Genomic DNA, 288,358 nt, shown 5'->3' on the forward strand with positions numbered 1-288,358 from the left:
CTCTACGATCGGTATTTTCAGACCTATGACAAACTAATACTAGGAGGTATTGAGAGTGTTGAAAATCCGCTAGCATGTACCGCTCGGCAGCCACTGAGGTACTATCTATTGCTCTTGTGAAGACTAGGTCCGGGTCCGGCTCATGTTAGGTAAGTACCTATAATAATGTAAGCTAGCAACAGCCGATAATTGTGTAGGTATAATATAAGTATAACCTCGCAGCGCGTCCCAGGAAGCGTCAGCCGCGCCGCCGTCGCCGCCGGCCCTGCCCGCTCCGCCTGCCCCTCCCCCGGGGGCGCCCACCACCATATACCTCGAGCGCTGCACCTCCCGCCTATGCGAGTTCACCACGCAGATGAAGTACAGCGTCACTGTAACACAACAAACATGGACTTCTTACGCGAGAAAATCAACCTCTCGTTATACGTAGGAGCGTGCGTCGACTATAGGTACGGAACAACACCGCGATGTCCACGCCCACACAATCAGTCTCCTGCCTACTTGACATATACTGATGCCTGATGCCATTAGATTAGATGAATACTTACTTACGTATGTAATAGAGGAGTGCGGGGAGCGGCATGAGCGCGACGTCACGCATGCGCAGCGTGTTGAAGCCGATGAGCATCACGAGCAGCGCCACCACCATCGCGGCCACGTACACCAGCGTGAACACGATCCACAGCCAGTACAGCGCAATACTTCTCTGCAATACAAATATTTCCTTGACCTATGTATAAGGTGTATATCACATGTACATCCCCGAGACGAGACACATAAAGATAACAAGCCAGGTTTATATTTACCTGCACGTTGCTGCTACCTACGTACCTCACCAACGATAATATATTATATTCGTGTAACTTCCTATTTATATAATAATTTATATAAGTAAAAAGTGTTTTGTTTATAAATGGCCTTTCTATATTAGGTAAATTAGTTTTTAAACTATTGTAATATTTGATCCAGGCTCCATTTAAATTTTAAATAAATAAATATATAGATAGGGTCTAACAAGTGGGGTACCTATATATTAATAGTAGTTTATGTTACTGCTACATAATGAAAGGCATTAAAACACTCGTGTGATACTATGTTTTTTTTTTGCCAAACTTGAGTTTTGATTTCGAATAAAACGCCATCTCGACTGATATTAGAATAAGGGTCAAATGAAATTGCTTTCTCTCAGAGATTTTCGAAATTTTAATGCATTACCAAATCGATTTTGTTATAGGTACCTACCTACCTAGTAGTAATGAAGCTATTACAACATTTTCACATATAAGTGTTGTAACAAGACAGTTTAGATATGTTTTTTTTTTTTTTTTTTTTAATTTATTTAGAAAACAAACAGCCTTTTACAAATAAGTCTTACAAAAATTATTGAAAATAGGCCTAAAGTTTCATATGTTACTAGGTTGATTATTACAATAAAGGTAGTAGGTGTATATGTGTGTAGATAAAAATATTATTGCGCATTATAAATACCTACACAAAATTGACTAAAGCCCACTGAAAGCCCCATACACAAACAAACTTCTGCAAACACTAGGTAATATCTACTAGGTCTCTAGTTTTCGTCGGCAACAGCGACATCTTTGGGATAATGTGAACAAGCTAAAACAGGATCTTTGTATTTGTGATTTGAGTGGGGTAAATGATTACTACATTTTCATTTAAGTAAAATCAGAATTAAGTATTTTTATGTACTTACTGCGCTTGTATTTTCGTTTATCAAACGATCAGAATACCTATCTATTGGCCAACTTTTAAATATATCGGGCGAGATGCTCAGAATAGAAATGATATAAATTGTTGAACACGAGGTCTGATCCGAAAATAGTTAGTCAACGGCGATTTAATAATCCTATTCATTTAATTTTATTGTAGCTTAAATGCAAATTTTATTACAAACTTTTTTGTGTAATGTCACTGACCAGTGACATTCAGTTATTTTTTTTAAGAATTCAGAAAAAAAACATGTCTGTCAGTTTTTATTGGCAACAATGGAGGTAACGCGGTAAGCATTTCGTGCTATGATATATTACGATTATAAACGAGGGATACATACAAGGATTCCCATGAAAATTTAATCAGTGCTTTTGGGGTATTATCCCCTTCTCTTGCCACCATCAGTTACTGGTCCCGTGATTTAAGCGTAGGCGGAGCGACGTCAAAGATATGGTCCTAGATCGGAGCGACCGGCAACGGCAATCACTCCAGAAAACGTCATCAGGGTGGAGTGGCTAATCAAGAAATCTACAGAACGAACTGAAGACTGGATCCCAGGCAGTTTCTACCATTTTACATGAAACACACCTTCAAGTTCGGAAGGTTGCGTCTCGATGGATACCTACCACGTTTTCTCACACAGGAGTAAAAAGATAGACGTGGCGATGGTGCAAATTTATGCTTAATAAATTCGATGGAGGCAATTCACAACAAGTGACCTATTAGTCCTATTACATTGTGACATCCATCGAGCAACACCGGCTTCCGAAACATCGGCAGGCAGGGGCCCAAGCGATATCTTACCGTACAAATCTTTCTGCCATTTTTTTGCGGGGGGAAAGGTTCACATCTCACACACTTACATACAAAATCCAATCTGTAATGACGACACAAATACATAGAAAATGACACACGTCAAAGACAAATTTTGCAAACCTCGATCTTTTTTGTGTACGGACGAGTGACAAGTGTCACAACACGCACACTAACACATTTTCGTCGAAGTATTCTGAGAGATATTAAAGAAGTCTGATTTGTCGTTCGACTGATCCGCAATTAGGCGAGCAAAAGCGAGCTTGTTTGTATACTAACATAGACTAAGGCATTGTTACTAACAACTTTTTAGGGTTCCGTACCCAAAGGGTAAAACGGGACCCATTACTAAGACTTCGCTGTCCGTCCGTCCGTCCGTCCGTCTGTCACCAGGCTGTATCTCACGAACCGTGATAGCTAGACAGTTGAAATTTTCACAGATGATGTATTTCTGTTGCCGCTATAACAACAAATACTAAAAACAGAATAAAATAAAGATTCAAATGGGGCTCCCATACAACAAACGTGATTTTTGACCAAAGTTAAGCAACGTCGGGAGTGGTCAGTACTTGGATGGGTGACCGTTTTTTTTTGCTTTTTTTTTGTTTTTTTTTGCATTATGGTACGGAACCCTTCGTGCGCGAGTCCGACTCGCACTTGCCCGGTTTTATTATGGGCCACAGGCCTGAAATAAAGAATTATTTAATTATTTAAATTATTTAATTAATTTAAAATCAATAAATCCAATAATTACATGAGACTAAAATATAATAATTGTGTTTAATAATTGTGCTGTTTGTGGAGACTGGTCTGTTTAAGCCAACACGAGCTATTATATTTAGTAACTTAATGTTTATTAATTAATTAGAGTGAGACGCCTCATTCTGTTCCCGTATGTTTCTTTTCTCTTAATGAATGTATTAATTATACAGGATATTGACTCTTGGAGACCCTATACATCTCTAAGGATAACTTGATAAACTATATAATCTTATAGTTCTGAAACCTATGGAGACATTTACACCTCTAAATATTATAGATTTTTTTGTGTTTTTTTTTTCTGTATTTTGTATGTAATCCGACATTAAGAGACCATATACATCTCTTAGTAATTGTAATATGTTAGATTGAATTGTTAGTTTTATTTTATAAAATTGTTGATGTTATTATTTTTGCTTTATGTAAATTCAATGTTGACGTGTAAAAGTGCCCTTGTGGCCTATTTGCTGAATAAATGTTGATGTTTGATGTTTAAATGTAATTAAACGTATAGTCTGTTCGAGGTACGGAAAACGGTGAAAAATATAGATAAGTAATACTCCTAAAAATACGTGTGATACCTCATTAGATTCGTAATGATGTCTAGAAAAATGTATTCGAAGCGTGTATTAGCATACAAAAAATTACAAAAGTTATTAACAAAAAAAGGGAGAAAAATGTAGATTAGTCTTATTTCCCAAATATCTTAAAAAGTATTAATATTTAAGAAACCAAAATTAATATTATAAAAGAGGGGGATATTTACAATCAAACATTCTATACATGCAGAACGGTATCTCCATTATTTATACTTCTTTTTCAACGCTGAACACAGCCCTCCGCGCCTAATTTTCGGTAAACGCGCGCGGCGTGAAAAAGCGATTACGTAACATTAAATTTTTTGACGACCGGTCTGGCCTAGTGGGTAGTGACCCTGCCTGCGAAGCCGATGGTCCTGGGTTCGAATCCCAGTAAGGGCATTTATTTGTATGATGATACAGATATATGTTCCTGAGTCATGGGTGTTTTCTATGTATTTAAGTATTTGTATATTATATATATCGTTGTCTGAGTACCCACAACACAAGCCTTCTTGAGCTTACTGTGGGACTTAGTCAATCTGTGTAAGAATGTCCCATAATATTTATTATTATTATTATTAAATATAATTGTAATGGTATTAAATATTCATTGAAAAATTAAAAAAAATATGGTGTATTTAAAATATGTCAACAAATGTAATACTTGTAGAAATTTATCTTAAAGTTATTTTTTCAACAAGTTAGGCAATTTTACGATAGTTATTTATACATTTTCGTTTTCAATAAAGAAGGAATTTCGAGAAAATTTTGTTGATTTACAATTGCATAACTCATTGAAAAAGTAACTTTCAGATAAATTTATACAAGTACTACATTTGTTAATATGTTTTAAGTACACCATATTTTTTTTAAATTTTTCAATCAATATTTAATATCTTTAAAATCATATTTAATGTTACGTAATGGTTTTTTCACGCCGCGCGCGTGTTCTGGCTGTGTTCAGCGTTGAATAAAAAGTATAAATAATGGAGATACAGTTCTGTATGGACTGTTTGATTGGAAATATCCTCCTCTTTTATAATATTAATTTTGGTGTCTTAAATATTAATACTTTTTGAGATATTTCGGAAATAAGACAAATCTACTTTTTTCTCCCTTTTTTTGTTAATAACTTTTGTAATTTTTTGTGTGCTAATACACGCTGCGAATACATTTTTCTAGACATCATTACGAATCTAATGAGGTATCCCACGTATTTTTAGGAGTATTATCTATATTTTTCACCGTTTTCCGTACCTCGAACAGACTAGTAATGATATGTAAAAAAATATTACATGTGAAATGTAACACCTTCTTTTTGTAAATTTGATGTCCCAGATCTCCTTTTACGACAAAAAACCGAGCAATTGGCCTTTTTACTCCTGCTGTGTTCACGCGCGCGTCTGGAATCGGTCTAGTGAAAAATCCGAGCGCAACTAGTTTTATTACCCGCGCTAGATCAGTTCATCTTGTACCTAGGCAGAGGGGAAATATTGTGAATGCCGCCTCCCTTCCTTGTTGCTCGAAGGTGACATCCGACGAATCTTGGATATACTGCTACGACCCAATACAAAACAGCAGACAAAACAGCAATCAACAGAATGGGTCTTTGAAGAAGATGATTTACCCACTAAAGTAGTTCGCGGCCGATTGTAAATAAAGTTTTATTATATTCCTTTTATGTTTTGTTTAACTAATTTTTTTCGGATCGACCCTCGTAAGAGCGCCATCTTTGGCTATTATCGTCTGTTGCTAACAGAATACGGACGACTTAAGAAGCGAGCGACCGGCGGCGGCGGCGGCAGCGGCGCGTTCGACACTCGGCAGGCCGTGCAGCTTGTGTCGAATTGCGCAGCGGGCACCGAGGTCGGTTGTGATCGCGTGTCTGCATTCTTGCGTCCACTCGGCTCAGTTTGTGGAGACTCACCGCGAAGATACCCACGAACAGCAGGAAGCTGACGGCGCCGGCGACGCCGGCCAGCACGTACACCGCCACGAAGAACTCGCTGCGGAAGCGCCGCGACGGCACCACGCACGCGATCCAGTGCACCTGCGACCAACAACACCCACGCCGTGACGCCGTCGGCCAGGAAGGATCTCGCTAAGCAGGCCACTGACTGAACCTATATATACCTACCCCCTGCCTGCTTATCAAGGAATCCTTCACTACTTATACCTAACCTATAGCCGTATCACGTACTCTTGACATTAGGAATTTACTATCTAGTATCTAGGTTACTACCAGAGATGTGAAAAATACCCTATTTATATTTATAATATCAATACTTCCTTGATATACTATTTCAAATGCAAAATAGTTTTTGAATTTGTATTTAAATACAAAATACGAAATAGGTATTTTTAAAAATACAAATACTTTGCGATAAAAGGTACTCAGAGTAGCAAATACCTATGAATTAAAAAGTATTACTCGGAATATTATTTGAAATGAATCCTCTATTTAGAGTGCAAATTTCTAGTTGTTTGCTCATATTAACCGGTAGGATGTATGGATGATGGTTTTTAACGGCCAACTTTTAAAGCATTAATTTGTAATGTTTTACAGCTATAGTTCGTTTTTTTTTAGCATTAGAAAGAACTCCACAGAAGCAAGCGTGCAGTTTTTATCAGGCTCTTTAGTTGTTAATAATTATTGAATTATCTAATGTAGCATGGTCAATGCATATAAAATACTTCAAATGATTACCGCTAAAAGTGCCGGATTTGGAACCACAAGCTTACTTCTGCGAAGTTCTTTCTAATGGTAAAAGAAACGGACTATAGTATAATGCCTCTCGTTCGTGTGATGAAAACGTCTCGTTTGTGTTTCACCAGGGTAGGTATAATAACCTATTAGGTACCTACTTACCATGCCAACAACGGCAATGATGATCGCGGACGTGCGGAGATCGAGACCGACGAAGGCAGGGCAGTCCATGGCTCGTCATTTATACTTATTATATATCATTTCCGACTTTACACACGAACTGTTAATTTAGGATCGGTTAGATTGGGATCGTGGCTCATTATATTAATAGAATAGCTCAATTTTGTTCCAATCCGGTATTTTACCCTTCAGCAGCCGAGCCAAAATTAACAAGTCAGTGTTGTTGTGACATGAGCTTTGACAGAGTAAATTTGCCAAAAGATTATTCTGCCTAAACTGGGGCAGAGAGTAGGATCTAAGTCGTTTTTGTTTGTCTATGACAGAGGGGTATATTGTAGAGATCGGCATCGAAAGTTGAACGAAATATGTTGCAAAAGTAAGGCGCTAAACACGAAGAATTTAGTGCTTTAACCTCTGTCATTCATTTCCTATCTCTATCGCACACACGTATCTATATTGCTGTACCGCCTTATATGCTTAATTCGCACAAAGTGCCGTGGTGCGCCAATAGGTACCTAACTGACGAAGAACTTGCAGCCTGGCAAAAAAAGAGTAGAAATTTAAAAGTGGCAACACTAGTAGTGTCGTCCCTTTCAAATCAATTTATATAAGAGAACGTGTCACTTTTTAATTTATACTCTATTTTGCCAGGCTGTACCTATTGTGATGGTACCACGATCGTACTCAAGTCGTTCGATATTAGGATCGGAACGACATTTGTCGAGCGTAAACATTCATGACGAAATAATAATAATACATAATTATTTAAGATGTTTTATTCCCAGTTCCATACTCACACCCTCACACCTATCGCACAAATCGAACACCTTCCAGCCTTTCTTTCCTTGGTGTAGTTGGTGTAGGTGTGAAATGAAGCACATATGTCATGCGCATGAGTTTATTTCATTTGAAGCCAGTAAACATTACAATAAAAACGGTACACTCTATTAAACGAAGTACAAAATATCTTAACATAATTATAACAACTCTTAAAATCTCATGTAAAATATCACTCGAGATGCGACATACACACGTACATCGCTGTTACAAACAATAGACTTTGTTATTTAGAACCTTACTGAGAATCGAAAATAATAAAATACGGTGTGTACTTCGTACGCCGCTAAAGTAAGGACGCTAAAAATAGAAAATATATAGGTATTATATGTATTAATATATTGACCCGCCTCGCCTGTAGGTACCATCCCTACCGCACGCACGCGAGTAATTATATTGCTGACCCGCCCCGCCCATGATGCCGGCAGTCAACGACACCGTGCGACCGGGACCGCAACATGCGAGTACGTGCGAGTACGATAAAGATAGGAACAGGTGGGGTAATGTAAATTCTTCGTGTTTAGCGTCCTTACTTGAGTAACGCGTTTTAATCTAAGGAGGCAGTTTAATTTATAGTTCTTAGAGAACCACAACAATTCATAACAATTAATAAAATTATAAAGCTGCCTGTAGCACAGGAGGGAAAACAGATACTAGGTGCAAAACTAGGTCCTAAATTAACATGGCAACTCACATTCACGGATTCGGACCAATTGGGATTTAATATATATTCAGAAACGATAATTACATAACAATAACAGTTTTTAGAATTTGTTTAGTAATCGGTGAAAACGCAAAGGATTATTACAAAAAAAATCCGTTGTATTATGTTATGTTTGTAAAAAGTCGGTTGGAAATTTGGTGGTTGGTGGTTGGTGGCATGGTCAATCGCTCGATAAATTTAGTATCTACAAATACATATCAAATGGTGGGATACTACTCGACGGTGACGGTGCGAAACTACCGGCTAATTAAAATAAAATAAAAGGGCACTAGCCCTCGGCCGCTAATTAAAATAAAAAGGCTCTAGCTATCGGCCGCTATATAAAATATGGCACTCGACAACGACTATCAGGCGACGCCCTCGCCGCCGGTGTCAGGCCGCCAGGCTCAGGAAGTAGAACGCCAGCAGCGCCAGCGAGTAGAACAGCGCGTTCAGCCCCAGCAGCAGGCGGACGGCGGCCCGCGGGCCCGCCGCGCGCGCCGGGCCCGGCCGCCGGCGCGACCCCCCCCGCGACCGGCGCCTCAGCGGCGGCGCCGCCGCCCCGTTGTTGTAGCGCTCGGTGTTCAGCACCTTGCGCTCGAGCCGCTCCAGCTTCTTGCGCTCGTCCGCCCCCGCGAGATTCGCCGCGCTGTAGCGCCCCGCGGGTTCACTCGCCGCGCCGCCGCCCGCCTCCTCGTACACGCGCGCGGCCTCCGCGCTCTCCGCGTCCTCCAGCGCGAACTGCGGCCGCGGCGCCGACTCGGGCGAGCGGCACGAGCGCAGCGATAGCTCGCGGCGCGGGCGCGGGGGCGCGCCGGCCGCCGCCGGCCGCGGCGCCGGCGCCGGCACCGCGCCGCGCCGCGACTGCCGGTACTCGAGCGGCAGCGCGCGCGCCGGGTAGCCGCCGGGCTCGGCGCCCGCGCCGAACACGCGCGGCAGGTCGCGGCGGCGGCGGCGCATGGGCGCGTGGCGCGGCGGCGCCGGCTCCTGCGGCGCGGGCACGGCCAGCAGCAGCGCGCGCGGCGGCGGCGGCGCGCGCGCCCACAGCGGCACGCGGTGCGCGCTCGCGCCCGCCCCGCCCGCCCCGCCCACAGCGGCGCGCAGCGGCAGGCCGTAGCGGAAGTAGCGGTCGCTGTAGGCCACGGTGGCGAGCGCGCCGCGCGTCCCCGTCAGCAGGTTGTAGATGGCGCCGGCCACGCTCGGCGGCCGCGGCCGCCCGCGGCGCCGCCGGCGCAGGAGGCGGCGCACCGCCTGCAGCCGCGGCTTGGCCGTCGCCTCGTAGGGCTCGGCGTAGGTGCGGTCGGCGGCGGCGGCGTGGCGGAGGCGGCGCGGGCGGCGTCAGTCGGCGGGCAGCGGGCGCGCCCGGCGCGCGGCGCGCAGCTCGTGCAGCAGCTCGAGCAGGCAGCCGCTGGACCAGGCCTGCGTGCGGCACGAGTCGCGGCAGAACGCGCCGCCGGGGCCCGTGAGCTCGGGCAGGCCGCGCCACGGGGAGCTGGCGAGCTCGGCGGCGGGCGCGGCCAGCGCGGCGTGCACGGCGGCGAGCGTCTTGGCCCAGCGCCCGGCGTCGTGCGCGAACGAGAGCCGCGCGCGCAGGTAGAAGCCGAGCGGCCACGCCCACTCCGGCCCCTGGTGGTAGTTGAACCCGTGCGCGACGCTCGGGTCGTCCGAGTTGTCCGAGTTGTCGTACTCGGGCCGGTACGCCCAGTCCGCCGGGTCTAGCGTCTTCAGCCCGAGCGGGCCGAGGAGGAGTCTCTCGGTGTTGTCGAGCGCGAGCCAGGCGTGCTTGGGGTCGAAGAGGTCGGGCGCCACGGCCATGGCGACGACGGCGTTGCAGCGGAGCTGGTAGTCGGCCCAGGGCTGCGAGGCGCCGTGCGAGTCCTTGTAGATGGCGCGGCGGTGCACCAGGTCGGGGCGCAGGTCCTGCGCGGAGGGCGCGGCGGGCACCCAGAAGTAGCGCTCGAAGGAGCGCCGGATGCGCTCGGCCCACTGCGCGTAGCTCCACGAGGTGAGCGAGCCGTCCGCGTGCCGGCGCGCCACCCCCGCGTGCGGGAAGCGCCCGGCGCGGTGGAGCTCGGCCAGCCACGAGACCGCGCTGTAGGCCAGCGCCACCAGCTCGATGGCGCTGCCGTCGCGCGGCGTGGCGGGCTTGCCCCGGGTGCCGGCCCGCTCGGAGGAACCCATCTTGTCCATCCAGGTGCCGCAGTTGGCGTCGTTGCCGCCGAAGGGGAAGCCGGTGTCGGGCTGCACGCCGATCTGCACGTTGAACCCCTTGTCCGTCATGTGCGCGTCGATCTGCCGTCCGGCGTTGCGCTCGCGGAACACCAGCCCCTGCGAGTACAGGGAGGCGGTTAGTTTTAAAGAGTTCACAAGTGGGTGTTTCTATACTGCTTTGAAAAGTTAAAGTTGTGTAGGGTTAGTTGCCTGGAAGTGCACGGTGAGCGCCTCCTGCATGACGTCGTAGAGCGGCTGGTCGGCGGCGCCGGGCGGCGCCGGCTGGCTGTCGTCCTTGGGGAACAGCCGCGACACCGGGTCGGACAGCAGCGCTCCGCCCTGCGGCGCCTCTGTCACGTACTGGAAACGACAAATTTAAAAAAAATCTCAAAGAACGTGATATTAGAACACACAAACTGTGTGGCGAGGAAACCGCCGCGCGAATCATCATTTCATTTCATTTATGGAATGCCAGCCATGGTATTACAAAGGTGTTTACATATTATTCTGGTAAACTGCGTGGATCGCACCTATCTAAATACCCTTATTCTAAAAGTCAGGGCGTTGAAAATATAGGCTTATTTCTAAGTTATGCCAATTCGGGAAAATATTCGAAAAAATTGTCACTAACTAATTATCAATCGCTGTACGGCGTCAATATCAATCCGAGTCAGCACGGGTTCTATAAGGGTCGAAGTTTGGAGAGTAATATTTTGTCGTTTAGTGAAGTCATACGAGATCCAATGGATAATAAGTATCAAGTCGACGCAGTTTACACAGACTTTGCTAAAGCGTTCGACAAAATTTCTTACAATACGCTTCTGATGAATCTTTGCAACCTTGGCATCCACGGTGATCTTTTTCGATGGGTGAAATCTTATATAGAAAATATGTCCCAAATGTTGTACTCGGCGGTTTTACATCGGCTTTCAAAATAACCACTTCAGGTATCCCTCAAGGGTCCCATATGGCCCCTTTATTATTCATTTTATACATAGATTTATCTAGCGTTGAAGTCAACTCTGACCTGCTCATCAAACTGCTGTTGAAACTTGATCCATCTAAATCAGCTGGACCAGATTATCTGCCAGCCCAGTTTCTGATAAAGTGTGCGAAAACTATCGTTGTGCCCGTAGCTTTATTATTCAAACGCTCTTTCACTGAATGTAAGGTTCCAGCACTATGGAAATCCGCCTTTATCATTCCGGTCCACAAAAAAGGCCCTAAAACTGACGTAACCAATTACAGGCCGATTTCCAAATTATGCATCATCTCCAAAGTACTTGAAAAGCTAGTTTACACTCAAGTCTACGGAGCAATCAGAAATTACTTTAATCCAAATCAGCATGGTTTTCTTCAACGCAGATCAACGGTCTCTAATCTGATATTGCTTAATAACTACGTCACAAGTAAAGTGGTCAAAGGAGCCCAAATAGATGCTATCTACACTGATTACAGCAAGGCGTTCGATAGAATTGATCACAATTAGTTAATTCTAAAGCTGCATAAAATGGGCATTCATAGTGACTTGCTGCGATGGTTTTCATCATATATTGACAATAGATCACAGGCTGTTGTCGTTAACAATTATATATCAGGCTGGGTGACCGTTCCAAGTGGTGTCCCTCAAGGGTCGTTACTGAGACCTCTCCTCTTTAATATATTTGTTAATGGCATCAGTGATTGCTTTAGATTTTCTAATTTACTCTTTTTCGCAGATGATATGAAAATCTATGCTAAAGTAAAATCTGCTCATGACTCTGTCCTTATGCAAGAGGACCTTTCGCGCCTAGCTTCCTACTGGCAGTTAAACAGATTGGAACGTAACCCATCGAAATGCTTTACATTAACTTTCTCTAGACAGTTGAAGGTCAACAGCTGCAAAGAGTCCAGTCAATGAGAGATTTGGGAGTTATTCATGACTCTAAATTATTATTCGACTCCTACATTAATGCTGTCATATCTAATGCCTCCAAAACAGGGCTAGGGTTTATTATGCATAGCTCCCAACACTTCATTGAAGCTAAAACTATTAAAATTCTTTACTGTACATAGATGTTATAAAACTATTAAAATTCTTTACTGTACATATGTTAGGAGTAAACTTGAGTATGCATCACAAATTTGGAATCCCCGATATCATACTTATATTGATAGACTAGAGCGCATCCAGAAGAAATTTATCAAGTTCCTCTGTTTAAACTTAAATATCCTTATACATCCTACTCCAACTATGTCAATATTTGTAGGAAGCATCATCTCATTCCGTTTCATACACGCCGTGTAATCTCAGACATAGTTTACATTCTCAATATTATGAACGGAAATATTGATTGCCCTCAATTGTTGGCTGAGCTCTCTTTCAGTATACCATCCAAATCTACAAGAAATTTTCGACCCCTTGCTGTTCCAAATGCTTCGCGTAACTACAGACAGAACAGTTTTTTGATACGTGCTAGTAAATGTCTAAATAAACTTACGAAGGAGCATAACAACGACATTTTCCACAGCAACATCCAAACTGTGCGGCGTATCCTGACTCCTGACAGAGGAGTTCTTTAAATGAGCATTGCTTATTGGAATTTGAAATTTCATTGTGCTGTGTTTCTTCTTTATTTCTTTTGAATCTTCTTTAGTAATAGGAATTCAAAATTAGTTACTCTGCTTTTTGCGTTAAATGAATGTGTAGTGCAATAGTGCTAACCACCATTTGTTTTTCTTAATCTGTATTTACTGGCGAGAACCTGTAATTGGCTTTTTGTATCACATCTATAAAACCTATTAACATGTTAACAGCTGTTGGATCTCCGAATCACGGAGTGTCTGACAAATTCTAAAGCCCTTTTATACGCCGATGATACTAAATCTATTTCGAGTCATTAAAACAGACGCTTACTGTGCTCTATTGCAGGATGATTTAATTAGCTTTGAAACATATTGTCTTTACGCTGATGAGCGCTTTTTATTACGCTTGATTATATTCTTCTTCTTCTTTGTCCGTCCCTGTTCCCGTTATCTGGGGTCGGGTCTCCTCACACTTCTGCGCCAGGCCCATCCCAGCAAACATTTTTGGTCGATATTCCGAAAAAGGCACCTATTTTAGGTCGCACAATTTAGGAGACCAAAATGAGGCACGTCGAATCGACGTCGTGGGCACGTCGAGTCGACATAAATGGGGAAAAAACGCACGTGCCGGCGACGTATTTATTGACGGTAAATTAGTGATTACAACCATTAGGTCAACACTAGGTCATGTTTCCGACGTGGATTCGACGTCGCCACGACGTGCCGCGTAGTGAAAATGTACTAATTTGGTATTCTTTACCACCTTTAGACGTGATGGCGACATATTTTTATCCATATAATTACTCTGTGAGGCAATATTTAGATGAGACGCGATGAAGAGAAAAAGAGACACAAACATTACGCTTATATATTCTTTTCACTCAGAAACAAAATGTCTAACAAGAAAACAACTTTAAGTTGTGCAATGATAATGGCGGCCACTAAGTCATGTAAAATAATTTAGGCCGATTACGCTGATGAAGAACTATGAAATCTAGTGCACAGAAAATTTTTTCGTGCAGTATGTTAGGTTTACATACAAAACTATCGATGTGCTTTTGAAATATTTAAGTTTTCAACATTTTATAAAATCAAAATGCATATATTTGCTTGTAATTGAGTGTTGTAATTGAATATTTGTGTGTGTGAGTGTATTGACTTGATCAAAAATATTGTTTTATTTTGAATATTAGCACAATGAAGTACCGTGCGACGGCACCATTCAAGATATAACAACTTAAATTATGCAATTTCATATTTAGCATCTCGTTATAATGAAAGAAAATGGCGGCACAACCTTATGGTATTGATAGTACTTTACAAGTGATTTTAACTATATGGTCGCAATTTGGTATCTATTTTAAGTAACATTTACCTAAAATTAGTAGCTAAATCGACATAAAATCAACGACCTAAAGGTCTCCGTATAAGAAATAATTACGTCGCAAATACACCTAAAATGTCTTATTAGTACATTTGACCTATTGGTCAGCCTTTGCAGTTAATTATACCTAATATTTCGACTTATTTTCAACCATTAAGTCCCTGACTTCATGGTCCCCGTATAAGAAATAATTACGTCGCATATACACCTAAAATGCCTTATTAGTACATTTGACCTATTGGTCAGGGTTCGAAGTTAATATTACCTAATATTTCGACAGATTTTCAACCATTAAGTCCCTAACTTCATGGTCTCCGTATAAGAAATAATTACGTCGCATATACACCTAAAAGGCCTTATTAGTATATTTGACCTATTGGTCAGGGTACGAAGTTAATTTTACCTAGTAATACGACTTATTTTCAACCATTAAGTCCGTGACTTCATAGTCCCCGTATAAGCAATAATTACGTCGCAAATACACCTAAAATACCTTATTAGTAGATTTGACCTATTGGTCAGGGTTTAAGGTTAATTTTACCTAATATTTTGCCTTATTTTCAACCCCTAAGTCCCTGACTTCATGGTGTATTTATGAAGTGAAATTTACGTTTTATTATCCCTATATTTTGACTTGGAAGTAAAAGTGTACAATACGTAAAATAATTGGTGACTTAGGACGTAATTTTCACTTAAATTGGTAAAATCTTCTTCGAGCCTAGGAAAAAATACTTAAAATGTTTGCTGGGATCGGTCCCGGATTGTCGGTTTTGGCAATTGGGCTTTCTTAAGGTCTCTCTCGATGTTAGACCACCAGGTCAATGGCGGGCGGCCGCTACCTCTCTTGCGTTCTGGTAAGTTAAGAGCGATTTTTACCACATGGTCTTCACTGCGTCTCATTACATGGCCATACCATCTAAGGCGAGACTCTGTCATTTTGTCTGTGATAGGCGCGACCTTAAAACTGCCACGTATGTGCTCGTTACGCACCCTGTCTATCCTGGTTACCCCTCCCGCCCACCGCAGCATCTTCATTTCGTTTACGTGGGCTTTTTGCTCGTGTGTCTTCTTTACTGTCCAGCATTCCGATCCGTACAGTAATGCCGGGCGAACTGCTGTCTTATAGACTTTGCCCTTCGTTTTTATAGGCATGCGGGGGTCACACAAAACTCCAGTGAGAGTCCGCCATTTTTGCCACGCTACATTTATTCGGTGCGTAACATCAGCTTCTATATTAGCATCCGCCGTAAGCATGGAGCCCAGGTATTTGAACTTGTTGACTGTAGGGATGGGTGTTGATCCAATGCAGATTGTTTCAGGGGTTGTGCTCCCGCTGAAGGGGCATTTCAGATACTCTGTCTTGCTCCTGCTTACTCGGAGTCCATGGATCTCGAGAGAATGTGTCCAGGTGTTTAAAAGTTCTTGCAGATGTTGTGCAGTATTAGCCGCCAGTACGATATCATCGGCGTACAGCATCGTCCACGGTAATGGTGCCGGAATGTGGTTTGTAAGATAATCCATCACGAGGTTGAACAGGAACGGGCTCAGTGCAGATCCCTGATGAACACCCACCTTGACCTCGAACGCATTACTTAAGCCTGCTAAGGTTTTACGCTTGATTATATTGATTAATTTAAGTATTTAAGTAATTATAATACGTTAGATTGAATTGTAAGTTTTATTTTATAAAATTGTTGATGTTATTATTTTTGCTTGTATGCAAGTTCAATGTTGACGTGTAAAAGTGCCCTTGTGATCTATTTACTGAATAAATGTTGATGTTGATGACCTGGTATTGCTAGCGTCATCGGGTGAAGAGTTACAAGAATGGTAACTAGAATGCATGGGGCTTTTGAAAGGAAAGGAATGAAAATAAAAGTAAGAAAGACGAAAGTAATGGGGAAAAAACTCATTTATTATAAAATAAGTGTTATAAAATGAATACAAACCTAAAATTAACTACAACTAAAAACTAAAGCTAAAAATTAAAAATACCTATCAACATTTTGCGCCCTTGGTAAGCTGCCCATCACGCAGGCAGCGTTCCCGCGCTGGATTGCTATGGACAATCTTTGCGCGAGAAAGCTGCCCGCGCGAGTTCACTTGTGGCGTGCCTTAGGCGTTTGCAGCCTTGTGGAGCCCCCGAGCCCCCCTACCCTACGGACCTAGTGTCTCGACGCCGAAGACTACAAATTCGTAGTGTGCGCCGAGACAACTATATTTATTTACCTTGGAACGTTCTCGGACGTCAGCCGCCGCCCAGGCCTGTTTACTGGTGGCTGAAATGTAGGACGCCGCGCCGTCAGCGTATCTGCGCAGGTGGCGTCCCACACCAGCGCGCGGCCCAACCGCCAGGGGATCAACGTCATCCCGCCGGGGCGCTTGCCGTCATCCCTTGCGATCTGGGGTTCCAGAGCCGCAGGGACGTCGGCCTGACGAGCGCTCTCCTTAGGATGTCGTTGAGCGCGGCATGACGGGATAGGCGGCCGGCGCCCAAGGAGCAGGCGAGTCCGTGGTAGCCAAGGCGATTAACAGGGGCCCCACAAGAGGCGCAGCTATGGTCCACACATACATCGGCCCCGACCCGGAGTCCGATGGCAATTCTGAGTGTGTTTGGTTCTATGAATGTGCCGGTGTGAGGTGATGGGTAGGCGTGTAGCCATTGTCCAGACTCTGGTCTGGCCACAGCTAAGAGCCTTGCGCGGTCCCTTCCCGACGAACTGTCAACTAGAGATTTCATGACGGCGGTGCAGGCCAAGTTGTTCCGGGCCCTTTGCCTCTCGGGTCTAGGTGGCACATCTGGCAGTTTGGCTAGCCAGGCATTCCTGGCCTCATCCAAGCACGCGATCTCGCAGTTATAAATTAAATTCGTGACCCAAAGACATCTTACATAAACAAATTAATTTTATACATGGAGGCAACTTTAGGGGGTAAATGAGTCATTTTTTAGGGTTCCGTCCGTCTGTCACCAGGCTGTATCTCACGAACCGTGATAGTTGAAATTTTCACAGATGAAATACATCACCTGTTGACATTTGAGCATTTATTACATCAGGAAGGTCATTTACGTCAATTACGTCGAGTAAGAACAAGATACATCCAAGTACGCTTCCTTGGGGGAGCACCTTGTTAAGATTTTGTTCGACCGTACTTTAGTTACAGTACTATTGCTTATGGTATTGAAGAAGGAGGAAGGGTATTTGTCGGTGAGACGTGCCTCGATGAAGCGAGCGCGGTTACCGCTATATACGACGTCTCGGGCGAAGCATCACTTCGAAGATCTCGCCTCGTGGCAAATGTTCTCGTCAAGTGTGAAGTTGTGGTCTTTTTTTAACCTAACAGGCAATCTTATAATTAACAGATATTTAAGATTTTCTTTGAACTAGTGTTACCTGTTTAATAGCCTGCAGCCACCACCAGACGGCGTCCCTGCAGTTGAAGCGCGCGTTGTTACCGCCATCAAGGAGGTTGGGGATGAGGCCGTGCCTCAAGCACGCCGCGAAGCCGAGGATGTGCGAGCGGGCCTCCTGCGAACAAGAGGCAGTTCAGGAACGCGGTTATTTTACGTTTTTTAGCAGCCGGCCATTTTTCATAATTCTGTATGTACATAAAAATATTGTTAAACTTAGCCCCAGCAGCGCTTCTAGCCGGTGGGCGAGGAGGGCGGGCGCGGCGGGGGGAGGGGGCAGCACAGGACAGCACACACCTGGTATCTCCCCAGCAGCAGCAGCGTGCCGCGCAGCGCGATGAAGGTGTCGCGGCCCCAGCAGCGCATGTAGCCGGTGGCGAAGTGCGGCAGCCCCGCGGACAGCGTGAGCGCGGCGGGGGCAGCACAGGACAGCACACACCTGGTATCTCCCCAGCAGCAGCAGCGTGCCGCGCAGCGCGATGAAGGTGTCGCGGCCCCAGCAGCGCATGTAGCCGGTGGCGAAGTGCGGCAGCCCCGCGGACAGCGTGAGCGCGGCGGGCGGGCGCGGCGGCGGCAGCGCGGGGGAGGGCGGCGGGAGGCTCGCGCCGGGCACGGCGCCCACCAGCTGCACGCTGCACAGCGCCAGCGCGCGCGCCAGCGACCCTGCACCGATAACGATGGAAATTATTGGGAAATTCGAATCGAGTAAAGATCACGATTAGTCTATGTAATCTTACCGGCGCGGCTCTCGGGCGTCATCCGCGCTAACGCGGCGCGCGTCACCACGTCGTACACCGCGCGGAGCGTCGCCTCCGCATACGCCGGGACTAAGTACCTACACACGAGCGAACGATTAAAAAAATCAGCACGTATAAATTCGTTACAACGATTTACGAGACTCCATATAGGTGATCAATTCTATCCGTATGAATATAAGTAATACAAGCGACGATGGGTGATGTATGGCTGGTCATCTAACGGCTCCGTCACACAGGCGCGAGCACCCGCGCCCCCGCCCTCATATTATACTGCCTCGTAGTAGCCTGCAGTAGTATACTGCCGACTGCATTACCGCAACAAAAGTTAAAAACGACGTAGCTGTACGAATTGTTAATATATGCAAGTAATAAAAGTAAAGTATTTATTAATTGTAAACTGTGTACATAAGATGGATGCATATACAGGAGATATCGAGTCAACAGTTGCCCATTTCGAGCATACAATATGATCTTAATACTACTAACTATACTAGCTTATTGACTAACTTATACTTAACAAACTGGTGATTACAGAAAAAAACTCATTTAGATTGTAAAATACATTTTCAATCAACCAGTTTTTTAATTTAAATTTAAAACGATTTCCCTCTAACATTTTTATTTCAACTGGCAGGGCGTTAAAAACTCGTATTGCAGTATTGAATGTACTTCTGTAAAACATTGAGTTGTTTGATTTTGGACATACAAGATTAAATCTGTACTGCTCTCTGAGATTGGATTATCTCTCTGCGAGGATTTTTCCTAAAGTAGGCGTCATTATTTTTTACAAAGAGGCAAAGTTCTAGAATGTATATTCCAGTAAGAGTAAGAAACCGCTTTTCTCTAAACACATTACGTAAGGATTGTTCAGTGTACATGCGATATATTGTACGTAAGCATCGTTTTTGGAGGATAAATGTACTCTGGATGTCTACCGAGTTCCCCCAGAAAATGATACCGTATGTTAGCAGCAAAAACACATTACCATAATAGGATTTTTTGGCAACATCCCCAGAGCAAGTTCCTGAGAGTGTTGACAGGGCATAACACTGGCTGGAAATTAACTTATTTATTTTAGTCATATGCGCCTTCCAATTCAATAAAGTGTCTATAGTAATGCCAAGAAAAGATATACTATTTACTTCTTCAATCAAAGTCCCATTTTCTGCAACATTCAAACATAGAAAAGGTGTTTTATAGTTTCTGAAACTAATAAGTTTTGTTTTGGTTAGGTTAACTTTTAGATTTAGAGTTTCAAGCCATTTGATCACTTTGTGAAGGGTGTTATTAATATTTTGTTCCAACTGCTCAGTGTTTGATTTATCACCTGAATACAGTATTGTTGCGTCGTCTGCAAACAAAACACATAATTCATTAACAACTTTTGGGAGCTCGTTAATGTATATCAAAAACAGTGTAGGTCCTAAGACGCTACCTTGTGGAACCCCGACTTTAATAGTTTCAAAGGCCAATTGTATGCTGCCCAAAGTTTTCTGTTCCTTATTATGACTAACAATCATTGTTGCTTGCTGCCTATTCGTCAGATAACTTTCAAATAACTGTAGAGCATGTCCTCTTATTCCGATATTATCCAACTGTTTCAAAAGAATTTCATAAACTACACAGTCGTCATGCGTCGGTAACTCGGTCGGTAGTAATGCCGTGCTGCAGTACCGCCGCTGCCGCCTGCATTACTGCCGGAAATGTCGAAGAACCTTGGTATACTTATGCTATTAAATTACCTTTTTGACATTTTCGGTATTAATGCAGTCAACTGCGGCACGGCAGCAATACTTTTTTAATTTAATTGTCACCATCATTGTATTATTTTAAAAAACTTTATTATATCGGCAAAAAAACATGATAATGATGACAATTGTCACAAGGTTCCAAAGAACTTTCGGTAATTCTTGACAGCAAATGAGTTCTGTGTCGGAAATTCGTGACAATTGTCGTATTTCTTGTGACAATTGTCATTAGCTTCGCAAAATAAATACCTATTAACTGGCAATATTGTAGAGTTTTTTTTAATTAACATGTTGGTAGCAAACAACCACACCGCCCATCTGATGGTAAGCGGTTACCGTAGCCTATGGAGACCTGTGACGTCAGTAACAGTGATGTCGACAATTGTCGGACTTGTCACGTTGGTGAAATAGGGGCCAAAAGGTTGGTTCTCTATTGAACAAAACCCCTCTTTAGAAGAAATAATAATTTAATCTGTAACTGAACTTTAATAGTAGATTGTACAACAAGGGCATAAAGTGACCCATTTTTACCCGAGGCAATTTTTTGGTCTAAGCGAAGCGAAGACCAAAATAGTAGACGAGGGTAAAAATGGACATTTATGCCCTTGTTGTACTTACACTCTTCTTTTCACTTCGATTGCGAGGAAAATAAAACACATTATTCACGTCAATTTACACCACGAAATTGTCGTAAAGCGAAAGAACCAATAGATAATACATAACCAATTCCCGCCAACTAAGTTTTTTTTTTTAGTTTTCAACATGTGATCAGAGTTTCAGACGCTTGGTTTTCTGCCAAGTCAAACATTTCGGAGCATTTTTGAACGATCATCGACTCCTATTTTATGTGATTTACTAAATTTAATGACAGAAAATAAGGATTTCTAATAAATTGTAGCAAAAATAAAATAATATAACAAGTTTTGTCATCTACACAATTTTATTGCTCAGTAAAATTGTGCAATGTGTTTTAACTGTTTGGCTGTTGAGACCGATTAGCTTAGTCTTAGAAGAAAATTTTACTTTCATGCTCTAGAGCATAAAATGCGATTTTATGTCGTCAACGCACGACATAAAGGTGCACTTTTTGAGCATGAGAAGTGAAAAAACTATTTAGCCATCGATAGACAGCAAAACTATTTTTGTTAGGACAGGTTGTGAGCGTGGCGCTGGCGGACGGCTCTCTTCGCGCCCCGCTCACGCTTTCGCTCATATCTCAAACCGCGCCTGTGTGACGGAGCCATAAGCAAAAGTAATTTCGTCAAGCGACAACCGAATATCACTAATTAAACAAAAATCAACGTTGTCTTGTAACTTGTCAGGTTCACTATGGCTCTGAACTTGTGCTAGTGCTTGGTGTAGTTCACCTGATGAATTAGAAAGATGGAGTTTTTTTCTGTTATATACAGGGCGTCCCACGGCTATGCCACATGGAGGGAAAGTACCCTAAATATTGTAGATGGAACATTTTACTGAAAGAAGACATTATTTTAATTTAAAAAACAATTTAAACTGCATACATAGATTTTTAAATAATTACATGGTTGAACCGGGAATCGAACCCGCCACACGAGAAAAAAAATCACCTGTAGCTTTATCATACCGATCGAAAGGCTTGATCATAAGGATTGTTTTTTGCTAAAGAACATAGTGTCAGAAACAAAAGGAAGACCATGAATTTTAACATTTGATGTGAAATTTAGCGAAATAATCAAAAGAGTGCGGCTTTGTATTCAACAGAATGAGACTACATTTTGAGCATTTGATAAATTAAATTGATTAATGTTGAATTAAAAATGTTAAAATTCATGGGCTTCCTTTTATTTCCGACACTATGTTTTTAGCAAAAAATAATCATTATGATCAAGCCTTTCGATCGGTATGATAAAGCTACAGGATGATTTTTTTTCTCGTGCGGCGGGTTCGATTCCCGGTTCAACCATGTAATTATTTAAAAATCTATGAATGCAGTTTAAATTGTTTTTTTAAATTAAAATAATGTCTTCTTTCAGTAAAATGTTCCATTTACAATATTTAGGGTACTTTCCCTCCATGTGGCATAGCCGTGGGACGCCCTGTATAATTGATAAAGCACGCCCTGTACACAGTACCTCGGCAGGTCGGAGAGCGGCGACAAGAGTTCCCTTAGCCTGGTGGCTACGTTCGCGAGCTGCGGCGCCGCCAGCCGGCGCCACGTGTAGTCCAGCAGCCAGTCGCCGGCGCGCAGGTTGTCGCACACGGCGTGCCCGAGCGCGTCCCCGGCCCGGACCTCTTCCAGCAGCGATATCAGGCCCTGTGTGCATCATCACAACTTATCAACCTTACCACTGCACTGCATACATTTAATAGCTACTTAGACTACCTATACATACTGTGTCAAGAAAACATTTTTGTTTTATGCTTGTTATCAACCATGGCGTCCATGGCCTAACGTATGTATAAGCGAATTGATTTATGTGATTGTAAAAACTATACAAGTGGCAAAGAAATGGCAATCTTGTCGATAGTTATAGGCAGTGTTGGCATCAATCTGAACTAAATCAATCCGGATTGATCAATCGAATTGACGCGTCAATCCGAATTGATCAATCCGGATTGATCAATTCGAATTGAATCAATTCTGATTGACGCGGCAATCCGATTGAATCAATTTGGATTAACGCATCAATCCTCAATTCGGATTAAATCAATTCTCAATCTAGATTAACCATAGTCCCTAAGATTACTTTTCAAAGGTTTAGGGTGTAAGTTTTTGGGACTTACTGGACTTAAATTCGATATCTGAGGTTCCCAGAGGTTCGAAAACATGTTCCTGATGTCAGTATTGACTGACGACCTATAATTTTATTATTACAGGATCGGGAGTACTTATTTTATTTATTTTATATATTATTTATTTAATGTATCTTATTTATTTTTTATATATATATATATATACATATGTGTATATACCGGGTGTGGCCTGTAATATGAGCAAAAAATTAAACTGTAGGCTGTCCTCCTCATACTGACCAACATTTGTTCAGCTACTTTTAAAAATAACTTGTGGTTTGATTTTTAATACACTTTAAAGTTTATTCTAAGACGCAATGTATTTCGAATTTGGTTATGTTTAAGGCGTGACAAGCAACGTCAATCACAATGATATGGCGTGGCGATGACGTCCATTGAAGATAATATTTATTTAGTATGAAAAATAGGGAGTCTAAATACTTCATAATTTTTAAAAGTTGTTGAACAAAAGTGTCACCCTCTGAGGAGTACAATCTATGTTTTAATTATTTGCTCGTGTTACAGGCCACACCCGGTATATACATATATATTTACTTATTTTATTTATTTTATTTATTTTATTTATTCTATTTTTTTTATTTTTTTTTTATTAATTTTTTTGTTTTATTAATTTTGTATTTTATTTATATTATTTATTGTATTTAATTACTGTTATTTATTTTATTTACATTATTTATTTCTTTTACTTTATTTATTTTATTTATAATATAAAAAGATTTATAATAAGAACACACCACACAGGTAGATACAAAGATAAACAGAGGAACGGCAAAAAAACTTGTTTATGCTGGAGGCTTCATAGATCGCTCATGCCAACCTCGGTTATTCAATAACAACTTGAATTTAAGTGTGCGTAAAGATTACAATCGTTTGAACTGGTCAAAAACTTTATAATGAGGTAACTGAATAGACTGGGTTTTTATTTCGGTTACCGGTAACAGAGGTTAACCGTATCTGATACGGTTACCGAATCAAAATGTTACCTTATCAGACGGTTACCGTTATGGTAGATGTTTTTACAACCGCTTCTAAAATAACCCTATGAAAAACCCCGGTGAAGGTAACCGGTATTCTGTCCCTGGTAGAATCTAAATATTGCCGTTGAAATCATGTTTTGCACCTTAGATATCGATTTTGAATGCAAGCAGTCACTTTCAAAAAATGTCACTAAAATGTCCCGAAACAGGACACCTTTCAATATTGCAGTCGAAAAGATGTTTAGAAACCTCTGGCTACCTCAGATATCGATTTTAAACGCAATCGGGTAATTTCTAGAAATGTCCCAAAAAAGGGCATCTCTCAATATTTCCCTCGGTAACAAGTTTCGAAACCTTTGGGCACCTCAGATATCGATTTTGAACGCAATCGGTTAATTTCAAGGAAAATCCCGAAAATGTTCCAAAAAGGACATCCTTCATAATGCCGTCAGAAACATGTTTCGGAACCTTTGGTAAACTCGGACACCGCTTCGGAACGCATTTGGTCAGTTTCAAAAAATGGCCTAAATAAAAAGGACATTAGGTGTACATACAAAGTAATCGTCAATCCGAATTGACGATTGAGGATTGAGGATTGACCGGTCAATTCGAATTAACGATTAGTAATCGTCAATCTTCAATCAGTAGATTTAGAATTAGTTTCGTCAATCGTCAATCGTCAATTCGAATTGATCGGTCAATCCTCAATCGTCAATCGTCAATTCGAATTGATATTTTGCCAACACTGGTTATAGGGCAGGTGTTTTCCATGGTGCCGTGACCACGATAATTACTATATAACCGGGCAGTCAAAACGGTCATAGCAGAGAGGGTGGATTGTACCTTCCTGAAATTTTGGGTTGACCCACAAACTTGAATATACCCTAGATGACGCAAATGCATCTACTTCGCGTGTCCGAACTATGACCAAGCGTCGAGGATGGCCGTCGCTATTGACAGTCAACGCACGTCAGTTGTTGCAGCCGATAGTCGGTAAAAAATTAAACAATGCCTCTTTGCGTGATAATTAACTGCAACAGCCCAAAAATTGCAAGCACCCAAGGGCAAGGACATATTTCCTATCACAGGTAAGTAATTTTAAAATGATATTATGCGTGAATTCATTTTAAACAATTTTTTAAGTATTCCAGGTTGTGTTTCCAATAATGTACCTAAGTAACTACACAATCTACAGTACAGATTAACGTTACAAAACTATATTTACGTTACATTGCCCGTTTGCTTTGAGCGTTTGATCTGACTTTGCGTGTTAAAGAGTCGATGAATATCGGAACAACGATAGCTACAACTTCGTGGTACAGCCCATTTATCATTCGTCTGTCAAATTTAGCGACTAGTGTTGTTCGTTCTACCGATCGCTTCTAATAATCGATTTTAATCGATATCGGACAGATTAATGATATTAACTATTCAAATATAAAACTATTAGTAGTTATTGATAAAAAAATATTATCATGTCCTAACTTTACACGGCACCTTTAAAAAGAAGGGTAATTTAACCGCATACGATTATATGTTTGCCTATACGTTTAGTAGGGTTATAAATTTCTATTGTGTAAAAAAAAAACTTTCATTATTTTTGTTTTACACATGATCCAGTCATAGATTTTGAAAATACCAGTTTAATTGAAGGGAATAGTTGGGAAAAAGATCATTCGTCTATTTTTATCATTCGTCTGTCTTTATCATTCGTCTGTCAGAAAATCGATGTCATTCATGACAGTCGATTTGTGATTTTTGGCGTGGTTCGCGGGGAGCGGGGAGTGAGCGAGCGAGACTGCAGATATAAAATCTAAGAATATGAGCAAGACAGTTCAATCGTAGCGAGGAAAGGGGCATCGGTGTCTTTGAATCGGTTAGGATTTTCCATCACTAAATTGCGACTGTGACGTCACAGTAGGTGGTAAAAAGTCGGCACGCTTGGTTTCAATACAAATCGTGATATTTGCTTCATCTATGATATATTTAAGTCTGTGGGTTGACCTAATAATAATTAAATAGTTATTTAATGTAGTAGTAGTAAGTAATTAACGTAGTCATAAGCCAAACTAACAATGATATGGATAAGATTTATCTGAAATTAAGAATTAATAATAATAATAAAATAACCGACCACTATATTATTATATGTACTCGACTGTTTCCTCCGTGGGTTTTGATGCTAGAGCAGTGATTTTTTCAAGACAGATTAATATTGTCAATATCTGTGTCAGACCTTTCTGCTTTTTTGATATTTTTGTTTTTTAAGGCGCTAGCCCTTCAAAAATGGCCAAAATGGCCTCATTGACTATGCCGCAATGAGAGGCGTAGTATTCAAAATGATATCAATTAGCCAAAAAAGTAAAACGGTTCGACACAGATAATTTCATAGTCAGTTAGATTTCCAAATTTGGTTACGATTGGTTAAGTTTTGGAGGAGGAAACAGTCGAGTACGAAACCTCGATTTTTGAGATTTTTACGTAGGATTTTTCGCCTTGTCCTTGTCTTGCCTTGTTATATTTATTTACCTAAAATATTAAAAACTCAGCTCCAGACGAAACACGTCTTAAATTAATGATTAGTAAAGAATTTTAAAGTGAAATGGTTTAAAATTAACAATAATGCAGTTTATACCTACTTCAATCATTGTAATTATTATATTTTTTTATTTATTTATTTAGAACACAAACAGTCATAATAAACATATTACATATGTTGTACACAGTGTACAGAAACTGAGAGGTGATACAAACAGACCTGGAGGTTCATTAAACACTATATTAATAAAATAAAAAGGTAGGTAAGAACAATGTAGTAATTTAAAAAATACATAACTATAAGCATACAGTCTCAAGGAACAATGACAACAAGTTAGAAATTAGGTACTAAAAGAGTTTACGTCTCACAAGCATTTTTAGACTAGATAAGGAATTATTAAAATCAATATCGCACAAATGTTTATTATAGAAACTGGGGACTCGTCTGAAAAAGGTATGCTAGAGATACCTTTTTCAGACATAGGTCTTACGAGAAAAGCTCACATGGAATAAAGATCTAGGTCGTAAGGGGAGAATAGAATAGAAGAAATTTATTCAGAAAACGCTTAAATTTAGGTATTACATGAGACAACAGAACTAATTTATTACTTATTAAACGTCACTGAAAAGGTCTCCACTCAGCGTAATGTCAAGGGAGACGGGGACAACCAAACGTCACTAATTTTAGGAGATCAGCACAGTTGATGTTACCTTTAAGAATTTTAAACATAAACATAATACTAAGTAATTTCTACGATGAAGGGATACAAAAGTGCTTTGCCGCTAATGATTAATTTTCAAAGTATGTACCAGTTCTGTACGCTAAAGATTTCAAGAAAATGTTTTGTATCCTCTCCGAACGGTCAATGTGGACTTTGTACTGAGGTGACCAAACTATGCTACCGAAGTCAAGGATACTTCTAACTAGAGAATAAAATGATAACTTATAGGTATTCGGCCGTTTGAAGGGCTGCCCAATACGAAGGATCATCCCTAGCTTTTTATAAGCACGATTACACAAATTATGTATATGCAAATTATAATTTAATTGAGAGTCCATGGTAACACCCAAGTCCCTGATGGATGATACCCGTGCTATGATATTACCAGAAAAAGTGTAGTTGAAAGCTATCGGATTTAGTTTACGGCTAAAACTAATAATGATACATTTCTCAGTGTTTAGGAACAAGTGATTATCTGTGCAATATTGAAAGAAATTATCTAAGTCTTGTTGTAATGAAAGTTGTAATGAATGAATTTATTCAAATTCTAATTGAATAACGAATTTAAATAAATGGTATCATTTAAAACTGATTCAAATCATCGAAGTGTTTGTAAAAAGATCTAAGTGTATGAGGAATATCATTTTACACATCAGGTCATCATTACAACAGGTCACTCTAGGTGACTTCCCGAGGAGAACTGAACACCCAGAATATCCAGAGAGTTCCCAAAAGTAAATAAAACAATTCGATAGGATCCCGGTTTTCCAAAAAGCTTTCAGCCCTCGCAAGTTCATGTGTGTACAGAATACCGACCTGCAGGCCGGCGTAGACGAGCTCCTCCGCGTCGCACCGGTACAGCAGCACGTTGAAGTCGGCCAGGTCGAGCGGCTGTAGTACAGAACACCGACCTGCAGGCCGGCGTAGACGAGCGGGCCGTGGCCGGGCACGTCGTAGACCCCCCCGGCGCCCGCGTCGCGCTCCTCCGCGTCGCACCGGTACAGCAGCACGTTGAAGTCGGCCAGGTCGAGCGGCTGTAGTACAGAACACCGACCTGCAGGCCGGCGTAGACGAGCGGGCCGTGGCCGGGCACGTCGTAGACCCCCCCGGCGCCCGCGTCGCGCTCCTCCGCGTCGCACCGGTACAGCAGCACGTTGAAGTCGGCCAGGTCGAGCGGCTGTAGTACAGAACACCGACCTGCAGGCCGGCGTAGACGAGCGGGCCGTGGCCGGGCACGTCGTAGACCCCCCCGGCGCCCGCGTCGCGCTCCTCCGCGTCGCACCGGTACAGCAGCACGTTGAAGTCGGCCAGGTCGAGCGGCTGCAAGGCGCGCTCCAGGCCGAGCGCGTCGGGCGCGCGCGCCTCCCACGCGGCGAGCGTGCGCGTGATGGTGTCGAGGGCGGCGCGTTGCGCGGCGCGAGGCGCTGGGATATATTCATAATTACATACACATACCTATAATATTAGGATAAGTAATCTAGATGGCAAAATTACGACATTACTTGCAGACAAAATAGTCGGTGAACTCTTCAGCTAGCACTAGTTGACAAAGAAAATAATATCTAGACAAATGGCGTACTAAATTTAACAAAGCCGGGCGAAACGGTACGCCAGTAGCAGGACCCGCGTCTCTGCACACGGGCGAAATCGATCTGACTCGTAAACGTAGCGAGCATACTACACAGTGACTCACCTATTCGCATGGCTATGACCGCGCCGGGCGGGAAGGCGCGCCAGTCCAGCACGGTGTGCGCGCCGTCCGTCCGCGCGGCCGTCACGAACCGCGCGGCGTCCGCCGCGGGCCGGCGCCGGACGGCGGCCGTCCACTGCTCCAGGCCGTTGATGAAGCGCGCATTCTTGGTGTACACCGCGCCGCTCCTATACGAGTCACGGCTTGTTAGATCGTATAGAAAAAATAACGGGAACACCCAAATATTCCGAAATACGTTTTTTTCGACTTTCATAACCTCGATTTTCATAATCCCGATTTTTTATATGTCCGAAATATCGAAATTAAGACTTTGAAAATCACGAAAGAAGAAAATCACGACTGTGTTATTTTTACCCCTAGTTTAGTATAGTTACCCCTAGAGTGTATGTAAAAAGCCAGAGGCGCAGAGGGGAAGCACGCCCGCTGTAGCAAAGCGCAGAGCACAACGTGAGCCGAAGCGGCTGAGGCAAGCATTAGTGCCTGCGCTTTGCTACGCAACGGCGAAGAGGCTGCTATGCCCGCAGCGCCGGAGCAGTTGCGGAGCAACTGTTACCAGAAAAGTGGCTTAGATTAGGTTAGGTTAGAACTGCAACCCGACGAAATCGAACTGTTGCCAGAAAAGTGGGTTAGGTTAGGTTAGAACTGCGACCTCACGAAAACAAACTGTTGCCAGAAAAGTGGGCTAAGTTAGGTTAAAACTACGTCCCCCAAGAAAACGAACTGTTGTCTGTAAAGTGGGTTAGGTTAGGTTAGAACTGCAACCCCCAAGAAACCGAACTGTTGCCAGAAAAGTGGGTTAGGTTACGTTGGAACTGCGACCTTTACAGAAACCAACTGCTACTGGAAAAGTGGGTTAGGTTAAGTTAGAAATGCGACCTTTACTAAACCAACTGCTACTAGAAAAATGGGTTAGGTTAGGTTAGAACTGCGACCTTTACAGAAACCAGCTGCTACTAGAAAAATGGGATTATGTTAGGTTAGAACTGCGACCTTTACAGAAACTAACTGCCACTAGAAAAGTGGGATAGGTTAGGTTAGAACTGCGACCTTTACAGAAACCAACTTTTGCTAGAAAAAGCGGTTAGGTTAGAACTGCGACCTTTACAAGAACTTACCTTTGCTAGAAAAGTGGGTTAGGTTAGAACTGCGACCTTCACAGAAGCCAACTGCTGCTAGAAAAATGGGTTAGGTTAAATTGCAAACGGAAGGCTACCTTATTACTTATTCATAATGTTTAAAGCGCATAATTATGTAGAAAAATTGTGTTTGTGAGTAGCTCTTATAATATTATGTAAAAAAGGAAATTTTAAAAGGCATTTCTGCTTACTTTAACGACGTAGGTACCATTATTTATTAAGAACAAGTTCGGGATTTCGTTATTCGGAATTTAAAAATACGGAATTCATAATTTCGGAATAATGATAATTCGGAATTCGTGATTTCAACAACGTAAATGTTAAATTCGGTATTTCTCACTATCGGAATTGTTATATACGGAATTATGTGGTTCGGAATTTTAAAAATCGGCGGTTCTGCTATTCGGAAATATAAAACTTTGTGATTTTCATCGTTCGGTAATTACGACATTCGGAATTATGATGGTTCGAGCATTTAATAATCGGAATAATAAAATTCGATATTCTAAAATTCGGTATAAAATATTTCGGAATTATGTAGTGTACCCAAAAATAACGAGTGCCAATGATGATGCAACATTGGGACTCCCTCTGGTCGCATAACAACTTTTGTCATATTTTTAATTGTCATAACTCATAACACTTTATGCATAAAATTGTAAGTCATAAAAATCTTTAATCAGAATTATTCCTGAGCATAACTGGGTTTTTGTCATAAATGAGTTATGTCATAATTTGTATAGTCATTAATTTAATTCGCATAAAATTTTAAGTCATCCGCTTAATATCCATAATTATTTTTCGTTCGAAGTATTACAGTGCATAGTATTAATATAGACATAAAAAATTAAGTCATGTATTTAGTGGTCATAATACCACACAAAAACCGTATAAAAGAGGAGATCGAAGGAGAGGAGCCCCTCCAGTAGGAGAAACGGTTTTATAAAAGAAACTAATCATAATAGGTAGGTTAGGTTCGTTAGGTTTCTTTAGATGCCCGAAGGGCAAACTACGCAGAAATAGGAGCCCCGCGTGAGCGGGGCTCCGTCGAATTAAGTGTTTGGACGAAGATTAGGGAAAAGGTTTTTTTGAGGAGTTGTTGAGAGGCTAAAATTAGTTTTTAAATTATTTATGTACCTAAACCATTATGGTTGAAAATTATTATGCTACAAAACGTTATACGTTAAAACATTATAAGTATCGATAAATATGCTTTTAGCTGGTATGACATTTGATTAATTATAATCAAAACATATATGCACAAAAAATATATGACAACTGCTGAGTATGTCATCAAATATTATGGCTAAAAATGCATGACCCAATATAATATGTCTTTTCATTTGGGTGCGCAATGATGATTATGACACAAGTTGTTATGCACATCAAAGATATGACCTAAATTTGTATGCAACCCAATATGGACCCTGCAACATTCGGTAGGCAAGGACAATTGAAATAATATTCTAAAATTTTAAAAATCAAGGTCTTATTTTCGCTAGAATATTTCAAATTTAGATCGCCAGGAACCTAATACCGAGTACCAGTACTCAAGTGGTTAAACTTGTGTAACAAAAGTATAGTAAGTTTCTTACACTTGGTGCCATGACCAGGATAAACACAACAAATGGTTTTAAACTTTTATTTTAATTAATTAGTCCATTCGTTAATTAAAGTATCCGTTAAAGAATTTTGAATTGTATTTGGATTTAGCAGTTGCAAAAAAAAAACAGTTTTTTTAACATACTCTTAATTTAACATATTTCTTTTCAATAAAACAAAAAAAAAGATCTTTAAAGCAATTCACATATGCCTCCGTATGGGTTGCAGCTCCATCTCAACGAAACTTTTCTCTCAAAGCGAAGCGCAGTGGTGGTGGAAGGGAACATCCGCCTGCGGTGCCTAGAACGCCGTGTGGCACAAGCAAAACCAAGCGCCGAGACGTGAACGAGTGGTGGATAACTGCCGTCACCGCGTCCGTCACCTGATCCACATTCAATAGGGTCTTACCTGGGCTGAAGCTCCATCTCAAAGAGTATTTCCTCGAGATCTCCCTCGAAACGCAGCGGTGGCGGGAGGGGACCATCGCCCTGCGGCGCCGAGAACGCCGTGTGTGCTACCAGTAGCACCGAGCGCCGAGATGTGGACGAGTGACGGGTTACTGCTGTGACCGCATCAGTCATTTGATCCACATATACCTGCATATAGACAAAACCTTTAATATTTGGAACCCTAGGCAAAATTTAAAAAGTCCCATCTATCTAAGAACCGTCTCTATAGGCAATACTTTTCGTTACAGAAAACGAAATCAAATGGGTTCATCCGCTGGCGAGCTTCAATTCTATAGACACATAATTAATATAATAATAATAAAAATACTTACTATTAATTCTTTATTTATAAACAAACAATCTCTTATAGTAATAAATTATTACAATAAAGGGTTATCATAATAAACAGTCATAACATCCCTTTTTTTCGTGGGGGGTTTCCACGGCGTCCATGTCTTGAAGACATTGTCTTCCCTCGTTAGTCCCCCACTAGTGGTAAATTTTGTGATGTAACGCACCTCATCGTAGCCTTGTTGAGCGAGCTGATAGTGCAGCAGGTTGAGCTCTCTCCTAGCCTGTATCAGGCCGTGCGAGGCGCCTACATTGCCCTCATTGGTGCCCCACTCAGGGTAGAGCCTCTCTTCGTCCACCACATGTATGTGGTGCGGGACTAGCTCGTCTAAGCCGCGGGTCGAGCCCGATGCGCAGAACGCCATGGTCACTAGCGCCGCTGCAAAATAAACACGATTAAAAATTATAACATTAAAATCGACGGTCGGTAAAACTTCGCACTTTTTGAAAGCCGGTCGCCATAATCGATCGATACTATACGAACGGGTCACTCACGTATTTTAAGTCGAAAAACGCTCGACATGTTTCACTCCCCGTTACGTGAGTGACCCGTTCTTAATATATTTAATATGTCTGTGTCTCACGGAAGTTTTGTTATTAAGTTACTATACGATACGAAAAGGCGTATCCTGTGGGTGTATCAAGGGGTTGTCGTGCGTGAGGTCGAGCAGCACGGCGGGCGCGACGCCGGGCCGGGCTGCGTCTACTCGTACCTGTGGGCAGCACGTCGTGCACGGAGCGCTTCTCGAGCGGCGAGGGGTTGTCGTGCGTGAGGTCGAGCAGCACGGCGGGCGCGACGCCGGGCCGGGCTGCGTCTACTCGTACATGTGGGCAGCACGTCGTGCACGGAGCGCTTCTCGAGCGGCGAGGGGTTGTCGTGCGTGAGGTCGAGCAGCACGGCGGGCGCGACGCCGGGCCGGGCTGCGTCTACTCGTACCTGTGGGCAGCACGTCGTGCACGGAGCGCTTCTCGAGCGGCGAGGGGTTGTCGTGCGTGAGGTCGAGCAGCACGGCGGGCGCGACGCCGGGCCGGGCTGCGTCTACTCGTACCTGTGGGCAGCACGTCGTGCACGGAGCGCTTCTCGAGCGGCGAGGGGTTGTCGTGCGTGAGGTCGAGCAGCACGGCGGGCGCGACGCCGGGCCGGGCTGCGTCTACTCGTACCTGTGGGCAGCACGTCGTGCACGGAGCGCTTCTCGAGCGGCGAGGGGTTGTCGTGCGTGAGGTCGAGCAGCACGGCGGGCGCGACGCCGGGCCGGGCTGCGTCTACTCGTACCTGTGGGCAGCACGTCGTGCACGGAGCGCTTCTCGAGCGGCGAGGGGTTGTCGTGCGTGAGGTCGAGCAGCACGGCGGGCGCGACGCCGGGCCGGGCTGCGTCTACTCGCGCGCGGCGGAACGCCCCCACCGGGCGCCCGCCGAAGCGGTGCAGCAGGCGGCCTTGCTCGCGCGAATCCCATGCGGCCTGCGCCTCTAATATCAAAATAAATATTCATTAGCTTACAATAGTTCCTTCGTTCACCTGATAATGAAAATTAATAGTGATCTTAATACCACCTGTGAGTTAAAGTTACGACTCTAAAATAACTTCGATGAAAACTTTATGACTTGAAAAAAAAAGCTAACGACCGACAGATGAAACCTTCAGAAGTGGCGTAAAAAATCGTATAGTATGTAGGTAAATGAAAGCTGCATAGATGTCCAAAGGTTCCAATGGAATAAGGAGTGACCTCGGATGAGCGCGGTGATGCCGAGCCGGTTGACGAAGATGTTGTCCACGTGGTCCGAGTTGGTGAACAGTTCGGCCGCCACGAACAGGTCCGGCTTCACGTTGCGCGCGCAGTCCATCATGTACTCCGCCACCTGACACACACACATGCCTGCGTTAAACTAGTAGTTCGCCACCAACTGACAACTCGCGGTTCGCCAAAAACGATTGATTAATTTAATGCACCTACTTAGTCAGCAAACGATCGAAAACCACGTGCTATTCATTACAAGGTCTGTGTATCCCTTAACTGATAGATCTAAGTCACCATAGAGATTAAAATAAACTGTTTCTGTGCCATCTGTGGTAAGTCGTGATCTTTCTTGTCAAATGTCATATACGTATACATATCACAGACATGAATCCGCTCGCGCTTGACAGACAGCTAAAGTGTGCGAAAGGGAAGCCATCACGTATATGAACATCCCATGAGTGCGAAAGAGTCAGACTACCAATGAGAAAACGTAACCACTTTTGAGTTTGACGACGGCCGCGGACGGCCAAGAGCGTATCGCGGTAATTTTCAAATTGAAAAATATACACGGATTAGGACGAAAAGTATTAAATAAAGTAATTCAGTGAAGATGGTGTCTTGTAGTGTGTCGGATTATAGTGTCACAGGGCCAAATAATCCAAGCAATTACTCATTTCAGAGGATTTATGATATTCCGAGCGACATTTTCATAACGATATTTTGTCAAATTAACAGCGTAAAAAGTAAGAAGCCGGTTTATACACTTCATTATAAGTTTTTCTTTCGTTCCGTGCTAATATTTTATCATATTAGTCAATAGGTAATTTAGGATATTTTGTGTAAAAACATAAACCATAATGTCGTAGAATTTTAATGTTTAAAATAACACATTTGAAAAAGTAGTCGATAAAGCAATCAAACATCGACAGATTATTAATATGTTGTAACATGACATCACTATTTTTGATCTCACATAGACAATTTACGCACACACTTGCATTTCATTTTTGGTCACACTTTTGAAGATTGTAGTTGTTCTTGTCTAATTCTATGATACATATTAATCATATTATGTTTATTTTACTTCGTTTTTATATTGCTATTTATTATTTCTAAATCATAAATAGGTACAATATTACCTATAAATATCTAAACACAGCGCTTTCATTTGATATCAAACTCGACCATACTTTCATGCAAATAAGATGACCAGAATAGTAAGAGCCCTTACAAATAGCTTTTTGGCCTTCTCATGGGCTTTTCTAGGTCATAACGACCATAACCCGTTGATCGTATCTATATTAATAAACGCGAGTAGCTTTAACGGTAGACCTAAATGAAATTATGCTCAATCGAAAGAGCTTGAAAAAATATCACTTTTGAATCGAGAACATGTATCCGCAAAATTCGTATTGTCGAGTATTTTGCATTTAAAAGTGAAAAAAATTCGATAAACAATACTAAAGGCTCAATTTGTTAGTTGACATTTGACAGCTATGCGTTGCGTTTAGAAACTGCAAACATACTTACAAGTTAGGTTGCTGGTTTTTTTTTTTTTAATAAATAGCAAGACGAATATTACTGTTTATTTGATGACTTTCCGGTATGTATAATGGTTATTATTTGCATTAAGTTTCGTTTCATATGGATATGTATACCGGTATAATTATTACATAATTTTTTTTAAGCCAGAACGTGCGATAGTCTGTTACGGCTTTTAAGACGATAGCAACACTGCCTAGACGTCAACGACGGCTGTTATTCAATAATACTTTATCCGGTACTCCAGACGTGATAAAAACCTGTTAAACAGTGTATTGTGTGTGTTAACAATAAAAAAAATAGTCACCGAACATAGTGCAAAGTACAAACGCCATCGTAACATAACGAGATTTGAACTTCAAAGCGTTCCATGGGATGGGAGTATTGTGTTTAGTATAAACATTGGTCTCTCAGTTGTATTTTAATATTTCAGAATGGTTCCAAATATTCTTACATGTCAAGGCACTACTAGCTACCTGGAAATGCAAGTGAAAGCAACCTTGAAGCAGCTGTGATAAACTATTAATAAGTGAGCGAGATGAAAATGACGTTGTTCAAAGAAACTTTGAGTTTAAGTGCCAGCTGACTGTAAACAGTGTGAAAAAGTGAAAAAGCTAGTGTATTGTGGACATATTTAATAACTGTGCTTTAGACTATGAATCAAATTTTAGGTGTATCGGTGAATTGGAAAGTGAACTGCATAAGGCTAATAAGTTATCTCCGGAGTCAATGTAAGTTGAATATAAGATTAAATATAATAAGATGGGTACCTATATAGATAGTATATATGTCGCAGTCAAAAGTGTGAACTGGTCAAAAGAACTTTTAACAGGCAAAACAGGCAAACCTACTTTTGACTGACCATGTTGGTCAAAAGTAGTTTTACCTGGAAATCATTGGTTAATAGTAATTGTGACTGTTACTATCAGTCAAAAGTACTCGCAGAGATAGGTAGGTTAGGGTTATTTTTTTATGCTACGCCCAAAAAACGAAACTGTTCCCAGAGATAGGTAGGTTAGGGTTTTTTTTTTGCTACGCCCTAAAAACGAAACTGCTGCCAGAAATAGGTATGATTTTCAGGTAAAACTACTTTTGACCAACATGCTCAGTCAAAACTCAAAAGAAGTTTTGCCTGTTATTGTCGGTCAAAAGTTCTTTTGACCAGTTCACACTTTTGACTGCAACATGTTGGGCTGGACATATGGCAAGGGAAGGTAAAGATAAGTGGGATAGAGAGGTAGCGGAATGGTATCCTATGGAAAAAGGAGAGAAGGGAGACCAATAATGAGGTGGTCGGATGACATAAAGAAGCATGCGGGACCGAATTGGATAGGGACGGCAAGGGATAGAGAGCTGTGGAGAGAGATGGGGGAGCCCTATGCCAAGAAGGCAGACTGAAATAATTATTAAAAAGCAATGACATAAAAATTATTTAATAAAGTAACTAAGAAAAAAATATTGAAACTAATTGATATAAATGAAATGTGAAGTTATTTAAAGCCTGACAACAGTTTATTTAACCCTGAGATAGTGTCGCTGCAAATTAGCTTACGTATGGCAATAATGTGCGTACGTCATGTATAGTCGGGGTAGTGGGCATTGGCTTCATGTTGATACTCGTATAATGTCAAAACATTGCTTACAGAGAATTCGGTCCTTTCAATTTACATATTCGTCAAAATCTGATACTAAATATTCAATATTTATATATTCCTCGTTTTCTGACTCTAACGAAGTCTGATTTTCATTAGATGTTGTATATAAATAAACCTTAAATGAAATATTAAAGTTTAAACCAAACAACTAACGAGTTCAATAAAACCGCACTATAAAATGTCAATACCGATCATGTCAACAACTAACTTTAAAACATTGTTTATTGGAATGCTATGTAATCCTTCGTCTTTTTTAAGCTGTAAGTATTTGATTGCATGCACTACAATTTTTTCGCATCTTTGGTAATTTTTTTTGGCTTTTTTGTAGTAAAACCGTTTATATTTGAATATATTCGTAGATATTTTCCGTTTGTTTACAACGGTGACATTCGATGACATCCAACGTTCGTTGTCAAAGAGTACTTGTTGCCAGTAAAAGAAATTAGTACCATTGAAAATCCGCACAATGGCGAGGGTCAAATAAACTGTTGTCAGGCTTTAAATGTAATATGTACTGAAATTTAATTTTTTGGTCAATAAAGGCTATTCTATTCTAATTTGACAGGTGACAACAAAAAAAATATTAATTTCTGCTAAAATTTCAGAGTCATAGTGAAGCTTAGGTTGATTTTTAGGGTTCTGTAGCCAAAGGGTAAAAACGGGACCCCTATTACTAGGACTCCAATATATTATTAGAACAAAACAAATTATTTTCAGAAAATATTTAATTTAGGCTTAGGGATGGCGAGGCTCCATAAGCCTTCAGTAAGTAGTGCATAAGTATACATGGAAAAATTCGACCTATGCCGCCGTGGGTGGCCCGGTGGCAGAATGGCACAGACACCTGCTGCAATAGCAGAGGACGCTGCTTTGATTCCAGCCTGGGGCACTGGAGGCCTTTTTTTTTATTATGAATGGGCTTACTCATGGCCACAGACTAGCCGAGGCGTAGACGTGGCCTACGATGGAGCGAGCTCGCCCAGAAGGTGCCTGTTCACTCTTGATTTGAAGGTTGCCGGGTTATAAGAACACGGAAATATAGACGCCGGCAAGGAATTCCATTCCTTGGCAGTGCGCATAAGGAAAGTAGAAGCAAAGCGCTTAGTGCGAATTGGCGGAATATCTACCAAGTAAGGATGGAAACCGGCCGTGCGTCTAAAAGTCCGATGGTAGAATGGGGACGGTGGAATGAGCTCGTGTAGCTCTTGGGCACACTCCCCGAAGTGCAACCTGTAGAACACCGACAGGCTGGCGACTTTCCGCCGATGGGCCAAAGTCTGAAGCTTAGCCGTTAGCTTCTTGTCGCCAATCATCCTCCTGGCTCTGCGCTCCACTGAGTCCAAAGCGGCGAGTTGGTATTTAGCTGAGCCATCCCACAGGTGGCTGCAATACTCCATACACGACCGGACTTGAGCTTTGTAAAGTGTTAGAAGCTGTCCAGGTGTGAAGTATCGCTTCACCTTATTTAGGACGCCCAGCTTTCTGGCCGCAGTTTGTGCTTTAGACTCAATGAAGCTGAGGACTGAACTCAGCTCCATGCCGAGGAGTTCCAGGCTGTCGGCAATAGGTACAGATGCACCCCGGAAAGAAGGAGTCAGGTCGCATGAACTCCGTTTTGCGGAAAATAGACACGCCTGCGTTTTGGAGGCATTGAACGTGACCAGATTGTCATCACCCCACTGGGAAACGAGACTAAGGGTCAAGTTCATTCGCTCAACCATGGCCTCTCTCTGTGAACGTATATCCTCCCTGCTGTCCCTTGCACTAGCCAAATATCTCTCAACAACCGTACTGTCATCTGCATAACCTACAATGCTGGGATGCAGCATGTCGTTAATGTGGAGCAGGAAAAGGGTTGCGGAGAGAACAGATCCCTGAGGAACACCGGCGTCAATGGCCATGAGGTCCGAATAGCAGCCATCAATAACTACTCTGATCGACCGTTCTCTCAAGAAATCAGATAGCCAGCTACAAAAATCAGCAGGGATGCCGTAAGCAGTAAGCTTGCTAAGGAGACTTGCGTGCCAAACCCTGTCAAAGGCCTTCGAGATGTCCAGTGAAACAGCAAGCGCTTCACCGTTCCTCTCGATGGCCTCGCCGCAGCTTACACATAGCTTAGCTTTGACATACGCTAAAAGATCCCCAGTAGACCGACCTCGGCGAAAGCCATATTGACGGTCAATGAGCAGATCATTTGCTTCGAGGTATGCCAGCAGCTTGCCGTTAAGTACCCTTTCCATGACTTTACAGAGCATGGAGGTAATGGCGATTGGTCGGTATTTGCAGGGATCAGCACGACTACCCTTCTTGGGTACTGGCTGCACGTTTGCAAGCTTCCAGGATTTCGGCACCGTTCTTGTTTGGAGAGAGAGGCGGCACAGGCGTCACTTTTTAGGGTTCCATATCCAAAGGGTAAAAACGGGACCCTATTAAATACTAAGACTCTGCTGTCTGTCTGTCTGTCTGTCACCAGGCTGTATCTCAAGATCTCATGAACCGTGATAACTAGATTAACTAGACAGTTTAAATTTTCACAAATGATGTATTTCTGTTGCCGCTATAACAACAAATACTAAAAACAAATTAAAGAAATATTTAAGCAGGGCCAATGCAATGCTAGGCTGGATATAACAGATGAAATGAGTAAATTTTTATTAATATGTTTTAATATGACATGTTGGTGGCAAACAAGATACAAGGCTGTTAATGCCGATGGTAAGTGGGAGTTTAGACTAGACCTCTGCTTCTCCAAGGGACTCACATTGCTGACCAGTTACAAATCTATTATACTCTTAAAATATTTAAGCGGGGCCAATGCAATGCTAGGCTGGATATGACCGATGAAATGAGTAAATTTTTATTAATATGTTTTATTTATGACATGTTGGTGGCAAACAAGCATACAAGGCTGTTAATGCCGATGGCAAGTGGGAGTTTAGACTAGACCTCTGCTTCTCCAAGGGACTCACATTGCTGACCAAGTAAATTTTTATTAATATGTTTAATATGACATGTTGGTGGCAAACAAGCATACAAGGCTGTTAATGCCGATGGTAAGTGGAAGTTTAGACTAGACCTCTGCTTCTCCAAGGGACTCACATTGCTGACCGGTTACAAATCTATTACACTCTTAAAATATTTAAGCGGGGCCAATGCAATGCTAGGCTGGATATGACCAATTAAATGAGTAAATTTTTATTAATATGTTTTAATATGACATGTTGGTGGCAAACAAGCATACAAGGCTGTTAATGCCGATGGTAAGTGGGAGTTTAGACTAGACCTCTGCTTCTCCAAGGGACTCACATTGTTGACCGAGTAAATTTTTATTAATATGTTTTAATACGACATGTTGGTGGCAAACAAGCATACAAGGCTGTTAATGCCGATGGTAAGTGGGAGTTTAGACTAGGCCTCTGCTTCTCCAAGGGACTCACATTGCTGACCGGTTACAAATCTATTACACTCATACTAGGGTGCCGTACCTAAAGGGTAACTAAAAACGGGAACCTATTAGCGATTCCGACTCACACTTGGCCGGTTTTTCTTAGTAGGTACTAGGTATATGACATTTATTTCTGTCTGTCTGTCACCAGGCTGTATCTCATGAACCGTGATAGGCAGTTGAACCGAACCGATCTGCGACCAGAAAAGTGGGTCAGGTTAGAACTGTGATCCTTATAGAACCAAACTGCAACCAGAAGTGGGTTAGGTTAGGTTAGAACTGCGACCCTTACAGAACCGAACTGCTACCAGAAAAGCGGATTAGGTTAGGTTAGGTTAGGTTAGGTTAGTAGGTACTAAATTTTTGTTTGCCAATGTTTTGCCACTTCCAGCCCTCGGGGTGTAGCCCTCAGATCTTCCTCAGTGCACGTCGTTGAGCACAGAGAGCACTGTCTCATGTGTCATGTTGTTTGAGGTACTCCACACTCGCAGGATGTATCACCTTGTCGCCCAACTCCCCATCTCAGAAGATTATCTTTTGACCGACCAACTCCCGTCCTAAGTCTGTTGAGAGCTTTCCATACTGGCCACTTTTCCTTTTCCCCGAAAAACTAAACTATTATCGACATATACTCGTGACTGTTTTTTCTTTGCTATTCCTAGTATCATTTATTTTAAAAACTAAAAAAAATAAACGATTGTAGAACAAATTATAAGTAACTTTCCCACATTCATAATATTTTGTATTGAGATCACTCTGACCCACTCTTAATATTATTTTTTATCCCCCATTTATCAACAGTTTTGTATCATAAACTAGGGTACATCGCCAATTATTAGCCAGTTTTCAATTACTGGCCACCTATACTAAAATGAATTCTGTGTATAGGTGAATAGAACTCATTTTTGTAAGAGGCGGCCAGTTATTGAACGAGTGGGTTGTGGATAAATTTCAGTTACTGGCCATTTTCCTTATACTGAAAATGAGTTTTATTTATCTGTAAATAGAATTCATTTTTGGAATAGGTGGCCAGTAATTGAAAACTGGCTAATAATTGGATTTTCGTACCTTATATACTAAAATGAACTTTGTTCACCTATAAATAGAAATCAAATTAAGTGGCCAGTAATTGGGGGGTGGCTAGTAATTGGCGATGTACCCTATATATTTTCTTAAACGTAATGTAATAAGTGTAGCTTTACAACTATATTAAAAAAAATGGTAATTATGAAAAAATCAAAAATATGTTTTATAGTCTTTTCTACTTTATGCTTTTTTTTTGTTAGAAAGTGCATTGTTTTTGTTCCAAAACTAGATTCCTCATCCTTAGTTTATCCGAAAATGAAATATCACATGCCCTAATAGGTATAGTTTTAGAGAAATGTTGCTCCAAGTGAAGCGCGGCTTCGTCGAGCTTCCCCCCTCCCCCCACTAAATGAGACGTGGCTCTCGATGTCTCCCGGTGTGTTTCTGCGCAAGGCCAGCTAAGAATCAACTGTGCCAAGTTTCAGCGCATAGTCACAAAGTGCAAGATGTCGTTCACAAACAAACCAGCTAAAGAAGCTAGCTAGCTGCGCCTCAAATTGTTACTCACGCCATTCGCCTTTTTTGACCTCTCTTAAACAACGGTTGCATAAAATACTACATCGATAAGTAAGATATTGCAGTGATACTGATATTTGTTTAAAGGTCACAAACGATTTCTATGTATATGAATGTCACAAGAAAAGAGGTTTATTCGATTGTAAGATTGTGACGTTACCGATCAAATCAGGAGGTGCGGATGCAAAGTTGACAAATTCCGATGTTAGTATTGCATTATGGTTTAATGTGCAGGTTAAGGTAAGTATGCAGGTGTGGGGGCAATAAATCCACCACTTACTTAGAATAAATTTACAATGTTACTTTATTGTCCATCAAACTATGAGCTGATAGTTCGGCTTAAAACACCGAAATGCGCCCCTAGCCAGCCGTGTGTTCCAAGTTGAATGTAAGAACTTCGCTTCGCTCGCTCGTTCGATGACAGTTGTCAAGCCGGAGGCCGTCGAACAGCTCGGCCGTCAGCTCCCCTCGGCATGTGTCACCGTGAAGTGGACTCTAAGCCGTCGCGATAAGGTCTACAACTCACGTGTAACGGCGTGGAGTGGCAGTTGTCAAGCCGGAGTCCGTCGAACTGCTCGGCCGTCAACTCCCTCGGCATGTGTCACCGTGAAGTGGACTCTACGCCGTCGCGATAAGGTCTACAACTCACGTGTAACGGCGTGGAGTGGCAGTTGTCAAGCCGGAGTCCGTCGAACAGCTTGGCCGTCAGCTCCCCTCGGCATGTGTCACCGTGAAGTGGACTCTACGCCGTCGCGATAAGGTCTACAACTCACGTGTAACGGCGTGGAGTGGCAGTTGTCAAGCCGGAGTCCGTCGAACAGCTCGGCCGTCAGCTCCCTCGGCATGTGTCACCGTGAAGTGGACTCTACGCCGTCGCGATAAGGTCTACAACTCACGTGTAACGGCGTGGAGTGGCAGTTGTCAAGCCGGAGTCCGTCGAACAGCTTGGCCGTCAGCTCCCCTCGGCATGTGTCACCGTGAAGTGGACTCTACGCCGTCGCGATAAGGTCTACAACTCACGTGTAACGGCGTGGAGTGGCAGTTGTCAAGCCGGAGTCCGTCGAACAGCTTGGCCGTCAGCTCCCCTCGGCATGTGTCACCGTGAAGTGGACTCTACGCCGTCGCGATAAGGTCTACAACTCACGTGTAACGGCGTGGAGTGGCAGTTGTCGAGCCGCAGCCCGTCGAACAGCTCGGCCGTCAGCTCCCCTCGGCATGTGTCACCGTGAAGTGGACTCTACGCCGTCGCGATAAGGTCTACAACTCACGTGTAACGGCGTAGAGTGGCAGTTGTCGAGCCGGAGGCCGTCGAACAGCTCGGCCGTCAGCTCCACGTACTCGCGCATGTGCGCCCACAGCCACGGGCTGTCCTCCGGCTTGTCGCCGTACCTAAATATATACCAATAATATAAGATAGGTAGCAATAGGTACCAGAATAAACTTACGATCTGCTTGACTGATTGGTATGAGTCACATTTGCTTTTAAATCAAGGGAAACGTGATCTTTCAAAATATAAAGTAGGATTAACAGGTAGCATTTGACCTTTAGAACTAAACAAAAATAAAATTGGTTTGAGAAGTGGAAAGGCAGCCGTTGTGCGCCCTCTATACCTGAGCTTGACGCTGTCGCCCCAGGCGATGAGCTCCCTCCGGAGGTAGACGTTGGAAGTGTTGGCGAAGTCCATGAGCGGGTCGGCGTCCATGACCCAGCCGTTATGCGCCATGACGAAGCGGCCGCCGTCGCCGTACACGAGCGCCTCCGCCTCCGCCGCCGACCCGCACTCGCCCGCCGCCGTGAAGTATCTGCGGGAACATTATCTATTGTACGACCAATCATGTACCAAAACATATGGCATATTACTATCATAATTCATACATCACCTCACCGTCACCTTTTGATACGTAATCACAGAGTTCGAGAGCTTTCGATATCTCAAAAATCTTTAAATCGGCCCTCAAAAACTAGGAACGCCATTAAAAACAGCACTCACCTAGGCACCAGTGGATTCTTCTCGCTAACCTCTTCTATTTTAGGCCCGTCGGACTGCAAGCGGAAGTATCTAAAAAAGACAAAACTTATAATAGCAAAAAATATACCCATTTTTTCATTAAATATTTGTTATAATTGAAAGTAACGTAAACAATAAGACACTGTTTTGTAACAGAAGTAAAAGTAACTCGAATGTCGACTCGTTGGAGCAGTTGTTGAGGCGCCTAGTTAACTGGACGGGTACCTCATGCCCGCGAGGCAGTTGTCGACGGCGGCGCGCAGATGGCCCTCCACCTCCTCTCTGGCTGCAGCGTTGAGCTGCTCCAGCTTGCGGCGCAGCTCCTCGCAGCATTAACTGGACGGGTACCTCATGCCCGCGAGGCAGTTGTCGACGGCGGCGCGCAGGTGGCCCTCCACCTCCTCTCTGGCTGCAGCGTTGAGCTGCTCCAGCTTGCGGCGCAGCTCCTCGCAGCATTAACTGGACGGGTACCTCATGCCCGCGAGGCAGTTGTCGACGGCGGCGCGCAGGTGGCCCTCCACCTCCTCTCTGGCTGCAGCGTTGAGCTGCTCCAGCTTGCGGCGTAGCTCCTCGCAGCATTAACTGGACGGGTACCTCATGCCCACGAGGCAGTTGTCGACGGCGGCGCGCAGGTGGCCCTCCACCTCCTCTCTGGCTGCAGCGTTGAGCTGCTCCAGCTTGCGGCGCAGCTCCTCGCAGCATTAACTGGACGGGTACCTCATGCCCGCGAGGCAGTTGTCGACGGCGGCGCGCAGGTGGCCCTCCACCTCCTCTCTGGCTGCAGCGTTGAGCTGCTCCAGCTTGCGGCGCAGCTCCTCGCAGCATTAACTGGACGGGTACCTCATGCCCGCGAGGCAGTTGTCGACGGCGGCGCGCAGGTGGCCCTCCACCTCCTCTCTGGCTGCAGCGTTGAGCTGCTCCAGCTTGCGGCGCAGCTCCTCGCAGCATTAACTGGACGGGTACCTCATGCCCGCGTGGCAGTTGACGACGGCGGCGCGCAGGTGGCCCTCCACCTCCTCTCTGGCTGCAGCGTTGAGCTACTCCAGCTTGCGGCGCAGCTCCTCGCAGCATTAACTGGACGGGTACCTCATGCCCGCGAGGCAGTTGTCGACGGCGGCGCGCAGGTGGCCCTCCACCTCCTCTCTGGCTGCAGCGTTGAGCTACTCCAGCTTGCGGCGCAGCTCCTCGCAGCATTAACTGGACGGGTACCTCATGCCCGCGAGGCAGTTGTCGACAGCGGCGCGCAGGTGGCCCTCCACCTCTTCTCTGGCTGCAGCATTGAGCTGCTCCAGCTTGCGGCGCAGCTCCTCGCAGCATTAACTGGACGGGTACCTCATGCCCGCGAGGCAGTTGTCGACGGCGGCGCGCAGGTGGCCCTCCACCTCTTCTCTGGCTGCAGCGTTGAGCTGCTCCAGCTTGCGGCGCAGCTCCTCGCAGCATTAACTGGACGGGTACCTCATGCCCGCGAGGCAGTTGTCGACGGCGGCGCGCAGGTGGCCCTCCACCTCTTCTCTGGCTGCAGCGTTGAGCTGCTCCAGCTTGCGGCGCAGCTCCTCGCAGCATTAACTGGACGGGTACCTCATGCCCGCGAGGCAGTTGTCGACGGCGGCGCGCAGGTGGCCCTCCACCTCTTCTCTGGCTGCAGCGTTGAGCTGCTCCAGCTTGCGGCGCAGCTCCTCGCAGCATTAACTGGACGGGTACCTCATGCCCGCGAGGCAGTTGTCGACGGCGGCGCGCAGGTGGCCCTCCACCTCCTCTCTGGCTGCAGCGTTGAGCTGCTCCAGCTTGCGGCGCAGCTCCTCGCAGCATTTCTTGAGGCGCGCCTCCTCGTCGTAGCAGTCCGCGCGGTACACGTTGTACAACTGCGTAACATGGATATATATGTAGTTTATTGAAAGCTCCGAAGTCATATTTCACCGACATGAGATCTGCCCTTTAATTAATCCTTTATTAACATACCAAGAAAATAAAATTAATCATAATGCAGTCCTCTTTGCCACTTAGTCCTAAAACTGAATAAAAAGAGGTAATTTCTGTTGCGTTGATCGCGTTATCAGCTAGAACGGTGACTTTTAATCTTCTTTTGTAAGAATTCATAAAAATACTAATACTAACTGGCAACAAACGCGTGTAGGTATATATTGTAAGGCAAGTAGGTACCTGCAGCGCTCGGTCCATGTCTACAGTCGCGTGGAGCCGACGGTACAGCGGGTCTGGGACCAGAGTCAGCTCCGCCGCTGCGCCCGCTGACACCGGTGGCACTCTGTTACCAAACAATTCAATCAATTAAACGACGGCAAGTAATATTACAACGTCAAAACCCAGACGGAAAGCTGTAGTTTTTGGGTTCGCCGCGAAAATTCCGATCGTTATAAGTATAGGACGTTAGGAGCGCGTTTAGGATATAGAAAGTGTAAACGTACTTGTTCCTGGCGAGGCAGTAGAACTGCTGCAGCAGCTCGGCGACGTTGCAGGTGTACAGCTCGTGCAAGCGCAGCTCCGGCACGGCCGACGTCTCCAAGTAATGTCGCACGGCCTGCAACAATTATATTTTACAGTACATATGTTCCTATTTTCCCGCACTAGTGCGTAAAATAGCACTTTTCGTGCGATGTCAAAAGTTTAAAGGGCCATATATACTGTAAAACGTTGTACGATACACGTGCGAATAGGTAATTCGCAACTCGTGTCGATTTAAAACACTCCCTTCGGTCGTGTTTTAATTTATCGCCTTCTTCTTCTTCTTCTTCTTCTTCTTCTTCTTCTTCAAGTGCCATCTCCGTCCAGGAGGTCGGCGACCATATGTCTATATGTCTCTCTATGTTCAGTCATGCGAATTAGTCCATCTATGCTCTTCACTTTTAACCAGTCTCTTATATTTTCAGTCCATGATGTGCGCCTTCTACCACCAAATTTATCGCCACTCGTTTCGAATTTCCTCTTTTCCGCACTTGTATCGTAAATAATTTTCTACTCGTCGACTATAATTCTTGAATTAAGATTTCTTATACTAAACTTCAATTGGGTATTTTTAATGTGTGGGCTCCCAACTCAACTATAATATTCATTACGATACAGTTAAGATAAGATAAAATAAGATAAGATACATTTATTGATAAAATTTTACAAATTTTACATGTCAGTTAATAAATTACAATGTTAGATTTGTCTCTGTAGTTTATTAAATAAATACAGTTTTTATTATCATGAACTACAATTATTATTTATATTTACTCATTTAATATCTCCGTTTTTTTTATATAATATTATTCTTTCAGGCTCATTCACACTTCCTTAAAATAAATTCATTCACACTGTAGCAACACAGGTCAACCAACATTTTTTTAAGTTTATTATGGAATATAATATCGCTCGCTGAGGTAATTATTTCAGTAGGTAGGGTATTATAGATCTTAACACCTAGGACAGCGAGTGACTTTCGGGCTTTAGCGAGTCTGCGGTGCGGGACAAGTAGCAGGTGTGCACCCCGGGTATTTCTACCATGACACTGACCGCGCGTTGTGTATTGGTCCAAATTAGACCTCACATGCTGGCAGGCCATTAAGATGAAGATGCAAGGCAGAGTGAGGATTTTATGCTCCTTAAATAATGCTTGAGCTGGGTGATCGTAGGCCTTACCAGATATTATTCTAAGAGCCCGCTTCTGTAGTTTAAATGGTCTGTCACAGTCTGCTGACGTACCCCATAGCTCAACACCTTGGGTTAATATTGAGTGAAAGTACCCAAAATAGGCGGTTCTGAGGTCCGGTTTAGTCAACTATAATGAAACTGACCAATCACAGCTCTCCGCGATCAACAGGGCGAAACAAAACCATAGCTCAAATCAATTATTTATTTTAGGTTGTATAGTAGAAACAATTGGTTCATAAGTCAGAAACGCGCATGTGATACCCTTAAAATAGCAACATCCATAGACTACGAAATAGTAGTTTTTAATACAGTTGCTCAAAAAGTGCTACTTTACGTAGCTGTTTAGCGTGCGGAAAGTTGGTTATCTCGAACTAGTGCTTTTTACTTTTCCAATTTTTTTAAATTTATACTTGTTCCAATTCACGACTACTTATTGATGAGTGTTAATATTAGTTTCCTTTAAACGTCGTAATCAGCATAAAACCCTACCGTTAATGTAAGAATACGAAAAATATTACATATTTCATATTTAATTACTTACCTCTTCATCATTATAACACGTTTAATTTTTAATATTCAATATTGAAAATTCCGTTCTTAATAAGTTGACTGAATGGAACGGAATAGCTGTCAAACGCCCATAGATATAATATACTTAAAGACGACGTCTAACCGAGCTGTCACTGTTACCACTTTTGTTTAGTGTACGATTAACAATGTTTTTCTTATTTTTTCGCAACTGTATTAAAAAACGTCGTTCGATACACGTGCGGAAATGTCATTCTTCACTCGACCCGAGTCTTGCCACGAGCCGCAGGCCGCAGATATCTCGGTACTCGTGAAGTAATGACATACCTTCCGCACTAGCATCGAAATGTACTATTGTGTTACAAGGGATCAAAATGATATATTTCCGTCAAGGGCGTACATTGAATCCTGAATGAAGCGATGGATTCTACAATTGAATCCCGAACGTAGTGAGGGATTCTAAAGTAGAATCCTGAGCGTAATGAGGGATTCAAGTGTTAACGCCCAAGACGAAATAATTTTAATACCGTGTGACACATACTGCTTTTCACATCAACTATGAGGAAAATAAAAAATCTTAGTGTTGACACAATCTGATGCTTAAACAGATTATTTAAGCTAAAAAAATAATGAACAAAAAAATGTAAAAATAGTGTGCTTGAACAGAAAAGTGTCACTTTGATCCCTCCTGGCTCCTAGCTGGGAGGCAAAGTGCCACTTTGATCCCTCCTAGCAGGGAAGAAAAAGCTCTTTTTCGAATAGGTGGTGTGAAACCCACTTAGTGTTGCTTGTTAGTCTTCATAGGCTACGGTGGCTAAAATCGAGAAAACAACTGCCTAAAAATTTAATTTAGCGCTACACAAGTACCAGGGCCTCATGAGTTACGAGAAGGTGTCGTTGACCAACGCGCCGGGCGCGGCGGCGGAGGCGCGTACCAGTATGAAGGTATCGCGGCTGCTTGCGTATCTTAGCTGGGTATACTTTTGGTTTGGTTTGTTTGTATGATTCTACTAGTTTAAAGCTATCAGAAAGTTTCGTGTTCGTAAAGTACAGAAGTCATTTGTTGGGCAATGCATTCATTTTTATAACAAGTTACCTGAGGATGCTTTAAGATTACCCTTTCCAGCTCTTAACCCTTATCTTGGCAAGGTTCAAAATATCTTAAATATAAAATTTTTTATAGTTTTTCGTCACCTTTTGTGCATACTAGACTATTAAAAAATATGGGAAAAAATTCAGGATTTTCCAATTTCGGAAAATCATATGTATCATATTTGATACCATGCCAATCCCTCGAGAAACCAGTTACCTACTTTTTAAAAGAAAAATGTGAATTTTAATACAAATAAAACATGTAATGCAACAAAAATTAACATTTATTGCTAATTAAATGCAATCTAAAGCATCAGATGACTATTACAACTGTAAGAATGAATTATATCTACGAACACCTGATCACATGGGCGGAAAATTTGATCCCGTAAAGTTTCAAAAAAGTCGTCAGCAAAAAGTTGAGTAAAATATGAAAAGTAAACAAATAAATTATAAGTGAAGAAGTGTTTTTTTTTTTACTTTCGGGGCATTTTTTGCCATTCATATATTTTTCCGTGCTACGGGCTACGGCGTAGCAAAAAGGCTACGGCGCAGCGAAATGATATACATGGAAGTATTCTGTCCGCTCAATTATGACCCAACGCAAACTACCCCGCGATAGGCGGTACTTACAAACTGCTCGATTGGCAATCTCAGTACGCGACCGAAATGACAGTCAGTGACAAATGGCTAAATTGATTTATAAAAACAACGTTTTTTGTAATTAAAAATATATTCATGTGTCGTGAAGTGGTGCAGAAGTTATTTTAGTTCATACCAAGGACAGTGGAATCACTTTTCACTTGTAGTAAACAGATAACTTCAGTAAAATTTGGAAAAAACATGACGATTTGTTTTCAATACTACCGTGCTAAGCTAAAACGTAACAACTGCATACGACTTTCATAACAACATACGACTTTTTAAATTGCGAGGATAATAGGGATGGTGTTATGCCAAATGAAGTAGACTATTTTATTAACTTGTGTTTGGTTTAGGTATTTTATATATAATTATAAATAAATTCCTTCTTACAGATTTGTATTTTCCTTTTTTATTTCATGAGATGGAGCTATAAAAAAACTACCTAGTTATTTCAAATTAATAATCAAATTTGGTATTGCCATTTTACATTACTTTCCATTCAGATTCCCACATTTCTGCTATTCGCAGAGAACTATGGAAAAAAGCGTCCAATTAGAGAGACATGAAATTGAGTGGATGCCTGGCAAGATATCTATAATGGTGTACTTTCGTTTGGGCCAAATACATTTCGCCAAATTTCACTTCCCAACAAACTTATCGCAATAGTTTCATTTCCCAAAGAAACCTTTAGCAAATTCCGCAGCCTCCTCTCTATTAGTACCTATGTAAATTGTATGCCATGCAATGGTTTACTAACGAATGGCCCAAAAACGTTTCCCAAAGTATCACATCCCAAACTATGTTTCCCAAATTATCATTTCCCAAAAAAATGTTTGGCAAAACAACTTATCGCAAATTTTCAGTTAGCAATAGTCTTTTTTGGCAAGTTATTGTTTAGCAAATAATTACTTAGACAAGTTTCATTTTCCCAAATATTATTTAGTCAAATGTATCATTAAGCGTAACTTACATGTCCCAAAATATTGCATGGCATATAATTTACATACCAATAGAGAGGAGGCTGCAGAATTTTATTTGTCTGGTATTTAACTGATCATTACATATACATAGTAAAATGTAACGTCAAAAAAAACATTCTTACTGCCAAAAATATGTAGTAAATGATCACTAAAATTAAAACTCCATTTTAATGTAAAATGATAACCAAATTTGTTACATCTTGCTATTCTATTAAAGCAAATAACACCAAAGTAATCATTGTAACCCAAAAATAGTAAATAACCACCAATATCTAAGCCACATTTTAGTTTAATATGTCATGCAAATTCTTTACTTCTCGTTATTCTATTAAATTAATTAATCCACTTTGATGACCTTTTTCTAGTACATAGTATTTCGTTTCTGTAAGGACCGCAGTTCTAACCTAACCTAACCCACTTTTCTAATAGCATTTCGATTCTGTGAGGGTCACAGTTCTATTCTAACTTAACCTAACCCACTTTTCTGATAGCGGTTCCGTTTTGTGAGGATCGCAGTTCAAACCTAACCGAATCCACCATCTTTTTGGAATATAATATTAGACAGTAAAAAACGTTTGCTAAATAAGTTTTTGTCCTAATACAATTTGACAAAGTAAAATCATGCCAAATGATTATTTGACCAAATAAATTATATGCGAAGTGTCACTTTGCTAAAGGTTCCTTTGGGAAATGAAACTATTGCGATAAGTTTGTTGGGAAGTGAAATTTGGCGAAAAGTATTTGGCCCAAACGAAAGTACACCGCGCGAACGGCTGTGATCCCATACAAAATTTTCATTTTGCACATTTTTCTACTGACAAACTTGCTTGACCGGCTGTATACATATAAAATATTCTGAACTGAAAGTGGGGATTTATTTTGACTCCGCCTGTTCAAATATTTTTGACCCGATTCTTGTACCCATGTAAATTTTGCAGACTGTATAGCCAGTCCGATTTCTAAGATCAAGTTCGCCATACATTTACTGTGGCGTACTTGATCTTAGAAAAACGGACAGACTATACCTGAACGTGACTTCGCACTGCCATACAGATAGATAATAAAATATACAAAATACTTATTATAGCGGAATACATTTATACAACAATGATATATATTTACTTATGTTGAGTTAGTCTGTCATGTCATAACTACATTTTAACTAGTTATCTTTTAATCTGCATTAAATTATTATACGTGAATTATTTGACTGGTTCTTCACTGTATGGCATAAACCTATCCCTGTCCAAGTCATATTCTAATCAAATATGAACCGCGAACTCTAAGCGGCCAGTACGTACACCAAGAAGGTTATTAGCGGATTAATGTCGCTGATTGGTAGTTATTGACATTATATGCATTTCATCTACACTTAGCTATGTACCATTAGAGTAATAAAGATGACTCTTATTTTGTTTACCAGCTTTGATTACAGGCTCTGTAAACGCGTCGTCCTATTTGAATGTAGGCGTAATTGTGTATGTGTGCTAATTTGGCCCGAGAATTTGAACGGTAATGTTCCTAAAGGCGGTTTCCATACTAAATATATGCGTTCACTGCTACGGCGTCCTAATATACAGTTTAAATAATATCCATTACTTAAAAAAAAACAAAGTTCACTAACTAATTAGTATGATAACTAATATGACGTATTGAACACATGTATTTCAATCCCCCAAAAATAAAAAAAAAACAAAATTAAAATAAATTATCTACACCTATTTTGACGACAACTTGGCAATGTATTAAATATAATACACATGTACTTTTATGAGTTCTTGGTAATGTATCAACTATGATACGTAACAGTTTTATGTAAATATTTTATGTGTTAAATGTTTTTAAGTTGGACCACTATGTAAATCCTTATACACCAATAGATAGTAAGTGCATTAAAATGTAGATTATGCAAAAATATATACTAATCTAAGAAATAAGTACAAAACTTACAGCACGAAACAGGATCTGTTGTTTCCGCGGCGCCATGTTGATAATTACTAATTAATTTACAATGACACTTGTATGTATTATTTTTTGCTAAAATATAGGAGGGTAAATCGACATGTCTATAGCAGAATTATTTTGTTAAGTAGTAAAGTGAACTTGCTAGATTTTTTTATGTTCCATGTATCACGGGTGTTACAGTGCCAAGATAAGGGTTAAGAATTACTTAAAAAAGTCATTGATGTTGAAGGCTTATTACAGAGTCGAGGACTACTTGACAGACAAACATGCATGGTCCAAACCAGAAACTGTAATAACGACAAGTAGCAATTAAAAACATTGTATTATGTGTTCCGTACTCCACATCGGATATCTTCATTGAGAGAGTAACGCGATCGTTGACCAATGATGCCGCTAGCGTCTATGTAGTCGCTCCGCCCCACGCCGTGACGTAGTTCCGCTTCCACTTCCTGCGAACCGTTGCTCGCTTCCCGCCACTCGCCACCGCCATGTCATTGTTTCGTCGACCGTCTTGACCGATGGTCCGCAAATATTTTTTGCGTATATTTTTGCAGCATGGTGCTTTAACATTTCCGATCCAAAGCTCGGTCGATTAAATAGTGAGATATGGCAGAGATCGCCACTATTAGTCTTTTGGCGGTCTCGCGATCGAAGTCATCGAACGGTGCTTTTCGATTCTACCCACTTTTTTCTCGCTAAATTAATTTTCACATTCCATGCTGCTAAAATCGTTACCGTTAACTCGCATTTTCGAGATCGAAGTAGGAAGTGCGTCAGTGGTTTTTGTTAACAAGTGGTAACAAGTCGCTCCGCATCGGAGAGGGAACGCGCGGTCATCGTGCCTGCGGCGGCGGCGGCGGCGCCCGGGCGGCGCGGCGGCGGACGGCCTGCGCGCGCTGCTTTCGGGCGCCGCGCTTCGCCGATAAGGAGGTTTGGATTGTCTCGAACCATCCGGTGAGCCAGTTTAAGATATTCTAATTTTATTGGCGTTCAGAAGTTACTTCGTCACTCGCGGAGGGTTCTCAGGCAGTAGCCTGGGAGTACCTCGTGTTGTTAGTTGCGGCGCGCCCGGGGCGCCCCGTCCCCCGGCGCGGGGGCGCGGGCCCGGCGCCCGCCCCCGCCCGCGCGCGCCGCGTCTTCTGCTGTCGTCCTAGGTGACTCCGAGACACCGCGACGCTGCGGGCCACGGTGGACGCCTCCAGTCCGCAGGACTCGGAGAGACGTCACACGCCCGCTCCTGTTGCTGCAGTCGCGGTGCGGACGCCTCCAGTACGCGGGACTCCGAGAGACGTCACACGCCCGCTCCTGTTGCTGTAGTCGCGGTGCGGACGCCTCCAGTCCGCGGGACTCCGAGAGACGTCACTCGCCCGCTCCTGTTGCTGCAGTCGCGGTGCGGACGCCTCCAGTCCGCGGGACTCCGAGAGACGTCACACGCCCGCTCCTGTTGCTGCAGTCGCGGTGCGGACGCCTCCAGTCCGCGGGAGAGAGCCCGCTCCTGTTGCTGCAGTCGCGGTGCGGACGCCTCCAGTCCGCGGGACTCCGAGAGACGTCACACGCCCGCTCCTGTTGCTGCAGTCGCGGTGCGGACGCCTGTCGCGGTGCGGACGCCTCCAGTCCGCGGGACTCCGAGAGGCGTCACACGCCCGCTCCTGTTGCTGCAGTCGCGGTGCGGACGCCTCCAGTCCGCGGGACTCCGAGAGACGTCACACGCCCGCTCCTGTTGCTACGCCCGCTCCTATTGCTGCAGTTGCGGTGCGGACGCTTCCAGTCCAGCGGGACTCCGAGAGATCCGCGTGGCTCTGCGAGACGTCACACGCCCGCTCCTGCAGCTGCGGGCGCATCGCGGGTGGATCGCGCCAAGGTGAAGGCGGACCGCTTCTGCGTCCCGACTGCTCGAGCGGAAGGAAGGTAAGTTACGTGTAAGCAGTGGAAATGCTACGAGTACAGCGACGATCGCCGCGTTGGTTGCCGGCCGTCATGACGTCGCTGGTGACCTACGCGCCGGTGTGGCCACCACGATGGCACCGCCGAGGGCAACAGCGTCGCCGTGATGATGCGTGCAACTACGAGCCTAGCCATCGGCGCCTCCCGTGCCGGTAACGTCCGTCACGCGCACCGGCGCCTGTCGAGCTGGCCGCCACGACGGCGCCTCTCGCACCTGAGCCTGGCGACGGTGGCCGCCATGATGGCGCCGCCCGCTCGATGACACCGCCTGCCCCCCGAGCTGGCCGCCACGATGGCGCCTCTCGCATTACGCATCGACGCGGTGGCGGCGGCTGCCACAATGGCGCTGCCCGCCACGATGATGCCGCCCGCCACGATGGCACCACCACCTGCGCACTGGCGCCTCTCGAGCTGGCCGCCACGATGGCGCCTCTCGCCTCACAGCAGTGCCTCCCAGACCAGCCAGCCAGACGGCGACCGCCTCATGCACCGGTGCCTCCCGAGCTGGCCGCCACGATGGCGCCTCTCGCCGCACGCACCGGGGCCTCCCGAGCCGGTGGCGGCGGCCGCCACGATGGAGCCGCCCGCCTCACGCGACAACGCCTCTAGAGCGGGCCGCCACTATGGGTCCTCGCCTCACGCACCAGCGCTTCCCGAACCAGTGGCGGCCGCCATGAACCCCCCGGCCTCAGGCACCGGTGCCCCTACCCCCCCCCCCCCCGAGCCGGCCGCCATGATGGCGCCCCTAGCTTCACGCACCGGCGCCTCCCGAGCGGCGGCGGTTGCCACAATCACGCCGATGCTGCCCACCGATGCTGCAACTACGACGATGTCGTCCCTTGCTCGCTGGGCGCCACAGTATCAGTTTTGTCCTGTCCACATGGTTCCATTGAGGTACGCACTACGCAGGCGCCTATAGCTATGGTGCAGGTATAGGTATGGTATGGTACAGCACGAACAGACCGCTAAGCTCTTGGTTTCGGTTAAAGAATCCTCCGGCGACGGCAGACAAGGTCGTAAAGAGCCCCGTCCTAGCGCGGCTCGACTGCCCGGAGTTGAAAGCGGTAAGATATGTCGATACTCAGAGGAAAATACGTCGTGTTCCCGGGCTTCATAAAGGTGCTGATCGACTTCGCTGTGTCGCTTCGAAGCTCCTACGACTTCTCGAGGCTATGGAGTGGTCCAACCAGAGAACAGCTAGCGACAAGGCCCTGTGCGACCGCTCGAAACCGAGGTGAAAGGCATCGAAAAGGTCTGCAGACTTCACATAATTATCTCTGCTTGCTCGCGCTCTCCAGCTTAAGTTCCGTCTTACAAAGACGAACTCGTGCGAAAAGCCATAATAAACAAAATGGGACAAATAAACCCGCTGCGCCTGAACAAGCTTGAGTTTCCGGTGCTAAGAGAAAGGGGCCAGGAGGACTCCAGCAGTTTCCATCTGTCTGTATTCGACTTTATCGAAACAGTTTTGTTACGCAAAGCGCCAAAATCGATTTTAGACTTGATTTCATCAGTTCGATTTCCTTAAAAGCATGCTACTAACTCGATGCCCTATACTAACTCGATATAGGGTGTCTCTTCGGATAAAGCGAATTAGACCATCACGCTCCTAGACATCACGTGGGACACGCGGCACAACACACCGATTGAAAGTTTTCTTTTTCGCGACATACAGGCCTGCCTTGCTGCAGAGTTTCTCGCAGAAATGAGACTCAATGCCTTCTGTTCAGTCTCAAATTCGCAAACTTTAGTTCATGGAGGAAGGTGAAGCCTTCGCAGTCCCCAGCAACACGGAGCTGCCGAAAGCCTCGCACCACTTTCTTCCTCATCTTATGCAAGCAGTCCGTTACAATCTCCAATATTGGTAGACAATGTACGAGGTAAGGCCCTTTCAGCGAAGAGTAACCGTTAACGGGCCGCATCTGCAGCGCTGACGACAGAAGTGTAAACATACAACCGCACCGGTACAGTATACATAAAACGACGGCGACACTACATCCCTTCCGTTACTACGGCTGTCGCAAAAACTGCTGATGCCAGCAGATCGTCTACAGGTCGCGCTGGTTGCTTGCTACTTGCCAGGTCGGTACAACCCCCGAGGGCAACGGTTTATCAAGAAGTCACTGCGCGCCCGAGTGGCAGCTGCGCCCAGCAGCCGCCGAGACTGTCTTCACCTGACAGGCGCCTTGTTGGCCGGCCTCCGCTTTCGAGAGCCCTCGCACTGTGCCACGGTATTTCTTAACAGACTCATTGAACTGCTACCACGACCTTTGACAGCTGCCTGTGAGACTTGGCATGGATGTCTCCACCTCCCAGCCTAGTCTGTGTACTGCGACGGCGTGATAAGGAGTCTTAAAGCAGCTGTGGTAAGCTTGCAATTTACTGGCGGTCCTAGTGAACACAACGTCAGACCGCCCTCCCTTACGAGTCAACGACCTTAAGAATGAGGCGTAGCTCCTGTCAGATAGGACGCTCCAACACCGAGCTGGCGGGATCAGGAGTGACGTCCGCTACTGGCGTGACTGGCGCATGCATATAACATGCCAAGGTCTAACGCTACGTAGCGAACGAAACGCAACTGTCACTGTCTCACTAATATGGAAGAACCGGATATTCCCGATTCCGGTACTGTGTTTGTATAGAAAACAGTAACGGGAGCCCCTAGATCGTCCCCTTGTTTAGGCTGCATGTACGGCCACAATGTAGAAACGGTCTTTATGGTGCATCAAAAATAAGATCAACTGCCAGGTACCTCTATCCAGTGAAGTAGCGAGCTATCTCAGACGTCTATTTCTATTATCCATGTTAGCTTTCAGAACGATACTCGTTCATAAGCCTCTCACAAGTGCTGTGTATGAACCACTATCGGACACTATGCCTTCTTCCAACGCCATTAATAGCGAGACCAACGCCTCCCAAAGCACCAGCTTGGGACGCGAGACATCTACTTGCCCTAATAAATAGCCCTACAACGTTAGGTACGTTAGAAGAAGTACGATAGAATAGCTGCCGCACTTTTGCTGTTAGCATCAGGCAGCAGGGTCAATGACCTTACTCTACTACACTGTAGCCCGGGCAATTACATAGATAACTTTAACGCTATTATTTTGTGTCCGAAATTCGGCTCTAAACCAGATAACGTGTCTTACCGACTGGACTCTTAGAAGCTCCGGAATAAAGTATAGACCCAGTATAAGTAGGTAGTCTGGGTACGTCACCTTGCGAGAATTACACAAAATGTTAGGGGACACTTCGCTTATTTCTTTCCGCCACAGTCTCATCCAAGCCGGCCTCGCCTACGATTGCTTTTGATCCACGATGTACTTAATAACTAAATTGGCTGGAAAGCTATTCACTTAGCGATATTTTCGCTTATGTTAATTGGGAACATGACTCGCCGAGATTCTGCGGATCGGATGCGATTTCGAATGAGAATTCTCTTAAACCAGTTTCGAACCTGAGATTACAATTTCAATTCTCAATTTCCTGTAATTCACATTATAACGAGTCACTGTGATTTCATGGGTTGCAATATGGTGTATACATATTTATTCGTTCTCTGAGTTCTATGACAGTAGGTGTAGCCCTATCGCTTGCGCGCCCGCTAACTCGCCACCAGGAGATAATAAACAGGTCTCAATGAAGATATCCGATGTGGAGTACGGAACACATAATATAAAAATTTTACCTTCCAATAAAATTATTATTATGTTTCCTATCCACATCGGATATCTGAGTAATGCCTTCCTGGCAGGCTACTAGGCTACTTTTATGCCGACGGTACTTCTCCTCAACAATGACATGGCGGTGGCGAGTGGCGGGAAGCGAGCAACGGTTCGCAGGAAGTGGAAGCGGAACTACGTCACGGCGTGGGGCGGAGCGACTACATAGACGCTAGCGGCATCATTGGTCAACGATCGCGTTACTCTCTCAATGAAGATATCCGATGTGGATAGGAAACATAATAATAATTTTATTGGAAGGTAAAATTTTTATATTATGTGTAGAGTTAAAGGTGACTCAGCTCAGGTAAGAAAGCACATCAAATTGTATGAAAGCATCTCATAACAATCAGTTAGATTCATATAATATGTATTCTCATTTCTTTTATTGATTTTATTTTCTTTTCCTTTTGTAAGATTTGATTTGTTTTCTGAAAGAGCTACGTATTTGTGATTTCATGTGCATATATTTTTATTTTTTATATCAAATTCTATAAAGTTATGTACTCACTGAGTATAATTGCATGAATTCTATAGTAATTTAAATTGTATTAATTACTCGTAATGCATGTTAATTATAAGATGTAATAATGTTTTGAAAAGATGTGTCCCGCCGAGTTTGTTGCCGGTCCCATATTGGGATACCCTCCTCCAATTGAGGGGGGATTTAAATCTTCTCGGGGCAGAGGTGTACGGTTGGAGCCGGTAAATTTATTTGACGTTCATAAGCGCATTGTAATATGCCTCTCTGTCTCTGTCTCTTCAGAGACATGGTGCCTCTACAAAACAGACATAAAGAAACTAGACACTTACCACCTGAGGTGTTTGCGGTCTATACTCAGGATTAAGTGGCAGGACCATGTTCCCAACTCCGAGGTCCTGCGTCGTTCCGAAATGTATGGCATGGAGGCCATACTAATGCAGCGGCAGCTCAGATGGTGTGGGCACGTCCTTTCGAATGGATGATCACCGCTTGCCTAAAGCTGTCCTCTACTCTGAGTTGGCAGTGGGTAAGCGGAAGCACGGTGGTCAGCACCTGCGCTACAAGGACGTGCTCAAACGGCATCTGAGCGCTTGCGCCATCGACCCTGAGCATTGGGAGGAGTTTGCTGGAAGAAGGTCATCTTGGCGTTCTACCATCCATAACGGTGTCAAAATGTTTGAGGATAACCGTCTCAAAAGCTTAGACACCAAACGCCAATTACGGAAAGAGAGACCTAAGCCCTCCTACGTGTACACGCTCAACGAAGCTGGCCAACTGTATTGTCACACGTGCAATAGAGTGTTTAAGACCAAGTTCGGCCTGGCCAGTCGCATAAGGGCTCACGCTAGACAGCGTCCATGATGTTTATCTGGGGTCGCCGTCATCGAAAACGATGAGGAGGACTATATATATGTAATATGCCTACTTGAATAAACTATTTTTTATCTTTATCTTTTATCTTTATCTTTATTATTTTTGTTGGCTCGTAGAAAAAGTATTGTATACAATAGCGATATAAGTAAGCTTTTCAATCTCGTACTCGACTGAAAAACTCTCTACTATATCACGATTGTATAAAATACTATACTGGCATTATCGAAACGGAACTGGCGTACACGGTCGACGACGAGTCCAGTCATCGAGGGAGCCTCACCTCCAGCTGGTCGTGCTGGTTGACCCGGGGCGGGACGCCGCGCGGCAGCAGGTCGCCGCGCGCCGCGTCGCGCGTCGCGCGCGCCAGCGCCGCGTCCAGCAGCGCGGCGGCGCGCAGCCGGGGCACGTTCGCTGCACACATCAACATCGAGGGAGCCTCACCTCCAGCTGGTCGTGCTGGTTGACCCGGGGCGGGACGCCGCGCGGCAGCAGGTCGCCGCGCGCCGCGTCGCGCGTCGCGCGCGCCAGCGCCGCGTCCAGCAGCGCGGCGGCGCGCAGCCGGGGCACGTTCGCTGCACACATCAACATCGAGGGAGCCTCACCTCCAGCTGGTCGTGCTGGTTGACCCGGGGCGGGACGCCGCGCGGCAGCAGGTCGCCGCGCGCCGCGTCGCGCGTCGCGCGCGCCAGCGCCGCGTCCAGCAGCGCGGCGGCGCGCAGCCGGGGCACGTTCGCTGCACACATCAACATCGAGGGAGCCTCACCTCCAGCTGGTCGTGCTGGTTGACCCGGGGCGGGACGCCGCGCGGCAGCAGGTCGCCGCGCGCCGCGTCGCGCGTCGCGCGCGCCAGCGCCGCGTCCAGCAGCGCGGCGGCGCGCAGCCGGGGCACGTTCGCTGCACACATCAACATCGAGGGAGCCTCACCTCCAGCTGGTCGTGCTGGTTGACCCGGGGCGGGACGCCGCGCGGCAGCAGGTCTCCGCGCGCCGCGTCGCGCGTCGCGCGCGCCAGCGCCGCGTCCAGCAGCGCGGCGGCGCGCAGCCGGGGCACGTTCGCTGCACACATCAACATTTCGTTCATAAATAATACTAGAGTTCATTCAGGATCCCGTCCCGGCCGGACACTCACCGCAGTTGTAGGTGGCCTCGGGATGGAGCGCCAGCCACGGCGTCTCGTTGGCGGTGTGGTTGAGCACCACGTCGCACATGGAGGCCACGCGCCATTCGACGCGCAGTTTGGTGAGGAGATTCTCGACGTCGGCGAAGGAGGCGTCGGCGCCGAACGCGGGGTTCAGCTTCAGCTGGTCCGCGAGGCTGTAGCTCGAGTTCGAGGCGCCCAGCTCCTGGATACATTGGAAACAATTTTTACTACAGATTCCTATACAGGGTGATCAATCTAAATGGGTCAGTATGGAGAAGTCAGAAACTATAAGAGATAGCGAAATCTGTTCTTAGGAACCATGGCTCCGATTTTAGATTTAATAATAATGGTATTAAATTTTTTTTAATCTATCATACATAACCGGGATTCGAACATGGTCAATATTCTTGTTGTTTGTTTGTATGGAAACTTTTAAACGATGCGTAATAAGTGGGGGGTGCTCGACCAAATATCATAGAGGGCCCCGAGACAAAACAAAGTACATAAAAAAGTCAAAATAGCCGACTTTTTTTTATTTTTTCAAGTTGGTCCGAGCGCGCTGAGAATTGGCATGCGGCGAGCCTGAAGGCCCAAGATTACAATGTCAAAAAAATATTTTTGGAAAAATCCAAAATGGCGGCGGACACGGGCACAGACAAATTTCCAAGTAGGTTAAGCGAGCCTGAAGGGCGAGCTTCAGGCCGGGAGGCCGAAGGCCGACCCCGGTGGAGGGCCGAAGGCCCGAAGCCTCCACCCCGACGCCCAAAAAGCGACTCCCAATAGGAAAAGTGTTGGGTCGTGTTTAAACTCCAACTTCCCCTCTCGTGTGACGCTTCGCCGTGGGGCATTCGGCCTGCCGGCTTCGGTCATCAATACAGTTGACTTGGTAGAACGCTTGGAAGCACCGAATTCACGGAGTTCGGCCTTCGGCCTCGCGTTTTGGGAGTAGGGGTGGAGGCTCAGGGCATTATTCGGCCTTCCACCGGGGTCGGCCTTCGGCCTCCCTTCGGCCTCGCTTAACCTACTTGAAAATTTTACTTTGCCCGTGTCCGCCGCCATTTTGAATTTTTCCAAAAATATTTTTTTGACATTGTAATCTTGGGCCCCCAGGCTCGCCGCATGCCGAATCTCAGCGCGCTCGGACCAACTTGAAAAAATTTAAAAAAAAGTCGGCCATTTTGATTTTTTTTAATGTACTTTGTTTTGTCTCGGGGCCCTCTATGATATTTGGTCGAGCACCCCCCACCTATCACGCATCGTTTAAAAGTTGCCATACAAACAAACAACAAGAATATTGACCATGTTCGAATCCCGGTTATGTATGATATATTAAAAAAAAATTGAATGCCATTATTATTAAATCTAAAATCGAAGCCATGGTTCCTAAGAACAGATTTTGCTATCTCTCATAGTTTCTGACTTCTCCATACTGACCCATTTGGATTGATCACCCTGTATAGAAAGTGAAGAATCTTGTCTCTGATGACAAAAATATTTATTTTGTGTCTGCGTATGCGTATGCGTAACATAGAATGCGTTGAGTGAAATAAGTGGCTCCGTGAATTATAGACCTCGCGAATCTAATTTTAAAAATGATCTAAAAACCAATGAAATGAAATTATAGAATCAGTTCACACAGAATCGGTTGACAAATACGGTCTTAACAGGAGAGAACAGATATACCACAGCACCTTTATCCAATTTGAAACTTGACGTTTTGCGATCGCTCGCTTAACAAAAGATGTTTGTCAACCTTTGGATACCTTTAGAAGGAACTCCACAAAATTGAATTCAATTCAGCAAGTTATTGAGTGAGCTTTCTGTCAATCGTTTTATACTTGTAGCCTGAGGGTCAATGGTGATGGTGGTTACGGACAGTCGTGTCTGAAATAAACGTATCGAATCGAAGTAGGTTTATGGTGCTCAATATAAAAATCGTTAAACTGCATCAAAGATTTGTACAGTCACCTGCAATAATATGTTACTCTTCGAACGCCGCAAAAATATGTGACACGCACTTATGGCTCTACAAATAAGATCGTGTCAGAAATTTTTGCGGCCTTCGTTGTGTAACATATTATTGCTGGTGACTGTACAAATGTATCTAAATAGGCCGGTAACGGACCTGTATGGGGGTGAAGTGTATCATGTTGTAGCCGCTCTCCTTGGCCACCCGCAGCGTGTCCTCCCAGCGCGCCAGCGGCCCCAGACACTTGGCCAGCACGGTCTGGCTCGCGAGCGCCTCCACGGCGAGCGCGTCGCGCCCGCCCGGCCCCACGCGCACCGCCGGCGCGCACTGCAGCCAGCCCGACCCCGTCGGCCCGATCGACGACTCCCTGCGACATCACTGTGTTTAGCCTCACCGTCCGACCCGGGAGGACACGGGGCATACCAAACTTTAAGGGGACATTCCACGAGACTGTCGCTTACGTAACGCAATTCTTCTAATACTTCTGGACATGCTGAGTAAGCGATATTGGGTCAGATAATATTTCATGACTTTGCTAACAAATTGACATTATATTCTCGAGATTCACATATTTTATTGAGGTAGCTGCCATACAAGGCAAAAGCGTTATGTAAGCGACAGTCTCGTGGAATGCCCCTAAGGCTGCTTGCGCCACACACGCTCAACTAAATATGGATGCGAACATCATTTCATAGATATAAATGTCTAATTATTGATAAAGCAAATACTATTTCGATTTATAAAAAGGACTGGTTCAAAAACCGAGAGCTATTTTTTTTCTTGGTTAGCTAACTAAGGGTCGCGTCGGTTGCACCGAACTGTCTGTAGCCGTTAAAGCATTCGCTAAATTTATTTGTATGCGAAATTTCACACTTCTCTGCTGTTTGCCGTTAATCAGTCTGTTAAATGTGACTAGTGCAAGTCACGGGGACTTGGAAAGATACTACATGAGGAATACGAAGTAAGTTAGTTGAAGTAACTCACGCGCTGTCGTAGACGAAGTAGTAATGGAAGGCGCCAGCTCTGGTGAGCCTCAGCTCCGCGTACATGTCGGTGTCCGTGACGAGCGCGCCCGTGCCGAGCTCCTCCGCGCCCTGCTCGTCCTCGCGCCGCCACTCCAGCGCGTAGTACTGGTTACGGACGAACTCCGACACTTCCGCCTTTTCATCCTCTGCACACAAACAAAAGAAACAGTTCAGATCCGGAAAACCTCATCTCATCATTAACTATATCACCAACGTTTAATGTTGTCGGACGTGGTATTGGGATCTGAAAACTGTCGGAAAACATTAGTGAAAACGTTGACGAGGGTCTGAATTAAGTTTGCATGTTCCCGTAATTCCATATTTATTTTATTTATTTATTATTCATTTAAGCCTTTTATTCTCACAAATATTACAAATTTTGGGTGGTTTTACACATCATATTATTAGAGATACGCGTCATATCATACTCGTGAACGGGTGCTGTTTGTGAAGACTGGTCTGTTAAGCTAACACGACCTATTATACTTAGTAACTTTTATTAATTAATTACAGTGAGACGCCTCATTCTGTTCTCGTATGTTTCTTTTCTTTTAATGAATGTATTAATTATACAGGATATTGACTCTTGGAGACCTATACATCTCTAAGGATAACTTGATAAACTATATAATCTTATAGTTCTGACACCTAGAGACATTTACACCTCTAAATATTATAGATTTTTTTTGTGTGTGTTTTTTTATCTGTATTTTGTATGTAATTCGACATTAAGAGACCATATACATCTCTTAGTAATTGTAATATGTTAGATTGAATTGTTAGTTTTATTTTATAAAATTGTTGATATTATTATTTTTGCTTTTATGTAAATTCAATGTTGACGTGTAAAAGTGCCCTTGTGGCCTATTTGCTGAATAAATGTTGATGTTTGATGTTTGATGAGAGGTGAGGTACCCATTTTTGGACAAAGGCCTCCTCCAAGCCCTTCCAATGGTCTCCGTCTTTTGCTTGTCGAGTCCATGTGTAGCTATCTTCGCTATATCATCGAACGAGCGAGCGAAGCGAAGCGAAGTTCTTACATTCGACTTCGGACACGCGGCCGGCTAGCGGCACGTCCCGGCATTTCGATGTTTTTAAGCTGAACTGTCAGAAGATAGTTTGATACTCAAGAACTTACGTAAATTTGTCCTAATTTAAATGAAATTGGGTAAACGTGTAGTTGAGGGCAGTAAATTTTAGTCATTAAATTTATGAGCAGGCTTTATCAAGAGGTTATTAAGCTAGAAGAGCTTAAAATGCTAAAAAGCTATTGTGAGGGGTCATGCATTTCTGGTCATCTTTTTTGTAAGAAAGTATGGTCGAGTTTGGTATCAAATGAAAGCGCTCGGCTTGCACTTTTATAATATCGTCTTTAAATTTACCATTTTGAAATAATTAGCAAGATAAAAATAAACATAGTATAGGTATTTGACATTAGGCAAGAAACTATGGAAGGTAGAGGTTCTACACTCCATAGGTACAAGAAATATTACGGCTTACCACAGATACAGTTTATTTTAATCTCTATGGTGACTCAGTTAAAGGCTCCACAGAGCTTACAATTATAGTTTGTCAAAGGACTGTCCCGTTTCAAACACAGACAGAGAGAATCATACTATCTTTGTCTTACACCAGTACTAGCACCCGAAAGAAAAGGACGAGTATAGTTTTTTTGGTCTTATTTACTGACAAATTGATTTGACAACTATATTCGCACGCGTTTTCAATCCATTGTCGACTTTAGCCTGGCCACAAGGCCAAAGACGTTCGGAATGGGGTTGGCAACTGTCAAAGGTTTACGTCTGCGGCCAAGGTTTACCTTGTGTGTGCAACAAAATATAGATGAAGATGGCGGCCATGCACTATGTCATAAAAATCGTCATGGATGTCGTTTTTTAGGTTTTGGGGGGCGCAGATTTCGAAAATGATGATTATTTTGAAATCCAACATGGCGGACATGCACTATGTCATAAAAGTCGTCATGGATGACGTTTTATAGGTTTTAGGGGGCACCGATTTCGATAATGATGACCATTTTGGATTCTAAGATGGCGGTCATGCATTATGTCATAAAAGTCTTCATGGATGTCGTTTCATAGGTTTTGGGGGGCGCAGATTTAGATAATGATGACCATTTTGGATTCCAAAATGGCGGCCATGCACTATGTTACAAAAGTCATCAAATATGTCATTTTATAGGTTTAAGGGGGCGCAGATTTCGAAAATGATGACCATTTTGGAATCCAACATGGCGGCCATGCACTATGTCATAAAAGTCGTCATGGATGTCGTTTTATAGGTTTAAGGGGGCCCCGATTTCGAAAATGATGACCATTTTGGAATCCAAAATGGCGGCCATGCACTATGTCATAAAAGTCGTCATGGGTGTCGTTTAATAGGTTTTAGGGGCCACAGATTTCGAAAATGATGATCATTTCGGATTCCAAAATGGCGGCCATGCACTATGTCATAAAAGTCGTCATGGATGTCGTTTTATAGGTTTTGGGGGGCGTAGATTTCGATAATGTTGACCATTTTGGATTCCAAGATGGCGGTCATGCACTTTGTTATAAAAGTCGTCATGGATGTCGTTTTATAGGTTTTGGAGGGCGCAGATTTCGAAAATTATGACCATTTTGGATTGCAAAATGGCGGTCATGCACTATGTCATAAAAGTCGTCATGGATGTCGTTTTATAGGTTTTGGGGGGCGCAGATTTCGAAAATGATGACCATTTTGGATTGCAAACTGGTGGCCATGCACAATGTTATAAGGATGTCGTTTTATAGGTTTTAGGGGGCTCAGATTTTGAAAATGATGATTATTTTGGAATCCAAGATGGCGGCCATGCACTATGTCATAAAAGTCGTCATGGATATCGTTTTATAGGTTTTGGGGGGCGCAGATTTCGAAAATGATGACCATTTTGGATTGCAAAATGGCGGCCATGCACTGTCATAAAAGTCGTCTTGGGTGTCGTTTTATAGGTTTTAGGGGGCACAGATTTCAAAAATTATAACCATTTTGGATTCCAAACTGGCGGCCATGCCATGCACAATGTCATAAGGATGTCGTTTTATAGGTTTTGGGGGGCTCAGATTTCGAAAATGATGATTATTTTGGAATCCAAGATGGCGGCCATGCACTATGTCATAAAAGTCGTCATGGATATCGTTTTATAGGTTTTAGGGGGCGCAGATTTCAAAAATGATGACTATTTTGGAATCCAAGATGGCGGCCATGCATTATGTCATAAAAGTCGTCATGGATGTCGTTTTATAGGTTTTGGAGGGCGCAGATTTCGAAAATTATGACCATTTTGGATTGCAAAATGGCGGTCATGCACAATGTCATAAAAATCGTCATGGATGTCGTTTTTTGGGTTTTGGGGGGCGCAGATTTCGAAAATGATGACCATTTTGGATTCCAAAATGGCGGCCATGCACTATGTCATAAAAGTCGTCATGGATGTCGTTTTATAGGTTTTGGGGGGCGCAGATTTCGAAAATGATGACCATTTTGAATTGCAAATTGGCGGCCATGCACTATGTCATAAAAGTCGTCATGGATGTCGTTTTATAGGTTTTCGGGGGCGCAGATATCGAAAATGATGACCATTTTGGATTGCAAAATGGCGGCCATGCACTGTCATAAAAGTCGTCTTGGGTGTCGTTTTATAGATTTTAGGGGGCACAGATTTCAAAAATTATGACCATTTTGGATTCCAAACTGGTGGCCATGCACAATGTTATAAGGATGTCGTTTTATAGGTTTTGTGGGGCTCAGATTTCGAAAATGATGATTATTTTGGAATCCAAGATGGCGGCCATACACTATGTCATAAAAGTCGTCATGGATATCGTTTTATAGGTTTTAGGGGGCGCAGATTTCGAAAATGATGACTATTTTGGAATCCAAGATGGCGGCCATGCACTATGTCATAAAAGTCGTCATGGATGTCACTTTATAGGTTTTAGGCGGCCCTGATTTCGAAAATGATGATCATTTTGGAATCGAAAATGGCGGCTTTGTAGTATGTCATAAAAATCGTCATGGATGTCGTTTTATTGGTCATGATCATCATTTTCGAAATCTACACACCTGTTTCAAATAAGGTATAGGTAGATGCATCCTAGTAAGTCAACAACATCTATATCTACTATAGAATTGTACTTTTGATAGTAGTACGAAATGTAATCTGAAAGGAGTCAAGTAATATATTCCCGTAATGAGGAATCTACATTGATTCCAATTACTAGTAATTGTAGTATTCGAAAATTGATTCCTGATTCCTCAAATGGAATTGTACTTAGTAATTCGGTATTGTTACATTACAAAGTAATCTGGGAACAGAGTTGGGCAAAATGTAATCGACTGACGATTAACGATTAAAATTAACCGACTTAATCGCGAGCAACGATTAAAAGTGACGATTAATTAATTTTAGTCGAAAAGCTCCGACTAATATTGTCACGATTAAATTAATCGTCGACTAATTACCGGCGATTAATTTTTTTAATCGATTAATTAGTTCGATTAATTTTCTCTCGATTAATTTTAGCAATAAATATGGTCTTTTTAACCGACTTTAAAAAAAGAACGAGGTGCCTAATTCGTCTGAAACATTTATAAATAATATAAGTAACAGACGAATTTTTATGTATGTTCACTTGGAGACTATTAATTTCGACCGTCTTCGAATTTTGTTTTTGTTTGAAAAGGGATGTTTTAGAGTTCGTCCCATTTTGTTATCAATAAAATACTGAAATCGCTATAGGCATACCTAAAGCAAAATTATCATTTTTTTAAACAAACTCGTGCATTAGCTCTCGAAAGGTACTTACTATTGTGCGAATTATATAGACTGGCTGACGAAGATATAATAATGGCATTTTAAGCTCTGTAGGCAATTTTTTTTGTTAAAGGTTGTTCTTATCTCGGGTTATGTTGACAGTTCTTAAGGTCGTATAACAATGGCAAATTATGGATAAACGGATTGTTATCTATTTTGCAATTTGTAGTCCTGTGTAAACAATAAAACAAACCGACAAAGAGTACGTATGCTTAGTATTTTATGTCACTGTATTATATGCCACGTGTTATTAGTTTCTCAACTTAAATGCATGATTTTGTCTTTTTGCCGGAAATTAATATATGTATCACATAATTGTTTCCTGATTCTAGGAAAAATGGTAAAAAAAATATAGCATCGATTTTTACTGCGAAATCAGTGTTGGAAGTTGCATAGGCTAAATCATATTTTATGTAAATATATAATTACATACTAGTAAGAGATATAGGAAAAATCTTACTGCCATCAGAAAGGTATACTATTTGTGATATTCCTATGATAAATTCTTGAAATATAAAATTATTACAAACCCCGAAAAATGTGCCCAAAATCACGTACTAAAAATCATCAACTTCCGGGTTTTTCCAAGGTTTTCGACATTTCGTCTGATGGCACTCATTTTCACAAAATTTAAATCCGTGTCGCAAAAGGTTTGGAGTGTAAGTGTAGCGTTCGATGTAAGTAGTAAGTAATTACTGCATTGACAAGTTGAAACCTTATAGAAAACAACTGATAAGAGGTAAGTAATGTGTTTGCTCTTTCATACACATACGTCGTTCTCTTTCTAATTTTTATACCTGCGCTACAAGCCCTAAACCCTTACCTATAGTTCGTTTTTTTTTAGCATTAGAAATTAGGTAAACAATCTTGATGTGTCTTTTAATTAAAAAACACATTTTAAAAATAAGTTCCGGCAAATATGAAACAATTATGAATCTAATACGATCATCTATATTCTTCTGCTTTCGTAAGTAATAGTTACTGATTTTTAAAAAGCGTTTTTCAATTAAAAGACATGTCAAGATCGCTTACCTTCTTGCAAGTTCTTTCTAATGCTAAAAAACGAACTATAGAGATGCCGCGCTAAGTTATCCGCATTATTATAGTAACCAATGTAACCATCTTATATTATATTGAAGCACATTTATAACACTGGAATGGTTTTTAATGTGTACACAAGAAGTTTTGATTTTAGTTACATACAAAAATGACCACCTGTCTACTTTCAATCGAGAGTTAATCGAGAAATTTAATCGATTAATATTAAGATTAATTCAATTTCAATCGTATGTTAGGTCGACTAAATTAATCGCGATTAAATTAATCGCCGATTAATTTTGACGATTAACTTTTTTAATCGATTGATTAGTCGATTAAAAAGTTAATCGATTAATGCCCATCTCTGTCTGGGAATCGGTAATCAGATTACAAAGTAATTACAAGTAATCGTGGAATCAGGAATCAATTACGAAATGCCCATCTCGGACTAAGTAATAGCACTGCATTCAATTGATCTTTTTGGCGAACCGCGAGTTCACAGTTCGGGGCGAACTACTAGTCTACCCATCTTCGTTTTGGGCGGCGTCTTGGTCTTGTCACCTCGCTTCTGCAGGCAAGTTCAACTGCATCTGCGCGTGATTGCATTCAACGATAGAAGTCAGTATAGCAATGAAATGAAGCTTTAAAATCTTTGAACAAAATTGAATGCTGCAGAATTAACTCACGGCTGTCGGTGATGATGTAGTTGGTGTAGAGGAACACCTTGCGGCCGAGCAGACTGGGCCCCGGGCAGAACCGGATGACGGTCCCCTTCTCAAACCTGAAACGGAAACTCTTATCATTATCGGATAGGGACATAAACATAACTGTCTGTCGTCATGTAGTGCTACGTACTTTTGCGGGCACATCATTAGTATCTGGCACGATGCAGATCCTTCATTCAATTATCTCTGCTCTGAAGCTTTGTGACAAGAGCCACCAATTTAGACCACCAATAGAATTAATCTGCCGTACGGTCCCATGCATCGCATCGGTGAAGGGCCTTCCCGAGCAATACTCGAAGGCCACCAAAGTATTACTAACCGGTAGATGGTGGAGTCATGGTGCTCCCCGTGCGCGAGGGTGAGCAGCCGCTTGGGCGGCGCGGGGCGCTCGTCGCGCGCGGGGCTGGCGGCGCGCGGGGAGGGCGGGTGCGGCGTGGGCGCCACCTCCGCCGCCGCGCCGCGCTCGATCGCCATCTGCCTCTGAACACGTAAAAACAATATTGCAGGTCAACGATCCATATGTTAGTAGCAATTTTGACTTAATATCTAAGATAGCGGGTACAGAAAATATACAAAACACGACAAATTGGCCCGCGATTGGTCGCGGCCTCATCCTATTTGGCCCTGCCGATGGCCACTTCGACCCTGTATTTAGTTATCAGTATTTAGGTCAGTCAAGGCTCTCCGACAATACTTTAAGGAGGCCTTGCTGCTAGCTGCCACGCACTCGCCTGAGTAGTGATCCCACACGCTTGCGTCTGATTAAGAAAAAGTCCAGTAAAAGAAAACCTAACGCCATGTTCACTATTTTAGAGAGTGCTGTGCAGGTGACAATCTAACTCAGGGGTCTCCATTAAGCTCTTTAACCCGACCAGGCCATCGGCTCTTCCATTTTTCCGTGGGCCAATACTATAAGTGCCCTAGTTTAAAAACCTCTGCGCCCCCTGGCTATCTGAAAACTCGATGCAGCGGAGAGTAGCAGAGGGCTGTAAGTATATGCCCTCTATTAGCTGTTAAAGATCGTGCGCTCAGTCACTGATTTGGGCCCCCCCACATCTGGCGTCTTTCGAGCGTCGGCGTCTACAATTCTATGGCCGACGTCGACGCAACTGCGCAGCGACGTCATTTTCCATAGCGCTGGACCGACGCCGCCGACAGACGCCGACGCTCGAAAGATCCCAGATGTGGGGGGGGGGCAAATCCATAATTGGTTAGCCCGAATGTATATAGACATATTTCGTATTATTATTTCCATTCATTTAAAAAAAAAATCTGAAGAGGTACTTGAACAGAATCACGCAACATTTAGGACAGAACTGAGAACAACCACCGAAACAGATAAGTGCTTGCATTAGGCACATATAGGTGAAGTGAAAAACAAAGTGATATGCGAGATCGCACCCTCGCCAGAACAGCTCCATCGGGCGTGCGCGCTCTCGGTCTGATCTCCTTGTCGCGCCTGTCAGGCTTGTCTCGCTTGTCGTGGTCGAGCTTGTCGAGCGCGCGGCCGTACTCGAGCTCGCGCTCGCGCGCCGAGTCGCGGCGCAGCATGTCGTGTCGTCCGCGGGAGTGCGCGCCGCGGCCGCCGCCGCAGTTTATACACGACTCGCGAGCGCCCAAGCGTACATAACCCCACCCTTGTCATATAACACAAACGCACTAGCGATCTGCTAACGGCAGCACTCTACACTGATCATAGGTGAGCCTTATACCTTTGCAATAAGATTTACGAATTGTCAGTTAACTGTTTGGACGATGGTATTATTTGTAGACGTTCTTACTACCATTTTCTACTGCGTGAGGGTTAACATGCCTCCTGAACTCCAAAAGCTCTAAGTTACCCGTATTCCACACGTTTCAAAGACCTTGCTCTTCTGTCGACAGCCCGTGTCAAGTTTCACGGGATGCGCAAACGACGCCGCACAAAGCAGACACTCTAAACCCTATTGTGCCCGTTTCAGGTTTTCCTACGCAACCACGCATAACCGTTACTATGCACTGATTTGTGTTTTACTTTATAAATGTATATTTAATGCAATAAAGACAAAATGTCAAAGATTTAACATTTGTTAGAGACTCAGAATTAAAGACCCAACTTAGATATTGACAACCAATTGAGCCCAACGCTACGTCTTGCGTAGGCGAAAAACGCGCGAACGCGGCGCGGCGCGGCGCGGCGAAATCAATCCTTTGATGCCCATAGAAGTGTCCTACGTAAGCGATCTCGTTGCGAACGCGGTGCGGCGCGATTTGCACGCGAATGTCAGGCGGCGCGGCGCGGCGCGGCGCGGCGACGGCCGCTTTCGCCGCGCCGCGCCGCGCCGCGTTCGCGCGTTGTTCGCCTACGTAAGACGTAGCGTAATTTATTAATATGAGCCTAATTAAATTATGCAGTCTAATTGATTAAAGGTTGGACCTTGCAATTGTAAACATAAGCATATTTTTAGGGTTCCGTAGCCAAATGGCAAAAAAACGGAACCCTTATAGATTCGTCATGTCTGTCTGTCTGTCTGTCTGTCTGTCTGTCTGTCTGTCTGTCTGTCTGTCTGTCCGTCCGTATGTCACAGCCACTTTTTTCAGAAACTATAAGCACTATACTGTTGAAATTTGGTAAGTAGATGTATTCTGTGAACCGCATTAAGATATTCATACAAAAATAGAAAAAAAATGAATTTTTAGGGTTCCCCATACATAGAACTGAAACTCAAAAATAATTTTTTAATCAAACCCATACGTGTGGGGTATCTATGGATAGGTCTTCAAAAATGATATTGAGGTTTCTAATTTCATTTTCTTCTAAACTGAATAGTTTGCGCGAGAGACACTTCCAAAGTGGTAAAATGTGTGTCCCCCCCCCCCTGTAACTTCTAAACTAAGAGAATGATAAAACTTGGTTTGAACAAGATTTACGTCATAAACCGTAAACCGAAATTTTATTATGATACTTGCTGTTACGGAACCCTTCATGGGCGAGTCCGACTCGCACTTGGCCGCTTTTTAAATGTTGTAGAGCTCAACCTGGCTCAACTAAGACATGATTTTTATTTTTCAACCCCTGAAAGAGTTTATTAAAGTTTATTTTAAATTCTATGTGTAATGTCATGCACTAGCAGCACTAGTATCTTATACCTTTAAACAATTCTTGTATATTTATTTATATCGGGTATCTCGGAAATGACTCTAACGATTTCAATGAAATTTGCTATATGGGCATTTAGGTTATGTCTTATCTCTGAGTAAACACGCATTTCTGAGTCTTTACTGTGTTATTATTATCAAAGACAGGAATTATTGTGGCATTTTGGAACTGTCATAGGGAGTTCTTATTTATTGCCTTCTGTTGCCGATACATAGGTACATATATTGATACCATGTAGAACACAAAAAAAAATTATAATAGCTAATGAGTATTTGAAATATTTGAATGTAAAGAAAGTAATTCAAGCAGAAAAAATGGAAAGAAGATGACTTATGAAACAACAAACAATAGAATATAATATGTTAGCAGTAAAACAGACTTTGAATGTGACATAGAAAAAAACATGAAACTGAAGTAATTAAATGTGAAACTACTATTTTTTTTCATTGTTTTAATTGCATATCTCTATTTTGCATTTTCAACTACTCAAAATGTATCTGAAAGAGATTGCTCTTTAGCAATAAGCCCGGTTGTTGTTTTTTGTTATGTACTTACTTTTAATAATTTTTAAATGTGTACATACCTATAACCACATTATATAGATATACCTGGGTATAACGAAAGTCAATACATGAGAAGTCCCTAATGACAACTCTAAACTGCCACAAGAATTCTGGCCTCTGATTATTATAATTTGGTTACATTTAGTTTATAGGTTTTGATACAATATTTGTTTGTTTCTTAATGTTTCAGTTAAATAAAATGCCTAACTTAAGAAATTAATTTAACATAATATTCATCAATATCCTAAAATTTACTATTTACCTACTCTGTTTGAATAACTTAAAATCTCACCATAAATGATTCTGAGCACCCCATTAGTACAAGGAGTTATTCCAAATCCTGAACTGTGCACCATCACTAAGAGCAAAGTAAGTACTGCAGAGCTGCATTTGCCCCGGCTCTGATAATGCTGATAACCGTCACAGTCCACAACATACAGCTAAGCCCATTGTTAAAGTGTAATGTAATGGAAAAAAATCATTTACAACTTTACATTATTATTGTATTCTGGTTAACAATCTAACACTCAGGTGACCATGCATTGTGAGTTTATGTATTTTGTGCAGCGAAGTAAATTACCTTATATATTTCTACGAAATTCACTTGTACTCTTCTGAATCTTCTGGATTTTCTGGATTTATATACTCAATACCTTTCACTATGTAGAAAATTGAGCAACTGAGATTACGTGTTTTAGGTATGAGAAGTTTTCGATGGACAAAGACCAGCGGAAGCCGGGCGCCAATACCTACCGTTCAAAGTGACTGCACACGCTGCATAGGCCGTTTCCCTGCCCTCGCACAATGTGTTTCACTCAGTGCACTTTGCTACACCACTTGTAGGTCTCAGCGATTGAATAGTTTAGTTTAAAGATATTTAAAAACAAATGTTATTGTGAACGAGCCGATTTGATTTTGATTGATAAAAAGTTTTGACATATGCGTCCTCTGCGTGACCTTCACAGCTGATCGAGCGTGTTTACGAATCTTGATACAAGTTCCAAATTTCACTATAAATAAACGTATTCACGAACCGAAAAAATATACTGAGGGCTACTCATTGTTGACTGTTGTTGAGTATCTCTTATTCAAATAGAACTTTTACTTTCTTTAAAGTTCGTATTCTTCTTTATTGATGCCAAAGATTCAGTGCGGATCAGTTCGGATTTCAGGCATAGCATGAGCCAATGGGCACAACATGACACTCGGTTACCATTCAAAATAAATAAAACTTAAACAATAGCCAATCAAACTTCCAATAGTTGCACAAATAATAATATGGACCTAGATGGCTCCCCAAATACTTACAACTACGGACTCGGAGCACCCCATCTTCTTAAAAATCCAGAAGCCGCTAGCCCTCGCAATGGTCGGCGAGCAATCGGCCAGCCGCACCGTAACCGCCCGAACCGAACACGCTCGTCACGCACCGGCCACGGCCAGGCGACGGCTAGCTTCGCTGCACGCCAGGCCAGAGGTCATACGCAAGGGGTGACCCAGCAGAGCCGTAAATATCTATCTAGTAATCTCGAATCATTGCAATAAGATTAAATAGATTAACCGTAAATTTAGCAGATTACCATGTTTTTTATCGAGACAATAATGAAACCACATTACTCACCTATGACCATTCGATATACCTACTGCTATGTGCTATCTAATTGTGTGAGTGTAGCGAATGTTTTGCATTGAGCTCTCAGAAATCTTAGATCAGTAAGAAGATATTTTAACTTAATTATTTTAGTAAGTGGCAATGAACTGATACTACTTATTCCATATGATCACGTAGGTAGGTAAATAAACTAAGGTCATCAGGTCACCGCGTCCTACCATCTCCATACAGAAGCGGACATTCTCTGATTTTCAGAGTATTCGGTAAGATCGATCGAGATAACTTTGCAGCGAGTTTTATAGCACAGACGTGCAAGTATTGTTTAAACATCATAATTTTATAGAAGTATAATGCAAAAGTTGATGAATGGCTAATTATACCTAACTATGTCGTCGATAGTACACACCGCTATCTATGCTTCTTTATATCTACTATTACATAACTTATTCTCGAAAGATGTAAATAATTTCAACATTATCACAATCTAGACACGCGGCAGCGTGTCAAGCCAAGTTCAAGCAAAGGAACTGGCCGCCTAGCCAAGGTTACAATCGCTATCGCTTCGACAACGAAAAGCATTGTGTATCTCTATCACTCTTCCACATAAGTGTGACAGTGACAGTTGCGTTTTGATCGCTACGGAGCGTTAGCGATTGGCATCTTGGCTACGCGGCCTGGCTAGCCAGCGCCAAGTGTAATATTACACGAACCACTTGGTGCCACTTTTGACCCTTCTATAACTCAAAACATCTTTAACGTAAACACATAAAACTACGTGTGTTTAATTATATCCATAAGGACATCTAGAAGCCCAAATTTCATGAAGCTAGCTCAAACGGTTATAAAGATATGAAGGTCAAAAAGTCGTAAATTTTAAGACTGACTGACATACCTATAGTACCTAAACCTAACCTACTTCCAGATGACCTAGAAGGATGAAATTTGGAATCCAGCTCAGTTATTGTGTGAAAGCGTAGGAAAAAATCTAAAAATTAAAAAAAGTTATAAAATAGGGGGGGTCCCCATACAAAAAAACCATTTTTTATTGTGACTGACATATAAGTACCTAAACCTAACCTACTTCCAGATGACCTAGAAGGATGAAATTTGGAATCCAGCTCAGTTATGGTGTGAAAGCGTAGGAAAAAATCTAAAAATTAAATAAAGTTATAAAATAGGGGGGGTCCCCATACAAAAAAACCATTTTTTATTGGGACTGACATATAAGTACCTAAACCTAACCTACTTCCAGATGACCTAGAAGGATGAAATTTGGAATCCAGCTCGGTTATTGTGTGTAAGCGTAGGAAAAAATCTAAAAATAAAAAAAAGTTAATAAATAGGGGGGGTTCCCATACAAAAAAATATTTTTTTATTGTAGCGTTGGAACCGTTACAAGCAGATATTTGAAACTACCCCAATATATGTATTATTATATTTGCTACATTAAAATAAAGTTTAGTCAAAAAATAAGTGGTGTCCCCATACAAAAAACTTGTAATACGCTCTAAACAACCGGCCAACGGTGTGTCGTCGGCGGCGCGCGGCACCACATAATTAAATAAATAAATAATAAATAAATATTATAGGACATTCTTACACAGATTGACTGAGTCCCACAGTAAGCTCAAGAAGGCTTGTATTGTGGGTACTCAGACAACGATATATATAATATACAAATACTTAAATACATAGAAAACACCCATGACTCAGGAACAAATATCTGTATCATCATACAAATAAATGCCCTTACTGGGATTCGAACCCAGGACCATCGGCTTCGCAGGCAGGGTCACTACCCACTAGGCCAGACCGGTCGTCAATAATTATACAAAGAACAGAAGTAAAAACCATACAGCGGAAACACAAGAAAAAACATTAAATCTCAATACCTGCCTAGTATTCTTTACAAAAAGTATTGATATCCCACCAAAAACATAAATGTAAAAAAGGAGAGCCAAGTTCAATACAAAAATTATGCTTGGCTGTGGGGCTCGCCGCAAAAAGAATGGAGATCTAAATGAGTGCCACTGCCAAGTTCTATGCAAAATCCAGATATGTATTTATAGGAACAAAATAACATTATAAACAAGTATTAAACTCTATTTCTTTGCTTTATTGGATACCTATAACAATTGCTGTTATTTAAAAAATGTGAGATCTTAAAGTAGGTTAGATTTGGCTTGGCCAGATTTTATCAGAATTACAATATATATAAAATGATTGATGTAATGAAAACTGGCCAAGTCAAATCTAACCTACTTTAAGATCTCACATTTTTTAAATAACAGCAATTGTTATAGGTATCCAATAAAGCAAAGAAATAGAGTTTAATACTTGTTTATAATGTTATTTTGTTCCTATAAATACATATCTGGATTTTGCATAGAACTTGGCAGTGGCACTCATTTAGATCCCCATTCTTTTTGCGGCGAGCCCCACAGCCAAGCATAATTTTTGTATTGAACTTGGCTCTCCTTTTTTACATTTATGTTTTTGGTGGGATTTTATTTACACAAGTTGTTCCTACTTTATTAATACAAATATAGACGTTTAATCAGTAGAAAAACAGCGCTCGAAGAATTCACACCACAAATAATAATTGAAGTTATAAGATGAAAGTAGTAATAACAGGAGCCGCTGGGTTTCTGGGCGCTCGGCTGGCGAAGGCCTTGCTGGCCCCGAACTCCGCATTGCATGTCTCCGAGCTGGTGCTCGTAGATGTGACGGCGCCGACTCCACCTCCTGCCAGCATACCAGTGCGGGCCTTAGCACTGGACCTAGCCGCACCGGGGGCCGCAGAACATATCATCGAGGCCGACACAGCCCTGTTCTTCCATCTAGCGGCCATCGTCAGCGGCAACGCGGAGAAAGATTTCGACTTGGGATTCCGCGTTAATTTCGACGCGACCCGCGCACTGCTGGAGGCAGCCCGGCGCCGAGCGACGAATCTGGTATTTGTCATGACTAGTACTGTAGGGGTGTACGGTGGAAAGTTACCGGACGAGCCGGACGAGGATTTCGCACCGATGCCGCAGACGTCGTACGGCTGCGCCAAGGCGATGTCGGAGCTGCTGGCGAGCGAGTACGGGCGGCGCGGCTGGGCGGACACCCGCGTGGTTCGTCTCCCGACGGTCTCGGTGCGCGGAGGAAGCGCCAACACCGCCATCTCGTCTTTTGCGAGCGATATAGTCAGAGAAACGCTCGAGGGCCGCGAAGCGACGGTTCCGGTACCGCCGGAGCAGGGCATGTGGCTATCGGGTCCGGCAACGGTGGTGCACAACTTGATTTACGCGGCGACGTTGCCGGCGACCGCCTGGAAGGAGCGGCGCGTGCTGTCGCTGCCGGGGCTGACGGTGGTCACGCGGGAGATGGTGGCGGCGCTGGGCCGCGTGTGCGGGCCGCAGTACGTGGCGCGCGTGCGCTGGCAGTTGGACCCGCAGCTGGCGGCCATGATGGCGTCGGTGCCGGTGCGGCTGGGCGCTCGCCGGGCACTGAAGCTCGGCTTCCGCGAGGACAAGAGCTATGACGACCTCATCCGGGAATACATACGCGACGACCTAGGCGGCCGCATACCCAAGTAGCCGCATTTCACTTGATTTCAAATAAAACTATAAATTGGCAATAATTGATTTATTTATTCAAAAATAAAGATGATCAATCAAATGTAGCTTTATAACTTATTTTTTAAGCTACGTAAGTACCTAAATACCTATTAAGGGGCCCACTGATTACCAGTCCGTCGGACGATATCAGCATGTCAGTTAATCGTAAGTAAAAGACCACACTACACTATTATACACTGTTGTAGTAGGTTTTTAAACTGGAAGCAAAAATAATAGATAGTATAGAGGGCTATTGTCAAAGTAAATTTTGTAGTCACGGTACATTTACTGCCATCTATCGAGACACGATTAAAACTTAAAATAAAATTGAAAATGTATAAATTAATCAAAATATGTTTACGGATAAATGATTTTTAATTTTTATTATTCCACACTCACCCATGTTTTTTCACTGATATGTGTTAAAATTGTTAAATATCAAACGATGACGCCGACGCCATCTAGCCGAGAATAGACCAAAGGTATATGGCGCCATCTATTCGAGAGTGACTTTTTCTTGATTTCCTAGGCACGTTTTTTTCTTAGACTTTATTTATCTTATACGGAGTTATATATCTCTGACTGGAAGGCTATTACGATGATAGATGTCAATTCAATACAATTTTGTGACATTTGGCATTTTCGTTGTAAATTGTATGGATATGACATCTATCATCGTACCCTTCCAGTTTAAAAGATACATAACTGTACATCGTTAGACCTTATGCCTTTTGTAATAAGGTCCACACCGATGTACAGTTAGGTTAGGTGGGTTGCTGTTGGCCGCTTGACACCAGTGTCAAGATTCACCGACAATTCTACAAATATGTCGACTAGAAAAAATAATTCTTGTTTCACAACATAATTGTAATATACAATTGTAGCAAAATGCCTGTCACGTTTGTAAGTATTTCTATAGAAAATATTTTATAAAATTGTAATTTGTCACCTGTCGCTTGACAATTGTCGCTCGACATATGTCACTGACAATTGTAGCCGTGGTGAAATTGGAGCCTGGCCGCTTGGACGCAAAAAGAACTGTAATTGTGTGGGGTATCGTCCGGCTAACTTTCAATTTATATATATAAACTTATATCAGACCGTTTGCCAGCGGGCGGGGCGGCCGTACGGCGGAAAACTGACGACTCTCAACTGTTAATAGTCTATACTTGCAGAGGCGCCAGCAGGCCATTACCGGCAGGCAATAATCGCTTATGTGTGTGGACGTTATTCGTTCGATATAGGTAAATAGAATGATCTGATGATATTTTTATATATAGATGATATAGTTATCTATTTCCGTGACGACATTATATCGCAATCATTTGTCTGTGGTGGTCCTTGTTGAAATCAACAATTATGAAACAATAGAAACAATAACAACTTGTACTTGGCTTAAATTAGTGTAGATACGATGGAATTCAGTTTCGAAGAAATACTTTATAGTTTTTAAATATGTTCGTTATACCAGGCAGAATTGGCTGAATTCCGTTACGTCTGCATCGAGCTTTATATACGATCAATTATTTTTTGCACAACATGACTCAAAGTATGCTTTGTCTCTGATGTTCACCACTTACGATAAGAGTCCTTATTGAGATCTATTTAACACATACTTAATAATTAAAAGTTGAAGAGGCTCTCCTCGATGGCCCGCTCGGAGTCCCAGACGGCGGCATCGTCGCGTCGCTTCTTTTCTTTCTTTTCCTTTTTGACCTTTTTCTTCCGCGGCGGCGACTCGAGGTCCCGCTCGGAGCCGCGCGGCTCGCGCTCGTGCCCCGCGCTCGAGCCGCGTTTCGGCTTGCGCTTCTTTCGTTCGGGCTCCGGCTCGACCTCCGGTTCGACCTCCGGCTCGGGTTCCGGGCGCTCCCTGCGCTTCTTCTTTTTCTTCTTTTTCTCTCGCCGCGCGTCGCTATCGACTTCGTCGACGAGTCGTTCGGCGCGGGCGCCGGCGGCGGCGAGGCGCCTCTTCACCTCGGCCGGCAGCGGCCGGTCGAAGTCGGCGCCCAGCAGCGGGTGGCGCGGCCTCGTGTCGGGCAGCGGGACCCGCTCCGGCTCGCCCTCGTCCTGCGGCAGCGGCGCGCGCGGGCGCGGCGGGCGGGCGCGCAGGCGCAGCTGGCCGCGCAGGCGCACGGCGCGCACGCAGAACCCGCGCCCGCGCGCCGCCGGCGCCAGCACCGCCACGCGCGAGTCGCCCTCCGCGGCGGCCGGCGTCGCCTCGTACGCCCGCCCGCCGATCTTCAGTTTGCTCTTGAAGTCGACGTCGAGCGTGATCCCTTTCAGCGCGCCGACGGGCAGGTCCCTCGGGCAGCGCACGATCCATACGTCGTCGTCGGCGGTGAGGGCGGCGCCGGGCGGGAAGTCGCCGAGCACGGGGTGCATGTGCGCGTGCGCGCGCAGGAACCGGCCGAGGCGCCCGCCGTCCGCGGAGCCGCGCGCCGGGGCCGGGGGCGGGGCCCGCTCCGGCTCCGAGGTCGAGTCCTCGAACGTGATCCGCTCGGAGATCCTCCGGCGTTCTATGGGCGGGGGTTTTCTCTGAGTTATGTTTTGAACCGGCGCGGGGGGTTCGGGCCCCGAATGCGAGTCCTCCTCGAACGTGATCTGCTCGGAGATCCTCCGCCGTTCTACGGGCGGGGGTCGCCTCTGAGTTATGTTTTGAACCGGCGCGGGGGGTTCGGGCCCCGAATGCGAGTCCTCCTCGAACGTGATCTGCTCGGAGATCCTCCGCCGTTCTACGGGCGGGGGTCGCCTCTGAGTTATGTTTTGAACCGGCGCGGGGGGTTCGGGCCCCGAATGCGAGTCCTCCTCGAACGTGATCCTTTCTGATAGTCGGGGTCGGCGGGGAGATTCCGTCGACGCGTGCGATTCTTTCCGAGTTTTAGATCCGGTCTCGGCCTGCGATTCCTCCTCAAAGGTAATTCTGTCGGACATGGACATTCTCGCTCGCCGGGGAGATTCGACGGACTTGGCATCGCTCAGGCTAGCTCGGGAGCGTGCAGAGGGAAGTGCGGGTGCGGGTGCGGGCCGCTCGTCCTCCGATGAGTCGTCATCGCTGACGAACTCCTTGCTCGTGAAAGGCTTGACTTCTTCCTCGCGCTTCTTTGGCGTCGGGCGTTCCTGGACGACCGTCTCCTCCGCCTCGAATTTCGACCACCCGTCGAAATATTCCTGATCGTTTGAAGAATCTTTTACAGTTTTCTTTCTATTCTTTTTTTTCTTCGGCGACTCGGAGTCGGAGGTTTTAGCGCAGCGCTCGGCTGGCTCTTCTGAGGCGGCATCGTCGGGGTCCGCGGCGGAGCCGTCGACGGTCTCAATAGCGGAGGATTCCTGTTCTTCTCTTTCTCTGTCGCGCTTCTTCTTTTTCTTCCGAGGCTGTTCGGGCTCGGTGTCGGCCGCGGAGGCGCGACGCTTGCGCGGAGAACCGTGCGGCACGGCGAAGCTCGCTTTTTCTTCCTTGATCTTCATCTTGAGCATGTGCTTGGCCGCGGCGGAGTCATCGTGCCCGTTGGCGAGCGACTCACGCTTGACGCGGCGGGGCGAAGGGGACAGGGAGGACTCCTCTCGCTTCGGGTTCTTGAGTTTTTTACGCTCGTGAGACTCGTTGTGATCACCATTTTGAAACAGCTCCTTTTGAAGTTTCTTTTTAAAGTTTTTGCCGGACTCTGATTCGCCATCATATGTCCTGAAATAAAAGAAATTGTATGTTAGTTATTTAAGCCTACAATCATTTTAACTGACAGTGAAACTAAAGCTAATCTGAAAAATTTACTAGCTTAATTATTGGAAATAATAAATATAGTTGTGTAAGTAAATGACCGTGATAGGGTGGATTTCATCACTAAAAATTTCACCATACAAAAATTTTATTTTTTTAAATGTTGAATTTAACACGATTCTAGCTGTGTAAAGTAATAGAGGGCTGTATATTGAGGATATTTATGGTATTTATACAATCATTTGTGGCTTATATTTGAAGTTATCGCTTTCGGAAAATAAAAACGCAAGATGGTGATGACAACCATGGTATGGTAATGACTCTTTTATGGACGGTGATGACACTGCATGTACGGTAATGACGATTTGGGAACTAAATTATATATGTCTTAAAAACGTATTAAAAAAATATAAACTTTTTTTAATTGTAAGGATTTAGAACTTTAATAAACATTACAAATAACATGTTTTTGAACATAAGACTAGCTTCATAAATTATTTTCAGAAAATTATAAAAAATACATTTTATTCATATAATAAATAAATATATAACAAGTATTTGTATTGTATAATTTTAAATAATTTATATTCAGAAATATGCAATTTATGTATTTTTTTTTTGGGTTTTTTTCAATGTTAAATCATAGTATCAATATTGTACTCTTATTATCAGTTTAAACCCGCATCTTCTTTTATCTACTGCATAACTTGGTATTTATATCATATTAGAAAATTGCTGGCTTACCAATGAGCGTAATTGTTATGATATATTACGTTTTTATTTGATAATTTGATTCATTACCTAAGTTTGTAATGTTTGTATTTTTGTTGTTTTATAAACTAACTTTAAAAATAGTTGTAATGATTTAAATCCATATATAGTTTGTTTAATAGCTAAACATTTTTATATAATCAGTGTTTTATAAGTTGCAAGATCCCTACTTTTAATGCATGTCATAAGTTACAAAATGTTAGGTATTGGGCCGAATGGGTCGGGTGACTAACAAATGGTATAATTATTAATTGCTGTAATTATATACATCAATTAATGTAATATCATCAAAAACATAAGGCCATCTGGATAGTGAGCCAGTACCGTAGCCTATGGTCGCTTAAAACTTAATAGATGTTGCTTGTTTAAATACAATGTTTTAACACGACTAACATGCAATTACAGACTCTAAGTTGCACGATTTACATGTATTAGATTAGATTATAAAAAACAAAAAAAAAAACGTTTTAAGTTCTAAGTGACCTAAATTTTGCCTAGTTAGTCAACATGTTATATAAAACCTAACCATCCCTCTAGGGTGAAAGAAATAGTTATATCTTTTTCTGCATTTATTCTACATTTATAAGGTAGACATTATATAGTGTTAGAAGACATAGAAAACGTTTTTCAAACATACAGCTTAATATCATAGTGAATTATACCAAAATAACTAGAAAAGTTTCTGAGAACCGTCATCACCATACACATGAAATCATCACCGGTCGTAATTTTTTCCCGGTGATGATGGGTATGGTGTTGACGATTTGAGAGTTTCTTGTTTTTATTTCTAGAATGGGAATATTAGTAGTTAATGTCTTTGCCACACAATAAATTCCATGTAGTTTTCCATTAATTTCGATAATTATTTCTAATATATCATTCGTAACTTCTTTAAACCAAAGCATAACGGTGATGATGCTCTGTTGTGACAAACTACTTTTTACAAATTTGTTCGTCATATTTCTTACGATTCAATGATGTGAATTTATAGCGAAATAATTTTTTGCATTTTATACTAAAGTGAAAAATAGGGCAAGGACCTTTAGCGATATTTTGTTGTTTATACACGGAGATAAGCTCACATTGACATAACCATGACGGTGTTGACGAATATTCGTGACAAAATTTTAAATATTTTTAAATGTACTTTCTCGGTGAAGGAATTGTTGCATATTTATTCATGTGTTTAACAACAACATGGAAAAGATATAACTAAAAGAAAAATCGCAATCGTACGATAGGTATGCTATAATTTTAACTGCAAACAAAAAGGTTTTGATTTTTCCGGTAGACGGTGATGATTTTAGACACATGAAACATTTTATATAAAAAAAACTATTAAGTTATTGGAGATGGTAATTGAAGGAACATTAAGATAATAGTTCTTAAAAACATATAAAAAAGTTGCAACTCACACAACCCACTAGTTTTTTTTATAAAGACCGAACCATAACTTTTCGCCCGATTTTGAAATCCACCCGATAGTGTTCTCTACATTGAAAGGGGCACGACCTCAGTGTTAAGAAAAATAGCGTTTAGTGCTGATTACGTAAAAATTACTTTATAGGAATACAGTGCCAGCCACTTGAATAGCCTCACTCACCAAAATTAATATTTCTCATAGTAATATAAAAAGGAGATATACATAAAATATTAAATATGGAATAAAACAAGAAGCCTTGTAATAGTAAATTAAAAATTTATTGTTATCTAATCAAAGTTTTAAGAAATAATGTCAAACAAATAATTGGACCTTCCACTTGAATAGCCTCACATGCTAAAAGATACTGTTTAGTTATTAAAACTCTTTCGTTTAATATTTTGTATACCTTCCATTAGACCCTATTAATTCGAAAATACGATTAGGTAATGATTCATATAAAGAATGTGTGTAATTAACGTCCAGAGAATCCCAAACAGTGTAAATAGCTTGAATCAGTTCTTCTTTATTACTAAACTGTCTTCCGTTGTAATAAATTTGCCGAGACAGCCAACCCCAGGCATTTTCCGTGATGTTCAGACCAGGGGACAAGGATGCCCAATCTAGAACTTCAATCTGGTTTTCTTCAAACCACTTTGTAACTATGGCTGACGTGTGTATGGGAGCATTATCATGCTGAAAAAACATTTTTTTCTACCTACTACTTTCCTGATCTTACTTTATGTTTCTTTTAATGAATTTAAATACTTTTCAGCATTTAGTCTTTCGTCTACCACAATTAAATCAACAGTACCATAGTAAGAAATTGCTCCCCAAACCATCACCGTTCCGAGAGTTGAGTGATGACGTGATAGTACTTTCGGTTCTTTCCTTAGGTCATGAAAATAATATTTAAATCCATCTGGATCATCTAGATTAAACTTTTTGTCATCACTAAAAATCACATTTCGCCACTCGGTTTTCTAGCACATGTACTTTTTAGCAAAAGACAATCGACCCGCCACATGTTGTTCGCGCAAAGGAGGTTTACTCATGATTTTTTTCGTTTGAGGTGGGATGATGTTCTAATAATCCGTCGAACTGTAGAGAGAGATGCTCTAGTATTTATTCCACTAGCTATCTGCCTGGCGGTCTTGGTGGAATTTGAAGCAGAGCGTAAAATAAGTCCACGTTCACGATCCGTAGTGGCAAATTTTGTTCGTCCTTTACCCACCAAAAACATAAATGTAAAAAAGGAGAGCCAAGTTCAATACAAAAATTATGCTTGGCTGTGGGGCTCGCCGCAAAAAGAATGGAGATCTAAATGAGTGCCACTGCCAAGTTCTATGCAAAATCCAAATATGTATTTATAGGAACAAAATAACATTATAACTAAGTATTAAACTCTATTTCTTTGCTTTATTGGATACCTATAACAATTGCTGTTATTTAAAAAAATGTGAGATCTTAAAGTAGGTTAGATTTGACTTGGCCAGTTTTCATTATATCAATCATTTTATATATATTGTAATTCTGATAAAACCTGGCCAAGCCAAATCTAACCTACTTTAAGATCTCACATTTTTTTAAATAACAGCAATTGTTATAGGTATCCAATAAAGCAAAGAAATAGAGTTTAATACTTATTTATAATGTTATTTTGTTCCTATAAATACATATTTGGATTTTGCATAGAACTTGGCAGTGGCACTCATTTAGATCTCCATTCTTTTTGCGGCGAGCCCCACAGCCAAGCATAATTTTTGTATTGAACTTGGCTCTCCTTTTTTACATTTATGTTTTTGGTGGGATATCAATACTTTTTGTAAAGAAAACTAGGCAGGTATTGAGATTTAATGTTTTTTCTTGTGTTTCCGCTGTATGGTTTTTACTTCTGTTCTTTGTATAATTATGTGGTACCGCGCGCCGCCGACGACACACCGTTAGCCGGTTGTTTAGAGCGTATTAAAAGTTTTTTGTATGGGGACACCACTTATTTTTTGACTAAACTTTATTTTAATATAGCAAATATAATAATACATATATTGGGGTAGTTTCAAATATCTGCTTGTAACGGTTCCAACGCTACAATAAAAAAATATTTTTTTGTATGGGGACCCCCCCTATTTTTTAACTTTTTTTTATTTTTAGATTTTTTCCTACGCTTACACACAATAACCGAGCTGGATTCCAAATTTCATCCTTCTAGGTCATCTGGAAGTAGGTTAGGTTTAGGTACTTATATCAGTCCCAATAAAAAATGGTTTTTTTGTATGGGGACCCCCCCTATTTTTAAACTTTATTTTATTTTTAGATTTTTTCCTACGGTTACACACAATAACCGAGCTGGATTCCAAATTTCATCCTTCTAGGTCATCTGGAAGTAGGTTAGGTTTAGGTACTTATATGTCAGTCCCAATAAAAAGTGTTTTTTTTGTATGGGGACCCCCCCTATTTTTTAACTTTATTTTATTTTTAGATTTTTTCCTACGGTTACACACAATAACCAAGCTGGATTCCAAATTTCATCCTTCTAGGTCATCTGGAAGTAGGTTAGGTTTAGGTACTATAAGTCATAAGTCAGTCTTAAAATTTACGACTTTTTGACCTTCATACCTTTATAACCGTTTGAGCTAGCTTCATGAAATTTGGGCTTCTAGATATCCTTATGGATATAATTAAACACACGTAGTTTTATGTGTTTACGTCAAAGATGTTTTGAGTTATAGAAGGGTCAAAAGTGGCACCAAGTGGTTCGTGTAATATTACACTCGGCGCTGGCTAGCCAGTTCCTTTGCTTGAACTTGGCTTGACACGCTGCCGCGTGTCTAGATACTGGTGGCCGTAATTTTCCTTATTTTTAACATAATTATTAATAACTTTAGGGCTGCGATCTATTTTTTTAGGTATCTCACGATGGGATATTTTTTGAGTTAAATAAAAATTCACCTTTTCAATTTCTAAACTTGTAAGTTTCTTACCACGTCTCATAGTCACAAAAACACTGTGTTTATCGCGTTTCTGCAGGTACTTAATAGAATGCCTTCTGTATTATCTAATCTTAATAAAATAAATTTGAAAGCGAAACTTAAATGCACGGTTTGGACGATTATGTTACACTGAGGCTATTCATGTGGACGACCCGTATTAGCTCTTGCGTCCACAACGTTTCGTGCGTAGACAAGTTCAGACTTGTTAATGTGTCGTTCGATAAACGTCAGGGCGTACAATTCAAATTTAAGATATATTGATAAAAATTATCACGTAATAATTATAATACTCACAATATATAGGTGAGGCTATTTAAGTGGTTGGCACTGTATAAGTTTTATACATTATTGGTAATCTTTATATGTATAACATTAGTACAAGTTTCTTTACTTTTATTTTACGATTTTCATAATCTGTTTTGCCCTCAACAAGATGTTCAGTGCACATGTACCGAACACGTCACAGGCGCCCGCAGCCCAGTATAGTTTGGCGAAGCGGCCGTCTATAAAATCGTAGAACAATAAACGTTTTGGCTGATACTCCACAGACTTTCAACAACCATCCGCAACCGCAGGCTCGCATCCTCTATAAGACTCAAATGTTCTGCTAGGTCTTTGCACCTCACTCGCGTGTACGTACGTAGCCCGGTGGTCCAACTACTGACGCACTCGAAGTACTTTTCTCGACGGAGCATATAATGAGAATGCAAGCTTGTACTATCGCAGTGCCTTACCAGGATCCATGTGCTTTTTCATGAAAAAAACAGATTTTTTGTATGTGATACTTACTATTACCAAAGAGAATAGATAGTATAGGTATAGAGGGCTATTGTCAAAGTAAATTTTGTAGTCACGGTACATTTACTGCCATCTATCGACACACGATTAAAACTTAAAATAAAATTGAAAATCAAAATATGTTTACGAATACATTATTTTGAATTTTTATTGATCCATACTGACCCATGTTCGTTCACTGATATGTGTTAAAATTGTTAAATATCAAATGGTGTCGTCAACGCCATCTAGCCGAGAATAGGCCAAAGGTAATGGTGGCGCCACCTATTCGAGAATGACTTTTTGTTTGATTTCCGAGCCATGTTTTTTTCTTAGACTTTATTTATCTTATACGGAGTTACATTTATCTCTGCTATTACTATGTAACGACCATGGATGAAATAAATAAATTATGAATTATGTCCTGGGAATAATGCCTTAGGCTAATTTAGGTTTAGACTTATTATCCTTTCTGTACTTACACATCAGATAAATAAATGAATTATGAATGATCAACTGAAAGTATTTCTATGTTTGCTAGCTATTTCTGGTTTCAGAGTATTCAGACTGATCTGATCAAGTATCTATCAAACATATCCAATGGATACAAAAAATTAAAAGTACACTGACATAAAATCTAGAGATGCCACGAATATTCGGCAACTATTCGTTATTCGGCCTATTCGTCCACTTTGCCGAATATTCGGTATTCGGCCGAAAATCGAATATATGTTGCACCTACCTAAAAAGAAAAATTACTCAATAAATAACCAAAAACTATTAAATATTTAAAGTATTGCAAAGTAGTCAAATACGAAGGCACGTTTTTGAGCATTGGTTGATTACAAATTAGTTTATTTTTATTATGGGTCTGATTCGATTGACTCTAACTACATTAATTAAGTCTGTTCAACATAAAAATATATCTCAGCAAACGTTGTGCTTTGTTGGCGAACAGTATTCATAATAATCAGACATAGGATTCTATGGGGCAGAATTTATTGACAGCTAGGGAGTTCCTATATCGATAAACTCAATTAGTGATGCTTCTCCCATGTGATCGCTTCAAGTTTTGTTTGTAAAAATAAAATTTTATTCAAAGTATTAACATGAAACAAAATATTAACTAAATTCCCTTCTTCTTTATTTTAAAGTGATTTTTGAAACTTCACTTATCATATTTTTTTTAACCTAGCGGTTATACAGGGTGTCCCACGGCGATGCCACATGGTGGGAAAGTACCTTAAATATCATAGATAGCATATTTTGCTGAAGGACGACTTCATTTTATTTTTAAAACTTAGTTAAATTGCATTCATACTTTTTTATTTTTTTTTTGAAAAAAAATGTATGGAAAAAAATTATTGCGTCATTGGAGGAAAAGTACCTTAATTATTGTAAATGAACATCTTACTGAAAGAAGACATTATTTCGATTTAAAAAAACAAGTTGAATTGCATTTTAAATAATTTCATGGTTAAACCGGGAATCGAACCCGCTACACGAGAAAAAAAAATACCTCGTAGCTTTGTCATACCGATCGAAAGGCTTCAATGTGAGAATTATTTTTTTGGTACAAGGTATTTTTTTTCTCGTGTAGCGGGTTCGATTCCCGGTTTAACCATGAAATTATTTAAAATGCAATTCAACTTGTTTTTTTTAAATCGAAATAATTTCTTCTTTCAGTAAGATGTTCATTTACAATAATTAAGGTACTTTTCCTCCAATGACGCGATAATTTTTTTCCATACATTTTTTTCAAAAAAAATTTAAAAAGTATGAATGCAACTTTACTAAGTTTTAAAAATAAAATGAAGTCTTCTTTCAGCAAAATATGCTATCTATGATATTTAAGGTACTTTCCCTCCATGTGGCATCGCCGTGGGACGCCCTGTATAAAATAGGCTTTGTGTAAACTTTATCATCGTCCCAGAAAATAATATACTACAAATAAAATACATTTACAAACGAAACTGAAGGCGATCACTAGTATTAGGGAAAAGTCTCGATAATTCAATTTATCGATATAGGAACTCCTTAGCTGTCAATACATTCTGCGCCATAGACTCAAAATGTTCACATGTCATTATTATTCGGCCGAGAGAGGGTATATAATAAATATTCGGTATATTTGGTATTTTTTTCTATTTGGGGCATCCAATACATATTTAAAGAAGAAAAGCTCTGGAATAATCTTTTTATATTTAGCAAATGAGGTAACTGATATTGTTTTATCTGAAGGCTACCTAAGCAAGCAATAAGTATGACAATACAACAAAACTAACAAAGATAAGAGACAACTCCAATTTATCATGTCACATCAGAATATCAGCTACCTACTTATTATTTCAATGATAAAACAATTACTAGAGTTTGACCAAGCTAAGTCGGCAGTGATTTTGATAGCCGAGACCAGGGGTCTCCAAACTCCTGTTCGCGCGCCAAACCCAGCCGACGACGGTGGTTACGGTGCCCGCGCGAAAGTTTTGAGGTGCAATATGGCCCTCAGGTAAAAAAGTTTGGAGACCCCTGTTCTAGACAGTGCAAGTGTTATGTTAAAATATGACTTAATTCTTCTCTAAGAAGTCAAGAGACTCCTATTAAAATATGACTATTAAATAACACTTGCACAGTCTGGGTTGTCAAACTCGCTGCTAAGCTTGGTCAAACTTTAGCCATCTAAGTAAAAGACATGCACACAAGATGAGGATATTAGTTTATGCAGATGACTGCACCATTTATTACTCTTATTATAGTTTCTAATATTCATTGTGGTGCATGAGCTACATTGCAATCTAAAGATCTACCAATGATCATGTAAGAGTGCCGTTACTGCCGTTACAACAGAAAGAGCCATGACTAAGTCTATCGCTTTGTCACAGTATCATGTATTGTCCTACACTGCACTAAGTTGGCTCTTAGTGATGTCTTGATCACAAAAAGCCTACTTAGTGCAGTATACAATACATGACATCGCATTAAATTAACCAGATAGTTGGCAAAGAAAAGTCTTCATCAAGCCGCCGTCATGGTCTGAATCTAGTTAAAAGTGGGTCTCAGCTTGCAAGAGTTGAACCAACCAACTTTGCAAGTAGAATAAAAGTGCGTAAAGTCTGGTAGTCAAATGCTGTAAGTGAATCTGACTTAGATAAAATAAAAACATCCATCTTATCAATGGACTTAGATACCGAAAGATGCCTAGCCTAGGCAATGATTTTGTCTACAATTCTATGAACTATACCTATAATAATTCATGTTGTTAAATAAATAAAATGTTAGCGTTCATTCGTGAGTTGGGTTTTGAACGGAAACCAGCTAGCAACTAATATTTATAAAAATCTTACTTTTCCGGTTCCGTATCGGAGTCATCATTTGATGTGTGCGTCCAACCAAACTCCTCGTCTGACGACCCCATTGCTACAGTGGTCGGTGCAATATTCTTCTCAATATTTTAATTAAATAACTAATTTAAGGTTATAATAATAACATAACCTGTAAGAGCATGTACATCAGTCGTTTTGACATTTGAAGTTTTTGTTACCATAACAAAAAACGCTTTTTGGTAGAAGCACAGAATAAATAATAGTACTACCGTACAGAAAGGAAGCTTCCTACAAAACCGAAGTTTGACAGCGGTTCAGGGTCGAATCATACTATCCCTTTCTAATATATGGCACTATCCCTTTCGGCTATTTAGGGTTGTCAAAATTTAAGTGATTATCTGTGGTCGTGCACGCAAAAGGAAGTCAAGTGGTGCCAACCCTAAAAATTGCTCGGAGCAATGCTGAGCCGAGCGGAGCCGAGTTAGGCCGAAGTCAGGAGCTTCGCACCCCTGGTAGAAGCACGGATTTAGAATTAATAATCCGGATTGTGTACACTAGGCAAAAAGTGTGTCCACATGAGAGGTTAAACCTGAGCCCTGCATCTCTTTCTAATTAGGGTGACCATAAGTCACATGAATGTGGGATATTAGCATAAGATGGATTATATAGTTTGGCCAAGTTCTTTTCTCATTCGTACATAATCAGAGAGAATAATACTGTATTTTCCCTATGCTAGTATAATTGCCCCAGAAAAGAGATGGATAGTCATTTTCCCTTCTGTAAAACGCTTCACACAACCTTACTTAATTTAGTCGTTATAAAAGCTTTTAGTCGTTATAAAATCTATTACAGATGGGATGAGCGTATTGGATCGCGATCAATGCGATCATGGTCGATTGTGAGGAAGGTGGTGCGCCGTACGTCCATCAAAGACACAGCTATAAGAGAGAGCGAGACAGATATCCAGGGTCGGGTAAAACGTTGTAGTTGCACTAGGTAACTAGGTAATTCGCAAATCGTATCGATCAAAAACACTGCCATCGGTCGTGTTTTAATTAATCACCACTCATTGCGAATTTAATTCCTACTTTTAACACTTGTTTCGCAAATAACTTTGTAGCTATTATTACTATGCCGACTGGTTATCGATACTAGTAATTTTGTCAAGCCCTAGCGTTGCGTAACAATTTATGTTTTTACACGAAATTATCTTGATTATTGCCTAAAATGATAAAATATTAGCACACAACGAAATAAAAACTTACATTTAACCGAGTAAACCGGCATCTTACACTATTTATGTTCTTCATAATTTAACAAAATACCTATCACTATCAATATCATACTCATGGTGTGTTAATATACGTGATGACTTCCCTTTTGCATACTTTAGCTATTCTTTAAGCGTAAGCGTCATCGTAGATCTGTAATTGCAACAAAATTTTCAAATTTGCCGCCGTTGTATACGGACGGAAATAATATGTGTTCAACCTATATAGAATCGATTACATATATATAAATAGTTAGAATTAACGTTTCAGTAATTAAATATTATGTATAAACATGAGTCTGTATAGGTAAACCAGAACTTTGGGAGTATTGTCAAGAGGGCGCTCGTTTTGAATTTTATATAGCAACAATTTGTATAGTGGGGACAATGGAAATTGGCAGATGATTTTCGTTTTATTCCGACAACTTTAATAAGTGCGAAGTTTGATGTTTGGATATTTCTTCGGTTTTTACGCTTAAATGGCTGACTCGATTTAGATAAAATGAATAGCGCAAAGTCAATAAGTAACTCAAGAGTTATAAGTAAGAATTTATATAGATAATTTTACAAATAAAAATATTTAACGTACCAAATATGTTCTATTGAGCACAGTTGAAATCGGGATCTAAATATTCTTCAGTCATCAAGGAATTTGACTCGTTCTCAACATTATACTCAAAATCGGGATCTAAATATTCTTCAGTCATTAAGAAATCTGAATCGTATTCTGACTCTGACTGACTAGACTCGCTGCTAGAATCAGACCCAACCTCAATAACAATTTTTTCTATAAAGGAATCAATTGCATGATCTGACTTCCTGTAGTCATTTTCGACTTTTATTACATGATCGCAACATTTTTTCCATGTTTCAGCAGTTATTTCCTTAAAAAGAAAAGCACCTCTAAAAGTTATTAAGGATGCGAAACAATCGTGCAGTTAAAAAAATCATTAGGTGCGTCTAAAAGAGACAGCGGACGGACGTCTGGCAGACAAATCTAAAACTACCGATGCATGCGATACACCTAATACACAAATCAAATCATTACAAGACATCAACCAAATCGTGACGACCTGACTATAGTGACATTTGTCCATAAGTTTGAAACTTACCCGTCAATTCAGATGCTAATTTGGTTATGTTTTCTAGAAGAAATTTCTCTCCCGCACGTTTTTTTCCAATAAATAACTATATACACTATTTACAACTTTTTTCTGTGTAAAATCTAAACTTTCGGCATGATTATTGCAGTCTAATAATAATTCACAAGAAACTAGACAAAGCAATTATGGAGTGTAGAAGTAAAGGAGAGCTATCTTTTATGATAAGACGGTTGTAAAAGTGTCCAGCTGTCAGTATAAAGAATAGTTCGAAATCTCTCCGGTGGCGCTAGTAGGTAGCACCGGGAACTAACATGAATTTAGACCTTATTGACTGAGTGAAGTGCGCTGTCAGTTTTTTGAAATTTTATTAAAAATTTTCATAAAGTGATTTATTTAATTTAGGATTTCCTTGTGCAGTAAAACTAGCCGTCCCTGTCTCAGTACGCATCATATAGACTGCCACCTCTGTTATCTAGCCACCTCGGGCCTGGGCTTACCAGGCCTTAAGCCCCACATTCACACTCCTACCTTGTAGGCCGCCTCGTAGTCCGCCTCGTTGGGTAGGATTGTGTATGGGGGTTGCGGACTACGAGCCGTCCTACAAACGGCTAAACGGTAGGACGACTCGTAGTCCGCAACCCCCATACACAATCCTACCCAACGACGTGGACTACGAGGCGGCCTACAAGGTAGGAGTGTGAATGTGGGGCTTTAGGGCAAATCCACCGCTATAGGATATATTTTCTATAGTAAAAATGGGAAAAGTTTGCATCGTAAACAGTTGCCAAAGTGGGCGTAAGAGGAAAAAACAGAAAAATGTTACGAAATCCGTATCTTTTTTCCAACCAACGGTAAGTATGTAATTTTCACTACACCTTATAAAACAAAGTCCCCCGCCGCGACTGTCTGTTCGTGGGTTTGAATGTATCTTTGCGATAAACAAACTACTGGACGGTTTCAGTTCGATTTTCATGTATCAATAGAGTGATTCTTGAGGAAGGTTTACGTATATAATTTGTTGACTATAGTTCGTTTTTTTTAGCATTAGAAAGAACTTGCAAGAAGGTAAGCGATTTTGACATGTCTTTTAATTGAAAAACGCTTTTTAAAATTCAAAAACTATTACTGATGAAAGCAGAAGAATATAAATGATCGTATTAGATTCATAATTGTTACATATTTGCCGTAACTTATTTTTAAAATGTGTTTTTCAATTAAAAGACACATCAAGATTGTTTACCTAATTTCTAATGCTAAAAAAAACGAACTATAGTTATTTAATAAAATATTATATTGTGATTTTTATATTTTTCTTATAAAATTCACAATTTCACTTCAACAATTCTTCATTTTTCTATTAATTCTCAGACTCCGGCACGGTTAGAAAGTTGGAAAAAGTCGTTAGGAATTGCATTAAAAGCAAATGATTATATTTGCCATCTTCATTTTAAAGAAGAAAATATAAATATGTACGAAAAGTTAACTATTAAAGGAGAGCTCAAATATATTCCTACACAAAGAAAAACGCTTAAGGAAGAAGCTGTGCCCACGATTGAGCATCAGTTTATTCCCATTCCCGAACATGAACTCCAAGCCAATACTATTCACATAGAGGAATCTTTCGAACCATACCCCAATCAACCTAAGGACGAGCAGCAACAACAAATCAATGCCGAGCAACAGGAATTATCAGAAGATCAAAATGATTCTAATAATTTAATGGATTATGAAATGATACAACAGGACTTTGCGGAACCATTGTTTAGTCAATATCAGGATACTAATGTAACAATTAATCCAATAGAGAATTTTAAAAGTAAGTTTCGGGCATTTTCGTTGTTGCCGCCTTTTTGGCTACATGCAGAAAATCCTAATGGGCTGGAATTTATGCGAATGGATCCAAAAACTCAGAAGATTAAACATCATATACGTTTAAACGATGATCTAACTGTCACTGTAAGTGTTTATTAATGTAACAATAAAATTCGGTTGGCATGATTTGAATTTGTAACGAAACATAATTGCTATTTAATTGCAGGTAATTTTTCCCAATAATGAACAATTGCCACTAAAGGAGAAAATTAATTCATATGACAACACCTACGATTACTTAAAATCGGTTGAAAGATGGCTTTTGTGCGTTGGTACTCAGATTGACGACAATAAGTAAGTTTTGGTAGATTGTTAACCAAGGGATGAACGCAGTGAGAGTATAGTCCGAGGCTAAAATGATGCCATTCACCCGAGTTAAACACTCTACTTTTCATTTCGAATACGAGGAACCTAGCCCCAAAGCTTGTACTATGGGTGTAGGCGATAATACAACAGTTTGCAGTCGTCTTATGAATATATATACCATAATGTAACAGTTGTATTTAAAATAAAAGGATAACTCGTAAGCCTAATAACTTTGATTTTATTTAACATTTTTGTCATTAAAAATATTGTATGTAACGGTACATTAAATAGGTCTTAATTCTTGAACCTATCCTATTAAAACTCGACTTTTATGTGTATTTTAAGAACCCTTATTATGTAGGTACCTGTAGATTAAAGCACTATTTATACATAAACAATGGTACAGGAGAATAATAAAAGATAAAAACGAATTTATCTAATATATAATTACATCAATTTTCAGATTTTGTAAAGGTGTGATTATTGGTGATGATACTTACGAAAGAAATCAACAGTACCCAAGATGTAAATCTTGTCGAATATTACGAAATCGTTTGCAGAACCGTAATTCCACTTCAACTCTATTACAAAAAATGGCAGAAGCTAAACGGCGCGCTTCAAATCTTGTACATAAATGCAAGCGTCTGAAGAGGACGGTAAGTCTTATGCCGGCTACATACGTAACGATAAATCGTTGCGATAAAACTGTGCAGTCCGACTGTGCAGATAAATCGAACCGTGTGTATGACAAATCGTTACGATAATCGACAATCGGACAATCGGACTGCACAGTTTTATCGCAACGATTTATCGTTACGTATGTAGCCGGCATTAAAGCCGTAACAGACTACCGCACCGCGCCACGACCTTGATGGTGCGGTTAAAATATCTCTTTCACGCTCCAAATTATAGCTACATCCTTAGCCCCCTCCAGACTATGCGCGTGAATCGCGGGCGAAGCCGCGAACGCGAGTGTGGAGTCGATTTCGCAGGTCTGCGTTCTGGACTCCACACTCGCGTTCGCGGCTTCGCCCGCGATTCACGCGCATAGTCTGGAGGGGGCTCTTAACGCACGTACGGCGACCACCTTACGACTATCGATACGTGCGCCGCACCGCACTAAAGTCGCGGTATGGTGCGGTAGTCTGTTACGGCTTTTTATCAAAAACATATTAAATAAATAAATATTAGGGAACATCTAAAGGCCCCTGTACACAATGGGCCAGCGCCGGCCAGGCCAAGGGACGCTGCCATGCGGTAGAATGAGGTAGCAATATCACTTGCTCCCTCTAACGCATAAATGCGTCCCCCAGACTGGCCCACGCTGGCCCATTGTGTACTGGCCTTTACACAGGTCAACCTAGCCCCAAACTAAGCAAAAGTTGTACTATGCGTACTAGGCGACGCTATAATATACTGTATTTGTATAATTGAAGACGTAAAATAATACAAAAAGAAACTTGAGCAAGAAGTTTTCATACATATTTTTCGAAATCATTTCGAAGTCCCTTAAGGCGTATCCAGATTAGTAAATTTTTCGCCAATCTGATTCAATTGCCCGATCGAATCAGGATCGAAGTGCGGATGCAAATACCAATTTGGCTCGCCGAATTCAACCGCCGATAATGACCGATATTACCGATAAAATGAAGTGCAGATGCAAGAATACCAATTTGTGAGGCCAGTCTGGATACCATTTCTGGATTTTTTCAATGTCTCTTTCAAATCTAAAATTAGAGATTGACGCCAATTTCATTTCTGATAAAATCAACCGATTTGATCAGTCCCGTCTGGATACCACTTTACTTAGCTGTTGTTTTTTATTCGCACACCCGCTTATAGACCAACAAGAAATTGTAGAAATTAAAAAGTGGCAACATCGTAGTGTCGTCCCTTTCAAATCAATCTAAGAAAACGGGACGACACTACGATGTTGCCACATTTTAATTACTACAATATCTTGTCGGCTTATAACTTTATACATTGTACCTACTTGAGTAACGAATTTCATATCGACCGTTCATATAATTGCAGAATATCCAATTAAGAGAGAAAATTTCCTTGGCTAAGGCGCAGTGTGCAAAAAGAAATCGGATACCGTAGTACAAGCATCTATTTCAAAACTACCTGAAGAATTTCAAAATGCCGTGAGATCATGTTTTGAAGCCGCGAAAAAAAATAATACAAAAGGTCGTCGATATACGTTAGAATGGATTTATGAGTGCATGTTGATACGTATAAAAAGCAGGAATACGTATGAATTTATACGTAAAAGAAATATTTTACCCCTTCCTTCTGTACAAACTTTAAATAAGTATCTCTGCAAAATCAGCTGTTCTGCATATGGATTCCAATCCTCTACTTTCTTTAGTTTAAAAGAAAGATGTGAGGCGATGAAGAAGGAGGAGAAACGAAACATTAATAACATTACATTTAAATATAATCTACTAAAATTAACAATAAAATTTAAAAATTTACAAATCACATTAAAGAATAATGATATACAATATATACACAAAAACACAACAATACATACAAAACTAACCTACACCTGTCCTTACATGCCTGTTGCAACAGTGCACAATATAAGGTCAGTCAAGCCGATCTGCGATCATCGCCAGGACAGTGTTGGCGCTGGCCCGCACGCGCCGCACCAGCGCAGCTGCGCGCACGCGCATGGTGGCGTGGAAACAGGCCGTGTGGGCCCCCGCGAACATGCCCAAAGCGCTACAGTAGCGGGGCAGCCCCAACACCGCCCTGAATGCGTTATTGTACTGGACGCGGAGCGCGTTGTACGCTCTTTGCGTGTAGTCCGCCCACAGGCCACACGTGTACAGCGACGTGCAGTACGCTTTGAAAAGTACGTACTACAACGAGCAAACCTGCGAGCCAACATGTTCGCCCTTACGCACAACGCCCTCCGCTCCCGCTCCATATCCACATCATCCTTGAGGTCCGCAGTAACAATATGCAGTAGGTACTTGAAACTCTGTACTCTGTCTAAGAGAGCTCCGTTAAGCATGACAGGTGGCACATATTTTTTTAGGATACAGTTCCTACCTAGTCCATATACTTAATGTACCCATCAATATATTTCTGCCTGGTGTTTTTGGGTTTAATTCTTTTGAAATGAGGCGTAACTTTGGGCTGTGGACGTTTTTTATCGCTTACCTTCTTTCTAATGCTAAAAAAACGAACATAGCCATACAAATATTAGTACTATTATAAATGCAAAAGTGTGTCTGTTACCTCTTCACGCTTAAACCGCTGAACCAATTTAGATAAAATTATGGAGATAGTTTGAGACCCGAGGTCCTATATTTTTTATTGAATAATAATTTTGACTTGTTTTCAGAGATTTTTCTCCGTCATGAGATATTCGTGTGGAGGAAACGATCACCCTGATCCCAAAATGTTTGCACAAGTTTACCGATTGGCGTCTTGTTTTTCCCTAATACGCCCTCCGAAAGGTTGTAACGTTTCCGGCAAAGATTTGCTGAAGAACTTACTAGGAGCAAAGGATATGGTAACTGGTTCAAACGAGGCTAAGCAAGCATGGCTGGAAAGCCTCGACCATATACTAGATAATGGTGAACCATTGATTGATGGTTATGAAGACCATGACTACAACGAGGCTGTCACCAGTGACGCGGTGCAGTCTTACATTGCTGGGTACATCGTCCGCAAATTGCGAAAAATCGTAAAATGCAATAATTGTTTGAAACTCATACAAATGAGTCCCAATGAGGGAAAAATGTTAATGAGAAACGACGTAATCGATAAAATGGATTTATACGGCGGGTTAATTTATGCTAGTGACGATCTATTCAATCTGACCAAAATGATAGAGAAATGTGTGTTAAGAGCAATAAGCAAAGCTTTAACCAATATGGAGACGATCAGTGAAATTACGCAAGAATTACAAAAAGAAACATTGATAAAAGTTGGATGTGCCGACCATTCCAAACAAGTATCAAAAAAATTATCGATATGTACGTAGTTATGCGAGCCCACTTTCTGGCAAAATATGAAAATAAACGTTACGACGCAGCCAAAACCAAAACTAAAATGAACAGGAAAAATGCCAAGTTATTGTCTTAATTACTAGTAGTTCGCCCCGAACTAAGAACTCGTATTCGCTGAAAACTACTGCGCACACTCAGGTTTTGATTTCCAACTCAATCTCACTAGTGATACCTACTAATACTTTATATACGAGATTACCGCCACGTGGGATGTTGACTCGACGATCATTGTTGCGATAGTCGTCTCGGATTTTTTTCCGTCATGAGATATTCGTGTGGAGGAAACGATCACCCTGATCCCAAAATTTTTGCACAAGTTTACCGATTGGCGTCTCGTTTTTCCCTAATACGCCCGGTTGTAATGTTTCCGGCAAGGATTTGCTGAAGAACTTACTAGGAGCGAAGGATCTGGTAACCATTGATTCATGGTTATGAAGACCATGATTACAACGAGGCTGTAAACCAGTGACGCGGTTTAGTCTTACATTGCTGGGTACATCGTCCGCAAATTGCGAAAAATCGTAAAATGCAATAATTGTTTAAAACTCATACAAATGAGTCCTAATGAGGGAAAACTGTTAGTGAGAAACGACGTAATCGATAAAATGGATTTATACGGCGGGTTAATTTATGCTAGTGACGATCTATTCAATCTGACCAAAATGATAGAGAAATGTATGTTAAGAGTAATAAGCAAAGCTTTAACCAATATGGAGACGATCAGTGAAATTACGCAAGAATGACTAAAAGGAGCATTGATAAAAGTTGGATGTGTCGACCATTTCAAACATATATTAAAAAATGTTATCGATATGTACGTGGTTATGCGAGCCCACTTTCTGGCAAAATATAAAAATAAACGTTACGCCGCAGCCAAAACCAAAACTAAAATGAATAGGAAAAATGTCAAGTTATTGTCTTAATTACTAATAGTTCGCCCCGAACTAAGAACTCGCATTCGCTGAAAACTACCGCGCAGCGCGCACACTCAGGTTTTGATTTCCAACTCAATCTCACTAGTGATACTTAGGTAAGTAATACTTTATATACGAGATTACCGCCATGTGGGATGTTGACTCGACGATCATTGTTGCGATAGTCGTCTCAGCGGACGGTCTCATAGCGAAGAGTCTCGACCAACACCTAGAGACTGGATCAAGGGTCAGATGCAGGCAAATTGTGACAAAACATTCGGTGATGTTAACAAGAAATAACTCAAAATGTAGTCAATATGATGGGTGCTGAGAAAGGGGCGGCTACAGGGCCTGGGGCCTAGGGCGGCAAAGACTGCAAATCCGCCACTACATTATACATATATAAAAATGTGTTCGGGTGTTTTTTTTTTTTGTTTTGTAAGTGTTTTTATATTTTACTTTTATATTAATATTAAAAACGAAAAACAAAAAAGAGCCTTTTATTTCTCGCCGGTAAAACAAACACAATATTATAAACTTAAATTTACATTAGGTTTAGTATTACAATAATATTTAATATTCCTCAAATCAATGTTCTATTATGCTTGGTTATGTAATAAGTAGTAAGTAATTATATTTTTTTCTTGTAATTTATTCTGCCACAACCCCTCCTGTGAGGGTGAAGGCCTCCTCCAGTGATGCTGGTCATCACAATTTCTGTTCTCTATCTTTTTCAACTTACATATGTATATCAATATTAATTTATATATTGGTATTAAATACCTACAAATACAAATAATAAAAAGCTAATAAATACTCTTATCGGGATTCGAACCCGGGACCTCCTGCTTCATAAGCGGGGTCACTACCGACAAGGCTAAAAGACCGTCAATAATTGGTTCACGATGCACAGTGGCGCCGCGGCGCGGCCTATTTAATGTTTTTGAGGGACACTTTTTAATACATGAAGATTGTTTTCCTCATCTCTACCTTCCATAAAAGCAATGTTTACATTGTCAATATTGACAACTATCATAGAGGGTAGATGTTGTCTATTATTAAAATTGTTGCCATTGCTAGAAATTAGTACCAACAAATTTCCGTAACATGGCGCACCCTCAATAGATCGGTTCACCTATAATGTCTAAGGACTTTGGATTTAATTTTTGGCAATTATTAGCTCTCATTACGTGAACCGAATAATTAAACATGCCGAAATAAGTATAGTTATCTTTATTTATTTATTAGTATACTATTTAGGTACCTAAACTTATTTTTACATTAAGTACGTAATAATAATTCTGTAAGACCGATCTAAATCGTACCGACATCATGGTCAGGGGACAGCAGGGAGGATATACGTTCACAGAGAGAGGCCATGGTTGAGCGAATGAACTTGACCCTTAGTCTCGTTTCCCAGTGGGGTGATGACAATCTGGTCACGTTCAATGCCTCCAAAACGCAGACGTGTCTATTTTCCGCAAAACGGAGTCCATTCGACCTGACTCCTTCTTTCCGGGGTGCATCTGTACCTATTGCCGACAGCCTGGAACTCCTCGGCATGGAGCTGAGTTCAGTCCTCAGCTTCGGCAGCTTCATTGAGTCTAAAGCACAAACTGCGGCCAGAAAGCTGGGCGTCCTAAATAAGGTGAAGCGATACTTCACACCTGGACAGCTTCTAACACTTTACAAAGCTCAAGTCCGGTCGTGTATGGAGTATTGCAGCCACCTGTGGGATGGCTCAGCTAAATACCAACTCGCCGCTTTGGACTCAGTGGAGCGCAGAGCCAGGAGGATGATTGGCGACAAGAAGCTAACGGCTAAGCTTCAGTCTTTGGCCCATCGGCGGAAAGTCGCCAGCCTGTCGGTATTCTACAGGTTGCACTTCGGGGAGTGTGCCCAAGAGCTACACGAGCTTATTCCACCGTCCCCATTCTACCATCGGACTTTTAGACGCACGGCCGGTTTCCATCCTTACTTGGTAGATATTTCACCAATTCGCACGAAGCGCTTTGCTTCTACTTTCCTTATGCGCACTGCCAAGGAATGGAATTCCTTGCCGGCGTCTATATTTCCGTGTTCTTATAACCCGGCAACCTTCAAATCAAGAGTGAACAGGCACCTTCTGGGTGAGCTCGCTCCATCGTAGGCCACGTCTACGCCTCGGCTAGTCTGTGGCCATGAGTAAGCCCATTCATAATAAAAAAAAAAAAAATGGTCACCCTAATGAGTTTGACAATGTATTCTTGTATTTTTATCGTAAAATTGAATAATTGTGACCAACCTGTAAAAGATATTCCACAATCAGCGTAGCTTTCACTTCTAGAACCCCACACACAACATGTTTTAACCATTTTTTAAAATATTTTATGACTAAATGCTAAGCGGCGCCATTTACGTATTTTGTAAATACACGAAAAATACGTCATCAAGTTGGGGATACCAATTAATATTCAAGTTACTACAATTTCTACCATATTCAATTTACTGTTTTTTTTTGTTGTACACATGCTTGGCTTAATCAGTTAATAATATTAACATCATAATAATTAACAAATTACTTAAAAGATATCAGAACTGTAATCGGAATATAGCACTAAAATATTATAAGAAGATAATGAATTTCAGTAGTATATTGATGTAATTTCTACCACAATGGTATCTTTTTAACATTGGCAACATGTGCGAGTGAGACACAGGGCTCGGGTTTTCTATCTCATGTGGACCGTTTTCTCTAGTCTGGTACGAACAACTTTCTGTCTCGGTGATAAAGTTCAAATTAGTGTGGCAAAAAAAGTGACAAATCGCTCCAGTTTAAACAATATAACTTCATGGGTAGAAGAGTCAACTGCAAAATTTCGAACCAACTCGACTTGATACCGCGATGAAAATGAAATGCACATTGGTTTCCCATAAAAGTGATGGATAGTCTGCCACGGCGGAACTTGCCGAAATTACGAAAACGAAGGCTACTTCCGGTGCGATAAAGGGGAGCTGAGTGATTTAACGATTTAACGGTTAAATTTTAATCCATTTGATATCGCTATTATGGTTATGGCAGCAGTTAGAAATTTACACGTAGACACAGAAAAGCGAAGTCTGCCAGTTTTTTTTTTGCCGGATGTGCTTGGCAGGCGCTCTCAAAGGTGACCATCAGGACCCCTAAATTAACCCATCTGATACCATCATGAAACCAATTCCAGATGGTAGGTATGAACATTCATTTCAAGAATATAATCATAATAATAATAACGGCGTTCTACATGACATTAAAGCTCTCCAAGGGGGCTCTACGTGTTGGATCTATATCCCCACGCAAGCCTATCAAAAGACCGAGATTTGTAGGCCCGTGAATTCCAAAATGGAGAAATAATAATAAGGTGTCCGTACGTCTTTGTAATAACCCAGTCTCATAATATAGTTCACCCAAACTTCAATCCATAGACCGGTATACTGTTCTCTTTTTCTACAATAGTCCCAATGCCTGCTGAGACTGGTTCATGGGTGTTTATTGTTGCACCTGTGAACGGGTTTCAGCAGGCGTTCTACATGACATAAAAGCTCTCCAAGGGGCCTCTACGTGTTGGATCTGTGTCCCCACGCAAGCCTATCAAAAAACCGGGATCATAGGCCCGTGATATCCAAGGAGATACAAATAATAAGCCCGCAGGGCAGCTTGTTGCGAGCTGTTGGGGAGTAACGACCCCACGGACCCGAGTGCTCCCGAGAGTCGGTTAGGGTCTCCGTCTCCGGCGTGTCTTCGTCGGTCGGAGTGGACCCCAAGGAGACCCGCAGGACTCTCAGCTCTGGCTTGCCTTCATTGGCCGTCCAGAGAGGAGTCGCTAGCGCTATATCCTCCTGGGGTGGAAGTGAAAGATGCTTAAGACGCGAGTTGGCACAGTGGCTGGTAACAGCCACTGGGTAGAAAGCGGCGCACACCTCTCGACACCCCTGAGCCGCTTACACCAGTGTTGCTCCTGGTCGTCTTTACGATGACAGTTTCAGGGGCCTACCTAGTTAGTGGCAAATCACCGCCTGCCTCGATAACGTGTAGAAGCATTGTTATGGCAGGTGTCCGGACCTCTCTGCATAACACCAAACTTATCTTAAAGGGCCTCTGTGCTGTTGGCTTCGGCCCCACACATGCCTCCCAAAGATCCGGGACCCCATGGTTCCGAGATATGGAAAGACATACAAATAATATTAATAACCCCGCGGGGGCAGCTTGTGGCGAGCTGACGGTGAGTGGCGACACGGCGGACCCCTATTCCAGAGGGCCCTGTCATCTGGCCCTCGTCTCCGTGCTTGCCTTGATTGGCCGGCCAGAGTGGAGTTGCAAGAGCGGGAACTATGCTCCAGGTTGGAAGTGCAAAATGTCATAACACCGGCGGCCCGCTGAACGGATTACCAGGATCTAGCTACCGCAGACTCACCTCTCGACAACCTTACAGCCACTCCAAAGTGTTGCCCTGTTGCCGCACTGTGCGTGCGGCCATTGCGGGACCCACTCAATGAGTTAGCGAGTCACCACCTGTCATTTACAATTTTGAGACTGATTGTCCCATAGCCTATTATCCAGTCTATCCAACTTTCAACTCTATAGCCCATGACCTTAGTTCCCATCGCAGCACATAAGTCATCATCATCATCATCATCTCAGCCATAAGACGTCCACTGCTGAACATAGGCCTCCCCCTTAGACCTGCATGATGGGGGGTGAATGCCATAATCATCACGCTTGGCAGGCGGGTTGGCGATCGCAGTCGAGTACACCGAATTTGAGTGACGCTGCTGCCCGTCCACCGGTGGCCTTGGACGTAGTTTAAGGACATACCCGGGTTCACACTGCTGCACACGGGTGCTGCACTGCAATAGTCTTTGCACCTGGCGGGGACCATCTCCGGATGTATCACATTGTGCGTTCGGGGATGGTATCCGCCACGTGTATCCCTTGTTTTTAGATTAAAGTGTCTTAAAGGGCCTCTGCGCTGTTGGCTTCGGCCCCACGTACGCCTCCCAAAGGTCCGAGACCCCATGGTCCCGAGATATGGAAAAGACATATAAATAATAATAAATATTCTTTATTGCACCACAAAATAAAATAAAATAAAATTAAATATAAATAAGTATGCCAAGGCTTTTCCTGCCGACACACCTTGAAAGACGAGATTATGTAAGCATAAGCAAGGGGACCATCGGTTACCTTGAATTAACCCATCTGATACCGAAATAATAGTTATGGCAGCGCTGTCCGAAAACTACTCAAACTTGTCATTGGAGTCGCACTGAATGGAAGGCATAGACTGATAGGGTACGCGGATGATCTAGCCTTGCTAGGGGAAAACCGTGAAGAGGTAGAAATACCGGCAAGTGTCTTGGAGCAAGAAACAGCAAAGTGGGTCTCAGAATCAACCATGATAAATCGGAATACCTCCACATGAAGCGGTACAGGGACAGTCGCACCCAAAGACAGAACCTACTTGTGGGTGAAAACAGTTACAAAGGAGTGTCCAAGATTAAATACTTTGGGTGCACTGTCACGGATACATAATACAAGGGAGGACGAAATCAACATCCGAACTCATAGCGCCTTACGCTGCAGTGCTACGCTCCATAAGGTTTTGGTGTCCAAGCTTCTTAGTAGACGTACTAAGCTACAGATCTACAAGACCGTGATCCGCCCCATTATGATCTATGGGTGTGAGGCTTGGACACTAATACTCAAGGAGGAGAACAGCCTTTTAGTCACAGAACGTAAGGTGTTAAGGAAGATTCCGGCGCCCGTCAAAAGAGACGATGGCAGTTGGAGGATCCAAAAGAATGCCGAAATAGAACATCTGATAGCCGAGCCGAACATAATAGGTGAGACCAAAGCGCATCGTCTCCGCTGGCTTGGCCATCTCGAAAGGATGGGTGAAGATCGGGCAGCCTAAAGGGCTTGGGTCGACCAACTGGGCGCCGTCCTGTTGGTCGTCCTAAATACCGTTGGGCAGATAGAGTAGAGGCAGATCTCCGTGAGCGCGGCGTCGGCGAAAGCTGGCGGGATACCGCTTTGGACCGATCAAAGCCTCCAACACAAGAGCACGCCGCTCTTGTGTTGGAGGCCAATACTCAATTTGGGTCACCGAGCCACCAAGTAAGTAAGTAGTAAGTTTTTTTTTACATTGAATACTTGCTTCGGGTGGTGAAATAGTTATTTCAGTACATATGGCCCTACTCTTCCACACTAGTGCGTGAAATAGCACCTTTCGTGCGTATGTCAAAGTTTAAAGGGCCATATGTACTGTAAAACGTTGTACGATACACGTGCGAACAGGTAATTCGCTTCCTCTTTTCCGCACTTGTATCGTAAATAACTTGTTATGCAAGGGTGCAAAAGTTGTATTTTACCTGTGAGTGGAATTGAGACACGAGCGAAGCGAGTGGTTCCAAAATAGAATCCTGAGCGTAGCAAGTGTTTCAACTTGGTTTCAACACACGAGAAGTAAAATATAATACATTTGCACCTGTTTCTTTTCACTTGAGTCAGGATGCGTTTTGAATTTGCATCGACTAAACTTGTGCGTAAAATATTCAACATCATTATAAAAAAACAAATGTTTCTTATGAAATTTTAAGGTTTATGACCTAAAATCACGGGACGATAATTATTCGCACAAAATGGTTTGACAGAGTATAAAGAGAAACAAATTGTTGGGGCCCAGATTTTGTATGCAAGCGTTTTGTTTGCCTTGTAAATTAGCAAAAACGAAACGCTTGACGCAAATCGTGCCCGTCTCTGTGACAGTGTAGGTAAAATTTGACATTTTCTTTCTGTCAAAAGTTTGTCTTAAACATGGTGAGTCTAAGTAATTTTTAAATGTAAATCCATAAAAATCGCCTATTTTATGCGCTAAAAACTTATTTAATCTTATTTTTAAAATTTGCGTGGTGTCTGGGGATCAATTAGAACCGCGTATTTTGATTCATAACCTTAAATTTACTTAGTTATTGTGAAGTCAAAATTTGCGGGTTACTTGTCGTCGTCGATTAATAACATGTAATAAGTTTACGGTACAGTGATTGTTTCCTCTTGTGCGAGCTGTCTATGCGGCGCTACCGATCATTTAGTTAATTGGCCTCATTTGCGGTTTGTCGATAAGTGTGTTTGTGTGTGCAGGCTCGCGGCCCCAAAAAGCACTTGAAGCGTCTGAACGCGCCCAAGGCATGGATGTTGGACAAGCTTGGAGGCGTGTACGCGCCGCGGCCGAGCACGGGCCCGCACCGGCTGCGCGAGTGCCTGCCGCTCGTGGTGTTCCTGCGCAACAGGCTGAAGTACGCGCTGACCGGCGACGAGGCGCTGCGCATCGTCAAGCAGCGGCTCGTGCGCGTGGACCACCGCGTCCGCACCGACCCCACCTACCCCGCCGGATTCATGGGTGAGTGCTAGCTGCTTCACTACTTACTGTAGGATCCTCCCTACGACTGGCAGCGGCCAGTAGCCAAGCTAAAGACCTCTAGGTCTCGGTCAGTACAGTATAGAATATTGTTTATTACAATGCAAAGTTGTATTTGCTTTGTAATAAACAATTTTCTATCATCATTGTGACTAAGCTGTGATTAAGTTGTTAACAATAAAGTTTTCTGTGACACCTCTACTATACCTTGATATGGAAGGCTATACATTGTTCTTGTCAAGTTGCATAAATAACAACTACTTTCTGTAAATATTGTTGTTTGTGTGTATTCTTTATTATATTATGCAGTTCAGTCTAAACAACATTCATCACTTTATAATTTTAATTACTTATTATAATTAGCCAGCATTACATTCAGTATTGATGCCCTGTGTTATAGTTGCTTGATGTGTGTGGTGTGTTTCAGATGTGGTATCGATTGAGAAGACCAATGAACTGTTCCGTTTGATCTATGACGTGAAGGGACGCTTCACCATCCACCGCATCACTCCCGAGGAGGCCAAGGTTAGACATTTGCTTTATTTCATATCTTTTGTGTATTTGTGTGAAAGCTAAAGGGATTATTGCTACAAATATGCAGTAACTTGTTGTAACCATCAAATAACTACAATAAATAAAATGTATATATATTAGTGTAGTAAACGAAGCAAGTTGTTGTATGGAGACCCATGCATTAATTTCTCAGTCGATGAAATTTTGCTTGGTTATTGTATAGTATGGTTATTGTATGTATAGGCGGACCCCGGGTCCTCGCGCCCCGCGCGGGGGCACAGCCGGGATTGACGCCAGGATGATGATGATGATGATTGTATAGTATGAGCCGAAACTAACATATATTTATCCAAAAAAAAAACCATTCCTAAGTTAGGTATTTATACTTTTGTCAAACATGAGAATATTTTTTTTACGATAATTCCTTTTTTGGCGCTCATTTTCATCGGAAAATTGCTCTGCCATTTTTTCCTTCTTTATATATGATCTTAGAATATTATGTATGTATGTATAAAACTTAACAAACTAAAACCCGTTCTGAGCCATGCCGGGTCCAAAGGTCCCCATCACACTAGCAGCGTTACCCTGCTGAATGGCGATGGAGACCTGTTGGACAAGCCATGACTCAGAAAAAACAAAAAAAAAAAACAAAAAAAAGCAAAAAAAAACGGTCACCCATCCAAGTACTGACCCCTCCCGACGTTGCTTAACTTTGGTCAAAAATCACGTTTGTTGTATGGGAGCCCCATTTAAATCTTTATTTTATTCTGTTTTTAGTATTTGTTGTTATAGCGGCAACAGAAATACATCATCTGTGAAAATTTCAACTGTCTAGCTATCACGGTTCGTGAGATACAGCCTGGTGACAGACGGACGGACGGACGGACGGACGGACGGACGGACAGCGAAGTCTTAGTAATAGGGTCCCGTTTTACCCTTTGAGTACGGAACCCTAAAAAGTATAGTTACATGGTAAATTTTTTAGATTTTCAATTTGTATGAATAAATCGGCAATAAAATGGCATTCCAGTGAAAAAATTAGACTGAGCAATTTTCCGGTCCAAGCCACGCCAAAAAATTATATTTTGTTAATATTGGTATTTCTGCGGGGATTATTTTTTTGATATTTTATATATTGTTGCAATACGTTACATGAACATGTCCGGAGAAGAAAGTTTAAACGGAGCAATTTTCCGTTAAAAGATATTAACGATTTAAGACTTTAGGTATTTACTTAAATACTATTATTATTATTCTTTGGAAATTTATACAATACTTTTTATTTATTGATACTTTATCATACTGTAAAGCTTTTTCTGGCTGAGGAATTACTGCGGGGTCCACTACCTTTATTTACTACACTATATAAGCAAGAGTTGGGTGTGTTGGGGATGGGGTGGGAGGAGGTTACCGAAGCTATCCAGAACCGGATACAGTGGAAGAAAATGGTTCGAGTCATATACCCCAGCAGAGGGTAACGAAATGGAAAGAAGAAGAAAGTAAAATATAAAATGTCTAAACAAGTCTTACAGTATTAGTAAGTATAGAACCTAGTCTATAAAACTATTTTACAGTACATTTCCTATTGTCCTATTTTCCCACACTAGTGCGTAAAAAAGCACTTTGCGTGTGAATGTCAAAGTTTAAAGGGCCATATGTACTGTAAAACGTTGAACGATAAACGTGCGAAGCGAATAAGTAATTCGAAACAAGTGGCGATAAATTAAAACACAACCAAAGGGAGATAAATGTTATTTTAGTTATAATTATAAAATAAAATTACATACAAATAGCCATGCCTTACAATGTGATAAAAATAAATTTTTACCTTTCATTCGTTTGAAATTAACTTTTACAACTACATATATCAGGTGCAAACATACATGCATCAAAAATAATAAATTCAAGTGTTTAGTTTCCTCTAATGGTGCTGCTAACGTTGAATGGTCGTAAAGGCCAGCGCAAACCGACGGAGCGCAGCGCAGATCACTTTAAAATGATCAATGTATTTTCTTCCCTATTTCAATTAACTTCAGGTATACATTTAGACCGACCTCGGAGCATCACGGAGGATTGTTACTCCGCGGCATCGAGGAGCACGCCAGAGGATACCGCGGCGGTAGGCGGCGGCATGCCGCGCCATCCCGTGGCATGCGCCGAGGCCTCCCGAGTGAGCCGGAGTAGCGCCGGGACGACGGGGGAGAACTCGTACATACTAGTCACTAATCCCTTGTGATATAGTACACGCGGCGGCATGCCGCGGTATCCCCCGGCCTGCGCCGAAGTGCTCCGTGGTGCGCCGACCGCGAGCGCCGGACTGTGCGGGCACTCGCGGTATGTTGGGGGATTTTACCTCGCCGGTGTGCGCTGCGCGGCGTATATGCTCCTCGGTGATCTGCGCTACGCTCCGCCGGTTTGCGCTGGCCTTAAGTCGTAACACATTCCCTGCTAGCAACCTGCCAGATGTTCTCCCGCCGAAACAAAATGTCGAAAAAAATGTTTTAAATTTATGTTAAATTTAGTATTTATATAAGTGTCAAACATATATTCACAGTTTAAATACCTAAGAATTTACCATGTGTAATTTTGGTGTCTGGTCATTTTTAACACGTGTGTTGTTCCTGCAGTACAAGCTGTGCAAGGTCCGCCGCGTGGCCACGGGCCCTAAGGCGGTGCCGATGCTGATCACGCACGACGGTCGCACGCTGCGCTACCCCGACCCGCTCATCAAGGTGAACGACTCCGTGCAGCTCGACATCGCGACCGGCAAGATCATGGACTTCATCAAGTTCGAGTCCGGTGAGTGGCCACACGAGTAAAATAGTAGGTTGAGAAAGGTCATTTATCATGCACTTTAGTCTCAGGCGATGCCGCTTGGCACGATTGTTCCTTAGGTCACAAAGCTGATTTGCCCTGGTAGCCGGGAGATCGTACCATGCAGCCCCCCAAAAAGACGGGGTGAAAGGGTCGGTTCCCCAGGTCCAGACTATGCTATATTCCTTCCTTAATTTTTTCCATATCTTCATGTTGAAGTTTTTGATTGTTTGTTCATATTTTCATTACCTCATATTTTTGTTTAAAACATTATGTTTTACTATTGTTGTTGCATAGAGAAAAATTAAAGATGTAGTCTGAACCACAGCATGCACAATTGCACAAATGCACACTTCAACAAACATTCTTTTAAAATTCGCATTTTTAGGGTTATTTCATTATTTCCCAGGAAACCTGTGCATGATCACTGGCGGAAGAAATTTGGGTCGTGTGGGCACCATCGTGTCCCGTGAGAGACACCCCGGCTCCTTCGACATCGTGCACGTCAAGGACTCCACCGGACACACCTTCGCCACTAGGTGAGCGACATGTCAGCAACACAATAGACCGCGAGCCACGAACAGATTTCCATGACCAATCGCCTCCCAGGCGATATCTCTTATATTGGTTAACGGCTATGTATGATGATCCCTTATGGACGTCAGCTGCCGCTCCCTTGGTCGGTTGAGGAATGGCAGCCACCGAAATATCAAAAAAAATTTACATCGCCTCCCGTTTGATTCTAATATAACTCGAGTACTAACAGTGATGTGTTTAGGGGTTTTGAGTAATGCGACGAAATAACGCTAGATGGCGTTAACCTCAATTATACACAGTGCTACAGACATTTTGCACTAGATGGCGCTTTTCACTTCTGCCGGCACTCCCGGAGTGCAACCCGTTGCTTTTATTTATAATAGCATCTAAACTATCATCTGGCATCCGGGAGGCGATGACTGAAAAATAATATTAGGTATTTTATAAAAAATTGTATTTCCCATTATGGCCCAGTTAAATTAAGGGATTCACCTCGGAATGAGAGATAATAAGCTGGAAACTCTTATACACCTTTGTTATGACCTATTAAAGGTTCACTTAAGTCACCGCATATATCGTGTGTGCGTCGGAAGTTATTCCAGGTCAAAGGTCATAAAAATTGGTTTTTCGCGGATATAACATTTTCTATATGTGCCGTGGCTCTCGATGGCTCCCGGTCAGAATCTACTCAAGACCAACTAAGAATCAACTGTGCCAAGTTTCAGCGCATAGTCACAAGATGCAAAGTGTCGTTCACTATCAAACCAACTAATAGTACGTATGACTGATCACCGCGCTTTCTGTGCCCTATATCTTGAAAACGGCTAATCTCATGAAAAAATGTTTGATGCCTAACGTGTCACAAATTTTGTGCTCTACAACTTTTCCCTACATGTAAACAGCGTTGGAGCTACTTATAGAAATCTTGATATTTGCGAAAAACCGATTTTCATGAACTTTGACCTGGAATAACTTGTGACTCGCACACGATATACGCGATGACGTTTAAGAGGACCTTTAAAATGTCATAACGAAGGTGTATACGAGTTTCCAGCTTATTATCTCTCATTCCGAGGTTGACCCCCATTTAGGCTTAAGATGACTGGGCCATAAATTTTGTAGCTTGTTATGGGAAGCCAGAACACCCATCATGTGATAGGTACTAACTAAATTGTTTGAAAGATCAATGCCAGGCAATATGACATTGATGCATCAATGCGGTTTGTTTATAGGGGGCCTACCGTGAATAGCGGAAATCGAAATTTCGTTATCTACCTCTATCGATCAAATAATCAAGAGTGATAGAGAGGCAGTAACCGAACTTTCGACTGTCGTGTTTCACGGTAGGCCATGTGATTGAATGCCAGGCCATGTAATATTCCCTATTGAATGTGATAGACACACGGATTGATCAGTGTTGTTTGTGTGCAGGCTGAACAACGTGTTCATCATCGGCAAGGGCACGAAGGCGTACATCTCCCTCCCGCGCGCGCGCGGCGTGCGGCTCACCATCGCCGAGGAGCGAGACAAGCGCATCGCCGCCAAGCAGCAGGCCAGCTAGGTTAAGCCTACAATCTAAATAAAAACATAAAAACCGATACCCTCTTTTTATTCTTATAGCTAAACGCCAGGGCATAGATTAGTATAATATGTTATTACTGGGCGCACACGTTATGCCTGGTTTATGATGCCTTTTTACTTGCGTGGCGTGGCAAGCCTCGACAAGTGTCAGGGACGCAATTATGCGTTAGAGGGAGCAAGCGATTTTGCTTGTTTCACCACATAACTGCATCCCGTGAGACTTGTTTGCTATTGTCACGTATGTAAAAAGGCATCATGCACCCGGTGTGCAGTGGCCTTAAATCGAGTCACTGTTAGCCAGTAAGTTATAAAGCCGAGCTCCGCCGCTTGCGTGTGCCGAGCGCGTCTGCGGCGCGGCAACGTGACCGTACACGTATACAGCTGTGCGCACTGTGCAGCACCAATTTGAAGTTTGCCAGCTTTAATCAGAATATCAGTGAGTTATAGTACATTTGCACCTTATGACACTACTTCCCGGGCTAGAACCCATACTACCACGAAGATACAAGAATCGACGACCATCCCAAATTTACAATGTAGTCAGATGGGTCACAAACAATGTTGTTACTGAAATGAAAACGCGAGCGCAGCGAGCGCGAAATTTTTTTCAAGAAAATGGTAGGAACATTTTTAGGGTTCCGTACTTCAAAAAGGTCTTGACATGACAGAGGGCGGCAAAATCGACAAATTATGCTTGTTATTTAAATTTTACAAATAAATTCTGGTCTACCCTATCTGAACAGCACATAAAATATTTTTCATCACACTTGCTCGGAAAAGATGTATTTACACGTAGGGCTTGCGGGCGGGAAATTGAAATTTTCGCCCTAGGGCGGAAAAAATCTTTTCCGAGCAAGTGTGATGAAAAACACTTATTTACACGTAGGGCTTGCGGGCGGGAAATTGAAATTTTCGCCCTAGGGCGGAAAAGTGTTTTATACAGAAGTTTGTTTTTATTAATTCTCCTTTTTTTCCTTACAAGTGTGATGAAAAACATTGTGTGTGCCACGGGCGGTAAAGAAATTCCGAACTCGTGAACATTTTAAGCCCTCGCTTCGCGTCGGGCTTAAAATTGACACTCGTTCGTAATTTCTTATTTCCCGCCCTTAATACACAATGTACTATTTTGACCCAAATTTGCCGCCCCCTAAAATCTGCCGCCCTAGGCTTCAGCCTACTCAGCCTAGTGGTAAATCCGGCACTGATGGGTACCAAATAATGAAAGCTAGTAAAAATACCATTTTAAATATATGTCAAACTGTCGGGTCTTTTGTTTGTTTTAATAATAGTTGCAGTTTAATGTAACAGAAAATTTATACTTTTTTCAACTTGATGTACTTTTCTTATTTTTTACTCACAAAGCCCTTTCATCGGGTACCCCACATGGTATGTTTAAAAAAAATAAAAAAACTGGGCAAGTGCGAGTCGGACTCGCGCACGAAGGGTTCCGTACCATAAAGCAAAAAAAAAAAACGGAAAAAAATGCAAAAAGAAAACGGTCACCCATCCAAGTACTGACCACGCCCGACGTTGCTTAACTTTGGTCAAAAATCACGTTTGCTGTATGGGAGCCCCACTTAAATCTTTATTTTGTTCTGTTTTTAGTATTTGTTGTTATAGCGGCAACAGAAATACATCATCTGTGAAAATTTCAACTGTCTAGCTATCACGGTTCGTGAGATACAGCCTGGTGACAGACGGACAGACGGACGGACGGACAGCGAAGTCTTAGTAATAGGGTCCCGTTTTACCCTTTGGGTACGGAACCCTAAAAATTAGTTTGTACTGCAGACTTTATCACGTCACAGCAACTACCCTCACCACTTTCGCGCTTGTCATCTCATATATTTGTATTCAGGGCATTATACTGAATGCGTCGATACCATATTCATCCATATCCGAGACGACATGAGCGAAAATCGATTTCTAGAAGACTTTTCTTTCGTTGGCCGGGCCACTAAATGATCAATGAACCAAGGCCCCTACGTTTATTGTTCTATTCGACGGCGCAGCAACTAGTATCATTTCTCTCTCCTCGCTCTTTTAAAATGCCATTTGTCAAAAAAGGACAACCATACTGCTGACAAGGTGAACTTCAAATCAAGTGTTGCCTTTTTTGATGCATCCAGGCTGTGTATGTGTGCGTAAAAGCGTGTATGTGTGCTTTTTTAGGGATGTGAAAAGTCGATTTTAATCATGTTATATATCGATAAACGCTACACAGCGGAACGAAATAGCTATTAATTGAAGCTTCAATATCTTCGTTAAACATATACTTAATTGAAATGCTAATGAATAATAAATATATTAGAATATAATAAAATAATTCAATTATTGCGGAACACATATCTTAGTAGGTATTTATGTATTTTAATTAAATATCTGAACTTTCCCTTGGTTCCCTGCTGGGGCGTGACGATAAAATTGTGATCGGATAACCACAATAAAGAATAAAAGCGTTTTTGTTCATTTTAGATATCGTCAAACCTTTGATGTAAAATTAAAATTGTAAGAAATGTCGATAGTTTATCGATATGACTTTATCGACATGGCTACAGCAAGGTGGTGTTAAATTGTTAATCGTACACTAAACAAAAGTGGCAACAGTGACAGCTCGCTGAGACCCCGTCTCTATATATTATAAGTCTATGCAATGAACACGCGTTTCATACGACGTTTTTCAACAATCAACACACTTGCGAGGAAAAAACAAAACGTTATCAAATTTTTATTGTCAAAACAGTAACAGTTCAATTTTCAAAATGTGGCTTAATTATTGCACAAAAGCTGGGCTGGGCTTATAGGCACTTATTTATCCGCCAGTCCATTGAAGTTTACGCTAAAACACGTTTTCCAAGAAAGACTGGGCGTTTTTGCTGATTTTCCTTTGCACAAAAGTTTCATATGCCGCCAACATTTTCACCCGATTTTGATGGTAAAAGGCTTTCGTTTTCTGCTATTGCCTGTATTACAGTGGAACCTGGATAATTGCAATCTCAAGGGACCGGCCAATTTTTGTCAATTAACCAGGTTTTTCATTTAAGCAGGTCGTGTCAATTAACGAGGTTCAAAAAATCGTTGTGTCAATTATAGAGGTTTTCATTAATAGAGGTTGCGTTCTGACAAATTTCTTTTATGGAGGTGCAAATAACCATTTTAAGTAGATTTACACGCTTACATTCTATATATTGCTTCCGTCTATACTTGCACTTTTACACTACATTAATTACCACTTTATTTTCTTATCATTTGGGTTTAAAAAATTCCCTTGAATTGTAGAAGAAAGTTTTATTAGAATGTAAAAAGCATACTTTGTTTTTTATTGATCAAAACTATTTCACCTACTACAGGCTGTGATAGATACCCAATAAATAAATTAAATTCTGGATGGAGATATAAATAAAATGATCATTGCTATTAAAATATTGTTTCTGCTGTATACAACTACCTTATTTCAATTACAGAGGTAATAAGCAAGACTCGTTTCAATAATAGAGGTAAAAACAAGAGCAAAAATAACGGATTTTTTTAGCACAGTGTCAATTATAGAGGTCTTAAGTTGCGATGTGGTCAATTATAGAGGCAAAATTACGAAAAGCACTAAAATCTAAATTGCAATTATAGAGGTTCCAAAATTTCAATTATAGAGGCCTTTTGGTCTCAAGGGACCGGGACCGGACTTTTGGTTGCAATTATTGAGGTTTTCCATTTATCCAGGTGCCAATTAACCAGGTTTCACTGTAGTACATCAGCTTGGCAAAAAAGACTAGAAATAAAAAAGTGGCAACACTGTAGTGTCGTCCCGTTTTCTTATATACCGGGTGTGGCCTGTAATATGAGCAAAAAACTAAACCGCAAGCTGTACTCCTCATACTGACCAACATTTGTTCAGCGACTAAAAATAACTTGAGGTTTGATTTTTAATACACTTTAAAGTTTATTCTAAGACGTAATGTAAGTATTGCAAATTTTGTTATGTTTAAGGCATGACAAGCAACGTCAGTCACAATGATAATGGCGTGGCGATGGCGTCCATTGAAGATAATATTTATTTTGTATGAAAAATAGGGAGTCTAAATACTTCATAATTTTTAAAAGTTGTTGAACAATAGTGTCACCGTTTGAGGAGTACAATCTATGTTTTAATTATTTGCTCGTGTTACAGGCCACACCCGGTATATTTGTTTGAAAGGGACACTACACTTTTTATTTCTATTAGTCTTTTTTGCCAAGCTGTATTACTGGCAGCGTCAATTTTATGTTCTTCAATGCTTGAAAATTACATTTTCGTAAATATTTAAACTAAAAAAAAACTGGGAAAACTATAAATACGGAAAATAGCTGGCGCGTTATTTTTTTTCTACGCACGGTTCAAATGCGCGCGCAAGGCAAAGGTGCGAACGAAATCAACAAACAGCTAATTTTAAAAATGTAAAAAGTATTTTTCACCTCAGCAGCTCGAACAAGGGTACTTTGCTTCTTAAAAACATTGAGCAAAATGCGATTTTGCTCACTGAGTCATTTTGTCTCACTCAGTGAGCAAAATGACATTCAAGTGACATTTATAGTCAAATGTCATTTCAACATGCGGGGTCTAATACAAGTTCGATATACTTGGGTTCTATTATCTCTGTCCCTTTAGGTATGTTCTCACTGCTTAGGGTGAAAAATTTTGTGTACTACACGAGATCAAAGTTATTTACATCTCGTGCGCTTTTGAATCCCTTACTACGCTCAAGATTCTAAATTAGATTCACTCGCTACGCTCGTGAATCTAGTATAGAATCTTTCGCTTGCACGGGACTCAAAATAAGCACTCGAAGAAATATCAAACTTTGATCTCTTGTTGTACAAATAACTATATAACCGACGGATGGATACCAAACCGAAAAATTGTTATGTTTATTCATTAATGTAAACTTGGTGAAGTCAAGTCAGTAGAAAAAGGCGGCAAATTTGAAAAATGTAGGCGCGAAGGGATATCGTCCCATAGAAAATTTGAATTTGAGCGAAATTTTTTACTGACAAAATTTGCTTGACCAGCTTATAATTTACGAGCGAATATAAACTTTAATTTAGGTATGTTTCACAAGATAAAACCTCTTTGAACATTGAAAATCTCATATGTAGTTGGATAAAAAAAAATGTATTGCTCGACCGAATTAAGATTAAGAAGGCTCCGTTTCCATGCTTATTATCAGTTAACAGTTACCTTCTTAACTCAGTCGGATTATCATCCATTAAATACAAGTGCTATAATATAATGAAAAAGCACGCGTATTTAATATTTAGGATTATTAGCCTAAAAAACGGTTCAATAACATCCACGTTACGAGCAAGTGTGTTGAAATAGTAGATTACAGTGCGAAAAGTAGGATATTCGCAACAAATGGCGATAAATTAAAACACGGACGAAGGGAGTGTTTAGTGCTAGTTACCACTAGGGCGGTAAAGTAACACCATATGTACTGTAAGAAAAGTAATAATGCAATGAGGATGTATTTAGAATTTTTTTATTAGAGTAGGTACACTTGAAAATACATAAATTTCATTATTAAATAAGTACCTCCTGCCTAGTATCCTATCTACGATATTTAAAGTACTTTCCCTTGATGCCCCATAGTCTTGGGAAGCCATGTATACCTATCGTTCCTACTAAGCAATGTGTAAAATATAAATATTATTAGGTATCACAGTTCAAAATGACTCAGAGGTCGACATTTTATCTCATCTCTTCACTGGAGCGGAGGGAGGCAGCGGAGCGAGCGGTGATTTTATCCATTTTTTGGATTTTAACCTCACTCACCGCTCCGCTGCCTCGTTCGATTCTAGTGGACAGGCAGCCTAATACTGGTCACAATGCAAAACTGGCCTGTCAAGATTAGCGATGACGTAGTGCCCATTACATGACTGGCAAGTGGCAGCTTCCGAAGCTTTCTTGATCTTAGATCTTAGTTGGAGGCTGAGAAAAATCAGCTTCCCAAACACCCACTGCATGGTCGGTATCTACCGGAAGGTTGCAGTTGTCAGAACCGTCAGGCGGGCAGCAGTCAGACCCCGCACGGGCGAGCGGAGTGCGCGTGTCTGGCGCGCATGTGTCGCTCGAGGTCGCGGCGCCGCACCAGCAGCTTGCCGCACACGCCGCACGCGTGCGCGCCCCCCCCGCCCCGCGCCGCGCCGTGCAGCTTCACGTGCTTGTTCAGGTTGCTCGGGTCGCCGAACGCGCGCCGGCAGTGGGGACATCGCAGCGGTTTATAACCGGTGTGCGTGCGGAGGTGGATCTTTAAACCGTAGCGGCGCGAGTAGAGTCTGCCGCAGTAGACGCAGGCGTGGCCGGCGCCGCCGCCCGCTCCGCGGCCCCACGCCGTCGCGAGCGCCTCCAATGCCGCCGGCACCAAAGTCGGTGTCGGCGAAATCGTCGTATAAGGCCGAAACGCGCTCCGCAGATCCAAAGGTGTAGTTGTGGCGTGTATTAATGTGGAGAGGAAGAGCAGAGCTGAAGGTGTCCGGCAGGCTAAAAACAGGTGCACCCGCAGGATGTGTGGGGCGTCGAAGCGGGAGTCACAGCGGTGGCAGCTATACTCGCCTCGACCTGAAGGGAATTTACACTTTTTATATTACACCTTATATAAAAAAAAAAGAAAATGATGAATCTTTGCTGCCTACTTGCTAAATCGTTGCTTTGCTAGTTTTTATTACAGTAATTTGATGTTTTGCGTACCTATCCACCTAGCTGAGTGAGGACCATTTAGCGCAACTTTTCATTTTGTGTAACTATTCTTAGTTTTAAGGTTATGTTATTGTGCTAATAAATGCTTTCTTCTTCTTCTTCTTTCTTCTTCCATTTCGTTAAAAAATGGACGTAGTTACGCGAAAACGTTCCAACCCACAAGTCACTCGAAAATGAGTTACCATAACCAGGGTACTATTTTTGACATATTACATCATGTGCACACAAAGATGCTAGTATTTTTAGGTTAGTTTCATCAATAAAGTTTGACCCAAATGTTCCAACCCACCATTATACCAAGGACGTGTACTCAAAATAAAGTAAAAACATTACATGCATACTGAAACATATTGTTAAAAACTCCTTATAGAATAACATATCGTTATAATGTTCCACTTGTCTTGAAACATTATACTAAATTCATAAAACGCACATTTAATTTTTTCTTAAATGATCCATGTATGTTGGAACGTTTTTGCAAAATCTTTATACATTTTTTATTTCTGCAAAAATGTTCCATGTAATTTGAAACCTTTTAGATTAATCCATACTGTTTTTTTAAGCTGCGAAGACTGTTCTAAATAAATTGGAACATTTTATTATAACATATTATTTTCTAATTTTTTGCTATAAACGATCCACATATACTTGATCCATTTTTGCTATTAAATATGTTCGAGAGAAAAAAATTTTTTTTACCAAAATAAATAACTATGGTATATTTAAGTTTATGTATTTAGTCAAAACAATCAATGGACTATTTACAATAAAGGTGGCAACATTATTACTCTTTGCTCTCGTAAAATGACAGCACCAACGAAACGCACATGTGAAACGAAACGCCGCCGCGGACCTACCTGTCATTAAATGTCATGTAGCTGGTTTGTTAGCGCACACCGTTGTATGGGGACCTTGCACTTTGTGACTATGCGCTGAAACTTGGCACAGTTGATTCTTAGCTGGTCTTGAGCAGATACAGACCGGGGAGACATCGAGAGCCACCTCTCAATTAGTGGGGGGGGGGGGGGGGGGGGGAAGTTCAACACTGCCGCGCTTCACTTGGAGCTGCATTTCTCTAAAACTATACCTATTAGGGCATGTAATATATTATTTTCGGATAAATTAAGGACAAGGAATCTACTTTTAGAACAAAAAATGCCCTTTCGAACAAAAAAGTGAGTAAAGTAGAAAAGACTAAATAACGTATTTTACATTTTTTTATAATTACATTTAAAAAAAAAAAGAGTTGCAGGAATCTGAAAAAAAAATGCCGATGTGCCGCCGACATATTTATGAATATGGAATTCTTAGAGATTTTTGATTAAAATAACTCATTTTTAGTTACTTTGTCAAATTCGATCTCGTCGAGATATTAATCTCGATCTCGAAAGTGTGACTCTCGAGATCTCGAAACACCCAACCTCAAAAAAAACAAAAAATTAAAATATTATACCCAATCTCGATTCGGATATTTCGTGCGAGATTTCGAATCGCCAATCTTGTACCTAAAGAATTTTGTAAACCCATGACCATGCAATAAAATAAATTTCATATCAATTTCAATTTTGAAATATTAGAATCAAAAAGTTCAAAATAAATTTTATAGGTACATAACTTCAAAAATGTGTTCCCTCTCAACCCAAAACCCCTTGTCTCTCAGGATGATCTAGATATTTTCACACAAGACGGTTTATCGATAACTTCTTACATCACTAGATTCTTCTTCCTCGCGTTATCCCGGCATTTCGCCACGGCTCATGAGAACCTGGGGTCCACTTGACAACTAATCCCATGATTTGACGTAGGAACTAGTTTTTAAGTAAGCGACTGCCATCTGACCTTCTAACCCAGAGGATAAACTAGGCCTTATTGGGATTAGTCCGGTTTCCTCACGATGTTTTCCTTCACCGAAAAGAGACTGGTAAATATCAAATGATATTTCGTACATAAGTTCCGATAAACTCATTGGTACGAGCCGGGGTTTGAACCCGCGACCTCCAGATTGCAAGTCGCACGCTCTCACCGCTAGGCCACCAGCGCTTCTTACATCACTAGATTCTTCTTCTTCCTGGCGTTATCCCGGCATTATTATCGACATTAAATGTCGACGATTGCCCATCACTTTTCTGCCTGTGTACTTATTTAGAAACTTGACTCCGCCCTTAAAATTAGTGCGATAAGTACAACTGCAGCACAGGCGAAACATACTTATTTACTTACTTACTTACTGCCGTGGCGCAGTGACCCGAAGTGGATCTTGGCCTCTGACACTAAGGAACGCCATGCTTTTCTGTCATGCGCCGTTTCTGTCCAATCGACGGCACCGAGCTCGTTCAGATCTTTCACGACCTCATCGCTCCAGCGATACCTAGGACGCCCAACCGGTCGTCGACCCTCCGGACGGCCCGAGTACGCTCTCCAAACCGCTCGATCTTCACCCATACGGACCACGTGCCCGAGCCATCGGAGTCTTGAGGCTTTCGTTTCTCCGACTATATTGGGCTCGGCCACTAGATCTTCGATTTCCTGGTTCCTGCGTAGGTATCCTCCATGAGCCATCTTCTCCGCGAGTCCAAGTATCTTCTGGTAGATCCTCCGTTCAGCCACCAGCAGTGCGTATTCCTCTCTTTGTGTTAGGGTCCAGGCTTCGCATCCGTACATCAAGATCGGTCTGATTATAGTCTTGTATATACGGAGTTTCGTCTTTCTGGTCATTAGCCTGGACACCAACACTTTAAGAAGAGCAGCTGTGCACCGGAGCGCGTTCTGAATTCGGGTTTGGATCTCCTCTTCCCTCCGATTGCTGTCTGTGACGATACACCCAAGATATTTAAATTTCTCTACACCTTTGTAAGAGGTTTGTCCTATAGTGAGATCTTTCCTACAAATAGAGTTATTTCTGTATCGCTTCATATGAAGGTACTCAGTTTTCTCCCGACTAATTCGTAGGTCAACCTTCACTTCCTCTTCCTCAACGAGCAAAATGACGGTGAAAACGGGAGTCGGCCTAACAGACCGGTTTGATGTCGGTACGGGTCTCAAGCAAGGGGATGCTCTCTCTCCCATACTTTTCAACTTGGTGCTCGAATATGTCACCAAGAAAGTTATAGCCTCTGGTGGCGGAGTAGAGTTGAACGGTAGGCACCGAATTATTGGGTATGCAGACGACCTAGCCCTTCTGGGGGAAAACGAGGCGGATGTCCGTAGGGCTGCTCAGAGCCTAGAGGACAGGCGAAACATCCTGCGTAAAAATCTCAAAAATCGAGGTTTCGTACTCGACTGTTTCCTCCTCCAAAACTTAACCAATCAAACTTAAATAACCAAAAAGAAGAAAACAATGTTATATGCTTTAGGTCAATTTAAATTCATTACATACACTTAAATTCGTTTTGGAACGTTTATGCATAATTGCTATTTAACAAGTTTCATACAAAATTAAATTTAGCGAAAACGTTTCAAACTCGTTTTACCTATTTATATGCCCCTTGTATTATGTATTTACAAAAAATATGCATATCATTCAATAACCAGTTTGGCATTCCACAGTAAAACCAATAGTATTCTGAAATAATTACAGGGAAAAAGTGTACCGCTAAAACACAAAATTGCGTTTATCTCAAAATGGGGTCGCTGTGGGTTGGAACGTTTTCGCGTAACTACGTCCAAATATAAGCATTGAGTTTAGTAGTTAATTATGTATATGTTTAGAAGTATTTTTTATGTTGTTTACTAATGTAGTTTTATAAGTGTCTTGTAGGTAACTAACAATTTATGGATCTAAGGATTTTTTTTATAGGAAGAAGTACCCACCTAATTTGTTATCCGGCGTAAGCTGCGGCACTCCTGCGCGCGCCAGCACATCCTCACTGGGCCAGAGCAGCAGCTCAGAGTGCGGCGGCGCCGCCGCCGTGATAACCACGCGCCATGCGCCCGGCGCCGCCGCCGACGCCGACGCCGACGCCGACACCGGCTCGAGCATGGCGTTCCCGGGCGCAAGCCGTGCGCGCGCTGCCAGTGCCGCCGCGCCGCACGTGCCACGCGCGCCCGCCGGCACCAGGTAGCCTTCTGCGTCCACGTCCACATATACCTGTTAATTAAATATGTTGTTTTTAAAATGAACCCGCATCGCATGCTGTAATTTGCACAAGAGTTGGACAGTCCGACTATCTAGGTATAATCATCAAGTATTAAAATATCATTTTCGACAAAACGCATCACCACATTAAATCATACAATATTACACATTTTTAGAGCGTTAACGATTGGCACGATAGCTACGCATCAGGTACAGACTTGAGGATTTGGTTATACTTTGTGGTTTAACTGGTTTTAGAAATAAAACTAAAAAGAAAACACATAAGCGTTTACTGACTGGTTTGTGATCCGCGTCGGCGTCGGCGGCGGCGGCCAGCAGCTCGGCGGCGGCGACGGCGCGCGACGCGCGGCCGGCGCTCAGCCCGCGCAGCGCCACGCACCCTGCGCCTCCCAACATGCCACACGACTTGCTGTTGTGACGACACTTATCGTCCAAGCTACTAATTGCTTGGCACGACGCTACGATCATATGGAGTTCACTACACTTTAACCTATACTACTACTATACTACTATATAGGTAGTTACTTTTTAGTGGCACAAGTTTGCTCTAGTTTCTTTAAGAACTAATCAAATAAGAATAAAAAATCTAGTTTTTTTGCAAGATTTTACTGGCACCAGAAAACAAAACAGATACTTTGCATAATTAGATTTATTTTAACACTTAAATTTTTTCATGTTGGCTATAGTGTGACCTGTCTGTTGTAAGGTTGATGGCAGAGAGTACCCAGAGAGTGACCGGCGCGGGCGCTTGTCGAGGTATATATGCCCCCCGGATCCTCCTCAACATTTCTCGACCACTTATACGTTTCGTACGAATCTGATCCTTATTTCTTCAGGGTTCAGGTTTATCGCCAAAAGGGAGTGCCCACCCTCTGAGGGCGTGGAGAATCGCCCCGCACCGCAGCATCCCTCGCTAATCGCGCGACGATTAAACTATTGTTAAATTTGCTAAGCCCGCTGACAAGTGACGATACCAAAAAAATTAAATACACTTGTCGGGGATTATATATGGCCAAAAAATATTAAATTGATGGCCTATTTATAGATATTACCTACGCTACGTGTTGTATTGTACCTACCTACCCTCTACCTTAGGTAAGGTGTATTCGGGTAATACCGAATGTCGGATAATTCCGAAATTCAGATGAAAATCACCCTTAATTCCATCATAATAAAAGTCTCTTTTCGGAATTATCCGACAGTTTTCGACATTCGGAATTACCCGAGTAAACCTTACCTAGTTTTTGCGTATTTTTTTCTCTACCTTCTCTACTAATTATCTATGAACGGTGAAGTAAGTGGTGGTATGAAATATAGTATGTAAGTATATGTCATTTCATTACCTACACGCTAATATGACTACCACCACCACTCCATGCCGTCAAGAGTGAAATGACAAAGAAGTGAAGACATACCTAAGTACTAGATAGATAGGCACCTACCTATAGTTTTAATAAACAAAACACGTCGATATTTGTAAGAATAAAATAATACTACCTGCTTATTAATCATAAGAATTTTATTCCATAATAATAATAATAACAAATAAGGGTTTAAATATGAATAACTACAGAACTACACCTACGCAATGTACAAACGTCGCGGCTCGACACAGACAACATAAGGTTTAAACAATAGTCAACAGTACAAAATGAGGCTAATTTTAACAAACATAGTACCCACTGAAAACTTAAGATAAAGATAGTAGATTTATAAGTGAGCAATCACTGCTGTTGCAAAAATATTTCAGTATGAAAAACGATTAAGAAAGTTACAGGTTATAAAAAAAAATGAAGTCCAGTTATTGATGACCTAGGTACATACTTCTTTATTTAGTTATAGTTAGGGAGGCGAGGTAGCTAAATGGCGTAATTCAACGGCGCCGTCGAGACCTATCAAAATCGAAAGATAAAATAATTTCGAAAAGAAAAGCTCGTATGGCAAAAACCATTTTAGCGGTGGGTTTGGCGTGTACGGTTTTTCAAAAATGTTAAAAGAAACAGTTACTTGGGCATTCTCGAGCGCGTCAGATATTCATACTACGTATGCCCCGAGTGCCTCTGATAACAACGGTATACTAATCTGCCGGTTTGCGTGGTGGGGGTAGGCATATAAAGTAGTCAAATATGCAAAAAAAAAAATTTACTCGAGCGCGTCAGATTTTCGGAAGGGGTGTTAAGTAGGCCCCAAGGAAGCTTCCTTTAAAAAAACTGACGATTTCGGCGTGACGATAAGTTACGATGAATTTTTGAAAATGCAAAAAAAAAAAGTTTTTTTGAAATACTCGAGCGCGTCAGATTTTCATAGGGGAGGTTTATCTCGGTATCCTGAAAGCATATTTTTTTAATCTGACAAAAATGTTGGTGGGTTCTCTTAATCTGACCGATTTTATGATGCTTCAAGTCAAAAAGTTTTAACTTTGGACAAAAATGTAAAGAGACCTTTTTTGTGTAAAATAAAATTACCTTTTTTGTTTATTTAAACTTTTTTTTTGTAAAATGTATCGTTCGCGACTTATATGCCGCAACGCGTTCTTAGGAAGACGAAATGGCTCCTCCACACTTCCGGTCATGCGGAAACCGGCAGATTTTGTATTTTTAGTAAGTTTTAGATTATATTCTTCAAAATAAAAAATAAAAAAATCGCGCTCGAGAATGCCGGATTAACGTTTTTTTTTTACAAGTTCGCGACCCTATAACTCGGCGGCGTCAAGGACTTATCGTCAGATTAGTTAAATTTAGTCTTTAAACACTAAAATCAACCCCCAATATCTTAATCTGACGCGCTCGAGTATTTCAGACTATCCATTTTTTTTTACTAATCTGATCGTCTATCCTAGGCGCGCGTCACTACATATAGAGCTAAATACTTTACAAGGTTGTTCTATTAGGTCTAAGGTATCTCTCATATCTTAAACTGCCACGCTCGAGTATTGCCGAAAATTCCCCTATTCGCCTCCCTAACTATTAGGCGACTTGCGAAAATGTTATAGCCACTGCAGGAATTCTCACAATTAGAATTTTCCTTTAACTCGCCCGTTATTTAAACCACGTGTTGTAGATAAGTTATTTTTGTTGTAGTTATATATTATCTTTCTAAGAATCTACTCGGTAGGTAATAACTTTCCTAAAAACCTGCGTATGGACGGAGTCACAGCTACTATATTTACAAAGACCAATTATCCAGCACGCGAAATTGCTTGTGATGAGTCTGGGTTCTCGAAACTACGGCTCGGAGGTCTGAACCAGCCCGTGATCCCTCCTATTGGGCTCGTGGAAAAGCTGTGTTCTACGTCGGCACTGCAACAGAAAAGACATACGTTTAGTAACAGAATGTTCGCGTTTTAAGGAACGCTTTTTAGGTTACAAGTGCGTTGTCACCAGAGAATAAGCATATTATTAGGTACCTACAAGATTTTATTTATTTTCGGTCAAATCTTGAGTTAGATTACTTTTAAAAGACAAGTCGACGAAAATGTTAGAAGTAAAAAAAATTACAACATAAATTGGGCATTACACGTAGTGCTCGTTCCTATTCCTACTACCTACTGTTCCATATTCTATTCCTACTACCTACTGTAGATTTTGTAGTACAGTCACCTGCAATAATATGTTACTAGAATAGAAGAGAATAGAAAAATATTTATTCAGGCAACATTAAAAAATGCACAAGAAAAAATAATATAATATGTGAAACAAGTAGTATACAAAACACAATGAGACATAATTATTAAAGATAAAGATGTCAGGCTGAAACGGTCTCCTCTCAGTAATGCAGTTACTCTTCGAAGGCCGCAAAAATATGTGACACGCTCCAATGGCTCTACAAATAAGATCGTGTCAGATATTTATGCGGCCCTCGTTGTGTAGGTAACATAATATTGTGGGTGACTGTCCCTACGTCTATTTTCAGTTTAACCTAAAGATCGTTGGTCCAATTTTCAGTTAATTATAAAATGGAGTTTTAGGAATTACATTTCCAAGACGTTAATGGTTTTGAAAGGTTTTGTTGACTTGTAGGTACGCGAACACTCGCGTACCTACAAGTATTAGTAACAAAAATAACGTTAGCCACTCATAAAGGTAAGTATTCAAAACTTTAGTTACTCCGAACTATTCAATCGATAACTCTGCAAACTAGGAGAACATATATAGCTGCCATCTGCAATCTGTCCAAGCTAAATCTGCGTAAGTGCTTAATGCCAACTTCAAACATTAAGAACATTACACAACGCTTAGATTGCATTCACCGTGTTTGCGATTCTTCTTACCACCGATGTGTACCATCGTATCGGCGATACTGTTGACTGACAGTGACCCTTATTGCAAAGACATAAAGTCCACCAATGATGAGTGAACTGTTGGTTTTGGTACGCTGGATTAAGCCGGCGAGTTAGGTCAGTGCTCGCGCGAGCGACTGCCCCGGTACTGCCCCGGTGTTTGTACAAGAGATGCGGCAGAAAGTGCACTAATTAATATATAATTACAGTCGGAATATGAAGTGTGAAGCAAAGTGTACATACGTTACTTACAGCGTTGCGTTAGTAAATGTGATAGTGTATTTATTATAAACCCGTATTTTAAACATCTGTAAGTAGATATCATTTTAATTTGCCATAGTATATTAGTAGTAGTAGTGGTTTTTATTATGGTTTGCATATCCATATCGTATCTAAAGCTAATTGTTGACGTATCCGCCAATCTTGCCTTCAACAATTGTAGCACGTAGCTTGGCAGCTAACTATGGCTAGTTGGGTCGTAGCGCGTGCTACGAAAACGACGCGTGCGTCTCTACTTTAGCTGAAAAATATCTTTGAGCGTTCAGCGTAGCACACCGTCAAGCTTCAATGCTTTTCTAAGAATACAAATAAACCTTATTAGAGGTGCAATTCAAATATAAACGGCTTTTCGTATCACCACACTTTTTATGTATTAGTTTAAGATTCCATCGTCTGCACGTTCTTTAAAACTTTTTATATGTATATGGTAGTACAACATCGGATAAAGTGATGAATGATTTTTACAAAATAATTGCTCACTTGATATAGGTACCTATCCACCCAGTTAACTAAAGCCGCAAGCAAAAGGCAGTCAGTTTACATTTCAAAAGCAACATTATTATAAAACAATTTAAAAACTACACCAAAAAAACATCCACCCCATTAAATGAAATCACCACAAATGCGACACGTATTGTGCCTTCATTAAGTGCTCCAAATTGTAACGTTTAAGCTCTTTACACTATTGTTGGGCGCGTGGCGTGTTGACGCAGCTGCGCGCGCGCAGGCATGCCAGACTCTACTCTAAATCCTCTGCAGTAAGGCTTCAAATCTACTGTAACGCCTATTATGGTGGGTCTCGTAGTCCATTTCAAACAGCACTTGCAATTTTGAGAACAAATGCATTAGAATTTAAACTAAATGCGGCATACATAAGAGTTAGTTTGGTATGGGTCAAGATATGGCCCTGGGCAGACAAGACTTACGAAAATATTGACTCTGGACGCGGAAGAGCATGGGACAAGACAGGTGGCTCTAGGGACCTCTTCGTGAATGGTCATGTTTACTACAGAGTGCTCTGTCTAATTGTTTTAATAGATGGCACTAGGAAGCAGGGTAAATAGGTACTTATTTATTTAAGTTAGATGTAAAAATGAAAGCAGATGGTAATTAACGGATGTTGATGAAAACAAGAGCCTCGAGGAATAATATTAGTCGACACTCACTAAACAACGCCGTGGACACTGAATCACACTCACCACTGTGAGCACGAGGTGAACTCGCCTCGTACTCATATCAAGATTATCAAGTCAATATTATCGCACAATACTCGTATAAAAAATCTTACACCCGTCCCAGTGGGAGGCTGGAATCAGTTCTTATTTTTTTATACCCCAAAGTCACTAAAATTACAGCCGAGTTAATGAATTTACAAACCAGGTACTTTAGTCCCTACTAAAATTATAGATAATTTTTATATTTTTTATTAGTACGAGTATTTGGGATATGGAACATACTCGTATCTGACCGTCACAAGCCGGCTTTCCTGAATATCAAAAGTATCAAAATATTATGGTGACCACAATAAAATTATGTACTATTCCAACAGCATCTCCTTTTCAACTGCACCTGCGTCACAGATTAACGATTTGCATCAGGATAGACCCCGCATGTGTATATCAATCAGCTAATGCGCGGTCAAGTGCGTGATTGCATTACGCGCGATCTTGATAACGTTTTATCAGTTATCAACCATCTGACACCCCGCCCCCGGCCCCTGCGCGGCTGCTACTCGCACACGTGTTTTGATACCATCGACCAATCGCTCCCCTATTCTTACACATTTCGAACACTCCCCAGTATAAATCGACCCCTCATTTTGTACCTGATATATATCTTTTTGAATCAAGATACACTGGCCTCAGTCGTGGACGATTGAGAATTACAGGTCAGATACCATCGCCATTGCGGTAATGCATCGACAACGCAATTTAATTGCTGCGCCGATTACAATTGAATCTGCGTAGAGTGGAGCTTATTTGATTAATGCGGATTTTGTACGGCCGCGGTTGTTTATAAACACTCGATGTAGATGTTTGTTGCGGATACACTTTTAGTAACTGTGTCAAAAAGATTACATAGGTAATATAGGTATATTTAGATATGTATTTCTAATGTACCTACACAAACATTTTCAACTTGAAAATTTATTAACTAGGCGCAAACTCACAGTCATTTGACTTATAACAGGATCCAAAAACAAAAACCCAAAGATCTATTCGACTATGTTTTTTCCGAATTAAATTTTTATAATACCTACCAACAACTTTCATAATGACGGTATGATACACAACAAGAAATACTGTTAATTATGGCATCGTCAATATGTCACTGAGCCCCGTTGTGTAAGCCACGTGACCGCCGCTGTCGGCTACTATCGTCCCCCTGTTGCATTGCCACAGCTAGCGGAGTACCTACCAGACAATTATCTACCATTTACATTGTAGCTTGTTGCGTTTTACTTTAATTTTTGCTTCGAAAAGCATTTTTACCACACTAGCTCGGAAACGCTTACTTTGCACTTCAAAAACTGATAACAAAGTTGCATTTTATTCACATATAAGGCAAAGTATTCAAATGAAAAATTTGAGTTGTTTTCTTACGTTTGTTGGTAGAATTTACTTTTAAATTATGATTTTTGATGATAAATATTTAATAACATTCATTTGGATTTAATTTGGTTTGATTTTTTTTGATATTTTACATTTAATATTTGCTTATGGTTGGTTTGGTGAATTTTTTGTCTTTCACTCGGGGGCAGATTCTGTTTAACCGTCGTGCTTTGAAACCCTCCCAACGCTCAAGATTTCGTTTTTCGAACCACTCGCTACGCACGTGGTTCAATTTTGGAATCTGTCGCTTGCTCGGGTATCAATATTAAGCAGGCCACTGACGAGCCTTCCAAATGGAAGCCGTTACAATGGATTCATCCAAATGGACGGCATCCTAATATTAAACATTTTACGTTTTGACATTCACGGACCGATTTTGGATTGCAGCCACGCTATTTGGACTGTTGGAAGGCTCGTCAGTGGCCACCATTAGCACGAGAGGTTAAACAACAACTTTGCCTCCGAGTGAAACAAATAGGTAACTATTTTCCTTCATCACTGTTTTTACAAAAACTAAAACGGTTACAGACTTCAAGGCGCTAAGCTTTTCAAATATTTTATATATAGTTTGTCAAAGGACTATCTCATTTCAATCATACTAATCCTTGTCTTACACTAGTACTACTTAGCACCCAAAAGAAAAGGATGAGTATAGTTTTCCTGATTCTTCCTGACTGACAAATTAGTTTAACCAACTAAATCTACTTGAGAGATTGGAATGATTGAGTAGCGACCGTGTTGACCGGATGGCCAGAGTTGTGGCGTTAGCTGCGAAAACTGAAGATGCCGGATTGGCGAGCTTAGTCACTTTTCTCTATTATTATTTGTTATATTTTTATTACATACATGGAAAACCAACAGCTATACATTTCTATAAATTATGACATCCAATTCAATTTATTATAGTTACCGAATTCATGGAAATGCCCTTGTCATATTTGAAGTATGTCATATTTCGAGTGGCAAAGCTGCACTTACTTAATCCCTCCATTATAAAATTTAAAAACGCATTGTATCATAACTGTTCCAGTCGAACGCCTCGCGAGAGGTTTTGTCGCGCGACATTACGCCGAGCGACAAGTGACACGACAAGTGTCACAAGTGACGACGCACGTGCCGGCATTGTGCGCGCCATCAAAACGATATGTTGTCTGTTGCTGTTGGAACTTAGGGTGAATGGCGCTTACGCCGTCTAGCGTTGCAACATTTGTCTGGGACAAAAATTAATTGGCTCATTTTTCGGAAAGTCCACACCAATTTTATTTTTATTTGGTAAATTTTATGTTAGAAAAGAGTTGTAAGAGGTGTCCCAAAATTTCAAGAAATCTTTCATATCATCCATTGTTTAATCGTCATAGAAAGTCTAGGCATGAAAAACTATAATGGAATGAAAACGTGGAACTTTTTTACTTTATACCTAAGTAAGTATCGTAAGAGCTCGTGATTCCGATTAAAAATAATCAAAATGGCATAAGTGCCAATTACATCATAGTAATTTTTTACAAAGTCAGAAATCACCCCACACGGCCAATATGGCACCCCTCGAGCGACACCGACCCCGCACTGGCGCGGCGGAATGGCGTCATACCACTTTGATAGGATTTGGATACACTGGTTTTGCGGGGATCATTTTATTTGTGTTGAGTTTGTGGTGTAGAAAATGGGCCAAGTATCGACAAAGCGCTGCAGTTTTGTAGCTTCAACTATGAATTATTTTTCAGAATTGAATCGTGCCTATGTTTTTAAATAATTAGAATATAATTTTGATTAATTTGTAACATTGTAACTTGTAAGTTTAGTAAGTTTTAGAAATTTTAGTCAATAAGCAGATGCGGATGTATATTGACCATTATTTGTTACCTAAGTATATCAATTCCTTCCGAGACTTGGACACTGAAAGCCCGGGCACTTAGAAGGATAGACGCGTTCGAGATGTGGTGCTGGCGCAGAATGCTGAATATATCTTGGACTGAACGCCGCACAAACGAGTCTATCTTAAAGGAGCTCAATATCACCACAAGGCTATCCACCATCTGTACCCAAAGAGTCCTCAAATTCTTCGGCCACACAGTCAGACGCGGCACGGACACGCTAGAAAGGTGCATTATTACCGGGAGTGTCGACGGACGAAGGAGCAGAGGGCGTGCACCCAGTAGATGGTCAGATGTGGTACAAAATATTACCCAGACTTCGCTCCAGGCAACAATGCAGATGGCCGAAGATCGAGAGGCCTGGAGAGCAGTGGTAGGAAGAATAACCCATAGGAGTCACGTCCCTCAGACATGAGGTCACGACCACGAAGAAGAAGAAGTATATCAATAAGTATTTAAAGTAACATGGTTTGACAGCCTTGGCACACAGCCTAATATTGAATATTTAAATTTATAAACTGTAAATAAAAACTATTTTCCTTTTAGAAGTTAAAATATTAAATATGTTGTAGGTGAAATTGAATACTTCATATTAATTTACGTAAAAATCACTTTGTTGAAAAGGCTAAAATAGAGTTCAAATATCGCATCGCATTGAACATCGATTTATAGTTGCCAAACTTTCATACTTGGCGCCGATTCTGCCCTGCCCCCAAAACAGTGCATTGTGGCTAATGCTGAAGCAATGGCTCCGTAATGAGCGTATTCATGGCGCGACGAATCTGCGCCCGCGCCGCACCGGCTGCGGCCGCACGTGCACCGCGGCAAATCGCTACACCACCCCTACCGGTCGCCTACCATGCTCATGCTAATCTGTGCTTTATCTCTAAGATATAAAGTTCCAAACATGCTGAGTTCGCGCAAGCGCGTTCTTTCCTACTGGTCGTCAACATGTTTAAAAATCTGTACCTTAGCTTTACGGCATAAAGTTCTATTTACATTGAGGAAATAGTAGACGTGTAAGTTCTTCTTGGGTTTTGGGTGGTTGTGGCGACAGGTTGAGTCGCCGGGTGCCGCTGACAGCGCCACCCACATATTGAATCCGCATGTATTCAGGTTATTTGTAATATTTTTCTAATATGTTAAGGGTGAAATGTGATGTAATACCCACTAAGTATAACTACGGTTGTGGCTATGTGGCTAAATTACTAAGAAATAAAAATTTAACGGCAGAGTTCATTTGCCGTTAAATTTTTGGGCGTACATAATAGCAAGATGAATATATCGCTCATTCGAAGCAAATTTTATACCGAGGCCATCCCCGAAATCCAGTTAATACTTTTTCCGACAGTCACTCAGATCCGGCATTTAGCATGGTTCGAGGAAGAATTCCAGAAGAGAGATTTAAACTGAAAATCTGCCCGTAACTGAAAGCAGGAAACTGCCTGAAATCCCCATACATTTTGATACCTTTCTTATCACTCATGGCAAGCGCTCGTAAAGGGGCCCACTGAGTTGTTCGGGCTGTCAAAATGTTGTTCTAACTGACAGGCCGGTACCGTCCGGCGGACTGTTAATCAGTAGGCCCCTTAATGGATTGATCGGTCGCACCGTGCTTCCTTATCTTATTATTTCGGGGGACCCATCGGGATCATTTGCGCAATCACCCCCTCAAGAGCCTTTGCCTACTCAAGAGCTTTTTTGACCATCTCCATGCGTCGGATGATGGAGCTCAGGTGTGTGTTGCCTACAAGAACGAGCTGTTAGCGCGTTGCGTAGGTACCTTCTGGTTCCTCTTCCTCCTCTTCATTGGTGGACGGCGGAGTGATGGATTCCTCCGGTTCCACGACTTGAGCCTCTGCCTCTGCGGCAGCGCGGTACAGTTCGTTGCGGGCCTCCACCACGTCGCGGACGATCCCTGCAAGAAGAGAGTTCAGCCGTTATTGTTAATGAAAACTTAACTGATGATAATATGATGGATTTGACCAACACCCTTTAAGGAGATCTTATGGGGTTATCAGAAAATCCTCAGGTCCAAGACTTACGTGGTTAAAATATTCTCATTGGATCTTACGACATGAAGTCAGTTTAGGAAGCTTGTAACTTGTAAAAAAGTAGATTTTTTTAAAAGTTTTGTGCATATTTTGCATAGGTACCTACCAATTATGTTTAAACACCACCACCTACTATCGCATAAATTCCGATGTAAGTACCTGGTAATGTTTGTCGCAAATAAAAGATTCTTATTCTTATTCTAATCAAAGAGGACGCAACTTACAAGTATTCGCGAATTGATTCCAGATGAACCTTACATGATTTTGACAGCTGTCATGAAAGGTAGTTGATGTCATTAATTATGAATTCATGATCGGTGAACTTACCCGTGATGACGTCGCGGCTCGTGATGACGAAGTCCAGCTCTTCGGACACAGCGTTCACCAGCCACGGCATGAACTCCTCATCCACTCCTGGAAGGATAAAATTCAGTATCAGATCTCATCATGGTTACATTAAAGGCATATTTTTAGGGTTCCGTACCCAAAGGGTAAAACGGGACCCTATTACTAAGACTCCGTTGTCCGTCCATCAGTCCGTCTGTCACCAGGCTGTATCTCACGAACCGTGATAGCTAGACTGTGAAGAATGAAACGTTGTTGTAGTTGAAATTTTCACAGATGATGTATATCTGTTTCAGCTATACTATAACAATTAACAAATACTAAAAAGTGGGCGAGTCCAACTCGCACATGTCCGGTTTTTTATTATTCCGCTTATTCTGGTACTTATTGAGAAATTTTTCACCATACTTTTTCACAGACGTCAAGCCATCTCTCTCAGGTAGGTATGCCAAGCAATGTATTGCAAGGTTATCCAGCATATGGCTGACGTGTCCTGTCCAGTCCCATTTTAAGCTCTACGGCGGATGCTCACTGTAGCGAATACTGCAATAAAGGCTGGGTATTAAAATCTAGGATGGTTGTGGAGATTGCCCCATGTGTGCATACCTCGGTGCACGCGCTCCAGCAAGTAGCCCTGGTCGCGCAGCCCGGCGAGCACGGCGGGCAGCAGCTCGGCCACGTAGCCCTGCACCAGGGTCGCCGCCGCGGCCCGCGCGCGCGCCTCCTCGGCCGCCACCTGCGCCACGCGCGCCTCCGCCACGCGCCGCTCTTTCTCCTCGTAGAGACGCTGGAAAATAACAAGTATACCTATTTAAAATATGTGTAATGTGAACATTGTGAACTTGAAACCATTTGGCAACGAAGGAATGTACTTGGTCGATGGCGGCCAGCCGCTGCCGCTCGGCGCGCTCGGCGCCCCTGAGCTCGGCATGGCGTCGTTGCTGTTCCCTCAAGGTGGCTAACTACTCCTGCGTCATCTTCTGCTCCCTAGAGTGTACCTGGTCCATGGTGGCCAGCCGCTGCCGCTCGGCGCGCTCGGCGCCCCTGAGCTCGGCGTAACGTCGTTGCTGCTCCCTTAAGGTGGCTCCTGCGTCATCTTCTGCTCCCTGGAGTGTACCTGGTCCATGGCGGCCAGCCGCTGCCGCTCGGCGCGCTCGGCGTCCCTGAGCTCTGCGTAGCGTCGTTGCTGCTCCCTCAAGGTGGCCAACTCTTCTTCTTGAGCCACCTCCGCCAGCGCCTGCTCCGTCGTCTTCCCCACCAGCACCTCCAGGATCGGAGACACTTCCAGGTCGAAGTCGAATAACTGCGGGTAGCACAATTACATGATGACCAAAATTTTGGAATTAAAAAATGTATGATTATTGATTAATTATTGTTCAACTATGTACAACTGGGATTTCCATTGATCATAGAAGATAGTCACAGAACCATAGGCGGCTGTAGGCCAACATATGGTCAGCGTAGACGATAGAGAATTCTTTGTAAATTTCCACAAGATAAAAGCGTGCAGAAGTAGATAAGACTTACGTCTCCGGGATAGATCTGCGTAGCGGCATCAGCGCCAGTCTTAGCCGGCACGTAAATCGGCGTGGCGGGTCGGTCGAGGAACAGGTCGGTCTGCACGCCGACTTCCATCTCCACGCCCTTGTCGAACAGCTCCTCGAGGTAGTACTCGGTCTGGATGGGGTGGTGGCGGCGGCCGGGCGCCGGCGGCGGCGTGCCAGGCCGCAGGCGCGCGGCGGCGGCGCGCCGGGCGAGCGCGCGTCGCCGAGTGCGCGCTGCTTTCGCTGCGGCGCTCTCGATACCATCGCCCTGCGGACACATCAGAATTTCTATAGTCTGGCAATTCAATTTATCTTTAGAAAAGACGCGATATTTTGTATAAATATTCAACACCAACCGAACGATATCAACAAAACTATGTACGAAATGTGATTCAATATTTATCAGCTGTTTTTCAGTGAAGGAAAACGTCGTATATAAATAGACCTACATATATCTGCCAAACAAAAGTCCCAGCTAACGTGCCTACTCCTGCTAATGTCTGCAGCTTCTATTCAGTAGCTACGCGCACAACCAAGCTTAGAATATTTTTACATTTATTAGGTAATCTACAAGGTGACTTCAAATTTTAAGCTAATTTACGGTTTCACTCGCGTATTATTCGGTTTTTACGTTACTTCAAAGTTGTAAAAACAAAATGAATGTTTTACACACATCTTCTCTAAATAAGCCCCTCAATTAAAGTCTCATGCTGTTTTAATTTAATCAATTTTTTAGGCTTCACATGGTAACCACAACAAAGAATTTCAAATGAACACTTTCCTTTTCGGTTATCAATCACCTGCCATTTATTTAAGAAGAAAAAGTGTTTTGATTAGTAATTGTCATTTGTCAAAGAAAATAAGAGTTACAGGTATGACAGGTAATGTGGGGTAACCACACTTCGGGTCTTTAATTTTTTTTATTAGAAAATCTGCTATAATTAAATACAGCTTATTTTAACAACAGGGTAAAATGTAGTAAGGACTGTATCGTTTATTATGAATACAACTTTACTAAGTCGTTTTTTCTGGTATTATATTTTTTATTAAAAAATTACACATATAGTTTAATTAGTGCTTTAATAATAAGTAACATTTCGTCCTGGGAGATCACGTAAAGCATATGGTTTGGACAATATTTAAGTACCCAATCCTCCCGAGTAACTACAACGATTTTGGACAAATACTACAAGAAAATGTACGGTTTGCGAACAAGACGAGATATTACACAAAAAAAAAATCGTACTATGTAAACAGCAATTACATATGATTCGTAAAGCGAAACATCTGGGCATAGTCTAATCATTTCTTTTAGTTGGAAAAAAAGTTTTGGATCTGTGCTTGGTGGCCTTTTAGAGAATATGGTATGTTACTTACGACAACCCCGACTTTGGTATACAATATAACCATCATGGAGCGTTTCTATCGACCTGTTCTAGCCATGGTTCAACGCCATGAATGTCCGTTAGGCTTTGGATTTCGGTAGATTCTTTTAGCTGTTTCCCTCATTTCGCTGGCGTCAGAAATTGACGGGAATCCAAAATGTTGCATAAAAAGTCGTTTTCATGTAAAGATAAAAATTCACCACATTTATTCTGTGCATGTTCAATTGAGCAATCATGAAAAGGACACTTAGATGGCATATTTTGTTTCTTTAAATCGTACCAAGGAATCGGTGAAATAGTCTCAAATTAAGCTCGATAGGCTTGTCCAAATTACATTTGCTAGACGGTATTAAAATCATCATAAAGTCCCTAAAATAAAATAAATGTAAAACCATCTTATATCAGATATGGCTTAAAAATACCCTCAGATTATACCTTAAGAACATAGTAATACAAAATAATACACACGTCAACAGTTAGACCAGGTTTTATCTGTATTTATAATAAACGATACAGTCCTTATAGTAGTACTATTTGGCGTTAACTGTGCCACAATCAAGTGATTTTTATTACCAATTTGAAGTCAGCCTGTATATATATAAACTTTCAACATAATCCTGAAGAAGATACTCGTAAAGCTTATGCGTGCCTTAATTCAAGGTAATATTTCCTTACTTCACAATTGACTTTACGATGCACAACCTCCAGTACACATATTTGTACGTGCGAAGAAAAGGTCTTATTCCAACTTTGGAAAAAATGCTTTGTTATGTCTTGATTCTCGTGACATTTTGTGGATATATTACCTACTGTAAAAACTCGTTTCCCGTATTTAAAACTAGTTTTCCGTAAGGGCTCGGTCTCGGTGTAAATTAGTTTTTACTGGAAAATCCTACTTAAACCTAGTTTTCACCAAGGGACTCTGAAAATATTTTTTTATGTCTATTCAGTGTATGAAAATATTTTAAAATGGTCCGCACCATAAAATAATATTTTATGCTTCTTGCACGAGTATCTACGGATTGCCCGGGTCCGGGCCGGCCGTATCGACGCGGCGGTCAACGGACGAGTAACTTGGTCCAGTTTGGGCCGCCGCCGCTAAACCTACTTTTTGTTAGTTTTTGGAACGACCGGATTTTGGAACAATTATTTTTACTAGAGGGTTAGGTATATGTGTTAGGTAAAGGCGGTTAAGCCCCCGACACAGAGAAATATTAACCCCTTGATCCCAGTGTGAGGCGGAGTGCGTGACCGCGTAAGAAATGCGTCACCCAAGGCTGGGGGAGGTCTTGGCCCGTGGCCGTCACACGCGTAGGACTTATTAATATTATCCGTGTAGTAGTTGGCCTTTGTCCAGCGAAGCTTTTTAATTCAAACTTGCGATGCAGTATAGGTCGGTACTTTACACTAAAGACGTTTATTTATTCCAAAATAGTCGACATGTAAAAATTGGGAAACTTTTCATATTTTTGTATGGGAATCGAAAGTTTCCCTTTTTAAATATAATGAATTTACTTTATTTCCTGTGAAGTTTTTGGTAACTTTTCGCAACTTGCACAATATGGTTATAATAGCGGAAGCAGTTATAAAGTTGACCCAAAAATTTTTTATTAAGCTATGAGCTTCATCACATATGTTCCTTGAGTAATTCTAAGCATTTCAAGCCTGGGAGGCAATAAGAAATGTGTGTCTACTCGGATTTGTAATGGATTCAAACTTTCAACCCCTTTTTAACCCTGTTAGGGGATGAATTTTACAAAACGCTGAAATTACTTTTCCTGTCTTTTAATAATATCCCCAAATACAAAGATTCAAGTCCCGCGTTCGAAAAATTTTTTGATATCCATACAAACTTTCAACCCCTTTTTCACCACCTTAGGGGATGAATTTTCAAAAACGCTGAAATTAGTTTTCTTGTATTGTAATAATATATCGTTTTACGAAGTTTCAAATTCCTAGCTTAAAATAAAACTTGAACCCCATACAAACTTTCATCCCCTTTTTAACCCCCTTAGGGGTTGAATTTCTCAAAATCGCTTCTTATTGCTTGTACACTTTATAAATGTAATCTAGTGTGCAAATTTCAACTTTCTATCTTTTGTAGTTTCGGCTCCGCGTAGCAAAAATCTCCAACCAAAATTTTCACCTTTTTACGTTTTTCTTGTAAAATTACTATGAAACTGAAAAAAAACAAATATCAGCAATGAATTCTACGTCTTTGGTTTATACGAAAATGATACCAAACTTGCCCTAGTACCCACCAGGATCAGAATAGATTTTTTTAAAGATGACGGGTGGCGGCCGTCTTTGTACCCCACCCTCCCCCCCCACTTCAGGCTAGAAATGCTTAGAATTACTCAAATATCAGATGTGATGAAGCTCATAGCTTAATAAAAAATTTTTGGGTCATGTATGGCAGCGTTACATAACTGATTCCAGTATAATTCTCATCGTATTAATCCGCATGGTAGACTAAATAGAAAACTACGACTCGTCACCGATTTACCAAAACTACTCCGCACTCTAACTATAATAACGCTTCTTGGAAATACTAATCTTGTATCTCATCTTTTGCGTAGCCCTATACTTAAGTCACTTCACCTTGACTTGGCATTCAATGGTAGGCCAGTCATCTTAAGCCTAAAAAGGGGGTCAACCTCGGAATGAGAGATAATAAGCTGGAAACTCGTATACACCTTCGTTATGACGTGTTAAAGGTCCTCTTAAAAGTCGACGCATAGATCGTGTGCGCGTCAGAAGTTATTCAAGGTCAAATGTCACAAAAATCGGTTTTTCGCGGATATCAAAATTTCTATGGCTCCGATGTTTTTTACATGTAGGTAAGAATTGTAGAGCATATAATTTGCGACAAATTAGGTATTAAACATTTTTTCATGCGATTAGCCGCTTTCAAGATATACGGCATAGAAGGCGCAGCGGCAGGCCAAACTCACTATGATGAGGTCAATCGTGAATATCGGTGAATAATACCTTCTACAAAGTTATTTAATTATCCTTTATTGATCATATCCAGATTTTAAAAGTTGTCTGTCCTGTAGAAAATATAAAATTAGGACAAATTGTTATTGTAAGTAGTAAGTACCTGCGAAGATATTGGTTTGCCTTTTAGTTCCAGAGAAAATCCAACATTATTCCCATACGCTCCGGATCCAAATTTTTCGAATAAAATATAATAAATATTTTTTTCGACCAAACATTTATATTCAAAGCTTAATAAACCTGTAGAGCTGTTAAATCTTCCACCGATAACTATAGCAGCCCATCAGCGTATAAACCGTACATATTACCATGTACAAACATGGTTAGGGAATGACTTAGAACCCCAAGAATGGGATTGGATGCTTCAAAACCAATTCATGGAGCCAATAACAACAAAATTAGCACCAGCTCCAGATGAGCTACTAAATACCATTTTTTTTATACCACATCGGTGGCAAACCAGCATACGGCCGGCCTGATGGTAAGCAGTCACCGTAGCCTATTAACGCCTGCAACTCCAGAGGTGTTACATGCGCGTTGCCGACCTTTTAAAAACCTGTACACTCCTTTTTTGAAGAACCCCATACTGTAGACCCTCGGGAAAACCTCGGGAGGGAGCTCATTCCACAGCCGGAGCGTCCGCCGACGGCGAGCGGTGCGGTGATAGAAAGCGGCCGTTGGCATCATGTCAAATAGTTCCTCAGAGCACAACCCATTGTACAAGGGGTAGAACACACACAAGGAGGCAAAGTCTCTCCTTAGACTTAAAGGTTCAATACCGCTTGTGAGTTTGGGATCATCGACGATTCGCACAGCGCGCCTTTGGACTGAGTCGAAGGGTCCAAGCTGGCATCCAGGTGCTCCTGCCCAAAGGTGACAGCAGTACTCCATATGGGTCTCTCCAGTCTTTGCCCCGGAGTAAAGTATCGCCTCGCTTTATTGAGCACACCGAGTTTTTTGGATGCCAGCGCAGCCTTACCTTCCAGGTGGGTGACCATATTTTGCAATTGTAAAAAGGACTGTGGTCCACACTGTTGGTGCAGAAAATCGGGGTTGAAATGATCTTTAGCTTGTGGCCAGTGCAATGGCAAACAGGCTTGTGTATTAATGCGGCTTCATTGCAAAGCGATCCCGATTAAGAAAGTGCATTTGACCCAGATTTGACAATAGATGATAAATTGATAAAGATGACGTAGAAAATGAAAATAATTGAACCTCAAACGGTAGGGATTTTGATCTTTGTTTCACGGTGATCGACTACTCTTCTAGACGATTGTAACAAATAAACTCAATGGGATAGAGTCATTTTATCACAGAGTTCCTATGGTCATCTAAGGTCAACATCAATAGATCAGCTTAATCGATTTGAGTTAAATTTTGTAGCCAAGTTTCATAGTTAGGTACATACAAACATCGGGAGTTAAATAAAAGCTTGTGGAACCACTTTCGTGTATGACACACGCATTACTTAAAATCTACCTCTTTCCTGTAGAAATACCTAAAGGCTATAAAGCATAATTTTCTGATTAAACCTGTGTAAAGGGGTACCCTTTTTATATTAAACTATGTAATAAAATCATTACAATATGCACACAAGCTGTTAACTAATGTCCACAGGAGGGGCAACTTTTGTTTCAAAATCTATTTATGACCAACAAGTGTTATTTTAACGATTATAAATAAATAAATAAAAATAAAAAATAAAAAAGCCTTTATTTCTAGTCATTTGGAGAGAAATGTAAGAAGGTTCATCGATTACATAATCTTATCTAGTTTTTTAGTATTACATTGCATTGTTTCTTATGTCAAAGTTATAATTAAGTACAAGGTGTATGTCAAGAAAAGCTTACATTTTATTTAGGTATTTACACTGATATAGTTAGTCGGACCAGAACCCCTCATCGGGTGAAGGCCTCCTCCAAGGACTTCCAGGTTTCCCTATTTAATGCAGTATGTTTCCAATTTATACCGGCTATTTTCTTAATGTCATCCGCCCAGCGGCTATTTGGTTTGCCTTTACGGCGTTTTCCTGTGGGCCCCTTCCAGGTAGTAGCTGTTAAGGTCCATCGAGAGTCTGATAGCCTGGCAACGTGTCCAGCCCATCTCCATTTTTGAGTTTTGGCATGCTTTAAAGCGTCTATTAATTTTGTTATTGCTCTTATATTTATGTGCGGTATTTTTTGCACTCTTCTAATGTTTGTTAGGCTTCTTTCCATTGCTCTTTGACATGTAATTATTTTTGATTTTATTTTTGTAGTAAGCACCCAGGTTGGACTAGCATACGTCAATGAAGGCAAAATGCACATATCCATAACTTGTTTTTTTACTTTCATGTCCATATTACTTTTTAAAATTTCTTTTAGGCTCCAGAACTTATTCCAAGCAATTTTTATTCTACGGTCAACTTCCTGTTCATGCCGTTCACTGTTGAAAGATATCTGTTTGCCTAGGTAAGTAAAACTGTCGACGTACTCCAGAGGTGTGTTGTCGACTGTTATAGCCTTTTGTATGCTTTTGGTCATAAGCTTGGTTTTTAGGAAGTTCATTTTTAAACCTACTTTGGCACTAGCTTCGTGTAAAGTCTGTATCATGTGTTCCAGTTGGACTCCTTTTTCTGAAAATAATATTAAATCGTCGGCGAATCTCAGGTGGTTTAGATAATTACCATTTATATTTATCCCTAACTTTTTCCAATTAATGCTGCTTAATACGGTCTCAAGTACGGCTAGAAATAACTTTGGAGACAGCGGGTCGCCTTGCCTAACACCTCTCTTTATTGGTATGTATTGCCCAAGTTTGTCTAATTGAACTTTACTAGTGCTATTTTCATAAATATGTTTTATTATTTTTATATATGCTGGTTCTATATTGCACTGACTCAGAGCTTTCCATATAGATGTATGTGATATTGTGTCGAATGCTTTTGCATAGTCTATAAATGCTGTATATAAAGGTTGACGGTGTTCCTGATATTTTTCAATAAGCTGTTCCAGAGTGTGGATGTGATCCATAGTTGAGTAACCGCTCCTGAATCCGGCTTGTTCGCAAGGTTGATGTTTGTCAATTTTTTCACTTATTCGGGATAATATGATTGATGAGAATAGTTTATATATGCAAGACATCAGACTGATGGGCCTATAGTTTCCTATGTCCTTTGGGTCTCCTTTTTTGTATAGCAGAATTATATTTGACTGTGCCCATTCTTTAGGTGTAATTCCAGTTTTTAAAATAAGGTTAAATAGGTGTGCCAATGGTGTAGCTATCAAAGAAGCGGCAGTCTTTAGCATTTCATTAGTGATATTATCGGGCCCTGGACTTTTGCCAGTCTTTAAGTTTTTGATGTGGTTCAGTATAGCTATTTCGTCTATTACTGGGACTTCACTGGTACTTATGTTTGGTAAGTCTATTTGTGGTGTTTCTGGGTCTTGACAGCTGTATAAATTTTTATAGTAGGTTGTAGCTATTTCCAGTATTTGATCTCGAGATTGTGCAGTTTTTTCTGATCTTTGTAGTTCTGGTATCCAATTTTTATGTGTTCTAAGTTCTTTATAGGCTTTTTTCAAACTACCAGCTGCATGAAGGTGGCTTTCTATTTTTAACTCTCTGTGTTTTTTATAATCTTCTTTTATGCTTTTACTGACTTTTTTGTAGATATAACTTAGCTCAGATCTTGTCTCCTTTGTTCTGGGTTTTATGCTCTGTAGTTCAGTTCTCTTTATTATTAGTTGCCTTGTAGCTTCTGATAGTATACTTTTGGGATTAGTGTTGGTATTTTTCTGAGAGTGCCTTATAGAGGTTTGGATACAGCTGATCAGTTTGTCATGGAATATTTGTGTTGAATCCTCTTGTGTTAGGGTCATCAGCGGTCCTCTCTGTTCTTCAAGGCAGGTTAAGTAGTCTTGTATTTCAGTTTCAGTCTGTAAGCTATTTTCAATTTTTTTTCTATAGTTGTGTCTGCTTTTTTTTGGCTGATTAAGTATCCATGTTGCTCTTACAAATCGGTGGTCAGATGAAAACTTAACACTGTTGAGTATTTCAATATTGTTTATATTTTTCTTATGGTTTGTTAGGATAAAATCAACTTCATTTTTTATGGAGCTATCAGGTGAGATCCATGTCCATCTACGATTCTGATTTTTCATGAAATATGTGTTCATAATATTTAATTTTTTTTCATAGCAATAGTCTATTAGTAGTTCGCCTCGTTGGTTCCGTGAGCCGTAGCCATGTTTTCCCATAATCAGGTATTCCTCTGGTCTAGGCTGTCCAATTTTGGCATTGAAATCACCCATAATGATCACTTGCTTGTCTGCCTGATCATATGCTTTGTTGACAGTTTCGTAGAAAATCTTTATTTGTTCATCGGAGGCATTTTCAGTTGGGGCATAGACCTGAATAATAGAAAGTTTGAGATTGTTAATCAACATTCTTAATAGAGCTACTCTTTCTGATAGTCCCTGAAAGCTTACTATGTTGCCTTTCAAATATTTCTTTATTATAAATCCTACTCCATAGAGTCCTGGTGTCTGGCCTGTGTAACAGAATATAAACTCACTGTGTTCTTCAATCTCAGTGCCTAGTCGACGGACTTCTGATAAGCCTATAATGTCATATTTTATAATTTTTAGCGCTTCAGAAAGTTCTAGCAATCTCTCGTATGTCCTAAGTGTCCTGACATTGTATGTTCCTATATGGAGTAAATTTTGCTTTTTGTTTTGAGTAGTGTTCTTAGTAGATGGTTTGGAAGTCTTACTTGTTTGGGTAAGTGTCCTTGGAGGGTGGCGGTCTAGCTCTCCCTCGGTGACCAACCGTGGTGGGAGGCGGAGAGGGGTTCTAGTTATAAGTTTTTTCGTTCGCTGTTGTTGTTATACACTGGTGTTGGCAGTTTTTGCGCTGGTGTTAGCGGCATCTGCACTGGTGGTGGTCTTTGTGCTGATGTTGTGCTAGCTGCGTTGGCTGGGGCTGATCCAATAGGTGATGTCATGTAGTCTGTGATTGTGTATTTGTTTTTCTTGGGGGCTTGCGGGTTGACGCTTAGTGTATCGGGAACATTAATTTCATTCTCTTTGTCAGAACTCTGGCTTGGAGGCCTTGGAGGTGAGTATACGGAGTTAATATTTCGTTTCTTCAGGTTGTGTTCTGTATTGTTATAATGTTTCTCACTACGCTGGCTGGGGTTGTCCTTATTTTTCAATATAATTAGCTTGTCTTGCCTAATAATCACCTTGTTACCCTTTTCACGTTCTTGTTTCGCCTCTTCTTGAAGCCCTTTTCTCTTTTCCAATACTTTTTCTGTGAAATCTTCTTTTATATGCCAATTTGTTCCTTCTAGATTTTTCTTTTTCCATAAAACTTGAATTTTCCTGCTGAGCGTTGTGAATGTGATAATAACCGGCCTGGTTTTGTTTCCCTTCTTGCCTATCCTTCTCACTGCTTCTATATCTATTTCATAGCATTGTACTCGCATCGTGTTGTTAATGAATTGGAGGACGTTTTTTTCTAAATCAAAATAACTTCGTTCGTTTTCCGTTAAGCCGAACAAGATGATATTTCTCTGCCGGAGACGACGTTCTAGGTTTTCTATATGATTTTCTTGGAGTACTAGTTTATTTTCGAGGTCTAATTGTTTTTGTTCGATTGCGACTAATCTGTGGTCTAACTTTTCTATCACTTTTTGCGCGACCGTGTCTCCTAAGCATTTTATTTCATCGCTTTGCTTTTGTTGTTGATCTTGAATCGACTGTAATATCTTTTTCATTTCGTCCATGATTAAAGAAAGATATATCGATCTATAAATATTATCAATTAATTACTAAATTCTTTTTAAATTTTAACGATTATGAAACTTTAAATTTATTATTCACAGAGTTTACCAGCTAACCTTGCGTCATAGTGCGTTTGGCGGGCCGCTGCGCCTTCTATGCCGTATATCTTGAAAGCGGCTAATCGCATGAAAAAATGTTTAATACCTAATTTGTCGCAAATTATATGCTCTACAATTCTTACCTACATGTAAAAAACATCGGAGCCATAGAAATTTTGATATCCGCGAAAAACCGATTTTTGTGACATTTGACCTTGAATAACTTCTGACGCGCACACGATCTATGCGTCGACTTTTAAGAGGACCTTTAACACATCATAACGAAGGGGTATACGAGTTTCTAGCTTATTATCTCTCATTCCGAGGTGAAACCCTTAATTTAACTAGGCCATGGCTAGACCTTAGTCATTGCGAGCAGTGACTAGTGCTGATAAGGCCTAGAAGCGATTTTGCCGGCGTTGGACTATAATCAACGGTCGTATATAATCTTTTTTTTTTTTTTATTATTATGAATGGGCTTACTCATGGCCACAGACTAGCCGAGGCGTAGACGTGGCCTACGATGGAGCGAGCTCGCCCAGAAGGTGCCTGTTCACTCTTGATTTGAAGGTTGCCGGGTTATAAGAACACGGAAATATAGACGCCGGCAAGGAATTCCATTCCTTGGCAGTGCGCATAAGGAAAGTAATCGCGACAAGGTCTAGATTTGTGACGTAACACCTCGGTTTTAAACATCTTTTTACTATTTTATTTGATAAAGGCCGACAAAGATGGCTGTTGCGAAAAGATAGCAAGCAGAGGGATTATCACGAGACGGGCGTTGTAAGTCTTGGCGGACGTGTCACTATGTAAATGCAAGGTAAAGTGTAAAAGGGGGCGCATTACGTGCGTGCTTTGCTTCTCGGGCCCCGCGAGCGGCCGGCCCCGGCCTGCGGTCAAGCGAGTTTCACTAGCACCACGTTGTTATTATGGCTAATATGCCTTGAGACTTGTTTGGAATTAACACTAACGCGTATTTTATGAACATAAGTAACATAACCATGCGTTCTCTCTCTGCACTTTTACAGGTAGTGTAGGTTTACTAAATTAATTATGTATCTTCCACGTTGACCTCCAGGAAACTTATTTCACGTGAACGACTTACAGTCATAGAGAAAAATAAATAGAGGTATCTGTGAATAGTTATTTGTTTTACAAGGGGGCAAAGTTGTTGTTTAACCGCTCGTGCTAATATTGATACCCGAGCAAGCGAAAGATTCCAAAATTGAACCACGAGCGTAGCGAGTGGTTCGATAAATGGAATCTTGAGCGTTGCGAGGGTTTCAAAGCACGAGGGTTAAACAAAATTTGCCCCCGAGTGAAACACAAAATTTTTCACCACAGCAACCCGAAGCAAATATTAAACGTGAAATATCAAACAAAATCAAATCCAAATGAACGTCATTAAATATGTATCATCCAAAATCATCATTTAAAAGTCAATTCTACCAGCAAACATAAGAAAACAACTCAAAATTTGCATTTGATTACTTTGCCTCACATGTGGATAAAATGCAACTTTGCTATTCGTTTATGAAGTGCAAACTGCAAAGTAATTCTTTCCGAGCAGGTGTGGTGAAAATATTTTTTTTTCTTCGAAATGGAAGGAGGTAGAGTCTGTAGAGATGTAGTCCATAATTGTTTTCCATCGTATTTTCTCGGAAAAGTTCGTATTTTGGCATTGCTACTTCAGTCAACGTCAGTACTTTTTGTACCGAGACTGACTGAAAAAGCAAGGCCACGTTCGTAACTTCGTACGTTACCGTGAAAATATGACGGAAAATAATTATGCACTACATCTGTAGAGTGTGTTCGATACTTTCAGAACTCATGACAATGAGTTTGTGCTATGCTGTTTTTTCTTCTTTTATTTGGTAATTATTGCAACAGCAACCTATTGAATGTTTTAAACCAACATAATATTAATTACAGAATTTAAATTTAAAATTTCTACTGGCGGTCTCGTGGTTATCGTGGCCAGCGTATCATGGCGTATTGTTCTACACCTTCAAACTTATTCGACTACAAAACCATAATGCTCAAGATTAATTATTATTTAAGTGCCGTAAATTAAAGTGGCCTCATGCTGATGATATATTGTGTGGATATTGCGAGCCGCCGTACCTACTTATCGTAGGCTAAATTGTTTCTTGCCAACTGCAAAATTATCTAAATGCAATTATGTAAACAAAGCGCAAAACGTAAAGCGAAGGAAATAGCTTGAAATGGTCACTTTAATGAAAGACATGTCATAATGATTACTAAAACGACAGTAAGTTTTCTATTCTTGTCTGTATTGATTACAGGTGAACAAGCCGGCTAAAAGATTTACACTTTAATATAGTAAACATGTCCGTTTGTCCAAGAAAATAGGAGGAATGCAGAAAGGCGGCGCCAGGCACCGTCGGGGCTAAAGCATAGTCAACTCTACTACCTTAATGACAGAGTTCAAATTGGAGTTTGTAAGTATCCAAGGGTCATTTGTAGCAATTTGCCCGAACACTGACTGACATGCTAATGTTGTTTTTCACTGAATTATTTGAGTGCATGTGAAGGAATTACGCTAAATTCCTTGGGTGGGCTTTTAAGTCATAGTGGGAGAGTTGAAAGTCATATGGCGAGTGGCGTTTCATGTATATTTCGTAGTGGGATGCGACATAGCGCGTAATTGTTATTGCATGAATTGCATGATATCAGTATGATAGAGCGATTATTGCGTGGCCGGCTGAATTAACCTTGCTATAATAATGTTAGTATTGTCACTGCAACAACTTGTTGACTTTCGCTTTGTGTACCACTTGGCATTTTTTTTGCCAAGGACCACCAACTGCTTGGAGTACGTCGAATAAACCCAACAAAGGGTTGTTCTGTTTATAAATTTGCATTTGTAGTGCCATCGGTCCTGACCACTGGTTTAGTTTTAATTTTGTCTGTGAGCTAGATTTCAAAGCATTATTAAGCTCGTAGACGAAGTTTTACTCAGATACGGCGATACGATACTAACAGCCAAACACTTTTCATTAATAGACCTTCTAATAATCGCATTAAGGACTAGTATCGGCCAGGAACCCTGCAGACTGCGGGCTCTGGGCAGTCAACGGCCGGCCCACTTACAGCGCCCAAACATCTATTATTGATCACTGTGTGGCCAGCGGGCCGCATTCCTTATGCTACATATTCCCGCACATTTCAGTTATTGCACTTATTGCAAGTATAATCGGGCTGCTGTTTGAGCGACATTGTGGTAACAGTCTTAATTAATACATTTTTTTATAGAAATCATTTCCGAGGACATAATGTGTCTTACAAATTTTCTATATTATGTCAATACCTATTTTAAACCTCCGCCAAATTAAAACATCGTCATCTAGTGAATCCTATCTAAAAACTTTCGATTTATAAAACCGTACTCAAATCGGTTCCTCAGTTGGGATCTATGACGCCACAGATTTGTATACAACACCCTTCTTTTTACTTCAAGTGTTGGGGCGTTCATTAGAGAAGCAAGCGGGGGTGATTGGCATAATCACCTAATAAGTACCTATCTACTTATTTTACGTCCGTATCTTCGGCGCGATTTTAGTGCACGCAAATCAATGAATGAATTTTTAACCTCAGCCAAAGAGAATGAATTTGTCTATGCTTCAGCTAACCAAAGTTGGTATTTATCATCCAGTTGGTATATTGCGCGCTACAAATGTTTGTAAACAAAACACAAAAAGCTTAGGAAGGAAACCAACAGTTTCAGTCAACGCCGCTCACCGTGTCACCGAGTAGGTGTTGTCGGCTTATTCAAATCATAGTAACTGGTTGTTTTATTTATGGTTTACACAACGCTTTAGAAGTTCCTTTCTAAACCACACAATTGAATGAGCTTTGAGTATAATTTCATAGAGCATTGTATTGTAAAGTCAAGGAATTTAATTTCAGTACCATTTATGGTAGGTATCTTGTCGCGGTACAATAGTACGAGTATGAGGTCCCTAGCGACTTTCAAATTGATTTAATATTGTAAAACTATATCCACTTTGATTACTTGTAGTTAGCACATGATGTACCATCAGGAGTGCAGTTTAAAAAGTGGAAGCAATAGTAGATCTTACATTCCCGAGGGGCGTTCCTTGGGGAACCTTCGTGGCGCCCCGGTCCAAAAGGTAGTTAAGCGAAGCAATCTCCTAACGTAGACCAGGCACTCAAACAAAAGGAACTCACGTGAGATTGGGGGTGCGCAGCGAAGGTGCTTCCGCGCACGATGCGCTTGTCGTGCATGAGGTTGCCGCCGCCCGCGGCCGCCATGCTGCCGCTGCAACAACAACACACTCTTATAGTCACTATATATATACTTACGTGCTTGAATTTGATACCGGAAGTGGGCAATACTGTCAAGTTATGTCGTCTTCTATTAGTCTCAGTAGTGACTTGACTGTCTTGAGAGAGCACGGAACGGTATGTAGTTAATTTAGTCGGAGACAAAAGACAGCAGATCAGGTTAATATATGTATAGGTGCATTTTTATTTTCAGCTGTGCAAAATACTGGTCATCATGATAGGTCTGTGTTTACGGGCAAAATCGTTGAGTTGATACCTAATTAGAGACACTTAGTCAGAATAAATAAATCTGAGATTCTGAATATCAATGCCTATCATTTTTTGCTTTAAAGCTTTTTTCATTATAATTTATAATGTAGTTACCTTCTTAGTAGGTACCTCATCAATGGCAAAATTAACTGACAATTCGTTTGTCATATTTACTGAGTATTTTCAATTTGATCCATAGCAAACTCCAATCATATCCGCTAATATTCGCGCTTCATCACATCGGTGTTAGAATCATTCCCATTCCGAATGCCAACTATAAACTGCAATAAAGCGGCATCGTGATAAGATAAGCACCACGAATGAGGGCCCGACACAATAATGGCCGACCCCAATTCGACCATGAATCGTTAATGTTACTCTCAGCTGGCAGTTCTCTGGGCCACTCGTCGTCGGAGGCATACTGAGTCTATCACTTGTCAATTTCGTGTTAAAAATTCACACTTATCATGCCGACCCGGAGTATAGGTACCTACAGCAATTCACACAACTATGGAGCGCTGCGCTAAAGACAGACCAGCGTGACTCTGACCTTTGATTAAGAATAGTACGTCACTGTGTCACAGTTAATGCTTTATTAAGTTGTGAAAATAAATAGCCCTTGAGGATAACTCGCAGAATTGAATTTTGAATTAGTGCAATCGGCAGCAGAAGTAGGCAGCTTATTTTAGCAAGAGGATTTTGAACACCGCGCCTGCTTAGCTCGTTCTGCAGCTAACTGAAGAGATAAAAGCCTGAGATAGATTTTAGTATGCGACTGAATGCGTTTTTCGACCCTCTACGTTGGAAATTATTGTCAGAATGTGTTGGCATCATTGCGTACATTACGCTATAATGCTAAAATAAACTCTATGCACGTATCATAAATCATTATCTTAGTTTAAGGATTTGTGTTTTGTGCTCCGCGTTGTATATTGTGTGAAAGTTGTTTCATAAACAGCCATGTATTGCAATAGATTCAACGCCACCGATCGCGCCTCGGCGCTGTTTCATGATTGAATTTGTTTGGTTCGTGCTTCAGTGTCGTGTCAGTCGCAGATAGAATACCTCGTCAAACGGAAATGTGTCAGTTCCGTTCAAACACTATTGAATATAGGTGAAGGTTGAGTAATTGCCGTCTGCCATGGAAATGCAGAAATGTTAGTCGTGTTTAACACATATTCATATAAGGAGTTTTAAAACTACACGACTATAGATTGTCTTCGCTAATATGCGCACCTAACCTAACCCTACTACATAAAATCAGCCTATTGACATATCATCAACATTGGCTCTGGAATGTCGACGCTATTGTGAAATACGTTACACGTACTTAATAAGAATACGAACATGGAATGCTAAAATCAAAAGCCTTTCCATTCGATTTGTTGTGTTTGTCTCCTTACATAATGGTGTCCGTGAAATTTTGCAACCCAACCTAAGAGATTATGAATTATGGACAAATATCATTCAGAGATAAGCTCGCCTCCAGCAGAAGCGTCTTAGTACCTAATGTACTCGTAATGTGATAAAGAAACTTGTGCAACAAAGTGGTAAGTGAGGACATACGTGGTCTCGCTCTGTTCAACCATGTGTCGCAGGCCGGCCACGCCAGCAATGAGCGCCCGGACCCCGCCGAACACCTCGCCCGCTGCGGGCCGCTTCGCCACCGGCGCCTCCTTGCGTTCCGGCGCCGCGCGTTTACTACGCCCGGCCACCGCCTTCGGCCGGCTCGCGTATGAGTAAACTACAGGCGCCGGTGCCGGGTACAGAGATTCCAGGCCAAGAAGCTCCGCTAACTCAGGCGGGGGAGGAAGAAATTGCCCAACTTTGACAGTGGTGATGAAGCGCGGCCGGTCGCCGGGACTCGCGTGGCGTCTAGCGCGCCGGCTGCCACGTCCGGGCGACGGAGAAGCCTCCGCTGGCGGGCCTGTTGGCGAAGCATCTTCTTCGGGCGCTATCACATCGATACGTGGATGTGATCTGCTCATGCCTTCAACACAGTTATGCGCTTTGGAACCCAAGCTCGGATTGGAAGCGGCAAGCGGCGCCGCGCGCGCTCTCCGTGTAGGTCTGCGTAAATTCGCCTGGAGTATCTCTTTCTCTTTCAACCGGCGAAGTTTGAAATCAAGCGCGCGGGAGAACTTCGGGTCGAGTAGGGAGTGTGGTGTGGGAGCGACCATGTCGGCGCGCGGCAGCGGCCGCACCACGTTGACGGGCGGCTCCTGCAACACCGTGAACGCCTCCTCCGACAGGTCCACGGGCGGCATCCTGTCACATGCTGCACGCGCGGCCGCGGCGCGGGCTAACGATCACTGCCGGTCGGCGGTGGTCGCCGCCGGTCAGCCGCGCACGCGCGACTACCACTGACCATTAGTCCTTATCTCGAAGCGATAAGGGTTACGAATGGTCAGTTTCTGGCACGCACCGTCTGACTACCATCCACACTGTTCATTGACATATCCTATACCTTTTTATAAAGACTTAAGGTCCTCTATGGTTGAAAGTGTTGCTGTCAGTCCTTTCGCGACTACATGATTGCAGTTTGTACAACAAATAGCTCATACACTATTAACAAGCGCTGGTAATTGTGCATTTACGACGTCATTATGTCATTTGTAGAACAAGCCGTTTCGAGTCCTTTAATGCACTTTGACGACTTTTCTTTAATGTTTGTAGTATTGCGATGCTCGTCCACATATGATTGTCCTGGTAAATGGGCCGGCGTGAGTCATCGATCAGCTGACGCGACGTCGTCAGTAATAGTAGTATACCTAGATATAGGAATAGATTGAATTACAAACGCACGGTACAGGGGGAAATAATACTTAAACTCAACAGGTAAAGTATAAGTTTACTTGTGCCGTCCGACAATCCGTCTCTATAGGTACTTAATTGATATTAATTAACGTGGTTTGGTTCATTTTTATTGACTAAATAAACCCTTTAAAAGTACTCGATATTAGTACTCGTACCTAACAAGATAAAAATACCGGTAAATAATAATCATTTCTGAACGTGTCACTCTAAATACATAATGTTGGGATCCTGGTCTCGGGTACTGGAGAGCATGTTATTTTATTATTTAACCGACGTTTTACAATATTTATGTAATATTACAGTTTATGATGTAGGTATGAGGAATCGACGGATTTCTTATAGAAATGTAGGTTTCCGGCAGTGACTTATTATTTCTCAGAATTATTTCCGTATGAGATCGATGGCACCAAACTGGCATATTTTTTAATAGAGTGATTATTTTATTTAACAAGTCGATACAGCAGTTGTCTCATCGTGGCGAAGGGCCGGTCGCGCTCGGTGGGAACCGCCGCGTGCCGACCTTTACCCTACTGATACGGATATAACATGTGATTACTGCCACGATTACCTGTCACTTGTGTGGAGTTAGACTGCAACGCCCTTGCAATTGTTTCGCAGTCGCCATCAGATATATCGAAGCGGCCAAGGTGTTCACAAATATCTGAGCAAATCTACTGTCTAGACGTAAAGTGCGTGTTCGTGCCGCTCCGATAGATGCCTCCTGTGTAACTGGTGGCGACTGCACTAACAGCAACACTCTTAACTGAACTAACTACAACTGCTGTTACAGTAATCACTTGGTGGTAGGCTGCTAGGCTGGTTGCCTACCTTGTTGCTGGTAGGATGCATCAAGGCACATGAGAAGTCGGTTAACAGGGACGATGGTAGGTACTAACACTTACTCGTAGCTGACCATCGGTGTGTTTACGTGTTTGTAATAAAGTTAACGAGTTGCTAGTTACACACAGTTAACGATATTGACGATTGTATGCCAAAAGGAATTTCCACTTTTACTATTGGCCGTATTATGGTCTTCATCGAATTGCGCTAACTGTACCATGCCTACTGTATGTATATACATGACCTGGCATCCATTAAGTGTGTTGCCAGGCAAGATGGTATTTAATTTAATGTATAGTTATTCCAGCAGTGATCCTGGGGCTTCGCGTGCGGTGTGGTGTTATAAGGTTTTCCTCGGAAGCCTCCGTAATGGCAGGTTCCGCGACCTTGCGGCTACGCGGCAGGAAGTGCGTCACGCGTAGCCGGCGCGGCGTAGCGTGCGTAGCAGTTCGTAGCGCTACGGTTTCGTCTTTAGTAAAGCGACATACATGACGTGACGGTACCATCGCAACAGCGACAGCGACGTTACATGATTTAGCTTTATGTACGAATCAAACGGAGAACCTTAAAAGCTATCAAAGGTCCTCTTTCATTGAATGTTTATTTTCACTGTGACAATTTTATTGTATGTTGTACAACCGGCGCTATACGTTTCATAGAAATAAAAGATAGCTAAGATGATAATTAATCAATCAGTCATTATCATTAAATATCCATTCAGGATCTACTTTAAAAGTTTAGAGGGAAAATCTCGTAGACAAATACATAGGTAGCAATAATAAATAACCTTGACGGCCAGTCTGACTTAATCAGTAATCTTGTCAACGGAGCCGGTGGTCCTAGGTTCGGATTCCAGTAAGGGTTCTTGTCACAACACAAGTCTTACTGGAGGGCTTTGTCTTATTCCTACTTAATATTATAAATGCGATAGTAACTCTATCTCTTTAACCTCTTCACGTTTAAACAGCTGCACCGATTTACATGAAGTTTGGTATGGAATTAGATATTTTTTCAGACGAAGTTGCGGGCAGAAGCTAGTATTTAAATTATACAAACTATTTTATAAAGTTAGGTGGACGGGTAAAAAATGTGCGTTTTCATTTTACCTAATACAGCATTAACCACTGCGGCCATAATGGGTTGCGCGATTCTAACACTTGCCAAGTCATTCCCGAACAATAGTCGCTAATAACACCGTATGTTTATATGAGGAGGGCAACCGCCACGTAACACAGGCGGACGTCGCGTTAACTGATTCCCGAGAGTTGACAACTGGCACTGGCAAGACACTCAGGACCGATGGCTGCTGTTGAGATGAGACAGAAAAAAGGCATCCAACATACAACAACAAGGTTGTCCGAAGATTTATAGTAGACATAGTGGAGATCATTGGCGGAAGTCTTTATTCAGCAGCAGCAGTGTACATCTTTCAGCTTTTGATGGTAAAATTGGTTTAACCACTAACGCAAAAAGTTTATCGCGGCTTGTGGCTCCCAAACGTATGAACCGATTTGAGAGCAGTTTTTGGTAAACGATTTGTGATACAAAGTGACGCTGCTATTTTGTTGTTTTCAAGTAGGTTAGCCACAGTAATTAAAGCATATATTTGGAATTGAACAATCATTATTTAATGAACCTATTCATAGAATAGAGTTTACGTCAGAGGGTAGCCATAATGCTTTGAAGCCATGATTGAGCCTAATATCGGGTTAGCAATCCGTACAGCAGTTTAAGTGGTGATTTATAGAGCCAAGGGCACTAGATATGATTATTTACAAGTATAACCTTGAAGGCGGTATTAATTGAGTAAGATTTGGAGTTGGGCGGGACGGCAACCCTTTGATATTTAAGTACCATGTAGCGGAATTATTTCAACTGCGCATTAGTTTTGGATTATCTGATTGTAGTATTTTAGGATGACCTAAGTGTAGATACATTTATCAGAAGAAATAGATACGGAGATTTTACAACCAAACATAATAATGTAACTCTCTATGCTTTTCATATCCAGATTTCATTACTTTTCGAAAAATGTAAAGTTTGAGATTTATTATTTCGAAAAAATACAATAAAAAATAGCTAAGTCTAGTATTTTAACAAGGCGATTAAGTGTCGCCGCCTGAACTCGTCACGCTAACATTTAGCCACGTGTAGATTTCGTTTAGTCGGTGCCAGATAAGGGCACAGGCACAGTCATAATATTACGAGGAGTAAGTATATTAACTCGTAGTAATCTTCTTGACACGCGTCAGTATATACCTACTTGTTAGTGGGCGACAGAGTTGATGAGAGATGAGAAAACCAATAAAAAAATTGCAGACTACTTATATAGTATAAAATAACCACGGTTTTATTATTCGTATGCTAAAAATATGTTATGAATAACAGTCGCTAGAAACCTCATAGCCTCATACTATTTTCTCACCTTTCCAGGCCATGAGATAAAATAAAAGCTAGTAAATACGCACCGACATGTCCGTTAGAGCTCCAGCAGACAAACGTATTCCTAACTCCCGCCTTTATTCATAGATTCGTTCCACAGACACATTTGCCAGACAGGTCTCACGGATATATTTGTTCGTAAATCACTATTGTTGCGTATAAAATAAAATACTGCATTTATTATTATACCCTAGAACGCGGGATGGTAGTGGCCTCGCCAAGGTCGCAAGGTTAAGGGCGTTGCTCTCAGCGTTGGCGTTTATAAGTGTCCAGGCGGTGACCACCCACTACCACCTGCCACCTTCACACGAAGGCGGACTGAGCGACTCTCGGGTTGAAATGGCTGAACATATAGCAGGCTGGAGGTCGCCAGTAAGGGACGGTGCAGACGGATTGCAACTCGTCTGCAACTTGTACGGGAACTGCACGCCGACGTTGCTGTTGGCGTGCAGGCGGCGTGCAGTTGCCATACAAATTGACTACAAATAATACCTCCTGAATTTAGGCGTCATTCTCTAGAATATACCTACACCTAGCCACTTATAAGAGGGCACACCGCTTCTTAGCACACGCGCACGTCACTTCATTTCTTATCTGATGGTTATGAAAAAAGACCTATACGTGTAAACGAAGGCCGCAAAAATATCTGGCACGATTTTATTTGTAGCGTCATAAGAGCGTGTCACGTATTTCTGTGGCCATCGAAGAGTAACATATTATTTCAGGTGACTGTACTACGGCTTGGTTGGGTACAGCTCGGAGTCGGTTAGGGTCTCAAACCCCGATTCTAAAGACCAGAGCCCTTGAGCGGTTCCTTAGCAGCTTACAGTGGTCACGAAACGGACGGGTCAACGTGATGGAGTGTCTTTAGTAATTATTACGTGCCTCATTAATGTCCCATGGCCGCCAGTGCAGCGCCACAGTCATGCACAGAGCGGATAGCTCGGTGGGTCGGTAAGGTCCCACTAAAAGACGCCGGGTGGTGGTTCATTGTCAGCTCGTCACAGCGGGCATGCCACGGGCCACGGACGGGTCAAGGTCCCGATCACAATCTTCCGACGTGATGGAGTACCTTTAGTAATTATTACGTGCCTCATTAATCCTTGTTTATGACGTAAATGGAACCATAGAGAAGCTTAAATTAAAGAATGGTGTAACAAAGTTAAGCGCAGAGTAGATTCCGAATATGCAGCCTCCTCCTCCTCCTTAATGATCTCGGAGACTTTTATGATTCTTTTGATAATGGAAATTTTTGGTTCGATAGAGTGCCTGCATGTTTCCCCCACGGCAGACGATGTGGTGGAATATCTTCACAAGAAGATGACCCGTTACGAGTTGAAAGTGTTTCAGCTGCGATCGCGTCACGTGCACTTCAGCTCGTTTGTGGTGCGCGTGCCGCGGTCACTGCTGGAAGCCATCGCGAGCACGGACTTCTGGCCGAAGGGTGTGATATTTCGGCGGTTCCGTGGGAATCTGCCGAATCCTACACCAGCGCAGATGACGCCGCAACAGAAAAATGCGTCCCGAAAATATATTTTTAGTATTTAAGATTTTTATTATTGTATATAATATGTTAGTATCTAAGGTATGTATCTATGGGCCTTAGTTGCCTGAAAATAGATGCTTTGATTGATTGATTACGGCACGGAAGCCTTATGGTTGGTGGGCCTTTTTCGCACCGACATAAGGTCCACATAAATGTTTAGAAGGTGCCTTTTGCTAACCACCGGCCGTGGGTCACGGACAAACAAATCAGGTCGTTTCCTTTTGTCCTTTCCGAATACCGCATAGCAAGATTACGATTTATGACTTGAGAACATAAGCGCTATTACGAATAACAATTTACCTTCGTCCACTATAGGTAACTAATGATTCCATGGAAAAAGAAAGTCGTTGTTACTACAGTGGACAGGTGATATTTATTAGTATGTGTGATTATGTAAATATCACATACTTTGTCGCGTCGTAAATTTTCGCACTTTATCTATTTAGACTTGTTTTTGAGCTCCGAGCTCCGGTATGAAGTGCGACATGATTTATGATATTAAGTATAAAGTACTTTTTCTTTACGATGAAAACCTAGTAATGTGTGCCTTGGTAGCTGTGTCTGATAACTAGCAGTAAAAGTTTCTAAATGGACGAGGTATTCAAAATGATCTCAGCACAGTTTAGTTATACTTGTGTATCATCCCAACAAATACTCCACTATTGAAATTATTTGCATTGTAAAACATGTCTGGGAAATAATTCCCTAGCTACGTATAGACTATAGTCTGTGCGGAAAGGAAACAGTCGTGGAATGTAAGGGAGCCCATATACATTCCACGACTCTTCTCTTTCAACACAAACTCTAATCTTATAACTTTAAACGAGCAAGTCTTGTATATTTATTTCGGGAATCTCGGAAGATCGCGGATTTGAATAAAATTAGCTATATGGGGGTATTCGGGGGGCGATAAATCGATCTAGCTAAGTCTTATTGAGATAAGAAAAGAGGTATTAAAGGGAAAACGCGCATTTTTGAGTTTTCATATATTTTCTGAGCAAAGCTCGGTCTCCCAGATATTGTAAATGATATACATTATTAATAGATAAAAAATGGTCACCATGATCATGACCGTGAAAACGAACCCAATAAAAGATTGTACGATTATCTTATCTTACAATACAAACTTAACATTAGGTACTTCCATGTTATAGATATAGGTACCTACTTCTCCAAAATATGATCAAGTGAATGTTTACAATTCCAGTATAAGAGTACCTATGCTACTTTAGGTCTAAAGTAGGAGAGTTCACAATGAACGATGAACGACCTTCATTTCGCTATGTTTGTGTACAAAATAGACACAATACAACAACGTTTCATCGAGCAAACCTTTTCATCAAAACATAAACAACTTTTGTTTGTCAATAAATGCTACTTACCAAGACGGATCCTTCTTCAGCCTCATATTATTGTAGAGGCCCCGAGGCATACTAGAGTACGTATAGGGCCCCTTGGGCTTTTGGGGCCCCTCCACGAGAACCGACCGCACGGAGACGCTCATCGCGCCGCCTCGCGACCAGGCCCCAGCACTCTTCGAGAATACTCAGAAACACACAACACATCCACCACACTCGACACGAGAGGCTTTGACACTGACATCAGACACATTCTAATTTCAAAACACCAAATCGATGTGTACGGACAGTCACCCGTCACGATGTTGTCCAATCAGATCTCCGTGGCTACGCGTCAACAAGCCGCGCGTCTTGTCGCTACGGATACCGTTCACATAATTAATTGATCAGTCCTCAACCTTATACGCAAATATATAAGGCCTACTCTCATTTAAGTGTAGTTGTTACACATGTAGGGTATCAATAAGTATCATTATAACTAGCGACCCGCCCCGACTTCGCACGGGTTAACAAATTATACAAACCTTCCCCAAGAATCACTCTACCGATAGGTAGGTGAAAACCGCATGAAAATCCGTTCAGTTAGTTTTTGAGTTAATCGCGAACATACAAACCCACAAGCAGACAGACTCGGCGGGGGACTTTGTTTTATAAGGTGTAGAGATTGCTTTCCATGATGATCGCTCAAGTAGACCACAACGCTCTCGTATAACACATTGTCACTACAGACATACGAGTAGAGGTCAAGATACAATGGAATGCCTAAAAACGACAATTGTAGGCGTTCCGAAAACAATACGAGAATGTGCCCTCGACCGTAGTTATCTTCAACTTCGGTTTACCTTTATGGGAACCCTCAGCTGCCGAGCGGGTGGTATATTACGGGTAGTCTCTGCGTTTGTAACAGTTCCGTCTGTAAATTTAATGAGTGTTAAGAAGTGGTTGACCGCTCACATGGCCATTACGTGTTTAGTTCAGACGGAAATAGGTAACTTGAAATATTGATTGGCTGTGTTCGGATTTTTTGGTATCATTAACAAAATAGGTACATGTAGGTACTTTAAAATTAACTAAATGGGGCCATCTGAACAGTAACAATTCATTCGAATACTATCACAATTTTCCTTTTAAAATGTCTCTTAACTGTCTCAACTAACATTATGAGCGCAATTTTTTTAGTTTAAACTCAAAGTGATCCGTAGAATCGAACCAAAAGTTGTAATTTGCATTTCACCCCATTGTCGAAGTAGTCGTAGTAAATAAGGTACTTATTAAAAACTGTGCCAAGGTAAACTGCCTAGCGTGTCAAATCTACCCCTCCAAATTATTAAAAGTTTATTTTTGGCACGTTGTGTTTGTGTGGCTAAGAAACACCTTAGATACCTATTCAAGAAACAAAAATCCCCATTCAAACAGGCATACGTAAGGATATGACGGAATTATTATTTTTTCACTATAAGGGTTCCGTTTCCGCACTTGGGAATAGATTCACGATAGAAGAGAAGGTAAAATAAAAACTATGTAAAAGTACCCGTACCGTTTCAGGTAGACATTATTTATAGAGATTAAAATCTCTACCATTATTTTTTGAGCTGCAACAAGTGCATAAACTTAGCAAAAGAAATATCTGTTTTTTTCCGATATAATAAGGTTTTTTTTAAATAATACAATGATGGTGGCAAACGGGAATACGGCCCGCCCGATAGTAAGCGGTAACCGTAGCCCATGGATGCCTGTGACGTCAGTTAACAGTGATATTTTACAATTGTCGCACCTGTCACCGTGGTGAAATTGGGGCCTGACAGTTGTCTGTCTGTTTGTCGGTCTGTACTTAATCAAATCTTGCAAGTTGATCCACTTCCCGGTTTCCAATTGAGCTTAAATTTTGCATGCATGTATAAATCGGATGACAATGCAATATTATGGTACCATCGAGCTGATCTGATGATGGAGACAGGAGGTGGCTATAGAAACTCTGTGATGAAACAACGCAACCTAATTGTGTTAGAGGTTTTTACAATTGTTTCGATGAGTATAAGGGTCTCCCCTGATATATCGACGCGCATTCGGCAAAAGCCGATAGGAAAAAGCTTTATGTCCACGCAATAAGAGCGAAAAAGTCGTCGTTCGGCTCGGCTCGCATCGGCCGGCGCCTGCCGACGCGTCGACGGCTTTTTCGCTCTTATTGCGTGGACATAAAGCTTTTTCCTATCGGCTTTTGCCGAATGCGCGTCGATATATCAGGGGAGACCCTTAGTTGTCTGTCGTAAGAAAAGTACAGTCAGCGATAAAAGCTTGTACCAACAAGTGCGAGTCGGACTCGCGCACGAAGGGTTCCGTACCATAATGCAAAAAAAAAAACAAAAAAAAAAGCAAAAAAAAAACGGTCACCCATCCAAGTACTGACCCCTCCCGACGTTGCTTAACTTTGATAAAAAATCACGTTTGTTGTATGGGAGCCCCATTTAAATCTTTATTTTATTCTGTTTTTAGTATTTGTTGTTATAGCGGCAACAGAAATACATCATCTGGGAAAATTTCAACTGTCTAGCTATCACGGTTCGTGAGATACAGCCTGGTGACAGACGGACGGACGGACGGACGGACGGACGGACGGACGGACGGACGGACGGACAGCGAAGTCTTAGTAATAGGGTCCCGTTTTACCCTTTGGGTACGGAACCCTAAAAATGAAATTTTTGCCGAAAACTTATTACTTACTGCATATCCTGTGTCATACATTTTGTATTTTTTTTGTGTTTTATACAATAAATGTATACATACAAACATTATTGGGCATGGGCACTCGGTTTATCGTTTTGTTTTCCGTGATCGCATTGTTTATCGTTGTAAAATATTGAGTTGCGTTTGGCGCCATCTAGCGATCACCGTTAAAACTACTTGCTTCACTGGTATGCTGACCGCTAAGGGAGAGAGCCACGCTTGAATGAGTGTTCGTTCCAACGTGTGCTGTGTGCCTTCTAGCAAATGTTTGCGGTTCGTTCGACTCACTGTGTAGTTTGACGGTTGATATATAGGTGGCGCTTTTGTTAATATGGGAAAATGTAAGTTTTTGATGATGACTTGATGATTTTAATATTTTATCAAATAATTAATCTAATAGAACCTAACCCAACATTTCGTCACTTAAAAAGGGTATACATACATATGTAATATTCGTCTTGCAGCGGCAAGCCGAGGCCGCTGCTGCCGCTGATGGTAGTGCAATAGAGCAGTGTTATCAATTATCACACATTATTGAGAATATGACCTTTGATTTGATGTACAAAACGGAACCTGGTCAACGAACATTTATTAGTTAATAGCTTTTTCCCGCGACTACGTCTGCGTGGAATGATGATGATGATTGATAAAACCTGTCCTATGTCCATCCCTAGGCCTCAGACTACCTCCATACCAAATTTCATCAAAATCGGTTCAACGGTTTAAGCGTGAAGAAGTAGCAGATAGACGCACAGAGTTAATTTCGCATTTTAAATACCTACTATAGCCACTACATAGTAATTGGCCACTCTTAACGATAAGGCTTCTATTGGCTTGTTTCTTTCTGATTTGTATGGGGTGGTCAATTACTACGTAGTGGCCAATAACTATTTTTTTTTTTATACTATACATAATGTAAAGTTAAATAAAGATCCTAGAGATAGTTATGACTATGTATTAAGGTGGTTCGCCTAGGTTACTCAAAACTTAACTCTCGCTAGATGGCACCACTTTTGCAAAATTTCAGATTTTATTTTTTTGTGAAATGGTCTTGGTATTTGTATACTTAAAAGTATGTTTCGCGCACTTTTTAAGTAAATATTGAACTATTAGAATAAACATTGAATACTTCATTGTGCAAAAACCACCTTTTTAATTCGACGGAGTGTTGCTGTCACGCTTTTTCCTACTATTACTCACACATGCAAACAGCAGAGATATATATAACTCCGTATAAGATAAATAAAGTCTAAGAAAAAAACGTGCCTCGGATGTCAAGCAAAAGTCACTGTCGAATAGATGGCGCCATATACCTTTGGTCTATTGTCGTTTAGATGGCGTTGGCGACATCGTTTGATATTTAACAATTTTAACACGTATCAGTGAAAGAACATGGGTCATTGTGGAACAATAAAAATTAATAATCATATATCCGTAAACATATTTTAATTCATTTATACATTTTCAATTTTATTTTAAGTTTTAATCGTGTGTCGATAGATGGCAGTAAATGTACCGTGACTACAAAATTTACTTTGACAGGACCCCTCTATACTATCTATTCTTTTTGCAAACAGTGTTTCCGTGATCCTTGTAGTAGACAATTTCACACAACGTAAGTATGTTGCAATAGCGTAACGGTATGTTCGTGGAAATACGTGCAAGAGGATTGGGGTTCAAGACTGGTGCGAGTAGGTAATTTCTTTTCGTTTCTCCTTTGTGTTATCTTACCTTTAAACGAGCAATTATTATATATATAATTATTTATTTATATACATATTTGGATGGTATCAGAAACGGCTCTAACGATTTCGATGAAATTTGCTATAAGGGGTTTGATCTCTTAGCTAGGTCTATGAGAAAACGCGCATTTTTGAGTTTTTATGTTTTCTAAGCTTTGGTCGGTCTCCCAGATATTCAATCTCCGCTTGGCAACTAATCCCAGAATTGGCATGCGCACTAGTTTTTACGAAAGCGACTGCCCTGACCTTCCAATCCAGAGAGTAAACTTATTTGGATTAGTCCGGTTTCCTCACATTGTTTTCTTTCACCGAAAAATAGGTATCGGTGTGTAAATAGGTAGGTATCAAATGCTATTTCGTACAAAAGTTCGAAAAATCATTGGTACGAACCGGGGTTAGAACACTTAGAACCCGTGACCTCCGAATTGCTTTCGGCTAGGCCAGCAGCGCTTCCCCCACATACTCAGTGTTATCAGGTTTTTTCAGGAATTAGATTTATAATTGTTACATATTTGCCGTAACTAATTTTTAAAATGTGTTTTTCAATTAAAAGACACGTCAAGATTGTTTACCTTATTTCTAATGCTAAAAAAAACAAACTATAGTAATAATTGTGTTTTTCATTCATAGACAAAATCCATTATTTTTAACCACAGGAAATTTTATACACTACTTTTTAGGGTTCCGTACCCAAAGGGTAAAACGGGACCCTATTACTAAGACTTCGCTGTCCGTCCGTCCGTCCGTCCGTCCGTCCGTCCGTCCGTCTGTCACCAGGCTGTATCTCACGAACCGTAATAGTCCGTAATAGACAGTTGAAATTTTCACAGATGATGTATTTCTGTTGCCGCTATAACAACAAATACTAAAAACAGAATAAAATAAAGATTTGAATGGGGCTCCCATACAACAAACGTGATTTTTGACCAAAGTTAAGCAACGTCGGGAGTGGTCAGTACTTGGATGGGTGACCGTTTTTTTTTTGCTTTTTTTTGTTTTTTTTTTTGCATTATGGCACGGAACCTTTCGTGCGCGAGTCCGACTCGCACTTGCCCGGTTTTTATTGCAGTGAAGATGTCCTGATTGTAAAAATCAGAGAGATTAGGTAGAGTATAATTACTAATTATCTTTGTAAAAATAAAACAATACGTGTAGCCCATACTTAATAATCGATTTATGATAATAAGAAAAATTAAATAAAAATAAAAAAACAATACGAAATTTAGGTGTAACAAAAATACAAAAAGTTATGTTCCAGCATACAATGACTGGGGATCGAACCGGGAATCTTCCGTTTGCAAGCAAAAAAGCGACTGTTTGCATAACACGCCATGATAGTTCTTAGCTAAGCTGACGAACTTCTCGCTTAGGTCAATTAACTACCTGTCAAATATCAGTGTCAACAAAATTGCACTAAACATGACGGCACTCCAAATTCGAGCCGTGGTCAGCCCGGCAACGTCGGAAATGGAATGGCAACGTCGCAAATGTATCTGTACACGACATTTGTGACACACACATACGTAAAATTGATGAAAAGTTAACTATGATTTTTGCATGATTTCTGTATGAAACATTGTTTTCCTGTTAATTTCGCGCAAACGAATATTCGAAAGAAGATAAATGCGAAAATATTTGTGTACTAATAGTGTGTAGTTACTTAATGAGCTTTGATTGAATTTTGTATGAAAAGCGAACCACCTTAAGAGTAAGTATATGTGTTTTGGTGTGTTGGATATCTAGAGCTGTAAACTTATACTTGTATTTATTTAAAGAATAAAGAATAACAGTCACCCTGTATTGCGGCCGGGAGTACCTAAGTACTAACTGGCCATTTATTTTGTAAGCTTGTTAGTACCAATCCTTTAAATCTGACTTACTTGTTATTGGATGTATAATCCTAATGTATCATGTGTATGATGTGTTTATTGAAATCAAACATCTCAAGTGACTTGTAAATAAATAAAATAAGTATTAAATGACGGGGAAGTGATTTGCAGTCGCGCCACCGCCCTCGATGAAGTTGTCATAAAATAATGACCTCCGTGACAACCCTCGCGAGGGCCCTACTCGTATCTTCACCGCTTCATCTCATCCGTAAACCAACCCTAACTACTATATGATACGGTTGGTTTTTGAAAAGACAGAGCGCGCGCGTGGTGGGCACCCCGCAGCCCTCCCGCAGTCCGACAGGGTTGTCAAACCATGCAGTAATAAATATAGTTGTGCTTTCAGTGCTTTACTCGGCTTAATGACCTGTGCTTGGAGCATAACTTCCGCAGTGTTTTGTCGTAAAAAGTCTCCCCGAGAATTGCCAGCTTCCGGGCCTTTCATGTTTGCATTCGTTTTTTAGGGTGGTCATGGGAAAGCTATAGAAAGTCGAGCAGTCATAATTTATACGAAAGTGATCACCATTAATCAAATACTTTCTTTAAGGATGTCAACCTATGATTCCAACTCCAACTAAAATTATGAATTCCAAAGAAAAGTTTAATTAATGTGTTCTTTTAGTTTCTACGGGATAATAAAAGACCTTCTGAAGCGCCATTTCCAAGCTTGTGCAGATATCCTCTCTGAGTTTGGAAGAGCACGGTTAGGTGTCCAGAATGGCGTAATAAGGTGAGAAAAGGTGTAAGTAGCTACTTTCGAAGAAGCTCAGCTTGAACACCTGGACCAAAAGCGCCTTCAATTGGAAGTCTGGTCCTAATAATAAGCCGTCCTACACAAACACATACTCGTTCATACAACGACCAAAGGCAGCTTTATTGTACTTAGTGCGATCGCACATATAAAAGAAAGTTTGGTTTTGTGAGCCATGTATACGTGCTCATCAGAGAAAGTCGTAAAGGTCGGCATTGTGATACAACATATAGGACATAAAGACATGAAATGGTGGCGTTTCATGATAAGCCTAGGAATTTCATGATCTGGGGGATTTTACGATCACCAGATGCCGCAGCCTTCTGCTAACATTGAAAAACCGTAATCTGACTCTATTGCTCTTGCATAGGTATTCGAGTGATAAAAAGGCAGTCAACGACTTTCGATTTTTCGATGTTGACGGTTGACTGCAGGCCTTATGCCTCTTACGTAACTTTGCTATAAGAATTTAGGAATGTGCCGTCGGAATGTGTCCAACATTGCGAAATATCCACATTAAAAGTTTTCAGAAACTTCTCAATGAATGTGAACGAAATTTTCCTAGAACCTCACAACATTTTTGAAACTTTCCGCGGGTTTACACATGTAGGAATGCCCCTCCGAATACAGTTAAAAGTGTGAGCGAAGTGCAGACAACGCCGCTTCATCAATTATCTGCGTAGCAAACATTAGGTATATTTATCTGATCATCGGTAGACCTTATCTTTACAATACGGTTTACATTCGGTCAGCAGAGTGTCTTCGCCTACAGAAGCAGCGAGGGTCTGGAGAGGAACGCGAGTGTAACGCCGTCACGCGTGTTCTGTAACTATGCAAATGCAAACGATCACAATTTTAATTATGAATGAATTATAGAACAGTTAACCGGCAGAATTATAGCAGAAACAATAGCAAACAATAGCTGCAACCATTTTTTACCCGATACACTTGGAAGATTTCAAATTGTTAAATCATTAGAGCGGGCAGAAGGTAGCCTCAACAAGAAAATATTTATTTCGTAAGCCTAACCAAATGACACTCGTTGATAGAATTACATACGTCAATCAAATCTTAATTATTGTATGGACAATTGGACATAGGTAGTCACGTGACTCTTCGTAGCATCTGCACATTTTTTCTTTTCGTTTGTCGATGTCATATAGGCTAGGCCCCCAGTTCTTCTTACTCATGGTATCTGCCGCTCCATTTCGCAGCTTTATCTAGAATTCTAGATACTTACCAATAATGCCAACAATGACGACTCTTATTTCCGACCTAATGACTTTCCGCTTCCGGCTGCTGATTTATCGCCACTTTTTGACCCCTTAAAAAGAGGGTATTTCCCGTTCCTATAACTAATGTTTGGAACTCGGGGCCCGATTCGGATTTTGAAATAGGCATTTATTCTATTAGATATCTTTTAGACATCACCAAGATACGATAACGATATGTTTAAGATCTAACCTGTCAAATTTGACATTTGCGCGATTCTGAATTCACATACAATAGATATCTTACTCTATCTAACGTAAAAGTGACATTGGTTGCCCGAATTGCGCTGCAAAAGAGAACTAGTTAATATCTAAACTATAACGTATCTAGAATGCATCTAGTAGGTGTCGTCTCTTGTGAATATCTTGAAGTTCGAATACGGCAGTTGGACTCTATTCTCTGAATGTGTGGAATAAATAGGACGCCTTAAAAAATAGGGCGCGGGCGCGGGGCGCACGCGCATACGCGCTGCAACGTTTATTGCAGACAAAATTTACCATTACGCTTTTTATTAAATGTATTAAATGAAAGTGAAAGGGTAGAATGTTTATACAAAGTGGAAATGTAACCTTATGGGTGATTTTACCATAATTTAATTTTTAGGCACTTTTGACACTGGTTATAGTATTATGTAGTAGTGTAATATATATCCCACCAAAAACATTCTGTAAAAAACTAGCCAAGTCTCGATGGAGCTGCTTGTTTATCTCTAAAAAGTAATGAAATCTAGACAAAGTCGTGCCAAGTCTAAGGTTCCTTACTGCGATTTCTTTATTATTATAGTTAATGTTGTGTGACTTGGCCGTTGAAGGGTACACAAGGGTACAAAACCAGGTGCTCCATGACACCATTGCACCAATCTGTCGCCAGAACCGCTACCCATTGACGATGGAAAATTGCCACTTGGAAAACGTTGATTCAATAACCAGTCAATTGTAGGCTTGATAAAGCTGCGTATTTCAATAATACTTATGTATGGGCGAGCCTGAAACAAACACTTCTTTTTGGTGCAATGGCAGATTGGTGCAATGGTGTCATGGAGCACCTGGTTTTGTACCCTTGTGTACCCTTCAACGGCCAAGTCACACAACATTAACTATAATAATAAAGAAATCGCAGTAAGGAACCTTAGACTTGGCACGACTTTGTCTAGATTTCATTACTTTTTAGAGATAAACAAGCAGCTCCATCGAGACTTGGCTAGTTTTTTACAGAATGTTTTTGGTGGGATTTCACTTCTTTTTGTAGAAACGTGGGCATATTGATTTATTTTATTAGATTTTCTTATTTAACACATTTTTTTTCTTTTTAGGAGTAGTTTTTTTTATTATTACAAATCTTTCTTTTCTTTTTTTCCGGTTCTGATTCTTGTACAGTAGCAACAGTTTTTCGTATTGCCCATTCATTAAATCTAATAATTAAATAATAATCAGTAATCCGTCACTAATCATCATATAATGACTTGGCAATCGCACATAATGCTTTACTCGTACCGTACTCGTAAATATGTGTAATGCTCAAACTGCAATTAGCGCTAGCGTTGTGTTCAATTAGAATTATTTTTAATAGGTGACGATGATCCTTTTGTCATTATGCAGCCGTGCGATGGCCAAGTCATTATACGTATTACAAATTAAAGATATCTTATTGATACGGTTTTAACACCCCCTGGCACTGATTAAAATAACCGACTTGGTTTCACATTACATCTCAAAACTTTTTTGTAGTAAAAGCGTTGCGAGACTTGCACCTTTTTACATGTAATGTTTTTGATGGGATCTCATCTCTTTTTGTAGGCAGTCCTTCTTTTCGGGTACTCATACCCATACTATGTATACACATATCATAACTAAACATATCTTCATTCATACTCACATCGTACATCGTAGAGTACCTTTACTTTACTTTACCTACTATTTGTAGGAACTGCAACAGTTACTTTGTAATATCATATATTTATATGGGATTACAAACTTACTTATGCAGTTCTTAGATCTTTAAAACGTGACTGATATTGCAATATTTTTAGGTTTTCCCTTTATGTGGCCATTAAACCCTAACTCTGTACCAAATTTAAGCTCTCTGAGTTTATGGGAAGTACTAGTTCTATTCTGATGATCATGAGTGAGTTTCATAAATGCGAAACTTTGCTTTCGCTTAACTTCGGAACTAAATGACCTACAGACTTGAAATTTTGGATTTTAAGTATGTGATTATAGCTTACTGGATGACCAAAATTTCTTCGTTCTGGTCTTATCCAGACGTTCTCAAATAGGGGCCTGAAAATGCGGCGAAATGGTACCAGTAAATATGGTACGGCAGTGTTTGCTTCGCGCTCGACTTGGCGGGGGCACTGCCGTGCCCCCCGATAATCTGACATACTGCCGTATTCGAACTTCAAGATATTCACAAGAGACGACACGTACTAGATCCATTCTAGATATCAACTACAGTTTAGATACTACTATAGCTTAGATATCAACTAGTTCTCTTTTGCAACGCAATTCGGGTAGAGTAAGATATCTAAGATTAGATGTGAATTGGATCTCTAAGTCGTATCTTGTGGAAATCGTTCAAGAGTATCTCCAGAATCGCGCAAATGTCAAATTTGACAGGTTAAATCTTAAACATATCGTATCTTGGTGATGTCTAAAAGATATCTAATAGATGTCTATTTAAAATCCGAATCGGGCCCATAACCTGTTCCTACAATCAGCATACGCCTGCAGTAGTAGGGATGCCCCGAGCAGGTAAATCACTGCTCATGATATACTGAATGGGTGATTAAAGGGACAGGTGTGATGGGCATTCCGGGCGTGGCCTCGCTGTGTTTACATCATTATGGATGGCCCACTTAACAAAATACTTCGGATGCTTGCTTTGATTGAAATATTTTTTTGTTTACTGATCTTTTTATCTTACTCATCGTTGCTTCATAGCTAGGTACATTAACCAGATAGTTTTCGGATACCGCGATAGTTAACTATTCCTCAAATAAAACAAGTCCGACGTTTCAAGCCTTTTACCTGCATTTTAGTATTCACGGGTGGATTGTGAGTTTCATTTCAATAACTAAAGACTGCAGACTTTTCTTGGTCTAACCCTACAATACAAATTACAACAAAACAATATTGTAATTGTACTCAAACTAGACAATCTCTTTAGTAACATACTAAAGAGATTGTCTAGTTTGAGTACAATTACAATATTGTATCTATATCTGGTTTTATCCTGTGTTGACACGTATCTAAGCGATTACGTAATATATGTACCTTACTACTACATACTGTACCTAGCAAAATCGTATTACACATAAACCGCGTGTCTCCTGTAACACGAGCAAATAATTAAAACATTGTAGTCTTCAAACGATGAAACGTTAGTTCAAAAACTTTTAAAAAGCATGAAGTCTTTAGATTTTCTCTTTTTCATACAAATTAAATATTGTCATCAACAGAACTCATAATTGACGTTTCTTGTCCGCCTTAAAAATAACAAAATTCGCAATTACAAATTACATTTAAAGTGTACTAAACCATTTAAAATACAAGTTGTTTTTAAAAGCTGCTGACAGTCTACAGTTTAGTTTACACAACGGGACAACGGCGGGATTAGATTTCCAAAATATATATCATATATCTAAAGGAAAAGGAAGACCATAAAATAAACACATAGTTAAGGTAAAGCTACGCGCGGTGGACGGTGGCGAGACATCCCGGAGACTCATTAGACAATGGCTACCTACATTACTCTTATTGCCTGCATTTGTCGAGCCACTCGCCATCGCCAGGTACCCCAACCAATTTATTAGAGCGCCATCCATATGTATCGCGACCCGGCTGAAAAACTACCGCTAATGCAATCAATTGAATTATACATTAGATGGCCATTTTAGGGATTGCGGGAAAAAACACAGTTCGGAGATTCGAAGAGATAAGGGGCCGATTCTAATTTAACCATCTGTTATAGTTATGGTCTTGTTTTGATACGTCCTTCAGAAGGTTTGCGTACAGTGAGTTGCAAAGCTTCATGGATACATTGTGAATAAATTCATTTAATTTTATAAAGTGGCCATGCAACTATGCGGCTGGATGTACATCTCTCGCGCACTAATAAGAGCGCGGGCAAAATTCCTTAATGACATGACTTTATGGCACGCGCGCGCGGGGACCATTATTATCGAGAACAGTAATATCAAAACAAGATCAAACCCTTAACAAACAGTGAAATCAGAATCGGCCTGGCAGGTCGGAGATTCGTCGAGATAAGTGCAGTTTATGCGAGTGCCTAGACGCGAATGAACGACTGCCGCTGCGACTGATGTATTTAAATCTGTCAGTTTAATAAACTGTGTAAAAACGTTAATGTAATCAGAGCGATTGCGATCGGGCGTATTGTTTCGGAAAGTTTTTTAGATCAAGACGAGTGTTTCAATTTTTATTGAAACACGGCTTCATCGAAGTTGAAGTTATTTATTTCAGAAAATTTCATAAGATGTCGGTTGATATATTTATTTTCTTTCATTGAAATTGTACGTACTTTATTACTTCGATTATTTATTTATAGGTGTGTATTCGATTATATTTCGAATATTTGCATCTATAATAGTACACTTTAAATAAATAAATCGAATATTTCCATAGGCATGGTAATATTAGTACAGGTACCTACTAATCAATAAAAGCATATCATTATACAAAAGTACTTATCTTACATTTGCTTACATTAATGACAGAATTGTCTCTAATTAAACCTAATACTGTTTACGGATAGCGCAAACAGTTCCCATACAACTCGGATGCAGTCGATCTACTTATGTACTCGTATTTCGTCCCCAAGTTTAGAGTCCGTGACAACATCACACTTTCTCGTCGCGTCGCGTCTCGCTGCGATTTCCATTGCGTTTTGCGAACGACTGGTCGCAAAAACCTGCGTCTGCCGACATGATCTTTGTTGTTCGCTTCTTGCCGATGAATAATGAGTGTAATCCTAATTTCCAATGTCGTTCGAACAACAGACTGCCCAGCATTTCTGGCCTCGGGTTAAACTCAGTTGCTAAAAATCTTTGGTCGAATTCTGAGACGGTTGTCACTGTCACTGCCTTCTTGGATGGTTTTCATTGGTGATATTGTATGAATAAGGGATAAGGCTAATAAAACACACACTTTTTGTTGAATTGCGGTTTTTCACTGTCTCGTCATGATGCTAATATGAAACTGTAACAGAATTTTAATGAAGAGATTCATATATTTTGTTAATGCCTTACAAATTAAACATAAATTTTTAACAAGGTATACTTACGATGTTGCAGAATCATCATAACAGAGATCACAGGAGGAGTTGAGAGCAAGTTTAATAATATTAAGGTAACATTTTTTAAATAAAATGTCCGTGCGTGACCGTTCCCCTTGATTTGATCGCACTTTGCTTGACCAAAGTAAATCTCTTTATTCGTATCAGAAGAGAAAGCAAAGGAAAACTTTCTTCTGTTAAACTGTGTTCAGTTCACTACAGCAATACATATACATATATTGGAAACAGTTGTTCGTGCAATTGTCAGTGGCCAGTCTTGCAGTAAACCACGACGCGTGAATATCCAAATAAAGCGCAGCTCACGTAACCAAACCTTCATCTTACCGAAACAATGCTTCATAACTAAAGGTCTTATGTGTTTGTCAGGATTAAACAGCTTGTGACCTTTCGGCATTGGATGGTAGGATGGAAATATCTGCGGAGATGATCCGCGTGGGGGGAGGTGGGGGGTGTGAGCGGACAATCGACAATAGCCGCGGAAGCCTTTGCGGCCGCGGGTCGCGCCGAGAGCGCGAGCAATGGCCCGACAATGCACTCTGGGCGAAACTGCGCAGTTTAAGGCTGCCTTTCCTCTGAGGCAGAGATGAAAGGAGACTTGCGAACCAACCAATAGCATTGTTTGTAATCCAGCGGAGCGGAAAAGAGAATCAATGAGTGGATTCCCGTCTCCTTCCATCTCCGCCTCAGGAGGATGGCAGCCTAACCTCTTCGTTATTTGGATTGGGCACAAAATCGTTGGTGATCCAAATAAAAGCGCATAGGTTAACCTGCAATACCAGTTACTAAGACCTAGTGGCTGCTTTTCCACTGAGGCCGAGATGAGTGGAGATAAGAGGAGACGTGCGGGGGTTAAACAATAGCATTAGTTGTAATCCACATCTTTTCGACTCCGCTGGATTACCAATGATTGATTAACGCACGTCTCTTCTCATCTCCGCTTGAGTGGAAAAGCACGGGTTACAGCTGGGAGGTTTAAGTCGCTCACGCAGTTGTAGCGAAAGCGCGCAGTCTATCCTGAAAGGACGGGCTGTTCCCTCTGCATTCGGCAAGAGCTCGCTCGAGGCGCTCGGGAGCCATAAGTTACACGCGTATGAGCGGCTCGTTTAGTTAGTGCAAATAAAAGGCGCAACAAACAATAGTGCGGTCAATACGCGGCCATTTGCATATCGCGCATCGGCGCGGGCGCACCGCTCGCGGCGCGGGGGGCGCGCGGGGGGCGATTGTTCCCGACCACTTACACTACACCATTGTTTTAAGCTCAATAACAATAACCTTTCTATTTCGACTCGTTTTAAGTAAAGTCCATATGTGGGCGCTGGAATGCGTGAGGCTATCCGCCGGGTTGCTAGCTGGCCGCTAGGTACTATTAGGCACTTGTCCCTCCAAGAGCGAGAAAGCGATTAACTATCGGCGATTTTCTCGCCCAAGAAACGAACAAAAGATTAGGATCCTGTGTTAGTAAAAGAGACACGTATCTTAATAGTTCATCGCTGGCTGTTCACACTGCCGGCGAGAACACTCGCTCTACGAGTTTGTCGCCGCGATAAGATAAAACTAGCTCAGCGGTAAGTACTCGTTCGGCGATGCTCGCTTCGTAGTTTGAACAAGTCTGCGACGTCTGCTTGTTCGGCTACGCTGCACCGCCCGAGCGAGTGACGCGAGTAATAGCCCGTCGCACTCGAACACTCGCCTATATCCGAGCGATAAAACTATTGGAGCTAACACTCGCTTCTCGCCGCTCGTCCACTCGTTTCTAGTTTATCGTTCTACTCCCTTATCGCTCATCGTCGGCGGTGGGACAAGTGCCTTAGGCTGTATTTTTCACATAGATAAACTAAAGAATAATCTTTGACTATATTTTTATTTTTATATTACCTATTTTACGTATTTGGCTCACAAAACTTGTTACATAAATTTGGGGGAATAACTATATGAATATAAATATAAGCGCAGTCATAAGCTATATTAAATAATATTATACATAAATTAGTTAAGATATATGTATAATAATTGTAACAAGAGATTAACGCAGTCTGCCGTCGGCCATTCGTCATCCAGTGGGGGGGAGGGCTGTTGCGGGACAACTCAGCCAGACGCCTATTAAGATAACAAACAGTACAGCCTGACAGTACCTCATATTTGTCACACACCTCTACCCTATACTTGTAACTACAGTTGCAGTGTAACATTTAATTGTACATAGCTGTTGAACTGTATGTGACTTCGAAATCTCATTCAATTATCTACCGTATTCTCGTGCAATACTAGGGAATGCAAATCGGTTATTTTTTGTATGGAAATACTCGGTTTTTAACCGAAACCGCGGTTATTTCAATACAAAAAATATACGATTTGCATTCCTTATGCAATACTTATTTTCGCAGTTCAAATTGGTTTTCCAATATCAATACTTGTGTACTTTTTAGTACAATTGCTAATTTTTCACTACCGCTAGAACGTCTTGGCCCTAGGCTAGGTAAACGGAGTGGCCACATGGCGACGGCGACGGCATGTCTACGCGCTACGGGCTACGTGCGTAGCGGCCGCTCTATAACTAGCCAACGCTAATGAACATATAAAATATATTGGCGCGGGCGAGACGCACGCACGGGCGAATGAGAATAAAGTGACATCATTTAGATATCATTTTGAAGTCAAATGCAAGTTTAAATTGGCCTCCAGGCAGGGGTGCAAAACTCCTCCCTTCGGGCAAACTCGGCTCCGTTCGGCTCAGCATTGCTCCGAGCAATTATTAGGGTTGACACAACTTGACGTCCCGTGCACGACCACAGATAAAGATAGTGGCTTACATTTTGACAACCCTAAATAGCCGAAAGCGCCATATATTCGAAAGGGACAGCATGATTCGACCCTGAACCGCTGTAAAGCTTCGATTTTGTAGGAAGTTTCCTTTCTGAACGGTAGTACTATTATTTATTCTGTGCTTCGGGTAACCACTAACTCCTGCCTTAAGTGTACATCTGAAAGTGTTTGGCTTGTATTGGGACAATTAAAATACACTTTCAAAGTATGAGTGATCGAGAATCAGAAGGTTACTCAAGACAGTACTTTTAAAGTTTCAAATCAATTTCTACTCATGTTTTGAGCTGTTAGAATAGGATTTGGGCTTTTTAAAATTTTCCCGATGAGTTAGTACCTACTCTCTTTTCTTGATGAGTTGAGTGTTGAAAGAAAAATCACATGAATTTAATGGCAAAAACTTTTATTCTGAAGTGAAATCTAGCCAGAGCGCACTAAGTGGGAGTGGAAGGATTCAGTTACTGACAAACAGATAAGCAGAGACTATTGGGTTCTAAACCATATTAACCGAAGTTATCCTGTTTATTGGCAACGTTAAGATGAATACATTACATGGATCCATATGTAGGAGGCGGTCACGCGGCGCCGCGTGCGCATTTCCATGTCACATACATTACGCTTGATTGACAGCTGTTGGTCCAGAAAGTTCCATGGCTTCACAAAGAGACACGAGGCGAGGCGCGTGTAACACAGGTGCTAATTGCGAAATGAACTTCTGAACACATTCATTTTAAGTGTTTCACTCAATTGCTTAGACGCGCTCGGCTCATGAGCATGACTGCGCCGGGCCGCCATTATAAAGCCAGGATCCACCGTGGCTGTCATTTATACTGAAAATTGTAATTCAAGACCAAAGAAAGTAAGACAATGTTGCCACTTTTTACTAACGCGTCTTGTATTTATTTGTAAAAAAAGGTTAATAAAAGTACTTTTTTAAATCGTAGGAGTAAAATTACCAATAAATAAATTATCTTAGCGTATTTATTTATAAAAAGGAATTTACTATTTTACAAACAAATTATTGCAGTGGCAACATTGTCTTACTTTTTTTGGTCTTGAATTACGATTTTCAGTTTAAATCATCTACCGAGTAACGTCATGCATGCTTAACGAGCACTTATAATATATTTAATTTCAATTTAATAGTGATGTAGGGAATTGAACAGTAAATTTATAATCCAAAAGACAATATAAAAAGAGACGGCAATAGAGCAATAATCGGGTGCAAGGCTGGGTAGAGCCACCCAGATATTTTAAAGCTAAGGATTTTTGAGCACTGCACATGCGTGTGGGCCTAATTATGGAAATCGTGATGTTGATCTTGTGTTCGTCGACCACACTTTTGACCCGTACTTTAAACATTGGCGATTATGTTTTTCAAGTAGAACTTAAATTAAATAGTGTTCTAACATTATATTTTTATTGTAAATCAATATGTTCTAATTAATTTCTCATTAGTTGTTATTTGTAACCACCATTTCGAGGAAATCACCGTGTTGATAGATCCTGATCCTACACGTGTGGATCGCAACAAATTACCAGATACGATCTGCCAACAACGGTTATTGTTATTACGATCGTCGATCTGATAGAGACAGGTAGCGTCACTAGCGGGTCGTTTTTTGGTCCCAAGATTCCTCGAAGCGACTAATGGCGATCATTCGTCGGAATAACGGTGACGTTCAAAAATGAGTTTTGGATGAAAAAAAAAGTTTGTATAAACGGTAGCAGATTTGTAAATAAGATGTTTGAGGGACGCATCTTTAATATAATTCTCAGTGTGACCTTAAAATTGTGTTTCTATTTGTTAGGAGGATTTCTTATTCTGTTCATTTTTATATGGGTCAGTAGCAGTATCAGTAGCAGCCGTTAAATTATGTTGTTACTATCTTCTGCCCGCGACTTCGTGTGCTTGGGATGAGATGATGATTGATAAAAACCTAGCCCATGCTTTTTTCCAGGACTCCAATTATCTCTACCAAATTTCATCGCATTCGGTTCACCGTTTTAAGCGTGATGAGAAAACAAGCAGAGAGACAGAGGTACTTAATGCATTTACAAGGATATCTACTCGGTCATACAATATGTCAACTCGAAAAGAAAATTTTATGAAAGGGTGTTTTTCTTATTACATACAAAAACCTATAGATTCTGAAATAAAAAGTTTGCTTCAAAACACAAAATAATAATTAATAAATTTAAACTTTCTGTCATAAACATAGTATTTATTTTCAATTGGGGTTGCATCCTTGACTTACGTCCAACTATCCGCCCCCTTCCATTTAAATCTATATTAAACTTTTCTCATAAAGTTAAACCTGTCAGTCAATAGAGTTTCAATAAAGCGAACATCGGCGGCGACGCGACAAATCGCCTTAGTTTTTAATTTGCGTCATGGCGGGCGCGGATTATCCGGGGATTGCCGGCCGGGGCCCGGCGGGCGGCCGGACCCGCGAGCCCGTTGGCTTTGAACCAACGAACTAGAATAACTATCAAGTCTCTTCTGACTAGAGCTCAAAAATTAGCACGTGTATCGTGTCTTGAGCGACTCAACTCGACTGCGTGCAGCTTGACAACTTTAAATAGCGGGAAATTGTGTATTGGGAAGTATTCAAAGCTGTGAGCGTGGCATATATTCTGGAGAAGAGACACCTTTCAGTGATATGTGTTAGATAAGTGCGGACACTTACGGTGACACACGGCCTATGACTGATTGGACTGACCATATATACGAGTATATAGACTATCATTCGAAGTCATAAATTTAGAGCTATGTCTATAACCCACCAAAAACATAAATGTAAAAAAGGAGAGCCAAGTTCAATACAAAAATTATGCTTGGCTGTGGGGCTCGCCGCAAAAAGAATGGAGATCTAAATGAGTGCCACTGCCAAGTTCTATGCAAAATCCAAATATGTATTTATAGGAACAAAATAACATTATAAACAAGTATTAAACTCTATTTCTTTGCTTTATTGGATACCTATAACAATTGCTGTTATTTAAAAAAATGTGAGATCTTAAAGTAGGTTAGATTTGGCTTGGCCAGGTTTTATCAGAATTACAATATATATAAAATGATTGATATAATGAAAACTGGCCAAGTCAAATCTAACCTATTTTAAGATCTCACATTTTTTTAAATAACAGCAATTGTTATAGGTATCCAATAAAGCAAAGAAATAGAGTTTAATACTTGTTTATAATGTTATTTTGTTCCTATAAATACATATTTGGATTTTGCATAGAACTTGGCAGTGGCACTCATTTAGATCTCCATTCTTTTTGCGGCGAGCCCCACAGCCAAGCATAATTTTTGTATTGAACTTGGCTCTCCTTTTTTACATTTATGTTTTTGGTGGGATATCAATACTTTTTGTAAAGAAAACTAGGCAGGTATTGAGATTTAATGTTTTTTCTTGTGTTTCCGCTGTATGGTTTTTACTTCTGTTCTTTGTATAATTATGTGGTGCCGCGCGCCGCCGACGACACACCGTTGGCCGGTTGTTTAGAGCGTATTACAAGTTTTTTGTATGGGGACACCACTTATTTTTTGATTAAACTTTATTTTAATATAGCAAACATAATAATACATATATTGGGGTAGTTTCAAATATCTGCTTGTAACGGTTCCAACGCTACAATAAAAAAAAAATTTTTTGTATGGGGACCCCCCTATTTTTTAACTTTTTTTTATTTTTAGATTTTTTCCTACGGTTACACACAATAACCGAGCTGGATTCCAAATCTCATCCTTCTAGGTCATCTGGAAGTAGGTTAGGTTTAGGTACTTATATGTCCGTCCCAATAAAAAGTGGTTTTTTTGTATGGGGACCCCCCCTATTTTTTAACTTTATTTTATTTTTAGATTTTTTCCTACGGTTACACACAATAACCAAGCTGGATTCCAAATTTCATCCTTCTAGGTCATCTGGAAGTAGGTTAGGTTTAGGTACTATAAGTCATAAGTCAGTCTTAAAATTTACGACTTTTTGACCTTCATACCTTTATAACCGTTTGAGCTAGCTTCATGAAATTTGGGCTTCTAGATATCCTTATGGATATAATTAAACACACGTAGTTTTATGTGTTTACGTCAAAGATGTTTTGAGTTATAGAAGGGTCAAAAGTGGCACCAAGTGGTTCGTGTAATATTACACTCGGCGCTGGCTAGCCAGTTCCTTTGCTTGAACTTGGCTTGACACGCTGCCGCGTGTCTAGATTTATTGGCCCACATTAAAAAATATTTGCGGCCTGAGTAACGGCTCGATTCCGAAAATGAATTAGATCTCTACTAGACCTCAACAAGTTACGATATGGATAATTTAAAGATATTTGTAAGATAGATATGTCAAATTTGACGTTTCCGCGGTTCTAGAGGTCCTCTTGAACGATTTCGACAAGTTATGACTTAGATATCCAAGTCACATCTAGTCGATATATAATGTAAATCTAGTTGATCTCTATATCGTTTCTAGATCTTGTGATTATCTCGTTTCCCGAATACGCGTGTAAGTCGTGTCGTATCGTTCTGGAAATACCGCAGGCGACAACTCATTCCACAGTTTAGCTATTGTAATAGCATTCGTTGCAAGCGTTCATGTCACCTTATCTGTATAATCATCCAACTGTTTTCATCTACCTAAAAGTCGGCGACTCCTGGCCCCTTATCCTGAAGGTAATGAAAGCCGCTAGATGTGGCTGCACATTGCAGGGACTCGTCAGCGCGGCGGCGGGGCACCGCGCTAATTCGGCCCGGTCAGCGCGGCGGGCGGCGGGACACAGCGCTAATTGGATCCCGCTAATCCACACGCTGTAAATAACGGCAGCTATTTTTAAGACAGGTTCAAAGACTATTATCGACTACTTGTTTACTATTGTATGAACGTAATTATGTTACGGTAGTTAATAGGTTTTTGAAAAGGCCGCGGCAAAACGGACGTAACATTGATAAGGCTTCTATTTACGGTGACCGCTTACCACCGGGTATCCCGTAGGTACGCTTGTTAAACACTGACGTGATACAAAAAAATGCTTATTTTTTGTTTCTGAAATTAAAACACAATATGTAGGTATACATACGTAATAATATTTTTAAATAATTTTATTGTAAAAATGATTTACTTTCAAAATATCTCGTTTAGTTTTGATATTTACACATGCGCTAGATCTCTGTTATTACAGTCTGCTTACTTTAATAAGCGTTTTACATCCCAATTTCAATCAGCACGTTCAAATTAAAACCCAGCGACGCGTCTCGAAGAGCGCTCACCGCCACGGGCGCCACGCGCCGAACACAAACAAACACGCAAACAAACAAGCAAACAAACACGAGCGCGCAATTCTTATTGCGCAACACACCGGAAAATGGACCCGACAATCACATGTCATTCCTAAGAGCCTGTCGCTGGTCAAACCAGTATTTTCTGACATCTAATATCGTATGGTGTTGTTATGATATTTAGGGAGCAAGTAAAATCACTATGTGGATATATGAAAGAGTGAATAGGGGTTGTTTGTACTTTACACTTAGGGAATATTATTGCAGTTGAATGAACGAAGCGGGGTGGGTCATGGGTGGGGGTGGGACAGTAATGTTAAATGTCAACTGCATCTCGTGGTGTTAGTTTTACTTTTATTGCGTTGTTAGTTTACTAGGATTAGGATTTGTATTGACAGTTAAAATAGAAAAAATCATTTTGGTAAAAACAGAGAGAATGCATTGCTTATAGATTGAATATTCACGGGTTAGTAGACACTTCATTAAGCAAGTACCTAGGCACTGGTAGATATATCTGTTGATTAGCCAAAAAAATAAATACAACACGCTTGAGCTTGAAATAAATTTCACTCATTTACGACCCACAAAATAAATACTTTTTTGTTTTAACCTTGAAGCCGCTTCATAGTTCTTAAATATTACGGCTAGATAGGAATAAGAATAGAATAATATTTCCATGCAAAATATGAATATGGATCAGACATGTCAGTGTCAAAAGTGACGTTTTTGTTTGAAGAAACGTTTCTAGACGTAATATTTGACATATTTTGCATATTTGGTTTCCTTTAATCAGTCATAGGTACCTACCTACCTAGGTACCAACACCACATATCGCGGTGGCAACGTGCTAATGGCTATCAGATTCTATCTGAGTTCTATAGAATCTTCCCGCGCACCTGTCATGCGCAGTGTCACGTTTTTGCCCCCTAAATCACGCAGGAAGGATTGTGCCATTCGCTACGCCGACCTGCGTCAGGATTTATATGGGAATAAAGGGATTACTAACTTAACTTCCATGGTAGACCTTATTATAATGCATTAAGGTCGATAAATGATTACTTAATTGTGTTGATACTACAAAGAGTGCTCCTGCGGTGATCTACTGCTACGAAACAATTGACAAAAGAGCCGCTGACCAAGTGACAAGTTCGAAAAGAATTCCATTCGTTCAATAAGGTAATATTAATAGAGTGTGGTGCTCTGTTCTGATCGTTTTTATATTATTTTTTATTTTTGTTGAAATATTGTAGTGGAATATTTATTTTCGGGAGCCGAATTTGGACCGACTAAAAATTTTAAAAACGTTGCTCATCACCCTGCCTCATTTAAGATCATCGGCTTGTTAATACTGTTAATAGGCTATATTGCTTTAAGTAAATTATTTCCCGTAGGTACGTTTCGTTACCCACGGGCTTTTTGAGAAAGTCGTTGTCATGTCCAAGAAACGTTAAAGCTATCGACTGCCTTTGTAAGTAACAAAATAGAGAAGTTGATTTTATCATCTCACTCAGTGCTAACTCCTAAGTGACATAAAAAATATTATAATCGTAATCATAATTATAATCATTTATTTGTCGCAATTTCATGGTATTACAGATGTTCTAAAAATTAAATGAGTACAATCATGGGCGTGGCAACATGTTAAACAATTGCACATAAAAAATTGGTAGTAACAAACAATAATGATTTTTGCGTAAATATGAAGTAGGTCTCAAAAAATTTAACACAATAAGGTGAATTGAATGAGAAAATTTACTTATATATCTAAGTAGTATATACCTAAGTAGTATATACCTAAGTATCTAAGTAGGTACTGTATTTTTTTTAAATGCGCAAGATTTAAAGTAGATAAGTATGTAGATTAAAATCTGCGCCCTAATTTGTTATTCAGAATAGTTGAACCTTCCCATAAATCTTGGTACTTATTTACATATTATGTTAATGATTTAACACGTGTCCAAGATTGATACGCCTTCAATATTTATTGGGCTGTTTTTTGTTTTTATCGGATGGAAAATAACGGGAAAATAGAAATTATTTACACAGCCTGAGTAGCCTGAGCTACGGACTAATTCCTACCATTGAATGGGTGTGAAATGACGTTAATAGAAGATTTTAAAAACCTGACAATAAACGCAAGTTTGAATCTGCGGATTTGTATATTTTCATGTTAATTGTAAATTTAATAAGTGTGTGTACCTACATATATGGCCATTCGAAAAATAATAATATGTAATTATAACTCAATCTCGATCAAAGTGTCGCTTAAAGGGCTGTCTTTATTTGTAATGACGGGGTTTTGAGGTATTTTCCTAACACTTGCATAATATATAAAGATGTTAATTAGTTTGTCATTGTCGCTTTTCTGTTAAGCAACTTCTGATTCTGACTGTTCTGTTCTGTTGACGTGTTTAGGCTTTCCCTGCAGCTGTGTATCGGCCCGGCTGATTTGTCCCACCGTTTACCTAACTGATCATCGATAGATCTTATGTCTTGGCAATACGGTTTACAAACGGCCAGTTAATAGTGTGGACGATGTATGCAGAGCATATGCACTCCTCATCAATATTTGATCGCATCAGAGTTTCAGATCATCGAGGCTCATTCAGATGTGTTTGTAACTTACGAGTTTACACTGCCCAGCGCCCATTGACATAGGTAATTATAGTGTTTAGAGATACTTTTAGTTTATTTGGAAATTGATTACTGGGATTCACTTAGTACTACAGAAATAGTAAGTTATCTAATGAGGAAAAATATTTGACAATAATGTTTTACTAAACATTTTTGATAAGCGCGTTCATGCGCACCCCAGTACGAGTATAACATAGGAACCTTCTTATTATTGCAGGCGCGTTTTGGTAAACTTATAATTTTTTTCGTTACCACATAAATAATGCCGATAGCTAGAAAAAGAATAATTCGTTTATTGTTTACCGTGTCGGACAAGATGACAACACAATTAGTACAAAACCACATCGGCTACCCTTTCTGCCCATTCCAAAAATTCAGAATTCACACAGCGCATTAAAACTTTACCTCAAACAAAAACATGCAAACAATCACTTCCTTTAATTAATACTCGCCTATTGTCGATCAAACCTTTGTGCAAACGCCAATATTGCCGCAAACAAATGACATCCGATCGCGAATAGTCCGCATATTGCCGCCCCCCGCGGCGCGCGCGCACGTATCGACGCCATTGACGTATGGACGGTATTGACAAACAAATCATTATCGAGCCACGCGGCTAGCGACACCTATTACTACTCCTTTATTACACGACTGCCCAAAAAAAAGAACTTTATTGTTTTCAGGGTTCATTTTTGTATGTGAGTTTCTTTATTCCACCATAAGTCCTGTTTTATGTGAAGATGCAAACTAATTAAATACTAGTTTTACATTACCTACACTACTCACTCTATTTTCTTAATAAAATATTTTTTACCAACATAAACTAGTGCCAGGCAGAGATAATATTGAATTCATTACTTAAATGTTATGTTAATTTAAAAGCTAAATTTAATTTAAGCATAAAACCGCTTGAAAATGAGAGCGTAACTTCGACTGTACAGTCACCTGTAATTATGTTACTCTTTGAAGACCGCAAAACTATGTGACACACTCTTATGGCTCTACAAATAAGCTTGTGTCAGATAAGTGTGTGGCCATTGTCGTGTATCATATTATTCAAATCAAATCAAAGCATTTATTTTCAGGCTACTAAGGCCCTATCTATATACATACCTTACAAACTAACATAGGTATATATACAATATTAAAAATCTTAAATACTAAAAAATCATTTTCGTGACGCAGTTTTCTTATTATTATTGCAGGTGACTGTACTGTATGGGATGGCATTGGCAGTGGGTTTTTGGCGGCGCAGCGGTTTCTTGTGAACTTTGTGAGCTACCATGTTTGTTATAGTGCAAGTTCTCAAGGTTTCCCGCGCGAACAAGAAGAATGATTGACGAACAATGACTTCTGACGTGTGAATCGCGGCGTTCGTTTTAGATGAAGTCCGATTCAGTTAGCAATAGAACCTACCACTTTTAATTGGCTTGGGTAACTGACGTTTAGTGATGGGCGTATTTTTTATTAAATTTTTATGTACGCTGTTATACCTATACAAGTACCTACCTATACATATAAAACAGATGGGTAGTATGGTAAAATCACGATTTAATATTTTAATTGAGTCGGTTAAAAACAAAAACAAGTAGCACGTTCTGCCCCATAGCGTGTAACAGCCGTCATAACTATTAGAAAAATTGTTTGAATAACAAATTAATTGCACGACTAACATTTAACGATATTTATTAATAAATAAAATTCACTCAATCGTTAAATGTTAATGGTGCAATAAATTGCTTGTTCAAACAATTTTTCTTGTTATTAATTTATTTTCCGACATGCAAAGTCTTCGATTGCAAGTAAAAATCATGGCCGTAAAGGCCTATTACTTTAATGTTATTATTTACCTACTGAGCATTTCCTTGCGCATTCCATATGAAAAGTAGAGTGTTTAACCAAGGTGAAAGGCACCATTTCAATCTCTCACTCCGTTCGAGCGCCAAACTATCTCGACCGAAATGGCCGCCTTTCATCCCTTGATTAACAATCTACTATTTTGTTCATCGGAGCCGGAAAACGGCAACTTCGTTTATCGCAGTGGGCAGAAAGTTGACGCTTTCCGACCGGTGAGCAGAAAAAGTAAATTACGCAATTAAAGACAGAGAGAGATTTATATTATATCTACCCTTTTTAGTTAATTAATCAGTAGAACTAATACTACTATTATTATGCGATCAATATATAAGCATATTTAGCCTATTTGAGCCCTCTCTCTCAGGACCGGGGTCATTTGTGGGATACGATTGATTTCTAAGATTTTGATGCTCTAAGCATCTGTTCTTTAAATTGGTTATATAACTTTTCAAAGACAAAATGTTTTTCACCACACCAGCTCGGAAAGGCTTACTTTGCACTTCAAAAACTGATAGCAAAGTTGCATTTTATTCACATGTGAGGCAAAGTAATCAAATGCAAATGTTGAGTTGTTTTTTTATGTTTGCTGGTAGAATTGACTTTTAAATGATGATTAATACATTCATTTGGATTTGATTAGGTTTGATTTTGTTTGTTATTTTACATTTAATATTTGCTTCGGGTTGGTGTGGTGAAAAATTTTGTGTTTCACTCGGGGGCAAATGTTTAACCCTCGTGCTTTGAAACCCTCGCAACGCTCAAGATTCCATTTTTAGAACCACTCGCTGCGCTCGTGGTTCAATTTTGGAATCTTTCGCTTGCTCGGGTATCAATATTAGCACGAGCGGTTAAACAATAACTTTGCCCCCTTGTAAAATAAATAACTGTTAAATTCTCTTTGATCTTTCCTAAAATATGTGAATTTTCTACAAAATCTATATGACATAGCCGAGCGGCGGGCGTGCTTCGCAAAGCCACTAGCGGGTGTCGGCGCGACGCGCGGCAGCGACGTCTGCATTAGCATGACAAAAGTGAGTGTTTTACAGAATTAATGGCCACTCCAGGCCCCTCCAGGCCCCTGTCTGTCAGGGCCCCAAACAACACGATTTGAGGATCTGCCTCTTCAGAGATAACGACTGATATTTTTAATGATTGGTATACAAATTAAGTCTTGTAAATGTCCTTATAAAATGTAATAAATGGGTAGACATATAACAAGAGATGACTAATAATGTTCTATGAATGAAGATATATTTTCATCCACCTCCTCATGTGACATAACATCTGATATGATTTAGGCATGTTAGGTAAAATAAAGGCCTGGGGATTATACCTAGGGCTCCTATCATCATAATCAAAGATGTGAATACCTAATTTGTCAAACTGTGTGTTAATTCAAGTTATTAATTCAAGTAGGCCTAGCAACAAGCACTTTCGAATCATCAGTTACAAATACAAACATCACATCTTAAGGTTATCATTAGAGCAATTCATTGATGCAATCATTATTATTATGTATGTATGTATGTACCGTAGAGTTGCGTAGCTTCGCCTGGGTTTTGACACTTTTCTCAAAATATCTCTCAAATTTGAAAGCATTTTAATCCGTTAAGGCGAAAAAACGTTTTTTAGTATTCCTAACTATCAGTATACACCACTAAAACTTTGAATTTCATTGGTTAAGTTAGTAATAAATGGCCCCAAAGGCAATAGGCGATGTTTGGGTATTTTTCCCAATCTTCGCCTATGGCATGCCTTGCCGCTAATACTTACTTTTCTGTGACTTAGACACGTTAAGTCGCATCTCCTTGGAATGTGCTAATATACTATGAACCTTAACTATACCAGACTAGGCATATATTTAAAAAACGGGGTAGTAGGCGAAGTTAGGTAACAGTCTGAAGTCGTTTTCATACATTTTGTATAATGAAGCTAGGGCTGCCAAAATTAACCAACATGTCAAATAAAGGGGAGTAATGGTTTATAAGTTAAAAAAAATATTTTTTTTAACAAAATTGTTTAATTGTTGCAAAATTGTTGTTATTATCGTAATTGACATCAAATCAACCTTATTTACACAAAGTGAGACATAAAAATACCTATTTGGTACCTACTCAATATAGGTAAGAGTAGAAATAAACATTTGCATATAGCGTAAACTAAAATAACTAAACATAAGAAAATATTTAAAATTGGAAACAAATAATGTCATCCACCAATGAATGTGGTACAAAAAATTTGTCAACCCTAGGGGTAGGCGAAATTTGGCAACAAGATGGACGCAAAGTACCCTCTCCAACGTTTTATCCAATTGTGACTTCTAAACGTGAGCTAACCATAAAATAATAGTTTCATATGAAAAAGAGATAGTTATAGGACGTAATCATGTAAAAAGTTTAACATTACCGGGTCCGTATCACCGTTTAAAACTGAAGTTAAAACACTGGTTTATAAAAACGTGTGGTCGGCGTCGCGAAAAAACCTCACTAAAGGTCAACTGAGTGAAGTTAGCCGCAGAATGTTCGAACAATATTGACACCCGTAAAAAATACTTTATATTTAGCAGTTTTATGTAAGGCTTACATTAGAAACATTTTGTTAATTGCAACTTATGTCAAACTAGGCGAAAATAGGTAGCGCAGGCAAAGATACGAAACTCTACGGTATGTATGTATGTATGTATGTATGTATTTACTTTATTGTACATAGAAATATAAACACGAGAAACACAGTTACAGAGTCAATTAAATACAACAAAGGCGAACTTATCCCTGAATGGGATCTCTTCCAGTTAACCTTTGAGGAAATGAGTAGAACAGAAGTAACGATGAATGACAAACAAAAGCAAAAGTGTACAATCCCTAAAATAAATAAAATGCACGTTTTGAATACACATTACTCCAAATATACATAAATAGAAATATAACAATACAAGAGTACATATACATATAATATATATAGGTATAAATAAAAATAAACAAATACTCAACATATAATATAAATAGATATATAGATATTAATTCGAACCAGAAAAGTAAAGGAAATGAAAGAAATAGGTACTTAATCGGGAAAAACAGAATTATCTAAGTATCGGAAAGCCACAATTTTCTAAGCCTCTCCTTGAGTGATACTACAGATTGGGATTGCCTCACGGACACCGGAATCTCGTTCCATAACTTAGCGGCGTGGACAGTAAAGGATTTTTTGTAAGTGCGCGTCTTATTGGATGGAATTGCGAGTGAAAGATTGGTGCTTGATCGAAGACGGTGACCACTGCCAGCAGCTAAAAAACTAAATCTTTCGGAGAGGTAAGGTGGCGCAGCAGGATTGAATAAAACATTGAAAAGAAATGACAGGATATGCATATCTCGACGACGACGAATCGGAAGCCAGCCAAGCTGAGATCGGAACTGGGAAACATGATCAAACTTACGCAGACCGAAAATGTATCGAATACAGATATTTTGCAGTCGCTCGAGTTTATCCAGAAGCTCCTCACTGAGGTCTAGAAAAGCAGAATCAGCATAGTCTAACAAAGGAAGTAAAAGTGAACAAGCAAGTGTTATTTTAGTTTGGAGAGGAAGGAAATTTTGAAGACGCCTCAGTGAGTGGAGAGACGCAAAAAGTTTATTGCTAATGTCGGAAACATGAGCTGACCAGGACAAAGTTTGATCAATGATGATACCCAAGTTCTTAACTGTAGAGGAAAAAGGGATAATTGTTCCGTCAAAAAGTACTTTGGGTACCACCATCTCCGACAATTTGGACACAAAGTGAGGACCACCAATGACAATCGCCTGCGATTTCTTTGCATTAACTTTTAAACCAAACTTATTCGCCCAGCAACGAATTGTTTCAAGGTTGCTATTAATTTTATCAACTAAAGATGGAAAGTCATCAATTATATACCTAATCATTATTATAATTCATTAGGTATTCAATTGTTGTAGAATAGATGTGGAATTTAGCAGTAAGAATTTCACTGTAGAATCAAAGACATAATAGATAGTAGGCTACAAAGTTTCAAAAATAAAATATAAACTCTATTTTAATTTTCATGATTCGATTTGTACGAGTAAAATTTTGATCAAATTAATGATGAAGTTAACCACCTCATTTTAGGTGTGTACACTCGTAATCACCTAATTAACAATGACTTTGCTAAGAGAAACTATTGACCTCAAACTACTTAAAATAATTAGTACATCATAAATATCATAATTAATTTCTTATAATTATCTTCCAATGACCTCCTATGTAAATAGCATTATTATGATTTCTAAATATAAACATATGCAGATGCTGTCTTTAATTAAATCGGGAACCTTGACTCGCGTCTAAATCAAATAACGGAGTGTCGAAGTTAATTATAAAAGAATTGGAGGGCTCGCGAGAGACCATTACGACAGGTGCTGTACTTTACACACATAACAACAGTAAGTGACATTGGAAAATCAGTTTGAATTTAGAGTTTATAGCACGAGAATACGGTAAACATTTGCATGAATTTTTGAATGTCAGTTAAGGTTGAAGGCATTAGACGACCAACTGTGTATGAATCACAGAACTAGAATGCATGAAGTGTGCAAAAGGGAAGCCAATCACGTAGGTATACTATGAACATTTCATGAGTGCGAAAGAAGCATACCGACGCTTAAGAATCAATACTGTCTAACTAACATTTTTGACGTTTTTTACCTTTTAATGCAGTTAAGTACAGAAAAAAATAACAAATGGCATGCCATAATTGTCTAAATTTTAAATTATTTGTTACTTAGACAGTATTGATTCTTAAGTGTCGATACTACAAATGAAAAAAAGGTTGATCACCTTTGAGCATTACAAATCCCTCTAGCGGACGCTTGTATGTAATACCAAAAACATAAGGTTAGCGGACTGGAAAATAAGGAAATCTGTATTTAGGGGATACGGTGGGTGACTACTTATATCTTGGAATATGCTGTTATAAAAGCAATTTACATAATCGTATACAATTTCTGCCTACCTACTCCCTATGAGACATAATATCATTCCGATTTTGGTCGGAGTTTTGATATTTGACAGGCAATCTTGTAAGTATGAACATCAATTGTAGATCCGTGGTATGAAGTGCAAAGCGAGACGAGTGGCGAACCCATCACCCCGCTTGAGGACTCTCCTATATTAAGTTTGTTTTGCAGTGATTAAATGCGAGTTTTTATCCCCCGTATCGCGTTTAGCGCCCCACGTTCCAACTCTTTTGACTTAATTTGGGTAAAGGGCGTGATTTCGTTGTTTAACGAGTTTGTGCAAACAGTTTGGAAGCTACAAAGGGAGAGAATAGTCTGTAGGTATAGGTATACCTTAATAGGTAATAAAGCGTTTAGGTGCATGAAGTTGGAGACACTTCAGCATCGGGTGTATATAAACAAAATGAATTTGCTGGTAATTAAATAGAAACTACTCGATGACTTTATACATAATTATAACACTTGAACTTTTAATTTTAATCAGATCTTTTTATTATCTCAGTCAGATCATATTTAATTCAGTAGAGTAGAGTGATGTGTGTGAACCAATCTATATAGCCGTGTGCGAAAACCACATCTGCGAGGCCCCTTTCAATGTGTTTATCCAAGGTGATAAAAATAAAAAGATTGGCTTTGCTAGGCTCTGCCAGTTTGAAGCTGATCAGGGGTGCTGACCTGCAGGGAAATTAGCTACGTCACTGAGGGCGCACCAGCGACGTTCTCAGCGGTAGAAGGCGGTCGCTGTGACCGGTAACTGCTGGGAGATGTTGATGATGAATTCTTACATGAAGAAAAAGCCACCAAGTAGGCTATCACACAGGAACTGGCAGGCCGGGCGCCGCGCACGCGCAGCGGTCCCACGGGCTGTGCCGTTTATTGTCATTTCGTGCGTATGCGCCGACGCCTCGCGCACGACGCCGCGGGAACTGAGCCGTTTCCTGTGACTTCAGACTTGTCACTGTTATATTTAGAAATTCTCCTTTTTTAGCATTAGAAAAAATGCTTCAAAATTTCATCATATGGAGTATTTGTATCAGACTATCGCAAAACTAAGTATAGGCCCTTTATACTATAGGGAGGTCGAGGTCGTCATTAGTCGGAATCATGCTCCTTCGCACTTGACTCTCAACAGTAAGTACCTACCTACCTATTACGAATTTTAATTTTTAAGTTAGACCAAGAAAAGTCCGCAACAATTTTCATAGCACCCGCAGTGCAAGCTTGTGTTATTTTAAACGTCAAACAGCATCAAACTTCTATGAAATTATGACGCATCAAATAACACTTGCAGTGCATGTGCCATTAAATTCGTTGTAGACTTCTTAATCTACGGTTACTCTAGCCTCTTGTCTTGGCACTACGGCAAGTATAGTTGCAGGAGTTTTGCGAATCTTATATAATTATGTAACCTTGTTAGATATGAATAAAAATCACCTTTTACCATTTAATTGCAGTTAGTTCGGTCCAGTCCCGTTATCTCCAGCATCGCGGCCGCATCACGCGCCGCGGCACATCAACCACACGTTACTCTTATCTGATCACATCTACATTCATTCATAAGGGAAGAGCTAAGAGCTGCCTTGTATAACTTGACTAACAGTGGCTATATGCATAAACAGTTTCTTGAACTACATAGGTGTTAGGCTAACAGGCCAATTCGAGTTTTAGTTATTCGATCTGTTTCCGATAGTGATCAGTTAGTGTCAAAAGAGACATTTCTTCAACTATTAACGTCACTTTTGACACTGACAGATCAGTATCATATCATATCGGAAACAGATCTAATGACCAAAATATACTTATAGACAAAATTAGAGAAACGCATTATACCGGGTGTGGCCTGTAATATATATGAACAAAAAAATTTAACTGTAGGCTGTATTCGCTATACTGATCAAAATTTGTTCAGCGACTTTTAAAAATAACTTGTAGTTTGATTTTTAATAAACTTTTTTTATTCCAGCACTTAAATGTGTCAATTAAATGACTGACAGTGATATCTAAAGCAATGTCATTTGAATGATGGCAATGAAGTCTATTTGTCTATAGGCTCATAAGATGACTGCTAGCAGTCATCTTATGAGTATAATACAACTGCTTTATTTTTTTTAAAGATACAAATTCTGATCATCTTGATTGAAAGAGGTATGTTTTCATTTACAATAATAACTCATTTTTCAAATTAATATAATACGTAGGTAAATATCTTGAATAAAGATTGAATAAAACATAATTGTGTCTTAGTATTTCAAATGTTTACGAAATACATAAAAAAAAACATTATTCTATCAACTTCATTTTACATTTTGACATTTAGATTTACTTGAACGCGACCACATTTTTCGTAATCGAGAACTGTCTTATTGTATCTTGTCTATGCTATTGAGTTGATGTTCCGATTGTTCCGTGTTCGAAATTGAAAAAGTTTAGAAAAACTGATTATTGTTGCGTTTTTAACCGGATTTAATGTGAAAATAACTTTCTATGTACAAAAAACTTGACTTTAAACAGTTAAAATGAGTGGAAGTGAGAGTGACAACTGTACTCCAGAAGAAATAAAGGCTTTGGCCCTAATAGCGACCGACAATTTGTTACCCGAAAAGTCGAAGAAATCCTACCAAAAGAAATCAAATCCTATCCTAGCTATGATACTTTCATTACACGGAAACTACAAAAAAGTGTCGGGTGCAGCTGTCATAGAAAAAGTAATGTATGCAACAGCTCATAATTGGTTCTTCAAATTCTCGGGTCTTTTTTTACAAAACTCGACTACGTCTCGTTTTGTAACTTCGACCCTTGAATTTTAAGAACTCTTATTATATCACTGTTGCATAAACTACTATTAAAAGTTATTCAAAGACGCAATGTATTGCGAATTTTGTTATGTTTAAGGCTTGACAAGCAACGTCAATCACAATGATATGGCGTGGCGATGGCGTCCATTGGAGATAATATTTATTTTGTATGAAAAATAGGGAGTGTAAATACTTCATAATTTTTAAAAGTTGTTGAACAAAAGTGTCACCGTTTGAGGAGTGCAATTTATGTTTTAATTATTTGCTCGTGTTACAGGCCATACCCGGTATATACCTAAGTTTAGTTACTAATTTTGAAATTACTTTAGGTGCTGTACCTAATCCAGTAATTAAACTTTTTCCATCGTTGCAGGCTCGTAGTCGTAAGTATTACAAAGCTAGGCAGCAAATAAATATGTAAATTTAATTAAAAATATATCTAATGTGTTTTGTTACTTTTAATCACGATATGCTTCCAGCATGCACTGAGAATATATTCCTAATCACACTCAAGCATACATTATTAATATCATAAATGCGAAAATAACTCTGTCTGTCTGTCTGTTACCTCTTCACGCTTAAACCGCTTAACACCTTCAGTGCCAGCGCGAGCTTCGCGCTACGAGCGTAGCTGATAACATCCGTATGTAGCGAAAAGCGCCGACGAACAGAAAACCCGCCCGTGCAGTCGCAATTCGAATGCAACCTTAACCAACAGAGCAGAAAAATGATCTCTACCAGCGACAGTAATCAAACATTGATTGGTTGCCTTATACGTCGCTATCTGTGTATCTGATCGCTTATCGTAATAACTGCAATATCGCATAACGTGATGTCGCGGCGATATGGTCAGAGATGAGTCAACGATATAGACTGTTCTGTCGAGCATTGAATGCTTATTTTTTGCTCAATGAGGGTAATTCGAACTCATTCTAGCTAGACGTTCTGCCTTACAAAGGGTGGTAGGCAATCGTTGGTCGAGAAAGCTGAAGAGGCAGCAGTCTATAAGATAACTACATATACGCTGACTTGGACAGAATAAAGTTCCCTCATATTGCACCGACTTGAAAAAAAAACAAGTGAGTCAGTGTCACTATAAACGGCATATTTTCATAGACATTTTACATTAAGCGGGATTTACATTACGAAATTAGTGTCATGCATGTTGAAATCTGTGGCAACAATAAATACTTCTTGTTTACATAAAGCTATAGCTAGTCTATGGCCATTGGGACAGTGCTGTCAGTGTTTGAGTTGTCAGTTTATGTTTTGTGAAATAAACGGTCTTGTGTTTTCGAAATGGTGTATTAATTAATTACATCCATACAAGTACAAATATAACAATCTGGCGACGAGACGACTACGAACAACGTGTGATCACTGATAACATAAATAATAGTAAAAAGTGAATGTGTTGAATTTCGAGTGTTTATTTTTGAGGTTATGAAAAAAAACAAACGCCAAACGGTAATAGGCGAACTTTTAAAATCAAGAGGAACTAATAATAATTGCGAATAAGTTATTGAGTGACGAAGTTATTCAGTATAAATAATAATCCGGTAGAGAAGATTCGACGGTTCTTTCGGGATATTGATGAACGAGAGGAATATCGAGATTGCACTGCAGATAAGCACGCAAATTTATAAAATGTACTTAATTTCGAACCTGGAAGTTTTTACCGGAGGCAGCTGGAATGCATACAAACAACAACTAGAGTGTTTCTTCATTTTAAACGACATTGATGCAAGTAAGAAAGTACCGCTACTTATCACAAAGCTTGGGGCGAGTGTCTACGAGCTTCTTACAATTATATGCACTCCAGACTCACCAGTGACTCTCACATATGAGCAAATTTGTGAAAAATTAGAGAAACATTACCATCCTGTTAAAAATTATGCACTGGAACAAGCTGAATTCAGAAAGAGAAACCAGAAAAAAGACGAAAATTTAGACAAATACATACTTGAACTAAAGAAGTTGTCCAAAAATTGTAATTTTAAAAATCTTAATGAAGAGCTCAAAGAACGGCTTCTAAATGGCACTTTGTATGAAGCAGTGAAGTTCGAATTGCTTAAACACGCAGACCTACCATTGGAAAAGTTATTGGAAATTGGAAAAACTGTGGAGACCGCATATAATTTAACCTACAAGAGTCAGAAAAAAGAGACCCAACCACAAATGTTCAAGGTAGAAAGGGACGGAGACTATGGTCCGCGACATGAGGAGACCAAATTTAAACCACAGGCAAGAGAAAGCGCTGGAGTTTGTTTTTGTTGCGGAAAACAGGGGCACATGAGAGCTGAATGCACTTTGCGTGGGAAATTCTGTAGCGAATGTGGTATGAAGGGTCACATTTTCAAAATGTGTAACCGAAATAAAGGTAATTGGAGGATGAAAACCTTAAATATGGCTGATGAGGTGACAAGTTACAATTCAACTGTTACTGAGGAAAAGTGTGAGCAGAAAAATAACACTCCGGGCCCGGAACTCTATGACATGTTTTGTATTAGTGAACAAGAGAGGATTCCATCAGCAAAGCTAAGTATCCAAGTAAGTGGCAATTCGTTGGAGTTTGAGGTTGATACCGGACCAGATGTAAGTAACATTACCTGTTCTAATAAGAAGCAATATTTTCCAAATTTAGAAATAAAGCAACCGAATGTAATTTCTACAAAATTTTACCAATCAACCTCAACATCATTGAGTGCTTTGGAAGACTTAAGTTTGCCGTATGAAACTGTTAATGTAGAAAAACCAATATTTTATATTGTCAAGGATGGATTACCTAGAATTATTGGAAAAAAATGGCTCTCTGTACTTAAACTTTGTCTTTACTATATTATATTGTGTAACATCATTAAATTCTGTAGAGATGGATGGCCTGAGAGCAATAATTTAGGAATAGAATATGATTGTTATTTTTCTAGAAATAACGAAATTACCATGGACCAGGGGTGTGTGTTGTGGGGTTATCGAGTTATTATACCTTGTTCGCTAACTGATGAAATAATGTTAGAGCTGCATGCCTCCCATCTGGATATAACTAGAATAAAGGAGATAGCGCGCTCCTACTTTTGGTGGTTAGATTTCGATAAGGACATTAATGAGATATCTAAAAATTGTAAGGTTTGTCTACAATGTAATATACAATGTATAATGTTTGTCAGGGAGCTGAGGTGTCGTTTCTCACTGCTTAGGCCTCACCCAGTAGCTGGCTTAACTGATAAAGGATACTTACAACAGTCATTGAAAATAATAATGATAGTGAAATATTTCTGTCCGGGGAGAAGGGGGAGAGGTTATGGGTTTAAGGTTATTACACATGTTATTGTTCCTGTTGTAACTGAGGTCGAAGTGGAGGGGCAAAGTTGGAAACGGCATACTAATCAGCTACTAAAATGTAGTCAGCGTTTAGAATAGATTTTTACTAAGTGGGGAAGAGTGTGGCAACAATAAATACTTCTTGTTTACATAAAGCTATAGCTAGTCTATGGCCATTGGGACAGTGCTGTCAGTGTTTGAGTTGTCAGTTTATTGTAACGGTCAAGAATGACGCTCCCTATAATACACTACACTCCAAACCTCCTAGCCCATATATCTAAAACAAACCTACTTTACCTAAGAATATAATTTGTCTCTGTCTTGCATTTAAAACTTTTGGCCATAAAAGTGGTATGATCGTCTAGGAAATGGAAGGATCCCGTAGCTGTACGTAATAACCCCTGGTTCTTTTACAAAGAGGAGAGTTACAAATCTATAAACCCAGAAACTAACCTAGCTAAATGAAGAGCACAGTAATAATTTGATATTAACCCATAGGAATCAAACAGTAGCATAATAAGAAAGGTTACTAATAAAAGTAGGTAAATGAGAAATGCAATGTACTAAAGAATATATTTTAATAAAGGTAAGATAACAAACACAATGATAATTTATTTTAGAATTAAAGTATTGTAAATATTGTAATACTGCTTGCAATTGATAATGAGCTTTCTGGATACTAGTGAGTAGCAATGAGAAGTTCTGCTGAAGTACTCACAGTCCATCTATATTCAGTGGAGTGAATAGTAGAATATATAAATAAATAAAAATATTTTTTTTGTAAAAATCCCCTACTCCTATTGGACTCCGGATAACATTGAGGAGCATTTTTCCTGGGATAAGCCCTTTAAGTCACTACTTAAGGGAAACTTTATATTTACAACCTAACAACATCTGAATGCTAGCTGCTATGCTACCTCAATGCTTGATGGGGTTTGGAGTCATCCTAAACCAATCCCTGTGGGAGATCCCGTCGATTGGGCTTCCTTCCCCTACCTCCCTATTCCTAGGAGTTTAAGACTCAGCGAAAGGCTAGATACGTTTCACAAACCCTAAGTGGTATCTGAGGAAAAGAAACGTAAAGTATTCCATCAGCCACTCTACCTACTTCTTTTCACACTAAGCTAAGAATACTGAACCCATAGTCCCATCCCATAAGCTGTAAACTATATTTGATGGCAGATCCATAGATAATTTAACCTTTAAATATAATATAATAAATGTGTTAGGTCTTGGCCTAATTTATAATCATGACCTTAGTCAGGAATACAGTTCATTAGGTTCAAGTTGCGTGAATCGACTGCGTTCCAAGTATACAGTACGACTCCTAACTTTACGTTGCGATCAGTTAGTGCAAATCAACCATAAAAATGTTCACCTGAACAATTTGTTTATCAGCAATATTGTAATAATATAGATCGTATCTACTGCATGCCATGAATAGGAATCAAATACTTCAAAATGTTAATAATTCTTTAGGAATGTCGATAATAATATTTCTTTTCATGTAAATACATTCAATAGGTAGTATATCAATCTCTATTAAATCGAGAACAGATAAATAATATAAGTTGTAATTATTTCCACCTTTGAGCCATAATTACCAATATCGCACTACTAATTCAATAAAATCATTTTAACTTCATAAAAATAATGGCTTGTAAACATATCCTCCCCCACATTAAGTATTTCTTTTTCTTCCACCAAAACATCAATTTTCAATATAATTAGGTTCAGTAAGTATCAAACTAATTTAGTTCAACATCTATTCATAATATGTAGGTAGGTACTTGCGTCGCATTGCGGCATGAAACATGAACGTTCCCTTTTTCTATGTAGGGATCTTTATACTTCGTTTACTCTCACATCGTAATCTTCATATAAAAATATATCACTGATAGGTATTTTAACAAGTAAACACTATTCTCATAAATACGCAAGCGTTGGTACAGAATACCATCCCTTTCAATAAAGATCGAACCAATTTATTTCCATTACTAAATTACGGTAAAACTCGATGGCACGACACATTCACTAAATATCCTTCCAAATTACTATGTGTTATTAAAATACACTAGGAAAACATCGTATTTGTACTTTATAATTAATAAAACACTGACGCACGTATTATTTGATAAACAAGGCTAAATAAAATATCTATTGCCACGTACTGCACACACGAGCGCGATCGTCTCACACCGCCGCCATCTTGTCTCCTTGCCGCGAACGGAAGCTATTTATTTGTTAGTGAGAAATCTTCGTAAATTAAAACAAACTATAGCGACACTGACTTCAGAGAACATTAAAGGTAGGTATTATGTTTTTACTGTGTTATTGTGTTTTAGGCGAGAAACTAGAATTATTATTTGTTAGTTATGCACGCATACGTAATTCGAACAACTAGCTAACACAAAACCGGCACTGAGAAAAAGCTTCAAATAATTACGCACTCAAATGATAAAGGCACTGTACTTAGCTTGTGTTTAGATGTCCTATTATCTTCTATTATCTGACGCTGCCTATTTCAAGCTCCTTTTAATAACTTCTTCTAGTAAATCACTCCGTCCACTGACAAACTTCGAACGTACTCTTACGGAAGTCAGACAACGAATGCCCCGAGGCCCCCGCGCAACTGCTTTTTGTCAACCTATGTGGCTCGCGCCTGCGCAGAACAAACTCACGCCGCGTTCTACACTGCTACAATCCGAGTAGCAAACTATGGTGCAACTTTTGTATCAAAATATGTTGACTTCTATTGATTTTTAACTATCTCTTGATTATATTATATTTTGTTCAAAGTATTTTGCCTTTATCATCATGTATGTCTATAGATATCAATAATATTCCCCACGGTTGTTAGCTTTTAGGGCTGTCGTAATTTACTCACCCTAATTTAGTGAAAGTGCTTTAACTCCCTAACACGCTTTTATTACCTTATATGGCCATGCGTCCTGCGCTCGCACTTTTATTACCTTATATGGCCACAAATCATGCGCTAAGCTTCCTGGCTTATGATTGGTCTGCGGTTAATATGGTGCAATTTGACTGCGCGACCGAGTATCGACATGTTTTGTATTATGTTTTATTTAATTTTAAAATAGTATTAATTTGATGAATAATGAGTGATTTCTGTAATAAATCAATACATCATGAATTCATGCAACACATAATTGATTATATAAATAAAACCATATTAATATTATATGTATATATAGATTTGTACGGAACGGTAATACCGTACCGTCACATTATGTTTTGTGAAATAAACGGTCTTGTGTTTTCGAAATGGTGTATTAATTAATTACATCCATAAAAGTACAAATATAACAAAATCAGTTTCACGAAAGTAGTTTCGATGAAAGCGAAAGTAATTTCGTGAGACATTCAGTGTCGTGAAATTCACAGTATCGCAGTGACCATGGCCCCATCAGCATCGAAGCTACACGTCCGCACAGCGCATAGACACTTTCGCGACACTAAGTTTTCACGCCGCATTTACACTACGAAATTAGTTGCATGACACTAATTTCACCAAAAAATCGCGCAGAGCACGAAACTGATTTGCATTCGTGAAATTAATGCATGCTTTATGAAAGTACTAAATTACACGTGAAACTGTTGGTAAAACTAATGTCACGAAACCAATTTCATGACACTAATTTCGTAATGTAAATCCCGCTTTAGTGATGGGGATTGCTTCACTTTGTATTTGCAAATAATGACAATTGAACGAAAATCGCGTGATCTATGATGATTTACATGCATTGTTTAAGTGTCGATTGTTGTTTTCCATAAATAATATTTAGATCTTGGCCCAGGGGCTTCCAAACGTGAGGTGAAAGTTGTAATTTCGTCAATTGATTGGTCATAACCTCATAACTACCCAAAGGATGTCTGGAAGAGATCGCTTTTTAGCGATAAGACCGCCTGTTGTTTACCTCTGCTTGTATTTCTATTTTCTTTTGTATTGTATTGTAACTACAAAATCTTGGTACCTATAACATTAACGAGGAAGTCAAAACAGCATAAACTACCAGTCTGTATATTTACTTGTCTGTGATACGCCCGGAGTATTGTTTATAGCGTCCATTAGAACTAGGTGATTGCTTGATTGGTATGAAGTATGAACACTTGTTCTGCACGGATATGATGGCTGCGATGCACTTGACTACCTACGTGACGGCGTGATAATGACAGCTAGTGCCCGCCTCTTTCCACCTAGCGGTGATAAAAAGTGATTTATTGAGTGGATGACACCGACTATCGTAATCGTACGCCCGATGGAGTGGCCGATGCAAAGTGTTCAGGGATATTGTGGAAGGTTGCTTCTGATTACCATCGAACACGAAGTTAAATGACAAATCGTAAAACATTGCAAAAGATATACTTACATAAGTTCCATCAATACCGGACTGCAAACGTTGGGTGGACGACATCCGAAAGATTGCGGATCACCTCAGGTTGAGATTAGCTGAGGACTGGGACAAGTGGCGTAAGTACCTACTAGAAGAGAGGCCTAAGCTTAGCAGTTGGCGATAAAGGGCTGATATGATGATGAAGAATTGTACCTATTTGATAAGTATTCTATTTCATACATATCTAAGTTTAAAGCTTAATATGCCAACACACTGAGGTTATTAAATAAATAGTTTTCGTAACAAAGAAATTGGACAGGTGGAATACCACACTGTAGTTGGAAAGTATTTCGTTCAAGTTATATTTAAATAATATATTTATATTTATACACATATATAACACTCTGGGCCCGATTCGGATTTTGAAATAGACATCTATTAGATATCTTTTAGACATCACCAACCGCGTTACTTTGCGGAAATCCATATTAATTAAAACCAAAATATTACTTTGCTAATCCGCGTAAAAGATAACGTGCTAATCACTCAGTGCTAATACTAACCCGTTATACTTACTTGCGTATTTTTTACTTGCAATTAATGTTTTTTTAATGGATCTAGTACGTGTCGTCTCTTGTGAATATCTTGAAGTTCGAATAAGGCAGTCTCATAATGTATCCACGGTATCTTATTCAATTCCTATGTTTTATTGATAAAATATTGTTCATGTTTAAAATTTGGAAACGTACAAGAGTCGGTTATAAATAGATTTGTCGTTTTTCTCAGTGATGTAGCTATAGCAACGTACACAGTCTAGCAGATTCTATCTCCAGATCGTCGATGGCATCTCGCGTTTGTTTTGAAAATTCCAAAAACACGAACAAATAGCAATGGAAAGGTGCACAGAATTCGCGCTCGGCCCGCCCCCTCAGCTCGCCCAATGGTAGCATCGCACGCGCGCGATTGGACGACGCCAGGAAAAAACTCGGCGAAAAACAATGGCACTCACTTACGAACACTTGAGTTTGCTCATTGTTTGACAACCATCCTTCCTTGAACCCTTGGTTGGTTGTCTTGGCAACGGCAACGCGGTGTGGTAAGTCTCTAGCTTGCTTGGTCCTGTAGTTGTAATATGTGTAGTTGTGTCGTTACATCTAGTGCGACGTTCGCGCAAAGCTCGATAGGTGGCGGTGTCTCGCATCGATCATGACATGAATCATAAAGCTAAGAGCTAAATTCATGTCCCTAAGCTCCGTTCAAAGTCTCGGTCTCTAGCTATTAGGTAAGTCAATTTTCATCGAGTTCCATTTGTGAAAGCTTTGGCTTAGTACGAATATGCCACAAACGAATAGCTTGCCATCACTAAATAGCTAGTCTTAAGGTAATGACGCCATACATACATTTTCCGTTTAAAATACGCTGAAATGATTTCATTCTAAACTGAAGGATAACGCACCTAAAAATAATTATTCTTCTTCTGTTAATAGTCAGAGGCGAGTCAAAGAAACTATTATACGTTTATGAACGAACGAACGAATTCAAACAATTCAATTTATAATAATAATTATAAGCTTATTGAAGTTCATATCATTTTGAAATTTTATCTATAATTTTACCTTGATGACTTTAAAATTTAGAAAATGTGTTCCAAAGTACCTATGTACCTAAAATGATCATATATTCTAACTCGTATAATATTAATGAAAGTCATAATACTAGGTAGGTATTCTGCGTTCGGATAAGTGAAGAGCCTTAAAGAACTAACACAAGAAACTCGACTAAAAGACTAGAGTTGACATTAATGCCGACTTTACTTGGCAGGCTGTCATACGTGTCATATATCTGCCATAAGCGGCCAAGTTCGCAAAAACTGCGAGTATGACGCATGGAGCACCAGCGCTCTTGTGCCGTGTAAAAAGTACCTATATCTACCGTTTAAATATAAGCCAAGTTTTATTAAGTCGACTGACAGAAGAGAAAAATACCTAATGTTTTGTGAAATGTTTATTTTATGTCGAATTTTGGGTGTTATGGTGACATTTTGCACTGCAAAATTACGGTATGTAAACTAAATTAAGTAATTGTATAGGCAATGGCGTAAAGTGGCGCAAGTTAACTGTTTTCCATGTACTTTTATTTTGACCAAGTTTTATTTTTGCATAATATCTCAAGACTTTATTTTATAAAACAACCCATACATGTCGGTAGTGACCCAGCCTATGAAGCAGGAGGTCCTTAGTTCGAATCCTGGTAAGCCGGTAAGGGCATTTAAATATTATATTTTTCTGAGTTATGGAAGTTTTCATAATTCTATGTACAAATTTACTTAAGTATTTATGTATTATTTATATATTGTTTGTCTGATGAGTAGGTACCCATATCACAAGCCTTCTTAAGCTTAGGTACTGTGGGGCTTAGTCAATTTGTGTAAGAATGTCCAATATTTATTTATTTGTTTTTTATAATATAATTATTTTACTGATTAAGATATTCAAGTAAAACATAATGATATTACACGTAATCCCAGCCAGCGGCCTCAGACTTGGCGTGCGCACTTCACTGTTCCCGCAGGCTTCTTTTATTTTCAATAACTTATTGTTAACCGCCATTATTGTTTTTGTTCACTATATTAAGTTTGCGATCTTGGTGTTATGAACTGACATCTTATGAGAAGTGACGTGTTGAGTAAAAAATGTTATTAGGCATTCATACGTATACATTTTTAGCAGACCTGAAGCGCTGATGGCCTAGCGATAGCGGTGAGAGCGTGCGACTTGCAATCTGGAGGTCGCGGGTTCAAACCCCGGCTCGTACCAATGAGTTTTTCGGAACTTATGTACGAAATATCATTAGATATTTACCAGTCGCTTTTCGGTGAAGGAAAACATCGTGAGGAAACCGGACTAATCCCAATAAGGCGTAGTTTACCCTCTGGGTTGAAAGGTCAGATGGCAGTCGCTTTCGTAAAAACTAGTGCCTACGTCAAATCATGGGATTAGTTGTCAAGCGGACCCCAGGCTCTCATGAGCCGTGGCGAAATGCCGGGATAACGCGAGGAAGAAGAAGACATTTTTAGCAGACCGCGTTTTTTTTTATAAGCGCCTTTGACGCGGGTGTGCGAAATAATGAACAGTGACACAATATTCTCTAATAAAATTAATTCCTACAAACTAAATTAGGTAGGTACTTACATAAAAAGGTCAATCAAATAAAATACTATAAGTATCCCATCAATAAAAATACAAGTAAAAAGATGCAAGTCTCGCAACACAATTCTTCTACAAATAAGTTTTGAGGTGTACTTAATGTGAAACCAAGGCGGTTTAGTCAGTGTCAGTGGGTGTTAAAACCATATCAACATTAGACATCTTTATTTTTTATATGGCTACATTGCTTTGTTGGACGAATGCTTTATAACTGGAAACAAAAGTTGAATAAGTTCGGTTTTCTATTGATCTTTCACAGTAAACACTGCCAGCAGCAAATACAGGGATAAATAGTTCATAGACAAGTGTGAGAAAGTAACAAGTTGTTTATATATTCCCGAGGCTCCCGTGCCGCTCGGTAAACAGCAGCTGCGCCCGCGCCGCCGCCGCGCTGCGTCGGCCGGGCGGCGGGCCGGCCGGGCAGGGTGCCAGGTTTCGCGCTTGCTCGGGAACGCGGCCGCCACATTGTTGACAATGACCGGCCGTTGTCCTCGTCCACAATAGGTTTCGAACCATGTACAGTCGATGTCATAAACATCTTTACAAGAAACGTTCCAAAAATACACCCCTAAGACACAGATCGTCTTAAGTCGATCGTTTAATTGTTAATTAACCCATTAAGGGTTTAATGTAGAATTTCGTAGGGTATTTGAATCTAAAATAGATAGCTTGAACTCTAAATTTAAGACCGTACATACGTACTTCGACCGTAGGGACGAAGGTATGTTTAGAAAACGGAAGCAGAAATTAAAATTGAACCCAAAATATTTTTATGTCTTACTCAGAAATATAGGTCCCGTTCAGATTGGGGATTAATTACCTACTCACTGTTGACGACTGTTTCATTCAATATTTATGTTACTCATTGGCGTCTATTTCAAGTGTCACATAATTATCGAAACTAATTGTAAGGTTTGGTAATAAACTTGCAGAAAAATATACCGTAAATATTTCATGGCAACATTGCAATTTTGCAAATTCCTTACCTAGGTACCTAGTGTACCTACACAACAATATCTATAGATGACAAACTACTCTTGAAATAACAACGGCACACAAATGCAATAATTTTGTTTTATCCAAGCTATGAAACGAAACAATAATCTGCCTACTTGTAGTATTTTATAATTACTCTGAAAAGTAATAAAAAAAAGTTGTTTTGGGTGTAATAATGTTTATGAAAACCGACCCATTTTTTATGTTGCTAAGTGTACGTTGGTATGTCTAATTTCATTGCGATTGCACTGCCACAATAGCCACCTCCGTGTAGCGCTGCGCACGCGATGGCAGATTGGCGGCGGCGCTCGCACCGATATAGGTACTAATTAATAACGGCATTACATTTGCATAAACGTGCATATTATTGAGAAACAGAAGTAATACGATGACTGTTACGACGGTGAGACACTAGCTTATACGTATTTGGTCAGATATTAATGTGAAGTTTAATGTAAGCTCCTCAACTCCTCATACTTAGATAATGGGCGGAATAAATATGCAATCCCAATTTGTGACCAAAGAAGTACTTACTCGTAATGCGCCGTTGAGTTATGAAAATATCATACATTTTCGTCATTCGGAATATGACTTTTTAGGACATACGATGAAATGCTTTATGTAGTAATTGTACAAAATATGGGGATAACTTCTTTCATTTTGGTGTTTTTTTTTGTTTTCACTGCATGACATCCGTGATTGCCTAATTTTACTTTTTTAACTAACTAAAGCTGCAAAAGTCCTTTAAACCCCCCGGCGCTTTCCCACCATCCTTATAGTCCAGGAGCCGGTATAGTGTAGGAGCTATACGTATAATAAGTAAGTCATTGTTGGCGACGTGCGGGAGCTCGCATGAGTGACATAAATATTGTATAGACGAGCGCGGAATGCCTGATGAGCTGCGTTTTTGTCGAGCGGCTACGTAAGGTAGTAGTGCTCAAACTTGCAGGGTCGCATTATTATTATTACCATAAAACCTAAGTACATTTCTAAATCTTTCAACTATTAGTACAAAACAAACTTGAATATCTAGGTTTAGATTAGATGTGACTATATTAGGTGTATTACTTAGTTCGAAAGCACCCACAAAACACTAAAAACATTGGTATTGGTGCTAATTAATTAAATATATGTTTATGTATGTTAATTTTACGAACGTCACATATTGATATGTACATATAACACTTTAAACTCTCGCGTTTTGTAGGTATACATATTTAATTACACAAACGGGTCTACCGCGATATAATTTCATTTTATTTTAAAGAATTGTTGTTGATTGTTGGAATTAAAGGTAATTAAATAAGTAGATAAAGAATAAATAAAATTATATCACGGTAGACCCATTTGTGTAATTAAATATGTGACATGTACATATTTTAATTTGTAATAAAAATAGTACTAGTTTCAAATAATACTAATCAAAATATTTTATACAAAAATAATAAGATTTGTCCATAATTTCGTGTATTTTATTCCCTTTTTTTAGTTTTCACTTACATTCTAATAAGATATTCAAAAACTGGTGGCAAAGTTTGAGATCCGGCGGCGGGTGTGCGCAGCCGCGTCGCACGCGCACGGCGACGACGAGCCCGACCTCTCCAGCCAGTTCAACAATACCTTTTTATAACAGGATGGTGGCCAACAACCACATATACCTACCGTCTGATGCAGCCATACTCACCCTGCGCCCGCGGGGCTTTTTTAGGTTACATTTCATTACTCGCTAATGAAGGCCATATTCAAATTAGATAATAGTAAAATTCCTATAATAAAACAGTAAAAGTAAAGTGTCTGTTAGGTGCCGGCGCCACGGGTCTTCGCGGCGGTAACGGTGCTCCCGCGCGTGTTACGGCACGGCTAGGCCAATCGTGCCGGTCGTGGGCTGCTAGTCAGCGCCAAAAAACCAACAGCGCAGATCAGATAACATGAGAAGTTGGGGTTTTTAAACCATGTGGTTAACAAGGAAAGTATAAAGCCCTCCTGTCAGTAAGCTCCTATCGTAGGAACTTATGGATGCTTGCAATGTCTTGCTACTCCAGCCTCTAGCCAAGTTAACAAATAACAATTGTACATCGACAAACGCCAAATGAAAAGAAAATGAATGAATGACAGATATTACAAAAAGTCACGTGATTATTTCCATAGGTAGGTACATTGTTTAACTGCCCGATTCGAACTTGAAGATACGTCAATTAATAGATCTAGAAACGATATGAATTAGATCTGTCAGTGTCAATAGAGACGTTTTTGTTTGAAAAAACGACACATTTGACACTGACATTATCTAATCCATATCGTTTCTAGATCTATTAACGGACGTATCTTAAAGTTCGAATCGGGCCGTAAGTTTCAATTAGCGTTTTCTCTCAACGATTGTCATGAGAGATACCTCTTTTAAAACTACTTCTTTATGTAGAACTTCATGCCCTATGCTTTAAGAAAACCTCTTTAATTTTGAGTTTACAGTCGGCAATAATATAGTACGTACAAATAAATACAGCTCTTTTCACACAAATAGTGATAAACGAATAAAATCTTTCAAACGCAGCAAATAACCCCCATTGTTTCCCACTGCAGTGCATTCGTGCTGCAGCATTGCTGAACAAAGGCTACAGCTAATACAAGTATCTTCGAACTTATTTGACCATTTGTAAACGTTACTTGCGTTGATATAAGGTATAGAAACGGTCAGATAAGAAGCCGTTACCGATAGCACAACAACAACCAAAAATATCAAGTCAATATCAAATGTGTTGTGTTGTGTACGGTCGAGTTCACAAACATCTTTACAAACCAACGTTTCAAAAATTGTTAGTAAAGTACCAGGCCCCAATTTCACATCGGTGACAGGTGCGACGAATTGTAAAGTCACTGTTGCTGACGTCACAGGCATCCATGGGCTACGATTACCACTTACCATCGGGCGGGCCGTATTCCTGTTTGCCACCATCATTGTATTATTTAAAAAAACTTAATTATATCGGAAAAAAACAGATATTTCTCCTGCGAAGTTTCTGACAATTGTCAAAGATTTAGAAGAATTGTAGGTAACTCTTGACAGGTAATGAGCTATATGTCGGAATTTCGCGACAATTGTAGTGTTTCTTGTGACAATTGTCATAAACTTAGCAAAAGAAATATCTGTTTTATTCGGATATCATAAAGTTTTTTTAACCCTAAACTTGGCAGGATTTTTTTTGCTAGAATTTTGTGTTTTTTTCTTGAAAAAAGGGATACTAAGGGTTGACTTAAGGGTACAAAAATAATAAAAAAAATCTTAGTATTTTAGTTCTTTATTTATACAACGTATCTTTAAATGCACACTGCCAAGGATTCACAAATTAACATTAAATTAGGTATGTATCCTAGGAGAGACACTGCCAGGTTCACTGTGAGGTGAGTTATGTATCTTTAAAGATTCATTGCCAGGTTGAGGTTGCAGAACATTTACTGTTTTACTAAGAAATTATTAGGATTTTAGGACAAATTACGATATTCTATTTATTAAAAGTATTTAACTATATTATTCAAGGGCCACATTACAGATAAAGCTACAACAACAAAAAGAGCTCGCAATCTGATTGCTCTTGTTCCTCAACCCGGGGTCAGGTCAGAAATAGATTAGTATAGTTGCCTCCATCTTCTCTAGAGCACCTACATCTGTTATCAGACAGCGATCATGGAACAACAGATAGCGACCCCAGCCCAGCGACCACTGCTATCCATGTCCAGCATGCCATCATCACCATCGCCAAATCAGGTAACATTGCTAGTACATCTTCAGAGTGAGTCTCCAACTACGAGACGATCAGTAACCCTGTCTGAACTCTGAACCTGCCACAACACCATCACATAATCATATATCATCGCCATTTTCAGGTTTGTCATCCTACTCTGCAGCTTCAATGCTCCTTCCCCTGCAACAGCTACCTACATTTTATTTCGCTTATTTTTTTTACACATTATCTGTGACTACTGGCCTTTCGAAAACTTCTACTCAATTTTGACTAGCCCAATCCCGTAAATCGCTACAGTGTGAGAGGTTTTTGATTGGACTGGCTTCTTTTTAGTCACAATTATAGTTTTTTATATCGAGTAGCTACTGCAAGCATTGAAGCTGAAGAGTAGGATGGAAGATTGATAAACCTGAAAATAGCGATGGTATAGGATTATGGGATGCTGTCGGAGCATTCGAATTTGCTTGTTCAGAGAGGCTTACTGTTTGTCTTGTAGTTGGAGACTCATTCTGAATGTACTAGCAATGTTACCTGATTTGGCGATGGTGGTGGTGACATGCTGATCATGGCTAGCAGAGGTCGCTGGGCTGAGGTCGCTATGTGTTGTTTCATGATTGCTGTCTGATGACAAGTCTAGGTTGTCTAGATAAGATGGTAAAGATGGAGGCAACTGCTGCTGTCTATTTCTGATCTGACTCCGAGTTGAGGAATAAGAGGAACCCAATAGCGACCTCTATTTTGTTGCTGTAGGCTTATCTGTAATATTTATGACACTTGAAGGATATAGTTAAATACTTTTAATAATAGAATGTCGTAATTTGTCCTAAAATCCCAATAATTTCTTAGAAAGACAATGAACATTCTGGAACCTTAACCTGGCAATGTATCTTTAAAGATACAATTAAAAAAGCATGTTGTTATACTGGAGTCAGTTATGTAACGCTGCCATACATGACCCAAAAATTTTTTATTAAGCTATGAGCTTCATCACATCTGATATTTGAGTAATTCTAAGCATTTCTAGCCTGAAGTGGGGGGGAGGGTGGGGTATAAAGACGGCCGCCACCCGTCATCTTTAAAAAAAATCTACTCTGATCCTGGTGGGTACTAGGGCAAGTTTGGTATCATTTTCGTATAAACCAAAGACGTAGAATTCATTTCTGATATTTGTTTTTTCAATTTCATAGTAATTTTACAAGAAAAACGTAAAAAGGTTAAAAATTTGGTTGGAGATTTTTGCTACGCGGAGCCGAAACTACAAAAGATAGAAAGTTGAAATTTGCACACTAGATTACATTTATAAAGTGTACAAGAGGTAAGAAGCGATTTTGAGAAATTCAACCCCTAAGGGGGTTAAAAAGGGGATGAAAGTTTGTATGGGGTTCAAGTTTTATTTTAAGCTAGGAATTTGATACTTCGTAAAACGATATATTATTAAAATACAAGAAAACTAATTTCAGCGTTTTTGAAAATTCATCCCCTAAGGTGGTGAAAAAGGAGTAGAAAGTTTGTATGGATATCAAAAAAAAATTCGAACGCGGGACTTGAATCTTTGTATTTGGGGATATTATTAAAAGACAGGAAAAGTAATTTCAGCGTTTTGTAAAATTCATCCCTTAACATGGTTAAAAAGGGGTTGAAAGTTTGAATCCATTACAAATCCGAGTAGACACATTTCTTATTGCCTCCCAGGCTTGAAATCCTTAGAATTACTCAAGGAACATATGTGATGAAGCTCATAGCTTAATAAAAAATTTTTGGGTCAACTTTATAACTGCTTCCGCTATTAGTAGAGAAGCTGGCGGTGTGCATTTGTAGACACATACGATAAAATGAGTTCATGCTATCTATAACAACAATGCAATGACTAATAAAAATACGTTATTGTATAGAATATATATTCACTTTTTATGTAACAATCATATATAGACCCAAATCTAAAAGGAAATCACTAAAAAGTACCACTTTTCCCATAGGATACGTAGACGCAGCTTCGCGGCCTGACATTTTGCATGCTACACTCAAAATCCAACCAATTAAGTATAGTGTCAAGTGGAAAAATATGTGTCAAAAAATAATATGAAGCTGTTTACTTTTTGCGTAGATTTTTAAAAAGTGTAACGTGCATATGAATGCACACTGCCAAGTTTAGGGTTAATAATACAATGATGGTGGCAAACAGGAATACGGCCCGCCCGATGGTAAGCGGTAACCGTAGCCCATGGATGCCTGTGACGTGAGCAACAGTGATTTTACAATTCGTCGCACCTGTCACGTTGGTGAAACAGGGGCCAGGTTCAAAATCACAAACACAAAATGTAACAACGTCTGTAACGCACGCTTAGTATTCGTACACCGTTGTATTTTTATTACACATAGCATTGCATTGTCGCCAGGCATGGACAGACCGGCTAACAATCACTAAAAACTATGTCTACATTCTCTGCACTCTAGTTACACAAAAGAAGATGCCCTCTCCATATATCCCTAAGTCCTGGGATCGAATGGGGGAATTATACGATCCTATACAGAGCGTCGCGTTCGCATACTGATGTCGCGATATCCCGTACATTCCGAACCACAAAATCTTTCTTACCCGAAATGTAGATTCATTTTGCTGAATCAACTCATTATACGGGCTTAAAAAATAGGGCATGTTGAAGCGAATCCTTCAACAGATTCTGTCATCACTTGTATTCACGAACATACCATGCGCATTGTCACAGTCCGTCCAAAATAAGTCAGACCTCTAGCTAAGGATTATTGTGACAACCTCCAAGTTCAGTTTAAAAATGATGAGTTTACAGACGCGTACAGCGGTTTCTTGGAATAGCAGGACAGGAATCAATCGCTGGTGGAACGTTTAGGGACGTAGAGAATGGCGTGCGTTTTTGCGCGCGCACTCCGGCGCATACCAAGCAGCCGCGGCCGGGAATGCGCCCCGCGCCCGCGGACATGTGAACAAATCCAATTCTTAAACGAAATAATGACGGGAGAAATGCGATTTATTAACAAAGTTGACACGAGGTTTTAAATAGAGTCAGTGAGAGAAAAGAGGTGCATATTACAATCGAAAATACAAGACGGAACACGTTGGAATACCTGCTACACGTTGGAATTCATCGAGACTACCACAGAAGAGAAAGTAGAAGGAAGAGAAAGAAGCCAAACACATTGATCGAGTGAAAATTATCATCGTCTCGTATCAAGAAGTAAGCTCTGGCTATAAACATGGAGAATTGTTTCCCCGAGAGGAGCACAAATCTTAAGGTTCTGATCACGATAACAAAGTTCAGTAGGACTTGAAAATTAAGGAACTCATACCATGTACTATTTACGTCAAGTCTGGTATCGATCTCTAAAAACCAAATTTGTAACGCAGCTGATACCTTCGAAATCTTGGGGCAGTTCGCGCATGTGTTCAACATAAGGTTTATTGAATGTGTATATTTAATAAGGTGCCAAATCCGAATGTCGAAGCCACGGTGCGCGCGGTTGATTCTCCCGACCCACGCGCGGAATGACACTTAAGTGCACAATGTCTTTTTAAGTGGGTTTTAGTGTTGATTAGTTCGTCAGCTCTGAGTTCCCCTCGGACTTACAATACAATACAAATACTCTTTATTGGACACCTCAACACAGAAAACAATACAATGCAGCAACTCAAGAAGAAGTAAATAACAGGCCGTCTTGTCGCTAAAAAGCGATCTCTTTCACACGACTTTTAGGTAGCGGATTAATAAATTTATGTAATGTCAGTATGTGTTCCAGATGCAGAGATCGAAGAAACGTAGCACACTTAATACTTCCTATTTTATTGTTACTGTAGGTATTAACAGGCGTATCATTTAATTAATGTATTACACCGGAACATGCGACACAACTGAAAACCGCCGTGTCGCCGAAAAAAATTTTTAGCTTGTAACATTTTACTATTGTATGTATGTTAGTTTGTAAGGTATGTATGTATGGGCCTTAGTTGCCTGATAATAAATGATATTTGATTTAATTGTATGTCGGAATTAGCAACCCGAGATGACCAGTAATCATGACGACATAGTGGATGAAGGGCGGACAGTGACGTCACTGATGGATGTGACTGCTTATTCCATTATTATATTCTTGTGCCATTTCGTGGCACTCTCTCTTTTTTATTATGTTTTCTCTGTTCAGTGTAAGTTTTTATTTTGTGTTTGTGCTCACGAATAAAATTATTTCTATTCTATTCTATTCTATTCTTATGTCACCAGCCTGACATGTTGCCTATAGACAATAACTTGCATAAAATACTCCGCAGAGAACCAGTATGCATAATAAGTTGTAAGACCTGTAAGAGTTATTCTTAGATCATGTGTTACCTAGAGCAATATACCTGACCATAGTTTATATGAGAATACAAAAATACGTCGTACTAAGGTAAGTATCAGCTTCATTATAATTCACATTACACTTGAAAAGATTGTAATCGTTGTTGTGGTGTGCGTGCGGAATTGTGTTGTCACTTCACAGTTTTAGTGACTGATAAAGTTAACAACAAGTGGAGCGTTGTGATCTTTATTTTGCTATTGACAGTCAGGTGACCATTGCACGGCAATGTGGGCCGTTATTTGTACAAGCTTTTATTAATATTCCTGAAATTTCTCTGTTTATTCAATTTGTCGTTTAGTAACGTTCCAAGCTTATTAGAAGCCAGGATTCGGTCCTATGATTTAAGGATAACTCACGTTAAACCGGGTAGTGGCCGGGCCGGAGCTTCCGGCGCTTACTTTTTATGGCATGACAGGCGATCACGTGATACTTTCCATAGTTCTAAGTTTTCTAAAACGATGCACCGGAAGCTCCGGCCCGGACACGGCCCGGTCTAACGTGAGTCATCCATTATATGTAAGTCACACACCTAAACCGCTCAGTAGCCGCTCGACAAATCTCCCTTATCTTCTCGCTTTCGTCGCGTCGGCGCGGCGCGGCAAAGAGTGTAACACGGTGGCCGCCTGCTAATGCGCTGGAGTCGGGATAATCGCACGCTGAAACAAATGACTGGAGCATATTACGCACGTAATTAGATCCCCGTAGTGTTGATAGCTCTTTAGCTTTATGATCACAGATACTGCATAAAATTTGTCCTAATAAACCGAGCTAACTCTACCTGTGGCATTTGCAATGACAAATTATGCCAATTGTGGTAATGTCATCATTTATGTCAAATTTCTATAGATGAAACTATGAAATTTATAATGTCAGTCCCACACTTTGTTTTGTTAAAATTGGTGCAACGTTAGCTCATACAGACTTTCGGTTCTTTTTCCGACACCCAGGGGGTTTAAATAGCTTAAACACCCACGTGACAGCTGTTTGTATTCAACACACCAGTGCGTAGTTCGGTGGTCGGTAAATCCCAGTAATTGGCGAAATTCCGTCATAGCGGCGCGTAGTCGCGGTTGTCAGGCAACGCGTTGCGCATACGACTCCATTTTAAAACATTATCTACCGTCTCTTAGCTCCCTTCTACTGTAGTTTGACCTGTACATGCGCAGCAAGTGTGGATAGAGCGAGTTAGGCCTTATTTGGTCTGCTTGTAGTGAAGTGGTGGCGTGAAGTTTATGAATTGGAAGTGAGGACCGTGGGAGACCAGCGCGTGCGCCGCGGCGCGGGTCGTTGTTAAGTCTTGACTTGAAACCGGCGCCCGGGGTCTGCACAATAGTTAGGTACAGCATTGACTTCTTGGCAACATGTTTTCTGATATAAAAACTAGACTTAGGTCAGTACGGCGATTAAATACAAGCTGATTTGGGATCCCGCCTCCACACATTTTATTAACTCTTCTGATCTAATTAAGCTAACAAGACGATATGTGGCATGATAGCGTTTGATAACTTTAGGTACTTTAAATTCAGCGGTTAAAACAAAGGAGCTACCTTGGTTACATTAATACAATTTGACAAGGGGGTAATTCCCGGGTTAGTGGGATGGTGCAAGTGCCCTTGGGATATAAAAGCAATTAACGACCAACACGGTCTAGTACCTGTGCTGCCTATCTCAGTTTTTACCATATATCGTCGGTGTGAGTAAAAAAATCGCTATGTATTTTTTTACGATTTTTTGCTCTTGGCATATTTTAATTCCTTTTTCAATTTCCCGTCGACCTATATAAATATTTTTTTCTATCTTTATTAGTTTTGAAAACAACTAACAACATTTGTACGAAAATATAGCAATGTGATTTTTATAGCACATAACGAAATTAAATGCCTTGTTTTCTGTCGATGGTGATGGTGATTATGTTGCACATGGCGATTTATTGACCCTAAAATCCGCTATGTATTATTTCTCGTACTAAGTTACTTTGGCAACAAATCGCTATGTGTAAACTTTACACATGACGATTTTAAGTGAACTAAATTTAAGTCGCTATGTAGCAAAATTCTGGCTAAAATAATAAATATTGTAAATATTTACGAAAATAACTCTTTATGTTCTTCACAAGTATAAGGTAAAAACAAAAGTGATCTACCAGAAAAAAAATACAGGTGCAACAAATATATAACAAACAGGATAATAAACAGTTATTTTTGTCTCCTGGAATGTAGCTAAATAATACATGGCGATTTTTTTATTCGCACCGACGATATATAACTTGCACCCATTAGGCGTGCAGTTATGTGATAACGTGGCTTAATTCCAAAAGTGGTAGTGGTATCTTGTATTTAATATTTATTTCTTTATTTTTATATCGGAAAATATATACAATTCGGATTATCAATGCGTTAAGAACAAAAAGTATCACGTTTCATGCCACTGTTGAGATCTCATGAAGCCTGAGACGGATGTCAAAAGCGATACCTTCTTGAAGCCTTGCACGCTTCGGGGGCTCAATATATCTCGTCACGTCAGCCGCTCAGCAGATCGAGACTGATGCCTCCACAACACAATACAATACCACAACGGTAACACTATTTATAGGAGAATCGTTTTGACGGACATTTCGCAAAAATAAAAGCACCAAGAACGCAGGCGCGAAATAAGAACAATAGCGGTTTAAAATACAATGAGTGCGCTGAAATATATAACGCGACATTCCGAACACGAGCGCGCCTTTTTTGTTTTACTATTTGTTGGACTTATTAATAACGTGGCTTGAATTTTCAAAGCTATACCCACGCAAGGGTCGAACCCACGCACCGACCCTTAGCATGCGCTGCGGCGTATGTGGTCGTGATCCAATGAGCGAGTAATGCTGCTAATTCTGATCGTGGACGCCTGGCCTAATTGCTGCGGTCATCCTGCTTAACATACATTACAATGGGAATCAGCTCGGGCCGAGGCGTCTTAGTCTAACCCGCTAAGAAAGCTCCACGCTTCTCTTGGATTCTGGTTCTAAAGCGCTCGGAACAGCGCTCTGGTTAGCTTGAACGATGACGCCCGCCGAAGTGGTGCTTGTGACGGTTCGCTGGGAGTCGTGAAAGCTAATTTCTGCAAGCATACGCAAATTGTCTAATTAGTGTGGCGGCCGCAGCCGAGTCGTGTTTTAATAAGAATCACATGCAAATGTTCGGCTCTGTATGGCGCGCGCGTGCGCGAACGGATGCCTCCATTTTATGGCCATTTACGAACGAAAACAACATTTTTTGCCCTTCGCAGGTGCTACTGTGTCCTCGACAGTGCTATTTACAAAATCCATGGTAGCGCTGACCAAAAAGAAAGAACTCTGGCCTCCGATACGCATGGTTGTTACAGGGGATCAAACTATATTGGATGACAGGTGATGCAAACGTTGTTGATCTAGAAAGGTCCTGCAAATACCAAAAGAAACGAAAATGCAGATTTCTTGTAATTTTTAGCGACGTCGTCGTCACCGTTAATGGCTTATAAGGAATTAATTACCAACGGCCAAATGCAAGTTTTACAATGCAATACTGGTGACTGGTTTTAAATGTGCTTACATAACATAAATACATTATATGTTTTATTAAAATAAATAATTCTAATTGAATTTCTAAGTATTCCTTTTTAACCGACTTCCAAATCCCAAAGGAGGAGGTTATCAATTTGGTTGTATGTTTTTTATTTTTATTTATTTTTTATGTTTGTTACTCCATATCTCCGTCATTACTGGACCGATTTTGAAAATTATTTTTTTGATTGTATGTATATGCATACAGATTGGTCCCGTTTTTGTCAAAATCCAGTTTAATTGAGTCATTCTATGTAATCAATGTATGGGAAAATGAAACAAATTAATATAGTTTTCAAACCTGTGTGACGTGATACATCTAGGTGTACTGTTTAAAATTCACCACTCTCCCCCCCCCCCCCCACCTGACGCTCGACCCCCCCCCACCTTGAAATGTGTCCCCGTTGGTAGTTTTTTGGCATTCTCACGAAAACTATAATAGATATCAAAAAAGTGTCAAGGACAGAATTAATCCTCATTAAATTTAGAACAAAAATGGTCTTATGTGTTTTATTATAAGTTGGACGGTATTCAAGCTATAAGTACTTGTATAACCTTAAAATAACAAAATAACCATACTAGTATGACGAAATGCAGAATATCTTCAAAACGGCTAGACCGATTTTAATAAAATATACCAAAAAAGTCACCGCAGTGAAGCCAGCTATCAAACAAAAGAAACTACATCAAAATCGGTTCATCCGTTTCGGCGTTACGAAGTCACAGGTAAACACAGAAATACAATTTTTTTTTAACTGCACCCAATAATTTTGTAAACCGATTAATTTTGATCAATTATTTTAATGAGATCATGTCCATTGAAGTTTTAGCTTTACGAAAAGTTAAAAACATGGAAAACGGCCCAGTATTTTTCAAATTATCGGCATTTTCCCGATTTGTGAGTGGTTTCGTGTTATCACGCGCACGAGTTGCCCTTGACCCCTATAAAACGGGGGGTAAGGGAGGGGTTGTTATCAGTCACTTATCAGAAGTTGACCGGTACACATATCCGCATATTTTCCCGTAAAGAAGACCTGTGAAAAATGGAAACCACTGAAGCTGAAGTCCGCCAAGTCGTCCAGCTCAGCTCCTGCAAGAGGGGCGTAGCCAACGTTCAGTAGCCGCCACGCTGAATTTAAGTCAATCTACAGTTTGCAGAGTTTACCAGAGGTTCCAACGGACTGGATCCTTTACTTCAAGACCAAGAAGCGGCCGCAAAAAGTGTACATCAGAGAGGGACGACCGCTTCATTGTCACAACATCTCTCCGAGATCGACACCTGACAAGCGTTGCCATCCAGCAGCGTCTGCGTGAGATACGAGGAGTGGCTGCAGTGGCTGAGTGGACAATAAGAAGAAGACTTGAGAAAGCGAACTTGACACCCAGGAGGCCTGCAACGGGGCCCAGATTGCTGGCGCGACACCGTACAGCCCGAAGAGAGTTTGCAGAAAATCATATGGACTGGACCATTGAGCAATGGACCGCAGTTCTCTTCTCGGACGTGTGCAGAATATGCTTGAATGGATGTGACCGAAGAGGAAGAGTCTACAGAAGGCCAGAAGAACGGTTCGCCCAATGTTGCTTCTCCAAAAGTCGCGCCACGGCCCCCGCCAGGCACGAAAACTAGCTCTGTTCGCGCGTCGTAGGAAGTTCGTCCCAGAACATCACGGATCCACCGCCATAGGCGACCCTTTCGGAGTAGCAACATTGGGCGAACCGTTCTTCTGGCCTTCTGTAGACTCTTCCTCTTCGGTCACATCCATTCAAGCTGTCAAGTTCGCTTTCTTAAGTCTTCTTCTTATTGTCCACTCACTGGCAGCCACTCCTCGTATCTCACGCAGACGCTGCTGGATGGCAACGCTTGTCAGGTGTCGATCTCGGAGAGATGTTGTGACAATGAAGCGGTCGTCCCTCTCTGATGTACACTTTTTGCGGCCGCTTCTTGGTCTTGAAGTAAAGGATCCAGTCCGTTGGAACCTCTGGTAAACTCTGCAAACTGTAGATTGACTTAAATTCAGCGTGGCAGCTACTGAACGTTGGCTACGCCCCTCTTGCAGGAGCTGAGCTGGACGACTTGGCGGACTTCAGCTTCAGTGGTTTCCATTTTTCACAGGTCTTCTTTACGGGAAAATATGCGGATATGTGTACCGGTCAACTTCTGATAAGTGACTGATAACAACCCCTCCCTTACCCCCCGTTCTATAGGGGTCAAGGGCAACTCGTGCGCGTGATAACACGAAACCACTCACAAATCGGGAAAATGCCGATAATTTGAAAAATACTGGGCCGTTTTCCATGTTTTTTAACTTTTCGTAAAGCTAAAACTTCAAGGGACATGATCTCATTAAAATAATTGATCAAAATTATTCGGTTTACAAAATTATTGGGTGCAGTTGAAAAAAAATTGTATTTCTGTGTTTACCTGTGACTTCGTAACGCCGAAACGGATGAACCGATTTTGATGTAGTTTCTTTTGTTTGATAGCTGGCTTCACTGCGGTGACTTTTTTGGTATATTTTATTAAAATCGGTCTAGCCGTTTTGAAGATATTCTGCATTTCGTCATACTAGTATGGTTATTTTGTTATTTTAAGGTTATACAAGTACTTATAGCTTGAATACCGTCCAACTTATAATAAAACACATAAGACCATTTTTGTTCTAAATTTAATGAGGATTAATTCTGTCCTTGACACTTTTTTGATATCTATTATAGTTTTCGTGAGAATGCCAAAAAACTACCAACGGGGACACATTTCAAGGTGGGGGGGGGTCGAGCGTCAGGTGGAGGGGGGGGGGAGAGTGGTGCATTTTAAACAGTACACCTAGACGTATCACGTTACACAGGTTTGAAAACTATATTAATTTGTTTGTCTCAAAACATATAATGACTGTATTAGTTCTGATGATGGGATCCATGAGGAATCGACGGAACTCCTCAAATCTTAAAGGCATACATATGGTGATTTTTGTGTTTTTATCAACAAATCAAGCATATACATTCAAAAACGTGACATTTGATGAAGTGGAACTGCTGATGATGATCAGAACGGAACTCTTCAACGACGCATAGTTCACCTTTGGCGATTTGTCCTCTTCGTTATGTTTGTTAAGCAAGTTAAGTTTTTAAGCCACAATTTTATCAAGCTTGAGTTCTGATGATGGGATCCATGAGAAATCGAGGGAACTCCTCAAATTTTAAAGGCATGCGTATAGAGATTTTTGTATTTTCATCAGAAAATCAAGCATTTTCATTAAACACTGTCGCATTTGATGAAGTGGAACTGCTGATGATGATCAGAACGGAACTCTTCAACGACGCATAGTTCACGTTTGGCGATTTGTCCTCTTCGTTATGTTTGTTAAGCAAGTTTAGTTTTTAAGCCACATTTCTGTCAAGCTCGAGTTCTGATGATGGGATCCATAAGGAATCGAGGGAACTCCTCAAATCTTAAAGGCATACGTATAGAATTTTTTGTATTTTCATCATAAAATCAAGCATTTACATTAAAAACTGTCGCATTTGATGAAGTGGAACTGCTGATGATGATCAGAACAGAACTCTTCAAAGACGCATAGTACATGTTTTGTGATTTCGAATTTCGATTTTGACTTGGACTGGGACCCGGACTCATACCCGGATCCGGTTCGGACCCGGACTCGGACTCGGACTCGGACTCGGACCCGGACTCGGACCCGGACTCGGACCCGGACTCGGACCCAGACTCGGACCCGGACCCGGACTTGGACCGGGACTCGGACCCGGACTCTGACTCAGAGACCCGGAACTTGACCCGGAAAACCCCTATGATACCTAAACTAAATAAACCGCTATGATTACCTACCATAAAATGTAGGTATAAAGTATGATGATGCCAAACCCCTCCCGCTCAAACCCCCGTACACCGCACCGCATGCGCCGTTAAGTGGGTTAGGTTAGGTTTGAACTGCGATCCTCACAGAACCGAACAAAAGTGGGTTAGGTTTGGTTAGAACTACGAGCCTTACAGAAACGAAATGCTACTAGAAAAATGGGTTTGATTAGGCTCGAACTGCGATCCTCACAGAACCGAACTGCTATCAGAGAAGTGGGTTAGGTTAGGCTAGAACTACGACCCTTACGGACACGAAATGCTACTAGAAAGTACTGTTTTTACCTCCTTTTCTACATAGTGCACCATCTACCATAATCTTTCACCGGGCCCCATAGAAGTCGGTTTATTTTCTTAAAAATTATTTTACTAATGAAGTATAAGAAGAGATGATAGTAGGTATAAGTAATAGGTATTACATTAAAATACATATTTAAAATTATGAGCGACATAAAATCACCTGTTTTTTCATGATATACACTTATGGACAAATATAGAGGTACCTAAAACAAAATTGATTACTAAATTACTTTAGGTGTTGACATAATGCTTCGTCATGTCAATGAATAGGCTTCTGTGGCCGTGTACAGTTCATGCACGCTGCCTATCATACAAGATTGAACCGACTTTCTTCTAGAATCTGTCGGTTATTACCAGGCCTTGACTATGTCTCACCGCACAAGGTGTGATGATTAACAACGGGGAGAAGCGTGATGGTCCACCGGACGTTTTGGAGAGGCGTGCGCGCAGGAACACGGCCCTTACGTGCTTCACGTTAGGTAGGATCGTGTTTTTATATGATATACTCACTTCCTGCTCACAATTGCCTTTAACATCTTGCGAATAAAAGTACCTACAACGGATTAAAAATAGTTGCTTAAAGCTAATTATAAAACCTCGTCGAAGTTGCATTGAATTTAGAAAAATGTACTACGTTAATACAAGTGCAGATAACTAGATATAGATAGCTGATCTAAGCAATTTCAATTAACTGCATTAAAAAGTTCTAAGAACAAAAATCAGGTCTAGTTGTGTATGAACTAGGTAGCAAACTACAAGAGCCGACTGTTACGAAGCCACCATCTTCGTGAGTACCTAACATCATAAAAATAACTTTTGCCTTGCCGAATTTTGAGAACCTTAAATACCTACACAAACTTAAGGAACCCCATGGCATAGCGAAGGAATCACATAAATACAGTTGTATGCAAATATTTAGAAATGTATATATGTAATTATTTGCCTAGGTAGGACTAGTATGTAGGTACATATGCAGCAGTTAATGAGGAAATGAAAATAAAGGGAAAACCATAACTTTAGATTCACCATATTCACACTCCTTACTGCACATTAATTCAAAATTAAATGTAAAGCTTAAATGATATTGGAGGTAAAATAGAAAAACATGAAAACTATAGACTATATATTATATTAGAGAAATTCTTATTAACCTGATAACCTGATGAAAAATATACAATTGAATATGTATACTTAATACAATTATTTTAATGTAGTATCTTGCCTATTATTTTCAATCGAAGCTTTACGTCTACGAGTACCAACACCAATGCCATTCAGAAAAAAAATGAAACTTTTTAAAAATACGATGATCCTCGCAGAATGTACTAAATAATGGTCCATCATTTGGCTACATAATGTGATGGATTTTTGAGCGATTAAATACTTGGTTTGTTTGCGTGCTGGAGCTCTGATGATAGTTGTGTGATGAGGACAAATATAATACTGACCAATATGAGTTTATTTACCAATAACAAATAAAATGATAATAAAAACAACATTAAAATTAAAACTAAAATTGAACAGATCTTAAATTAACTTATAGGTAAAAAATGCTTCCCAGGTCACCTTCGTTTGTAATGGTGCCCAGGAGGCTGGCAGCGTTTCCTTTTTGGATGGCCAGGCTTATTCTCTGGCTGAGGTAGCTGCCAGCCCTCTCGTCACCTGTGGTGTCGATGAGACGCTGGGACATTTCCTTAAATAAAGCTTTTGCGCTAGGCCCCCACTTATGTACCTACGGTTCCTGTTCTGAGTCCAGGGTGTTTTCTATATACATATTTAAGTATAGGTATATAAATATTTATATATTATACATTTCGTTGTCTAAGTACTCACAACTCGTCTTATTGAACTTACCGTCAATTTGTGTCCTATAGGTATTGGTATTTATTTGAATAGTTACCAATGTACTCGTAGGTATCACCTGCCCCCTTCTAAACCTATCTTTAATTAAAATTCTAACCCCTTTAATAGTTTTTCCAACCACATACAACCGGATATAAACGTTATGTGCACAAAAACAATCTCCATATATCTCCTTTTACGACAAATGTATATATTCGACGGTAATGATATTCAGGAGCCGTGTGAAGCGACGGCTGCCTCTGCGCACGTCCCTTAGACGTGCTTCCTGCGTGTTAGGGCTCTACACAAGGTAGTATGTGTATACAACCCTTATGTACACTTACAACCTTTTGTGACAGCTAGTTCTTGCTATAAACCCGAAGGAGTTGGGGACACGAGAATACGTGGTGCTTTTTTTATGCTGAACTTTTTTGAAGAGTTCCGGTCATTTATTTTGTCGTGATCTCTTGATATATATCTAGCTTATATACTATTTACATGAGTTGTTGCTTCGGCATACATAGGTATATGTAGGTACCTACCTACCTTTTTAAAGGGTCTTCTTTGAAAAATTAAAAAATGAATGGCCTAGAATTGAAGCGCTGGTGGCCTAGCGGTAAGAGCATGCGACTTGCAATCCGGAGGTCGCGGGTTCAAACCCCGGCTCGTACCAATGAGTTTTTCGGAACTTATGTACGAAATATCATTTGATATTTACTAGTCGCTTTTCGGTGAAGGAAAACATCGTGAGGAAACCAGACTAATCCCAATAAGGCCTAGTTTCCCCTCTGGGTTGGAAGGTCAAATGGCAGTCGCTTTCGTAAAAACTAGTGCCTACGTCAAATCATGGGATTAGTTGCCAAGCGGACCCCAGGCTCCTATGTGAGCCGTGGCAAAATGCCGGGATAACGCGAGGAAGAAGAAGTCTCCCGTCAAAAACATTACATGTAAAAAAATGCAAGTCTCGCAACGCAATTCTTCTACTAGAAAAAGTTTCGAGATATAATGTGAAACCAAGTCGGTTATTTTAGTCAGTGCCAGGGGGTGTTAAAACCGTATCAATATTAGATATCTTTAATTTTTAATACATGTTATAATGACTTTAAAATACTAAGACGTATCTATGTAAGTGCCGATGTACTAATTCAACTTGGCTGCGACCGAAATGCTACGGGATTACTTACTAATGTGTGATTCATGTCTTAAAATAGAATTAGGTACAGTACGATTATGCTGTAAGTATATTCTTATAGGTAGGCATTAAGCACATTTGAATGCGTACCGATTTACTTATTATGCGTTGTATATTTAGACCGGCCACCTGGTGGTGACATTAGCATCACAACACAAGATAAAACACTGGATATGGCTTGCACTACTACTTAAATAACTGTACCTATAAGATTAAAAGAAACCAGTATTAGGACCTGTAAAAAGTAGTAAAAAATATACTGATTCACCAAAAACCGATAGCTCAATAGAAGATCAGATTAGTTATAGATATTCTATACCTAGTGATTTAATTATTTAACTATTAAAGAAAAAAATACAGTTACAAGGTATACAAAACGCCCAAGTAGCGACTAGTATCACTAGCGTATTCACACCTGAAAGCTTCGATAAACATACGGGTTGGGCGACAAAGATCTTACCTAAAAACTTGATCAAGCACTGTCCTAATTAACACACCTAACCTCAAATTAGGTTAGTGCAGAACCTATTTTCTATACGCGACTAACTTCCTAACACAATAAATGCTCCGTCGTCGGCCCTCGATGAATAATTAACAACATGACCACTCCACTCATACATTATTGCTACTTAAGCGCAAAGTAAGTTGTTTTACACTAAACGGTCGTGTTGTACAATTCATGAAATTAACATTAATAAGTAATAATTATTAGTAGGACAATTAACTTACATGATCGGAATGCAGCTGCACAATTCTTCATAAGCGTCATTAAGTCATATAAACACATTTACATTCAGGTTTAATAAAGACTTTAATTAAACATATTTTAATTACCTGCAGTTAACAGTTTACAGCATTTTTTCAAGATTATGTACATAAAGGTACATATACTTATATAAAGGTACTTCACCGACGCAGGGGGTAGAAATACTTGAAATTAGATTAAAAGTAATAGCTACAGTTGGCTATGTTTAATAGGTAACTGGAATATATCCTCTACTGTCTTTGTTTATGTTATTGTCCATTTATTGTAAACTACGTGTATGTGAGGTGTGCAATAAAGAGTATTGTATTGTATTGTATTGTATTGTATATCTAGTAACTTAGTAAACTTGGAGTAAGAATATAAAAAATGATGTAACTAGCAGAGAACCACTTTTAAACAGATAAAAAATAATCATGTAATTTTTTAAACTTAACATCTAAATGTCAAGATCAAAAAAATGGTGTGGATAAAACAATAAAATATGACGCAGGCACTATCCAGCAAATTACTAACAACGTTTTCTAGTTTTTTCTTAACTTTTTTGGACCCAAAAAAAAGTTAAATGTTTCCAGTAAAATCACCAATTGTGATCGTGTTGTTTTCAATAAATCGCCATAAATCTCAATATATACATACGATGAAACTACGTCATTTGTCTCATTGCTATGGGTCCTATTTAGCATCATTTTAAGTTTCCATAAAAAGTTTTAAAGAGACAAAGATTTTGCATTCACCGCCGCCTTTTCCCTGTGACTCTACGGTTGAATTTCGTTTGATAGGTGGTTTTTATTGGTGGTTTAGTGTGTGGATGATTGACGCTCGGCCGGCACTCGCGGCGTCAGCACTATGAATTACAAATGGCCGCCGCCTGCCATATATCAGCGGCGGACGGCGATTACTCTTATCACCCATATTCCATACTCACCTTCATTGCTTTTCCATTTGAATCGATTACCTACTATTTGACGTTTTTCTTTTGAGTAAGACCGGCACAAGGCTGCGTTTCGACCAGAGATGTGCTGCGGCGGATGTGTTTGTTAAGAACCAATCAATAAAATTACTTCATTATTTTGTTTTCCTCGCTCGGCGTGCAGTTCTACTGGTTCTTAAAAACACATCGTCGCATATCTCTGGTTGAAACGCAGCCTTACAATGACATGCGAATGTCTACTTGACTGAAACTTTTGTCACGGCGGTAGGTATCCGTCTCAATTTTTCGACCAATTCAAAGTCTTCGACCAATTCTAAGGGCGAGCAGTACGTGCTTGCACTTCCTATACGAATCCCTTACAGGATGCGTTGTTCGTGAGGTCCCAACGACTAGACGTAGTATAATAAATGTGATCATGACAGTGTGACTCCATACTTTGATGAAGCACCGTACTTTCCCGCTACCCCACAGTTTTCGTCGGATGGCAACACGCTTGACCTCGCCACTCGACCATTGTCCACCACAATTGCCTAATTCCCATCTCTGCCTCCCTCCTACCACACCCACTACATGAGACAAAGCATCGGGACATTTCTACCGACACTGCTTAGGATTCCGGCCGTGCACAGAAATTACGATCGTCGCTTCCTTGCTTACTAAATGGACGTAAGTGTACAAAAAATGTATGCACTAAAGTCCTTTTTACAGTCGGGGGGTTTGGGACATTGGGATGCAGCAGGCGCTCGCGCATGTATGGGAACTTCGACGGTTAACGTGAGGTTACAAATAAGGTGTTATTTTGTTACTCTATTGAACTATATAAATATACTTTTAACATACTTACTGCTTTAAACCTCTTGTCTATGTGTATGATATTGATCCTGACCGTAGTTTTAGTCATCTTTAAAAACAACGGGTTGCACTCCGGGAGTGCCGACAGAAGTGAAAACTCAATGACTAGTCCAAAATGTCTGCAGCACTATGTATAATTGACCCATCCTCCTTTCTATTGAAAAACTTTAGTTCCGTAATTGCTGGCCAGTGAGCTGAAATTTGTAGCGTTAATTGTTTTAAATTCGAATAGAAACTGTAAAGTTACCTCTTGCAGACCTCGCATCTAAATATATTTTGGGTCATGATATTTTGAGTTTTATTCACCAGTTAAGTGCTAGAGTTCACTTTTATTAGCGATTACATCAAGATGTAGCTTTAGAATTATATTGGAGTGATATAAAGTTAAAATGTTACTGTGAGATCCTCGTATTTCAGCCCGTACAAGATTAGAACATTGAGCTTTCCAGTTTTAAATAATTGACCTGATTATGATACGTTATGGCTAAAGTTCTTTGGTGAATAACATTGTCCGTCACACATGACGTCAGCGCGTTACGCGTTACGCTGTTTCGAGTTTATAATTTTTTCCCCACCTCAAAAAGTGCTCAGCGCCGCTAAAGAAGTTTTTCCGATTTCAAAATCGAGAATGGTTTTTTCTAGTCTATACAGCTCAACCGAGGCCACGATTTTTGACAATCACACACATATGAAAGGTTAAATCTTACTATTGCATGATCTAGTCGGTATATCCCTACCTACTTTAAGTGTCGATATTTCCTAGTCTTCATTCTACTTTAATCTCTATTTGAATTCTGTTTCACCGAATTAAGTTACACTAACGGTTCCTGAAATAGGTACGTTGTGGTGGTATACGTGTACAGTCCGTCGCTGACAGTGATTGCTGATATCTGCTCAATAGGAAAGAATCACCTAAAACGCAGTTAGCCGACTTATTGTGGACTCTGCTACAGCGGAATAAGATCTACAATCGGTCACTGAAATGTACGTGGTTGCTGACACAGATAGCCGATAGGTATCTGAGAAATCTCTGGCACCGATCTCTCGGAGGCGGGTGTCATGCTAATGGGGTGCTGTTAACTTTGATTGAACAGTTTTACGCGGAATTCCAGGGTGACTAATTACCTACACCCTATATGTAGATAGGTACAGTAGCATTCTAACGCCCTGACAATAGAATCGTGTTCAGATACTATGATCATACTCAGAGAAATGTTTGAAATGTGTCAAACTATGTTATTACATTACCTACCTCTGTTCTGTACTCCGTACTCTCTGTGTATTCAGAGAGCCGATCGTGAAAAACGAAAATCGGATATCGTTTTCTGCCTCTTTATCGGTCTTGCCTATTCGAGAGAAAGTGGGGCAGATATCGAAATTTTGATTTTCTTTTTTATAGAATAGAATAGAATAGAATAGAATAGAATATCATTTATTTCAGTATAAGTACACAGTTATACAATACATACACAGAAAGAAAGGAAAATAAAAAATAACACTTATAACTAACTTGTACACTGTAACTATACCTACACTGAAAAAGGTGAACACTCAGCATAATGCCGGGTCCTACTGAAGTAGTACCTGACGCTGGTCTTCCGTGAACACCTGTAGGGAGCGTAGTTGGGCGCAGCTACCGGCTACAGTAGAGTTATTAAGATAAAACTATAGGTAACTAATAATTACGACAATAAATAGCGAAGCGACAATGAAGCAGTTGACATCAAGGGATAGTATGACTAGCATGGCCTACAAAGTGTTTCTTATATACATAATACAAATAAATAATATATACTCATCCTTTTCTTTTGGGTGCTAGTACTAGTGTAAGACAAAGATAGTATGATTCTCTCTGTCTATGATTGAAATGAAACAGACCTTTGACAAACTATAAATAGTAACAGTACCTACCTAAAATTCGAAATTACTTGTCTTGTTTACTCTGACACTACTTTCTGCTTAGATAGAAGATAACTTTTTAGTTTTACTTTAAAAGCTTGCAAGGAAGTTAATTGCTTGAAAGGTGGCGGTAGGTTGTTCCAGCATTTTGTGGCGGTGTACTTAAAACTGCCACGAAATGCTGCAGTTTTGTGTTTGGGACACATGAGAAGTGTAGATAACCTTTGGCGCTGCAAAAACCGGAGTTTCTCATGCAGGTATCGAGGTGCTTGAGATTTCACAATCCCGAACAGTAGGCAAGCAAAGTGGAGAGAGCGCCTAGATTCCATGTTCATGAGATCACTTCGGTTAAGATATGGAGTTATGTGAGTTCTTGGTGGAATTATAAAACAGTAACGTGCACAGGCATTTTGGACTCTCTGAATCACTTTCTTTGTGTGAGATAAGAGGCAGGGACCTACAACTGTGTCAGCATAGTTAAGTTTTGATAATATCAGTGATTCGCATAGAGTAATTCTGAGGTCTATGGATAAGTAATTCCGAACTTGGTACAGAATCTTGAGCCTATAGAAGCAGTTTTTAGCAACATCGCAAACATGATTGTGGAATCTTAAGTTTTCATCCATGATCACTCCCAGATTTTTAGCTTCTGTAACTTGTTCAATATTATTATCTCTTATTTTCAATTGTGGTACAAACTCATTAATTTTTTGCCTTTGTTTATTAGTGCCAATAACCATAAATTTAGATTTATTTGGATTTAAAACTAGGTTATTACGTAAGCACCAATCGGCTATGCGATTCAGGTCCCGATTAATGGCGTCTACCGCAACTAAGGTTTCACTGGGTTGACATGGCAAATATACTTGTAGATCGTCGGCGTAGATATGATAGCTACAATTCTTTAAACAGTGTACTATATCCGCGCTATACAGAATGAATAATATTGGCCCTAATATTGAGCCTTGTGGAACTCCTCGAGGAACAGGTGAGGCCACAGAACAGCTATAGGTACCACTTTCACTGCACAGTTCCACCTTTTGAGAACGGTCTTCTAAATAACTGGAAAACCATTTCAGGGCCACAGAGTCGAATCCATAGTAAGCAAGCTTGGATATAAGTAGGTTGTGATTAATTGTATCAAATGCACGCGAAAAGTCCAGTAAAGCCAATAAAGTTCCGTTTCCAAGGTCTGCCTCAGACAAAATGTCGTCGACGACATCTAAAAGTGCTGTCGCTGTACTACGACCTGCTCTAAACCCGGATTGTTTTTCAGGCAAGATCCCATTAGCATTAAGATACTCCGTTACTTGTTGACAAACGATTTTTTCAACTACTTTGGACAGAAATGGTAAAATGCTGATCGGTCTGAGATCCTTGTAATCAGCCGGGTTATTATTTTTAGGAATTGGTTTGATTCGTGCTTCCTTCCACATATCCGGAAAAACTCCAGTTTGGATAGACTTATTGACTAAAGCTGTAATAATTTTCAGGGTATGTGGTAGTGTCAGTATGATCATGTCACGTGATATTCCATCTGCACCTTGGGCATTTGACTTGATTTTCATGATAATTTTGGAAACAATAGTTTCATTCACCGGTTTTAGGCTAAATGAAGACGCGCCGAAGCGGTTAAATTCATAAAAGGTAAGTTCAGAGATCGCGACACTATCATTTCCTGGGAGAGTAAGGAAATGAGCATTGATTAAATTTGGGTCATTTAAATTGGGAGGAAGATTATACTGTTTTGAATTGAAGCTAACAATATCACGTTTAATATTTTTCCATAGTTGCCGAGGATTTTTTGAACTATTATTAATATTATGTTGGAAGTATGCCCTTTTTTCAGACCACAAAGCCTCATTTACGACACCTTTTAGTTGCTTGTAATACAGTTTATGGGAATCTAGTTTAGACGTGCGAAATTTAGAGTGGGCTTCATCTCTCAGTTTCATCATTTCCCTTACTGTAGGTGTTATCCATGGGTATCCTTGTTTTTTAATTAGGGATTTTCTAATTGGAGCATATGTGTCATAGATGTACAGTATGTATGCATTAAAAGCTTGGACAGAGTCGTTGATATTGTCGTTTAAAAGTCGATCCCAATTGACAGATTGAGTAAAAGCATTAAATTCATTCAAGGCGATATCTTTCAAAGGTCTGTACACTATAAACTTAGGCAACGGCTTGGGTTTTCTAACGCATAAGTTACAAGAGATAAATGCATGGCTGCTAAGATCTGGGACGTGATCAACCTTCAAGTTCGTAACGCTACAATTGCTACATATAAGATCTAAAATTGTCTCAGAGTGATCTGTGAAGTGAGTTGGGCTAGTAACATATTGATTGAGGCTCATATTGTGTAAAAAGCTTACCATTTTCTTAGTATTCGTTTCGTCAGTCGAGCTCATATTGATATTAAAATCACCCATGAGAACAGTATGATCAAATGTGGAGAAAGCACAAACGGATTCGGTCAATGCGTCTATAAAGGTATCTATATTTAACCACGGGGGGCGGTAAGCGGTACCGATCGCAAATTTCAGGCCGTTCAGCTTGATACTGATCCACATTTGTTCCACTAGCGGTGACTCTGGTGGATGTAGTTGTCGCGCGTAGATGCCAGAACGCAGGTAGAACCCGACGCCGCCGCCTCGTGTCCTGTCACCCGCGGGACGCGGTATGTGACGTAAGCGGTAACCCACCGGCATCGGCGCCCGGCCCCCCTCTCCCTGTCGCAACCAGGTTTCATTTATTGCCAGGATATCCACTCCGTGCCGCTCAAAAGCTACCATAAATTCCTCATGACGCGTTCCTAGTGAGCAAGGATTCAAAAGACCTACTTTCAAAAACTTATTAATTGCAAATTGTATAATATAAGAGTGTGAGATTTGTACGTACTTTAAATTTATCAGAAACCTTTTTAGAATAGTTACGTGCCGCAAATTGGTAAATATACGTACATTAATATTTTTAAGATATTGTATGCCATGATAATAACAAAAATACTCGAATTGATGTTTAAAATAGGACAAAGGCATAATTAAGTAACTTGCTTCATTTTCGCTCGTTGCTATATACTTGATTTTACATGAGTTTAGCGTTAAAAGACATTCATTGAACGTTTTAAAAAGAGGTATCAAATAGGAAAATATTGCAAGTAAATATACGTTATATAAAGCAATTGTAATTTTATTTACATGCGTGAGGTGCAATGAGTAGTAATAGTAATTCTCACACTTGATATGCCTTTCCGAATCGCGAGCATGCAAAATGGCCACGACAATTATACCACATACCATTTTTCATGGTAGCCCCTCAGATACTAGTCCTACGCAGATTACTGTTCAGAACCATAGGTACCGTTCGAAATCAGAATGCACCAGTATTACTGCCGCAGTATTGCAGCGCGACATCATCACCGCATTGCTGTCGTAAATGTCAAAAATCCGGGTCTTCAGTAATGTGCGCAGAAAACGTCAAGATCGACATTGATCGACTTGATCGTATTGTTAACATGTTGACTTATTATACCTACTACATAGATACCTGTCTTGATTGTTATTTAATGTTAACGATATACTATTGAAACAATATTAAATTGTTACTTCAATGTTTATATGTTTATAATCTACACAAATAAATCGATAACTTTAATTTAGCGATTGTAAAGTGCATGGTTTGAACAAACATTTGTATTGTAGATATAATACGAGTACTTAGGTTTAATTGCTTATGAATAATTCGTACAACCATAACACCGCACTAACACGAGTAACTGCGGTGTGTGTGGAATGCATACAGGAGTGCCATTCGAACTCTAAAAAGCTGTTATGCATTTGTTATAGCTTTGGAAACAACTAAAATTAGTTTATTAAATCCTTTGAGATGTGTTTTTACTTTTATAAAGACACGTTTCGTCCACAATCCTATTTCGTCGCCTTACTAAATCGTTTACAATACCATGCCGTCAGCAACCAATTCCTAAATTGTCGCCTTCCTAAACTCACCCACGTTGAAATATCGTCAATTTCTTATTTTGCTTATATTCCCATAGGGTCCACAGTAGTGCTCTCGTCGCCATTCGTATGTTTTCTATAGTATGTAGTAGAGTACTAAGGCGATATAGGAATGGTGCTAAGTTAGCACTGGTAGATATAGGAATGATGACGAGTTAGCACCGTGGATTAGGTACAAGTTAAGAAGGAAACCACATAGGAATGTCGATGAATCAGGACCATATGGCAATGAGGCCAACTTAAAAGGTGATGAAATAGATAAGTATGTGGACAAAGTCGCCCTGAGCCCAAGCGAGCGACCATATCATATCAACATCAAAACCTTAACAGGCTTTAATATCTGAATACCGCAGTATCGTTGTGAATGCTGCGCTTGCGTCGCCGTCGCCGATGTGAGATTAGTCGTAATTGTCGTGGCCATTTTGCATGCTCGCGATTCGGAAAGGCATATCAAGTGTGAGAACATTGTTGACATAATTAGCTGGTCTAATAAGTCAAAGTGTATCTAGTATTTATATTTCGTTGTGTTAATTAAAATAATATAATTGTAAGCAGAGACGGAATATTTATAGATATAGATAATTTTAAGTTATTTTATGCTTTAGCTAGGTACATAGTTGTATTTAGGTTTTGTTAAATCCTTTGCACCTTGAAAAAATAAATACAAAAACAAACAAAGCAAGCGAGCTTCGAAACTGGTTTCCCACTATAACAAGGAAGCAAATTTGGCAAAGTTAAAGTCGGCAGTCTTTGGCAGCGAGCCGAGGTTACCACCTCTCCGATCCGAAACGTCGCAAGCGCCTGTGAGTCCCACGGCGCTTACATCGTTGTTAGGTACTAACGTCGCGTACGCAGGTTATCTCGCATCGTCGGCGCCGGCGCCGTCGCACGCCGACCAATTGCTGAGTTGTGACGAGAATAGGAAGAGATAGTGAGGGCGTGCTTGTGGGATAGTGACTAGTGTCCGGACATTTGTGAAGGCAGTTCTATGAATACACATCAGTATAGGCATAGATAAATAAGAAATAAATTTTACCATGACTCCCATACAACCTTATTATGAATAAGTAAGGAAACAGCCTTGTATGGAGTGAGCACTCTAGTTCAGATTACTTATCTCTGGTACTTAATAGCTTACAAAACTTAGCTATAAGGCCTCTCCTGATTCTGTGAGTGAAGTGTTTGGATAGACGTTCCTTAAGTGAAAGCATATAGGTATCACGTATATTTTGCAGACTCGCTATTTACTTAATTGAAGGTTAATTCACCCTGTCCACGCATAATTTATTTATGAATATTGAACAGAAATAGTTGTCAATGTTACAAATATTTGAGAGAATAATTTATTTAATGCGTTTTAGTAAGCTGTACCTACACAAATAGATAGGGTAGGTACTAATACGCTGCGCTGCTACAAACGTAGCATTTTACCGAAGGAACCAACGGTGGGTAAGGAACGGCACTGGTATTTTTTTTCTTTTTGAGCTATAGTATATGGTTCATCATATAAAAAATTGTTCGTAAATTGAAGCGTTTTAAAATCCTTTCGAATTTCGATAGGTATAAAAAAAAATTAACAATGTAGAGTTGAAAAAAAAACATATGAACGCATAATTCGACATACGCATAATTGTTATCTCTCCTAGCCGAAGAGAGGTTCCCTAAACTTCCCTTAGTACCCTAACGTTGTACACAACCTGCCTGGATCCTGATACAAGCTAGGACCACCTGCTAGTGTTGGGTAAGACTCCAGTCCTTTGAGTCCCCTGCTTTAAGACTCGACTGTGTTTTTCAGACTCAAACAATCCCACAATTTCATGTAAAATGTTGTCAAGACGAGACCATATGGCTCGCCGCACTGTCAAAAAGTTATCATATCTCATGTAGAGCCAAGCTTCTAACTCTACAAGCCCTAACTTCACAAACGCTACACCTTAGTCAAAATAATGTAGCTATTAGCCCGTTTCGTTACTACAAGATTATATAACTATTGTAAAAAAACCGAAATTGTAAACTCGCAAGTGCGCCGTTGTCTGAAAAAATTGGGAAATATTACACGACATGAGTATAACATAAAATAACGCTTATTTTCTTTACTGCTAAGTACCAATATTTTGTTGAAACTTACTAACTTACTAAAATTGTTGACCGAGTCTTTATTTGGAGGCTCGAGCCCTTTAGACTTGATTTTAAAAATACTCAATAAAGGCTTTGGTTCGGGACTTAAAAACTCGGAAGTTATTTAAGTGCAGTCTCGTAAAACTCGTGTTCTTCAAATGTAGACTCAAAAGACTCGAGTCCCTACCAACACTACCGCCTGCCCTGCGGCGAGGCAGCAGTAATTACGTTATTACTAAAATAATATTTCAAACCTCCTCGTTTTGCAACCACCGGCTTTTTTATTCGTAATTTATGGTCTTAATTAACTGAACACGGTGTCGCGATGATGGTGGCCATAGATATCCATAGAGCCATGCTTCATGTCTGTAGTTTTTCAAATCACTCAATTAAGAATGCGTTGTATATGCGTTCAATCAATCGTCCTGTAGGTATATACGACTGAATCAACTTTCCTTGTCACTCGTTGATATGCCTGGGTCACTTTTAATAGTAAACATACGTATTTATGCCCGTTAAGTTTTAAGTATTTTCCATTATAAATTATATACTTAGCATATTAGTAGAACGCAGTATAACATTTCGTCGCCTAAGCTGTCTTTCGGTACAGCATAACAAAAAAAAATGAGCATTCAGTAAGCCCAATCAATATGAACAAATTACGAACGAGCTAATTTCACCCATCATCAGACAACAGTTGGCCACCGAGCGCATTATGCGATACATATCAACGCCAACATCACAACAATACCGACGACGCTACTATACTCTGCGGTAACCTCGCCAAATTGTAAAAACATCCTAACTGCACAAGTAACCTATACAACGTTAGACCTTCTTTATTCTGTCGTGGAATAATTTAGTTGGAGCGCGACCCTTAATCTGCGAGATCACTGAGAACGTATGTGAATTTATTGTTTATGAAATTGTTTTTGTATGTAGGTACGTCGTTAACGGGCGATCAAATCTTGTGGACGTATGCTAATGCGTAGGATATTCCGTTTATGATTTGTATTGTGGAGATAGTTAGGCTCTAGCATCCTTAAAGAAAAGGTATGGTGAAAAGCTACGTATATAATACAGAAACATGAATTATGGCAATCATGAAAACAAAACTAAAGGTAACAGTCAATAGTCGGTAAATGTAAATATATGTCAGCCAGGACCAATAGTAGCGGATGAAACAACGCGTCTAAAGTATCTGCCACCCTGGATAACTTTTCCAAATAGAGATAAATCTCCAGCACAGTTTGCGTTCAAAAGTATTTGTTATACGGCCTAATTAGAACTTTAAAATACGTCAAAATTTTGCTAAACACGATATGGATATACTACTGACATATCCAATCCATATCGTATCTTTAGCAAATTTTTAACATATCTTATATAGCCTAATTGTTCGATATATTGCTAGAGACATATCTATTTTTGTTACGCTGTTAGTGAATGGTGTGATGGTAGTGAATTCGATGCGTAGTCTGATCCGCTACTTTAGATGCTGACTGTACCTACCAAAACTCCAAAACTATAAACAGTAGTTATGAGCACACATGATTACGTACCGTAAAGCATGTGCGGCGGCGGCGGCTTGGCGCAAGCGCATCTTATTTAGCAAACAATGCCCTTCCCGGGCCGGTATCGGCGGCTCTGGATCTGGCTGCGTACGCGCCGATGCAGGATTCAGACTGTGCCAAAATAGCTGTTTAAATATCTGTATCGTTGTGTTGATTGTCCATCGAAATCATTTTGAGCTTACTTGTTTTGTCACTTAAAAGTTAACGTTGAGTCCAGCCTAGCCAAGTACAATAGTTTTTTAAAAGCGAAAATCTAAACTTAATTAATATTTTCAGTATAGGTTTAGAGTTTTTCACAATACTGCAATGACCTTCTTATTCTTACATTAATCAAGACGTAACTTATGGAAAGCTTACCTACCTACTCTTTGCCTAAAATACTAGGAAATCAGATTTCTTTACATCTAATAGTTTTAATTTATACGAGTATCAGTTATGTCACATTTAAATGATTGTTCAATAAAAGATCTTTTTCCTGTATTGTTTCTGCATTGAAAGCTCATAATTTTTACTTATATCGATTTTGTAGCAATCGGCGACGCCACCTGCTTAAGCACAATTTACAAATAGGAAACATACCGACGCGGGAAACATGCGATTATCATTACACGCCGATGGAACGAATCTAGGCGTGGCCAATCAAGCTTATAATGCAGTTGCTTTGCAAAATATCACGTTTGTTACAAAAACACGATATTTTGTAACATCATGCGATTGATCGCCGTGAAAGGAACTGGTTAATCATTAAAGGATATGCTTGTATAAATAAGCGTGATACTTGAAGGTATTAAAAATTCAGGTAGTAATAAGCAATATGTTAGGTAATCACCTACATCATAACAACTTCTTCACGCATACTTCGATAGCATATCCTCTGGACGTGGCCCTGGTAGCGACAGTGGTGTTTCTACTTGAAAACTAAACAAATCATGAGATAATTCCATTGTCCCTACATAATTATTCGAAACCATCATCATCTTCACCAGCTTATATACGATTGCTGGGCACAGACCTCCTCTCAATGCATGCGATTCAGGTGAATCTTTTGTAAAATAAATAAAGCCATTAGTAACGTTAGTTTCTTTAGTGAGTTGCTCGTCTATAGTCGAGTAAACCCCCACTTAATAAATCAATAAAAAATCCAACCGGAGCATCGTAATACATACATAGTTCTCTGAATTTAAATATTGTAATTATGTACTTACTAATTAGGTTACTACATTGTAGAGCGATGTGAATGCACGCTCTGTTTCGAGTTCAGCGCTGAAGTTTCGTAGCGCGTCCTTTTAGCTTTATGAAGACTTTTAGTATCTTTTTATATAGGATAATATCGTATCATTACATAAAATACTACTAATGCCTTTGTACTAATGACCAATGTTATTTTTCCTGTTTTGTTTTGATTTTTGTACAATAAAGTGTTTTACTACTACTACTAAAATAAATAAATTATTTCGAACTATGTAGGTACACCAAAATTCTTCGGATAAGATTGCTCAAGACCGAAGAAATTATGTTTGTTCATTTGCTGAGATAACCGAGATGCTATTATATGGATTTAATTTTCCTCATTAAGTTTGGTTTAGGATATGTATGAAACACAAAGTAAGATATCTTCACAAAATGTCAGTCAGTCATCCTGGCAGCCGTATCCGACCACACCTCGCACCGCGCGCGCAACGGGCGGCAACCGGAGCGGAAACTTTTTTGCGACGTTACGGCAATCGGTGGCGACTTTTTCGACTGCAACATTGCTAATTGTGCGATTTGCGTGGTTACATGTCAATGTGTTGATTTACGGGCCTGTCCGACACAGGTCACTGCTTCGAAGTGTTCGTTTCAGGCTGAAAACTGCCAACAAAATATTTATTCAATTGCTCAATTATGCTCTTTCTTGAATAGTGCAATCACAAGACAAATCAACAGACGGGACAGTCTAACTCTAACAGACATACATACAGATTTTATAAATTTAGTAAATATTAAGTATCTATTTATCAAAAGTTACTAATTACTAACATAAACTTCATGCAACGGCGCAAAACATGTCTTTACAAATTTCACTTAATTTCTGCCTGAGAAAGAGCGAGGTCCGCTCAGTTTAAACTTTTTGCTACCGTTCGTTAAAATAAAGCTAATACATAATAAAATCGAATCCCGCGTAGTCATTATTATAATGCGTCTAATGCGCGCGCATATTAATGGCGTGACGATGCGCTGCCAATCGCGCTACACATCGTGTGAGCCTGAAATACAGTGCTTTTAAGAGGAAAGTGGACAACCGCTCCAAAACCACATTTCCATACAAACGTATACCATATTTCCCTCTTTTTCACATATTTAGAGTTTGTGAAGTTAAGGCGTGTAGAGTTAGAACCTTGGCTCTAGATGAGATCTAATCACTTTTTGGAAGTTCGACCGATTGGCAACATTTTACAATGAAAAGGTTTTTGGAGGGATTTCACTTCTTTTGTAAGGTCTTTATTACTTATGTTGCGTAGTTTCATCCCCTACATTAATTGACGGATAGCGATCCTGAAATATGTTTTATTATTTGTAAAAATTATCTAGTATAATCCAAACCAAAGTTACGAAAGTCAAAAAAACAACGAATCGCTTCGAGAAAAGGAAGGTAGTGCCCTTTTGCGCTTCTCTTGGCTCGTCTTGGCAAAAGACGGTGCGGTTTTTAGTTCTGATATTCATTGAAGTCAAAGGCTTTTATCTAACGAATGAATGCAATCAAGCTTGCAAGTCATTATGTACCCACAATGTTGCCGGGTATCTGTCGCTAAAGCCCGGTAGCCCGCGCTGCGCCCTCGCCGACGCTGCGCCCGCATTCCGCCGCCATTTTTATAATTCCTATCAATTTCCGACGCAAACGACCGATCATGTAATAGGGAACCGATTGAGAGAAGTACGGTCAGCGGACACATTTAACGTAATTTAATATGCGTGATTGTTTTAGATTTTAATTTACACTCCTACAAAAAGTAGTAGTACTCCTACATATCTCGTATCTTTCTCGATACCTAACGGGGTACTCGTTTTAAAAGCTCTGTAAGTATGTATTATGTCACGATTGTATAAAATACAATAGGCTATATCCATGAAAAATATTTCATAATGTTTGTTCAATAAACACGTTGAATAACACAACTTATTTTTCATATTCTCTATTTATACATTTTGGCGCAGCTGTGTGGTCTGCCTGTGACATCACAGGCCGCGCGTTTTTTTATGGGCGTTCTACGTGCGCGCGTCACACTTATTTTCGCAATTCGGAAGTTTCTGGTGTACCTACAATAGATAGCAGCCTTATTATAAACAGTTGAATCTCAAAAGTAGAATCGATTAACATATTCTGAATAATTAATGCATGTAGCTGATTTGCTGTCGCTCCCTTTAACATTTATACCATCCGTGTCTGGCGTCTGGCAGCGGCCGCGCCGGTGCCGCGACACGCCGCCTGCGCACCGCGTGTTCTCATTTCGCAACGTGATTGCTACCGTGCCCATCACACCCATATTTATCTATAGCCTTAGACTTCTGGCCGAAGGGTGTCTGTGTTTCGGAAGTTTTGAGGCAAACTGCCGAATCCAATATAAGTGGAGATAAACCAAGGCAACTGCAAACTCGAAACTTGGTGCTTTCGGGGTCGGATATACCTATAAGGAACATAACGTCGATATATCCGAGCGCATTTGAGAAACAGACATAAATTGTAAGTATAGCTAGAAAATATCTCGGGTTTGTTGCATGGATAGCCGCAGGGAATTATTATCTAAACTAATATTCATTTTGTAAAACCAAGCAGCTTTGTCATTAAAGCTGTCTGAGGCAGCCTTGTGTCATAAAATAAAGCCGCGGGCCAAACTCACTGAACAGTAAATATTTTTCCATAATTTTTTATAATCAGTAATTATTTTGTGGGCATTTCTGTGAGTCTGTTTTCTATCAACATCTGTCTACATAAGTATCTAAGGCTTAGGTTTATGAATTTTTTATGAAGACTGCGCGGTATTTCCGGATCGATCCAACCTTCAAACCTTCAAGTAAAAGAGTGTACTCCGTAGATCATGGGATCGCAATCTTAAAGGCCCGCGACGTACTTGTGTTGCAGGTGTCCATGGGCAACGGTAACTGCTTGCCATCAGGCGCTTAGTCTGGTTGTTTCCTACCTATGTCATAAAAGAAGATACGAATTGTCGATTTATTGTGTGGATGGTGGTCACTCATGTTAACATCACAGATCATCGAGTACCTATTTACTTTTTATCACTAAGCTTCATAAATCTGTCGACGTTAACTGTCTTCAATCTCGGCTAAGTAACACCGATTGCCGATTTATCTCTCCGATCGGCAGAATCGCCCGGCATCGGCACAGAAGCAGGTTACGCTAAACATTATCATCAGGCGATTACGCGCCCGCGCGTAATATTCCTAAATCATAGTGCGGGTAGCACGGGAGCCGCGTTCCTCTGGCCAGCGTAGGCGACTCTCAAACTCGATCTGCTGTATCTAGTATTTATTTTAAAAAACTTTGTATTTAAAAAAAATATATTAAATAACTGTGTGGGAACAATACGTCTATTAAAAATTTATAACCACGCCATCTAGTGACCTGAAACCTATCATTTTTATCTTAGAAAGAAACCATTTTAATAGTGGACCAAAAAATTGCACTCAATCCTATTCATCCGTTTAGGAACTAACACACCACATATACAGGATGTCCCAGAATTCGACGTCAAGCCGTAAACGGATGATAAACCAAGTCATAACAGTTATCATAAAAATACAAAAAAAAATCCAACTCATGTTTTTTAAAAATTATGGTCACTTTAAAAATTCACTAAAAAATCCACACCGTCGCGTCAAAACGCTCGGAGTAATTAACAATGGAGCCGCCATTAACGGGCGTTCCCCTCTGTCGAAAATAGGCGGCCAATGGTCAACCACATGTCAACCATATGTATGGACTGACGTTTATCTGACATGACGTACCTATACATTTGATGTGCCCCTCCCCCGCAAAAAACGGCAGACTATTTTGTACCGAAAATTTTAGACATGGCGTCTCCGTTGTTAATTACTCCGAGTCAAAACGCGTCTGTCACGATCAGCACAGATATGGCCGCTAGGTGGCGACAGCGCCACGCGCGGCTTATGGCAAACCCCAAAATTGGGGTCGAACGGATGGACTTTTACCTACCTGTAGCAAAGCGACGAAATCGCGGAGTGAGCCACACCTGACATAGTACACCTTCTAACTAATCAAATCAATTACCTAAAAGTAGGTATACTACCAACGTATAAGGTTATAAGTAACCTTTATTTTATTTTGAAGAACTATAATATCAACTCTTTATTAGTAGTAACCCGTAAAAGTTTTTACGCGACGCATTATTCATTGCAATTCACAAGACACAATCCTAAAGCATAGCTTTATGTCGGCGGTGCGGTACTCACGGCCCGATTCGAACTTTAAGATACGTCAGTTAATAGATCTAGAAACGATATGGATTAGACATGTCAGTGTCAAATGTGACGTATCTTCAAACAAAAACGTCACTTTTGACACTGCCACATCTAATATCGTTTCCAGATCTATTAATTGACGTATGTTAAAGTCCGAATCGGGCAGTCAGTAATCGAACACCGGTGTTGCTACCGTGCGGCTTGTAACTGCGTCGCTAAGTCTTGTTACCAGAGATTAGTACACCGAGGAAGGCACAGCCCTGACATCCGTTATCAGGTTGGGTATTTTGTAGCATGAAACACGTTTATAGGTACCTTAGAGTACAGTTAATAGTTAGGTAGGTACTATAGTTACATTTACAATTTAATTTCTAATTTTGATCTTCAAGAGGGATATATAAGTGTTATTGTTATTGGTAACTCGTAATTACCTATGATTTACAATAGTTATGATGTGAACGGTCATAATTATTTTAAGCAATTTTAAATGTCAGAACTTAATTGACTAAAATTCCGTGAGACTCTGACATACCTACAGACCTGGACATACCTATAGGCTGTAGGTACCTGAAAATGTATAGATCTTTAGTTTGTAATGTATTTGAGTAAATAATATCTAACTAGAACATATCACATTGTCTGGTTTCACTTGACGTTATGAAATATAAGAAATATTACCTTACGAACAGAAACTTAACAATATAATACAGTATTCAACATGCAGTTCACATGCAGTTGCTATAGAGAACAACCCTTTCATTCTCCGATGAGGCAGATACATCGTATAGTATATTCAATTCCAGTAGTCGATCGAAAGCATTTGCAAATTACATTATTTTCCTTTAAAGCCGAGTCGTTCAAATAAATTAAGAAGGCTCCGATGCGCATTTGTTTTAATATGGGCCATAAAGTGCGCGAGCGGCGATTTATTTCGGCCGCGGGAGCCGGGAGCACAAACTATTTGATTGAACTCCGCCCACTAATTATATTCTTATGAAATAAACTCTACCTTTAACATGCTTTAACTCAAAAACAAAAGGCCTGAATTCACATCGCTATTAAGACATTTGGAATTCTATGGACTTCCGATTGGGTTGAAAACTGCGTGCGGGGACGGAGGATGAAGATGCGCGGGAGATGATACAGTAGCGATGGGGAATGTGGGCAGAATGTCCGCGGAATAATCGGCGGTAATGCCGGTGGCTAATGACGCTTAGATTCTAGCCGGTTACGACTACAGGTTTTTTATTAAGCTATCAAAATTCGAAAGTTCGTCATGTCCTTTCCCACTATGGCGAAATTTAATGGCCTTATTGGGTCTGGATCTGCATGTAGTCAGTAATTTCGCCAGAGACGTGTTATGGCAAACACCTCATGCCTATGGTCGCAGTTATTAGTGTAATTTATAACAAAAAAATGTCTACTTATCCCGTTGACCAAACGCTAGAAGTAGTTCTGTGCATTTGCAAAATGCACTTTAATATTTATATCGAAAATTAGCAAGACTACGGGAATTACGTTACTAAGCTGATTTTGAAAGAAGATTTCGAACTACTAATGACATACTGTAGGAGTGTATGCACCTCCATTATACGTCTGAATAACTTTTGGCAGTACGTCTGATTTATTTCCTAAGTATACTTTTTAACATTTTGAAATTCTTTATTTTTTAGTATTTACAGAACCTCGTCAACTTTTTAATTTTTCAAATATTATTCAGTTTTTCTATCATCTTAGGTAGGACTTTGAATAATCACCCCAATTAAGACGAGACTGTCCATCATATTTCAACCCAGGACACCAACCCAACCGGTTGCTACCGTCCTACCCTCCGAACAAAACATCCCAAGTCCATTGCATTTCAACACACTTACCCCTTTTTACTACATGTTCCCTATAACCGTCTCAATACAAGAAGGGTTTGAGGACATAGAATCTTAAGGAGATATAGTACGTTTCAGGTTGATGATGTGATGCGCTGACAGTGCGCGATGGACGCCATTATTTTGCTTTGCGCCCGCGCACCAATATGTACGCATTAGCGCACCATCTGATAACGCACCTGCAGTTATTATTAATTGAAATATTATTTTCGACACGGTTTCACTCAATGTTAATGGCTTCGGGTAATTTGGGATATCTGATAATTGGCCAGCTCAATCTCATACATTCTATATCCAATATTCGCCATACATATATTGTATGTATTGCTTATGAGTGGCTTGCAGTGCCAAAATGTCCGCAACGATGCAACTCGTGCAAATTGCCAGAGTTTAATGGGCGGACTACATATACTGTGTACCGTTGACTGCAAATGACAAAAATCTTAAATCGTGAACAATTACTGGAAGTCGTAGGAGTAGGAGGCAAATGGCCCATACACAGGTAAGTTTTGTAGCTTCTGTATCCCAAAGCTAGAATTTTGGAACCTAATTTTATCGTCCTATAGCTCCACATTCGTGCTTAATGTTTCAAACAATAGTTTTTAACAATATTTTGAGAACTTAAAAATGTACCTAAAGAAATGGTTGATCCAAATGGCTTTTCTTATTTTTTGGCAACTAGATCAAATTTGTTTAATATGTGTAGGCTTCAATTTTAAAATTTCGAATGATCCTGATCAAGATCCTTGATTTCTTGTTGTGTGTTGAGTGTGTTGCTGTGTTGAGTTTTTGATCTGTCTGAGTCTGTAATCCGGTTGGAGAAATAAATCACGTCCTAAGTTTAATCCGAAGGGCAGTAAGAAATATATATTCTAAAGAAATTAATACTAGCCCAATGATTATCACCCGTCAGAAATATCGATTGCTGACAGAAGAGAGCCACTTCAAGCTATCTTGTCGCGCGATCCGTCACCGCGCCCCGCCCGCGACAATTATCGCGCGAGTGATTGTCGCGCGAGACGCGATCGCAGGCCGGTGGTAATTGGATGTGGTATCCAGATCATTTGTCACCAGTGCAGTTATAAAAGCTCGACGAGCACTGGGCGCTTAGGTGGTCAATCGGTCATAGGGTCTGGCAAACATAGTTTTAACTATACTTTTACACACACAACTATACTTTCAACCAACAAGTTGTATCAATTAATGCCACACCTTACAAACATCTAGCCGCCCTTGAAAAGGCCATTAAAAATCTACATTGCATTTATCTTGGCAAGTTCGGGTAGGTAGAGGTTAAATAGGAATAGAAATTTATATTCGTGACATTCGTATCACAAACATGTACGAACTGTGCGAACAACAAGAGGCGAATAAATATTATGCGAACCTAACGAAATGGACCCAATTCAGCATAAAATCAGCGCTGGACTTTCGTAGGGATTCGGGGCCCCACGACGATAACACATAAGGATACAGATTTGCGCTTTCAAGAAAATAAAAATTAAATCTAAACAGATAAGGATAGTAATGGTAGTAGTAGTAGTAAAACACTTTATTGTACAAAAAAACAAAACAAAACAGGAAAAATAACATTCGTCATTAGTACAAAGGCGAACTTATCCCTTTAATGGTTTCGATGTAAAATGTTTTTCAAATTGGCTGTCGGGGTCACTTGCAAATGCCAAATGTAAATGTCTGTTCGCGGTCGATTTCTATTCATTATTTAAATTATTAAAGAGGAAAGAAGTCATAACTCCAATTTTATTTATGTAGATTTCACTATAATCATTGCACATAATCACGGCAATATATAATAAATATTCTATCGAATGCTCTGTGAATTGAAAAATCCTTCACACAGTGAAACTTTCGAGGTTGAAAACCTTCTTCCAGGATGGATGCAATCAGCAATGTCGTAAGAAGTTTCACTTAGGAAATTACTACCAAAACCAAGTAGTTTTACCAAATTAAACCAATGGGAAGCTGTATGCCTACTACATCTTACGCCACAGTACCCTACACAAGTGTTGGTATATAATATACTCATATAATAAGTAAGGGATGGCTGCACCACGACACCTAAGGTAACAGACGGAAAATTCAGCAAAAAAATGTTTGGGTTGGACTTTCGAAATGCATTTCAGTTGCACCCCTGATGAGTTATGTTAAATTAGTCAACTAGCGGACTAAACTAGCTGAAATCTTGCAAGCAATTAGAATATGTGGTCAGATAAGCGTATATGAAAAATTGTGGTCGATACATTGAGCAGCATGCACTTTCTTTATTGTTCATTTGTATGCTGTCAGTTTTGATGGTGTTGTTGCGTTATATACTAATACACTACTCCAAGTACCTACTAGTGTAACAATAGTTATTTTATTACTTACCGTGTTTGGATTTTAACTAGATTCATTGGTTTGCCCATATTCCATTTTAATTGGCACAAAAAAAATGTTAGAAAAATTATCCAGCTGAAACAGTCTGATTTTTTTGCAAACGGTTCAGTATCTGCTACTCTAATAATCGTATGTATATTATGTGTGATTGTATCTATCCGTTACCTACTGTATGTGTATGTATACCATAGTTACAATTCAATAAAAATGTACAAGCTTAATTTCCTAGTTTGCGGCTATTTAAGTCGATGTGTTTTATATAGCCCTAAATTATTAAGACACAAAATTTAGGTAGAGTTCTTTCTGACATTGGTTTTCTAAATTAACCGATCATGTGATAACCTTTCTGGCCCTCGTATTGTCTAATGAAAACCTACATAATATTTCACAAATAAATGTAATTTCTTCAAGTATAATAGTTGCCTTTAACGCGTACCGCCGCTTGCAATGGGCGGGTCGCCCCGCCCGCGCCCGCGCGGCCATCACGCGGTCATATGCGTGTACGCATTCTTGACCGACACAGGGCATTTCTGACGTAAGCCACTTAGTTTAAAACCTATTTAATTAATGTTACAAGACAATTTTTTTGAAGTACTACTTTAAATGAATTAACTAACTAGTAGGTTTGATAAATAAAATGCGACGATAGGGATATTATGCTATTTTGTGTTGTGTGTAACTATAGTGCTTTACTCGTATTTTGTGCACAGTGTGAGATCATGAGAGAGAATATTTCGGCATTATTTACTGATTCTCTTGATGCGACAACGTAGCCTAACTAAATAGTTAGCTCTAAAAAAATTTAGATGGCAGTGTAGTTATAATTTTTGTAGAAAGTTGTGAATGCGCTGCGCGGGGCGTGCGTCGCTAAAAAAACCCGGACGGTTGACAGGAAAACAGTCTCGCGGGCCGGACGGTTGAGTGGTTATGTTTATTTAGTAAGTATTTTTAAATGCTCGACTTATAATATACGGGTACGAAATCATAAACTTTTCAAATTGTTTGAGCTTGATACAGATAAAAAAATAAATCGATCAAACGAAAAAAAAACACTCAAGACGAACCATACACATACCATACAGATTCTCGAATTTAGAAAAAAAATGTAGCAGCTCGTACCTCATAATATGAATTATTTAGTTTAATAGTACCTAAGGCATGATTGCGATGATTGCTGCATTTGCACGTAATCCCTGCACTTTCATACATATGCAACAGTTTAGATGGATAACAGAGCCAAGGGTCTAGTAAATAAAGAAGACTGACAGCCCCCATGCAACGCCGCGAGAATCGTCAAGGTTGTAAATGACAGTTGTAAATTATTTTATTTGCGCATGAAAACTCCCAAGCTCCTACTGTACTGTTTATAGTTTTATAACGTAAAATTGAACTATATTAACCGCAGTTATACTCTCAAAATTAGCTTTAAAATATTATTATACATAAAACATTTTAAACTCATGTTTATGGGGCAGTTGCTGGTCATCCAAGTCGGCCAAACCTCCATAGAAAGGCCAAATCTTTTCCCGTCAAAAATGATTTCTTCTACGTTTTCCTAATCACGATACCGAATATGTCCTTAAACGAATTCCCACTATTTTTGTTACACCTTGGATAAAGCTAAGATGAAAAAATAGGTAGTAAAAAGGCACGCCAGGAACGCGGTGTTAGTTGTTCGTCTTGAATATTTACTAGTCATTAGCCCTAGGCAACACAGAATTGATCACTTCATCATGTGCATTTGAGAATGCGATATAGTTCACCGACTATTTCTGGATAACTATGGCAAGACAAATTGAATTATGGGTCAGACAAAAAAACAAAAGGTTAAAATTGAAATTGGTATAAAACGCGTGTTCTACCGGAACGGGGGAGTAAAAAAACTTTGTAGATATTAATATAAATGTGAGCTAAATGCTGGTAACAAAAAATGCGTATTTTATCTATGGATTATGGATTAGTTTGGTTGCACGGATGATTGGTTCGGTTGGGACATGTCGTGGCAGTCTGCTCGTCGCCCTGTTCCACCCTAGACCGTATCTGGGCGCAACAGTACCTAATAAGATATTATTTTGTTGTTGGTAATATAAAGGTACGTAGGTTTAAACCAATCAACAACTTTCAAACCTATATCGCGTTTTTTAGCATTAAAAAATTGGTAAACAATCTTGACGTATCTTTTTATTGAAAAAAGCTTTAAAAATAGTAACTACGAATAAGTATTACTTATGAAACCAAAATAATATAAATATATATCCTTGCTATACAGTAATTACATATTTGCTGTCACCTACCTTTCAAAAGTATTTTACAATAAAAATACGTCAAAATGGTTTACCATTTTTCTAATGCTAAATAAAAACGAGGTATAAGGTTAGCTTTGAATTTTAAATTCTAACTGCGACTGTATTGGAGCGCTGCATTGCTGGCGGCAGAATTTCCGACAGAAAACCGACATTATTTATTTTATCTACACCTATGCCAGCAGCAAAAGGTCGGTAAATCCGAAAATCAATTTACGGGTCCGGTCCGCGCGGAACGGATCGCGCGCGCCACGCTGCGAATTTTTGATTATAACCTGCGCGCGCGCCGGCGGTGCCCGGCCCGGGTTTGGCCTGTTCGGATTTTAAAATCTTAACTTTATTTGCTATTAAATAAGCTGTGTCTTCTTCGCCCACAAAAAAGCCTTTAAACCGCTTTTTCAATTCCTGAAAAAAATTATGAAAAAACGTGAAAAATATAAAAGGTCGTTTTACAAGTTATCCATAATAAATATGTGTATTACCTACTACATTTTGAAATCATAAATGATAAAACATATAAGTAGGTCAGTATAAAATTTAATTTTCGTTTTTTAATTGTTTTACTGTGCTTTTTACTCTTTTGTGTCATTTTATATTTAATACGTAATTTTTCATACATCACTTTGTTTTATACGGGTGCTTGCCTGAAAAAAAAATTTTTTTCATTCATTTTTATTTATTTATTTAATATTGTGTCTGTTATATAATATAACTTATATTGTTTGAGTTAAGGTGTTTAAGTCTCGGTCGTTTTTGGTGCGAGCTAAGTCTCCTGATGCGATATAGTTACATATTTAATTTTAACGTTTGGAGAGCTGTTATATACCAGCAAATATTATTATGTATCATAATTTAGGGCTAACATATACCTAGATCTCTAAATTGACTAAACTTTAACTGCGACTTCGTCCGCGTGGAACTGGCCCCAACCCTTTAATATTCCAATAATAAATTCAACCCCCATTATGTTTAATGGGGGTTGAATTTCCGGCCAAGCTAAAGCCAGTGGAATCCGGAATAAAAGTATTCTGTCCTTTTTTAAAGATAAAAATTAATATATTTGTTTGAATTTCATTTAAAAAATTTAAATTGCGTAATGGACGAAAAAAGATTCTTAATTCTTCATTTCCACACATAATTAAACAAGCATTTCAGTCGTATTATTAATTTGCTTAAATTAGTGCGCGTGACATGCATTAATCCGGGCAGCAACATTGATTTTGGCATTTACTGTAACAACATACATTTGGGACGTTTCCTGCAGCAATGCAGTCGGCTGCATTACTGCTGCAGTATTAACAGCACGTTTACTGCCAACTGCATATGCTCCCGCAAACGTCAAAATCGATGTTGCTGCCCGGATACTTGACATTTGCGGCATGTCAAATTAAGTTGGGATATAGTTGGGATTTTTAATATTCAAACAGACCTCCTTGACCATAACCTACGAAATCATGTTGGAAAGTTTAATGCATAATCATTTTTAGGCAGAAACGTCAATAAATTTTGTATGGAGCCGTTTCAAATTGTTTTATGTATCTCTGTTTAATATCTCCCGATTTCTTTACAACTAACCTTTAATCCAGCTGATCCACCAGATGCTGGTGATGTTGACTAGTTTATCCGATGGTAAAGTAGTCTCCCTCGTAACAATTAAACAGTTAGGTAGTTTATCGGAACTTATGTACAATATACCTACCTACATTTGATATTTACCAGTCGCTTTTCGGTGAAGAAAAACGTCGGGAGGAAACCGGACTTAATCCTAGTTTCCCTTCTGGGTTGGAAGATCAGACAGCAGTTACTTTCGTAAAAGCTAGTGCCTACGCCAATTCTTGGTATTAGACATCAAGCGAGCTCTCACGAGCCGTGGCAAAAAGCCGGGACAACGCGAAGAAGATGATGCAGAAATTAGGCAAACGTTGCTAATTGATCAACGCGTTAAAATAAAATAGCAAAGAGATATTGTTCTAGCAATTTATTTAATTTTTATTTATTTTTATCAGTTGGTAGATATAGAAACAGTTTCTGCTTAGAATTCAAAGTAGGTAGGGTATAGTGATTGTAATAGATAATTTAAATATAAACTTACACTAAAATTATTGTGTAAAGGTACCTTTAGCCCAATTTGTACCATTGCATGCCTATAATTATGCATGCCTATTATCATTTATAAGTTTCAATAATTAGTTCCATTATTTGACGATAATTGACAACCATTAACTTAAAACGCATGTTTGTATTTTGTAACTCTTCTGTACTCTTCTAGATGTGCAAGTTGTTGAAAGTTTGTAAAAAGTTAGAAAAGTTCTCGACAGGAAATAGGAAAGTTTCCTTTTGAAAATGGGAAATTTCGATTGCTATACAGAAAAATGAGAAGATCCGGAAATTATTCCAAAAAGAAATTTCGCATTTATGGAAATTTCCCGACGGCACAACGTTTAGAATCCTTTAGGCATACGATCATCAAATGAAACTACACTTTATGAACTCCTACACAACCGTCCTATACTTCTCAAATCCCCATTGAAATAGCTGTGTCCCAAGTTTCGTCATAAGATCAATCTCAAACGACCCGGCAACGTAATATAGAAGTGTTAGCGCGTTGTCACTTCATAGGGCCGTAACGTAGAGGGGGCGACACGGGACCAATATTTTAGGTCGTAAGTGGGCAGTTCTAGTTGTATACTGCAATTTATATTACAATTTGGGAGTTTTTGTGTTATTTCTAATCAGAATCATGGGCTCTTTCGATCCTAATTGGAAAATAAATCTATATTTTCCAGCATAGGTACATTTTCTTATTTATTCCGTTACCATGATACAAAGTCTATGAAAAATCGTAACGGAAGCGAACAAACATATCAGGAATTTTTTTTCACCCATGCATAAGGATAGAAAGAGCTCGTGATTCTAAATATAAATAACATAAAAAATTAAAACTATTTAATTAACACAATATTATTTATTATCTTTATTTATCTTTCTTCTTAGGCTAGGTCATTTATAATATGAATATAAAAGTAAAATATAAAAACACTTACAAAACAATAAAAAATACATATAAACACATTATAAAAAACCTAACCTAGGGTGCCGCCGGCAGCGGGGCAGGGTCCAAGCTGCCGGTGGTCAGGGCCGCAGAGTGAGTGAGTGAATATTATTATTATTAGCTCGCTCCATCGTAGGCCACGTCTACGCCTCGGCTAGTCTGTGGCCATGAGTATACCCATTCATAATTTAAAAAAAATTAACACCATAGTACAAACAGCTGTGGTGTACATTAACTTTAAATAAAATTGCCAAGTCGAATGTGAATGTTTCTATTAGATTTACTATTAGAGCTGGTTTTAATGGTTAATTAATTAAATTAATACATAAATAACTATAATATAACCTACAGATAGAAATTAAATAATACTACTTAAAAAAAGAATAAGAAAAGCAACTTTGTAAAATACTGTCGGGTTTTTTGCTATGAGATATTTTTATAAACTGTGTAATTCTTTATTGAAATACATTTAAAGTATATTAGCGCATGCAAATTTTTTGTAAAGATTAAAATATACTACTTAAAGCGTATAATTTAAATAACACTTACTACGTATAGTATATTAAAACTTATAAGGGCTTATTATCTATGAGTTACGAAACCCTAGTAGTAGTAGTATAGTATGATATCTGACATTTTTTTAAGATTCTGGTATTTTCATGTTATTTCTACACAGAACCGTAGCTTTTTTGCTCCTAATAGGAGAAAAAACTGTCCAAAAATTTCCATAAATTTTTCGTTCCTTTCATTCCGTTACCGCCATACAAAGTCTATGAAAAATGGTAACGGAATCGATAAAAATAAACTTGTGACACTTTTTTCTCCTATTAGGATCGTGAGAGCTCGTGATTCTAAGTAGGTAGTTATAACATCTTAAAGTAAACATTTTCTAAATAAAAAAGAAGTGCTTTATATTAAGCTGAACGTTTACCAGAGTAAAGTAAATATAATGCATACCAGTAGGGGTAGAGGGAGCCTCAATCCGCGGGGAAGTGAGCACCCTTGCTGAGCCACCCCTCCGACTAGTGCAGCTATCTCACGATAGATGGCGCTCAATCTAGCTGTGACTTTAATGGGAAAGCAAATAATAGGTACCTAATTTAACAATATAAAGTTCAATTTTGAACTAAATATTTAATTACATAACTATAAAGCAATTATTGTGAGGGGGCAGGTAGAGGAGCCTCACGGGGATGATGGGAATGAAAAGGCAGGATCCAGAGCGATGAGGGGTATTTATTATTTAAATAAAAAGGCACCTGTAACAATACAGGTTACGTGTTAACAGATAGGTATGTATAAAAATACTTTCGTAATTCAGAAGGTTAGAAATCAAATAACTTACAATATGTGCCTTGGTGATGATGTAGATATATATCTGGAAGGTGTGCAGGGCCACAAAACGAGCACTATACTGAACTGCACGCACTTATGAATTATTACGTTTACTAATAAAAATCACACTTAAACGGTCGTGTTTAGAAACTTGGGAAGTACAGTCCGTTAGATAAAATGATGTTTATCGATCAAAGTATGTGATCGAACTGAAAATAAAAATCATTGAATGGAATTTGGAATAGGATTTGAATTTCAAAAAGGAATTTAGAATTTGTATGGTGCCAGAAATAGTATGAAGGTCGATAGTGTAACGCTTCGTTACACGCACCGTTACACTACCGGGGTCGCCCTGGAAGGGAAAATCCTGGGGCTTATGGCCAAAGGATTTTTCCGTAATGTAAATATAATGTAATGAATATGGGTATGAGTGATAAATTTAGAAGGTGGGGATGTTATATACAATGTTTATCATACAAGAGAGGCGATTTAAACATGCATACCAAAGGTCATTCATACATCATCTTATAAAATTTTGGTTAATTGTTTAACCAAAATAAGTTTCAATAGAGTACTCCTTTAAGTAGAGGACGTACTCATTAAATCGCTCTCCATTAGTATTAAGGCTTATTAATCAGTAACCACCCGCTGAATATTAATGAATCTAAATATAATATCTACAATAATGTGTACCTACAAAGAGTACGATTGTTGAAATTTATTCAACAAAATAATGCCGTATGGAATGTAGGATTACTACAAAATATCATAAGATAATTCCTTAATGGAATTAATAAATGTACTGTACGGTACGTATGTACCTAAGTACGTAAATATGAACGTTATGTCAAGGGAAGAAATATATAAATAAGTATTGTTCTAACTCTGGTAGAGTTAGCTTTGAATAACGTTATATGAACGTAATATAACGTTATATAAATTAAATAGTATAAATGAACGTATAAATTCGTACTAAGTAGGTATGTACGAAATGTAATGAGTCCGAAATGTATAATGGGGATGAGATATAATTATAAATGTATAACATTATATACAATATTTTACAAGTTAGGAGCTTAGGAGAAAAGTAGCTAAGTTTGAGCCAAATAAGAATCTAATTAAGGAAAAACAGTATATTATTTATTTTAGAATTTTGGGGAGAGGTTTAAGGTCTCTAATATGCCATCGTCCGAGCATTTTGCCGGACATGTCTTGTAGGACATATACTAAGGGTGATATTTTTTTTAGGATAGAACATTTAATAAACTTGGGGGCAAGTTTAGCAGAATAGTGTTTAGGAGAATTACTAATTGCGTAATTTCGTTTCCAGACGATGTCATTTTCGTTGAATTCGAAATGTTGGTGATGTTTATTATACGATGAAGAATTGGTTTGGTGTGCTCTCCAAAGACGGGCTTGTACTTCGGAGAAGACCAAGATTATCAGCGTATTCGTCTCTGGGCGCGAATATAATATCATCTGTGAGATCAGATTTATCGTATGCTGATCCACATGTGACTAATTCGCGACCAAATACAAGGAAAGAAGGAGTATAATTTGTTGTTTCATTTACGGAAGTATTAATAGCAAATTGTATCTTATGTAGGTTGATATCCCAATTCCTGTGGTCATCCTGTATGAATGAGGATATTGCTGTGGTAACAACTTTATTATATCTCTCCACGGGATTTGGTTGGGCGCATTTAATTGCGCAATAGTGTATTTTTGGGATCTGATAGGAGTGGAATAAATCCGTTGTCTCTTGACTAACGAATTGAGGACCATGGTCAAGAATTATGGTCTGTGGGATTCCGTACACTAGGAAAACTAGGTTTTCTAGAATATGAACGATTACTGATGACGTAGCACGTTTAATCGCAAAGAGGAGGCAGTATTTTGAAAAACAGCAAGTAACGACAAAGATGAATCTGTTGTGTTTTAGTGTAGTAGGCAAGGGGCCGATCAAATCTATTGAAATGCATTGAAAGGGTCGAGAGCATTGCTTAGGTTTACCCATTAGGCCAAGTTTTAGTTGGGTTTGGTGTTTGTAAGCTAAGCAAGTCTCGCATTTGGCAATAAAATTTGAAATATCTTTGTACATTCCTGGCCAAAAATATTTCAATTTAACTTTATTGTATGTTTTAAATGTTCCGAAATGAGCGCAAGTTGGGGTGGAATGATTTTCTGTGATAATGGGTATTCTGTACTCTAGTGGGATAACTTCTTTCCAATTATACTCAGATTGGAGTAACGAAGGGGTTTTTGAGTATCTGTATAATTTATTATTATGTATTATGTAATCTGGTGTGGTGTTGGGGTTAGAACTGCATTTAGCGTAGATATTATTATACCAGTCGTCATTGGTATTAGAACTATTGTAGTTAATAACGTCTACTGAAGGTAAGCGTGATAAAGCGTCAGGGATTAGATGATCTTTACCACGTTTATGTTTAATTTCGAAGTTAAATGTAGATAGACGAATACTCCAGCGGGCTAGACGTCCGGTTGGATTATCTAGATGGAGAAACCATTGTAATGCGGAATGGTCTGTGTAGATTGTGAACTTTAAGCCGTTGTCAAGATAGCAACGCCAATGTTCTAGGGCTAGTAAGACACTTAAGAGTTCTCTTTCTGTAATTGAGTAATTTCTTTGGGGACCAGTTAGGGATTTGCTCATATAAGCAATGGGTTTCTCAACGCCATCAAATTCTTGGGTCAGCATGGCACCGATGCCGAAGCTGGATGCATCACAGTGGACTGCGAAGGGTTTTGAGAAGTCTGGGCAAGCAAGAACAGGGGTAGAGACTAGAGCTTCTTTAATGGATTTAAAGGCATTGTCTTCTAGTGATGTCCATTTAAATGGTGGTGCTTTTTTGGAAGTGGAGGTAAGTTTAGTTAGTGGTGCAACCTTTGTGCTGAAATCGGGGATAAAGCGTCTATACCAACTTGCTGTACCTAGGAACTTTTTAACTTCTCGAGGAGTTGTGGGAGGTGGGATGTTAAGTATTGCCTTAACCTTGTCAGGATCTGTTTGAAAGCCGTGTTCATTAACTATGTAACCAAGATATTTAAGTTCTTTTTTGAAAAATGAACACTTGGGGAAGTTTATAGTAATGTTGGCTTGTACTAGCCTTTGGTAAACTTTATTAAGTAAAGTGATGTGTTCATCGAAAGTATTACTTATGATGATAATATCATCTAAGTAGGTAAATACTGAGTTATCAAGGTTTTCAGAAGGGAATAACGCATCCATAAAGCGTTGTTGGGTAGCAGGGGCATTAGTCAATCCAAAAGGCATTACGCGAAACATGTACATGCCTTTTGAGGGTACATGGAAACTAGTTTTAGGTCTATCAGAAGGGCGTAGGGGTATTTCCCAAAATGCTTTTGCTATGTCTATCGATGATAGATATTTAGCATTTTTTAGATTATCTAGAATGTCAGAAATGAGTGGGAGTTTGTAGGCATCTTTGCGCGTAATCGAATTTAGTTTACGGCTGTCGATGCAAAAACGCCACGTTCCATCTTTTTTAGGAGTTATTATGACAGGGTTTAGCCATGGGCTTTCACAGGGTTCGATAACATTAAGCTTTAGCATTTCATCAACTTCTTTGCATAAAGCTTTTTGTTTCTCTGGAGAAAGCCTATAGCATCGCTGTTTGATTGGTGGATGGTCACCGGTATCTATGTGATGTTCAATGAGGTGGGTTCGTCCTAAGGGTTTGGTTTCTGTTGAGATATTTTTAAATTTTTCAATAATAGTATCTGAAATTAACTGTTGAGTTTCAGAAAGGTTGTCATAATTAGTGATGTGTTGGTCGCAGGTGGAAATAACTAGGGTATCTATATGTTTATCAGAATATGACGTTATGTCAGGTAATATGTGGGGAGCTATATTGAATTTTCTCCAAAAATTTGTGCCTAGAATCAAGGGTTGCTTTACAGTAGGGATAACATGAGCGGTAATAATAGCCACAATATGTTTGTACGAAATTGGTAGTTGAATTGTACCAATAGAGTATATAGGGTAGCCGTCGGCTACAGAGCCTACGACTTTATGGTCGTAATTTATGGTAAAATTGTGGGATAAGAGAATTTTATGGGAATTATTTCCGAAAATAGTTAAAGCACTGCCACTGTCTAAGAGGCCACATAAAGTTAAATTATTTGTCTGGATGTTGACATAAGGTCGTTCATCGTATGGATCTTGAGTGAAAAGTGCTGATGTAGTATTGTATGATGACATAAATAATTTAATGGTATCTAACCATTGGTTCCATTCTGTAGCAGTAGTTTTATTTAAGTTACTTTTCTCCTTTATGCGTTTTTTGGAAATTTATGGCAAACTGTACATTTTGCAAAAGTGACATTTTGTTTGCCACAGCGGAAGCATACTATATTTTTACTTGTACAAATATCTAAAGAATGATCGTTTGTTCTGCAACGCGGACAGGAGTAACGTAACGTAGAAGGTGGTGCTGTTACAGTATGGACCGGTTTATTAAACCGGTTTATGTAAGTACTTGTAATACTAACAATGTTATGGACCTATGCAGTCTGAAATAAATATATTGAATTGAATTGAATTAAATGGGAATGGTGGTATGTACGGTTGGGAAGGGGGGGTATGGTTAGAATCTTGTTGAATGTTGGTATAGTTGCTAGAGCTATAAGTAGAGGTAGTATTACAGCTTTCGTACCATTTGCACGATTGGAATAATGTGTCTATAGACGTAACATCTGTAGGAACTAATCTGGAACTGTAATAAGGGCTCATGTTTCTACGGAGGATATCTATTTTTTGTTTTTCAGAAAGGGGTTCATGTAATTTGGAAAAGAGGGCTTCCATGGCTGAAAAATACATTATTATTCGTTCATGTTGTTTTTGTTTACGGGAATGTATATTTTGTAGTAAGTTGTGGTCATGGTCATGCAATTCGAAATCTTTTAAGAAGTGGGTTTTAAATGATTTCCAATCTGTAAGGGTTGTTTTCTTTGACCTATACCAATCTAAAGGAGTGCCTGATAAAAAATCGTATATATATTTGTGTAAGCGTTTGTCGTCAATGTTACGCGCAATTGCAAACTCTTCGATGTTTCGAATAAAATCATAAGGGCAACTATCGCCTTTATAGTTGAATTTTTTAAAATCGCTTGGTTTTGCTTCAGAGAGGTTGGTTAATTTTCGAGCAAGTAGGTCTAAATTTGTGGAATCATCTATCAAAGAGGTTGCTGACGCGTAAGTTGACGTTGTTGTTGACGGTTGTGACATGTTAAATTTTGTTTGACATTTTGACAAAAATTCGCATATTTTCGAATAGTTGTCAATAATTTCTGGAGATAATTCAGTGGTAATATGGAGACGTTCTATTCTGTTATATAAATGAAATAAGAAAACCGCTATTCTATCGTGCTTCGCTTGGTTGGTGGTCGCAAGCTGTAGCTGAGAAGAAACTATTGTGAGGCATCTGCTAATTTCGGTGATATCCTGTTCAAGATCATATGGGCTGGAGAGATTCGAACACGGGTCCGCGAATAAATTTGGAGTGAGGAGCTGTCTTAAATCATCAGCCTGCGCGGTGGCTGGGAACTGAATGTTCCTGAGTTTGAGCTCATAGATGAGTTCAGGTTTATTTAATAGTGCTGGATTCATTGTTTAGTAAAGTGGATACCTATTACGAAGAGAATAATTGATGTTATCAATATAAATAAAATATGTAGTTATTAAATTTTATTTTTTATTGAATCGAAAGGAGAAGTTTATTGTGATATTAGGCTTAGTTGTGTATATTTATTTAATCGGGTGAAGGATAAGCTATCGGATTATCTCCAACAGTACTGCCGTAAGTCAGGATTGGTTCGCACTTCAGTGACTCCAAGGAGTTTTAAAAACACTTAGGATTGAAACCAATTTGTGAGATTTCAGTGGAAATCTTGGATTGTGTAATTGTATGTGATAGATGTTTTGTGTAATCACTATGTTAAGAGTTTTGTTACGTGGCGCGACAAAAAGCGTAGGACGCTGGCATAATAGGGATTAGAAAATAGATATAGATAAATTGGTATAAGATGATGAATGATGATAGATGTATATGTAATTGGTTATTTAAGGGGGGAATTTTGGTTAAACGGTTGAGGATTAGATAAAAGGTTGGTTGTAAAATAGAAAATTAAATAAAATGATGTTAGGCCGAGAGATATTGCGAAAATTTGAGTTGGGTCGACTATAACCTTTTAGAATTTTGAAAAGATCTTAAAGCTAGCAATTACAAACAATATAAAAAAAAAATTGTTAGAAAAAGGAGAAATGTAGGACTGGAACAGCTGGTTGCGGTTGTTGGGTAGGAGCAGGTGCTGGCACGGAGGTACCGGAACGGGCTGCTCAGCGTCGTAGGGCGGGTGGGTGTCTTGTCAGGTCCGGGTTTGAGCACGTTGATGGCGCCAGTGTGAGGGGGCAGGTAGAGGAGCCTCACGGGGATGATGGGAATGAAAAGGCAGGATCCAGAGCGATGAGGGGTATTTATTATTTAAATAAAAAGGCACCTGTAACAATACAGGTTACGTGTTAACAGATAGGTATGTATAAAAATACTTTCGTAATTCAGAAGGTTGGAAATCAAATAACTTACAATATGTGCCTTGGTGATGATGTAGATATATATCTGGAAGGTGTGCAGGGCCACAAAACGAGCACTATACTGAACTGCACGCACTTATGAATTATTACGTTTACTAATAAAAATCACACTTAAACGGTCGTGTTTAGAAACTTGGGAAGTACAGTCCGTTAGATAAAATGATGTTTATCGATCAAAGTATGTGATCGAACTGAAAATAAAAATCATTGAATGGAATTTGGAATAGGATTTGAATTTCAAAAAGGAATTTAGAATTTGTATGGTGCCAGAAATAGTATGAAGGTCGATAGTGTAACGCTTCGTTACACGCACCGTTACAATTATTATATATGAGCAATTTAAATATTACAGTGTTTCTGAAAAAAAGTTTTGTAACATGTATTAGCAGCTTTTTTTCTTGAATGCATAATAATTATACTTAAATACTTAAAACTTGTTTTTAGTCCAAAGTATAAATGCATTACTTCATCACGTAAATTGCGTAAAACTATTAATTTTGTAATATTACATTAAATAACCTGATAAAAATATTAAGCTTTATTTAAAATACTGCTTCCTCGCGTATTTTGTTTAGTATAGTTCGTCTACTCGGCGACAGATGGCGCTAGCTGTACCATAGTACAAAGTCGCCGCATTATTTGCATTTGTTGTACGGTCGAGTCAGCAGACTTTCTTCTGAAAGTATTGTTATTATTTTATTGATATTATATAAACATACCTACGTTGTCAGTTGAGATCTTAAGCATTTTTTATTAATGTTCATTTTTCATATGGGGTTTGCATGACGATAATTTTGATATTTTCCGGCTTACGTATTTTCTTTATATCAGTCACGAGTCTATAGTCTAAAATACTCGCAATATAAAACACCTGCCAATGACGTAGTGAGTATTTTAGAATTAAGTTATTGTTTTATTCTTATACTAGAATAAGGCACCCAATATTTCACGACTCTACCTCCTAAGTAATTAATTTATTTGTACTTAGTGGGTCTTCTTTTTGAAACTCGTATATAAAATACCTTATAAATTCATTATTTGATTGTTAATATTTACCTACTTTCCATAATATTAAAAGTTCAGAAGTTTAATATATTACGTATCTCAGGTTTGTTGCATTCATTACTCATGTAGTTAGCTTTTTATCATATACTTACATGAACATTGTAACAAAAGTGTTAAGTAAAGTATTGTATATTAAATAAGTACAAACAACAACACTCCTAACTGTACATCGGTGGACCTTATTACAAAAGGCATAAGGTACGGTACGGTACCTACGGGTAAGGTACGGTAAGGTAAGGTACTACAGTTAACAGTGTGGGCGATGGTATAAAAAATAGGCACTTACTAAAAAAGTTTTTTCATATTCCAATTAGAATTTTTATAAAAAACCTGCTCGTAAATAACTCAAAATAAGATACAAATACTTAAATAGGATTATTAAAACCTAAAACTGTTTTAATAATCGTATTACTACCTAGAAATGTTTTAATAATCGTATAAAAAATTGATTAAATTACAAATTACAGTTATACCTATATATTTTGGAATCAAGGCTACAGATATTATCCAAAGGCGATTTTTTAAAGATAGTCGCATTAATTTTTATAGAGGCGTTTAGTATTAATTATAGAAAATAGTATTCTTTATAGCGATTAGAACGGCGAATGCAAATTTAAAATCATAATTAAGAACCTAATGTGTCCGATAGCATCTGCCGACTTTTGCCGTAGTAGGTGATTAACATTAAAATATCGCATGTCGTCAAATTGGCTCTACCTTATTTATTTTAGGATCGTAAAGTTCGGTATGGTTTTATTTCTTTGATATCTGTTGTAAAAATATAGAGTTAATAGAAAGATCAGAAAAACACTTAAAATAAGAATAAATCCTTGCTATGGTTCGGAAAAACCGTACATTAAATTGTAAAGTTGTAAGTCGACGAAGAAAAGGTGAATGGTGAAAATGGCAGTGAAGTATGTTGTCGGTCGCCGTCGGTAGGCGGCCGCGGTACGCGAGCGCGGCCGAGCGGCGCAGGCCGGCGGGGTGGCGGGCCGCGCGGGGCCGGGCGGGGCGGGGCGCGGTAATTACATCGTCATTAGGCGCCGGGCGGCGCTGGGCGGGGCCGCCCCTCTCCGAGCCGCGGGCGCCCTGCGCGCGACGGCGCCCCACAGTCCGCTCCGAGCCGCCGCGTCGCCCGCTCGCGCATGTCGCTCGTTGACGCGATCGGTGATGTGAGGTGGCCCCCGCCGCTGCCGCTCTCGCGCGTATCACGCGCCAGTTTCGCGAACACAAGCGCCAGTTGAAGGCTCAAAAGCCTTCGAGCCGGCAAGACGCCGTCCACCGTGGATTTAAGGTACGGCGCCATGGCGGCGACCACGTACATGCCGGGGGAGTTGGACCTGGGTACCCTGGGCGGGTATCACGCGGCGTCCCCCCGCAGCGCGGAACCCGCGGACATGAAGTACCAGCATCACCTGCAAGCGGGAGGCTCGCCCTCGCCGGGAGCGCCCGTGCTCAACCCTTGGGCGTCGCTGCCGCCCGCGGACCCCTGGGCGGTGCACCAGCACCACGCGCACGCTCACCAGCCGGACGTGAAGCCGCCGAGCGGCCACGACGCGCGCCACCTGCCGCACCACGCGCACCACCACCACGCGCACGGCTGGCACGCGCCCGTCGTGTCCGCGCACTACGGCGCCGGCTCCCCGGTACCGCTGCACGCCGGCTACCCGGTGCCCATGCACCAGCACCACATGCTCAGAGACGTGCAGCCCTCCCCGCACCTGCACCACCACGCGCTCGACAGAGACGCGCCAGAAGAAGACACCCCGACCAGTGACGACTTGGAAGCTTTCGCGAAACAGTTTAAACAGCGCCGTATAAAACTCGGCTTCACACAGGCGGACGTCGGCCTCGCGCTCGGCACGCTATACGGAAATGTGTTCTCACAGACCACAATCTGCCGCTTCGAGGCGTTGCAGCTCAGCTTCAAAAACATGTGTAAACTGAAGCCTCTTTTACAAAAGTGGTTAGAAGAAGCGGATTCCACGACAGGTAGTCCGACGAGTATCGACAAGATAGCGGCACAGGGTCGTAAGCGCAAGAAGCGCACGTCGATCGAAGTGTCAGTGAAAGGAGCGTTAGAGCAGCACTTCCACAAGCAGCCGAAGCCGTCTGCGCAGGAGATCACGTCGCTGGCGGACAGCCTGCAGCTGGAGAAGGAGGTGGTGCGCGTGTGGTTCTGCAACCGGCGGCAGAAGGAGAAGCGGATGACGCCGCCAAACACGCTGGGCGGCGAGCTGCTGGACGGCATGGGGCACGCGCACTACGCGCACGGCGACGGGCTGGCGCACGGCTCGCCGCTGCAGCACGCGCACAGCCCGCCGGGCCTGTCGCCGCAGCACGCGCACCACCACTCGCTGCCGCAGGGCGCGCACACGCTGGCCGCGCACTAACAGTTCGCCCCGTGGGCGCCGCCGCGCCCCTACTACGCCGAGCACTAGCCGCGTTGCCCGCGGGAGCCGTGTACATACCGCCGCGGCCTGGACGTGCCGCGGCCGCCGCCGGGGCCCGTGTACATAGCCGAGGGCCCCCCGGCACAGTGACTGTGGACCGAACGATCGCTTTCAGTTGTTCTTTATAGTTTCGTCGAAGTGAAGTCATTAATTAATTATGTGAGTAATGTTAAGATGGAAGCCAGTAATCGTTTAACTTGGTGTCGCGCCGAGGTTCGTCCGGAGTGCCGCCAGTGATCACCGATATGTTTAGCTAGATAGTCTAATTGATACTAAGAGCTTACCGCGAGGAGCCCGGCGCGCGCCTCGCCGGCCCGGTCCGGCTGGATCAGGGTAAGTACCCGGTACGGTTCGGTACGGCACGGTGCGGCACGGTACGGCACCGCCCGGCAGGGCCGGCCCGGCGAGACCGCCTAGCGCCATTCACTTTTGTAAAGGACGATTTCATCGAATTTATTTATAGATATTATAAATTAACGATGTTCATACATGCCTACCTGTCAGTAGGGAGTCATTGTGGTGTGTGGATTACATTTAAATTGTTGCTATTACTGTAAATTTATGATTAGTGATGAGGACGAGAGTAAAAAATACGAATCGGGTGGAAGCTTCGTTTTGTAAAGAATCCGAGTGAGTCAATAGGTGCAATTTTGTTTTAGTGTTAAATGAAACGAGCGGCGCGCGCGCCGCGGCCTAGGTCCCACACATAATTTATTAAAAACATATTATTAAAAGGATGCAGACACGATGCCAAAATGGTTTTATTCCTGTTTTTTACTTGTTTTGTTGTTTTTTTCGTTTGTATGTATTTGTGGCCAACCTTGGTACTTAATACTTGTAAAAATAGGTATTTTTTCTATATAAAATAATGTACCTACGACGTATATGATGATATATATTAAAAAAGTTCTTTATAGAAATGGAAAGATGGAAATGTCTTTTATTGAAAGTCCCGTCGACGTCTCCCGGCCGCGTCGGGCGTCGCGCCCTGCTCAAATCGCACTTTACCGGTCCTCATATAGTTGCTAATAACGAACAAAATTAGTCATAAAATGTTTTATAATTATCTAAGTATTTAAATAAAACAGAGTAATATTTTAAAAGAGAGTATTTTTTACATATCCCGGTTAATAGGTCACGTAACAGGAGTCCTTTATGTGGTTGGTGTCATTTTGTTGCTCAGCGCGGCCAGGTAGGCCCCGAGCCTCGATCACAAAACGAATCGGTGGTAAAAACTTATAAACCCGACTGACACATTTGTTGTTTCGCGTCGGGAGTTCGAAAAAGGTTTTTGTGTACGGGTCACCGTTTTTTACAAAAAAGAGCAAGAGCCGAGCTCGCTGACATCCAGTTTATAAGTATTGTTATTAATTGAGTTTCTTTTGTAGTTGGGTTTTATTGTGTTTCTTGCCGTTCATATTTCAAAAATGATCTCGTTGGAAATTGACTTACTTAAAGTAAAAAGGTTCTTTAAAACTAATTAGTAACATTAAAATGAAGGCGCAGGATAATTTTGGGTTAACTGACATAGAAACTCTGACTTAATGTTGAATCCACATAAATCCACATACTTAGTTAATTAAAATACGTGTGTTGCTGCCGTCGGCAGGATATAACTACATAAATCATTATTATTTACTAATGTATACCTACAATTACATAATTATACGTATTAACGTGCATAAAATTTAAAAATATTGCTTCCGTTACCAACCTTAATAGGACTAATGTTTTATTACCTACATTGCCAACTCTCTACACAATCTTTCAAAAGTATTTTAAATCTTTATCAATATTTAGAACACAATTTTACATATTTTTAAGACAGAAGTTGAGTTATGATGGTTGATTTGTATTTCCGAACAACTATTTTGAAATTTCTCGTAATATAATGTGATTGTTTGCCTATATGTAAGTAACGTGGTTCGTGATTATATAAAGTGATATAATCACTTTAATAAGACTAATAATGATTTAAATAGGCTACCGCTTATTAAGAAACAATGATGCTGACTTTTATCACTCATAGAAACAGTAAATACGACTGAATGTATTTTCTCTTTACTTATTTTTAATATGTCTCAGTCTCTGAACATCTATGTTGACGAAACTAATCGATCAAGAAATCACCTTTTTATGTTTAAATGGTCTATGCCAACTCATGCAGCCCTTTTTAGAATAACCGTTGTTTCAATAGCATTTGCTATTTTAAATAGATATTGTTTAACAATATTTCTGCAACGCATTTGTGTTTGATCCCGAAGTTTCGCAGTCTGTCATTGAGTGAAGTCTAACCGATAAGTTGCAAGCGTCAGTTCAGTCAGAGGTTAACTCCACAAAAAAGAAATACAAACGAGTTACTACATAAATTTATTACCTATACCTATTTTGCTTAGTTTTCATTGACGTTACCTAGTTTTGAATATTTTATACTCCCAAACGTATCTGATTGTAATGTTTCTTCTTGTATATTTGATTGTTGATTTAAAACAGTTAACGGTATTTATTATAGTGTGATTGAAGATAATTTTACAAGCAGTTCAATTGCATTTATCATGCACAGATGTGCAGAGACCTATTTTACGAGTATAATCACGAATGATAGCTATTGGCAGCAAAATTGAAGAAACCAATTTATGAATTATCTCCATCCTTTGCTTTAGTATCGTTTTACATGCAATAGTTAACTAAATTGAACGAGAACAATGCTTCAGGCAATGTTTATATATCTTTGGCGTCTGTAGGTACACGACGAATGCTTACAGCAACTGGATGGAATTTTCTTTTGCAGAGTTCGTCCTTTTGACTCATATAGATTGATATAATAAGGGGATTTAGGGGATTCAATCACAGTTTTTATGCGAAGTTTCGACTTAATGTGAATTGCCCCCCAAAACTTCTAAAAACAAGTTTTGGTATTTGGTCAAGTTTGGTACCATTTTCGTAAGATGCTTAATTAATTTCTGCTATTTTACTTATTCCTTGATACACATGTAGGTACATATTATACAGTGGTGTAGGTGCATTAATAATTAAGTGTAGGTACACGACGTACCACGGACTAACGTTTCTCTATGTCATGCAGACATGCATCAAATGTATCTTCTATCGATAGGCTTAGTACGAGTAGGAGCGTTAAACCACACACAGTAGGTATTAAAAACTTAAAAAGTTAAACTGTCTTCAAAATAAACAAGGCTTTTGAAATACACCTAACGGAGTTTAATCCGTTGTACAAGTAGGAATTAATCTACCGGTCAGTTTTTGTGAGCGCTGCGCAAGGCTCCACTCTCGGCCCGAAATACTACTATCATAAATTATATTGCCGTGATTGAAATGCTACACGGGATCATCAGAAGCATTTAGTTGATTGATATTGTACTGGCCGAAACAAATTCTTTGGCTTTTAGCTCGCATTAAACTTTAGTAACAGCGAAGGGGATTAGTTCAAGCGAGTCTTTGATATTAGTGATATATTTTAAGTCAGAAAAAATAAATACAATTGCTTACTTGAGTCACAATTGATTAAACTAAAAAAGTCTTAATAATTTGCGAATCATTGAATCTTGAATCATTTTTGAGATCAACGACACGTACTTAAATAAAAATTCTGTATTCAGCAGACGAAGTTTGAAAATAACTTAAATTATCTAAAATTAATTAATAAACTACAAAGCTAAATAAAATATATTAATTTAAGTAAGAAAAAATGCAAAAAAATACAAACTTGAAGTATGAGTAATTGTCAATTTAAATTTATTACCTATACATTTTGATAAATAAATATATATATATATATATATATATATACATGTTCAATTGAGTTGACGCTATGAATGGCACCACTTCTCTCTTTATTCAGCAGAACTCATTTTACATAGTAGGGCAAACATAGGCCACCCAATGTCAGGAAATATCACTTTATTAATTCTTAATTATGTAAAACCAAAATGCGATTATAGCTTCTGTAATTAGCGACTGTTTCCTCTCCATTTTATGATTTACACACGTTTGCAATGAGGAAAACCGTCCGAAGTACACACACTGGCTTTTTAAATATGAGGTGAGGTATCCGCTGTTAAACTGTCTTAGGTTTGTACCTGTACTAGGTACTTACTCATTCATTTTTTTACCTAGCTTTCAAATATACTTATATTACATACCTAGTTTTCAAATATACTTATACCTTCACTTTATTTTAGAATTCACGATAAGATAGGACCATAATTATTAATAGGTTCTTGATTTTATTCTTTGCTTAATTTGTGTAGTTCCTCGCTCTTTACTTACTCGCAGAAGTGTGTAAAAATAAAATAGTATTTTACAGAAGTCTTTCACTGCAGTACGGGTGCAATTATTTTATATTGAGTAAAACATGAATATTTTTCATTTAAATTTTGCTTTTGTAAATTCATACACCTACATAGGCCATTGTTACTGATATGTCTAATGTATTTCGTGTTTCAAATAGTTACAACGTAGTATGTTAATTATGTTATTACATAGTCGTTTTTTTCTACTTGAAAGATAGTTATCAAATCTAATAAAGTTAGTAAACAATGCACTTAACGACTAACATGATTAAACTTGCATCTAACTAGTCACGGCTTTGCGTAGCAAATAGCACTTTTCTTGTCGATCTACTTATTAAGTTTATTGTTTTATTTTTGTAGTTTTTGCTTTTATTTAGCGCTAATTCAGATCAACACGTTCATATCATTCACAACTGTAATTGTGGAAAACATATTTATTTGATTCTAAAGTAAGTGATCTCTTAGGGTCTCCCCAAATATATCGACGCGCATTCGGCAAAAGCCGATAGGAAAAAGCTTTATGTCCGCGCAATAAGAGCGAAAAAGTCGTCGTTCGGCTCGGCTCGCATCGGCCGGCGCCGGCCGACGCGTCGTCGGCTTCTTCGCTCTTATTGCGTGGACATAAAGCTTTTTCCTATCGGCTTTTGCCGAATGCGCGTCGATATATTTGGGGAGACCCTTAGTATATAGTATATACTAGGTTTACGTCTTGACAATTTATTTAAATTTATTAAAATATAACGAATTATTTTACTAAGCTTCCGTAAGACACAGGCATATTCAATGTATATGTACTTGTTAATGTATTTACTATATTAACCTACAGTAAAACACAGAATTACATGGTCAATCTAATAAAAAAACTTTATTTATTCAATAACATAAGTAATATGGATTTCCGATTCCGAAATTCAACATCTTGATAGGTAGGTACTATAACAATTGTAATAATGAAACACGGGGGTAAATTGAAATTATTTTACTTTTTTCTGCTATCTGCGACCGTTCTTTTATCATAATAACTATGTAGGTAATAAGTACGTGTTTGTATTTTGTAGATACAAATACCTACTCTTAAAGACAATAGAGTTTTTTTTATCTTGAGTCAAGGCTTCAGAAAACTTACAGATTATGTCTAGACACTGGTAAATAATCTCGTTTATGTCTTTTCTAGTTTTTTTCGACTTTTTGTAAATTGAAGAAAAGAGCGTACTCCCAATTTATTCTTTAATTTTAAAGTACCTATTGCTGTCATGCTCATTAAAGGCCGGCAACGCACTTTTCACCCCTCTGGTGTTACAGGTGTCAAAGGGCGACGGTACTTGCTTACCATCATGCAATTCGTCTGCTCGTTTACCTACAGGGTGATTCAGGAGACGTGAGCAGGACTAACACTGCGCATTTCGTAAATTATAAGCAACTGTTTCCTATCAGTATTAAGTAAGGTTAACGTTAATTTTCTAGTCGTGTTGAAAAAGAAAGTTATTAATTTATTTACGACATGGATGGTCACCCTAACATTAGAATACTAAACTATCGATATTCTGTGTCAAATTGAATGTCATCACTGTCATCACGGTCTGGTTACTTTTGAAAACTCGTATCTCACTCAGGTTTGACATTTTATTTTCTTCGTAAAAGAGGTTTTATGTTTATTAATTAGGTCTTGTAGGGTGACCATGATTGTAGGGAATTAAATTTGTCCTCACCAAAAAGTTAAAAAATAGGAAAAAGTGTACTTGTTTCACCTAAATACGACGGTGATCGATCAATTATCAGTTACTGAGTGTGCAGGATTAGTCCTGCTCACGTCTCATGAATCACCCTGTATTAGTTTATAAAAAAGTAGAGGTACCTTTTAGGTATCTGAAAATAGTTAAAACCTAATAGTGTTATATATAGTACCTACTTACCTACCTATTACTGACATCAAAAGGGGGAAATGTAAAGAGTATCCTGGCATAAAAATGAACAATTCATAAAAAAATATAAACTAAATTTATGCTAATTAACATTTTCTAATAATCAGGTGAAGACAGGCGCTGAAATACATTCATTATGGATATAAAAAGACGAAGTATAACGCACATATCATTTGCCCATTATACAGAAATATTTTTATTACTCGATAATATTTTTATTGTCAGTAGTAAGGTAAGAGATATCAATACATTACTCGTAGTATTCGTAGTGTACCCAATAGGTACCTACTAGGTACTTGTAGTGAAATGTCAAAATGTTTGTTCGGTCATACTAATATTCAATAAGTATGTAGAGTCCGTTTTTAACTTTGCACCGACTGGAACAAAATAATGTGAGAGAAAGTTGAAAAGAACAAGTTCATTCAACATTAAAATTACTGATGACATTTCCACGGTTCGTCATTGCAAATACAATGCAGAGTTAACTTGGTCCGACTCTATGAGAACGTACATAATGTACCGTACTCGTAAAATCAAATTGAATCAATCTTTTTATATCGAATTATTAAAATAATTGAAAGTGCAAAACCATACCCTATCTTATAATTTTTTACGATTTTCGTAAATTCGGTATCATGGCCGATGTGAAAACATTTAATTTATCTATAGGGAACAAACTTATTCCGATTTAAGTTGTCAAGTTTGTGTGACTACGCACAACACAACAAATCTATCGGCTTGAAGACGCACTGTTTCAATCACAGCTTTCTCTTGTCACTACCAATAAAAAATGTAAGGAGTTAGTTTTTCGCATCAAACGCGAGCATACGTACGAGTATGTACCGCGCAAAAAGTTGTCGTGTCGTCCGTCGACGAAATGGCATTCCTGTCGACCAATCAAGCGCGCGCGGTGAAACCGATGAGCAAAAATTGACATCTACGGCCTTATTTACGGCTGGTTTTTCGCGGGTCGCTAGAAAAGCTATAATTGCTGGTCAGGTTAAATTTTAATTACCGGCTTTCCCTTCGACCGCGTTAATATTGATATAAGTTCAAGCAAACAATCATGCGTTTTTTTTGGCTTCCTTCGGTAATGAAATCTAAGTGATTCCAGATTATTCAGCGATTAGCTTCTTATTAATAACAATGTTGTTTTTATACCTGTTACCGTACAACGCTTGTCACTGCATAACCGCGACCTTTCACGATTATTCCGACATGATCATTAAAACGCTGTTGATGCATTATTGAAAGAGCTATCAACCCTGACTTTGAAAAAAAACGCGTTTAGAAGCATTATGTATGTGCATTTTTTCTGTTTACAGTTAGGCGAAGTAACCCTGTTGTTTAAATCATACATTTAAATTATAATAAAATAAATGCAGTAGGTTTATATCCTTATTGTCACTAAGTATTAAAAAAATCTGCTTACGAGTAGCTATGTTATAATGGAGGTGGGCCAGAAGCATAGTGTCGTGAAATTGTGTGGCACAATGTTTCCAAGTACTTGAGTGGCAGTAGTTCACATTCACAAGTATAAATATGTACAATGTACTGCCGCAAAACACTTCAGAAGCTGGTTGTCGAATTTTTCATACCTTCGTTACCTACTAAACTAAAAGTGTAGCGTTATCAACAAAAGGTTTCAGTCTCTCTTGATAAACTCTTGTGCTATACGCCGTTGATATAATTTACACTTGGAAAAGATATAACGGCAAATGAAATCCTAATTTTATTTTATTGTCATGTTACAAAACTTAATAAATGGGTATCGTTTAGTTAACTATACGGTATATTTATGTCCTTGCTTGATTGTGTTATGATTATATCTACTGGTATGATTTTTGTGTCAGATATTATAAAACAGTGGTACTACCTGTATCTATAAGTATAATATAATATATTTGTTAAGGAACTCTTCTACAACTTCTTCTTACTGGGGTAAAGGCTACGTTTTGTAATACATATGTACATACGGTACACAAATCAACACAGAATGTACGTCAATGTCATAAATGGCTGACGTGGGAATCTTTTACTCTGTAATTTCAATACATGACGTATTATACGAGCAAGTAGATACACATCAGTTTGTGTAATGTAACACACGGTACAAATTGTAGCATTTTCATTACACTTTTTTGTATTTTCATAGCTTTGAACTTCTCAAGCTTTTGAACTTTAGCATACTTTTTTTGCTCAATAAAAACATGTATTGAGCTGTATGCTTGAATGATTTGAAAATTAAATCGTAAGCTTAAACGTACTTAAATTATGTAAAAACGATAAGATTTTATACAACTTTTTGTAAATAGATTAATGTTTCCTTGTAACGTTAACATGATGTTTTAGTAAGTTTTGCATAAACATTTCACTTTAATCACTACTGTAGGTAAGTCTGCGTGTTGTCATTGTACCAAATTAGGCTATTGGCAGGTACATGAAAGAATATCTAATGAACTATTATAAAATCTCTGTTAATCTTGTAATATAATTAGATGTTCAGTGCAGGCTATTTTTTAACTATCTGAAAAGTGTAGGTACATTTATATGAAATAGAACCCTTTAGATGGATTATATCGCATATAATGCATTAAATAAAACACCCCGGACCGAAGTTTCGAACCCCATACAGCGTTCATGGTCAACGGGTGACTGATGCATGGGTGGTGTTGGGATGTATTTTAAATTCATTACACGCGATGTAATCCATCTAAATAGTTTTATTCCATGAATAACTATCGCGGTAACCGATATAGGTATATAATTAAGTTTACAGTGCATGATATAGCCGTCCCAAACGACTACTTACTAAAGTAATTTCGAGCCATCAGTTTTTACCGAATATCAGTGTCATCGCTACCCGTACTCAAGGCGACACTGAGTTCAGGCATTGTTCGACAACTTCCAATACCTACTGACGATGTTTTGAACCCTATCTAAACGTAATAAGGGTGACACGGCTGGTAGGTGTGTACCAAAGGCAAGTGAATACCTACTGCCGGCTCGACAGACAATATTCCATTGTTGTAGAGAGTGACAAAGGAAGCGTATTTTACTTGCTTGTGACGCTGACGTATTTGTTGCGTTCTAGGTTACCTAAATTGTAGAAACGGTTGGTAGTTAAAAGATCTTAGCATTGGTAACATGACTGAAACTCCACAACATACTGGAATCAGTTATGTAACGCTGCCATACATGACCCAAAAATTTTTCATTAAGCTATGAGCTTCATCACATCTGATATTTGAGTAATTCTAAGCATTTCTAGCCTGGGCTGGGGGGGGGGGAGGGTGGGGTACAAAGACGGCCGCCACCCGTCATCTTTAAAAAAAAACTATTCTGATCCTGGTGGGTACTAGGGCAAGTTTGGTATCATTTTCTTATAAACCAAAGACGTACAATTTATTGCTGATATTTGTTTTTTTCAGTTTCATAGTAATTTTACAAGAAAAACGTAAAAAGGTAAAAAATTTGGTTGGAGATTTTTGCTACGCGGAGCCGAAACTACAAAAGATAGAATGTTGAAATTTGCACACTAGATTACATTTATAAAGTGTACAAGAGATAAGAAGCGATTTTGAGAAATTCAACCTCTAAGGGGGTTAAAAAGGGGATGAAAGTTTGTATGGGGTTCAAGTTTTATTTTAAGCTAGGAATTTCGTAAAACGATATATTATTAAAATACAAGAAAAATAATTTCAGCGTTTTTGAAAATTCATCCCCTAAGGTGGTTAAAAGAAGTTGAAAGTTTGTATGGATATCAAAAAATTTTTCGAACGCGGGACTTGAATCTTTGTATTTAGGGATATTATTAACAGACAGGAAAAGTAATTTCAGCGTTTTGTAAAATTCATCCCCTAACAGGGTTAAAAAGGGGTTGAAAGTTTGAATCCATTACAAATCCGAGTAGACACACATTTCTTATTGCCTCCCAGGCTTGAAATGCTTAGAATTACTCAAGGAACATATGTGATGAAGCTCATAGTTTAATAAAAAAATTTTGGGTCAACTTTATAACTGCTTCCGCTAACAGCGCAATGTAATTTCGCGAGTTTTCGGAACTAAAATATGTATTTTTGTCACATGTTAAGTTCTGCTACAGATATAGGTACACATTTATTAAAATGTAAGTATGTATTTCTGCAAATTCTTACATAAGACCGAAATTACTTTTTTGCTAGCCTAATATGATTTCAAGAAGAAATACCACACATGTGTTTACATCCGTATAAGCAGGTAATTTTCACTGAAAACACTTACAATTGCTTAATGAAAATGTGCCAATTTACAAAGATATGTAAAGTTTTGGTTTTATTGCAATAAACATATGTAAGCTACATTTATAACTTTCAAAGAACAAAACAAAAACCTTTACTAACTGCTACTATTGACAGAAGAAACGTACCGTAAGATATTATGGGTAGAAACCTGTTGCGCCATAAAATTAATAAGGAATTTGGTGGAATGATGGATCATTCGAAAGAAATGAATTACCCGGCGCGCGCGCCGAGGAACCCAACCAAACACTCGAAAACTAATTAAAATCCGAAACGACAGACATATTCACTTCCCTAAATGGTTTATTTATTCAAAGTGTGAATATTTTCCATATTCATATAGTTTTACATAACGTTCACTTTCAACCCGAAACTAACGGTTTAGAATGGTGTGAAATATCAACCAATTAACAACATTTATATTCAATTTGAGGTTTGATGTGATAGGAAAGTCCAAATTTGTAGTGCGTAGGCTTAATTAGGTGAGTAACAAGCTGACTCTGGCAAGACTTGATATAATTAATTGGCGAGTGTCAATTAGAGTGCAGTTGGGTAGGTAACTCGGCTGTCAGTTTTTCTGCGTTCCCCGTAAAATATGTTTAAAAAAGGCCGCGCGGCAGGTGCGCGGTGCCTTTATCAGCGTGCATGTTTCATTAAATTTATAGGTTGTACGGTTTCGGCCGCGCCCCGAGCGGTCCCGGTACCTTTTTGTGTGACACTTGTTTTTTCCGCGGCCAAAAAACTTAGATCGATCGCTTTTAATGCGTGGCGGATAGATTCGCCGAAAAGTACGGTTTTTCTTGCCATGTATCACACGTGAGAAAGATGTTTGGGATAGTGTCGACTCGATTAAATAAATAAATGGAGCCGGTTACCTACATTCTTGACACGTTGTAGGTCAAATAAGTCGTATGTCAGCATGAGATTGATGTGAACATAAGACTTTTTAGTTTTACGCGATACAAGTAGATGTCGTGCTCGCACGTCGATCCGCGGCAGTTAATTATGAAGAGATACATATTTTAATCCATTTTAATTTTGGAGAATACAGTCGACAGCAGAAGTTATAAAACTATACCTACCGACTTCACAGGTTTGCCTTAAGTTGCGTTTAATTTAAATAAAAGTTAATAATATAAGTTCTGTGAACAATTTAAAGCTGTGGATTTTCATTGTAAAAACTATATAGGAACCAATTTTTCGCACAATTCAATAACCTAATACATATTACATTATTTGAAATATATAAATAAGCACAATTTACCTAAAACTATTTAACAATCAACTACCAAATAGGACTACCTACCTATCAAACTGTGTTATTTATCCAGATTTTCCATTCTTGTTTAATGCCGATTCCAATACAAAACATGAATTGGATAATAAATATTATCGTACGAAGTTTTTTTTGTAAGGTTGATTGACAGGTATCTTATAAAACTATAAATATCGCATAGCCAACATTGAATATTCATTAATAAACACATATGTCAAGATCACGACAACATTCGGTATTTCCTAATCTAATTTCTCAACATTCAACCAATGCACAATGCATAGCATATTTCCTTTGCAGCCGCGGAAGCAGACTCAAACGAAGCAAATACAATTAAAATATAATACTATTGACCACATCATTATTTGTCTTCGGGTGTTGGGTGGGTTCGATCCCGGCGCGTGCGGTCAATTGGCAATTGTGATTGCGGGTCGGCGGTCACTCGGGCAGGCCTTGACCCCAGGTCCGATAATTGTCCAGAGAAATGACAGATCATAATCGAGACAAGTGGGAGAACGGAATAGGGTCAGGATTTAAATGTTTATAAAGTTTAGGTTTACTTTACGTACAGCTTTAAAATGCTATTGTGAAAATTGACCATGTAATCAAAATACAATTAACCAAACTAAACCGTCTTAACTAAAGTATATTGTTCATAACAAATAAATTGTCAAGTTTATTGGCATTTTCTAACAGATCATTAGTTGGTATGGGCCAAATTAAAACATTATGAAAATCTCCTGTACAATATAAATTAATTTATATTGACACTAATATATAACTTCATACTAAGTCAAAAGAAGAGGCTTTTGCCCAGAAGGGGGGACAGTAAAATAAGGTGATAAAATATTGTACACAGTAATGCGGTTTTCTAAGTAGGTACTTAAGCGTAAAAAAGTAGAAATTATGAGAAATATGGTTACACAAGAGTAAACAAACTAAACTTGATTTTAGCTATACTTTAAAATTGTGAACTTTTAGATCTAATTCTGTTTTGCTTGCAGAAAAGTTAATATTATTTATACGATACTCTTATTGGATACAATTTTTTGTGTCATATACCCATTAAATTACCTTACAGATTATGAGCTAGGCGGTGGGTTAAAAAATTGTAATCGAAAAGTTTAAACATCATTGTTACGGTGATTCAAATAAACTTTATTTAACATTATTTTCCTCTTAAGCATAATCAATTTGAGTATCTCTGTATTTTAGACCAATCTGTCTATTTACCTAAACTTGATTGTACTAAAGCCTAACTTAATGCTAAGTCGCCAAAAGCATCTGACATCCTTTGATAGTTTTACAAATACAGGTAGATAGGTACTTATATCTAGATACATACTTCTATAGTTTGCGTTTAAATTAAATATCCCTCAAATCATCCAACCTATACAAATTGCTTTCTATATAGCTATTAGAGAATTACTCTACGTGTAGGCACAGAATAAATATTAGTACTAGGTACAGAAGACTCTCTAACAAAACGCGTCTGTCACGATCAGGACAGATATGGCCGCTAGGTGGCGACAGCGCCACGCGCGGCTTATGGCAAACCCCAAAATTGGGGTCGAACGGATGTACTTTTAGCTACCTGTAGCAAAGCGACGAAATCGCGGAGTGAGCCACGCCTGGTGTAGGCTCATCCGTAACTATTTATTTATTTTAAACTTGATTGCACAAAAAGTAATAAATACAAATGGCGGACTTATTGTCTTAAAAACGCATTCTCTACCAGTCAGCCAAATAGAGACGTTAAAGTACGTAAACGATATAACTTACTTACTATTTACAACTATGTATTGATATTGATGCTGACTCTATAGTATTAATGATCTAGTTCGTTTATCCATTTATCCAGTAATCGGGTGAAAAACACCATTCATTGAATCATCCATTACGATGTCTGTGGGTGCTTGCGGAATGTTTAATTGGATAAACACTTCTTAACCAGGTATTACTCGTATTTTAATTGTCTTTGATAATTTATATCACTGATAAACCATTCGATTTACAATATTGCAGTTATGGTAGTTTAAGTACTTATAGACCATTTTCAACCATTTTTTTTATAATTTATAATAGTCATTTAGTTACATTAAGAGAAACCAGTCTAAAGATTATTTTTATTTAATTTTATATTTTCTATTAAAAAAATACCAAATGGATGCTTTGCTAGCGGTCTCATTAACATAAACATACAGTATATAATTTAGCTGTAATGCTGAGTATTTACTACATACCTGACCTGCGGTGAGTGTGGCCGTACATTTATAGCAAAAAATAGGCTACGTCAGCCACCTGAGAGCTTACGAATTGATTCGATTCCATTGGTAGATAAAAGATACTTATCGAAGTGTTAAAATATTAAATGTTTTTATCATATTAATACGAGTAACATAAGCAATCTACAAAACGCATAAAAGTATGATTATTTTATGCATTAAATTGTTGAAATGTTCCAAAAATTAAAGGTTCATTGGGGTTAATAAGAGCACAAAATGACACCATATTTTAGTTCTACGATATAAGAAATAAAGGACAGTAAAAACGGGTCCTACGGTTTGCGGGTAAAATTGACTAGTTCCCTTTATAATGTATATTAAAATAAGTGGTAATTAATAATTATAAATGGTTTAGCGGGGAAGTTTTACCGATTTACGAGTAAGGACGGTCATCTGCAATAATATAATGCACACGTAAGTATTTATTTGAAAGATATTGTTGCATGACTGTACTATTTAGCTTTCGAAACTTGGGAGCATTACGAGTATAAATTTCATATTTTTAGTAGCCGACCACTGACTAACAGGCCGCCGGACGATATCGGCCTGTCAGTTAGAACAAAAATTTGACAGTTCCGAACAAGTGACAGGCCGATACCGTCCGGCGGACTGTTATTCAGTGGTCGGCTTTAGAATCAGACCAAGCTACGACATAGGGTTGGATTTTATTCTGATATCAGTGTAAGTATTTACGTTGGAACTGGCCTGTTTGTCGAAACAAATTATTGGAGTACCATTGTAGGTACTACCTACACTACATGTCATATTTTCAGAAATTTAACATTTATGGAGACACTTCCAGTCTTAAAAATCTATGCAGAGTTATCTTAGTCCGACTCTAAGTACATAAGATTACATAACTGTTTGTCAAACGTAAACACATAGAAGGAGTACATAAGGTTCGTGTCCACGGATCCTTGACCAGCGTGGGAGATCTGCGTAAGTATTGTGGTAAGTATATTATTTACAACTAATCTTTGGTAAGCCTTATAGTGATGACTTAAGGCTCAAAGATGGTTAGAGGTTGCTGTTAAAACCATCGTCAATTAACTGGTTAGTCGTAAACCTTACCTTACGGCAAAGATATAAGACGGCCAATTCGAACTTAATTTTTGTCAGAAAATGATGTCTAAATGTTGTTATTTAGTTACCATTCACGCATGCTTTCGCTCTATGTGCGCATATGTGTTGGCGCGAGCGAGACGCACGGGCGAATGATAACAAAATGACGTTATTTAGATATAACTTTATTGTCCAAATGGAAGTTTGAATTGGGCTACAGGTCTAATTAACGTCAACGTATGGCCTATACCTATACATTCAGCTGAGAATGGCTAGGCATAATAAATACACCATGTACCTACATGTAGTGTTATATTATAATAAATACACCATGTACCTACATGTAGTGTTATATTATAATAAATACACCATGTACCTACATGTAGTGTTATATTAGAGTATTACGATGGTGTTTTTATATATACACCCGTCCTTGAGGCAGGCTTTTTTGTTTCGTCCTACCGTACCGTCACTAAATAGTTATTGCATGCTTACTCATACACTTGTGACGTTAAACATTCAAAGGAAATGCAAATAGTACACTAAAATGCATGTGACATAATTTTAATTTATAAACTAAATTCAGACTGCCTTTACAGTCGAACTAAATGGAGTTTTGAGGACCTTTAATTTAAATCCATTGTTTAATAAAATTAATATGTTTAAATTCATTCGTACTGTCCGCACTGATCAGTGCTTAGACATATAATGGTTTAAAAGGGGGTTTACGCAAAATCGTAATTTTTATATTTAATTTTTACATGTTTTACCATAATAAAATTTACCCGGAAACTAAACTATAATTGCGAGGGAAGACTCTAAGCGAAACCTTAAAAGGTTTTCAATTATATATAGACTCTACATACCATGACAGTATAATTTTAGTTTATCTATTGCTAGTGATATCTAGCAAAATTTTAATAAGGAGTAAGGTAGAAGTACTAGTGCTCGACGCTGCACTAGTATTCGACATGGGCACTTTATGTCAAAGTAATATAGGTTAAATTTGAACGGCGAAGTGTTTTTTGTATTCAAATTTAATCCTTGACACTTTGACATAAAGTGCCCGTGTCGAATATTAGTGCAGCGTCGAATACTAGTACCTACTTCTACATACCTTACCTTCAGTACCTATTATATATACTTTTAGGGTTATTGAGGTAAAACTTTAGGACTTGTTCGATCGCCAAATATTCCGTTGCAAATTTCGCGCGACACGCCATACGTGTATCTTTTGTTCCATTCAAATTTCCTGGCTTTACGCCCCCTCTCAACCTGAAATCGAAAGTTTTTTTATCTACGTAATTTATGAAATCAATATCTATTAGCTCCTTATTTGTATATATCCATATCTGATCAACGGAAATGTATGAAACGGCCATGAAACGGCGATTTTCTTGTAAATACGAGTATGTAGGTATGTACACATTCGTAGTAGCAGTATGAGTAGGAACAGAAACAAAACTCATCGCTAGAACAATGCACAGATTCCCTGTTCTACCTCTGATGCGAGTACTCCACCATTGTCCACTCTGTTGACTGACAATCCGTTAAGAGGATAGTGGACGACCGCTCACCCTAGGTATTATACCTATTGACATGAAGGAAAATATTTGTACACGATTTATAAATAGTATACAAATTATTAGCCATAGCTCCTTCGTTTGGTTTTTTTAGATTTTCTGAAAATAAATTCCATACAGTTTTGTAAAAGCTCTTAACTTAATGGAAAGGGCATAGCTGTGCTTAATATACCTAATCCTATCGAAAGTGTCATTCTATGGAACTTGCTAACTATGTAAAGTTGTAAACAAACCGCCATAATGAAACTGTAAAAAATGATGAATTTACTATTGACTTTTGTTTACATAGTTAGCAAGTTTTATAGAATGTGACACTTTACAACAAATTGCGTAAAAATATTTTCTATAATGTTAATATCCAGAGCGGAAAATGGCGACTACGTACTAACTACTACATTCATACTAATGAAAAAGCGGTTGTCCACCATCATCTTAATGTTACTGTTACTGTTACAATGTTACTGTTACAATGGATAGCTGATCTTGCTGATAACTGTACTTTATGTCATCTATTTCGGAACTAGTTTAGTAATTAAAGGTTACTAAACTAAACTAGTGCCTACGTCAAATCATGGGATTAGTTGTCAAGCGGACCCCAGGCTCCTACGTGAGCCGTGGCAAAATGCCGGGATAACGCGAGGAAGAAGAAGAGTTTAGTAATTAAAGGTATGTTAATTCGCTTTGATTTGTGACCGCCGCCGCGTTTTTACCGCACGTGGGAGGAAACAGGATGTTTTCAACTATTCAACAGATTTATTTACTTCATTAGTGTCAGTAAGTTGTTAAAATAAACTACTTTTTGCTAGATTCATAAAGAACACAGCCGTGTGTTGGTAGGTGGTAGGTACAACTTTATAATTTACATCCTTGCTATAAAGTATTAATATGTATATCTGTATTTATTTAATCTAAGTTACGACATTACGACTATAGCCCCTTAATACTATTATAAAAGTAAATACTAGCTTCCGTCGCGACTTCTCTTGCGTAGCATTTTCACCTTCTGGATTAAATTGCGAAAAATCCGTACTCAGAGAGTTCTACAACATTTTAAACCATAAGTTTCATACCAAATCGTATTAAAAAAATCTTACCTTCAATGTGCATTGTCTATCAATAATATCAGTATTCTATACAACGCAGGTATTTTTTCTATACAGAGTGTTTTTAAATAAATTGTAAGAAATTATCCTTATAAAACTTACAATTACAGTGGTGTACATATTGTATGCTTAGGTATAGCACGCCTAGTGATAAATAACCTAGTGGTACATAGATTTTGACCTGTTGTTCTGACCTCCACGGATCTACAGCTGCCAGATGCGTGGAATCAGCAAAAACTGTCGTGTTTCGTTGCTCTCATTATAATGTACCTACCATTTTCTGGGACTAGCTCTTAGTGTACCTATCTATATGTATCTGATGGGTATTGACCCGTAACAGTACAACCTCGCGAATATATAATTGGAGTGATGCGTGCACTCCACACAGGATCAATATTTCATAGTTAATTACCTAATAATTATCGAATCAAATGCAATAATATAATTATGAGTGTCTAATTTACACCTTGCTTGTCTAATAAAGTTGTGCCACTGCATCAGTTGATACACAAATTACGATCGCACGATACACGAATTAAGTGAATTACCTACGTCTAATTACTAAACGTAATTATACGTTAAGGGCCTTGATGAGTTTTAATGAATTATTTATTTACATAATAGATATACGTATATATAGTGGTAGTACAGGACAATTATTAAAGTAAATTAATAACTAGCTTAAATCTAAAATAGGTCCTAGAGGCATTGTACCAAGAATGCTGGCGGCATTTCCTCGCTGTATCGCAATGCTGATACGTCGTGCGAGGACACCGCCAGCTCTTCAGCTCAGCTCCGTCAGCTCTTCGGTCACCCTGTAACGTCAACCAGATGCTTTGACTTAAAAAATAGCTTTTGAATAACAGAATACTGCAATGTACTGCCAATTACGAAATTTTATTGGTGATAAATCCTAGTAACTAAACACACTACATAAAGTCATGGTATGTATCTGTCATATAGGCACAGAAAAAGTTAGTTTTTATACTACCTAGTACATGCGTGTTAAGTAGGTACTTATATATACAGGGTGATTCACGAGACGTGAGCAGGACTAATCCTGCACACTCAGTAACTGATAATTGATCGATCACGATCGTATTTAGGTGAAACAACCACACGTTTTCCTATTTTTTAACTTTTTGGCAAGGGCAAATTTAATTCTCTACAATCATGGTCACCCTACAAGACCTAACTAATAAACATAAAACCTCTTTAACCGTAATGACAGCATTATGATTACGAAGAAAATAAACTGTCAAACTTGAGTGAGATAAGAGTTTTCGAAAGTAACCAGACCGTGATAACATTCAATTTGACACAGAATATCGGTAGTTTAGTATTCTAATTGTAGGGTGACCATGCATGTCGTAAATATATTAAAAACTTTTTTTTTCAACACGACTAGAAAATTAACGTTAACCTCACTAATGCTGATACGAAACAGTTGCTTATAATTTACGAAATGCGCAGTGTTAGTCCTGCTCACGTCTCCTGAATCACCCTGTATAAGTAATACATACTAGTGTATTTCATATGGAACGGACACACTCCACCTCGCCCCGAATAATATTACTTCACCCCGCGGCAGCAGATTGTCTACATGTCATATTGACAGAATTACCATAGATCAAAAGGTTGCGTGCCAAATATGGGCAAATACTTACCTACATAAGAACTTTTCCTGTACCACGTTGCAATAGTTATAGGTACGCCGACATATTTTCAACTGATATATGGATACGCACACATTGATACATAGGCCAGATAGTTTGTGGGCAACTACTTGTATTGACGCCTGGCTGATGGTACAGAATAACAGCAAGAAATCGTTGATCCTTCCAGGTACTCAAAGGATTTCCGTACTATGGTGTGTCCGCCGTGTGATATAGGTAAATGGAGTGGACCCCTGTCAGCCAAAGGGCAACGTGGACTCACCCAGACGCTCTAAATTGCTCGCAGATTCAATTGCCTAGGCTTCCGGCTGGTCTAGACACCAATTTGGTCTAGAAGCAATTTTATTGTCTGCGAGCGGTCTGCTGCTCGTTACGATGCCATGTCATGTCATGTTCAATAAAATAGTCTTTTGATTGATTCCTGGTAAGGTAATGAATATTGTAATATAGATAGGTACAACTAGCACAGTCGGCTGGGTAAGTATATTTTACTGGATATTATTACTATTTATTAGCTCTCTCTAACCATTATTTTAAAAAATTAACAAATTTTGAAGTCATGTCACTTGTCACATTGATGACTCGAATGTGCCCCTTAGCACCCTGTCGCTTCATTGTAATAGAAATGTCCCTATTTTGACCGCTGAAATAGATGGCTCTGTACTGCGTTGAGCTTTTTGTGGTCACTGAATTGTTAAACGTCAACTTTTCACAAAACCCAATAGCATATTGTACGGACACTTTCCACATCTTATAGAGTCGGAATCTTCGTTGTAACGCGCGTGTATTAGCATCCGCTAACAACGTCATTATGTAGATGCGACTCCATCATACCGAGATGGACGCATGATCGGCTAATTATTCCATTCGGTTGTGCTATAGCATAATTATAACGGCAGTAGCTTAACTCGACTAATGTGTAACTAACTGAAATGACAACGACAACTGGGTCGTGTTGGAAACTCATTAAGGCTTTGGCAGAAATAAAAAATCATTAATCAATAAAGTAAATTAACAAAGTGGCAGTGTTTTTATTTGTCTTGTTACAAATGTTAAGTTTAAGGTATTCGGAAAAATAAATGTACAATATAGGAAGTAAAAGATACAGTTCACCAAAATATACCTAACTAAATACTTAACATAACCCAAAGATAGTACTCGTAGGTTAGCTGGAAGAGATCCCTTATAGGGATAAGTTCGCCTTTGTACTTCCATTACTGTAATTTATTTTTGTAAATCTGTGTTGTGTACAATAAAGTGATTACTACTACCAATAAACCCTACCTAAACAATAAAACATATCATAACTAAGTATTTCACAAGTCATTTTTGTAATATTATTACACCAAATCCCAGAGTAAGTTAAGTAAATAAGCTTTATGCTGAGCTTATTATGACATCAATACCTATTATGTATGTAGGTAGTTGGTACAAAGAATATAAAAATACTCAAATACTTACCTAAATATAAAACATCCATGACTCGTGGAGTCATGATATTTATTCAGTTATGCTCGTGAGGTCTACTGCTCATAGAGCCACTAGTTAATATATTTATAAATATACAGTAAATGTAAATATACAAACAGTTAGGCTACTGCTTTGAGTCATGACTACACTGTGATTACCCTGAATATTAAAATGTTAGTAATGCATACGGTAGCAGTTAATATGATAATTTGTCTGATATCAATGTGTTATTTGTATATTAGACTATAATTATAAGCTGGCTCGAGTGGGTTACTAGTTTACCATTAGTGGTTTGTATTTAAACCTTTGTTTAAAGTTCCATAGTCTAGGAACCCTTAGTTCGCTGCTTTTGAACCGTGGGTTAACCTAAGTAATTAAGTATGTACGTATACATAAGTAGGTAAAAGGTGTGCTGAGTTTGGCTCTAGGTAAGATATTGTTCCAAGAACCATTAAAAATAAACGTCTGTGTTAACATAATTTATTAATTGAGTCGGACCAAGCTAACTCTGCTTGGTATTTACAATAACAAAGTATAGCAATGTCATCATTA

General features: G+C 39.9%; 9 protein-coding genes across 11 annotated transcripts; 4 read left to right on the forward strand and 5 right to left on the reverse strand.

The window, feature by feature from the left end:
* Positions 1-9,395: 9,395 nt before the first annotated feature.
* On the reverse strand, positions 9,396-72,885 carry LOC134665680 (glycogen debranching enzyme). Its single transcript, XM_063522627.1, has 25 exons — positions 72,690-72,885; positions 71,608-71,768; positions 71,250-71,344; positions 64,633-64,819; positions 63,805-64,015; positions 61,668-61,881; positions 61,464-61,594; positions 47,079-47,191; positions 46,816-46,918; positions 46,357-46,517; positions 44,638-44,706; positions 44,258-44,449; positions 43,915-44,035; positions 34,391-34,523; positions 33,939-34,133; positions 32,833-33,044; positions 32,274-32,461; positions 29,110-29,294; positions 28,614-28,840; positions 22,498-22,679; positions 18,618-18,715; positions 18,320-18,543; positions 17,864-17,998; positions 10,733-10,882; positions 9,396-10,639 (listed from the first exon to the last, which is right to left on the reverse strand). The coding sequence occupies exons 1-25, from the start codon at positions 72,837-72,839 to the stop codon at positions 9,650-9,652; spliced, it is 4,827 nt and encodes a 1,608-aa protein (XP_063378697.1). The 5' UTR covers positions 72,840-72,885; the 3' UTR covers positions 9,396-9,649.
* Positions 72,886-79,128: 6,243 nt separating this feature from the next.
* LOC134665665 (D-erythronate dehydrogenase-like) lies at positions 79,129-80,266 on the forward strand. Its single transcript, XM_063522602.1, has one exon. It carries the CDS (start codon positions 79,218-79,220, stop codon positions 80,184-80,186), a length of 969 nt encoding a protein of 322 aa, XP_063378672.1. The 5' UTR covers positions 79,129-79,217; the 3' UTR covers positions 80,187-80,266.
* Positions 80,267-80,376: 110 nt separating this feature from the next.
* Positions 80,377-93,433, reverse strand: LOC134666159 (nucleolar protein dao-5-like). Its single transcript, XM_063523315.1, has 2 exons — positions 93,225-93,433; positions 80,377-83,889 (listed from the first exon to the last, which is right to left on the reverse strand). The coding sequence occupies exons 1-2, from the start codon at positions 93,293-93,295 to the stop codon at positions 81,831-81,833; spliced, it is 2,130 nt and encodes a 709-aa protein (XP_063379385.1). The 5' UTR covers positions 93,296-93,433; the 3' UTR covers positions 80,377-81,830.
* Positions 93,434-96,867: 3,434 nt separating this feature from the next.
* On the forward strand, positions 96,868-98,674 carry LOC134666265 (uncharacterized). Of its 2 annotated transcripts, XM_063523417.1 has the most exons (3): positions 96,868-97,532; positions 97,615-97,742; positions 98,218-98,674. In XM_063523417.1, exons 1-3 carry the CDS (start codon positions 97,044-97,046, stop codon positions 98,516-98,518), a joined length of 918 nt encoding a protein of 305 aa, XP_063379487.1. In that variant the 5' UTR covers positions 96,868-97,043; the 3' UTR covers positions 98,519-98,674. The 2 variants fall into 2 exon arrangements, with proteins under 2 accessions (XP_063379487.1, XP_063379488.1); XM_063523418.1 differs by having other exon boundaries at positions 96,870-97,532; positions 97,615-98,674.
* Positions 98,675-100,345: 1,671 nt separating this feature from the next.
* On the reverse strand, positions 100,346-100,776 carry LOC134666161 (uncharacterized). The gene is made up of 2 exons (XM_063523316.1): positions 100,663-100,776; positions 100,346-100,621 (listed from the first exon to the last, which is right to left on the reverse strand). Exons 1-2 carry the CDS (start codon positions 100,774-100,776, stop codon positions 100,346-100,348), a joined length of 390 nt encoding a protein of 129 aa, XP_063379386.1.
* Positions 100,777-109,416: 8,640 nt separating this feature from the next.
* On the forward strand, positions 109,417-115,591 carry LOC134665666 (small ribosomal subunit protein eS4). The gene is made up of 6 exons (XM_063522603.1): positions 109,417-109,531; positions 109,853-110,111; positions 110,557-110,654; positions 113,270-113,441; positions 113,866-113,995; positions 115,425-115,591. The coding sequence occupies exons 1-6, from the start codon at positions 109,529-109,531 to the stop codon at positions 115,552-115,554; spliced, it is 792 nt and encodes a 263-aa protein (XP_063378673.1). The 5' UTR covers positions 109,417-109,528; the 3' UTR covers positions 115,555-115,591.
* A 5,998-nt stretch (positions 115,592-121,589) lies between these two features.
* On the reverse strand, positions 121,590-126,868 carry LOC134666162 (zinc finger protein 596). Its single transcript, XM_063523317.1, has 3 exons — positions 126,677-126,868; positions 126,115-126,391; positions 121,590-122,166 (listed from the first exon to the last, which is right to left on the reverse strand). The coding sequence occupies exons 1-3, from the start codon at positions 126,866-126,868 to the stop codon at positions 121,625-121,627; spliced, it is 1,011 nt and encodes a 336-aa protein (XP_063379387.1). The 3' UTR covers positions 121,590-121,624.
* A 2,363-nt stretch (positions 126,869-129,231) lies between these two features.
* On the reverse strand, positions 129,232-163,496 carry LOC134665667 (radial spoke head protein 3 homolog). Of its 2 annotated transcripts, none has more exons than XM_063522604.1 (8): positions 155,777-157,443; positions 153,845-153,935; positions 139,368-139,652; positions 138,958-139,143; positions 138,447-138,627; positions 137,823-137,909; positions 137,225-137,359; positions 129,232-129,699 (listed from the first exon to the last, which is right to left on the reverse strand). In XM_063522604.1, exons 1-8 carry the CDS (start codon positions 156,475-156,477, stop codon positions 129,689-129,691), a joined length of 1,677 nt encoding a protein of 558 aa, XP_063378674.1. In that variant the 5' UTR covers positions 156,478-157,443; the 3' UTR covers positions 129,232-129,688. The 2 variants fall into 2 exon arrangements, with proteins under 2 accessions (XP_063378674.1, XP_063378675.1); XM_063522605.1 differs by lacking the exon at positions 155,777-157,443 and adding an exon at positions 163,238-163,496 and having other exon boundaries at positions 129,234-129,699.
* A 101,985-nt stretch (positions 163,497-265,481) lies between these two features.
* Positions 265,482-267,770, forward strand: LOC134665668 (silk gland factor 3). The gene has a single exon (XM_063522606.1). The coding sequence runs from the start codon at positions 265,688-265,690 to the stop codon at positions 266,774-266,776; it is 1,089 nt and encodes a 362-aa protein (XP_063378676.1). The 5' UTR covers positions 265,482-265,687; the 3' UTR covers positions 266,777-267,770.
* The last annotated feature ends 20,588 nt before the right edge of the window (positions 267,771-288,358 follow it).

Source organism: Cydia fagiglandana, chromosome 7 (assembly GCF_963556715.1).
Source record: "Cydia fagiglandana chromosome 7, ilCydFagi1.1, whole genome shotgun sequence".
In the NCBI taxonomy this organism is placed as follows: Eukaryota; Metazoa; Arthropoda; class Insecta; order Lepidoptera; family Tortricidae; genus Cydia; species Cydia fagiglandana.

Coding starts and splice junctions, on each gene's coding strand:
- LOC134665680 (XM_063522627.1), bottom strand. CDS start 72,839: ATGCTGCGCCGCGACTCGGCGCGCGAGCGCGAGCTCGAGTACGGCCGC. Junction 44,450..44,637: donor AAGAATCCACTGGTGCCTAG/GTGAGTGCTGTT, acceptor ATGTTCCCGCAG/ATACTTCACGGCGGCGGGCG. Junction 34,524..43,914: donor GCCACTCTACGCCGTTACAC/GTGAGTTGTAGA, acceptor TGTGTGTGTCAG/GTGGCGGAGTACATGATGGA.
- LOC134665665 (XM_063522602.1), top strand. CDS start 79,218: ATGAAAGTAGTAATAACAGGAGCCGCTGGGTTTCTGGGCGCTCGGCTG.
- LOC134666159 (XM_063523315.1), bottom strand. CDS start 93,295: ATGGGGTCGTCAGACGAGGAGTTTGGTTGGACGCACACATCAAATGAT. Junction 83,890..93,224: donor TCCGATACGGAACCGGAAAA/GTAAGATTTTTA, acceptor CTTTTATTTCAG/GACATATGATGGCGAATCAG.
- LOC134666265 (XM_063523417.1), top strand. CDS start 97,044: ATGTACGAAAAGTTAACTATTAAAGGAGAGCTCAAATATATTCCTACA. Junction 97,533..97,614: donor ACGATGATCTAACTGTCACT/GTAAGTGTTTAT, acceptor ATTTAATTGCAG/GTAATTTTTCCCAATAATGA. Junction 97,743..98,217: donor ACTCAGATTGACGACAATAA/GTAAGTTTTGGT, acceptor ATCAATTTTCAG/ATTTTGTAAAGGTGTGATTA.
- LOC134666161 (XM_063523316.1), bottom strand. CDS start 100,776: ATGCTTAACGGAGCTCTCTTAGACAGAGTACAGAGTTTCAAGTACCTA. Junction 100,622..100,662: donor GGGAGCGGAGGGCGTTGTGC/GTAAGGGCGAAC, acceptor TGCTCGTTGTAG/TACGTACTTTTCAAAGCGTA.
- LOC134665666 (XM_063522603.1), top strand. Junction 113,442..113,865: donor CTTCATCAAGTTCGAGTCCG/GTGAGTGGCCAC, acceptor ATTATTTCCCAG/GAAACCTGTGCATGATCACT. Junction 113,996..115,424: donor GGACACACCTTCGCCACTAG/GTGAGCGACATG, acceptor GTTTGTGTGCAG/GCTGAACAACGTGTTCATCA.
- LOC134666162 (XM_063523317.1), bottom strand. CDS start 126,868: ATGATCGTAGCGTCGTGCCAAGCAATTAGTAGCTTGGACGATAAGTGT. Junction 126,392..126,676: donor CCGACGCGGATCACAAACCA/GTCAGTAAACGC, acceptor TTTAATTAACAG/GTATATGTGGACGTGGACGC. Junction 122,167..126,114: donor TACGCCGGATAACAAATTAG/GTGGGTACTTCT, acceptor AATTCCCTTCAG/GTCGAGGCGAGTATAGCTGC.
- LOC134665667 (XM_063522604.1), bottom strand. CDS start 156,477: ATGCCGCCCGTGGACCTGTCGGAGGAGGCGTTCACGGTGTTGCAGGAG. Junction 137,910..138,446: donor GCTGGAGCGCGTGCACCGAG/GTATGCACACAT, acceptor TTATCCTTCCAG/GAGTGGATGAGGAGTTCATG. Junction 137,360..137,822: donor GAGCCGCGACGTCATCACGG/GTAAGTTCACCG, acceptor CTCTTCTTGCAG/GGATCGTCCGCGACGTGGTG.
- LOC134665668 (XM_063522606.1), top strand. CDS start 265,688: ATGGCGGCGACCACGTACATGCCGGGGGAGTTGGACCTGGGTACCCTG.